Source organism: Athene noctua, chromosome 6, assembly GCF_965140245.1.
Source record: "Athene noctua chromosome 6, bAthNoc1.hap1.1, whole genome shotgun sequence".
Lineage (NCBI taxonomy): Eukaryota > Metazoa > Chordata > Aves > Strigiformes > Strigidae > Athene > Athene noctua.
This window is the reverse complement of record NC_134042.1, coordinates 8,048,655-8,319,491: the sequence shown is the minus strand read 5'-3', so window position 1 is coordinate 8,319,491 and position 270,837 is coordinate 8,048,655. Positions and strand designations below refer to the sequence as shown.

Here is a 270,837-nt window from a genome sequence, read left to right as displayed (position 1 = left end):
TAGAGCTATATGGGAATTTGAAGGTATGGTTGGATGATAAAGATGCCCTGATGCAACAGGTAGGTAGAGCCGCCCCCCTTAGGCTGTACGGCTGCCTTCTCTGAGCTGGCTGGCCAACCCAGCAGACAACTAGCCGGGCAGTTGCCCACACCAGCAAAAGAAGGTGGTGAGACTGTGCTGGTGGGGGAGAGGAGGAAAGCTGGACCTCTCCTATGGCAACAGTGAGCCACTGGCTCAGCCTCTGCATCAGTGTCTCCGAGGCAGTGCCGGCTTTAGGATTTCCTGCTTGGCAGCGGGTAGGTGCTGCCATGGCTGCCCAGCCCCGGCCGTGCTGACAAGGCTGTTTGCAGGAGCAGAGAACTGAAATGGGTTAAAAATAATCCACCAAAAAAAGAAGAAAGCTGCTTAGTTATTGTAGTATTGTTGCATGCATGGGGATTGCCTTTTACCCAGATCGGCTCCCGTGTCCCGGGCTGCAGGGACAGCAACGGGAATGAGCACTCAGGCCGAGGCCAGAAACCCAGAGATTAGATCACCTGCCCAAGACCAGTCCTGAAAGACCTTGTACTAGATGAGGCACATACAAATAGTGCCTTTTTCAGAAACTGGAGTTTGAAAATTTGCGCTGGTGTGTTTTTAATGAATAATCAGAACTGCTTTTCCATACAAAACGGTCTCTCTGTAGCTGCCCCAAAGACTGGAAAGCGAGGAATGTCTCTGCTCACAAGCACTTCAAAACTCCGTGGTTTGTTTCTAGGCATCGGTCACATGTTTTGGCAGTCCATAGGAATGCACACTTCTGTATATCACAAGCAACTACCCTGTCCTGAGCCAAATAACTTATGTTTAACTATAAAGCTGTCTTTAAGAAAGACACTGAGTTCTGATCTGAAGAAACCAAGAGATAAAGAATTTATATTTCCCTTTGTTCTCACCCTCCTCATTATAAATGTGGTCTTGGATTCTCTATCTGAACTTGGCTGCATCCACCTTCTAGCCACTGGTTCTTTTTATGCTTTCCTTTATACTTTGATGCATTCTTGATATTTTCTTCTTGGGAAGATGCTATCTATGCTGTAGTCTAGTCAACTCAAAATATTTCCTTCTGGTTAAGTTAACAAACTGAGCTCTTTCAACCGCTCAACAAAGATGTTTTGCCAATCCTCATATTGTTTTCCTGGTTTTCCTCTGAACCCTGCTCAGTTCTTCAACATCTCTTTTAAAATATGGTTGCCTGAACTGCCCCTGGCAATCTAGGGTCCACCTAACCAAAAAGCCCCATAGATACACAAATTTCTTCTTTACAGTTATGCTTTCAGGATCACCGTAAGATTTCATTGTGTCATGACACCTCAAGTTCTCCATGAACTGTTTGTCCTTTTACCCTTTCCAGAGCTGTTACCCAGGGGATGTTCCATCCCTCGGTGGGAATGGCCTGTGCCTGCACCACTGTGCGTGGTGCTGCCCACAAACCCCCTTTCTGGGAATGGGCCTGTGTTCCTGACATCAAGCACTCTCAGACCAGATAGCATAACGCCTCCTCTTCCCTAGTTTGCTAATCTCAGTGTCACCTGTGATTTTTGTCAGCAGTAATTTTATATTTAACTTTCTGGTCACTGATTAAAATACTGAATAAGGCAGATGTAAATACTTAGAAAGCCTTGCCGCATCATTGTCTTTGTTTGCTGGGAATTTTCCACCGACAATTTCGATCTGAGATCTGAAAGGAACCAGTTCTTAATCTAGTTAATGGGTGCATTATTAATATAAACCATGCTATTCTGGATTGATTAAAATATCATTGGTACTAAGTTACCAGGCTTCTGTAATGCTGATAATATGCTTTTTTTTCCTATCCTAGGGGCACAAACTCCTTGTATTGGCTTCTAAGCTGGAGAGAAAATAATTCTTCTCTTATATGCAGCTATGTGGGTTTCATCTGTTCAGGATACGCTGCATGTGAGAGCATATCCCAGAGGTCCGAAGGCAGCTCCTGCCATGCAGCCATCGCAGCGGTGCCCGGCCTGACCCACTCGGCCGTCACCTGCCCGGGCTCAGCCCCAGTGTGTGTCTGCAGGTCCAGCTCTGTGCTGGGTGCCATTCGACTGGGTGCCATGAGCTGATGTTTGCTTCCCTCTGGCTGCACCCCAAGGGGTAGGACCCCAGTACCCTCGGCTTCTCTGTCCCATGGGACAGTACCCTTGGCTTCTCTGAGAAGAGAGCTAGGAAGGCTTTCAGCTCACTTCTGAGATCCATAGCATCGTCTGTGGCATGGGGAGAGCTCCAGATGCTGCTGCATCGTTTTCTCAACTGCGTATCCTCTCCTGAGGATATTTATTGGTTCGTTACTAGTTGTTTATCTATTGCAGTACCTTTGAGGCTGAGCTCCTGAGCAGGGGACACAATCTGAGAGAGGTTATTGTCGCTCCAGCCCAAGTCTTGCAGTGCATGTTGTAGTTTTTTTCTACCTTGACCTTTGCTGAACCCTCCACCCACTCTTCTTAGCAGGGGGTCACAGCTATTCCTTACTGCTTTTGGGAAGGCTGGGGGACCCCCTTTGCTACTTGCTTCCTGGTGAGAAGATGGCCTTTGTCAGACCTCGCTTAGAGTTTAACACAGCCAGACAGAATGCCTCCTGCACACATAATTTATTAATCTTTCATTTTATTGTGGGGGCAGGAGAGTTGCACTTCTAGAAATGCTAATGTGGTATGTTACGGTCTGTGCTACAGTTATCTACTAGCTGATGTTATCCTTAACAGGCTATTTTATTAAAAGAAGTTAATTCAACTGCACGACCAGAGCAGAAAGCTCCAAAGCAAATAGTTCCAGCAGATTTTTGCAGGCGGAGCCCCCGCCATTCACTGCTGCACCGGTGTATTATGTTACGGGCACTACATCATGAGAACATGATCTATAAATCTCAGGATTCTCTCTTCCAAATTAGAGATGTGTAGATCAAATTTAGCTCTGAATTAAAGTTTTATTTAAAGTAACCAAATTCATCTACATCAAATAAATACTTCCACGTGGTTTTGAAGTCCGAGAGAAAAAAATAAGACTTTTGTAGCCAGTAATTTTTTGCCTGTTTTTTTTGCAGTCCAAACTGTTTCATGTTGTTCTAATGCATCTGAGTCTGAAAAGGATTGTGACTGGAAGCTAATAATAAACAAAATGCAAAATGACTGTCCAGACCTTATTGACTGTAATGAGAAGAAAATTGGATATACTTATAAAACTTTGATTATTTTACTAATCTCAGCTGTTGATAATAGCATAATTGAGTATAATTAAATTGCTTTGTAAAAAGAACATTTGCTTAAAGGGCAACACATTGCACTTATCTGTAGTATTGAAGAATGTAAGGGGAAAACAGCCTTTAATTTTGCATGAAAACCAGGATCTGAAGAAAAACAGTAGTAGGGAACTATAGTGTTGCCAACTCTCATGACACTTGGTACTTTCATTAAAGCTTCTGATTACATAGGTTTCTCAGCTTTCATTTTAAAAATAGTGCTTTCTTTTCTTCTGGCTAAGAGGTTGCAGAAAGCCTGAGCTTCTGTACAAAATATTTAAAGATTCCTAAGCTAGAAGTAAGTAAAAGGCAGCCACCTTTTTATTATTGCTTTAAATGTCATGATTTTAAATCTAATTCTGGCTGCTCAGTGGCTGGCTTTTTTTTTTTTTTTTTTTTTTTCCCTGAACTCTGCAGGCTGCCAGTGCTCCTGCCTAAAGACAGCGTGTTTAAGTCAAGAACCACCTTTTTGTGTTCTGCATTTGAGTAACACCTGGGTCATCTTACAGTCTCAACATCTTCCATTGATACAAGTAATAATAACACCTAATACCAGTAATAACAATGACTACAATGCAGGGTATTTTTAAAGCAAAACAAACTACTTTATCAAAACCACGAACACTAAAAGTGTTCAAGTTGAAGAGCTCCATCAAAAAAAGTCTCACTGAGCTGAAAACAAGGTTTCCATGGGAAAGACTTGCATGGATAAGATATTTCATAAAATACCTTTATTTAAAAAAAAAAAAAAAGAGAGAAAAGATTCTTTTCTCATTTTATTTACCTTTTATTTTTTAGCACATAAGCTTCATTTTTAGGTGGGGCTAAAATAGCATGGGTTTGGACAGTGAAAGGTTTAGTTTCCCCAAAGACTGATTGCTATTTTAGCTAGGAAGATTGTTAACGACTTACTTTATCAAAGAAAAGGCTCTTCGGCTAATAGAAAGTGTCAGAAGTGTTTTTTAGTAACTGTTTCAATAAACATACATACAAACTGAAGATGAAATCAGTAAAAGCTTTAGAATTTTTTTTTACCGTTTCAAAATTAAAACAGCTTCAACACTTTAAAAAATGTCACCCAAATGGATTTTCATGTTTTGGTCAGTTGTAAGAACATGTGAGCAAAGAAATGCCATAAAAGTAGGGGTAGATTCAGTGGATTTTCCTACTAAGAATGTTTTTATTTTATTTTAAATTTCCACTATCAGTTTCATCCAGACTTGTCTGAACATTGTTTGTCTCATGTTTTTATGACTAGCACTTTTAGTAGGAGGAAAAAATATAAGTTGGAGGTTTTTTTTTTTTCCCCAATTAACTTTGTGAATATGATAGTACATTGTGTATATTCCCTTTCATTGTTTCCCCAGTATAGGCAACTTCCCCTGTTTGTGTGAGTCTTCCATACTTTAAAGAAGAATTGAGAAAATGCCCAGGCTGATCCACAAACCCTTGCAGGTATAAGCCTCTTTTGGCTTCACATCACTTTTTCAAACGGCCGGTGCCAAAGGTTTTGAACGCCCTGCTTGTGGACCTGCATTGCTCGCCACGTTGGCTCCCCAGTGTTGCCAAACTGGAGACTACCCACCTGGGCCAGAAACCCAACCCCATGCCCGCTGCGGAGCCAGGCCCCACGGGAAGATCCCGATATACTGTTGCTTTCACTAACCATGACTCTTCCATGTGGCGGCATCGCCAGTGGGCTGCCTGCGAGGATGCTCCATCCCAGCCTCTCTCCCTTTCCCGCTTTCTGGCTGGGGACGGGGGCTGGCTCCTTCCCAGCAAAACCCACGCGTGCCCATGGCTCACCCTCTCTCCAGGCAGGGTGGCCACCTCTCACGTCCCAGGCACTCGTGGGGCTGTGGGGTCCAGCTTTGCCGCAGCCAGCCCCGACCCTTTCAACTCCTTACCCCTAGGTCTTCATTGCTTATTTTCCGTATTTCCCTCACTTCTGCCGGCGGGGCTTTCCTGTGGCGCACTGGGCTGGTGTAACTGTCAGTGTGGGAGGTTAATGGTTGGACTAGATGATCTCCAAGGTTTTTTCCAACCGAGATGATTCTGTTACACCTCTGCCCTCCGGCCGCGGGCGAGGCCCGGGCTGCGCCCCCCCGTGTCCGCGGAGCCGGGCGCTCCCACGGGTGGCGAGACACCCCCCTCTGCTGGGCATCCCGGGGCTTGCACCCGGCAGCGGGGCCCGAGGGGGGGCACACGGCCGGCGGCCATGGACCTTGCCGGCACCCGGTGCCCCGAAGCCCCTCAGCACCCGGGGGTGCCCCCGGAGCCCCGCGGGGTCGGGCACCCTCCTGGTGACAGGGAGGGAAGGTATCGGGGGGGCTCAGCAGCGCTGAAATGTGGCCAACAAAACCCGGCCTGGTTTGGGGTTAGAGCTACGGAAAGCAGGTGGAATCCTCGTGTAACTTCTATTGCGCCACGTCCTTTGCTCCTAATCCCTTATTGTGGCCTTTCAGTACTTAAAGGGGGGGCTTAGAGAGATGGGGAGAGATTTTTTTACCAGGATCTGAAGTGATAGGGCAAGGAGTAACTGTTTTAAACTAAAAGAGGGTAGATTTATGTTAGATATAAGGAAGAAATGTCCCACACATGGGTCGGGGCAATCCCAAGCACAAACACAGGCTGGGTGAGGAGTGGATTGAGAGCAGCCCTGCGGGGAAGGACTTGGGGGTATCAGTGGATGGAAAACTGACTGTGAGCTGGCAATGTGCACTCGCAGCCCAGAAAGCCACCCGTGTGCTGGGCTGCACCCAGAGCAGTGTGGGCAGCAGGGCGAGGGGGGGATTCTCCCCCTCTGCTCCGCTCTCGTGAGACCCCCCCTGCAGTGCTGTGTCCAGCTCTGGGGGCACCAACATCAGAAGGACACGGACCTGCTCGAGCGGGTCCAGAGGAGGCCACAAAGATGCTCGAGGGGCTGGAGCACCCCCCTGTGAGGACAGGCTGAGAGAGTTGGGGGGGTTCAGCTGGAGAAGAGAAGGCTCTGGGGAGACCTTATAGCTCCCTTCTAGTGCTTAAGGGGGGCTTAAAGGTAAGATGGGGAGGGACTTTTGATCAGGGGGTGTAGGGATAGGATGAGGGGTAACAGTTTTAAACTGAACGAGGGGAGATTTAGTTACAAGGAAGAAATTCTTTCCTGTGAGGGTGGTGAGACACTGGCACAGGTTGTCCAGAGAAGTTGTGGCTGCCCCCTCCCTGGAAAGGTCCTTCTCTGATGATCAATACATACTGATTTAGAACAATTTATGCAGGAAACATCTCTGGCAGTTTCTAAGCACTCCCTTTTTGGTTATTTCCTTTGCATCTAGCTGGTTTTCAGTGAGATTTTAGAACATGTTTTCTCCTTTCCAATTTCTTACTTGACATACATATTCCAGAGATAAGTTTTTATTATTTATTTCATTACTAAATTTTTAATTATTTGATAAAACTAGAAAATTTGCAAATTTATCATAGAATGCAAAAATTTCTTTTGAGAGTAGAAATCTATATTCACCCTTGCAGTTGTCAGAAATGTGTGGCAGCTGCTGCTTTTAACTTTGGAAAATTGAGAATTAAAACAAAAGATGTCAGAGAATTAGCCATTCATCTATGCAGGACCTAGATTAAAAACAATTTTGTTTTGGGCTGCTACAGAAATTTCATTGCCAGGTCCCTCTGGGCCACTCAGTTGCTGTCACTACCAGTAGACAAAGCATAAAGGAGGAAATGAAATGTTAAAAGACGAGTCCACTTACTTTACTTTATGCTCCATTAGGGACAGATTAAATGTTTGCCAAATAATTAAAAAAAAATTTAAACAAAACTGGGCTTTCATCAGACTTCCTGAAGACTATGGAGGCAGAACAGCAGCTTTAGAGTGGGATCTTGCAAGGCTTTCCCTGGAGGTCCTCCTTCACCTGAAGCACAGCAAGTAAAGTGTAGTATTCCTCCCACAAAGGACGGTGTTGTTTCTCTTTCCTTTGGTGAATCAGAAGGTGCAAATTGATCTGTAAACAAAACTGTGTCTCTAAATACAGGGTTTTCCATATTTTTCCTGCCAGAGTTCATTTCCAAGGAAGATATCTCCCTGAAGATGGAAACCAAGCCAGAGCGAGAGGGAACGGTCAGGAAGGTATTTTGGGACTGGGAGAGCCTGTACCAGAAAGAGAACAATGTGGGGCGAAGGAGAAGGGAAAAAAAAGCACCGATGGGAGACCGTGGGGTATGGAACTAAAAGTATCATTCTTAGTAATAATGCTGAACCCTGCAAAGCCCCTTTGCACCCAGGACTTCTGATCCCTCAACCAACAGCAAAGCCTTCCGGATGGCAACTGCCCATGTGGGCAGCTGGCTCGTGTTAACGTAGCATTAACTTTTTCTACATAACCACAGCAAATCAAAATCACTTCTCTTTTTAAGTTCACAGAATCATAGAATACCAAGTTGGAAGAGACCTCAAAGATCATCTGGTCCAACCTTTCTTGACAAAAGCACAATCTAGACAATATGACCCAGCACCCTGTCCAGCTGAATCTTAGAAGTGTTGAATGTTGGGGAATCCAACATTTCCCTGGTGATACAGGGAAATGTTCACCTGCTTTGCAATTTACTTACTTATAGCAACTTATAATGTTTTCTGGTTATTGCTTAATAATCCTGCTTGCCCTGACTCTTCTGGGGAAGCTTACCAAGGACTACTGTGTTCGGCAGAAATAAGAGACGTGTCCTTGGAAAGCAGATGTGTTCTAACAAATTGAATCTTTGTAGCCATGTATGGACAGTAGAAACTAATATGCTAGTGCTTTTAGATAAGATAGAGGTGGTAAACAGGCTGGAACCACTCTTGTTTTTCAAGAAATTGCTTAAGAGAATCTGTGCATGCTCTGAGGAAAAGTACAAGGTGAGGAGGACTGTGAGCCTTCCTCCAGCAGACCCCCGAAGATGCCCACCAGGAGGCAATGCGCAGGCGCAAAGAGAACATAAACTGCTGACATCGGCCTTTTGAACTAACCCAGCCTTACTCATGCATATGGATATTTGTAATCTGTAACCCAATGAATATGTATATCCACACTCTATAAGTTTTTGGTAAAATGTGCTGTTGGGGTGCAAGCTTTGTGGAGAAATCCCCTTGCACCCGGGCACTGGAGTAAACGTACCTGCTGTATAACTCTCCCTGAGCTGTAGAGTCTGTTTCCGTGCATCACTGGGAAGATTATTACAGTGGATGATTGTTCTCGTTGTGAAAAATTTTCCTTTTGTGTCCAATCTGAATGTCCCCAGGAATAACTTGTAGCCATTACTCCTCACCTTTTCCATGTGATTCCTTGTAAAAAGGGAGTCTCCATCTTATCTTGTAGCCACCCTTTAAACACTGGGACATGGTGATAAGGTCTCCCCTAAGCCTTCTCTTACAAACGCAGTTCTCTCAGCCTTTCCTCACGTGTCAGGCTGCCCAGTCCCCTGACCATCTTTGTGGTCCTTCTCTGGACCCTCTCCAGCCTGGTCACGTCTTTCTTTCACAGCGGGGACCAGAGCTGAACACAGTATTCCAGGTGTGGCCTGATAAGCACTGAGTAGAGTGGGATAATGACTTTATCTCTGCTGGTGATGCCCTTGTTGCAACCCAGCACCCCGTCGGCTTTCTTTGCCACAGCAGCTCACTGTTCACTCATGTTGAACTTCTTGTCCACAAGGACGCTCAGGTCCCTTTCCACAGAGCTGCTCCCCAACAGGGTAGATCCCAACCTGTGCTGCGCTCCTGGATTATATGTCCCTGGTGCAAGACCTTACACTTGTCCATGTTGAATTTAGTTTGTTCTTTACTCTTTGTCTGCCATTAATTGGCTCCATGGAAGAGCTACTTGGAAGGTTTGGGTATCTCCACGCTGCAGCCACACTACACACGGTGCCAAGTGGAGGCTCCTGAGCTGACCTGGAGCTTGCTGACTCGAGCAATGGAAACAGCTTGTGGCAATGCAGAGTGCAGTGTGGGCTAATAAAATGCCTGACCTCTAAATGGCCATCAGGACACTAGCCAGTTATTTTGAAGCTAATTTTGGTACCTTTATACTACAACACAGTCATTTCTATGCCATATGAGCATCTAATATGACTGTACCACAGTCTCTGAAGTGGTCATTCTGGTTTTAAAAACACAAGAATATGCACTGTATTTCATAGTTCCAAAATATGACAGGCCCGTGCTATATTACAGTTCAAGTTGTATGGGTTTATTTGTTAATTTCTACTACTGGAAATAAGTTTCGGGCAACCTTTTTACCCGTGGGGCTATAGACTCATGATGTACTTGGCTTTTTTTCCTCCACTTTACTTTTTCCAGTGTTGTCCAGAGCTCTGTTATTGCACTGTTTCTCCAGCAAGAGGCATGGGAGATCTTCAGCTGAAGCCTGAATATACTTCGCCGTGGCTTGCCGGGTTCTTGGCAAAGCTGTATTGAAGTCCAGAGAGTGCGTGTTTCTATGCATCTCTGAGCCACCTAGGACTGAATCAAATGAATGCTTACAACACGTTGGCAGGCTGCTCTGTGATGCTACCCTCATGCTATCTTTTGCACCAGTTTGGGTCAAAGACTTGCAGATTTGGAGTAGATGGGAAAACAAAGTATTTCTCTTTCATTATTGTTATACATTTACAGGATTCCTGCGTAGTTGCAGTTGCATAACACATCCCATTCTTTAACTATCTTAAAGCACAAGTTCACAGACACTGGTACCAAAGGACAATATCTTTGCTCTCACTTTCTGAGCAGCAAGCTCACCTCTGAAGCCTCAGAGCACCCACAGGCTGTCTCAAAGTGTCAGTGAATACTCCAAAAGCCCTGGACACTCCTGCTCTGAGCAACATTTCATGGGAGGTTTGTTTCAGTTTTTCCTCTTCTTGTCCTTCCAGCTCCCCAGTGACACATTTGTGCTGGAAAGCATCATCACCAAATCCGAGGACATGGGCACGTGTTACTTGCTTGCTGATTGCCTTCACAGGCATGGTCAACAGGATATAGCGTGTATAGCTCAAGCCTGGATCATGTTGCAGGGGTGACAGGTGATGGTCACACCTCAAAAGGGCACAGCATCTCCCCGCTGTGCAGATAGAAGCACCAGGCTGGGTGTCAGAGGAAGCTAGAGCTTCAGTTGCTGTCATGAGTTTATTGGTATGGGGTAGGTGTTGCTGAGTGAGGGCTCACCCAGGACCTGAAAAGCAAGCCAGAACCAGGCTACTAAACTTCAGCATCTCTGCTGCCAGCTGTAGTATCCAAAACATGGTGTAATCACCCAAATTCTGAATCACGGTATCGTGTAAGTCTGTGCAGTGGGAAGCAGAAGGATTCAGCCAATGGCAGAGCTGGCAGGTCTCTCATTGTGACTGATGCTATCACTTCACAGTTCCCAGGTTATATCTTCCAGGATGGGAGGAGATCTCCTGTTCCAATGCTTTTACATTTATCTTATTCAAACTTGGTTTCACCTGGTACTGGATGGAGAAGCTGAACCTGCCCTTTGCAATGCCTCCATCCTCTCTGATTTCATACTACTCTCTCCCACCTGGCAGCCACACCGTGAGACAGCTTGAACCAACTGTCTGCTCTTCTGTAGCCCCTGAAAGGGCAACTTCCCGAGCAAATGCTGAGAGAGGAGAGACCGTGCAAACAATACTTATGCCAAGAGAATAAGGAGTGTTTTGGCTGACTGAGCTTCACTCCCTGGGGATCAGACCGATTGTCACGGTTAAGTGGGACACATTTCTCCATCTGCTGGTGCCTCTGAAATGGAGGGATTTGTGTTGTTTACTGAGATTCACGTGTTGGGCACTGGCACTGCCTTAGGTTCAGTAACCACTTGCATTTAATCTTTCTGTCAAAAGCTGACAAAGCTTTTTCCCTAGGCCTATGTTTATCTGTCCGTCTGGAGAAGCTGATGTAATGGGTAGATAAGTCAGCCCTCATATCCAGGAGGGAGCAGGGAAACTTCATTCAAAGGGAAAAAATATAGTTGGATCTTGACAAGGGCAAGTATCAAAAGAAATAGGAACTGTACACATACATGAAAGAGAGCAATGCATCTTCTCTGGCAGTGCCACACACACACACACACACAAACATACATACACAGAGATGATTTTCTTGCACCACTCCCACTGCTTAGGAAACCTGAGGTTTTCTCTTTTCTGTGCAATTGCATTAGCGTACCTCTACATGCAGCCTTTTCAAGTGTCCAGGTCTTCCACCATTAGCAAAAAATACTCCCAGCATCATGGAAAAATGAGGAGAGGACCATCTTCTTTTTCATGTCCGAGTGCACAACTTCTGCCTCTTCTGTGGCAGAATCCATAGTAGCCATATGCTACCTAAGAAACTTTGAGCAGGGAGAGGGGATGGTCATGAGGGATTCAACCCAAACAGTGGGGTAGAAGCAGAAAAGGGTTAATCTCACCTGTTTGGAGTTGCAGGCTAGGCAGTGTAACCACTGGGCCCAGGTCCAGACATTCCAATTTATGAGGGAATGTGCAAGGTCAGATACCTGGGAGAAAGGTGGCTGGGAGAAAAAAAGGGTCACGTGGAAGGGTAAAGGCCCCTGGTGTCTTGAGAAGCAGCCAGTCCCAATAACCAAAGAAAATCTTAATACTGAAGGGAAATGCAACACCAAATTCCTGGCAGTTCCCAGAGGTCCTTGTTCACAGGCCACACTCCAGCCACATGGATGGACCACATCCATCTCCAATGCAGATAGATACTCTGCACATTGATGTGGGCTGCTTAGGATTCACTTGGTAATAGAGAACAAAAATCCCAACTTGTCACTGTGTCCATGTCCTTCCCAGGACACAGACTGCTTCTCCTGCTGGCTCCAATCACAAAATGCTTAAAAAAGATCTGCCATCTTCAAATTAACCTCAGGAACCTCTTGAAACAAAGAGCTTTTTTGAAGAGCTGCTCTGGCAGAAAAATTGCTGGCTTTTCGGCTGCCCACATTTCCCAATAGTTGCAGGTCTGGCGAGTATCTTGCACAGACACATGCAGGGTTACCCAGTGAGGGCATCTGCTCAGCAGGATTGTGCCTGTACATCAACATCAAAGACCACCCTTTCCCTCTGGTCATAGCAGCTCTCTGGCATTCCACTGCTGTTGCACTGTGTGTATTAATCCTCCCATTGTGCTAATCAAAAATATTGTTTTCCAGATCACAGTCTTTCCTGTGTTAGTGTAACCAAAATTTACCTGTGTAAATACGCTGACTTCTTCATTAGTTACCAGCCTACCAAGGAGAAGGTGCTGAGAAGTTTACAGGCACTGACTTTTAAGTTCCCTTCTGGATTGCTGCTGGAGTATGGGAGAGCAGGAGATCAGGAATGCATGTCTATGAAACCTCTTGAGATAGTAAACATCATGTTCAACTGATGTCATCTGCCTGGACTTGTGCAAAGTATTTGACACTGTCTCGCCCAACATCCTTGCCTCTAATTAGAGGGACATGAGTTTGATGGATGGACCACTTGGTGGTAGGGAACTGGCTGGATGGTCACACTCAAAGTGTTGTGGTCAACAGCTCAATGTCCAAGTGGAGAGCAGTGACGAATGACATTCCTCAGGGGTTGGTGTTGGGACCAGCGCTGTTTGACATCTTTGTTGGGGACATGGACAGTGGGATTGTGCTCCCTCAGTGAGTTTGCTGACAACACCAAGCTGTGTGGTGCAGTGACACGCTGGAGGGAAGGGATGTGCCATCCAGAGGGACCTGGACAGGCTGGAGAGGTGGGACCGTGTGAACCTCATGGAGTTCAACAAGGCCAAGTGCAAGGTCCTGCACATTGGGTCGTGACAATCCCAAGCACAAATACAGGCTGGGTGATGAGTGGGTTGAGAGCAGCCCCAAGGAGAAGGACTTGAAGCTGTTTGTGGATGCAAAACTGACTATGGACAGCAATGTGCACTCACACCCCAAAAAGCCTGTGTCCTGGGCTGCATCAAGAGCAGTGTGGCCAGCAGGGCAAGGGAGGGGATTCTCACCCTTTACTCTGCTCTCGTGAGACCCCTCCCTGCAGGGCTGTGTCCAGCTCTGGGGGCACCAACATCAGAAGGACACGGACCTGCTTGAGTGGGGCCAGAGGAGGCCACAAAGATGCTCGGGGGGCTGGAGCACCCCCTGTGAGGACAGGCTGAGAGAGTTGGGGGGGTTTAGCTGTAGAAGAGAAGGGTCCAGGGAGACCTTAGAGTGGCCTCCCAGAGCTTAAAGGGGCTACAGGAAAGCTGGGGAGGGACTATTGATCAGGGGTGTAGGGATAGGATGAGGGTTAATGGTTTTAAACTGAAAGAGGGTAGATATAAGTTGGATGTAAGGAAGAAGTTCTTCCCTGTGAGGGTGGTGAGGCCCTGGCACAGGTTGCCCAGAGCAGCTGTGGCTGCCCCCTCCCTGGCAGGGTTCAAGGCCAGGTTGGACGGGGCTTTGGGCAACCTGGGCTAGTGGAAGGTGTCCCTGCCCGTGGCAGGGGGGTGGGACTGGGATGATCTTTAAGGTCCCTTCCAACCCAAACCATCCTATGATGTGCTGTGATTCTAGTACATGTTGACAATTCCTGGTTGGTGAAAACACTTTGAGGTCTATCAGTGAGTTTACAAATGCAAGAAATAACAGCCCTGGGTATAATTTAGATGGTTTAGTGATGGGCACTCTTCCAGGACAAAAACACATTTGTGATTCTCCCTCCTCCAAATGGCTTCAGACACAGAGACAACATTATGGTGTTTGTAGTCCCTCCTCTGTACCCTGCTCTGTGCAATAATAACCCAGTCCCCTGCACCTCTGCCTCTGCCTTACATCCCTTGCCCCACCACTGGGCTAGTGGCCTAGGAGATGGGCTGGAGACAGCCTCCCTCTCCCTTTCCCTCTTCCTCTCACCTTGCTGTCTTTTTTTATACTTTAAATGTGCTAATGGAATGATGCCTCCTATGCAGTTAGCAGGAAATTCTCATTTTCCAGGAAATTTTATTAAAAATTTACATAAACTATCTAGAGAGGTCTTCAGAGAGCTTTTAGAAACCTTTTGGGCATTATCTAGGTGTCCTGGTTTAGAAATATCTAACTGTAGTAGAAGATATTCAATAACTTTTATTGTTAACGTAGAATAGAGTAGAATAATGCATTTATCTCATAGGATACTAATATGTCACCTAGTTTCTTTCAGAATACAGAAGATAAATATTTATTGGATACTGTTGGGTTTTTTTTTTTTTTGTGCTGGAATATTATATATATCATTATCTTCATCTGATAAAAGCTCTATAACAATTTTGGGATTTCTCTTGTTGTCAGAACATTTTTATGCACATTATCTGTCTCGATAGTGTTGAGTCATAGTTTTTTCATTGCTTCTTCCAGCTCTCTTTAGAGCCTCTTCATCCCTTTTTCATGAATTTGCACAGCTTCTTGCAGATTCCCTATATACATATTACTGAAATTGTGTGTCTGTAGAGCTCCCCTCAGTCAGGGTATTTTTAAAGGAACAAATATTGTTTCATTACTGTAAAGCTACGGTAGCCTTTGTAATGTCAAGAGAAGGTGTTATCTTTTCTTAAACTGCCACTTTTCCCTTGTTCATCATTTGCTCCTCATAATTACTTTCTCTTGGAGGCATCACCCATTTTTAAATTATTGGGTAAGGACTGTAGTTTGTATGCCTGTTACAAATTTAACCGGGTTCTCATCACATATATTCTGACAGCCCCTAAACTTTCGTCTCCTTGGTTAAATTAATCCCTGCTTCTCAGAGAAGGCTTCCCATCTCAGGGGTAGAGAGGGCGCAGGGTGCTGAGCTGGAGCCCACTGTGCTCCCCTCCGGCCATGCAGGTTTAAAGCCTGATGTGGCAGCAATGGTAGCCATGCAGAGCCTACCTAGCCTGAGCCACGCCGGCTTGTCTGGTTCAGCAAGGCCCTCAGCACCACTGGTGCATCCCAGAGGAGGACAGCAATGCTGCTTGGAGGCCTGGGGACAAGTTACGCAGAGTGAGGAATAACCCTTTAACACCCGTCATCACCATGGTGGTCTAGTCCTTGACACTCATTGCATACGCTGCTTCGGGTAGCCACCAGCTGCAGACAGGCAGTGCTTTTACTGCTCTCTTTGCAGGTGGAGGAATGAGTCACAAAGTGATGTGGCCAAAATCACAGAGGAAATCTGCAGCAAGAGTTTTTCCCGTTTCAGCTGAGTCCCCACTCTTGGGCTGCATAAACATCCTCCCTGATGTGGCACGTGTGAGCTCATATCCATACATGTGGGTACCCACCGCTGCCCATCCTCCAAGGGAGTCAGAAATGCACAACTCCATCACAAGCCTCATGTTCCAGCAATTAAATACATTTTTCTTTTCAGTCCAATGGCAAGAGAATCTGTGCTTTCTCCTCCTGTCAGAATGAAGCTTAGTGAATATGGTGAAGTCCTGGGTGACTGGTTTTGTTGCAGCACTAAAATGTGGGATGATTATTATCTTGGGAAGAGAGGAAAAGGCCTAAAGAAGTTGTCTGAATTATTCAGTTTTCTATAATGGAAAGAGAGCCGTTCTTTTCTGCTTCACAGTCACCTACTGGAATTATGATAGGATTAAAATGGAAATAAATGTTGACCTTTACAGTTCCCTGTTCTTTGAGAAACAGGCTTGGATACACTGTATGAAGGAGCTTGCTAATATATGACCCAAACTAGCATTTATTATGCTCAAAGATGGTTTAGCTTTTTGCCTGTGGTCTGCAGGCACAGAGAAGTCCATGGTCTGCTCCTGTGGGACCCTTGAAAGGAAGCAAAGGAAAACTAGGCCAAGGCACTGCCTAATTTCTCTGTGCAGCTCTCTGCCCTGGCAACTGAAGATATTTAGGGGCCACTGATCAGGACTGGTGGAAAAGCACAAAACACTTTGTGGGAAGCACTGAAAAATGGTCCTTTCTTTGAGGATTTAAACAACTGTAAGGAGGAGCCAGTCTGAGTCTGCAGGGTGATACCATCTCCTTCTCAGGAATGGAGGGGAAGGTTATCTTTGTTGTGATCCACTTTCATGAACAGCAAAGGGATTTAGAAGCAGATTAATCCTGCTCCTACTGCATGAAACTCTTGCAGAAGGTGGAAGAAAGGAGAAGCATTTATTGCTGCTGGTGGCCTGGAGACTAATAGAGGGGGATGGGGCTCTATCAGAAAGCAGCTCATAAAAATATCCGCAGCAGTAAGAGTAACGCACCCCCTCCTGAGCAGTTCTCAGCCTGAAGAGGCTCAGAGTCATTTGCTGAGCTGGGCTGAGCCGCAAGAGCGTTGCTGCCTCGGTCGGACCAACTTCAGTGGGATGGCTCACCAGCAGGGAGAAGGCTGCCAGAACAAAGCCTCGATGTCCCGAAGGGAAAGTAAGAGACACCAGCACTGTTTCATCCTCTGCAGCTGGAACACATCACAGAGGCTGGCTAACAATACCCAGCAGAGGTTCAGAGCAGAGCATGAGTTAGATCTTGCACGCAGCTGACGTGAGAAGTGGAAGCAAAATGTGGTTTCTTGATCTGGAATTCTCGATGGACAATTAATTCTTGTGGGAAATATAATGAGCCCTCTGATGACTCGCTGTTCCAGATCTTTCTTGTGATATTCATAGTGGTCCAGGGGATTTATCCGCACAGCTACCATTAAAACTGCTGCATGAGACAGGACTGCATTCCCAGGTTGCTTTGAAACTTTCAGGCCTTGATTCATCCAAAAATGCAACTCCCCAGTTGGGCAGCCCGCAGTGAGAGGGTGCCGCGGGAGGAGCGCTGCTGGCATGGTCCTCGCCCCTGCCCCACCTTGCTGCGCTTGGGGACAACTCATCAAAGCACCAATTCCCCGTCCCTGCGCTGTGCCGGTGAGACATGACTGGCTCTGCGCCTGGTGGCAGCTGGCAGTGAAGTGCTGTGTCGGTGCCAGCGATGGGGAGGTGCGAGTGGCTGTCAGTGCCTCCCACCTGTTGAAGGAGGGAAGATGCTGTGCCCTTGGAGGGGCAACAGACACTGTCTGCAGTGGGGGGAGGGGGTGTGTGTGCCCACGGCCAGTGGCCTCTCCTCTGCGTTTCAGCTGCCTCCAGGAGCTCCATTTCTTTGTTTGCTTCTCTCCCTTCCAGGCAGAAATGTGCCATCTCTCCTTGCTGCTATCTTAACATTTCCCTGACCAAGTCTGCATCACAGCAGCCTTAGGAGCCTCTTGACTCTAAAAGCCACAGGGCTCATTTAAATAATTTTAATAGAGGTAATTAAGAGGCAGTGCCTCATGGGGAGCAACACAAAGCTTCCTCAGACTGCAGGGAGGCTCTGGGCTCCTCCTGCCCAAAGAAGCAACTGCCTCTGTGTGATGTGAGAGTTAGACTGTGGCAAAGGAGTTCTATATCTGCAGGATCTCATGGTATTGAACAGATCACAGGCAAACAGAGAAGCCACTGGTCCACAAAGGATTTCTTTCCCAGCTAACCGCCTTTGCTATTAATTTCTTCAATCACTGGTTTATGTGTCATATCAATCCAGCAGCCAACAGCAGGCCCATTGCTTCTCTCCCAGGTGTCTGTTCAGAGCCTCCTCCTTAAAATTAAGATTTTACTCTCTGGGAAGATTAAACATCTGGGCAGAGGTTGTGAGGAGAAGGACAACAAGGGCTGCTGCCTTCAATTCCAAGACACATGGCACCAGAAGAATGCCAGCAACCTGGACTGAGCCTAGAGAGCAGCTGCAAAAGTGTTTCAGGGATGGACATGAGGGGAGATGAAGAGAGGCCAAGTTACAACACTCATGTAAGCTATGGCTGAGCACCAGTACAGCATCCATCAACCTACAAGACAGCAGGGGAGGAGGGAGAGCCTCCAGCTGAATTGAAGGGGAACCTCCATCTGGAAATGACAGCACTAAAGCAGGGATGTACAGGGAAGGTTTAGGAAGGAACATATGGACGCTGGATATGTGGCTGTGAGACAGTGTAACAGGAGTAATGTGGGAAGGCAGATTTCAAGACTGATAAAGTATCAGAAAAAATGAGCTGGAAGAGAGAATCTCCCCCCTGACTTTTCTCAGGGAAATGTCCCAGAAAGGATCCACTAGGTCTGTTTCATTTTCACTCCCCAACAAGGAGAGGTTGTATGCTGATGCAGTAGGTTTCCTCTGGGTAAGCTAGTTGGAAATTTTTCCATTCCTAACCAACATGTAAAATATAATGGATGCTATTCCTCTACACCTCAGGGGTCCCAGGCAGCCCGTGAGTGCCCTACCACCGGGAGCTGAATGCAGAGGAGCCCCTGGACAGGCTAGGACTTGGAAGAACATATTCCCCAACCCACCCTCATGGTCTCACTGGCCTTGTGTACACTTAGGGCTGGCTCGCCAGTGCCCATGCCCCCCTCACCTCCCACTGCAGCCCGGAGGGGAGGGAGTTTTCAAGACACAGTTTCTGCCCTGCCTTGAGTTTCTTTTTTGAAGTCAGTTTTCCCATAAGATCAGGGGCAAGGGCAGTGGCATTTTACCATGTGGTGATTTCAGAAACAGATGTGTATGTTTTTAGCATCAGGCAGATAACCAAAATAAATCAAGCCCTGACAAGCTTGTGATTATATATTCATCTAGCAGTACTTCACAGCCACCACAAGATGCTTCTTTGTATCTAACAGCTCTCTGCTTGAGGATCCCTCTCCTCCCTGTGCCTTGCATCCACTCCAACACCTTCAGTGTCTGCACAGCGTCTCCATGGGGAAAAAGAAGAGGACACGTGTGGGGGGATCACAGAGGCAGGTTGGGGCAAGCATCCTTCTTCAGGGATGCCCGTTGTGCCCCCTCTGCAAGTGCCAGCACGTCTGGGCAGAGACACACTAAAGCTTCCCTTCGTAACTGCTGGGCAAGGTCACAGCTTCTTCAGGGCCAGCGCTGGTCCAAAGCAACATCTCAGCAAGGGGTGAGGGGGCTGTAAATACAGATGCCAGCACTTGGTAGTCTTGTCTGGACGATGCATTTTTTTGCTGTAGAGCTTTAGGCTTAGTAAACAAATAGAAGACAATTTAAAAATAAGTTGGTCTTTATTAAAAATGCAAAGTACATACATGAGGAGAAGGGAAGAACAGGAAGAGGTTTATATTTTGCTCTGTTTCATCCTGAGCAGTTACAATTAGTCTGCTAATTTTCCCCGTGGTACTATCCAGATCTAACACGCTATTCTGACTCTTAACCCAGCAGCTTGCCTCTGTTGCCTGCAGGAACAGCTGTACAAAACTGGCTAGGGAGAACAGGGCATTTGCCCCATGGGCATCGATAGCCGGGCGTCTTCTTTCCTCGTCCCCAAGTGCCACCCAGCAGTAACTCAGCAAAGCCAGCCAGTGGTGGCATCCCCAAAAAGAGTGTGAGCAAACCCCTGAATGCAAACGCTTGGTTGAAAGGGTAGTGCTGGACATCCTCACACTGAGCCTGGCCCTTGTTTTGCTTTGAGAGAAGAGTGAGCATCTGCAGTGGAAGAAATGGGGGATGTCCAGAGGTGTCGGGGGTTGGGGTGTGAAGGGAGGTGTCCCTCCGAGGTGTGCCCTGGGGGAAGGGGCACAGCTCCTCCACAGCCTCCTCGAGCACCCATCACTAGAGGAGATGGGTGCAGCAGTGCTGGTGATGCAGGACTCTCCTCGTCGCCAGCTGGGGCTGCAGGAGAGCGCTGCGAGGGGCTCAGAGCACTGCGAGGGGCTCTGCTCCTCTGGAGGACCCAGGATCGCTCCCCCCCAGCAGCAGCATTGACAGGCTGCTGGATAAGGGGATGAGGTGGGAGCAGAGACAGAGCGGGGCCACGGGTTGCTGTGAGAGCAGAAGTAAGTTGCAGGTGAGGTGGGTGAAGCGTGAAGACTCTTCCTGCAGCTTGACCTTCTTTTGGTGTCTTCAGGGGCTGCTAATGCTCTTTTTGCCTGTTATTAAAAAATGTTGCTATGGGAAACTCTGCAGCCTCTCCTTAGAGGCAAAGCTGCTGAAGCAGAGCTGGGAGCTAATGCCATATGGGATGAAATCCCATTCTGTTCCAGGGGCTTCCTCTCCCCTGCCCCTGGCAGGGCCCAGCTTCCCAGGGGCTGCTGATGTTCCCCAGAGGCGCACGGTCCCTCTCCCTGGCTCCCCCCTCCCTGCAGCCTACACTGAGTCCTGAAAACCCGTGCCTGCTCAAAAATGATATTTTAGGTGTAGCAAACTCATCTCCCCTGGCCCCATCACATCTGCTCTCCTACACGGTTGTACTGCACATGAACCACTGCATGTACACATGGGCCACAGCTCCTGTGGCCTGCTGACCTCTTTCTTCCCTGCATTTCACACACACACACATGCACGCATGCAGGCACACAGAAAACAGCTCATAAATTTCTCTTAAAACTCCTGTGAAAGAAATTTACTTTCATCCAGAAATTTTCTAGATTCAGTTTGTAGAAGGTACAACCAGCCCCGTGCAGTAGTGGTAGTGAGAAAAACTCCAAACCCCTGCTTTCCACCCAAAACCTACATAGTGAAACAAGGGATCTTCAGAAAAAAACAAAACAAAACAAAAACAAACAACCTGAAAAACCCCACCAAAACCCCCAAAGCCCAAACAATTCTTTGAGCATAATATGGTGAAAATATTCAGAAGCTCTTGGAGATCCAGTATATCTAGCATGAGTTATTACTTGCCTGGAAGTTGGTACGAGAGTCATGAGATTCAATATTCACCTTCCGGTAGTCATTATTCTCCAGTTTAGGCATTTCAAGCATACAATCAGCGAGAGGAAAAAATGCCTACTGACCAGTTACACATCCACAGTCATGAACAATGATGTATGGAAGCAAAACAGTCTGAAAAGAAATGATGGGCTGGAAATTGTTCAGCCAAACACTTATGCAGAGTGCTGTTATTCTCAGAAATGAGAATAGGTCTGAACTGGAACTGCCGTATCCAACATTCACATGTTTTAACCATTTGCCTTCGGGTTAAAGCATAGAAGCACAGACTTGCATCAGACATTAGGGGCTTGTCTGCTCTGATGGATGATACCTCTTGTATTTGTTTGTTTGCAGTTTATTACAGCCTGCGTGCTCTGTGGCTGGGGGAGTGCCTGCTCCTTTGTCCTGGTAATTGCGTTCAGGTTCCAGTGGGGATTTCTGGGTGGAGGGAGAAATCACACTGGCCAAGAGAGAAACTGAGTTTGCAGAAGTGAGAGAAGTCCTGGGTGTGCAAGGGTGGGGAAGAGGTGGGTGGGAGGGAAACGAGCTTCAGCAAAGAGGCAGGGAGCCTGTTGCATGGGCAGAGGTGGGGAGTCTGCTGAGACGAGCGGGAGAAGATGCACCCCTCAGGCCCAGAAGGAGTCAGCTTTCCTTGAAGACTATAAGGAGGTGGTGTGGAGTTTGTCACTACTTTGACCTTTACCAAGGCTCTCTCTCTCTTTGCATTTCTCTTTCCAGTCTGTGTTTTTTTTTTTTTACTCCAGCATTGCAGAGTGGTGGGGCCAATGCGATGGATGAAGGTTTGTGAGACACTCCAAGTCCTTCCTGAGAAGGCTCTGCAAAGGCGATGCCCACGCAGCTGGGGTGCTGGCTGGCTGGTAGCGGGTCTTTCCACTGTCCCCCGCTGTACCTCAGCCATCTCTCAGGTGCTCAGACCCCCAGGCATGGCAGCCTGGCTGCCTTGGGGCAGGAAGCCTGGAGCTGAGGAAGGGAGCCTGCTCCGTGCCAAGGCACCAAACAAGCCAGGATCCACTTCTGAGGCTTCTCTGGATCTCCCCAAATTGGCTCAAACTGTTACATCTGCAAAGCAAGGCTGGAAAACCCACAAGAAGAGATTTCTGATGCTTCGTGTTTCCCACTGTGGAGAAGACCTGCCACCGCCATGCACAGTGCTTTGGGTCCTGCCCAGGTGGGTAGCGTGCAGGGTGCCAGCTCTCCAAAACATCTGAGGGGCATTTTTCTGCAATTCCTCCTAGACCTGCTTTCACCACATCATTTGCCTTAACTACCTCCCAAGGAGGCAAATGTTTGGAGCAGTGATCTAGCCCAAAAAGATTATTCCCTGCTTTGCTTTCAGAGAACAGACTTCCTATCTATTGCCCTGTCCATACCTCTTTATGCTGCCATTACCCGAAGTTATGGCTTTATCTGCACTCTCACTGGGTGATGGATATAATGCCTTAACCTAATCGGGGAATCTCTGTGCACAATTAAAACACTGAAACAAGCAGCCTGCTAAAGGGATGTGTGGCTGCTTTTTTTTCCTAACAACACCGTGACACATTGAGCCACAGGCAGCAAACAACTTACCGATTGAGCAGTTGGTGGGGTTTGGGGTCAATGAACATTGCAGGACATGTCAAGGAGAGGAAAGAGAGAAGTTCAGGCTGTAAGCAGCACAGTGAGGAGAGGACTGGTTTTTTATCTCCTCTTATCCAAGCTGCCAAAACACCCAAAAAGAAAAGCAAAGGACTCTGGATAGAAATCTCATGTTTATTTCCTCAATATGAACACCCCTGTGAGGAAGAAAACAACTTTATCCCAGAAGCTGCCAGGGAGAACCCTTGGGGCAGTATTTATGCAACAACAATATCTAGACCTTCACAGGAGTAGAAATATAATGCACTCATATAAAAGTCTATGCCCTCAATTGTTCACTCCTGAACACAAAATGTTTCAGGAGCTATTTGGAGGAGAGAGATGAGGATTATTGACATTGATGCCTGCAACATCACAAGTGTCAGAAGGCCAGCAGCCTGCAGCTGGGTTGTCTGCCTTGAAAATAAACCACGTTACACTCCAGCAGAGAGACAAGAAGGTTTCTTTACTCTTTCTGGATTTGTAGGTGACACTAAGAAGTGAAAAGATACAATGTTCTTGTATTCTAGGAAATAATCTGCAGATATCAAGGGTCTAAATGAGCAAATGTCAGTATGTCCCATCTGAAACATCACACCTGAGTGTCTGGCAGGTCTGACTACAGCTCTATGAAGGTATGTGGCTTTGTCCCTCCTCTCTGAAAGCATCCAGAGGTTTTTGTTTCTGTAGGATCCTTTTGTTTTATTTTGTGATGTGTGTTTGGACTAGTCCCTGAAGCCTGGGCTCAGAAGCAGCCGTTTCTTCTCACCAGTGTGCAAGAGGCACAAGCATGGTTCTTTCTGCAGGAGCATTGGGCTCAGAGATGTCCACCCAGATGGCTCCCAGTCCCACCTGAGCTGGAATGCTCCTTCTCTATGGCTGCTTTTTACAGCACAAAGCAGGGTCATTTTCTCCTGCCACCCTTGTCTCCTTGGCTTGGCCGTAGGACACACCAGCCTGCTGCAGATGGTGTAAAGGAAAGTGCAAAAGGGAAGGTTATAAAATCCTGCTCTTTTGGGTTATCAAGAAACTGAAAACACAATGGAGGCAGAATAAGCTGGAAAGACATAAGAGTGTCTCTGATTGGCATAGATATATCCTCCAAAACTTGAACAACCCAATGGGCTTATAAGAGAACAGTCTTGATGAAGAAGGATCTTCTATAGCATCTTCCAAATTAATAAATCACTACAGTGAAAGATTTTCTTTGACTGCCAGAGTCTCTGTAACTTTGGTGTTTATTGTTCTAAATTCAGCCTCTTCCATCCTTGGCTTTTATTTTTTTTATTTTTTTTTTTAAATTCAAATCTGCAGGAAATGAAGCTAATACTTCATTCTATCTGCCAGCTTGTTGTTCTATAAAGAAGCATGGGAGAAGAATAAATGTGACTCTACCCTGACCTGCCTGGCAAAAATTCTTACCCTATCCCTCCACAAATACACACACTTTTTGACTCGTTTCTTGGGGGAAGAGCATGTGCAAAGCCAGATGAGACCAGGCAAGGGAATGAGTTCATGGGGAAGGAAAACATCTAATATTCCCATTTCACCAGGCCTTTTGAATAAATAAATAGAGCAATTAATAATTAATAGGCCTAAACTTGAAGTCCTTACTCTAGGCAAGATTCTCCTTCAATGAGCTCTTTGCTCAAGCACAATGTAGGTCAGAAATTCAGATCTGGCATGAAGTAGATGTTAATAAATAATAGTGGTGGGCTGATTTTCTCCCCTCCTAAAAGAAACATTAACTGGAAGGGCCATGTGGAAAGTAGAAGTCTGTATTGTTCTGCTGGATCTTGTTCAATGCTGGGGAAAGGAGGAGGCTAATGCACGGTCTGTGTCTTTCTTAAATGTCTGGTTCGATAGGCAGCAGCAAAGGCATCCAGGGAAGGGCATCACAAGGCCTCCTGAGCCCCGCTTTGTGTGGGAGGGAGATGGTCTGGAGGAGTGCTTCCTGAGTGCAAGAAGCCATAATGTAGCTGGACTCATTACTAATCCCATCTATGAAAACAGTCTACAAACTAGAGGGATTTCTTTGCTTACTGTCTAAAACAATGGCTAACAGCTTCAGACCAAAAGCCACACAACAATTTGGCAGACCTGGAGAGTTCTTGTGACTGAAAACAAAGCTTCAACACATGAACAGTGTGATTCGATAGATTTTGAGGGCCCCTTGCTCCCTGCCACCTCCTTCTTATGTGCTTTTCTTCTATTTTTGAAGAGGTGACACTACAACCTTGGGAGAAAAATTATACAAAGCTGAGTCAGGAAGGGAATTCGAACCATCAGTACTGGGATTTTTGGTTTTTCCATTGTGAACTTTTTTTAGTTCTGGATTTTCTTCTGCTTGCCAGCTAAATTGCCATCCAAGTAACCCTTGCCTCTTCTGGCTGGATTTCCTTCTCAGGCTTTAGTAATCACTGCGTGATGCTTCTCCCCAAACTCTCCAGTTAATCTCCTCTTCTGTCCTGCCCCTGCTGCCTGCTCCCTGCCAGTGTCATTTCAAATTTCCAATCCTGACCCCTACCTCCAGGGCTTCTGATGATTCTGTTTATCTCACTTGTCATCAAGCGTAACATATCAGGCTGTCTGTCCTCTTTGCTGGTGATGCTGGCTGAAACGCTCTGCTTGGCTGCTTCTTGCAGATGTACGAAAGTTTCCAGCTCGAGACACATACACTGCTGCTTTCCTGAGCTAAGCCAGGAGCCTTCATCTCCTTCAGATGCCCCCGTACAAATCACATTTCTTGCTGTTTAGAAAGACAGTAAGTGAGCAGAAAGACCAAATAATACGCTGATGACAAAGCTGTCTCTTTAGTCAGTAGAGATGAAAGGGTACTCAAAGCAACTTCATGCGGAATCAGATGGGTAGATGGCAACAAAAGGAATTCAGTGGTTTGTTGTTTTGTTTTTTTCTTTCTTTAGAGGCTCAGTGCAGGAAGGCACTTCAACTGTTTGTACAGTGTAAAAGTTTCCACATTAGCTGTGTCAGATAAGGAAGATACCAAGGCACCATCGCAGACAGTTCAAAAAAGCCTTTTGGACCTCAGTCAGGAAAGCTAACTGTGGCAGGCTGCAAGAGGAACAGGATGAAGGAATGTACTAAACATGCCTGTGACATATACGTGCTGAAAGGCATACAGGTTTGACGTATATATGTTTAAAAAATAACTCAGAATTTGCCCCAGGGATCTCCCAGTTTGTTTTCTTTGAAAACAGCTGTAAAAGTGCTTTCATTTCATAAAGCATGGAGCACAAAATAGCTCTCAGAAGTTCATAAACTCTATTAGAGAAGTCAAGTGGGCTATGATTTTCCAGCAGGAGCCTTTCCCACCTATGGCTTGGCCAGGAGTGAGCCTGCAGCGTTGTTTTCTCACCAGCCACGTTTGGGGCAGAGGTGACGTCCAGGACGAGCGGGGAGAGAGGACTGAGTCCTCTGAACATGCGGCCTCTTGACCTGGCAGGTTCAGAGGGCTGGTCCAGCTCCATCATGGAAATGACAGACAAGTACCCTCAGTCCAAAATATCAACTGGCAAGTGACAGCACGAGGGGAGAATATGCAACAGTGATATCTTTTTCTCCAGCAGAGTGACTCATTCCACCATGGCTGCCAGCTGGGACTCATTAATTGCTTTAGATATTGAGGAGGTAGAGTGATCTGTGATTTGCTGAGAATATATTAATTGCATAAAAAGATAATCATGGAAAGGCAATTCACTTCATGAAATGACTGTTTTGAGAAGGTGGCAGCTCTAGTGCTGGGGCAAGTGGATAATGCAGGAAGCAACGGGTGTTACAGTACATTGAGCAATTAAACACACGCTCCTGGCTGAGCTGTATTCATAAACTGAGCAGCCTGTGAATCACTCGCCCCAAGCACGCTTGAGATTTCATCTCCGTGAGATATTCACTGCCACATAAACACAGCCTCCGACACTGGGCTGCACCAGGGATGGTTTGACTTTCCAGCAGAGTTGGGGGCTCTCCAGAGCCCCTCTGGGGTCTTGCCAGGGTGAGACGGGGCAATTTCCCCCTGCCCTTAGCTGCAGGACACAACCAGCTAGACATGTGTCCCCTCTTCTGTGCACGTGGTCTCCTGCCACCCACCCATGGAGCTGGCTGTGCTGCCGGGATGGGTGCTGCTGAGGCCCAGCTGGGACACGGGGGATGACCAGAGAGAGGGACTCTTGGTGGAAGCTGCCTCAGCCTCTGCAGATGGGCTCCCACCCCATCAATGGGGTCTGGGCCCCACGGCCCGTGTGGGGCTCTGGGGCGATGGGGAGAACAACTGACATTTACTGCAGCGCAGCCAGGGCTTCTGTCTGTTCTGGCCTTTGAGCCTTATCCACAGTCTTTAGAGAAAAAACCCAGAGCAGTTGTATAGACTGAGGCCTTACTGAGAGAAGAAAAAGGGGGAAGGGAAGGGAAGGGAAGGGAAGGGAAGGGAAGGGAAGGGAAGGGAAGGGAAGGGAAGGGAAGGGAAGGGAAGGGAAGGGAAGGGAAGGGAAGGGAAGGGAAGGGAAGGGAAGGGAAGGGAAGGGAAGGGAAGGGAAAAGGAAAAGCCCTCTGTGAGGATGGAAGGAGTACTTGCTGTGAAACCAGGCATCTGTGTCCCCTTCGACCAGAGCTGAGAAGGGCTTTTCTCATCACAGCTCCACGTAGAAGCAGGACAGAACAGGGTCTTTGCAGTCAGTGGTTGAAAGGCGTCAATGGGGGTGCACAAGAAGCCCTCTGTTAACAACCTGTGTGTAGTCGGGTGGGTGTCCAGAGCCCCTCTTCCTTGTATGGAGCTGTGAGGCTTTTCTACAGAAAGCTGACAGCTGAGCATGCAGCTAGTTAAATCAGAAGGTTGTAGGCAGGGAAGATGCTAAAACAAATACCCTATGAATACTTCTGTCATCTTGTCTTGAATTATCTCCCAAATTACTCCTGGTTAGACTCTCTTTTTCATATCCTTCTACTTCTCCACTTGAAAGTCGTCACCGCTCGTCTCTATCAGGGCTTCCTGCCAGCTGAGCAGCATCCCTCTCTCATCAGCCAGAATTGGCAAGGGGTCACACAACATGTTCTCTTCTGCAGGGTGAGAAGCAAAGCACCCCTCAATATAAATTTTTCAGGGCCAATGCTTACCAACCCAGGTGTGAATATCTGTTGTGGGACGACACAGCTGGGACGTGCACCAAAGAGCACTCTGAAATTGTTATTTTTGGTATTACAGTAACACTTTCATGTGCGGTGAAACCGGTCACGTTCACAAAAAACCTAATCCAGAGAGCTTTGTACCAGGGACTCGAGTGAAAAAGAGCCAGAATTACAGAGAAGTGAAGTGACTTCAGAGTGACACAGCAGGTGAAACCATTGTCAGCAAGCAGCAGAATCCAAATTTTCCAAATCCCATTCTAGTGCCTCAGCCTTCGTGTCACATGTGGTGCGCTTGAGTTTCGTTAGTAAAAAATATTCTCCTTAAACATGGAAGACAGAGACTGTGAAGCTGAATAGGAGCTGATTCAGATGAGAATGTCCCAGCAGAACAATTGGTGCTATTTATAAAAAATGCACTCATTGCAGTGTATAATTAGGAGCTTTGCCTTCCACACACAAATTTGAGATAATGACTCTGAAAGAAAGTGAAGGGAATCCAAACAGAACAATTTCTGTCCTGAAACTCAGTTGCTAAAAACTCCTTCAGCTTTTCACCCAAGTCTCATCTGGAGAGTGTTCCCAAGCCCCAGCTGAAAGACTAGTGTGCCAGGATGTGGAAGCATCACAAAGTGTTGCTAAAGATTTTGTATCCAAGAAGGTAGCTCAGTCAGGTAGAAGTAAAACCTGTGGGAATTTGGATGCCTGATTTGTCTTTGTCACACCCTCATAATCACAGATCACTTTTGAAAACCCCACCTGTTAATGACAACAGGTTGAATGCAGAGCTGTGTGAAACAGAGGAAGCTTCTATAGCTGGAGAGCCAGACTTCTGAGTTGGAGCAAAACGGATTTTCAAAATTTATTGCGGAAAGGTAAAACCCAGCTGTTCCATTTTTTAACCACAAAGATACGTTTCATTGACAATTAAGTTTTAAAGTTTTAAAATAGTTTGTTTCCATAATGTAAATAGATATCATAGTATCATAGATAAAAATATGACATTCTTAAACTTTCAAATGTTATAGTCTGCACAGTTAAAATCAATTAATAGCTAAAACTTTTTGAAAAGACAGCAAAGTAGTTCACAAAAATCAAACCAAAATTAAATCAAAAAGTTGCTTATGAAACCCTTTTGATCAACATTTTTCTCAAAACTGACACCAAGTATTCCCACAAGGTATCTCAGTTTTCATGAGGCGGTGTTTTCTGATGCTGTGCTCTCACACTGTTTGTCCATCCACAGCTCAGAGGGAAGCCCGACCAGTGGTGCCAGCCTGGCTGAAAGCGGGGCACCTCCTCAGCCATTGTCAGGCATTTCGGAAGAAGACTTGGCCCTGCACAAAGGGAGAAAGGGAAGCCAACCACCTGCCCCCAGCATGGCCATGCACAGCAAGAGGTCCCACCAACACTGTGGCTTGGGTTGATGCCAGTGTGGTGGGGACAGTCACCCTGATGTGTAGAAGCAGATTTTAATTAAATCCTGTCAGATGGCGAAACTCTTGGAGTCCAGGCGCCAACTACTTCTCTGTCTAGGCAGAGAGCAGCCCGCCAAAGGGTGTGAGATCTCGAGTGCGGGTGTTCCTGACTGCATTTACTTGCCATGTGAGCTCTCTCTTTACAAAGTATAAGTTAATCATAATTAAAATATTTTCACATACACATCATTGTTCCAAACTGATCAAGAACTGCTTTAAAAGCAGTGAAGGGGATATTCACAGTCCTCCTCCAGGGCAGCTTTTTTTTACTGCTACTTTGAAGAGAGATAAAATGAAGTGCTGTTGATCAGGATAACTGTTATCTGGTTTGGAGATCAGACAAACAGCTAGATGTAGATCTAGAAATAGAAACTAGGAAACTTATTTTTCACTCTGTGTGCCACAGTGTCATTCATTGTTCTCATATGTGAAATGTAAATGATAAAACTACCATGGGAGCACTGTCAGCTTTTGGTGGTAAAATGCTTCGGAAGGCTGGAAGGAAAACATTTCCTTCCCCATGCTCAGATCTGTGTTGACTCCCCTTCTCGCTGACCACAGTGAACAGTAACAGACCCACAAGTCTCTTGTCCTAAGGAAATGTGTCATTTATGACTCTTACTGGGTGTTATGAACTCCCACCAGCCACAAGGCTACCCTTAATGAGCCTTTCAAGCATCCTTCGGGTGGGAGATGGGAGAATCTGTTCTGCATGCCAGACGCACAACAGCAGTCTGGGCTCTTCTGCTGACTGGGTGATCCCTTTCCTCCCTAGCTCTGGTTGCTTACCAACTGGAGGCAGTGTTATCAAGCAAGACAGTGGCATCCTCCTCTCCCAGTAGCTTTCTCTGAAATCAGAATATACACCCCTGCTTGGAGATGTGTTCACTCCTGATCCCTCAGCTACAGCATCGCAGCAAATACGGTTACCACAAGATTCTTTAAAAATATCCTAATCCTTACAATCTTTACTTTTTTTTAAAGCCTTCCCTAGTTTCTTGGCTTATGGTTCAGATGATAGGATTTTCTATGCTCTGCATTTCATTGCTAGTCATTGGTCCTCAAAGTTCAATCCCTCCACCTCTGCTTGCTGGGCCCACAAGAACTTGGTTAGAATTGAGTTAGGATTAAATGCTTACAAAGTGCTTCCAACAGCACAGGCTGAAATTTGGCAGGCTAAATCCTGTCCAGAAGAGATACAGGCTGAAATGGCAAGGCCAAGAGTATGGATCAGTCCAGCCCAAACAGGAGGCACCAGCCCAGCAGCCTTCTCCTGCCTAGGACATAGCAAGCACCCCGCTAGCAGAATGACGAAGATGGTGTAGCCACTGTGTCTGTAGATGGGCTCCACCTCCAGCCTGGGACTTTTTTTTTCACCATGCTCATTTGACCAGAAGGAAGAAGCTGTGGATAGGACTGGGGAGTCACTCGTAACCTTCAGCATGACTTTACTCATTTGGATAATTCCTTAGGCAGCTGGTGATCAATGGGACCTGCTTGCAGCTGGGCCCCCTAATGCAGTTCACTTTTCAAAGAAATGCAGCAATGGAGCAGAACAGGCAGTGATGAAACTCTGAAGGACCCCGAAGTAGAGCTTCTTTTTCTCTCCCTTTAATTGCAAGGCTAATGTTCCACATAAATATCTAGCAGCTGGTTGTTTGTGTATGTCATTTTGAAAGCCTGGCTAAAAAACAAGAGAGAATACAGCTGGGAGTCAAAAAAGCTTTCAGAGGAGATAAGGCACTTTGCCACTAGCACTTCATGGGAGGGGTATTCTGACAGCAGCATGATTTTAAAAGATTAAGTGCACAGTGTATAAAGTTCTTCCAGCATTTAAATATTTATTAAACATATGCACCAGAAGCAGCCGCAAAGCACCAGGTTAAAAGAGGGCTCCTGAGCTAAAAGGTAGATACTGATGGTATACGATGCTCTCTAGTTCCACACAAGAAGAAATCAGCCAGGCACCGCTAAATGAAAAAAAGCATAAACCTCTGAAATGAGCTGGGCAGTAATTGCCTAATGCCAAAAGGACAAAGCACAGAGTTCTTTCCTCCGTTCTTTTCATTATTTATAATTAACTTTTTGCTCAAATCTGAAGCTGTAATTGCTCTGGTACAGAGTGACCCTCTGGGAAGCTACTGGAGGCTGACATTTTAAAGGCAGAAGGGATCCAAGCTAGCCCCTGAAATGCAGGGTCTCTGCTTCTGTAGACAGTTCTTCTGATTCCTCATGCAAATGTATGGATAAATATCCAATTATATGTATTTGACAGACAGCCTTGTCTGTATGAATAGAAACATGCAGCTGTGTGCTCATCTCAGACTCCGGCATTTAAAGACTGTCTCCTGCCTCAAGGAAGTTGGCATTCAAGAGGAGAGATGTGTTAACCCCCAGACGTTGGCTGGAAAGCCACAAAAGCTCCAGTAAAGCCACCTCAAAGAGAACCAGCTTGCATGGAAACAGGTGAGTTGAAGATCAGCTAACGGTCCGATCTCACAGCACGCTGGGGAGCAAAGGGATGTGACACAGCGAGTTCATGTGCTGTTCTGTTGGGAATCGATGCAAATGGAGATTATGTGGCTGTATAATGAAAGTAAGAAAGAAATGTAAAAAAAGTCAAAAGTAAGGGTTAATTCAGAGACATAAAAGGGAATCCTTGCTAAGGGAGAAAGTCATCTCAGTTAAATTCAGAGATTATGTTTTAGGAAGGGCTCAGCCACTGCAGAAGAGAACCTCTGCAGGGACGCAGGTCAGAGAAAGTTACCCTCAATGTGAGACCCCTTTCTTATGATCTTAATAATACAAAATATTGGACTACAGATGAGCTAATTAAGTATGTTCCTACCATCCTACCTTGTTCTAAATAAGATGAAGAGTATGTCTGTTTGTACTTGCTAACAAGATGACTCTTTTGACCTTTTTCTCATGGAAAGTCCTGACTCATCTCTGTCTCTCACCTCCAGTATTTGTCCGTCACCTAAATTCCACTTAGCTTAACTAAAGCAAGGATGATGTAAGATGCCTGTTACAGTTACTCATACATGCTAAGCCACTACTCATATTCATGCGATGTTCCATTTCTAGTGGTTATAAACATTTTCTGCTATAATACAGGGCTACATTCAACTGGTTTTAGGCCTACCAAAAGAAAGTTAAACAAAGGGCCAACATGTGAGACACGGGACGTGATCAATTGCCCGTACCCATGCCAGGGCAAAGACAAACCTGTGAGAAGATAACTTGAAGAGGTGAGAGAGGGTGGAGGGAGTTTCCCACCAGGTGCGAGTCCCTGGCATGGCTGCTCCTCAGTGCCATGGGGTTTCCTTTCTCACTCTCCAGAGAGGTGGCTTCGGGGCTTGTTCTATGGTGATGTGGTACAGGTGCTGCTACCCTAGTTCAGGGTGGAGGGCCAAAGCTGGGAGCACAAGGAGAGGGCACACTTTCAGAGGCACCCACAATCTGGGGGGCTCCTAGCAAACACAGCTTCACTGGACTTCACTTTTGGGATGACTGTAGTGAGTCCTGTCTGCTGAATTTGGCTCTTAAGTTATCTGCAAAATGGAGAAATTCACAGGCATTTTCCTAACCCCCTGGCATAACAAGCTTAATGGACTTAGAGCAGCCTGAGTTAATTTCTAAGACCCATTTATTGGCAGGATTCAGTTTCCTTTTGGATTTGTTAGACACGAAAAAAAAAAAATGCTTTTTTTCCCCTCATTTTGGAATGCTTGCCAAATGGGTCCTGCAAACACTGCTGTGTGGCCGCTCAACACAGACAGTCTCTAACTGTGTCGATTAATGACTTTTCAAGTGCTTTCACTGTGGGAATGTAGGAGCACTATTGCTTTTATTTCCAGGCAAGCATGATACCCACATCACTCACCCTCCACTCCAAGGTTTTGGGGATAGCTGTGAGAATATGCCCTGCAAAAATAAATGCATGTCATTTTCTCTAGACAAGATTTTATGTGCTTTCATCAAATATTTGTGGGAAATAGATGAGCAGATCAAGAATGCCATGGTAGGGAATTAACTCTCAGAAGAAAACAGCATCACAGAGCTACTGCAGCTCTTTCACTGAACCTCTCTTCTCCAGCATGCTCGGTTCACCTGTGCCATTGGGAACACAGCAGGACTGGGCACGAGCAATAAACTCTTTCATATCTTGGTTGCCGTTTCCAGTCTTTATGAGATATGATGAAGTGGGTGTAATCAGATAATGATTTGCTGTCCATGAAGCAAGGGGGAAAGCATCACTCCAGTAGAGGATGACTGGTTGATTCACTAAAATCATGACAGCATGGACTCTACAGGTAGGATAAGAAAACTGGTTTCTACAGGGTCCTTCTATAAACAGTGAAGAAAAACTCCTTGAAGAGGCACATTTGTTCCTTGAGGCTTCATGACTAATCCCCTTACTGGACATTTGCTGGCAAAAGCATAAATCTTTTACATCCATGGAGCCCGTGCCCAGCCCTTCTAAGCATGATATCATAGAGATGAACTTCAACACTCCCTAAAACAGCTCAACCTGGGTTGAAGATAGAAAACCTCCAGTCAAGAGAGTTTCAAGGAGAAAATTTGGTCTAACAGTTCCTATTCTTGAATACACAATGACAGGACCTGCACTAGTATCCTTCTTTGAACCCTCTCGTGGTACCTTTAGTAAGGTTTCCTCAGTTTCTAACACATTCCTTCACGGCCTTTCATTTTCTCTCCTGCTAGGCAAATCTTTGAAGGATCAAGAGCCATTCCATGCTTATAAAAGAAAGAAATCTTCCCTGCAGAAAGTAAGGTACCAGCTTTCCATTGGGCAGGAAGGGATTTCCATTTAGTTGCCAAAAGCTGTCTGACAGGTAATCTCAGTTTGTCAAGCAGTTTTGTCTAGGCTAGCAAGGTGTGTGGTGGCAGTTTCCAGCTGGGCTGAACCATCTGAGGTAGGTGGATTGAGATCAACGAGCCTTTCTCAAATGGGAACAGGAAGGAACAGGCTGAGAAAGTAGTGAATAAAGATAGCAAGCTGCTATGCCAGACTTCACCCAGGTCAACCTTGTGCAGATCTGAAGAGATGACTGTGCGTTCTCCAGTTCAGGTGTTTTGAAGCTCCCAGACTTTCAAAGTTTTCATTCCCAGAACCTGCGGTTGTTCAGGTCTATGAAAGTATATGGGTGCTAGTCTTGTCCAGCTTTAGCTCCTTCATATCCATGACCAAATCCTCAGTTTCTGCCTGCTGGGTGTTATGCATCCTTCCAGCTCTTTTCCAGAGATGAAGTGGCTGAGCCAGAGTGTCCCCAGCAGACCTAAGTTAGCAGCTGATCTCTAGGTTTTAAATGGACGTGGTCAAGGCTCTGTCACTCAGGTGTTTTTTCCAATGGAAAATGAGATGGAGACCACTCACAAGTTTCACAGAAAAGCCACTTTCCTTCAGTCTTAGATTCTCCTGTGACCATGGGTGCCCTGCCATGCATTTTCATTTTGCTTTCTCACCAGACTAAATGCAGACCAGCCTGACAGTCATTGCCAGGGCTAGGAAGCCCAGGCCCTCTCTCCTTTCAAAGTCCTTTCCTATGAAGGGAGAATTAAATGTGGAAGTGTCCACAAATTCACCATGAAGAGGTGAGCATGGCACTGTCCAGTCCCATTTCCAATGAGAGGGATTGCTCAGGCAGAGATCTTCTGTGCATGGTGAGAATTTCAAAGAAGCATGTATTTATTTGTCCAACATTTAAAGGTATAATGCTGAAAACCCTGAAAATTAGAACTCAATTTACCCGGCGAGCATGGATGCACCCAGGAAGCAGCAATACCTGCATCTCCCCCATGCCCTGGCCCATGTTGGTGTGACTTCCACCCCCCCTGAGAACCCTCAAAAAGAGGTAAGGGATAGTCCTGCCTCAGTCTCTCAACTTTTCTTTGGATGACCTTCTGGGCTAGTTTTGATTCAAGGGATGTTATGAACTGCAGGCTCCTCCAGATCCACTTCACAGAGATGATGAAAGAACCGTTTTTGCCAAGCAGTCCCAAGCTGACTGCATTGAACAACCTCGAAACTTCTCTGTGAAACCATTAGCCTGTGGGTGAAAGCTATTGAAATCTGATTTTTTTATATTCTGTCACAGGTGGCTTTTCCCAATCTCAGTAGCATTCAGTTTGCCAGCAGTAGCATCTCTATGCTAGAAACTAAACTTCAATACCTGTTCAGACAGCAAAAATTCAGAGTGGAAAACAAAACCCCATCAAACTACATCATGGTTTCCTCCAACCTCAGGAACACCCAGAAAGATTTCACAGTCAGAGTTCATCTGACACATTTTTCTGATGTGTCCAAAGTCTGACTTGAATTCAGGTTTTGCATTCATGGCCAGGCAAAAAAGTTATACTAAACAATGTGCCTGTTTGAGTAGTCCCTGTAGATAGGATATGAGAAGCTCACAGGCAAATGTTATAGGAAGCCCAAAGCGATATTTTTACAGCTATTCTTAGCAGAAACTCTGTTGGCCCAACTTCATCTGTATTGCTTAAGATGCCTGTTCTGGTAAAAAGTGCTGGACTGACAACTGCAGGGACTTGAGGTTTGTTTATTCACTGAACCGAGAGAAAAGAGAGCAGTAGAGAATGCTTCCTTCCCAGTACTCCCTGCCAAATTTGTTCTTATTACTTAATATTCACACTGAATCACTGTTTAGGAGCTCCAACCAGTTTACACTCCCTCTGCTGAGCACTGTAAAAGTAGATAATCTCTTCCATTCTAGCAAGCAGGACCAGGAGAGTAAATTACCTTTCACTCCCCTGAGACTGCCAGTGTAGCTACAACTACATACTGTGGATTTTTTTTCTGTCCAGACCAAGACCTGCAAACTCATTTCATGCAGGAAACAGTGTGAACATCTGGTATCAGCTAATCACTCACCACCTACTTAGGCTGCCAACAAAATCCTGGTTTAGTAGGACCCTGACCTAAAGCTGTAACACATGTTTCTGGAGAGTACATATGCTTCAGCCAAGAGAAAAGGAATGTCAGGAGAAGGATAACTAAGAGAAGCGGATAGTTAGTGGAGACAGTGCATTACTGAGACATCTGTTTGCTGCAGGGGCAGCAGAACAAGACAAACTTGTGAAAATTATCTCTGATGGTCGGGCTTGAAGCTGAAGAGCCTGACAAGATCTTGATTCTGGGGGAACTCCAGTGAAAGGAGATGGCATCCCCATTTGGAGTCCATCCAGTTCAGCACTCAGTGACAAGTGCAGCCCTTCAACACAGATCACTCTAATTGCATCCTATTTGCTGTGTAATTGCCCTATAAACAGACACACACATACAGCATAAGAAGAGAATTGGGACCTATAATTATATGCAATTAGCAACATTCATTGCTCCCTGCTCTACTTATCCCTAATGAATGGCCTGTGCAAACAGCAGGCTTGGTACTGGGACAAATTTGTGTGTGACATGGGCAAGCGTAGCACCAGAGGTTAGCACTGTTTGTCACAGAGCGAGGAAATGGGGGAGTGTTGCAGTCGGGCATGAGCAATGATCAGGTCCTCAAGGCCTGAGGAGGGGTTGGATGGACAGAACGTGTCCAAAGGATTCAAAGGGCTCAGACTCTGCTTTTTGACCTGGAAATGTGGTTTCAGGAAAATAATTTTGGTATCTTCGTGCATCAACTTCAGCACCTACAAGATGGGGCTGGCATCCTTATCTCCTTTGAAGTGGATGTGGGACATACAGAAGAAAATTTTTATGAAAGAGCTAAGATATACTGTTATTCCAACAATCCACAAGTGGCCCTCATATATTAGTGTCCAGTAGATACTTTGAGATCTTAGTGGGTGCAAAAGAATTAGAGAGGTGATATAACTTAAAGGTGTTAGCACCGCACCTGGTGAGAGCAACGCTGGCTGAAGAGGTGCAAATGTGTGGCTGAGGAACTTCTCCAAAGCTGAAAATTTTAGGGCTAGACAAATCCAGATGTGTGTGAGGTGTTGACAGCAGACCATAGGGGAACGGGGACAGCCTCATCACGTCAGGCTTATAAAACAAAGCAATTAAATGTTGGAAAACTTTATTCTTGGGTGCAAAAGAAGTCCTTCTGTGCCCAACAGATGGAGAAAATGGAATTTTCTGTCCCTAGCATCTACGGTTCTGGGAAACAGAGCTGGGCCCTGAGTGAATCAAAACTGTCTGTGAGGCACTCCAGCAGATCTGTCATTTGCTAAACAGTGATGATAGTGGTGAAAAAATATCCATGTGCTAAAGAAATCTGCTGAAAAGGGAAACCGCCCAGCTGGGCTTCCACTCTCTGTGTGAATTCAGGCTGTGGTATTATCTAGGAGACTGCCTTCCTGCTGGCAAATGTTAGCCAGTACCTTCTGGAAGAGAAAAAAGTAAAGCATTTTTTATGGCCCAGCTCTCCTGGGGAGGTGTATCCTCCCAGAAGAGATTCAGCAGCTTAGTTTAGAATTGCTCTTTTTGTCTCTTCCATTTTTTTCTTGCATTCCCAGCAACACAGGTCATTTCCTTTGGCCTCCTTAGGCCCATCCTTGCAGTGTTCAGCCTCTTTTCTTCCCAGAGGACCATGTCACCCTCTGGATGTCACCACACAGTTTGGGGTAGAGCCAGTGTGGCTGGGCTACCTGGGGTGGCCTTGCTGCTGCTGCCTCTGAGGGACAACACTCAGCCCTGCTGCTGATGGCACCTGAAGAGGTGCTTTGTGCCAGAGGCAGAAAAGCTTCATGCCTGCAATTGTTTTGAGGAAGAAAATCTCTAGGAATTAAACACGAATTTCTGTTCTCTTTTGTTTGGTTACAGTCAGAAAAATCTCATCTCGGCGGGGCTGTCATCCCTTCCCACACACAGCCGATGGCAGCTAAGGCTTCTCTCCTTTGCACTCAGCTGGTTAGTGCCCTTCCTGAGGGGGCTTGTTTAATGAAATCTCCCATCTAACAGCAGTGTTCCCTGACTCAGGGTCTCTCTTACTGGGCCCCAGGAGATTTAAGAATAAGCAGAGGAATTTCTCCACCCATGCAGAGCAGAGTGTAAGCCATGGGTGGGTGGGCAGCAGGCTCGGTTCTGGAGGCTTTGGAAGATAATAAAGCATCTCCCTGGAGAAAGGCAGCTCTGACCTACCCTGGAGACCCATCCTCCCACGCTCTTTCGGAAAACACTACCAGAAGCTGCTTCGGGTTCACCCCCTTTCTGGCACATACTTGGCTTTTTGGACTTTCGTTTCCATTAGATTGTCTGGGATTTTCTGCGCTGTACAGAGAAGGTTTCATTCAGATACCAGCCTCGCCTTCTCATCACACAGCTCTTCTCCACATTTTGGCTTCCCTTAAGCCAGAGGAGCCCTGCGCCCTTTGCTGCTGCCCTGGCCCGCTGCACTGGGCTGCCCAGCCCAGCGGAGCACACCGTCACAGGACGGCTGGCTCCTGGCTCGATGCAATCCTGGCAACCCAGCTGGGACCACCATCGGCTCACCCTGTGCCAAGGAGCCTGGCACCAAGGGATATCGGCCAGGCAGAAGCCTAGCGACCTGGAGGAGAGCGATGTTGGCCGTGCTTCAGCTGGAGAGCTCAGCAGGGCCACAGTGCTGGATAATCAGAGCAACATAGACACAGCCTCCATGCTCAGCAAATGCTATATTTAGTGTGAAGAAAATAATTACAGGCATTGCACTCACTGTATTTAGAAAGAAAAAGACCGCCTTCACCTTTGGTGTATGTTGCCGCTAAGGAGCAGTGTTTTCTTTAAATTAGTTTTCTTACCCTGGAGCATAAGAGCTTTTGAGAACTAGCAGTGGCAGGAGAGGAGAGGGGCAGAACTGGAGACAAACTTTGCACTGGGTCCCAGCAGTGCTCCGGGGCCAGACCCTTCTCCTCACCCCACCAGCAGCCAGACCCTCTGCTTGGGGCTAGAGGGAACATGAAGTAGGGGTGCATCTTGTGGCTGCCTGAAGGGCCTCTCCAACAGCAGGATCCTTTTGACAGCATGAGGAAGAGGAGCAGTCTGTTTTCATCTGTGACGTTGAAGGAGCCCTACCCTCTCATCTCAGAGAGAGAGAGACCTAAGATGATATTTTTAAGCCCTTCACTGACGACCAGCAGCCACAGCAAGCAAGCTTCTTTAAATTGTCAGCAGACAATAAAGAGGTTTTTGCATCTTGTGTATAGGGGGGATGGATTCACCTGAACACATCTGTGGGTTGCAGACAGGGTGAGTGTTTTGCCAAACTTTAAAGAGACCTTAGGAGCTTGGCTGCATGCACAGAAAAATTTCATGGGCTTTTGCAAAACAACACTCACAATAAAAAGCAATTTTCCTTGTTCTTTCCAGAGCTGCACAACTCTCCCAGCATATTAAGAACAAGACTACCCTGTAAATCCTAATAACATCCAGCAGTAAGGTTGATTCGATACAGCATGGAATATGTGCATGGAATCTGGGGGAAAAGGAAGGGCATAAAGAGATATTCTACATAATTTTTAAACCTCGGTAGATCAGATTTACGGAAGCAGCTTCTTACATCCAGGAGGATGCAGCAGCTGAGCAGGTGATTTATGAGGCCCCAGCTTGACTGTGCTGAGCACTCTGCCAGGGAGTGGTCAGGGACACAACTCAGGGAGCTGGGGTGGCAAGGAGGCAGCCTTAAAATTTGGCATCGTTTGGCAGCTGCTGTTTGCTCAGCCTTGGCAGTTCCTCTGTTTGGGTTGCTATAAGTAGGGACAAGGGGGATAGCAACCACTGATTCTGGAAGTCTCTGAGATCAAAGAACTTTTATAATTAAAATTATTTCTTGATTTTAAAAAGAGAATGTTTCACATTTCATGATGACACTATCACCAAACAGATAATTTCTCATGCTCTTTTGAGAAAAGCAGTGACAAAGACTGGTGAGCCAGGTGAGTTGAAAGAAAGATGAAAGAAGTTAACATAATCCAACAGTGACCTCGAGGACAGCAGAGAGAGAAAAGTGCCATGGCAAGTTTGTAGGGCATAAGGAACGAGGAGGGAGAATGCGATGACCAAAGCAGCACAATGGGTGTTGGGACGATGATAGTAATAGAAGCAGATCTAGGTGACAAAGCAAGAAATGCCTCCCAGGGTGAGGACTGTCAGGGCAGGGAGATGACTGCAGAGGCCTGAACCAGGCCCAGGCAAAGAGAATCTGTCTGCACTTGGCTGACACTTGCTTCAGAAAATGGACCAGTGGCGGTCCAAGCAGTCTCTTACCCCTGTGCAAACAAAACCTGATGTGGCTGGTTTCCTTGGAGCTGGAGCTGTTCTCAGGCTCAGCAAAAGTTATGGAAGCATTAATCACCACAATGCTTGGCTTTAGGCCTAATGTCCAGTTCAATGTATCTTTTTCTGCAAGATGCTGGGTCCTGCTTGCCTGTTCCATTTTATTGTCCAATTTCTTATGTGAGTAATCTGATTGGATTGTGACAGATATGCAAAATATTGCTCTTCTATGAAGATAATTTTTTTTATCATATGATTTTGAGATGATCCATACACTGTTTTCTCCTCTATATTTATGGACTCCAAGCTTTTAAACCCAGAAGGCACAGGAAAATCCTGCCTGACCATCTGTTTAGGCAGGCTGGCCATACTATCTTACCAACAATTTTAGTTTTAGACCAGCAACATCTGTTTGAGATCCACTACCTTTAATTGCTTTCTTTTTTCTTCTCCTTGGAGTCCATTGCAGGAACTCTTCCAACACTCAGGTGCAGATTAGAGCATATTCAAGCTGTCAACAGACCATGAACCTCTGCAGGTTTAACACTGTTGCAGAGTTTCCCTGACTGGTGTCTCTGCTGGTTCCCACCAGTCTTGCTTTCCACCATCATCCCAAGCAAGGCCTTGTCATAAATATGCTCAGCATTGTGGTAACAAACTGCTCAGCAAACAACACTGTTGATGCAAGGTGTTTTTCTGTTAGGAACGCTTCAATACATTGGTAACGATGCTATCTTTGTGATCTTGGTCAGGCACCACTTCTGGGTGGGGGCTGGAGTCAGTGGCGGTAATGGCACAGGGGCCTTCCACTTTCTGCCTTGAAACTTACTACAAACTTTCCAGTCCCACCTCCATGTACAAAGAGGATAAGTTATTTTGGTCCTGCAGGAGGTAACTGGAAGAACTAAGTCACTGAAGTTTCCAAAAGGCCAGTCCACAGTGGCTATAAGCACATCCATCCATCCAGCAGGAATTTAGAGACACGAGGTGAAGTCCTAGGTCACCCCTGAAAAGAAGGGGAAAGCTGCTCCATGACTTCAGTGGATCCAGGTTTTCCCTTTTGGCACAAACAAGATACACAACCTTTAGTTTCAGTCAGTGGTAAATCTGGCTCTCCCGCAAGGACAAATGGGATGATCAGTATACTCAATGTCGGTATTGAGGACCAGAACATATGCTATAGGTAAAGAATAGGGTGAATGTAGCCTTTAATTGTATTTGCCTCTCTGTCGCTAGCAGCCTTCACTGCTTTGTGTGAAATGAGATATTACTAATGCTATTTGTCTGTAGTGACAGCAATCTTTCCCCAGCTGTGCGCGCTGGGACCGTAATTACAAACGCTGCTTTTTAACACTATGTGCTGACTGCTCACAACCACCAACTGCTGGTGCTTGCTTTCCTTCAGTCCCATTTTTTAATGAGGAATTAGTATATACAATGGTGGACCCATGGTGAATATAATCTTCAGGTGGATACCTATGCTGTAACATTCAATTATTATGAAAGCTGCATTAACTGAGTTAAGCTATTAAGAAATATTTCCTGGTGTATGAGGCAGCAGCTGTTCTGGGAAGAGGGTAATTCTCCAGGCTCCCAAAAAGCCTATGAAAATGCAGTGTAGGCCCTCCCTGGAGAAATATCACTGGCGCTCTCTATTCAATCTCTCAACCAGCTCTCAGGCTCAAAAAGTAATCTTTTTGAAAAGTAAGCCTACATGTGACAGCATGCAAAAAAGCCTCAAAACTTGAATCCCGGGCTTGGACCCTAACCTTTGGGAAAAGCTGACATGGTAGTCTCCCAAGTTCTGGCTCCCCAAGTGATGGTATGTGAATATGAGTCAGAGTTTGAGTCCTGATCTTGCTTTGTCCATGCAAAAGACATTTAGATGTATAACCACAGCCACTTTGTCTTTCACAGACAAACTAGATAACATGGATCTCTTCTTCCTCTTGCTGCCCCATTTTGCACATGCAACCGACAAAAATGGTGAACAAAAATGCCTGCGAGTATGATAGTTTCACTTGGATCTGATCCAGATTCTTCAACAATGTTGTAGAATAATTTTGTGGACTTTTTATTCTGTGGGCTTTTAGCTTCAGAGCTATATGCTTATATTTTATCTCTTCTACTCTTAAAATACTATCAGAAAGGCTAAGAGACATTAATGTGAAGATAGATGGGAGATCTGAAATGCGTTATCAACGCTGCCTTGCCACCCACCATCTGGGTAGACTAACGTGTAATAGAAATGTATGTTTAAGGCAAAAATATGTTTAAATGATTCCAGATTTGCCTCTCCAACTCTTACAGACAAGGTTGCACGGCAATAATTACACACAGAGAAGAGATTTCGTTTCTCTCTTCATAAACAGAGTGTATTAGGATGCTCCAGAGACAGTACATCAAATTTCCTGAATTTAGAAACCTGTTGAGACTCAGATCAGAGAAGAAGATTCTCAGGGGTTCCTTTCTGTTCCCAAATCAGTTGTGTCCCTCTGAGCTGTGAGACTGAGGTAGGCTACTGGACTGCAATATGAATACATTGTGCATGACTTCAGCCTTTGAAGGTCTCTCAGAAGTTTCAATTAGCAGGGAAGAAAGAGGTTGTCCTATGCTACAGAGGCACAAAGCATCATCTCCTCTCTGAACTGCAGTGGCTGCCCAAATGCTTGTAGATACTGTTCAAGACCTCTCATGATCCTGAGATCTTGGCTTGCTCATCAATCGCCTTTGCTCATGACAGCACTGGCATGAGGAACTAGGGATGCTGGCTGCTGAACTCGCTGCAGTGGATGCTGATCTCTGTGGAATTTTCTCCCTCAGACCTTATGTTTAGCTATAAATAGAGAACAGTGCAAAAGATACTTAATCTACTGGGCATTTTCTTGGTTGCTTAGCTGGATGCCTTCTGTCTGGACAGATGAAGACCACCCAGGACAGCACAGTGTTTTAAACAATGATTGTTTAGTTCTTCATTTTGCTGGATGCCTGCGTTGTGCTAGTCATACTGCAGTGGTGGGCACCAATTCCATCCTGCAGCCAAATTCTTTCATGTTTTCCAAGGGAGATGGGCTGGGCTGGCTGTAGGCACAGTCAAGGCAGGCTTACACTGAGCACCCCACATTCCTGCTGCTTAATCTGTGGTAGTGCCAATTAACTGCTTTCCAGTCTTTGGCGAGAGAGGAGGGTGATCTAAACGCAGGAAGGGACACAGGGTATTTTAAACAACCAGAAACTTGCTAGTGGAACTGGCCATAGGCAAAGGTCACTCTGTGGCTGCCTGCTCTTGAATCAGATGCATCAGCTCCTGGGGTAGACGGGGAGGGAAGAAACCAAACACAACTAATCGACCCCTTGCACCTCTTGAGATGTCACCTATGGACTGGGACATCGTCCTCTGTCCTTGACGGAGATATTTCCTTGGTGGTGGTATTTAAAGGGCAGCCTCCCGGCACGTCAACCTTGCAAAACCTAGGGGAGGGAGCAGTAGGCTGGATCCTAAACATAGGACTTACATTTAGAGCACAAGAGCTGAATTTCTGAGATGAATGCACAACTTCTGTGGTGGCCATTTCCCAAGAGTGATAAGTAGTGCAGCACTGGAGCAGGCTGGCCAGTTGAAATAGTTGTGAAATCTCCATCCTTGGAAATATTCACAACCTGTCTGGACAAAGGACAAATAACCTGACCTAAGCTGGCCCCGCTTTGAACAGGGACTGGGACTAGATGATCCTCAGAGGTCCCTTCCAACCCTAATTATCCTCTGGTGCTCTGATGTCACACTGGGGTGACACGGTTTTTGAAAGAACTGTGAATATTTCCAATGCATGCTGGGCAAAATATTTGAACATGGGCACCTAAATTTACATTCCTAACCTTTAGGTAAATAAAAGTGACCAGAAGTCCCAAATCCACTGCTGTAATTGGTCTGTCTTTTATTTTAGAAACATTGCTACTTTTCACTGCTCACCTTAGCCCTTCCTTTGATTCATTATTCTGGGGTTTTTTTGTAACTTAGTAGTGAAGAAATCCAATTTATCCACTAGAACTGACCACAAAGGAAGGCTTTTCACAAAGGATCAAATGTAGAGCTGTTTAAAGATTAAAAAAAAAAGAAAAAAAGAAAAAAAACCACCAAACATAACACCACCCCTCCTGCAAACACACATCCCACGGCCAGGAATTATAAATCCTACAAAAGTATCCAAACAGTGTAGCGCTTACAGCATTTATCTTAGGTACGGGCAAGACAGAGTTAAGACCTTTATACACTTTCTGGTTCACTATACGGCCAATGTTTTTAGTTATATTTGTTTTGGCACAGGATAGACCGAGTGCAACTTGAGATCTAATGTCTGTGAAGGCATCAGGGTCTGAAGGACAGCTGGAGGAAAAAGCCAGCTTTGTTCTCTAGCTTTCATCCAAAAGCAGACTCACTTGAATCCTGTACCAGGCATAGTTGGAATAAATTGACAGATCTGAGCCTGTAAACCCCCAAACTGAAGAAAACTCAGTTACGCTGGTAATGCATTAGTCTCCCTGAGAAAAACACATACTTTGAGGGGCAGAATATCATTAGCTATGTAAGATGGGGAGTCTTTTCAGAACAGCACAAGGGTGCAAGTCATGAGTGGAGATGAAACATTTTAATGCATTTTTTTTATATTTTCAAGAAAGGGTCCTACATTTTTGCTTTGGATCAGATTTTTGCCTGCTCTTTTGCTTCTCTGCTGCAGGTTGCAAAGATGCGCAGTCCTAGTTTCTGCTTCTGTCGGTGCTGGGGAGGTGAAGCAGGGGCTGGGGCTGTTGATCTGCCAGCAGGTTTCACACACACAGCAGGCCCTGTTGCAATTCATCTGTGAATTAAAGCATCAGTTGGGCCATCTGCCTTGCCAAGGAGTCACTTTTTGGGGCCTTCCTGTTATAGTTGCTGTAAACAGAGCAGGAAAACCACCATTCCTTCTTTGCAGGCTGAGGGACTCATTTTGGTACAGCCTGGAACAAAACTCTGCGAAAGCATCACTTGAAAGCTTGCACAAGTGCCATTCCTGCCACAGTGATGAATTCTTCAAAAATAATGCAGTTGTGAACTGAACCATTACTAAATCTTAAATGTTTAGTGAAGCCAAAAGAGAAAATTGGCAGGGAAAAAAAATGTTATTTTCAGACTTCTGAAAGAGCACTAAAGGCAATGGGGAGCAAATAGCAATATTACAAGCTAATAATAATGCTGCTTGAGGACTCCTTTAAAGTAATAAATACGTTTCTAATAAGCATATTTCCTCATTTTGGGAGCTCTGAGTTCATGTAATTTCATATCAAGAGTGTGGCTGCGAGCGTGCATCTGAAATGCCTGGGGACTCTCTGGATGGGGAGGGCTGGGTATGTAGAGGAACAGCCTCCCATTAGAAGGTATTTAGTCTGAATTCTCTCTTCAAGATGAGAAAGAGCAGAAAAGCTGGTCATTTCCGAGCCCCCCTTCCTGTTCTCTCCCTCCTCCAAAAGGCAACTGCACATGCTTGATGGCTACCCAAGAGTGGGAGACCCAGCCCCTGAGCGGGGCAGAGCATCAGCATCCTGGCCGTGCCTCTTGAATCATGGTGTGGGGTATGGGCTCTTCCCCCCGCCACCCTGAGCCTCTGTGCAGGGGCCATCGGCCTCGGGGGCAGCCACAGGGAATTGGCTGGTGATGCCATGCTGACACGGCCCGACAGTCCTGATGCCAAGGGTCCCACCACCTGTTTCTCATGGATCTCTAATAAAATTAACAGCGTGTTGCTGCACTGTCAGGTGAGGGAAACGGTGGGGAGGGGTAGGCAGACTTCGGGCTGGGGAGGGGTAGACAGACTTTGGGTATGATTAACTTGTCTTTCCATGCTTTTTGCCTCTTAGTAAATAAACCTAGTAAGATGCTGGGCAGCAATTCAATCTGTCACGCTTCACACATCAGAATAATTCAGCCAAAAATAGAAAGTGTTCAACCCCCATTAGAGGCAGTGCCCTAAAGCACAGGCTGATTTCTCTGGGTTTTGGCTTGTAATTTATTTCAAATCAATTATGCACTGCCAACAAAAGTAGCTTTGTGCCAAGCTGTGATCTGCTTTTGTCTTAGAGACATCCTAGCCGTTTTTCTTCTTCTCAGACTGCTTGTTGGCGGGTTCCCTTTGACAGCAAAGTCTCAAATATGTGAAGAAGTCACACCTTGTTCTCAGTACCGCAAGGTAATTCCCTTCACGGCATAAGGTCCAGCCAGGGTCAGTTTTCCCCAAAGACCTTTCCTCTCATTAAGAGGGATACTAGTTTTGCCTGGCCTTGTTCTGTTTGTCTCGGAGCAGGGACAATGTGTTTGGGGTGAATGGTGACCGTCCCACTGGCCCCATGGAGACCAGAGCGACCACGCATGCACTGACCCTCACTGCTTGGCAGATAAGGGACCCAACACTCACAGATTAGGCTCATCTAAAAGAGGTGGCAGAGAGATAAGCAGGAGTGCTGGCACCATGGTCCAAACTACGGTAGTGGGAACCAGGTTTTAGGCTCACTATACATCTGTGTGCTCTGACGCCAGGTGGGAAGTTCCTACATAGAGAGAGATCCTCTCTGAAATGTCAGGCTGCTCCTACACCTTTGCCTCTGTCGCTGCATTGTCATGGTAATGTGTCTGCTCCAAATGAAAAGCAATCTTTTTTTTTATTGCTGAATGAATTCTTCCGGCCAAATTCCATATTGCTTTGCTCCTCATATTGCCACTAGCATAAAAGGCAAAACACTTTTATACCTGAACTGCATCTTGCTGAAAAGGCACAGGTAACGTCCATAAGAGAAAAGCAGGGCGTGTCACCCACATTTAGACAGCATTTCTGAGCTGATGTTCCTGTAAAGCACAGGTCAAGTGTCTCAAACAAGCCACCCCTGTTGCTCAGCTCACTCTCCAACATGATACTGTCTTGCCTTCCCTAGCTCTCACTGCACAGTGAGCCTTCTGTATCCAAATTTTCATGAATCAGACCTGGAATTCACAGCCTGTGCCAGGAATTGCTCATTCCATACCATTCAGTGTGTTGCTGAGTTGGACATCATTTTGATTCTGGTTTTTTGTTCATTTGCAAAGACACAGGAAAAAAAAAAAAAAAGTTTTTATTTCTCCTGTCCCATGTTCCCATCATCTGTCCCATTTTGAAAGCTTGTTGCAGACACACGTGGAGATCTTTGTTCGAGGGAGCTGTTGGTAGATGCCACCCTGGAAATTAAGTGAAAGGCAGGCAATAGCCATCTGCCAGGGAGAAGCTGGAGGTTTTTTATGTTCTTGCACGATGTTCAGGCGCCAGGCCTGAGGGGGAAGGCATATCACTAAGAGGTGTGGATAAAAGCCATGACTCTCCAGTGCATCCAGGATTCTGATCCTAATGGGGATCAAAGTGGAAATGTTAATCGATTCAGTCATTGAGCTGGCTGTCATTTCTGTCATTGGCAAGGATGGGCAGGATATGAATCATTCTCAGTGGCTGGCTCTGCCCCAGGGATGGGGCGCTACAAAGCCAGTCCCCAGTAACACCGTGGTGCCAGGAGTGTGCACGTGTTTGCCAAAGTGGACCCAGAGGGGCTGGCCTGCTCCACTTCAGTAGGAACAGGGAGGGCTGGCCTCCTCCAGTGGAGGGGAGAAGGAGGGTCCCAGGTGCTTGGCATTTCCTGAGGGGACGCAGAGCCCTTGGGTACCTGCTGCTCTGGAGAAGGCAGTGGCTGGAAGAGGAGTCTGCGTGCCAGGAGGCACTGAGATTGCTCTGCTTTTGAAGGGCTGTATTTAGTTTGCTGCATAATAACATTACCTGTGTTTCCTTTGCTAATACATTTTTGCCTGCCGTAGGAGACAAAGTGATTCTTAATTATGCTGATGTAACAGTTCAGGTATCAATAGCCCACTGTGGCAGTTGTGAACCATGGCAGTATTCCCTTTACATGTATTTTGATGCCTTTTTAACTGCAGGAGGTTGGAAGTATCTCTCCTTTCTAACTTTCTACCTAATATTGTTTCTGCAGAGTCTTGCTGGGAGTTCTGCAAACAAGCCTGGCTTGTAAAGACCATTATGAGCTCTTTTAATAGCCAGGGTGAGCTGCAACTGAGCTCCATCCCCAGTGCAACAGGACCAGGAGGTGCAGGACTGGGATGCAGAGACAGTCAAGGTGTCCGCAAGCCACCCAGGGCTTCTCACACTCCTGTGCAAGTGCCACTGTGGGCAGGTGGTGTCCCTGCATACATATTGTCATACCATGTCTTAGCTGAAACTCGGGCAAATACTCATTTGCTTCCAAGCAATTATTTTCAGAAAAAAATCTCCAAATCTTCTGGGTTTGCAGGAAACAAGCTAGAACACAAGAATTTCCTCTGGTCTGTTAAAGCTATGGTTACACTTAGGCTGAGACACTATGAGGTTTGTTTGTTATATTTAGAGCCCTGTCCTGAAAACCCTGAAGGAGCTCAGTGTGCAAACATGGTAGCATTGCTAAAGTGCTCTTCGCAGTAGGTTTCGTAATGTTTCAATGTCCATTTCTCATAGAGAAGCTCTTTGCCACCTCTAAATGTACTCAGAGATAGCATCATGTTTTTCTCTCCCTTTCTTTTTTGTTCTACTTGCTGGAAAAAATGAGAGGGCTTGGATGTTCTGTAATAGAAGAAGAAATTAATGTTCTACAACCCTTCCTGAAAAGCTCTCATGATGGGATGAAGGAAAACAACTGGCATGGCCAAGGGGTCTGGGGCTTATTCCTATCTCCAGAAAGGACTCACTGCATGTCTGGGAGCACTGCACGGGCCCCCTGCACCCCGTCCCCATGCAAAGGCACTGCTGATCCACAACCCCGCCACAGCAGTACTTGGACAGAAACAAGAAGTGAGAGCTTATGCTGGTGAGAAACGCTGGGCTGTCCAGAGCACCCAAGAAGAGTTGAGGTGCTCCTGGGGAGAGGAAAGCTCCGGATAGGGCACATGTCACTCGCACATCGCAGCAGCCCAGTCCTGGCTGATCCCGCAGAGCTGCAGAGGTGCAGGCGCTGGAGCCTGGAGATCATGCAACACTACCCTACTTAACTCACCTCCAAACTGGAGGAAAGCACTGGTTCCTCACATAGAATCACAGAATCATCTAGGTTGGAAAAGACTTTGAAGATCATCTAGTCCAATCATGTCTTACCAATCTAGTCCATACATATCTTACTTCTATTTAAGGACAGCTCAAGGGTCCTGCTGAATGAGGACATCCTATTCCTGACTGAATGACTGGTGACAGAAGCATGACCTGCCCATCCAAGAGTGGGAAGGCAGTGATTTCTTCCTGATGCAGATGGAAATCAGCCTTGCCTTGCAGCACAATGATGGCCTTATCTCATAATTATTTCCTAATGAGTATCATTTCACATGCAAATCCCATCCATACAAGAATTTAATCCTTTTAAAAAATCTGAATAAGTGACAGGGTCTATAATTTCCTGCTGTGGCAACACCACACAGTGTCATCAGGCAGTATGGCGGATTCAGCAACCGCTGCTCTAATTTGCCTGCACGCTGCATGAAGCATTGCCAATGTGACTGTGGGCATTGCTGCGGGTTTTGTCCAAACAAGCCCATTCAGGAGGCAAAATGCAGTTACAAAACTATGACCCAGGTGCTTGGGGAACTGGAAAGGGTCCCTGGTATGTATCAGAGAAGGGAGATGACCACCAGAGATGTGGGAATTGCAGGTTGGGCTGATAGTTGCCAGCTGCCAGCCCATGCTAGCCTTGGCTTAGCAGAGGGCTAGCACAGAATCCTTTGCAGACATTCTATATGTCAGCCTTGTCCAGGCTGGGTCTTCCCAGAGGAAAAATATTTGTATCCTTCGCTAATCATTGTCCTCATCCCCATCTGGCATCTTCTTAAATAATTATTTGGGAAGTTTTGGGGAGACCTTTTTTTTCTCATTCATTGTTTATATCATCGCCCTCTTTCTTGAGTCACTGAGAAGAAGGAAGGAAGAAAAAAGAAATCCAAAGATGTGAATTTGGATAGGAATGATTACTGGTTTTCAGCAGCCTCTATCTGAAAGTCCCCGGCTGACAGCACCCTGTGGGCTGATTCCCACGTCCGTGCTGGGGATGTCCTGGTGATCCACTGAGGATGTTGTGGAGGAGGGAGAAGCAGGGAAAGGCACTCTTCAAGGATCTGTTTGCAGCTTTCTGTCCACTATCAAGGAGACTGATTAAAAAGTTGTAATTAATCTTTAAATGGGTTTAGTATTTAAACAGACAAAACCGTAAATTAATCTTCCTCAAATACAGTATTTTAATGTGATGAGCAGCAACTGTCTCTAGGTATTTATGGTTTTTTACTTGGTGATTCCCCTGTTGGGTCACAACTGCACCCTAAGCTCAGGCTGAGAAAGGCAAGAGAGGGCTCATACCTGAGGGGGATTGCTTGCTTTATCTGGGCCGGGAGCCTGCCCAGCATTGGCGCCTTCAGCTACAATCTATCAGTATCAAATTCATCAGTCCTGTTTTGCTTTCTCATGATTGAAGTACAAGTGGTACTAGTTTGGATATTACAAGAAATAAATCTCATCTCTGTCTCCCAGGAGACTCCTCTAAATGAAGTAACCCATCCTGCAAAGGCTTTGCCAGTGACAAACAGAGCATGCCTAATGTTAAATTAAAACCAAAACATACAGATCGACAAAAAAAGAGTATCTTGGACTGGGGACAGAAATACAAAAAGAGAGAAAGCAAAGCGCAGAGACCAGGAAAGGAAGCAGTAAAGCCAGGAGGAAAGTTAATTTAGGAGACGTGAGCTGCTCCAGGCTGCATGTCTTCTCGCACAGCATCGTGACTGCTGGAGTTAATGCCGGAGCCTAAAGCAGGCTCTTGTGCCAGCTGCTGCTGAGGAAACCTTCACCCACAACAGGAGCTGGGAGAAGGGAACAGTTTGCTTGGAGCCAGAACGCAGATCTGTGGGACATCTGTAACCAGGGAAAAAGCTAAAAAGTCTTCCAAATGGCAGGAGATGGCAAAGCAGACTCACATATTACAAAACCTTGGGTTTGCTGCCAGCCTTGGCCCTTGTACATTTGCTGCTTTATACAAAGTTAAAGCATGATCGAGCTCTGCTCACTTCAGTGTATTGGCTGGTTTTCTATTAAAGAGCAGCACTGAGAGGCCAAAGTACAAAGATTTTTTATGTGAAGACAATTCATTCAAAATCAGCCCAGAATAATTAACAGCAGTAAATTACTATACTGGAGTCCTGCATGTTAGCCTGTGTAAGAACAATTTGGTGGCCAGCAGTTCAACTTTTAATGGATCTGCTTGCAATGTAGGGACACACACTGCCTTGTCCAGAAAATGGACAGAAATGTTCTGGACAGAAATGTCCAGAACAGGTATTTCTAAGTGGTCTTTGAGACAAGGCAGGACCTACTCTCTTTGAAGTGCTTTCTTCAGGGCAGGAGGTGAATATTTTTAAGAACTGCAGAGACAGTCATCTTCCCCACTGGCGTTACGCTTACACTGCAGATAATCTACTCTTTCTGAAGGCCACTGCTGGGCTGCCTTTTCTGTTACTGCCCTTCTCTCTGCCTGTCCCTGTTGTCTGTCTCTGTCTCTGAACAGCATTTGCACCCCACGGACCTCAGCGTGTGGTCCAAAGGGCAGCATTCCCTGGTGTGGAGAGCAGAGAAAGAGCTGAGAATCAAACTTGATTATTCTCCCATTTCCTGGCCACATTGGTATATTTTTTTGTATTCTCCTTTCTTCCTCCAAAATGAACCAACATGTCTCAGAGGATGTGCATTAAGGAGAAATGACTGCATGGCAGGCACTGGTGGAAGCTATTTTTATGTTGGGGTTAAAGGAGAAATGAAACGAGCCTAAATTTGCCATTTTCTTCCTTGCTGTAGCTCTTTGGGAAGAAAGATTGTTTTACATGGACAAAAAGAGAGGAAGAAAGCCAGGAAAAAACAGCTGTTCTCTTTGCACATATGAATAAAGCATGCATTCAAGCCCCAGAGATATCCTACCGGGGCAGCCAGCCCAGAGAGTACCCTGGGGTCCTATGAGGCAGACCATAAATGCAAAAATACTTGAACATCCTCTCTATTGGAAGCTGGCTACTTTACAGTCTAGAGATGCTTTATGAGGATCTTACCACGGGGTTTATGCCTCTGAAAGTGGTCTTGCTCTGTAGTGGGAGAGCAGGCTCCTGGGGACCTCTGCTCTTGCATCAGAGCACTGAGCACTGGGAAGTGGAGCATTAGCCCCGTTTCAGCCTATTGCTCCCAGCAGAAAGGAAAGATGATGGTTTGCCAGTCCTCCAAATTACTCAGCAATTAAGTAAAAAAAAAAAATCTTTACTGCAATGCAAGGCCCAATGAAATAGTTACTATATTTAGAGACAGACACCTATGACTGTGGTCTCATTGCAAGGCACTTCTGCTCCTCAGTAATGGAGCTAGTTACTTCAACTCAAAAAGCTTCAGAGTAAAGTCTTTTCTTCCAATAGCTTCCCAAAGCAAAGTCCCATTCCTGTGCCAAGCTTTTTCCACTTACTTGCCCTCTCCTATAGTGCTGGTTTTGCGGCATGAAATATCCCTGAAACGTTTTCCAGCACAGGCTTTTTGCTGAGCATATTCCCAGCCTTGCCACTTTCTGCAACCCCTGGTCCTGACAACTAAACCACTTAGCCCCTCTGCTCTGCTAATGGTACTCTGACTGACACAGTTCTGCCATTTTCAGGTAAAAATAATGCCTGTCCCAGGTGGGTAGAGCTCAGCAAATCTTACCTCCTCATAGGCTGTAAATAGCCCGTGAAACTTGCTTCTTCCTAGCAAACAGATGGGTAGCATCAAATTTAGTATCTCTAAATGGATGGGAGCTTCTGTTCCTTACTTCTTATAATTTATTAGACTACTTGGGAAACAAACATATATGTGAAGACAATGGATATGCCAATGCCTAACAGAGACATGGTGACAACATTTGGGGCTGTTAGGAATAGAAAATTCCTAAAAAGAGCATGCCAGAACTGGGGATAACTCTAAAATACATAGTCAAGCTGTGGAGATAGTGTGCATTGATGCACCTACTTTGGCTTGAAATTATAATTGAAGTGACATTATATAATTGGGTCCAAGTAACAGCACTGCTATATCCACTCCAAGTTCCCAGAAGGCAGCAAAATCCAACCAAGAAGACGGGAATCTCAGTGTGATTATCTTGTCTTTATCCTGGGCAGTCCCTGTAAAGGTTGAAATAGGACTAGACCTGGGGTCAGTGTAACACAATTTTTGGTGCAAGGTGTGTGAGGCAGGAAGTGAATACCTCGAAAAACCCTGGAAAAGATATGCTCAGTAGATGCTGAGATATATGCACCTGTACATAGCTCTTCGTCATTTAGCCCTGATTGTTTTAGCTAATGATGTGATGTGATTTGATTGTTTGCAGTTTATATAATTACAGCACTCATTGTATCTCCATTGTTCAAAGTGCTTCCTTGTGGGAGAGATTATTCTTGTGAACGACACAATTTGTTCTTCTATGACAAATCTTAATCAAAAGAAAAAGCTAAATATAGTGTGGCTGATGGATCTTAAACAACCTGTCACTGTCACTTCTGTACTGGAAGGAATCATATGGGGGACATTCATATTCACCATTTCAGTACATTCACCACTGTAGTATCCTATGCACTGGAGCAAGATCAGGCTGCCCTGATCTAGAGGGAAAGTTACTTATTTAATGAATGACTGTGCTTGCAAGCTGTGTGTGAAACAGGTGGGAAAGGGCAAAACCACATGCACCTAGCTATAGGTAGCATACTTCAGCTGCAAATCCATGGCACGTACATCTCTGCCTAGTTGAATAACGTTCTCTTGAGACAGTGGTGAATTATACCTCTAAACTATCTTAGAAGGGAGCATCTGCCTGCAAGAACGGGGTAGTGGTTTGTGTAGTTACACATCCTAGCTGTTGCTGCACTGGATAAGGACACCAGTTAATCGGAACCTCTCTAGCCTGCCTCTAATGCACCAATTTTATTTTCCTACTAAATTGTCAGCTATGTTTCCCATATCTAATATATTTGGAGAAAATTAGTTTCACTCACCATAAAATGTCATGTTAATTACAAACAGAATTAAATGTAATAGGCATTTGCTTCCTCTGGGTTTGCCCATCGGATGGCACATTGCACTGAAGTTCAAAAGTTTGGGTTAGAAAAGCATCTCTGAGACCACAGAACTATGAAATTTAAAGAAGGTTGTCAGAACATGGTTAGACTTTGATCCTCAACAGTGCAGACAGTAGGTCTTATCATATTTAATTCACTTTTTCAGAGTCTAAAACTGATTCTGGGAAATGCCATGTGAGAATGTTCTTGCCAGCTTTCCAGTAGTCTGTGCTTCAGACTAAGCTGGGAGTACCAAAGGAGCAAACTCCAGAATGGCAGTCAGTACATTTTGTCCCTCCTGACAGCAAGGTCACCTTCATCTTTTTCCATGAAGGACTTCAGGGATTGACTCATTCATATTCAGTCTCACCTGGGAAATCTAGTCCATGGGAACCCTGCAGCCACAATTCATGCCCTGTCAACCTGCTACATCACACATCCTGCCCTGACATACATTCATTCATTCATTCCCTCATTCATTCCCTCCCAGATCACATCCCAAGGTCAGAGTCTGGACATGTCCAATTTACCAGGTTAGGAACAAGGTATTTGTTAACATTTCCCTTTCTGAGGGAGCTTTTCATATGGGAGAAACTCTCAAATTTGAGTTCATGATTTCATACATTTGACGTAAAGCAATCTACTGTTGTTCCATACATCTCCACCTCCCCAGCTGACACAGGCAGTGCTGTCTTTCTGTGGTGAAAGAAGAGGAAACTGATGATGATTTATTTCCCTGAGACGCCTTGTCCACAGAAGAGACTTGTCAGGGGAAATCTTACCTAGATCTGAGGATCCAGAAGCAAAAGAGGTAAGAAGGAGAAGGATGGATCAAGATATCTGATTCAGAATCTCTTGGAGAGCCATGGAGTACCCTTTTCTCCCCAATATCAAAATGATTTCAAACCATAATGTAGAAGAAACACCCTCTTTTAGCAACAGACAGGTGACATCTTGAAACTAACCTACTAACCATGCTGATGAAGACATTGAACATGATCTCACCACTGCACAAAATGCATAGAAGGTCCTTAAATTTTCATGGTGAGTCGAATCGATTTGTGGTTCCTCCCCCATCTACTCCTGAGCAATTCCCTGGCAAACAGCAGGTCAATACTACAACTTGTTTGAGAGTGCCCTACCATTAGTAGTTGCCTTTTTGCCCCTGTGTTTATCAGGACTCATCCAGGAACCCAGAGGACATCGGGATCAAATGGTTCAAAGCCTGTCTTTAACAATACAGAAGGAAAATTCTCCCAGTAAAGATGTTCTAATGTGTTATAGACACATACTGAAAGAGCAAGATGATTGAGACATTATTAGGTGTACCCTGCTTTTACAATCAAGGGTCTGTGTACCTATTGACTCATCTGTTTTCTTCCTCCAGCTCCTTTTGGACTCTCAGCTACTCCAGGACATTGCTGCTGGAGACAGAGGTGCCCAGGAAGTCTCTGTTACATCAACAGACTCTGCCACCCTTCCTCTTCTCCAGTTTTTCTTGCCTGGGCTGCCTTAAAGGCTGGTACAGTTATGTGCTGTTTGGCAGCCTGTAGCACATGTGTGCCCTCAGTGGAAGGAAGCACAGAGGTACTTTGAACTTAAACTGGGTTGACAGCATCAGTGCTTAGACCAGAAAGATGCAGGTGGGGAGCAGACCTGGACAAATGGTGCTTCCCAGGGACTTCCATGCTGACATGAGTCACAGCCCCTTCCCATTGCTCTGGGCACAAACATCTATTCTCCATGCTGACTACTGAACTGTGAGCATCAAAGGGCTTTAACATTTCAGGTCTGAAACCATGCCCAGGATTGCTGCTGCTATTGCTATGGCATCATTTGATTAGACAAGCTATTTGTTAAAACACCACCAGATACCTACACAGTGTTTTCCACCAGTAATAGTTTAAAATTTCTTATCATGAGGGAATAGGTAAGCAAAATCCTAAGGTCAAAATGGTGACAAGTGAGCTCTATTTATTGGTAGATATATCCAGGTCCTGTGCACAAATGTTCCATCATAAGTCATGACCGAATCACAGTCCGCTTGTCACAATGTTCTTGGAGGAAGAGTAAGGTCAAGAAAATACATTTATCCCTTCAGACCTTCAGGGCTTCCCTTAAACCAGAGGCAAGAGACACTGTCTGTGCAGTAGGCAGCAGCCATTTCTGCCCTGGAGAGAAAAACAGCCAGTCACCAGCTCCAAGCCTACTTTACATTTATCTAAATATGTAAGAGTGTAATTAGCCCCCCTCATTGCTCCCAGCACTGCTGGCTCCTCAGCAAGGCTGTCAGGCATCACTAGGGCTGGTACAGCCATCCACAGCACCCCGGAGGAAGACTTCACTCTTTGGAGAGATGAGGGCCAAACCTGAGGAACGTGTGGGCAGAGCCCCAGGCATGTACTCCTCACAGGCTTTTTTTGCTTGCATTGAGAGGCAGGCGCTGCACAGGGGCAGAGGGTGAAGCCTGAGTTTTGGAGGGCTTGGGAGGCAAATGCCAAGGGCCAGGATCTTGGGGCTGCACAGCCACAAAGCAGTGCTGGGCTTGGGGGTGTCTCGGCCATGTGCAGCCACGGGGCAGCAGCTGAGCCAGCCCCAAAACTCAGAGAAATACAAAAGGGGTAAGGGTACAGCTGTCTACTGCCCTTGGGAGTTGCTGCTGCCCCTGTAAGCAGCCCTGCAAGCCAGCCATGCCCGGGTAAGGTAAATGAATTTGGCTGGGCCAGGGGAGTGGGAACACAGCTGGAGATGGACTGCTTTCTGCTCTCATGTAGGTGAGATGTGGTAAGGAATCCCCTGGGAAAAACCGCGCCTCTGCCCCAGATCCTGCATCCACATTCTCTTCCAGATATTCACATTTCTTCATGTTAATTTCTGGAAGCTATAGCCACATGACTGGTAAAGGTGATTAAGAAAGGATGAGGCTTTTGCTTACACATTACAGAATCACCATCTGTTTCTGAATGCAGTTAGGAGGCAATCTCCTCTACTGTGTAACTTAGGGTTTTTTTCATAATACAGAAGTTTAAACAAAATATTTTTCCTTGAAACAGGAAAGGAACTGGGAGCTACCAAGTACACAAGAGGTACAAATCTACTGAAAAAAAAAATATAATTTTTCTTCACATGGCTGACACGTGTCATCAGCAATTGGAAGTGTCAGTGTCCAGCATAAAGGAAAAGGCAGCAAAATATGACAAATCACATGCAAGGACTTGTCAGCTAACGTAGCCAGTTTAGACTGAAAAAATAGGTATGTATTAGAGCACAGCCTTCTTAAATTTGTGCAGATTTCAATTTCTAAAAAAACCAAAACAACCCACTCTGTTGGCCATTTTGTTTCCTTTCAGTCTGGCTTGCGGTTTGGGGTTTTCTTTCTTGTATTTTAAATATGTTCCATGTAGGTTGATAATGGAAAAACCCGCTTTGGTCACCATCCTTTCTCACCAGGCAGCTCCTGAATGAGCCCACACAGCCCCCAGATCTTCCAGTTTGTACCGGGCCGGTTTTGCAGCAGCAGCAAGCAGGAAGCCTTCGGCTGCAGGACCAGCACCCCTGGAGGTGCAGACCACGCCACGCAGATGCAGGTTTGCAGGTCTCCAGTAGTGTCTTTGATGATCTGCGTGAGGCAGTTGGTGACTGACTCAGGCTGGGAAAGCTTGATGCTTGTTCTGTGGTGACAAGAAAACAGCTCTCAGAAGGGCAGAACATTGTGGCGGCAGCTTCCAGTCTGTCCCTCACTTTGCTCATTGTATTTTTCTGACCCTGTGGGAAGCGCTGGCTTGTGGGACAGAAGAGTGGGTGATGATAAAGACCTGGAGGATGTCTGTAGCTGTCTCACAGGGGCCCATACTGCAAACTTAGGAGAATGGCAGCCCATAAGTTCTTGCTGCCATAGATGAATTAAAAGGACAGAGCAGACTCATCACTTGCCTGATGCCTTGAAGGTGAACATAGACCATCCTCTTTCTTCTGTGGGCAGCTAGATGCCAGCCCTCAGATGACACGTGTTTGGGAACAAGGAAGTACCTAACCTTTAGGCCTTCAGAGAGGGGTAAAATAAACTGGAGCGGTGACAGTGATGGAGAGGGCAGCCAAGGCTGGGTCATTCCCCTGCAGAGGTTGCTGGGGAGGGAGACCTTGGCCACGAGTGGCTCCATGCCCTGGAGCAGGGTGAGGTGCCTGGGGACCTCCTGCCTGAGTCTTGCTGCCTGCACGCTTGGGAAATACCTTCTCTCTCAAGGCAGCCCCAAGAGAGCAGGTGCCTGGTGTTTAGCAGTTTATTAGGGCACAGCCCAAAAGCACCACAGGCTGTCTCCTCTCGGCAGGGACCCACGAAGCAAAAATAAACCAACTGGATTGGCATGGGCAGTCCCGGTGATTGGAGCAAGTTCCCAGGTTTGTGTAGAGCACCTGCTAGAGATAAGAGGTAAAACTGAAGCAGGACCTGTATCAGAAACAGCAGCGGGGAACCGGTACAGGCTGCCGTTGTTCGGGGCAAGGGGGCCCTTGTGCTCACTTGCTCACTGCCTGTGGGGACACTGTGGGGCAGAGTGGGGAGCAGCCCTTTCCAGGCAGGCTGCTGCCACCACCCACTCTTTAATGTGAAATAATGCAGAAAAAGGTGCTGGTTTTATTCTCAAACCCATCTGCTATTAAATATACTCCTCAGTGTCGACACAACCTGGAGCACAGAGAGAAGGGATGAGTTAGGCGGTGGCCTTGTTAGCTGATGATCTGTGACAACCACGTTCCTCGTTTTCCCACAGCATGTTTCTTCACTCGCATGGCTATTGCTGTTTGCTCTTCAAGGGACACCAGGATGTGAGGCTCTTTAGAAAGAAATAAGCAGTGAAACCCACCCCACTGCCGGCCTCTTCAAGTCCAAAAAATGGGGAAAGTTGTGCTTTGTGCTCTTTAATCTCCTGTTCAGAGGCTCATTTAAGCGTCTGTTATAGACTCTTTTCATGATAAATGCATCTGGTATGTGCAGAGAGGCAAGGTTATCTTTGCAGGAAATACACTTTTCCTCTCCCTCCACCCTTTTTTTTAATGATTTCATTCCCAGAGCAAGAAATGGCAGGTGGTTTCACACCACATATGGTCAGCTCATAATGTGCATATCCATAGAACTAATATCCTGCCCTCAGCAACATGCTTTCTTTGGGTCAGATTTGGAAGGTGATATAATCCTGGATGAATTGTCGGAGGGAGGCAGAGAACAGTTTATCTGCCACTCTCCTCCTCTGGCATCACAGCGGTTACGCGCAACGTTTGGTTCTTGTTTGTGTGGGGTTTGTGCTCGCAGCATCACTGCGCTGAGATTTCCCACACTTTTTGTCAGCTGGTTTCTGTGCCAGAGCCCAGGGCGAGTGGGGAGAGCTATGTGGTGTTTTCCAAGGGGAAGAAAAGTTTTTAAAAGCCTGTATTAAAATGTCACCCTCCCCACAACCCAGTGGTAGAAGCAATGGTTAACATTTCTTTGAGTTCCAATAAAAGAGGAGTGCAGTGTAAGTACGTGATTGCTAATACAAGAATTGTTAAAATAAACATAGTTGTGGGAGATGCTTTAAATAAAGCATATTTGTGGGAGAGAAGGGGTAGACAGCTGTGTCAGCCTCACAGCCCTCGCATCACAGCAGTAGGGAAAGGTGACTCTCAGAAAAGCACATGCATGTTGTAATACTTGCGATAACACACACTGGTGCAACCTGTGCCTGTTTGGAAGCCACTGGGATGTACTGGAAAGGGTTGCTGTGCTACTGGGCCAGCTCCTAACTCACAGGGTGATAGCTGAGTGCATCCTCCGCCACCAGCACTGCTCACGGCACCACCAGAGCTCTGCTTCTTTCCCCTCTCTAGTACCAGGGTTTGGTGCTGCTGTCCCACAGCACAGCGCTCTGGTTTTAAGGGTTTGTTGAGCCATCGCTCGGTGCAAACCTGGACTTTGTCTGGTGTGCATGGCAATTTTTGTTTGACTTGAATAGACTTACTGGGAAATAAACTTCTTGCTAGCAGGGCTGTCTGGATCCCTGGAATGTATAAGTTTTCTCAGCACCTCTCAGGACAGTTCCCGGAGAAGAAACAGAGAAACAGAGCTAACTTAATTAGCTATCAACTAACGGCAAAAAAGCACATCTCACAATGAGCAAACAGCATCTCCAGGCCCTCGCTCCCCTCTGTCTCATTTGCCTGCAAATTGTGGAGGAAAGAGAGAAACCGAATTGGCCATCGCTCAATTTTCTGATCTGAGAAATATCAGATATATTCTTCGTTGATGTTGTCATAGCATTTCTATGCATGAGAAGCAATATTTGTGGAGGGATTTTTTGGATTTGCTGAAAATGTTTGGAAACTGCAGGGGTTTGTTTTGATGCAAAATTTTACCATGTGTGTGGGAGTGACAATGGATCAGACAGCTCTTTTATTTGGCCAGCTTACAGAGAACAAAGAGGTAGGATGTGGGTAGGGGCTAAGTGGAGAGCTGCTGTAACTCAGCACAGGAAAGGGAATATGATAGATGCCCACAGAGTCAAACAGAGGGAAATACAGCTTATACAAACCCCCTGTGAGCAGAAGGCAGTGTCCGATCTGGAAAAGGGAGGCCAAGATCCAGAAGTAGCATTAGCTCGTAAGCTGTGTTTAGTGTCATGTAGCTTGAGAGTACTTTATGAGACCTGATGAAGACTCACAATGGCCTTCTCAAATGACAGCTACAAATGCTGTTCTGTAGAGGACATGTCTTGTTCTGCCTGAAATAACCCTACACTGTAAAAGCGCACGTATATATAGAACAAACAAAACAGGGAAATGCAACCCCAGCCAGCAGGAAATCCTCAGATGCATCAAGGGAAGCGGGCTGTGCTAGCAAGACGATTCATACATTATATCATTGAATTCAAGGCAAAATATAACCCAAAGGTTACATATGACAGAGAAAGGCAAGAGCATCCTTTTGATGAGCACTGCTGGTGAGGGCGTAAAGACGCAGGACAGGATAGACAGAACTACATGCTTGATTTTCTCTTCAACTGTTTCATAAACCATAGAGAAGTCTTTGCTTCCTTTCTCCTTTTCCCCATCACAGTTTTGAGAACGGCACACTTTACCTCACATGGCTATCAATTGCAATGGGTCATCAGAGGGTTGGAAGAAGTCCTTGGGGCATTTGCCTCTCCTCGGATGTGCCCATGATGGCAGGGTCTCTGCCTGCCCCCCAGAAGCATCGCTGTTGGCCTCGGCAGGTGGAGCGATCCCTTCCTCCTCTTGCGCCTGCCCCCAGCCACCACTGCCCTGACCATGGAGGTGACAGCCACAGCACCTGAAGCCCCCAACACTCTCAGACTGGACTTCCTCAAACCACCTGATGGCAACAGGGAAGACGGGGGCTTCTTATTCATTCTTGCTGTGCAGGTGCAAGACTTTTTTCTTCCTAAGCCATCCTGTCCTGGTGCTTCTTTAGCTCCAGGTTCATAGGCAGGTTAGGCTTTCCTCCTGGTTTATCTTCTTCAGCTAGTTTCCATTCCAGTAAGCCTTGTCGCACTCTTCTGTTTGTTCTCTTTTGCATGTGGAAAACCCATTTCCCAGCAAATCCCACCATCTGTCAGCTATCACTGACATTGCCTGGATGGCTACACCAACAGCACGACGGAGGCATTTTCTGGACAATAATCCAAGAGCTGAGGGATAGCTCTTCAGAGAAAGTGTCCAGGAGCACAAAGATCAGGGACAAGTATTGCAAGTTTCTTCTCACACATTCTCTCTGCAGATCTTACTCATATCCAGCTGTTCTCCACCTTCTAAGCACTGTCAAAAATAACATAGTCTATTGTCATCCCTGGAACAGGGCAGACATGTTATTGTCCTGACACCACACTTCCAGGGGAAGGTGTAATAGTATTTGTCTTTCAGGTAAATAGCAGAGGATAAACACAGGTCTTTGAACAAATCTCAGATGCTCCGGACAACAGTTCTCAAATAGTGACACAGATATTCATGGGTCACAGGTACTCTTTTGCAATTGCAAATTAGGAAAAGAGACCCAGAGGGGCAGGTTCACATCTTACATCCTTCTCCTTTCACGTTTTGCCAGCTGAGCTTCTATGTCAGGTTATGTGTGAACAGCTCCTCCGAAATCACAGAAGACAGCAGGTGGTTGAGCCGAAGCAGATCCATTGGAGGGGCACTGGCAGACTGCCATGCATGATGCACAATGAAATGACAGGATGAGAAGACTTAGGGGGGTTCCTCACTGTTGACTTCAACTACCTCATGGGGCAAGACAGAGACAGGCTCCTCTCAGGGTAGGGAGAGGATAAGAGGCAGAGAAGGCAAGCTGCAAAAAGGGAAATTTTGGCTGCATGTAGGGAAAAACATTCTTCCCTGTAAAAGTGGCCATGGAAGAGGTGCCCAGGGAGGCTGTGGTATCTCCAACCCTGGAGATACTCAAAGCTCAGCTGGTCACAGCCCTGAGTGGCCTGATCTAACTGTGAAAACAGCTCTACCTTCACAGGGAGCCCAGCTCAGATGACCTGCCAAGGTCCCCGCCAACAAAAACCATCCTGTGAGATCCACTGGGGCAAAGAACGACAATGAAGAGGCTGGACTGAAGTGCAGCCAATGACCTTGATGGCAAAAATCTCTATCTTCTAATTCTAGACTAATCAGTCATCCAGGCCTACAATAGCAATACTATGATTTAAGTAAAATAATCTGAAAATCAAACAAGTTAAAAAACACCAAAAACTTCAGGAGACACTATCTAACTTCAGGAGACATCAAGACATCCTTTCTTGATTTTCATGTGGTCACAATTCCAGTGATAAAGAAGAAACCTGAAACTGTCCAAAAGAGATGATTTGAATGGTTCCCAGGCATTAGTCTGCTGTTTGTGTATAATCTTAAAATAAAATTTATCCGAAGGTGTGAAGTGTGGAGGAGAGGAGAATTTGTCAAATCTGGTGATGACCCATGACACTAGACATACGTGTTGTATAAAATGATCCTTTCTCAAATTCTTTTTGCAAATCAGTCCCTAGAGGAGACAATAGTCGAGGGGTTCCTTTTTGTTTAATCGTTTGCAGTGCCTCACCTTCAGATCACCTCTAAAGTAGCAGACAGGAGAAGAGGAAAGGATCTTGTCATGCTTAGTGCAGGAAGCCAAAGACTCAGTATTGCTTATGGAACATATTTTTGCCTTTCTGGGGAAACATTTCCCAGCCAAATGCTTTTCATTTCTTCAACACAATTAAAGGAAAAGGAAGAGGCAGGCTTAGTTTGATCAAAATAGGCAGCAGATGCTGGAGGAAAAGAATGGGAAAGTTTATCAACTGGAGCAGAGGGGAGAGAATAGGTTGTCATGCACGGGCACAGCTGGAAAGGGCCACGGGTCCACAACCCTTCTGTCAAAGCCTGCAGCCACATCAGCTTTTCATGTGAAGGAGGACAGGTTACAAGCAGCTCTCACAGGAAGGGAAAAATAATTTCTAAGCCCTAGGGATGAAAAGGATCAGCACTGAAGTGAAGCCAGCTACTCCCTGTAAGAGAATTGGCTATGTCCATGGCCTCTTCTTACAATGTCACCAACTTACAATGTCACCAACTTCTGTGTGGCTGTGGAGGAATTTTCTCTGCTTTGGGTTGTTTTCTTCTTGATTATCATTTTTCCTGCAGGCATACAAGATATTTTATGCAAGGGCAGGAAATGGCAGGTCTTGACCTACATGGCTTTCAGTCTAACTGCATGAAATAGAGGACAAGAGATGAAATAATTTGGTGAACGTAACACAGCCAGGCAGTATGGCAGCTAGGCACGGAAGCCAGAGCTCTTGAGTTATAGTGCAAATCCATGCACCCCAAAATAGGTCACCCTACTTCAGGCTTCGTGAAGTACAGCTCCTGTGACAGAGACAACAGTGACAGAAAAACACGTGCTTGTCCCCAGAAACACACCAGGTTAGACAAGGTTGTCAAAAAAAAAAACCCAGCCACAACAAACAACAGCAAAAATCCCCACTTGATCGGAAACACACCTATGATCAGAGAGCACCTGCCTTCGTGTGGTGGGCAGAAAACCTGCAGAAATTTGTAAACTTTGTTAAAATTTTGTCATTATTTCTTAACAGTGACAGAAATGGCATAACTCAGTAAAGGTCTACTTGTCTTTGTGCAACTGAGGTAACTGCAAAAACTCCTTCCAGCTTGTAGTAACAGATAGCAAGTTCATACTACCGAGTTGTTGTGCATTTGTGCTCCCATGCAGTAGCCTTCAGTGGGGGTTTTGCTGGCAGTCTCTCCGCTTGCAGAGACAGGCTTGTAGCAACCTGGCCTGAGTGTGAAAAGGGACACATCCTAGAAGAAAGTATCCACACCCTGTTGTTACTACTCTGTGGATGAGTAACATAGAATTGCCATGTTTTGTACACTGCTGTTCTCTTAGACCTCCACTGCATTCCACGCATGTGCGGACATGCATCTACAACTTTTTTTGTTAAATTCCCCACCAGCTGAAATGCACTGGAGCTGCTATTGCCTCTGATTGTCCGCCAGACACTCTCTCACCCCACCAAATGATCCAAGCTAAACTTTTGCTCCAGAAGAAAAAAGATTTTCCGAGAAAGTACACACTGAAGCGTCTCAGCACAAAGAAACTATTCCTGCAAAGGGCAGATGTGAGCAGTTCTCTTTATTCCGTGCCATTATATAAAGTTATTTCTAAATGAAAGCACTGCACCCTAAGTGGGAAAACCAGCCAAATGTTACAAGAGCTGTCCTTGACGAGTCGCCTAATACCTCGAGGTTTGTCATTACTATGGCTGAAAGCAGGGAGAGGGAGATTTCACCATTCTTCCTCCTGCTGTTCAGAGAAAAAAAATAAATTAAAAAAAAATCAATGAATAGTTGCCCTGAAAGTGGTGTGTATCATAAGCAAGAAAATCTAGCTATTAAGTAATGTCGTTTGTTAAAATCTGAGCAGAAATCTCACATAGCAGAAAATACTTCAATAATCTCAAACTGGAGCAAGGAGAAATTTTTGTTATAACAAATTAAAAACTGGCAAGGACTTAGACGTCTTCTTTTCTGACTTACCAGAGTGACTTCATTTTTATAGAGATTAGTATAAACCACAGATATTCCCAGCATCCCCTCACTCCTACTCTGACATCTCGTAAACTCCGCATTTTCACACCGGCATCTGTTGAAGGCAGTTCTAATTTCCAGTTCTGCGTTTCCAACAGAACTAGTGAAAAACGTTGTTTGTAATGCTTTGGTTAGCAGGTGGGTAAAAAGCCTCAAGAAGTCTACAAAGACAGACTGGCATCTCTGTGGCTGTGCCTGCTCTCCATGATGGTGGTGGGAGGTGGATGCAACAGCCCAAAACCAACCTGTGACCACTGGCTTAGCTAACACCTGGTATCAGGTCTGTGCTCGTGTGAACAACTTCGTGGCACAAATGAGCATCACATCATAGCCCTCCCGAGCTGAGGGGGCGAGATGTGTGCCGGCAAGCAGATTCCCCCCCGCCTCGCCCCCCAGCAGAGCTGATCTGTGTGTTAGAATTTTTTAAATCAAGTTCCTGTAGTCCAGTGATGCCCAAATCCTTCTCACAACCTGCTTTGTTGGGTGGCACGGTTGCCACTCAGTACAGCCCCATCTAAAACCCCTCGTGCTGGGACAGCTGGGGGTGGGAGCAGATCTCCTCCTCTCCCAGACCCATGGGTGGCTGTGGGGTGCCCTGGGCAGGGGGCTGTGGCATGTTCACTGGGGTCTGCTGCCCTCTGCTCTTGCCCCAGCAGAAACCAGTCCATACCACCTCAATTCCCGGTCTTCTCTGTGAAGCACAAGAGGACCGAGAAGTCGGCCACAGGAAAACACGGTCCTTCCTCCTGCATATGGCCCCGTGTCTCAGCCATGGCCTTGCCCTCTCACACAGCGGCATCCAGGTCCGTATCAGCCTCAGAACCACCGGGTGCATCCTTCCAGGGCCACGCTGCCAGGGGAAGTTTACCTAGAGTAGATGTTAAATTCCTGACATCTTTGGAGGACAAGAGATAAGACTCTTTAAAAAGCAGAAACAATTTTTCCAGAGAGGGGCTAGATCTTATGACCTCTGTCTTAATGACCATACATTTGGACTTGCAGCACCGTCCTGTATCTCTGTGATTTGCAATAAACTCGTGGGCTGCATAAGTAAATGTGTGTATTTCTGAGCCCTTGAAAAATTCAGCCACAAAACAGAAAAACACTTCCAGCCTTAATTAGGATAAAGCTCTTTTCTGCCATGATGTAGAGTAATACAAGAGCAGGATGAAAAAATCAGTCAGAGGCATGGGAAAATTTTCATAGGAAGACAGACTGAAAAGAGAGACACTGCCTAGATTACAAAGAAAATGAGTAAGAAGGACATGCTGCAGTCACATGAAATATGAACAGCCTAGAAACAGTAAATCCTAATGTTTTCTCCTAGTAGAAAAATAAGACGACATTAATTGAAGCTGATACTCAGTAAATGCAAAAACTAGGAAAAGAAGGTTATTTTCAAAGAGCACACAGTCAGCTTGTGAGACTCACTGGTATTTAAGTCAGGAGCTCAGCAGGACCCAAGGAGGGAGTGCGTGTTGTACAGAGGAGGATAGTCTCAAGTACTACGGCAAAAAATAAAATCGCAGCTGTAAAACTCCAAGAATTCGGGAGGGACATAAGCTGTTGTGTTCCAGGACATGGGCTACACACTAACAGAGAGCAAGGGCAAAATATTGACCTGGGGCCAGTGATTTTACAGTAGGTTGCTGCAGGTTGTTTGCATCGTCCTCTGACGCATCGCTGAGGGCCAGAGGCAGCCAGAGCCACAACGCCAGGCCACCGGAGGCTGTGATCTGCTGGGGGCTGTGGTCCCCCATGGACCCCTTCCACCCATGGCATGGCACGGTAACACGTCTGTGGAGCATCGTCCCACACACAGAGCATGGAACCAGCGTGGCAGGGCTGAACTTTTAATAGTGGGAAAGACAGTCCTGCCTCCTGCCCCACTGCTCTGGGGTCTCCACCACGGGCACCGAGCTCTGCTCCAACCCTGCCCTGGAAGTGAAGATTTCAGCAGCACCCAACAGACCCATCCCACTGGGCATGTGAGAGACAAGTGGAACCTGCAAAACCAAGAGAGACCACAAAATCACAGATGTGACCTCTGATCCAGCGGTATTAAAATGAAGCTGATTTTAGGATCTCTAAATTTATGCCATTGCCTAGTTTGACTTCTTAAACCATAACAGGTCACAGTCTTTCATTCATTTATGACAGTAGTGAGTGTAGTAACTCCTGATTAAGTAAAAGATAGTTTTTAGAAAAGCAACCAGATTAATTCTGAATAACTGAAAAAAACCCACACCTTTTCTCCCTTGACTGTCTGCTCATGGTTAATTGTCCATGTTGTTTCTGTTTCTGTGAGCCAGAATAATCTTTGCTGTAAGTGAACAAAGCTCTCATTAATATATCTTGATGCCAGCAATAAATCTGGTCCAGCATCTACATTGCACCTCAGTGAAAACATGCATACATTGCAGTACAGACTCAGTCACAAGATGATGCTATTTCTTGGTATTAATATGGGATTTTATGTATTAGAAGCATCATGGCTAATATTAACTAATGATAAGGTAATTAATCCAAATTTAGATGCCAATGTAATTTCATTTTCGTGTCTAAAAGCTTTTAAGCTTCATGCAGGCTATGCACAGTGTGTGCTGTTCAGTTAGCTGAAGATAAATATTGCAGTCTGCTACTCATCATCTCAGACAAAAAAAAAAAACACCAACCAACCAACACATCATTAACCACTGATGGTGTTTAATACAAGTGATAGCTTTAGTGGTTGTCTGTCTCTGCCAGTGATGACAACCAGCAAATTCTTCTCCACGTTAATTTTAATGGTGACTTCTGATACAAAGTCCATCAGTGGTGATGAGTGTTTTCACTCACACAGAACCAGGGTAGCCAGGCCAGCCTTACTGTCTTTTGGGGCTAGATAGGAGTAATTTTTAATGCAATCAGATCATCATAACTCGTCTTTCATCAATTTTGCAACAGGTCCTGGTGGGACAGTGGAAATTTGGTATTTTGGGGGTTGAGCTTTCTCAGGCAGGTCTCTACAAGAGCTGTCACTACTTAACACTGATGAACTAACATCGGACTTACACAGGTCAGATGGCCCCCCTCTGCCCAACCTCTGCTCTACCTGGCACCATGCTCGTTTGCAGATCTCTTGCCTGATACCTCTTACTCTCACCCACCTTTCGTAATTTCTCTGAAACACGCAGAAGGGAAAAAATTCATTCCTTAATGTGGTAACTGCAAGTGATCCTACGATCAGAAGCGTAAGGTGAAGCTGAGTTACCCTGAGTTTTGCTGCAAGTTCAAGGCCTCTTTTCTCCCCCAACTTCACCCAAAGCCTTCAGGGAACACCAGTGGTTTTGTAGGACCCCGGGGCACTCCGCCAGCTGTGAGTGCAGGACAGCCTCCTCGAAACCAGCAGCGCTGGTGATTCATGGAAGTTAACTCCTTGGTGAGGAAGGGCACTCATCAGGCACCTACTGAATGAGGCGTTATCCTCAGGGGTGTTTATGCTACACCTTGCTGTAAAGTTTGACTGGCCCCATTTATGTGAGGTTCCTGTCAGCTCTGGGAAAGACAAAACAGACTTTTTTTAGGGCAGCCTTTCCAAATCCTTTCTCATACTGAACTTCTCAGTCACTGGGAGGGCTGTCACATTTCTCTGCACTTCAGCTCAGGAGAAAACAGCTCTGGGCCCTGAGCCATCTGAGCACAGTTTTGCAGCTACAGCTTTCAGAGCATCCACACCTGCCTCTGTGTTACCAACCCGTCACTTCTGGACTGTGATCCAAAGTGTTGGTGACGTGGAAGTGGGGGAAGGAGGGGTAGGTGCTGCACAAGTTGGGGGGAGAAGGCTAGAGACGGCCATCAGCTGTGACAGGTTGCCTTGCCTGTTCTTACCCATAGCGATGATCTCAGCTTTCCGTGTAGTTCAGCCATTCTACCTTCGGAGGCAAGGAAATTAATAATTCTGCTGATTTTCTCTGCCCTGCCAAGGTACATTTCATGCATGAAAATGTGAAATAGGTTTCTCTCCAGCACTTAGGGATGATTGTCCAAGACCTGTACTTGGAGAGTCCTTATGAAAAAGAAAGCCATTTAAGGATGACTATCTTTTGAAGGTAGTGCATGCAGTTAACAGGTGCCCTTTGATGATGCCGTTCTAGTACAGCACATTTAATTTCTTCTGGTGTTCCAGTCAGTTACAGGATAACCCAAAAGTGTCTTTCTGTACTCCCCCAGTGTCACTGCACATGAGGCAATAATCCAAAAGCTGAGTGCTATGCTGCCCAGCACTGATGAATAGCATGGAGCAGCTCCAAGACCCTGGTCATGTAACATCCATCAAGCTGACAGAAACCAGGTTTCATGCCCTAGACTAATTACTTTTGCACAGTTGGACATGTCATCCCTAGGACAATCTATTCCTGGTATCTAGTTAGTCTTTTATGTATACACAAGCTCAGTAAAGTCCTTACACAAAAATTTGGAATGCATTATTAATAACAAAAATGGTTATGATCTATGGGACATGGTGCATACTTGCATGCCTGACCAAAATCCAGGAAAAGTATTATTAGTCTTATTTAAATAGGTCTCCTTTTTCTCTGTACTCTTTCTGAAATGCAATCTGCCTCCAAAAAAAAAGCAGCAATTATCTCCATTTTCTGATTCTTTCTCAGTTCTCTGGTGATCATGTGCATCCCTATAATACATCTGATGTTGATAGAGGTCTTTTAGTTATTGATGGAATTCACTGCTCAGAAACCTGGCAGTGCCTCTGCTCATTCATTATGCTACAGATGCACACAGTGCTTTACCCAGCGTAACCTAATGATGAGTTTACTGCGTAGGTATGCTTTAATACTGTGAAAAACACCTTGATTATGGTGTGACAGAGGTCTAGATCCGCGTTTCCAAACACTTTATTTCATAAATTATCTATTTACTTTCTCATCAAGATGTGAAAAAAAAGGCTGTTTATTTTCTTGTCAGATTACTGAAGAATTACTGTTTTGATCTCGCCATGCTCTTGCAAAATCTATGAGATTTCAGACTTCCTTTGCCTATGCTGTCACCTATTTCCTGTCTTTTTTTAACCTTCTTTGCTAAGTGGTCACACACAAGGTTGGATTAGCTCTTAAACTGTCAAATGCAACTTCCTTTCTTGAAATAAGTTTAAAATCGATTCATCCATGAATCTGATCTGTTGTGTCTTTGTTGTTTATTAGGTACAGCAATTTCTATTCTTGACGGACTGCTCTGTTACTCTGTCCGGTTTGGTCAATGATGAATTTCCAGAAGATCCCTCATTGCGAGTCTGTGTAGTAACACCCACCACTAATTTATTAGCTTGCCTCTGAAGTCGTGAATATGACAGTGTCACTTCTAGTGCAGTCCACATCGAGTTTTTGACAGGTACATCTGGGCCAGTGACCCCAACACCCTTTCTGCAGCATCTGTGGCAAGAGGAGCTCTTCCCAGCTCAGCCAGCACCAGGCACACACTGGGCACAGCGTGCAGACACCATTGTTTTGCCTGAAATACCCTGTGCTGTTGCTGGATCTGGCACCGTATCTGCGTCTGGGTTGTCGTTCCTGCCAAAGGGACTTGGATTTGAGCTCCGCTGCACGGAGGGCAGGGCTGGGACTGTGTAGGCAGATAATAACAAGTTTATTGTCATTGCATTCCTCTAACGCATGTTCAGAGAGGTAGGCAAAAAGCTCTTAGTGTTTGCAGATGTATTGCTTCCGATTGTTTTCACACAACAGAAAATGATACCTGTGTGGGACAAGCCACAGTCATTTCCCTGAGGCAGTTACCACCGAGAAACATTTTTTGGAGGGACACAGCCCCCAAAAGCAGGTTGTCCTGCTGTGTATGAATACAACATCTGCAGGAGATCAGACCTGGGATGCTTTACTGTTTTTTTTTAAAGAAACAACTCCAAAATCTAGGTGCAAATAATATGGCTAACAGCAATAATCATCAGAAGCCTAAATCAGAACTGAGATCTCTTATGCTAGATACCCACTGGATCCATGGTGAAAGCCAGTTCTGCCTCCAAAGCACTCACTTTGTCTGCTAGAGCTTGCCAGCCTGCTAGAGAGCTGCCAGGTCCAACAGATGATGAAGGTGTCAAAGGAGCACTTCGAGGGAGAAACAATCAAAGAAAACAAAGGGAATGATTTACATCAGTGTTTATTGCAGAGGAGCTCAAAGAGGTTTCTACAACAGAGTTATTTTATACACTCAAGTTTGACAGTTGAGTCAAACCCTCTCAGATCCAAATGTAGGGGACCTTTTGGAACAAATTAATGCAATGAACAGTAACAAATCACCAGGACCGGCCTTTACCCGCAGCTTGAGTGTAAATATGATAGTGATGAATTACCAATTTTGGGATATTGTCTGTTGCTTCAACTGGTCTTGATGCCAAAAGACCCGAATGTGGGAACCATGGCACCATTTTCAAAACCAGAACTCAAGGGCTGATCTGAGAAACCACAAACCAGCATTTCTGTTGTCCATGCTGTTAGATACAAATGGTACAGAAGGGAGGAGCTATCATGGTTTTCGCAGAGGAAAAGCATACCTCACCTACCTGTGGGAACTCCTGGAAGCAACCCCCACCCCAGGATCTATTTGAACCTTGTCTGGACCCAGCCAGTCCCAAGCACCCTGGTCCTAGCTGGCCCCGCTTTCAGTGGGAAATTGAACTAGACAATCTCCGCACGTCCCTTCAGACCTAAATAGTACTTTGACTCTACATTCACAATGACGAGAAAAACGCATGAATGCTCTACAATAATTAAACTTCAAAAGTCATTGCCACAGGACACCATTCTGATCAAAAGCAGAAATGGTTTTAAAGACACAAACCATATAAACTGTGGGAATAGCAATGGCAATCAAGTGCAATGATTTGGGTTCAACCTCAAGCACTGGGAGTCCCTGCTGTTTAAATTACATGAAGCTAAAATCTGATACCTCAGAAAGCTCACTCTTGTGGGTTTGTGCTTCTCCTGTTTGCTACGCATTGAACTCGGTAAGTTCACTTTCTCTGAACTCTGTAAATTGCTGGAAGGGTTACAGCATTAAATAGACTTTTATTCTGACTAGTGTAGCTCCTCTTATGGACAAAACTGATGAAAGAAAGTGAATGGAGCATGCAGGGGCACAGGAGGGGGAAGCAAGGCAGCAGCAAGACCAGTGTGAAGCAATGCTTTTGGGAAGCTAATTGTCTTCAATTAGCCTTTCACCTTTGATTAAAGATGGACTGTTACTGCCAAAAAAATGTCTCTTGAATATTCATTTAAATTAACTTGCCTTGGCCTGGTTTTATCTCTCTGGGGTTTGTTTCCTCTGAACACTCACACAGGATAGTTACTTTGGCATGGAGGGCTGTGAATGGGACTGTCAGAGATGTGTGCCCAACTGTCTGTGAACAAGAAACTTAGGATTTATTCACCACACTGTTGCAGTGGGGGCTTTTTTGAACAGTCTCAGTAACAGAACTTGACTTGCAGGGAGTTGTTAGTAGCCCAAAAGGAATTTTAAAAGAGAAAGCTGTGGATATTGTTTATTTGATGACTGAAAACAAACAAAATGAAAGAATACATGAAAATATACAGACAAGGGAGAAGAGACTAAATAACTCCAGTAAGTCCTCATTCATTACAAGCCATTTGCATGTTTTTCTGCCACCGAGTTGAACTGTGCCTTTCTCATAATCCATCAAACATTCTGGAAAGCAAGAGGCTGCGCAGTGGCCAAAACATGGTGTCTCACACATCTTAAGATTATGCATCCACTTCTTCACCATCTTCTTGCACATCCCTGCAAAAAGTCCATGAGTCGGCTAATGTGGGTCACAAATGATGACTGACATGGAGGGGTATGTCCCCAGAGTTGAGACACACAGATTAACTGAATGGCATTGGAAACCCTGTGCTTTATATGCTCAGTCTTAACATTTTTTTCCTTCCCTACACCATTCTGCCTGTGGTGTCAGGCTGCAACATTACAAACAAATTGGAGTCACGAGGCCCCATAACCTTTTCTTAAAAGATAAAGCTCAGAGACCTTTGTGTGGTGGGATGACCCTGGCCGGACCCCAGATGCCCACCAAAGCTGCTCTATCACTCCCCTCCTCAGCTAGATGGTGGAGGGAGAATGTAACAAAAGACTTGTGGGTAGAGATGAGGACAGGGAGAGATCACTCACCAATTACCATCATGGGCAAAACAGACTCAGCTTGGAGAAATCAGTTTAATTTACTAATAATCAAAATCAGTGTAGGGTAATGAAAACTAAAAACTAAGTCACTGATGGGCTCGGCCTTGGCCAGCAGCAGGTCCCTTTTGGAGCCAGCTGGCATTAGCTTTATCAGATGTGGGGGAAGCTTCTAGCAGCATCTCACAGAAGCCACCCCTGTAGCCCCCTACTACCAAAACCTTGCCACAAAAACCAAATACGCCTCGGCAGTGTACAAAGCCCTCTTAGACCCTACACAAGTGGTAATACTTAAGCCTGACTGCCCTACACAACTTCACGTGCAGCATTTAATACACATCTTGACAGCTCCCAAGTCATTGGAAACCCACATATCTATTCAAGGCACATTCTGTTCCTCCACAAATCATCCACACATTTCCTTTCCTCCATAAATGCTGTGATAACAGCTGAAAAGTGAGAGAAAAATAAAGCTGTGTGATATATATGAAATGCAAAATGGTTGCTCTGTTCTGGCACCATTTGTACACTCATTTTCCCCTATCACCCACAAAAAGGGAGGTCATCAATAGAACAAGGCAAGGACTGTAAGGGAGGGTGATGCCTTGTATTAGATGAACTGGTACAGTTAGCCTAACAGTGACAGCAGATTCTTTTAGCCATATTTGTATTGAAATCCCAACCTTGGAAGATACAGCTCAGATATTCAGAGAGAATTAAAAAAAAAATGGAGGTATACAGAACTGCTGAGCTGTCACCATGGCCTCTTGCAGAGCAAATAACTACTGTGTTTCCTGACCAACATGCAGGCAGAAAGCAACATCGGCTCAAGGACAAGCAGGATTCAGGGTGAGAGGAAAGCCTCCTTTGGAGAGAGCTCATAGTTCAGAGCCTGGTCCTGACAGGCACAATCCACAGTAAGGGAAAGGCCAGCAGCCTCGTGAGTCTTTAAGAGAAAATAAAAACTCCCTTATGAGGACGGGCTGAGAGAGTTGGGGATGTTCAGCCTGGAGAAGAGAAGGCTCCTGGGAGACCTGGTAGCGGCTTCCCAGTACTTAAAGGGGCTACAGGAAAGGGGGGGAGGGACTCTTGATCAGGGGGTGTTAGGACAAGATGTAATGGTTTTAACCTGAAAGAGGGTAGATTTAGATTAGATGTAAGGCAGAAATTCTTCCCTGTGAGGGTGGTGAGGCCCTGACACAGGCTGCCCAGAGCAGCTGTGGCTTCCCCCTCCCTGGAAGGGTTCAAGGCCAGGTTGGACGGGGCTTTGGGCAACCTGGGCTAGTGGAAGGTGTCCTTGCCCATGGCAGGGGAGTTGGGACTAGATGATCTTTAAGGTCCCTTCCAACCCAAAGCATCCTATGAGTCTATGATAACGCACAATGGAATTGCTGTTACTAATGAGGACCAGAACCCTCTGTCTTTGGAAGGCTCAGGAGTGTAGTCTCTGCTCAGAATAGCCGTCAAAAAGTGCCACACAAAATAGAAAGGGTTACAATGGCTCCTCAGGGTGAAACAGCTCCTGGAGATAAGGGGCAGCCCCAAACCCCTGTTCTGGGAAACACTGCAAGCTCTCTGCCTTTCCAGTACTGGTGGTCATGCAACTTGGTGGGAGAGGTTCTCTCTTTTTCACATGTTAGTGCACCCAACTCTAGTGTGTTGACACCTGCTTTGTAGATCAGCAGAACAGTAAATACCAGGTGATTCACTGGGAGAGGAAGGCTTCGGCGTTAGAGAAATGAACCCTGAGTACTCGTGTGGCTCTTCATGATTTATCACAGGATATAGTTAAGACATCAAGGAACTGATTGGAGGTGAACAGAGCTGAAACTCTTCTCTGGCTCTGTGTATGCACACGTGTGTACACACATGCATTCACATTTATTTTTGTGTTAATTTCATGAATTGCATTTTATACTCTACATTTATGGAGAAGGACCAGGCTGAATCTATATTTAAAGCAACAGCATGGGACTAGGAGCTATAGGCTCACTTTCCTTGTCTGCCATAAACATATATGTAAGTCTCCTTGTCCTACTCCCCATCTGTAGGAGTAGATAATCTTCCTCTATCACTCTGAAGGTTCATCTACATAATTGCAATGTCACCTGCTCCAATAATTCCTCTATTTTTTTATGTCAATGAAGCCAATTCCAAAATCCCTCAGGGATTAAAATTCATTCATATCAGGATAGGAGAGAAATCTGTGCTTTGTGCAAGTGGTTCAGACTAGATAACATCCGATCTGTCTGTCAGATCTTAGATCTAACATGTGACTAATGATAATAATAACAATAACAACAACAGCAACAACAATAACAATAATAATAATAATAATAATCATGAGAGAGCATACTTTACAGTCTTTGGTCCAACCAAACTAGTCCCCAGCCTCTTTTGCTATGCTCTGTGGCCTCAGCCAGAGCTGAGATGGTTAGATCAGGACAAGGCTGATCATGGCCCCTGTGGTGGAGCACGGCAGGGCTGAGTGCATTAGCATGCAGACAGAGCCCCCATCCTAAGACGGAAAGCACCACAGAAGGCTCATTTTAATGCTCTACAGTTGAATAAGACCGCAAACAAAAAATATATCATTATCTGGGCACATCTTGTAATTCTTGTTCAAGCATTTTGCATAATTTGCTGCTACTTTCAACTTCTCTGTTCCCCATGTGGCAACGTTTGACAAAAGGGAAACAGTACGCTATCTATTCTTGGAACATTTTTCATTGCTTATTGTCATATGGCTTCAGGCCAGACTCTAATTCAAAGGAGAAAAACCATATACAATCAGGAGTATGAATAGGACTGTCTAGTGGAAATCAATACACCTTTTAGTAGCAGGTCGGTAGATGTTTTGTTACCTCTTGCACCTAGAGCTTTGGGGGTGGGGAAGGGACCTTCGAGTGAAGCAAGACAAGTCAAAGACCAGTCTCATTAAATGCAGCTTGTGCACACATTCGCCACTTACCACCTAGAAATGATGAGGAAAGAGGAAGGAAATGCATGAAAACTGTCTTTTCCTTACCTGTGTGCTTGTGTGGTAATAGGATGTGTCTGATGTAGCACTGTCTCAAAACAACTTAATACCACTTGGAACTTATGATATAAACCTTTGCTCTGAAGCTTCACAAAATTTTGTTACTACCAAGAGCATCTCTGCATTGCCATTCATGGACATGCTGAAAAAGTAGGGGCCACGGTCTTGCTCTCCAGTGAAGAGTTGTGGGGCTGAGCTGCTCCCCCACCACTCAAGTGGAAAGGCTTCTGCATTCTCCAGGGGCAAATGTACCCCATTCAGTGGAAGCAGATGCGGGCAACATTTGGCATACAGAATTTGGCATACATTTTTTTAAATGTCAAAGCTGTAGAGAGAGGGAATGAGTTTTCAGAAGCAATTAGTAATGTTGGTGCTCCCTAGAAAACAGAATGACTTTTTTCTCCCTTCCAAACAAAATCAAACCCAAAGCACTAATATTCAAGCTTAAACACTAAAACATTTGTTGCCTACAAGTAAGTAGCTGACTAATTCCAATCATAAACACACGGCAGCCCCATCATCCTTTTTTCCCAGATCAGTTCTATTGCATCTTTTGTATGTATGCAATAAATGTTAATAAAACCATGCTGTGGGGGATTGAGAGTGCCTTACCTCATGTGTTGACACTTATTTGCAGAAGATGCTAAGACATTACTGGAGCACTTCACCGTTGTTTAGCACTGGCAGACACTGGGCGGTATCAGATGAGCCGTGACTTAGAGGCACACCCCTGCCACTGGAGGAGCAAATATGGCTCAGGGGGCTTCACCTCTCACCTTCCCTCTGTTCATCACTGCTACTCTGTGCTCTGGTTTTATTGCATCTGAGCTCCATCCACACTGAGATGAGATCACACGGTGCTGGCCAGCAGGGTACAAACAAATGGTCGGTTACAGATCCTGCCCTGCTTTTCCAGGAAATGTCTCTGCAAAAAAGAGTTTTAATAGAATTGTCAAACTGATTTACAAATAAGGCTGCTCTCTGGTGCTGATACAATCTTTGGATTTTGGAATTTATTTGCAACATGGATGTTGTGGCATATTCATTTGACGAAGGGAAAGAGAAATCAAAAATTGCTTTGGCTACTGCTGGATTTGTTTATGGCTGATAAGCCTAGTCATGCAAAGGCAAAATCTCCATGTAGTGCTGCAGATAAATGATGGATGGATTGCTCTTCTCCGGGAAGAGTGCCAGGGTATGTCCTAGGGATCACCACCGCACTGTTTTAAATGGTGTAGTAGTAAATAAAAAGTGGATAAACCTACCTGCTGAGAGGTCCACTAACTCTGTATTCCCCAAATTGGAGGCAGATAATCTCCTTTATCTCTGTTTACCCTCAGCTGCACACAGGTTTATTGGGAAGAAAACAGTTTTCCCTGCGATGCAGAATGCGATTACAGCGTGATTATCCCTGGGCCTCCGATGGCTCCATCAGTAACTGAGGCACACGCGCTGCCAGTGCCGCTGCAGCGAGGAGCTGCCAGGAGCACTGTGAGGCTATGCCGGCCCTTCGCTCTTCCCATGCCCGACAGGCTGGAGAGAACACCTCCATCATGATGTCCTCCTTGGGGAGTTTTCCTGCTAGGGAGTATTTTTGTGCTGCCTAGGTGGTTTTCTCTTTGCCCTTCTTAGCATTTCTTATCTAATTTTTTGCACATTTTTGTGAAGACACACAAAGAGGAGAGCAGGATCATGAAGCATCCTTGTCTGCAACAGTCCCATCCTCTTGTTCTTCACCTTTATCCTTAAGCAGCTCTGACACAGTCTCCATACTCCCATTGTAACGTAACGGCACGGGTTCTACAGCATATACAGGGTACCTGCTAGTCTCTCTAACTCGAATTTTTTGCACTGAATTAAAGAAGAACATCTGTTTTTACCTGTTTGCATTGTGGGGCTAAGATAGGCAAAATAAATCTGACATTAGTCAGGGACATCTGTGTCAGCTATTCCAATTGTTTAGCTTTCAAATTCTAACAACCAGAGGAATTGTGTTAGCTCTGGGGGTTTGGTGATTTTTTTTTTTCTTCTAATTTATTCTGTGGAATAAGAGCAACACAATAGAAGTGATTTTAAAGAAGTACTTCAACTTCCATTACACATTTCAAGTCAAGATTAAGATAGATTGTGGCGATTGTGGAGAGGGACTGAAGACAGGCAGACGTCCCAAAACAGAGGTGGATATCAGTAAGCTATGACAGGTGAATAAGTAGTGGAGTAATACAAATAATCAAAAGAAGCAAAGGACAGCAATCATAACTGTCGCTGCTGATTTCAGTTTCATACCAAAGAAGCGCTGCTCACTGGAGAGACGGGAACAGCCACAAACTAATAAAAGAACCGTATGAAAGGACTGCACACTGAGATGGGGAAGCAGCTGACGGGCTGAATGTCTGCTTAGACTCTTCCGCAATAAAGTTCAACAATATCTCAAGGGTGGCAGTGATGGGCAAGAGATCCCAAAGTGCTCCTTGAAACGGGCTTTATGAGATTCAGGCCTCAAAAAGGCAATGAAATGATAGATAATATTCAGCTTTGCTTTCTCCACTCCAGGCACTGAATGAGATTTGCTGTCCTGAACCCAGGAAACCAGAGGCAGCTCTGAGCTTAGTGATGGGCTGGAGTCTCGTTCAGCTGCCTTTTTACTTTTTATCACGTTCCTCGAGCCAAAGAGGGGACAAAATGTTTCTGTATTGCAGAGGTCATGTTTGATAGCCACACTGGGGTTGGATGTTCTAGTTACTCATCTACAGTCCTTTAAATATGCTGTTTACCTGCATGATAAACAGGCTTATGCTTTTGACCCACTCGGCTTGGTGGTCTATGTCTGATATCAGACTTTGTGTTTATATCATTCAGAACAAATTAATAGAAAATGATCACATTTATTGAAGAGAAGCCTGACATAATGCTCACGAACAAATTACAGCTGGATGATCAGGACTGATACCAATGTCTGAACAACGGAAAAAAGCCTGAAATCCGCTTTATCTAATCTAATTTGAATTCATGTGCAGTAGTTAAAGAAAAACCTACATACATCTAGCTGTATTCAATCAAAAGGGTAAAGGTATAGCAAACATTTTGTATGTAGGCCTACAGAAATAGCACCAATTATCCTGCCCTGATCGGTTCTCAAGATAAAAAACTGTTACTCAGTTGTTCTTCCAATAGTAACAGTTGCCAAGAGAGGATTTTTCCCTGAAAAAAACCCAAGATTACTGGAAAAAAAAAAAAATAAAAGGAGAAGGATGTGTCAGGGAGAACTGGCCCAGTAGTAACAACTTTCAAAAGTTCTGATTGCAATTTTCAGTAGGAAGCTGAGAAAATGAGATTAATTTGTCAAAGATGCTTTCACCACTGGGAACTCAGGACCTCTGGTCTGCCAGTTTCCAGACACTGGGACTTCCTTCTGTGGGCATGACTAAGGAGAGGGGGGTTGGTCATTAGCTGGACTGAAGACAAGAGTGGGATCTGACTTTAGTTTTTACTGGGTTATTATCTCCTCTTAATTAAAATGCCCTATAGCATCACTTCTCCCTCAGAAAAAAAGTAGCCTCTAAAAGCTGTTAAACCTCAAGGCTAAGTAGGAGAATTTACATCCCAGATAACTTGAGAAAAGGGAAGGGTCGCTTGTCCAAATTAGAGAGGCAAATCCAGGAGTATTTTTGTCGACTGATTCCAGAAAGGAAATCTTTATCCCCGAGAAGAAGCCAATTAGCAAGGCTCATGACTGCATGTTCCACAAAGGGCATTTTGTGGGAGGATTAAAAAAAAAAAAAAGAAAAAAGCCAGTGTTAGATTTTGAAAAGGTGACAAAATTTTTGTCCTTCTTTCCATACAGTAGGCACAAACTGCTGCAGGGCAAAGCCTTCTTCTAGTGATCACACCGGCCCCAGATTTCTGCTCTTTTGGCCAACATGCAAGACCCCAGGTCTTCTTCTCTACTAGCCATATCCCAGCACAGGGCCCACCAAAACCTGCTGATCACCACAATCACAATTCTGAGAGTGTGTGGCTTATTTCCAGTGACTGGAATGTGGAATCTGACTCATATTCCCTATTTTGTTTATATACTCATCATATTTGCTTCCCACTTATGCACCAGTGTAGCTCATGTCACAAAATTAGAAAATGAGACAGACTTGTTGGAGACCAAATATAATCTCTGGTTTGACTCAGCGGTATCTATGTGTAGCTATCCAGACATAATGCGGTTCGACACGTTGAATGACACCAGAAAGGGCGGGTTATAATAACTTCCCAGTCTTTACCTCACCTCAGAAAAAAACCCAACTCACTGAAATTAATTGGCATCCCCTAACATCTTCATTAATAATAGAAATAGATACGCGTGAACATGTCTTTTAGATCTGGGTTCAAAATTTAGAACTCCCTGAAAAGGCTTGGTTTTTTCCCAGCTGTAGGAGTGATGCTCATGACAGGTACTACCTCTCCCTCCACAAATGCTCTTGCTCATTGCTTCATGTATGATATAAGATCATCCCCAGTTCACACTTTAGACGTCTGCAAAAGGCTGAATCATCTTTATCTCTGACTCTGACTCCGGCTGGCTTAATGTAAGCTCTCAGGTAGGTGTTGATGGATGAAGGGACCAGGAGTGGGGTTTCCCAACTTGCTTGGTGGGTGCGATGTATCCTCTGCCTTATCCAAGTATCTCACCATGTTTTCTCTGTTTCTTCTCCAAAGAGAAGCATTGGTTTCAGACTGGCACTGACTTGTTAACGGAGTAGTAGCAGCCACAAGAGCGGTCCTGATGCTCACTCTCCTCAGACAGAGAGGGATGCACCTCCAGGGTTGTAAACCCAGAAGGGTTTGTAGCAGCAGTGTCAGGGTTGGATCGTGGAGCCGCGTGCTTGGCCTGAGATGGTCTCTGCTTGTTTTATACCGGGTGTGAAAGAGCCTCAGACTGTCTGAGCCAGGCGTATCTTGGTGAAAACAATAACACATCACCTCCTTCCCTCTAAACACTCTCCTCTACAACAGCCAAGGCAGAAACTGTGCAGCACAACTCACTAGCGGTCTTGGAGGTGGAGCCAAATTCAAGACAAACATTGACCTCAGCTTTTGAATCCTGACCAGCCCATGCAAAGGCATCTTTACTCACACTTTATTTTCCTTCCAGTCCCATATTCTCCAGAGGTCTGGGAAGAAGCTGCTTTCTCACACTTCATGAGAGCTGAGCTGGGATGATCTAGAGTCTGGGAAGAGGGGAACAACACCTCTTAATGGCATAACACGGAGTCTCGCCTAACATTTTTTTTTCCTTCTTTGGCCTTTTGGTTTCCTGTCTTCAGAAGGGTTTCCTGGATGACCCCAAAAGCAGAACTGAGAGCAGTTATGCCACGCCAGTACAGCTCATGATGTGTTGCTTTTATGTCCAGCAGCATTTCTCTCAAACCAGGACCCCACGTTTCTACAGCATTCAACTCCTCTTATCACTTACTCTTCACCTTGGTGTTACACTTCTCTGTTTTGTGACAAAACAGCTGTCCCTATGGCTTCTAGCTGTGATGCTACAAACATGGGATCAGGACCATGAGTACTTTGCTGTGTAAATTCCCCTAGTATTAAAAAAAGAGCAGTGACATTACATGCAATGAAAATATTGCCTTTGTGCCACCAGAAGTTTCTTGGGGAGGGAAGTGCACCATGAGATCTGCAGGAATTTTAACAGATGGATTAGAAGAACAAATTAGCCTTGAAGGGTTGTACCTATCAAGGTATTCCATATCACTGGGGGCTTATTACTATGAGCAGGACTAGGCAGCTCAGGTTTCACTCTGGTGGATGCAGCAAGGACAGTTTACACCTGGCCTGGCACCATGGTCTGGACTCAGGTGAAAGTATTCGATAGCCTGTGACTAAATGAGTTAAAAATGGGTGTTTTTCTGTTGCTCTAAGAAAACAACTCCCATATTATTCCTGTCACATAATACATCTCATCTTTTTGTGCTGGAGAACTACTGAGTCCCTCCATGATGATTCTCATCACATGGGGCCTTAAAAGGTTCTGACTTTCCCCAGTGCTCCTCCAAGACTCTGCTGTCATGATCAGAATAATCCAGAGCTCTTAAAACAAAATGTGTCCTGTTTCAGTGCAGGAGGATGGGGGGAAACTAACAGGAGCCTTGCCTGAACATGTAATTCCTCTCACTCTAGTTTTGTGGGGAAAGCATTGGTATAAAGGGTTGGATGAGTAGAAACAAGAGGAAGTGGTGTTTTAGTTGTACTTCTTGTGGTGTTTCTAGAGCACTCAGTGCACCTGCTTGTGATGTTAGCACTATTTTGGGGGCATGGGCCAGGTTTGGCAGCATGCTGGGCAATTGCTGTAAGGTGCTTGTACCGCAGGCTTGTAATGGAACCGGTGCAGTCATGGTCCCTCAATCCTTGCCTGGGCTGTTGGATCCCTCCCTAGCCATGAGAACCAGGAACAAAATGATTCTTATCTGAGCTATTGCTTACGTGTCCTTAGAAGGTTTAGATTACAGACAGACAAAGTTTTTCTTTAATTCACTGTTTAACAAGCTGCTTAAACTGGTGGTAAGAAGGAGCAAGTAGTCTCCTCTGGTGTGTTATAGTGGCCTACTGGTGATAAGGGGCTCCTTTTTTGGGGTCCTCTATATGTTTCCTATGAATAAATTATTCTGTTCTGTTACACACAAGCCAAGGAGGCTGGTCCCATGCAGTGAAGGTCGTATTCTGTCACAGGGTGTTTTGGGGATTGTGATGCACTCAGGAGTTTCCCCTGGACCCAGCTGGACAAGTGGCCTGGAGTGACCATGGAGGTTCCTCCTTGGGAGTTCATGACCCTGCCTCACACTGCCCCTGCCTGAAGCCAGTCCATGAGCCGGAGGCTATGAAGGTAGAGAGGTTAATGACAAAACCCCTCTGCCCATGGGATCAATAATGAAGAGCAAGGCGGATATGCCACAGTCTCTTCATGGCATGTGTTATTCATATTCCCCCTCAGATATGATTGGTGCATATAAATCACAGCAGACACTATCTCAACATGTCCCACTCAATTCTTGTAAGAGAAGGTGCAGCTGGATTTTCTTTCTCCTTCAATTCTATTTAAAGAAGGAGAATAATCTTCAGTATAGTGGAAAGCTCTTTAATCCCTCACACACAGTATGGAATAAGGTAGAAGGCTCAGGATCCCTGAAGTGAGTGACAGATAAGAAATGCTGTTCTCCCTTTCTTAAATCAAAAATCTGAGAAATTTTATTGAATTCAGTCCTGTTATTGTGGTTTTCCCTATTTCCAATATGAGCATCAACCTTCTTCACTGTACATAGCTATGTAATTGCATTCCCCAAATCCAAGAGGACACGTTAACTCTCACAGAGGACAAGTTTGCTGTCTGAAAATAGTAATTCTTACAATTTGCTGTTCCAGTTGCAGCTCAGAGGCTGCACAGATAAACAGGATGATCTCTGAACAACTCTTGGGCAACAACCAGATTAGACACAAGCTGGGGGCAAGGTGGGAGGGACACGGCATCTCAGCTGTTTGAGGACTGTGGATGCTTACTTCAGACTTGTCAGCCATTACCCTTACACTGACTTGCATAACTACTCTCCAAGGAGAATAAAATGGAAAACAAAAGCATTATGGTCTGACCGAAAAGTTGGATGTATCTTATTAAATCTAGTAATGATAAAGTCCAAGTTCAAATAGATCTAATCCTTCATCTCATTTTGTCTCTTCCCTTTCCTCTTTCTTGCGTGTTTCCCAGTCATTGACTGTCCCATTCTGCAGCTAAAGCTGTTTACTCGAGGTGGGGGGAGGGAGGGTTGCTGTTCCCTAAAATGCTCTTTTTTCATTGCTGCTTGGGTCTGAATCCCTTCCTGCTCTTCTAATTAATAAATATTAAACCTTGTGTGCTTTCAGTATTTACCTGTTTTTAACCCTGACTCATTCTGTTTATTTCCGTAATGCATACGTCTCTACATTTTACTTCTTAATATCTGCATTCATTTTTTTAAACCACAGAGTATCTTAACTTCTTTTCATTTGTAAGCACTTATGTCATTTCTGGTTTTATACTGGGTTTTGATTCTTTATTTTCTCCTTGTCCAGTTCCAGTTATCTGCAAGATGTGGGAGGCTGAGAGGTTGTACCCCAGCCCAGGATCCCACATCTCTTGGTATCCTTGGCTTGGAGCTGCTATCTACCTGTCAGAAACATTCATCTCGCTTACACCTTCCCCTGCAGAAACACCAGGGCCCACTGATTCATCCAATGAAACCTTAAGCACTGCATCTCATACCCCATTGTATGGCAAAGATAGAGCTGAAAGTGACAGGAGACAAATTATCTCCATAGCTCGGCTTACCGCTTAGCAAAGGAAAATCAAAAGGAAGATCTTCAAGGCAGATCCTATGGGAAGCCAGAGTGGTTAGCAATGGAAAGAAACCCCTTCCCTCCCCGTTGCTGGTAATGAATCTTCTTTCCCTTTCAGCCTGTCCCAGTCCTCCCCTTGGAAAGCTAATTACCAATGTAGGGCACGCGGGAGCTGGCCATCCAGCGTTAACTCTCCGTCCCCTAATGAGGGAGCGCAGCAGATGCTGGGGTTATTCGGAGGTTATAGGTGCCCCTCCGACCCGTGCGGGGAAGCTGCGCCAGGGTGAGGTCACTGTGAGCTCATCCAGGGAGCCCTTTCGGGGATATCTTCAAGCCAGCAAACAAAGCAGCAGGCAGAAGGGTTAATACTGCTCGATAAACGAAACAGCATCAAACAAGAGAGGCTTGAATCTTTCTTCTCCTGTAATATAATTTGTGGGCTGCTGGGAGCCTCCCCTCATTTAACTTTCTCTCAGGCAAATCAGGGTGGGTGCTGCTTGCACAGCTGCAGCATTCATTTCTAGTTTGGGGGTAGAAAAGGAGTTATTTTCTCCTCCTTTGTGTCATCCCAGAATGAAAAAAGAGAAAAATAAATAAAAATCCCCTCTGTGCAGAATATGACACTGAGAGACCATTGTGCACAGCACAGCCCCCTCCTCCACCCACCCATCACCCTCTGGTTACAATGCTCTCTCATTAACTGGACTTTCCATACAGAGGCTGTTGCCCAACTTAATATAGAATCATTTATTGGATCGGATTCATATTAACTTCATAGGGCTTTAGTTGAGTGCAGAAAAAGCATTTCTCACCAGCAGTAATTGCAAACATGGTTAGCAGGTGACCCCTTTCAGCACACACACTGATGGGGCTCAGCTGGCCCCAGAGAGTAAGGCTTTGCTGGAAGCTGGATGGGATAACACAGAGGTATCCCAAAAGTTTAATTCCAAATGGCACAACTCCTGTCCCCCCACCTTTCCTCCTTCCCCACATCCTGCTAGCCTCTGTTGCCCACAGCTTCTCCTCCAGCTTCTGCTCCTTGGCACCAGATTGACCCCTCAGCCTTGCCCAGTCTTGCACCTTGCCAGAACCCTTCCCTGCACCCATCCTGCCTCTCCAAAACCAATCTTCCTTTCCAGCTTCCCTGCCTGCATAGCCCATTCCCATTCTCTACACAGCCCTCCCAAACAGGACCAGTTTCACGGATCCCAGCGGTGAGGGGGAAGTACCCTTGCTACCCAGTGAAGATCAGGTACACAAACCAACACAAAATAGATGCACCCCATGAGCTACGCCCCTGTGCCCGCTGCTGTCCTTGCTGTCTCCTAGGGCTGTGGAGGAAGGCGGGAGAACTGTGCTGCAAAGTGCTTTCAAACAGGATGATTCCTTCTCTTACCCACTTGCAAATCATTTATGCCAAGACAAAGAGGCCACTCTGGAGAAGAGGTGGAGAAGTGCCCATCCCTGTGTTTTTGGTCATCTGGTCCACTTGTGTGCTCCATGGTAGCTTTGGTAGCTGCTTCCTTTTCTGTGGGTGGAAAAGCCCTGAGCTGCGCTCCCCACGGCCGTGCAGGTGGGCACAGTGGCAGGGATGCTCAGCAGTAAGCCCACGCTGGCACCTTCATCCTGCCATAGCACCTGCCGTGCCACCAGCACCAGGGAACAATTCTGGGGGGTTATCCCTCCCCACAGCTGCCTGCAGTCACTGCCTGCTCTGGAAATTCAGTCCGCAGGAGCGACTCCCTTTCATGCCCCAATCTGTCAGGCTGGGGAAGGATTAAAAGAAGAGGCTGGCCTCCCCATATGTCAGGGGCTTTTCAGTGTCTAACCCCAGAGCTGCTCAGCTGCGTGTGCCTTAACAGTGCTGACTGATAAAGGCTTTCATTTCAGCCACGGCATCTGGACCATTGTTCACATACGCCATTGACTGTGCCTGCCAAAGCCCCTCGCATAAACTGGTTTTTCTCAAGGCATATCCAGCATGAAAGGGTTTCAGATGGACGCATGCACACAGCAGGCTGACCCCTCCACTGCGCACGTCTGCCTGCCTTCCCCGCTGCTCCTCTCGCCCCATAACACAATTATTTCAGAGGCCTCATGTATGTTACGGCTGATGATTTGTTGTGATGCAGTTGCTCCCTACCCCACTGCTATGCCAGCTTGCTGATGTCAGGCTGTGCTTGAAGGCGATCGGGAGTCACCAGTGAAGGTTAAACCCTTACTGCAGGATTCCTAACACCACGCTGACGTTTGCTCCATGAAGGTTGTGATCGCTGTGGGCAGCTGTCCTAGGGAGGATCGGGGTCAGGCTCAGGGCTCTGCTCTTGTGAGACTGCTTTCTGGCACCACCAAAATGAATCGGTGCGAGTACAGTTTGGTGGCCACATTGTAAATCTTGTGCCCAGAGCAGGCAGGGAAGGCAGAGAGAGGCTGTGAAGGGACTGTGACTTCTTCCCAGTGTTCCCTGCACCGACACGTATCTTGCTTCCACTGCCAATTAAAATGCAGTGGGGAGTGGGAGGGCAAGGAGAACAGAGAGAGTCCCTTTCACAACCGCCTGAAGCCCTCTGACCCCTTATATGAAAAATTAGCATCATAATACTTGGCGGTATCACGGTGTTGTTAATTCCTCTCTCATTGTCCTCCTGAAAACAGCAAACGGCATCACCAGTTACTAATTCTCAGCATCGGAGTTCTCTTTAGAAGAAGCTAACTGGTAAGCAGGTTATTCTAAAATCAGCCTCATGGGCTTCTGCTGAATCTGAGCGCAGCTGGGGAGCTGCTGATGCGCAGCACACGTCCGAAACACAGCGGTGGGTGAATGAGTGGGCTCGGTGCCTCTGCAGCAGAGCATCCCCGTTCCTCTTATAGCAGTAGGCACTATCTGGTGCTCAGAGCGGAGGGGAAAAGTCCTCCTGTTTTGCATACCACAAAAATGAGTAGCGTTAAAGAAAGCGCAGGAATAGCATCTTTCCCGGTTTTCATAGGTTTTTGTGCAGAGCGAGAGATTTTTCAAAAGCCCAGAGGAAACATTGACCTAAGGCCACTCTCTGAAGATAAAGGCCACCGTGGAGAGGGTTTGCAAATCCTGCCTCCGGGCAGAGAAAAAGCCTTTCATTTGAATAAAGGGAGGGAGTGGTGGGAGTCAGAAAATTATGGAGCCATGAGCTGAATTTCTATTTCTGGAAAAGAATCCTGAAACAAATAATCAAACAAAGTTTTTGCAAGCACCTAGATGACAAGATTGAGAAAAGTTGAAGTTAATAGGAATATGTCAAGAATAAATTGTGTCAACACAATCCTATTTCCTTTTTGACAGGGTAATAGGGTTTGTGGACGAGGCAGGAGCAGTCAATGCCATGTGTCTTCACTTCAGTAAGGTTTATGACATATGTCTTATATGACATACTTATAAATAAGTTAGAGTAAAATGGCCCAAAGGCAGCTTCTATAGGCTGAGTATAAGGGTAGCTTAAAACTGCTCACATTTAATTGTCAGGTTGGAATGATTCATCAGCTGAGATTTTGCAGTGATCATTCCCGTAGCAGATGTTATTCGGTGTTTTCATTAATGGTTTAGATGATGGAATGAGAACATACTTATTAAATTTGCAGGTGGCATTGATCTGGGAGGGACTGCAGGCATATTTGATAAAATGAGAATTCAAAATGGTCTTGATAAGTTAAAGAAACGGTCTGAAAATAATAGGAGGCACTTCAATAATGACAAGTACAAAGTAGTATACTTAGGAAGGAATAATCAAATTCTTAAATAGAAGGTGGAGATGGCAGGTTGGATAGCAGGTCTGATGTAAGAAAAAGGCTTATAAAGCATCACATAAGCAGACTTTAGAACATAGTTACGTTTTGATGGAAAAAATCAAAATCATATGGGGATGTATGAATATAATTTGTAAAACAGATGAAGTGAGACTACTGCTGGAGCAAGGCACTGCTGCTCAGAGGTGCCTCATGAGCCACACAGGCATCCCTGCCACCAGAGAGGTGGTCTGCAGAAAAGCAGAGGGGGAGATGGCTGAGGGCAGTAATTCTCCCAGTCAGAGCACTTTAATCAACTGCTAAATGCCTGAAAACATCCCAAGGGTAAACCTCCCCAGCAACATAAACTAGGCGAAAGCAGGGCTGCCTTCCTCCATCCTTCCCACCTCCACCCCACGGTGCAGCCCCCTCGTGCTGTGTGCTCAGGTGATGGTGCAGCCTGTGAGCAGCCAAAGTACCAGCCCTGCAAAAATAAGCTTTACCTTGGCAGTCTCTCACCAGCAGCTGAACTGGCTGGAAATGAACCCATCCTTTTTTTCACTTTAGAGGGGTAGCATTCTGACCAGCTCAGCTCTCTGAACCCTCCGCGCCCACACACCCGCCCAACTGGGCCAGCACTGATCACTGCGTAACCAATTCTCAAAACAACTAATGCTTGCAAACTGCTTAGACATTGCCATCACTAGGCAAAATGGTGCATTTTTTCAATGAAGCCACATTTCACAATTCTCCTACGCTCATGCAGGGATCGTTGCCAGCTGCCCATTGCTGTGTAAGGCCAATTACAAGCTTGCCTGGTTTTTCTTGGGGAGCCCGTGACCAGCGATACAGTGTCAAAGTCTCCCTCAAACAAGCTTGTTTGTTTTCCTTTGCTGCTCGCTTCCATTTGCTAATAAACAGCCTACACACATATTTAGTCCCATCTAATCTTATGCTTCACTACAAGTGGAATTAAATTGGTTTCTCTCTTGTATTATGGGAAAAAACCAGATGCATCCTACGTTATTTCTAAAAGTCAAGGACCCATTGGAATTCAAGCTGGTTTTTATTGCTCTTCCTGTCTCCCACTCTCTGGCTTTTTTTTTGAAAACCAGTCTTCTTTTTTTCCCCCAGAGCAAACATCCTGGAGCGTGCCCAAGCCCAGCTACGCCACCATTTCCTGAGTTTTGCCACAAGCACTGGTTTCTTCAGGAGATGATTTCAGGTGCAACAGAGCAAATCTAGCTGTCTGACACCCTGAGAAGAAAGTCCCCACTCGCTCCCCTGCTGTCTCCCTGTTCCTGTCCTTTCTGCCCTAGCCCCAGAGATGCGGCCCTGCCCACCTCTGTGCTTGGTTTGAGCCCAGCCGCTGGGATGCTGGAGCCATCCAGCCCACCCGATAGCATTGTATCCTCGGGTTAGTTTCAGCAAAAGTCTCATTTTGGTGGTCTGTTCTAGGGGAACAACTCCACAGCCTGTCCTATCAACGTGCCAGCAGCCGGGGCCTGTCATGCTGCGTTGAGAAAGCCTGGGGTACCACACTGCCAAAAGCAACACTGTGTGAGCTTAGATCTCATTAAACTCCCCCAAAACGCCTTTTATAGGATTAAAGCAGGTAGGTTTTAACTAATTCATTGTCATTCTACCTTGGGAAACCTGGCAGTTACCTGCACCAGGAGGTTTAGGTCAGCCCTAATGAGCTCATATGTCTGTAAAATATGAATCCACTGTGTCTGCTGGGTACGGTGGGTGTAAGTATGTGAGACTTAACAAAGCCAGTTCAAAACACTCGTCTTTTACCTTAAGGTACACATTGCCTTAGACAGCTTAAAATGCCATGATGACTGCTGTTTGTTATAACCCAGGCAAAGGCTCTCCTGTGTGCCTTAGAGGCTTTTTTTGCCAATTAAACAAAGATCTTCTACAACCAGAGGGGTCATTTCCCTGGGACAATTCCACCTAATGGCACATTTGGAGGTAACATTAAAACCCACTAAAAGAAGAGGGAAAAATAAAATTGCAAAATGGAATGTAGAGTACTGGGAGTGGCGCACGTCCTTCTGTACCCTCTGTATGCACTTGGACTCCCCTCAAATCACCCTTCTGTGACAGCAGGAACATCCTGCGGGAGTTGCCCTGAGCAGCAGCCTCAATTTTAGTGTTCTTGCTGGGCGCCTGCCTCTGATTCTCTACTTTCTTGTGTTAATTCACCAAGTGTATGAACAGTTCGTACAATTATGGCTAACCAGCATTGCCTGGAAATGGCTGAGACCTCCAGACAACCCTTCTGCTGAGTTTTTTTAATGCTATCTTCCTGGCACTGAGCACACCTGCATCAGCCTTTCCATACGGAGGGGGCTGCTCTGCAGCCCTCACACCTACACCCAGCGAGGGAGGTGCGTGGCTGTGGGTCTGACTGGACAGCATCAGTAATGCTGGAAGAGGGCACGTGCCCACAGCCTGGCACACAACTCGTTGCAGAGTCATTGCCACCACAGTGCAGGCCTAGGTTGGATCTATGTTGACATGCTGCTACCCCAAACCAGCAACGGAAATCTCTGCTGATTAGTAAGAACGGTGTTTTGCTAGGTAAAGATGTTTGGGTTGTTTGCTAGAGTTTGTTTCTGCTGAATAAGGAAGTGCAAGCTGCACTGCGGTAATAGGTTCACCGTAATGAAGCACGTTTGAGGAAACGGATTTGTGTAATCAAAAAGAGCTCTGCATTAATGCACAAATCAAAGAGGGTAAAGAAACTCTCAGAAAATCACCTTAGACAATATAAGGGTTAAAAAGATATGGATAAACATTGCAAGGGGCTTAGGTCCCTGGACATCAAGCTCACAAGCTTCCACTAGCCTGTGCTGAAGTTACCAGGGAAAATGACTTTGGGCTTTAGGAGTAAAGAGTGTGAACATTACAGGGTTTTTTGTTTCCCCATATAGATTTTTCTTAATAAAATGAGTTAAATTTGTCAGATATGACCCTAGGAAAGCTGCTAAGTGTTAATTGGCTTCTACTTACTTTCAGTGTAACTTGGAAGTGCACAGCCTTTGTAGATCCACTCCCAAACACAAGCTGGAGCTCGCACTTGTGATAAGCAAGTTTGGGTTGAAATGATGAACATCTCATTCTTCCCCATATGTTCTTCCCACAAAGGTAGAGCTCTAGACTGCTAATTGCGCTCCCTAAAAGTAGTTCCCAGTATTTCCCATAAAGCAGGATCTTATCTCCCTGGTAGTGCTTTTTTAAAATTTATGCCATTTGTCTCCTTGGCTACCTGGCCCTACTCACCTCTCAGTGCCCCAGAGAAATTATATTTTATCCTTCTTTAGAAAAATATCATGTAATTTTACTAGAAAGTGTGGGCAGAGGTCAGTTTGCCTGTCAGCAAGGTGGATATTGGAGAAGAGTTGAAGGCATCTGCTCAAAAGGATGCACTGGAAAAGTGTGCAAAGCTCGCGCTGCCCGGACCCCTGCAGATCTGACCACCCCATGGCTTTGTTCAAGCTGTGACTGGCCTAGGGGCTGGCCTACAGATCTGAAAAGAATAAGTTGTTTTCTGCAGTCCTGCTGCCAGCTAATACAAGATTTAACTTCTCCTGGTTCTTTATGTGGGGAAATAGAGGTACGATGTTTGAAACTCAAGCCAGGTCTGCACCGGCCAAGGCTAGGAGTGAGGGCTGGACCTCATCCTGAACAACAGACATCTACAGACACTTGGCCTCTTGTGGTGAGGTTCCTCCTGTGGTAAAACTGGTCCTTTCTGGCTACAGATAGACATTTCAGGGATGATGGGAAACGTGATGAAGTCTAAAGTCTTATTTCAAGCTTGCCTTTCGTTGTTATTATTAATTTGTATTTAAAGGTTAATTGTGATGATTAGAAGGGAAGGCAACTTGTCACCATTTGTGATGCTTATTTACTTATATCACTTAAAAAATATTAAGCAGAAGCACTACACACAGCACCCTGCTGTGGCCCTAGTCAGAATGGAAATGGTTCATAGGCATTGGAGTGGCTCTTGCCACAGAGGGCAACCACAGCTTTGGTCCAGATCTACAATGGATGGTTTCACTTACTGTTTACACCCGCTGCCACAGAGGTGTCTACACATCTCCACAGCTGGGGGCACAGGGACATGACAAAGTCTGCGTCAATTAAAGATTAAGAACCTGCAACATGCTTCCTGTCAGCATTAACTCTTATTCCTTCCTCCCAAGCTTCTTCTCCCCAGACCTAGCCCTGACTTCGAATATCACTTTTAAGGGGTCCACTTCTCTTCAGTCATGCTTCTGAGAAGTGCTGCTGCTTCTCCTTGCTCCATGAGAGGAGGCTGAACCCTGAGAACGATGGCACTGTGGGAACTGACCCCACTTTTGGCATGAAGGTGGCTGTTTGAGTGCCCAGAGACACGAAGAGGCCAGGTGCAAAAAGCTTTCTATTTACCCTAGTGGGACTGAAAACGTGTTTAGTAGATTGGAAAATATATTGAGAACACAACTCAGCATGCTGGAAAATAAGGGAGTTGGCAAAGACATTCATGGCATTATAAGTATATACGTAAAGGTGCCAAGCATTATATTTATATAGCTAGCAGGCAGGGAAACATTTCCATCCTGCTAGTTGGTCACCAATGCCCTGCTTTCCAAGGGAAAGGTGTCCTCAGGATCCAGCCATCAGCATTGATGAACCAGCGTCCAACAGATGAGGCAGGATGGCCCATGGCCAGGGAGGATGGCAGGCCAGCAGCTACCTCCTGGTGACAGAAAAAACAAGCAGCCCTCCAGGCTGGCAGTGAAAGGGGCAGAAGTGACTGAAGAAGGAGCAAGTGACTGAGCGCCTCTTTGGTGTGGAAAACAGATCCAACCTCTCAGCCAATGCCAACCCCATCAACCAAGGGTTGAGAAGTTTGGCTTTATCCCTGCTCTGTCACCAGAGCAAACCTGCATCTACATTTTGTCTCCCTTTTCTACGTTTTCTTGTTTTCACTTACTGAGCTCATATCATTTACCCACCCTTATTTTGGTGAACACCATGTGCTAAGCAAATGCTAACAGCTATGGTATGAGCTGTAGGGCCAGACACTCCCAGTCAGCGGGGAAAGAGGGAGCTGGCAAGCCTCAGCCAGCGCTGCCTGACCTCAGCCTGATGCAATGCGGAGGTGTGGGACCTTACAAATCCTGACATCTGCTGTGGGCAGCAGGTTACAGCTCTCCTTCGCCAGGGGCTGGCTGAGCACCACCACACTGGGTCCCCATCGTGTATCCTGTGCGCAGCAGGCTGTCAGGCTGGTGCTGCACGACACCAACATCGGGCCCTGCTGACCCTGAGCAGCCACCCGCTAACTCCTGGTTTCCTTATAAAGTTCTTTTCCCTTCTTTTGGTTCCTCCAGCATTAGAGACTTCTCCTGGGCAGGGTCCCATGGGTGCCTGCAGCTCCTGGCTGCTCCACCCACCGTGACCCAGCAGGGCACAGCAGGGTGCAGGGGCAGAAGCAGGAGAGCAGAAACAGCGTATTTCCCAGTAACTTGTCATGTTTTCCCTGAAAGCATCTTTCCTGCTAATACCACAGGAAGTTGCAGGACAGCCTGTCACAGCCTGTTCCTCATAAGCACCGTTTTCCTTGCAGGATGGTGCTCCGGTGCACCCCAACCACCAAGGGACACTGAAGGATAATTTATTTTTTGATGTAAATCTTGCCTCCAAGTGAGAAAAATTGGTGCCTTTCCCACTGTGCTGTTGCTGAAGAAGCCCTGGGTTTGATTCACTGTTTATAAATCTTTTCTGCATTTCCATCAAATAAACCATTACCATCAGGAGGAAATCTGTCACTGGTGTATGTGCGCATCCCAGCTTCATCCTGGAGTGTGACTGATTGCTTGTGGGGGTGGTGGCAGCGGGGGCCTGGGAGATGGGAGATAGGCAACCTGGAGAAAAGGGCCACGGGCCAGAAACGGCTTTGCTTGTGGGCTCTGTTTCTTCTGGGGGAGTGCACACCAGCAGGGCGGTGACACCCGCCTCTGGCAGGGGCTGCTCCTCTGAGATGCTGCTGTAGCAGTGTAGGGTAGCAACTGCACTGGAGGCTCTAGGGTGGACTGGAAGGGGACCCCAGTGAAACCTTCAGTGTCACTAGCAGAAAGCCCTGAATTTGAGCTTTCAAGCCGAGGAGAAAAGGTGGCACGCTCTGGGCAATGGCTTGCAGGCCTTGCTTTGGCTGCACTGACACACAGGCCGGGAGCAACGAGAGGGCAGAAAGCAATGCTCCACTTTGCATGACCAACCACAGACTCACCAGAGAACACAGCCGGTGAAACGAGCACCTCTGAGAAGGACCAGGCTGTCGACTGGGGAAGCTACACCTGCAGCAAGACCACCAGCTCCAGCTCTAGAGAGGGTCCTGCTTTGAATATTCAACTTCACGGTCATGCTTTGAATGTTCCAGGAGTTGACCTACATGGCCACGGCTCTGAAAGCACCACAAAGAGGTCTGCAGTGGATGTTCTTCCCGCCCCGCTGGAGCTTTCCAGCTGCTGGCTTCATCCAGGGGCCGAAGCAGTTAATTACAGAGATAGTTGAAATGTTAAACTAGGTGGCCTATATATGCCAAGAAACGTTCACGATTGCTCTTTGATGTTAAAATTAATCTGTAGTACGCTGTGTAAGTACGGTTGGCTGTGCATCTCATATAAATTAATTACAAAGACCTCGTCATGCATGCAGAGAACAGCGGGCAGCACTATAAACGCTGCATGCAGCCAGTTAAGGTCGCAGGGGGAAATCCTGCTCCACCACTGCAGTTGGCCTCTCTCCTTGTTGGGAAGCCACCCTGGGGATCAGAGCTTCTCGGACCAGCGAGCTGTGGTTCGAGCAGATCCCCCTCCTGCGCACACAGGTTTCTGCCTCCAATCTTTGTCAGACCCAGCGAAAGCACAGAGCCCCCTCCTCAGTCACCAGCACCCCGGGGCGATTTGGGGATGAGACACGCACTTGGTTTGGATGCTGCCGATACACTTACTCTTTAATAAAAGGCTGAAAAGAAAACTAGCATATTCAGGACCTGATCCAGAAAGGAGCACCGGGGCTCGCATAGGGTGCAGCTTGGACATGGGGCTGCTGGTGGCCTAGCAGCACCTTCCTATCACTGTGGTTTGAAAATGCCTCCGTTGAGCCGGCACCTGAGCTTTCCCTCCCCTCCAGAAACCCACAGCAGCAAAAAGCTGGGAAGCAGCTGCCAGGTCAGGGAAGGGAGGGAAGCCCCTTACTCCTGGTTTCGCCAGGGCGGCAGCACGGCCACTCTGCAGTGGGAGGACTCAGCGGTTGCAACTGGAGCGGCCAGCACAGCTGCCCCTGGAAGCGAAGGCTCCGAGTGAGGTGTACTCATTAATTTTCCAGCTCAAATCAAAGAGGGCAGGGTTGAGGAGGAGCTTTGTCCCTGTTTCTATATGTTCTTCGTTTGCTTCTATAGCTCCTATTGTTGCAGCCCCTTAGCATCATCCACAGCCTTCCAGATGGGCAAGAGCGTTACCAGACCCCAGTGTGGTTTAGGGGAAATCCCACCTCACCCCATTAGCTCTGATACCTTTGCAACACCGCTCTCCACAGCCCTTTCCCACTTTGCTGTGGCCCTCCTGGTTCTGGCTGGGAGACCCTCTCACTAGGGTGTGAGATGCGCTCCTCTCAGGTACCAGAGGATGGGCAACCTGCCTGTGTCGCCTGCCTCTGCCCGTACCTGCAAATCAAAGCACAGGCAGCCCTTTTCCTGCAGGCAGCTCTCCATCAGCTTTGCTTTCCCCAAGAAAATGCCACAGCAGGTGCCAAAGCTGTCAGAGGGGCTGCAGTGGCCTCCCCTGGGTGCTGCTCCCATCCTTCCCTGCTGCCTTTTTCCTGACAGGGAGAGAGGATGACCACTGCCTTCTCTCCTGTTGTGCAGCAGCTGCCATCCCAGGGTTAAAGCCACTGTGGTTTTCAGACGTGGGTGAGGAGCCAGGCTGTCAGCAGCAGGAGGGAGGGAGATGTGGGAACTGTAGTGGCTGGAGCTGTGGTCCCCAGCCAGCACAGCCCGCTGCCTGCGATCACAGGGAAGCAGAAACGCAGCACAAGGTATAATCATGGACCATTGATACGTGACAGTCACATGGAAATCTAATCCCAGGTATAATCACCATGCTGCTGTTGCTGGCACAGCATCTGGGAACACTGGCAGGTGACAGACCCTGCTGGGCTGATATCTGCTACCTCTTAACATTGCCAGGCTTTGACGGCTGACTCTCAGAAAATACCTTTCCATGCAGATTTACGCTTCTCTGATGTCCTACACACAGCTCGTTTGTTTTACTTGAGGGGAGTCGGGCTGCTCAGTGTTTGCTGAGCGCCGAGGAAGGGGCTTGGGAGATAACTTACTCTAGGTGGAATGCTCGAGAGAAAGGCAAAGTGCTAGTCCAGGAGGTGGCCCTGTGGTGTCTTATTTACTAATTGGAGATACAATGCTCCCAGAGCAGCCCCCTCTGAAGACTGAATGTAGGACCTTTAGATAGAGAAGTCACAAATCTGTTACTCCTGGAGCTAAGGAAGAGACTTGCCCGGTGCCAAAAAACAGATGTCCTGGAGGAAGAAAACACATATGGAGAAACTTTGAGGTGCCACAGCTTCAAATGACACCTCATCCAACACAACTGCTCCTCATAGTCGCTCCATCACTGCAAGCCCAGCACCACTGAGATCATGTCAGCCCTTGCTTCACAGAATCACAGAATCATCTAGGTTGGAAAAGACCTTGAAGATCATCTAGTCCTGGTTCGACTAGTCTGCTTCCAGACGTGCCATGTCCTTTAAGCCAGCAGTACAGGGCACAGCAACCGCCAGCGGCACAGATGCCAAGCAAACTCCAGTGAGAAATTAGACATGATTTTTCCACAAGGCTGATTAAGCATCACAATATGTTTCTGGAATGGGAGAGGCACTCGATTGCCCATCCCACCAGGTTGTCATATGCAGAGGGAGGCTGTGCCCACCCTGCAGATTCGCTGCTGGTTTCAAGCTGCTGCCTAGAGGATTTACACAACGTGATGGCTTTTGCCCCTGTCACCCACGTGCCTTGTGGAAGGCTGGGGAGGAAGGCAAGAGACACAGGGTCAAACCGTTTTGGTGTGTCACTGTGTGTTGACTAGAGGCCTTCCAACATTCAGGAAGGTAACTTCTGCAAAGCAGCTTTATGGTAAAAGCTAGTCCTGACTGCCTTTCTGAAAAGCACACTACAGTCAAGGAGAACCGCAGGTTGTCACACTGAATACAGCCCTAACTAGATGAAATTCAAGAAGCTGTGATGGATAGAGGAGTTTGGACTATGTAGTCTAAACATCACCTCTAATTTTACACCTTACTGATGTACCACTCAGCACATTTTCTGTAGCATCTTTCAAAGAAAACACTAGGAAATGTCTCCTAGTGTGAGAAAATGACAATCTAAAGGGTGAAAATTGAAGTCAGCAACTATCTCAACATGCTATAGGGACAACAAGACAATCTAAGAAATAGAGCATAAAAGGATTGAAAAGACGACACTCATGGATGCTCAGCGGCTCAGAGTTGACGAGGTGAGTAGGCAGAGGGAAAAGGAGCTATAGGATAACAGCAAAATGTGTTACAGAATTTTGAAAACAAGGGTGGCAATCCTAAAGGGCATGGGAGGGTGCTGAGGGGCAAGAAAAAGAGGGAAAAAATGATTGCTCTGTCCTGATGTGACATTTTTTTACAGTGGATGGAGTTTGTGCCCATCCTGCTGAGACAACAAAGGTCCTGCAGGAGCCTCATGAGGGTGCTGGAGCCCCTTTCAGTGATACTCGGGCGCACACAGACTCCTTCCAACTCCTTCAGATGACACTTTGGGAAGAGTTTGTTGACTTTCATTTTTTGTGTTTGTTTTTATTTTTCCCCTAAAAATGCAATTTCAGCAAAAACACTGAGTATGTCTTACGCTGCTTCAGGTAAAATTTGAAGAGATTGTTTTTACAGTTTTCATTCCAATGGCACTTAACTTTTCTGGGTATGCACAAAATTATTTAAAAGATTCAGATGCAACACTTTGCGTGCCCTGAAGCAAAATGCCTTGATCTGAAACTACGGTTTTTGACATTTCCTTGAAAGAAGAACAAAAAGTTCGTGCCAATCTGGAACCTACTTTTCCGTCTTTCTAGGCCTTACCACTCTTCACAGATCAGAAAACACAATTTTCTCAACAGCTTTTTTTCCTGCAATGTCTGTCCATCTGACTATGCAGCACCCTCAGAAGAGAGTAGCCTGGGGACACAGGGGACACCGTGCTTCCCTTCCCAGACAAAAAGGCTATCTTGCTGTTAAAGCAGCTTGGGTCTTGTTCCCATAAAGATAGCATCCCCATCATCGTCTTCACCTTCCAGACCCACCTTGGGGACAGAATTAAGTCCCACCATGAGAAGCAATCCTAGCCCAAACAATGCACGTTGTCTGGCAGGACCTGTGGGGCTGGGGTCACACCCTGGGGACACAAGATGGCCAGAGCTGTAAGAGGTGATAATAAAAAACCAGACTCATCAACAGAGTATTGATTATTCCTGCCGCTTCGCTGTCACAAGCAGCTTCCTGCTGCATGCAAACTGAATGCCTCGCTTCCCCGGGCTGAGAAGTATGTGCTGCCCTCCCCAAGCCCCTTCCACAAAACAATTTTCTCCTTCCACTCAACTCCTCGCTAACATATCTAAATAAAGCAGCTCTGCACCCACCAGGTGCTGTGGAGGCAGAGGGCTTGCTTGAGGACACCCGCAGCCTCCAGCCCCTTGGGCACAGACCACCGTCACCCCCCCGGAGCCCAGGAGGGGACAGCAGAGGAAGCAGCACACATTGCTGCCAGTTCCATCCCCTGGCAGCACCCTGCTCTCTCTATATTGCCTCTCCATAGGATGCCCCTGGTTTCTCACAGTCAGGGTGCACCCACTCATACCCCTGATAGGTACCACCAGACGTGGCTCTTGGTGAGAAGATGACACAAAGGGCCAGCCCCCTCCAGGGCAGAGAAGGAGGCAGTGCCACCCAAGGGCTTTACCTGCCCCCTCCATGCTTCCCACCGGCCTTGGAGAGAAATGAAGACTCAGCATTCCCTGGGGAAACAGCCAAATCCTCCCTGTCAGCATCGCGGGGGCTTGCTCCACTCAGCATAACAGAACTGAGTATCTGCGCTCTAGGTTCCCGCGCTGCTTCCTCTCAGCATGTATTTTAATGTGTTCAACACTGCATATAACAAATCCTACTGATGTATCTGCCTCTGCAGATTGCAGAGGCATCATGTTTAACAGGCTGTCCTATTTGGTGATGCAGAAGGCAGGCTGGTGTTTCTCCAGCCCAGGACTGCACAAACAGCTCTCTGCTGTGCCTTTGATCTAGGGCTCCACACATTACACAAAGGCTTTCTCCCCCGTGAGGGGGGAGGCTGCCAGTCCCTTCTCCTTTGCAGATGCTCCTCTATCAGATATTCATGAGCACAGCTCGGGAGGAGCCCTGGGCTGCCCTCTCCCAGCCCCGCTGCTGCCCGGAGACCTCAGACCCCCTGTCCCTCTGCATCCCACTCTCTGCGAGTCACCACCTCTTTCCACAGACTCTCCCCCAAGCACAGGACATTCCTTAGGGACGGTTCCCAAATTTTTCCTTTCCCTTTTCCCTCTCATCCAAGCGCCAGGCTCTGGCTGGCTCGTGTGGGTGCCAGTGGTGAGCGCAGCCCTCCTCCTTGCCCTTGTTTGCAACACCTCCGTCCCGGTCTTCCCCTAGGCCCACAGCTCAGCGTTTGCTTTTCATCTTTCCTTCTCCATCGCCTGATTAAGTGCCTCAGCAGAAGCTCCTGGGGGACATCGAGCTGGTGACTCTGAACCATTTGATTTCCTCAGTCCCGCGGTGCAACGCTGCATGACGATGTTAGCCCCCAGCCATGGGTGCCTGCTAGACAAGCTGCAGCGAAGGCTTGATGGCACACGTACTAAAGCTGCTTGGGAAGAAAAGTAAAGATTGTTTGGACCCGTGTAAGGCTGCAGCGCTGTGCAGGTGGAAGCCTCCCGCAGACCCGGGGTTGCTGCTGCCTTTTGTAAGTCTCCTCACAAGTGCCTCCTGCGAGCTGTGTCACGGCCCACGCCTGCCTGCCACAAGTCGCAGGGGAGATGCTGCCTCCATCCACCCTCCTGCTGCTTGGGGAAATGGGCAGAAATGCACAGGAAAGCCTGAGGTTACTTATCAACCTGCAGTGGCACAGCCCAGGACTGATGCTGTGATGATCTGCCCTGACGATACAGCATCAAAGAGAGAGGGGCAGAGCTGAGAGCGTGTTTTGTGGCAGCTGTCCTGCCACTGAAATACTCAGCAGGGAGGACAAAGGCTCTTCCCAGACCTCTGAATGAGGAAAAGGTGGGTGGGTGGGTGGGTGGGTGGGAGATCCTGGCACTCTCAAATAAAGCACTTGCTGCAGAAGCCCTCTGTCTCTCATTTATGAATTCAAATCTTGTCTGAGGGTAGTATTCTCAAGAGTGTGTTTGTATATGCCAGAAATAACCCTGTAGTTCCTTGTGACATCAGATGACATAAATGTTTGAATCACTTTTGAAAAATGACGTCTACTACTTCTGAAACTCTTACCCTGATGCAGAAGCCTGAGCTATCCTTGGAAAACTGCTCGTTACTTCTTTGAAGCAATTTCAAGAGATCTCCTTGAACGTAAATTTCTCTTTCAAAGAGCCAGCATGACATATTTTGACTTTTCTTGTTTGACAATATCATAGTGATTTCATCTCAATAATGTAAAACATGATTGTTTCAGCTTTGCCTTCTCATTTTGCTCTGTGTGCTTTTGTATTACATTATCATATTTCAATGCACAAAACCCAGATGGAGTATGTGTAATATTTCATCTCTTGTACATGTTCTGGCATGATCACACTGAAAAATTTGAGCTTTATCACAGTAAAATGTTTCACTAGCTTCAAGTCATGACTGGATTTGTTTTGGAATTTTGAATTTTTTTAAAAAATATAAAATTTTCAGCTTTTTTTTTTTTTTTTTTCCCCTGTTGTGCAGCAAAACTAGCTATTGAAATGTCAGATATTCTGTCTGAAGAAACGTTCTGTTTCCCAAAGACTCATTACTTGGCCTCTGTGAAAGGAGAGATCTCAGCCCAGTTCCCAGTGGATGAGCCTTCCGATTCCAAAAGGACACCCTTGTGTTTGCAATGACCTCATCACACTGAATGTTCCAGGATGCACTTTCCCATTCGGATTTGTCCAGGGGGGTTAAAGCAAGTTCAGAGGTTCCCACCCCATCCCGTCTGCCTTTGCCTCCCCCTCCTTGTCCCCCACCAGGGCGCATCGCCCTTCTCCCGTTTGCGCGGCCCTCCTCTAAACCGGATCAGTGAAATGAGCCGGGTCAAACAAACACACCAGGAACTTCACTCAGGACAGAGGCAGAGCCACCCCCTGCTCGCTGCCACCCCTCTGGGTGCTGATTGCCCCCCACATTTGCCCCTTTACCGTGTTGTCATTCTCTTTCCTTACAATCTCAGCTGGTCCCACCTGACGGCAACATGAAGATGCCAGCACGCCCGCCTTGCCCTGCGAGCATCCTCCCGGAGGGACCAGGGGCTGTGATTCTCTCCCCACGAAAGGCTCTGGCCAAGGCTGCGGGTGGGAGGGAGCGGCCCCCGTGGCTCTCAGCATCAGCAGAACATGAACTCCTTTCTTAAAGATCACGCGTGTTCCCCTGCGCTACGTTTATTCTTTTCTGCCTTACACAGGGAACTGTAGAACAGTCCTCGAAACTGTGCGTCCGAGGCCCCATTCGGATGGCAGGAGGACAGACGGACGGCCTCACAGAATCACAGACCCATCTCGGTTGGAAAAGACTTTGAAGACCATCCAGTCCAACCATTAACTGGCCACCAGCCCTCGCTCGGCCCTACCCCTCCGAGCACGCAGGGCTGCGGCACCCCCCGGCAGCTTCCCCGAGGGGTGCCGGGGGCGAGGAGCCTTTTGCTGCTCCCTGTTCCTCATTTCTTTCCATGGATGCCCCCCCCCCCTCCCCGCCGCGGTCCCTCCTTCCCTCCCAGCAACCAGCCCCCCGGACGCTGCTCTTTGTTCCCACACGCGCCGAGCCGCGGTCACGCGTGGCCGGACACGCGTAACCCACCGGTAACCCGCGCACCGCCACGGCCGCGGGGGGCCGCGGAGGGCGGCGGCGGGGCCGGCGGCGGAGCTGGCGGCGGGGCCGCCCCGTCGGGCGGTGGCGGCGGCGGCGGGTCCCGCCCGCGGTGGGCCGGCCCGGGCGGGGCGGGCGGGCGCGGTAAAGGCGGCGCCGGGGGGGGGCCGGGCTCAGTCTGGCCGCCTGCGGGCTGCGCGGCCGGCCGGCCCCGCCGACCCCCCCCCCCCCCCCCCCCCGGATTGCTTTGCCCATGGGGCATCCTCGCCGAGCCCTCGGGACCCCCCCACGCCGCCGGTGGGACGCGCGCTAGGGCGGTGAGTACCGTGGGCGTCCCTCCGCGCCGAGGGCTTTCCCCGTCGCCCCCTCGGGGACTCGGGTCGGGGGGATGGGGGGCGCGGAATAACCACCTCCCCCCCTCCCCTTCCCCACGGGAGCCCGCTGCAGCGCGGCGCGGGAGGGACGGACGGACGGACGGACGGACGGACAGGGACCGTCTCCGTCCTGGCCGTGCGTGGTCCGGGTGCGATGGGTGGAGGAGGAGGAGGTGGGGAGCGCTGCGTCCTGGTGGGAGAGTGCTGCCCGGAGGCTTGGGGGGGGACAGTAGCCACGCCGCCCTGCGAGGTGACACGCAGGTGGGTCCCTTGGCTGGGAGCTGCGTGGCCAGGGCTGTCACCCCCACTCCGGGGCGGGGGTCCCGGGGCGCTTCTTTCCTGGGAGCGCCCGTCCTTTGGTGCTTGCTCGGGAAGAGTCACAGGAGGACCGCGGTCCCCAAACGGGTGCCTGAGGTGCCGGGAAGGGCTGGCTGCGTCCTCGCCTCCCGTGGGCTGGGAGGCCAGTCTCCATGGGGGGTTTGGGGCGAGGGAGGCTGGCACGGTGGGATGCAGCGCTGGAGCTGTGCTGGGGAGCCCTGGCCGCAGGGAGGGGAGGCTTGGCCGTGCAGGGGATGGAGGGAAAGGGATGGGGTGAAAGAGCTGCTATGCAGGAGGGAGCCGGGGAAACGAGACGGGGCAGAGCCCCTGCTGTCACAGGACGGGGAAATCGGGGTGAGCCAGCGCTCAGCAGGCTCTGCATCCCTGCCCGGGCACTCGCGCGTCCCTGCAAGCCGAGCTGTCAGCCGTGCCACCTGCAGGGCCTGCCTGTCCCACTGAGCAGGGGCCACTGCTCTGTCTAGAGCAGCAGCGACAGCTCCCAGGCTTTCCAGGTGAGTACCCCTCCGACTGAGCAAACCGGGCTGAGGAAGAAGCAGCTCCTCATTCAGCGCCTGCTCCTTGCCCAGCCCACCGAGCTTTTCCCTTACATGAGCGAAGTCCCTGGCCTTCTTGCAGCCGTCCGAGAGCCAGGGCCAGCAAAGCCCGAGCTGCATGTGGTTAAACGGGTACCATTCAATCCATCTCCTCTGTCTGCAGAGGCTGGGAGTTACAAGTGCCAGCAGCAACCAAAGCCTTGTTGACATTAGGGCTACCACCAGTACAGCTGAGCCATGAGAAACTACAGAGTATGCTGGCTATTCTGGACTTGGCATAAATAACTTGCTCAGTAACTCTGTCTGCGCTAAAGCAGAGTGCTGAATAATGACGTTCAAGGCCTGTGAATGAGGAAAGTGTTTTTTAAACAATCAGTAGTTAGGCTTCAGGCAGGGGATTCCCCCCCCCCCCCCCCCATGAGGAAGTTTTCTTAGACAGGTTTTGGCAAAAAACAAAAATAAACAAGATCCTAAGACTCTGAATGAAGTTGCCTCAACCAGCCCTGTGAAGTCACCTCAACTAGCCCCAGCCATATCTCAGCTGGGTTGCATGAATACACCTGATGCATGCACAGTGGTTTGGGAGGGATGCTGTGAGCCTTCGGTGTCCTGGTGGCCTCAGCAGAGAGGGGATAGGTACTGCTGGCGGCGGGGAGAAGTGGGACTTGATTGCTTTTGAATCTGTGTTTTTGTTCTTTGTCTGCGGTGCAGAGCAGGGGAGCTCTTCTCTGGGTAGGTGGTTTGTCTAACCAGGAAGCTGATGATGTCTGCCGTGTAGTCTCAAGGGAAATCTATCCCTTCTGCTTGCAGCCCTGTAGCAAGGATTTATTGTAGAATGATACAGGCAGAAGAGCATCTCCAGACTGAAGCGGGGTGGGGTTGGGGTGGCCATTGATCTGTGGGAGCATAAACCAAAGAGATGCTCAGCCCTGAGATTTTCTGTCGGTTTGGAGCTGCTTGGAGGCTGGGGCCTGACCTAAAGAGAGATGTTTTGCTTATTGTCCTCAACGAGCATCAAGTGCTGAAGTGTGCAAAAAGCCCAGCACACCTCTGCAGCTGGTGTTCGCTTGTCTGGTAGCTCTCTGAAGGTCAAAGTGTTTAATGACAGGGGATGGGACTAGGAGGAATCGTTCCACATGCTGGTTACAAGCATCACTTTGAGCTATTCGCATCATGACTGGTTCCTTGCTGTGTGTCTGGTAATGCCTCGTCCAATGAATACCTAAATTTCTCATTAGAACTGTTAAAGGCTGTTACAATACAGATATCTTCCTCGGCTGCAGGCAGGGTGGGCTGCCACCCCACGGGGCTGCTCAGGAGGACCTGGGTGGAGCTGTGGGCTCTTCCGAGCTGGTGAGAGTGAGAAGAGACCAACAGGGCGATGAAGTGGGGTGTGTCTGTCTTGCTAGAGCTACGGTTTTGGTTTCAAGCCTTCCCCCGGCACAGGGGAAAAAAAGCACACGTGCCCCAGAAAGATGTTGAGATTGTTTATGTTCTGAGTTGGCCTGGCTCCAGGAGGAATGGCTTAGTGCCCTTGGCACTGTTGGGACATTCTTTATGGAAAGTAGACCTTCTGGGTTTTGTATTTTTGACGCAGGAATGTGAAAACAGGTCTTGGGAGGAAAAGACCCAATGCTGGCCCCCGAATACATTGGGACTTTCTCCAGACTGGGAAAAACAACACTTAAGAGGTGACCAGGTGTTCCCTGTTCACAATGCTTCCTGCTTTCCCTTGGAAAACATGGGTTTGATTCTGTCCCGGAGATTGCAGGCTAACATGAATTCACTCCGTGTTTGAAGAGTTCTTGCTCAAGATGCTAAAAGCTGTTCACAAAGACAAATCCAGCTATAAACAAAGACGGTTTGATGATTCAGACATGAAGGGAAATGATAAATGACTCTCTGGTCTTCTTGGGTTTCTTCTGTTTGTGAAGCTCTTTCTTACCCGCAAGGGTTAATGAATTTCAGTGTGTTTCAGTGCCCATCTGTGGTGCTGGTTAGTGCGACTGCCCCCAGATGACAGATGGAGAAAATGATGCTCGGAGATGCACAGGGTCTGCGTTGGATGACCCACTGCGCAGGAGCCCGTGTTAGCCCCGCAGTCCTGGCTCCCAGGGCTCAGATAAAACCCCAGCAGCAAACTTTCCCCTTGGGTTTCACAACGTGGGTATATTTCTCACCTTCATCCTGTGAGGTGGGTGTGTTTCAGTTAGGTGAGTCTGTAAATGTCTTTCTGTCCCTTTGTATGCAAAATAGGTATTTATTGAGCACATTTGTGCATGCTTTTGATGGGGAAATCCTTGCCTAGCCTGTACCTGACTCATCTATACCAGACCTTGGTTGAACCCACGTACTCTGCTTTACCCAGCTTATTTTACAGGGCAAAGCCAAGGACCAAAAGGGATGTCTAAAGCCACAGAGTCTGTGAGAAATCTCTAATCCAGATTTATACTGACCACCACTGTGGTTGTGGAGAGGAAGGAGGAGAGATCTGTCACCAGAAAGGGGAAATGATCACAACGATTGTGGCTGGGTTTAGTGCTAACGGTGAGAGACTTCTGCTGATTCTGGCGGTTGCAAACCGTGTGATCGCTTTCTGAACCTGGGGGGCCAAAATCAGAAGCCTGAGCACAGGGACTCCTTTCCTGCAGGGCTTTCTACAGGTTTTTGTTAGGCATTTGGATTAAAATAATTTAAGTCAAAGGCGCCGAGGAGAGCATGGGGAGAAAACCAGTTAGAAATAAATCAAATGGTGATTTGGTTGTCCGGTCTCCTGGGGAGTGGTATTAGCAGTATGAGTTGATGAAGTGGGAGATGGGCACACAGGAGTGTCAGATAATGCTGGCCACCGACAACCTAATTCTTTGTTTGAAGGGATTCTGTGTTTTATGGGGAGATTAGCGCATAGTCCCCTTTGCAGCTGCCTTCTGCTGTGTACAGGAGAGAAATCCCTCCTTTTCTCATTAAAATCAGACAGTGCTTCAACTGCCCAGCCCAGAGAGGCAGGAGGAAGGCAGGTGCAGGCAGTGCAGCACACAAAGCCTTGCAGCCCTCTCGTTTTTAGCGTATCCTTCCTGGGTTGAGAAAGTAAACAGTTTGAGGCCGTGTCAGCAGCCGAACAAGAGACCTACAGAGAAAACCCACAAGTCTTCAGGAAACTCTGTGGGTGACTCAGCCGGTGTTTTTGTCTGAGTACGCTTTCATTCAGTAACCCATGACGGCAGCAGAACTGCTCTTTTGTAGTGGTACCATCTTATGAGTGAAATACAGACCTCTGGTCTCCAGTTGGTTGTGGTCATGGAAAGACTTGAGAAGCCTTTCCAGCTGACAGAGGTTATTTCAGGAATCGCACTGCTGAGCCCTAAAAAACACTCCAGCCCTTGGGCACTGCCATCTCTTTCTGGGCTCGCAGCTGGTCCTGCTGTAGATGCAGATGGCTGTGACAAAGAGCAGGCAACTTCCCGAGGTCAGCCTGTGCACGCTGTGCTTCCTAACCCATCTTCCTTACTGCCAAGAGGGTGCTTTTCATGGAGCCATCCTGACTGCCTCATCCTGCCTTGCTGTGCACGACATACACCCATCTAGGCAGCAGCCTCGCCGGTCCCCCGTATGGTGTTGCTGAGAAACTGTGAGGGCTGCGTGGGGATGACTTGGGCACAGCCTGGGTGCAGATGCTCTGCTGTGCTCTACAGAGCCTTATGGAAATGGGGAACCGTGTTGCCAGCAGTAAAGGAGTTCCAGTAAGCAGGTTATTTTCTTAGGAAATAAAACATTTTAAAGGTCCATGATTTTAAGTCCTGCTGAATTCTTCTGTTGGACACTTAATTTTAGCTGCCTGGCACGTCATTCAGGGTAAACACTTGGTGTATTCCAAGGAGGTAGAAATGCAAGCTGCCTCCTCGCAGAGAGGAGAGGGAAACTCAAAAAACCCAATACTGAGTGCAGAGGAGCTGGCTTTTCACCAAAATTTTCTTCGTGGTCCACAAAAGAATTTTAGCGCAGGAGCTGCTTAACAGCAATAAAGAGCACCCAAACTTTGTGTCGCAGAAAGCAGTAGTGGCAGTCTGCCAGGAGTCAAAAGGCTACGCCAAACAGGCTTGAAGAATTTAGACCATCTGTCTGTGTGTTCCCAGGTTGTTTTCATGGTGAGTGAGAATAAAATGTAGCTGCCTTTAGTACTGGCATTCGTTGCCAGTGGAGCCCCTGGAAGTGCTGGGCATGCTTCTGAAGAGCAGGCACCTCTAGTGCATCCTCTCGCCCTCCTCCCCCGTTGCCCTGACCAGGGCAACTGTTTGCTCGTTGCGGTGTATGAACGTGTTCTTGCCTTGTCTGCTGGCAAAAACCCAGCCGCTGTACATCACGAGTTCAACCAGTCCCTCCCATGAGCCGTGCCAACATCCACTGTTTAAATCTCCGGGCGAGTAGGATAGATTGAGGGTTGATGGATGAAGAAATAATAAAGCAGTGGAGCTTATCTCCTCCAGCCAATTTATTCCCTGCTCCAGAGCACTGTGCAAATCAAGTGCCTTTCTTTGGTGCTCGCAAAGAACACAGGGGAGACAAGACCAGCCTGCAACCCCCAGAGCCGCAGCTGCGTGGGAATGACGTTACAGGTAAGGTAATGGGGAAAGTGTTGACTAAAACCTGATACTTCGGTGTCATGAGCTCTTCTAAGCAGGAGGCTGTGCTGTATGCTTGCTGATACAGGTGTGTATATATACACACATGCACACCAGCGTGTATAGATATATGTGTATATATACACACTGTGTGTATGCACAGACCTACTGCTGTTGTATGGTGCTGATATATCACCAGAGCTTGTGGCATTCAAGTGTCTGAGACTTAAAATTGTAGAAGCAAGGGAAGGTCCTTAAACAACCCTTGATAGTGGAGATGAGACATCTGGCAACTCTGTGTTTTCCATGGTTACTCCAGACCCTACTTTGTCAGTGCTGGTGCCACTATAGCACGGCTTCCTGGGCATCCCTGTTGCTTCTTCTTCCATGGGTACAGCAATCTAACAAAGGTAGTGAGTCAGTGTGTATTTTAGTACAGAGAAGGACCTTTATCCTTTCTTTCCTAAGGCTTCTCTCGCATGCACCAGGTGAGATGGGGGAGAGAGCTCCTTGACTGTGGGACCTCTGAATTTTTTTCGGATATCCCCTGTCACCAAGGCTATTGATGCCACATGCTAGCGTCCACCCCTTTGTCTCCTCAGAATCACAGAATCATCTCAGTTGGAAAAGACCTTGAAGATCATCCAGTCCAACCATTAGCCTCACACTGACCATTCTCAACTCCACCAGATCCCTCAGCATGCTGGGTCAACCCGACGAGTGGGTTTCCTCTCTGCTATAAAAAGAGAAATCTTGCTTTAGTTCTTTAGGCTGATGTGCATCCTCTGTGGCTGTGACTAATAAGAGCAGGTCTACTTAGGACATAGCTTCTCTGTGCCCAGCAGAAGAGAAGGGAACCCCTTTCCTTGCAGGTTGCTATCTAGTTTTTTTATAATCCGAAAGTGTGACTCCATGCTGTGAGATGGGCAAAAGTGATGCAGTGTTTGCCTAGGATTGGGTAGTGAAAAGTTAACTTCAAAGATCAAGAATTTCTCTTGCCCATCCATATAAAAGCAATCAAGTCTTGCTCATCCTCTAGACTCCTCCTGTGGTCTATGGAAAGAGGTAAACTGTTGCAGGAGATGATCCACCCTGTCCTAAAATAGGCACCTCTGGGGTATGGCTCACCCTGCCTATTTCCCAGGGAGCCAAAAAGAGGGAGGTGAAGAGAACTATTGGTTCATTTTCGATTTGACACTTCCAAACCCCACTCTCCACCTGTGAAATGCTTTTATTCTGCGCTGGCGACAGCGTGTCTGTGTGTGTGACCCTCACAGTACCCAGATGCTGGCCTTTTGTGGAAGCCGGAGAACCTCTCGCCCATCAGAGGCATTGTCTTTTTCAATCCTCTTTATATTATTTCCTTTTTCAGATGAAAGCTTTTTAAACGGTACTTGTGTGCTGAATACCCATTGCTGATAATGCACATTATAAAATCCAAAAGGAAGGTTGAGATTAAATGTCACGCACTTCACAGTCAGGGAATTCAAAGAGCCTTGTTGATCTGTGCATAATTCGGGGGTTGACAGCTCATGCATAAACAAACGTGCACATACACAGACATGCCTGCATGCAGAGAGGCTTTTCCCCTGACTTAGCAGCAACTAAAAGCAAAGTCAGGTTTGTACCAGCTCCTGGGGGGAGGGTGTGGGTGGGTGCAGCATTTGCGGTGAAAGCCCGTGGGTTTTTCAGGGCTGTTTGACCCGAGAACAAGGCTGGCAAGCTCCCCTCAGCCTTCCTCCCCTCTGCGGTGCCACACCGAGCTGTGGCTGCTTTGCTTTGATGCGTATGAGTTTAATCTGACCGGGAGGATCTTCCAAGAGCTGTTGGCGTGTGTGAAGAAGGTATTGGCGTGAGGTTCACCCCGATGTTGTCACGGTGCTTTCTCCTGCCAGCAGGGAATGAAGACGGACAGAAAAAAAAAATGTCATGTTAAGTTGGTTGTTCCTCAGGCCTGGAAGGGGGCATTTCTGCTGCTGACACGTCGTGTGTGATGAACCAAGTGGTGCACGGGGGTCCGTAGCCTTCCTCAGCATCACGGGGAACCCCGAGCAGGCGCTGGCGGGGTTGGTGCCTGGGCAGTGCGCGGTGCCGTGCTGCACCTGCTGAGCGTAAGCCACGTCAGCTTGGGCGGAAGGTTTACTTCTCGTATACAACTGGGAAAACTGAGGTGTGAGAGGTGAAGTAACCCGGTCTTGGTTGCATGGAGGGGCGGCAGCACTGTCAGATCTATAATCTAGTATTTTTGCTTTCAGGTTTGCTGTTCTGCTCCTGAAAACAGCTCGTTTCACTTCCAAGTGCTTCATTGCAGGAGAACAGGATACTTGTGGCTCCTCCTCGTTCTGGGGGATGCTGCAGTTCTGGGGGATGCTGCAGTTCTGGGGGATGCTGCAGGCTGGTGCTCCGCAGACATGTCCCCATGCACCCCCCGCTGCCCCACTAGCGGGTTGCTAGGAATTTCTTTTAAGGTGGTTTGCCACCGACTTGTGAATTAGCCAAGCCTGTGCTAGCTCTGTCAGCAGCTATTTAGAAGTTTTGCTCTTCTAAATCTGTCCTCCTAGCTCCTGGTTGCCCAACAGAGGGAATTTTGCATCTAACATTTTTAGCAGTAACCTGTTGCTATAGAAACCGCTAAGGTGTCAGAGGGAGATTTTTGCCATTTGGGGATAGGCTACCAAGTAGTCAAAGTATGTGTTTTGTTGGGAGGCCTTCTGCTAAGCAACTCCCCGAGCCTGTCTGCATGTCTGTGCTTATTTCAAGTCTAAGGAGCCACGAGGGAGTGATAAACCTGGAGTTGTAATTGCGTGCAAATAAGGAGGCTTTAATATTGGCAGATTGTTTAGGAAGGACGTGAGAATATGTTCCCAAGCTGCAGGTGATGGGTCCAAGTAATCTGTAGGGTGGTAGTTCAGGGCCAAGAGATGAAAGGTGGTGTTGGTCTCTAGCACATTAAATGGTTAACCTAAAAGCAGGAGTCAAGGCCCTGGCTGGCATCTTTCAGCAGGGAGTATGGAACAAACTGCTCCCTGTGGCTCCTCTCTCCTCTGAGACTAAAATATAGGTGAATGCCAAAATACTCATCTGGTTTGGCAGCCTGAATTTTCTTTACTAACCAGTCTCAAGAGATCGTCACTGTGCAGCGGGATGCAGAATAAGTCCACATAAATAAAATCATAGCTTTTGTTTGTGTATTTATACAACAATAATATATACTTGATTTATTAATATATGATTTATTATTCGTTATAAATTATATATATTTATATAAATAATATGCTCTTACAGGATGTGGATGTGACCATGTAATATCCAACCTGCTCTGTAACACAGGATTGGTGACAATTCAGCTGTTAACTGATGGTCTCTTGGGCCATTTCATATCAGGACTGATTTACAGGACTTGTCTGTCGTAGAAGCAAATATTGTTGCTTGCACAATGAGAGGCACGAGTCCTGTGGGTGACTGTATGCCTGGGACTCAGGAAATGTCCCGGCTAGACCAAAAGACAATCTCCCTGCTTAATGCAAATTTATTCGTCTGCCCTTTTTCCCCCCCTTTGTGTGTGCCTAGACTGCACATCTGGTCATATCATCACAGACTATGGGAGAAGAGGAACCCTTTGTTTTCTACAAAAATGGAGGAAAAAATTGTGATGGTACTGGGGCGTCCTGCAGCAGCTGTTCTCAGGCTGGGGTTGCAAATCCACCCATGAAACAGGTCCGGAACCTGCTTTTGGGGTGCCGGAGTGGCACAGCCTTATTTGTTCTTCTATTTCATGGTCGTGGACGTGTTGGTAGTTTATAAATTGCAGTAGTTGCATTGTGCTGGGTAAGTTACTGGACTGCAGATAAATAATGTTGCTGAAGATGCAGTTCATCCTCTTTTGGGGCAGGATCCATCTCAGTGACGGTATACAGAGGGACATTGTGCTCATCTGTGGCTGAGGGGGCCAGATCTCCCAAGTTGTAATTTCTTACAGTTCCATTTTGAGTTATGGAAAGGGACAGAGCTAGAGGATTGTTGGGAATAAAGGGCACTGGCTTCCTGGAGGGTTTGTGAGTGGGAATTGTCAAGTGCTTGGGGGCACAGTGAAAAGAAAATCTGGGGAAATTTCAGGTGGTCGGGGTAAGAAGTGACAAGAAGCCCCATTGTACTGTGATGATCCAGTATTCAGTGGTGCCGTAGGTGAGCAGCATGTGTCTGGGCTTCTCCCTGGTCCCAGGCTCACTTTCCTTAGCTTCTCTGAGCCTCTGTCATTCCTCAGGTGTGAGGCAAAGGAGATGAAATACCCAGTTGCATCAGATTTTCTGTAAAACCAACCTTCATTACCCTATTTGGTTGCAGGGCTCTCCTGGCTTTTTAAAGTTGCTCTTTTTCAGTAGCAAGGGTTGAATTACTCATTTTTTGGTATGTTTTTTATTTGTGTGTGCGTGTGTATCGGTTTTATTTTTCTTTCTAATGTTTTCCTGTAGAAATCATCTGCAGGACAGATGGCCCGCTAAGCTTCTGGGACTGTCTCCCACAAACACCTGTCCAAGGCAGCTGGGAAATCAAGGAGGAATTCTTCTCTTTTAAAGCCCTTAAAGAAAAACAGCACCCGATCACAATACATCTTATTTCCTTCTGTCTCTCCACCCTCACAGCAAACTGGGAAGCTTGAATGCTCAGTGGCTAGGTGCTGGCCGAGCCACTGGCCAAGAGTGAGGGCAGCTTTGGGGTGAGGGATTGCTGCGGTTGGCCAGGCTGAGAGCCTCTGTGGTGGGGATGAGGATGATGGAGGGGATGGACACACATGTAAGTAATACAGATGGGAGCCACTGAAGCAGCAGATTGTACCTTGCGTCCTTTGTATTTGCAGCCAAAACACTCCTCAGCAGCCAGGGACGGGCTGCTTGAGAAAGCTGGATAGTATATAGCTTTTGACTGCTATATAACATGTCCTGTGACACGGAAAGAAACTTTCCTGTGCTCCCTGCAAAAGGAAATTTGAAACCCATGGGCAATAAAATCCTCGAGCTGGACCATACCGCCCAGACTGTGTGGCTTGGCCCTAGTCATGGTGTTTCTTGGGGAGGGGTATTTTTATGGCCCCAGGGAGCTTGCAGGCAGGAGCCGCAGTGCCTGGGGGCTGCAGGAGAAGAGCCGTAGCAGGAGGGTGCAGGGGCTGGGGCTGCCCCAGGGAGAGCAGGAGGGGAGAGTTCGAGATGTGTGGGAAAGGCTGAGCAGGCTTTGAGCGGCTTTTTCTGTGGGAACAGGGCCTAAGTAACACAAATTAACTCTTGCCTCCCCAGTGGGTTGTCCCCTGCTGAGTGGTGATGCCGTCCTGGCTGCATCCATGGCGTTGGTGGTTGCTGGGGCCACGTTAGGCACAGGGTGTCACCACATTGCACGTGGTGGCTCTGGGGCCAGCTCTGCACTGCTCAGCAACAGCGTTGGAGGGCATCTGGCCACGTCTGGCCATGGACCTGCAGGCTGAGCTTTGGATGTGCCTGAGAAGACTCTTGGTGCATCACAGGTTGTTTGGTTTGGAAGTTCTCTCTGGCTTGTCCGTAGGAGATGACCTGGATGCATGCAGTGAAGATGCCTTTTCACCTAGGGGTTTTTGCTTTGTATTTCCATCGTGTGTAGGGGCAGGAAATCTACTGTCGAGGTTAGTAGGTTTTCCCTAGTGATGACACAGCATCCCTGTGCCTGTTGGAGTTGTTTAAGGAAGCAGCAGGGCTGTGGCAGAGTTGGGAATGAACCTCTGGCAAGAGATGTTTCCTACCGGTGTTGCAAAGAGCCTTCTGTACTGAAAGGGATGGTGTTTATGTGGGAAGGGAGTCCCGTGTACCTGCTTGTTACAGGTGAGAAATCTGAAGTATCCCTGTTACTTAGGGGTACAGACTGTGCCAGACTGAGCGGGAGCAGCAGCCACGTTATGCTGCTGTGGTGGCTGAGTGCTAATTGTTTTTACTGCCTGAGCATCAGGTTATTTTTGGCTTGATCGAGTTTCATTCCCTGCAGGTCTCTGAGGCTTCCTGACCTGCAGCAACTGCTTTGGGAGAGTTTCTTTTCTCTAGGATGGAGAACCTACACCCCTCATCGAGGGGGTGGGTCACAATATATTCCTCCCAGAAAAAAAATGCCAGTTATTCTGTTGTTTTAAGATGTGTTGGGAGCCCCAGGCATGCAAAGCTGTGTGCTGCAGCTGGCATGGAAGAAATCCTCTGGGAGACTGGGATAGTGATGGACTGCTTCAGCTGGCTGGTGGCAGAGAGGTCTTAATCATCTAGATCTCTGTTCTGGGTAGAAATCCTGGCAGGGATCTGGTTCTGTCACCACGGGTTTGAGATGTGCAGCTGCAGAAATACAGCATGAATCATAGAATAGTTTGGGTTGGAAGGGACCTTTAAAGGTCATCTAGTCCAACTGCCTAGAACTCATCTAGTCCGACTCTCTAGATGAAGGGACATCAACTAGCCCAGGTTGCTCACAGCCCCGTCCGACCTGGCCTTGAACCCTGCCAGGGAGGGGGCAGCCACAGCTTCTCTGGGCAACCTGTGCCAGGGCCTCACCGCCCTCACAGGGAAGAATTTCTTTCATGTATCTAATCTAAATCTTCCCTCTTTCAGTTTAAAACCATTACCCCTCATCCTATCCCTACACCCCCTGATCAAGAGCCCCTCCCCAGCTTTCCTGTAGCCCCCTTTAGGCACTGGAAAGCCGCTCTAATGTCTTCCCAGAGCCTTCTCTTCTCCAGCTGAGCCCCCCCAACTCTCAGCCTGTCCTCACAGGGAGGTGCTCCAGCCCCTCGAGTATCTTCATGGCCTTCTCTGGACCCGCTCGAGCAGGTCCGTGTCCTTCTGATGTTGGTGCCCCCAGAGCTGGACACAGCACTGCAGGAGGGTCTCACAAGAGTGGAGGAGAGGGGGAGAATCCCCCCCTCCTCGCCCTACTGCTCTGGATGCAGACCAGGACACGATTGGCTTTCTGGGCTGCAAGTGCACATTGCTGGAATACAGCTGTACCTTGGAGGTTGGGGACGTTTTGGCTTGGGGTCTGCTCCACCGTGGGCTTCCTGGGGAAGATGTTATTTGACCATTTGGATAGGATGCACAAAGATGCAGGTGTGGTATTGGGTTAGACACAGGGGATTTGCCTCATTCCTCAGGATTTCAGAGTCCTGAAGTGTCTGAGGCTGTTTACCAAGAGATTTTATGCATGTAAAATGAGCAGACTGAGCCTTCATATGTGGGGGGGAAAAAAGGAGTCTTAGATCCCACTTGATTAGGCAACAGCCTAAAGTTTGCAAGAGACGGGGTACTTAGTACATTTGTGGATCCTGTCCTTAATCTACTGGTGTTTCCAGGGTGGAGATATCATCTGTCCTGAAGGTGCAGGGCTGTAGTAAGGTGAGATTGTGAGACACTTGAGATACTTTGTTAATGAGGCTCATGGGACAAGAAGAGGGAAGAGATGACTGTTTGAAAATAGTATGTGGAAAGTTATCTTTCCCTTTCTGGCTGGTCTTGCTCTTGTATGACTGCTCTGACCTGTGCATCCACTGCCTCTCTTCTTTGTTCTGCCCATATGTTAGAGCCTGGGCTTTCTTGCTGACTCTGTGGCCGAGTAGCTACGAGGCCACAGAGTAGTTAGTACTGTCCTCACTGGCAAAGAGACAGGACCACCAGAGCCTGGAGAAAGAGCAGCAGAGCTGGACAAATGCATTATGGCTGCCAGGGTCTTGCAAGAGAATTGCTGTGGGCATTGGCCTGGCAGTGAGAACCAGGTACGGTGTGGCTGCCATGCTGAGTGCCCCTTTCATGCACAGACCCCCTCGTGCTGCTGCGGTGCTGGAGACCTCCCCTCCTGGACGACCTCCGGTATTGTGAAGGGACAGTGCTGCTGCTTCATATTTACTAGTGATTCTCAACCTGTGGTTCATGAAAGATGCTTAGGCCTGGCAAGTGCCCTGTTGGACTGTTGGAAGGACATATACATCCACTGCACCTTGGGTTGACTCTTTAGCATAGCAAGTCAAAATGGACTCAAGATGTTGTCTCAGGCATATTGGCTTGGAAAATCTAAAACCAGAGCCTGACAGCATAGCAAGAATCCCTTCCCTGTCCTGAAAATCATGGAGCTGAACAAACTTGTGGCCAGCTTAAATGTATAAACCTTTCACTTCTTATCCTGGCTTGACTCTGGTTCATTTTCTTTTCCTCTGCTTGCAGACTGGAAGTGCCCTCAAACCCTTGGCATGAGAGGTACTGGAGTGCCACCTCTTTAGTTTGAGCAGCGCTACTTTGTCAGGTAAAAGGCTGCACCATGGATGGCAGTGCCACCGAAACAACGTCCCGTGAAGCAATGGGGGGCAGCCCCGTCCCTGGGTCCCCCTGGAGAGCAGTGTCCTCGCTGGTGGGCAGGATAGCACCCATCCACTGCTCAGCAGCGCCTTGCCAGAGCCGTAGGCAGTCAGTCCACTACAGGTGCCTGCAGGAAGAGGGTCCAGTTCCCCTCTCGCAGCCCCCTGCACCTCCCTCAAGTGGGCACGCAGCTCTGGCTGCTGCAGCATTACTGTGTGCGCGGTTGAGTCTCCCCTCTCCTGTGCCGCAGAGCTCCTCTCCAGACACTGGGAGGGAAGAGGAGATGCTGGGGGAAGAGCTGTGGAGGTGGGGAGAGATTGAGCTATCATTAGCGTGGCACCAGTGAGGTTTCTTTGCACCACGAAGCAGTAGCTATCAAAATTGAGTGCAGTATGCTGAACAGCTGAGCAAGGGAACAGATACAGAAAGGAACCTGCATAGAAAAAGGATTTTGGAGGAAAAAAAAACCCAAACCTCTTTCAACTGCACATAGGCACTCCCCATCAGTGAGAGCTGTGTCGGGGAGTAGGAATTGCCTGTTTATGGTGACTGATCTGCGCAGCCCCTGGGATGCTCAGAAAACGGATTAAGGAGAAAAGAATCGCAGGAGGAGGAGGAGGTGGAGGTTCCCCTTTAAAAAGGCACGAGCTAATATAAAACATCCTCTAAATTGTCAGTGTGTCAGGATACATTAATGTAAGTATAACATTTTCAGATCCTTGGCATCTTCTATCTAAATGTCATTGAATTAGCACTAATGCATTCGTTAGCTCAATATTCATTAATATTCAGTATTCATTAGACTGGCTCTTTCTCTGGAAGACAGGGATAATGAGACGTGGGACTGGCCGCGGGGCTGTGCCGTAGCTGTGTTTAGTGTGGTGGGAGTGGGGTTTTATGTAGCAGAATGGCCTTCAGTGATTGTTTTATTGGCACTTGTATCTGGCCTATGTTGTCCCAGCTGTTGGCCAGTGGTTTACCACAAATTAGTGGAAATTCTTCATGGGAGAGCCGTGCTAATGATGATGTGGATAAATTTTCCACCAACTCCTGCCCTGAAAGCAACTGGCGAGACAACTGATGAAGGCAGATTTTGGTCTTTTAGCCTGTGGTCAGAGTTGCAAAACTGCCTCTGTAATCACAGAGCTGTTCATCCCCATCTTCATCAGTGAGTCACGGAGAACCCCTTCAACCCCCATCACCCTCCTTTGCTTCTTGCCCTCAGGAGAGATTGTCTAGATAGGAAAATGTCTAAATTTTTTTTCCTTCTTTTCTCTTCTCCCCCCCCCCCGCCCCCATCTCATCTTCTCTTCCTCTGCCATGAAGAGGACAGAGCAGGAGGTGTGGGCAGCAGACTTGCCCTGGCAAGAAACCAAGAGGGATCCAGAGGTGCCAGGCTGGTGTGGCCAGCACACACAGCACCCCAAGTCCAACCAAGACCAGCAGTTATCAAGTCCTTCATCCCTGGGGAGGGCTTTGGTGGCCCAGGGCCAGTAGGATGCTGCTGCTCAGGCCCTCTGCCAGACTCCCTCAGCTAGCAAGTTTCGTGGAAGCCCTTTGCTTTGCTCCCCACCAAAGCCTACAGAGGAAGAGGAGGTGCCAAATAGGTACCCAGTGCCTTTGCAGGGGTGTGAGGGTCCTCCTGACAGCATGGCACACCTCAGGCACTGTGCGTCAGCCCTTTGCTTAGGGCTGTCCCCAGGTCCCAGGAGCTTTGTTGAGCCAGACTGAGGGCTGAGATTGGGATGCTCTCCGAGTGGTCCTAAGGCTCAGTGTGAGAGGGGAGCGCTCAGCAGAGAGATGTTGCTTTAGGATTGGGCTGGATAGCTTTGATCAGAAAAAGCCGGGCTAGAAATACCACAGCAACAAGTCTTCTCTGGTGTCAGCAGCAGTGCAGTTCTGGTGGGAAACCACTCAACATCCAACCTTGTGAGTCTGGCTCTGCCAGGAGCGGAAAGGACTGCAGAAACTAGTAAAATAAATTAAAAAGAGGTCAAGCTTTTCTTTTTGACACATCACTCTGGTTTTGGGGTGGATTTTGTGTGTGCATTATCTAGATTTGAGTACCCACAAGTTGTTGTGACAATTCGGGTCAGCAAACTCCAGACATGATAAATCTTCCAAACTTTTCTACCGGCAATTACCTTTTGAGCTTCTTGCCTCGTTTCTGAGTGTAGGCATGAGTATGCAGCTTCCACCTTCCCCCTGAGTGATTTTTTTCCTTTGACCCACTTCTGAAATATTTCTAGACCCTGGCTGCTGCATCTGTCTCTGTGCTGGCTTTCCAGGAACCTGGGCTTAGTTATTCAGTGGAATAAGAGCAAAAATCTGCAACCAAACAAAAGCCACTACAAATCCAGAAGAAGCACCTGCGAAGCCCTGTGTATCTGAATTGGCTCGCTGAAAAGCATTTTTGCCTGTGGTCTACTGAAAGGGTCTTATTAAACCCTTGATCATGGGATTCAGTCTCTGCACTATCCCAGTGAGACCGCTTCACTTCGCGTTACAGAGAGTGATGCCGGGCACTCGCAGACATGACTGTCCGCTCTTGTCTGGGAACCACAGGGAAGGGTTTTCTCTATGAGAGGGAAATCCCTCGCAAGGCAGTGGGGCAGCACTTACATGCATGATGCCAGAATAAATGGCACCTCGTTTCATTACTCCCTGAAGACTCGTGAACTCTTTAAACACAAGCATAAATTCTCCTCTCCTGGGACAGGCGCGGGACCGCTCAGCTGGGGTGTGGGACTGCCAGTGCTCGAGCCCTGCTCTTGCTTGGACTGGCTTAGCTGTTCCTGGTGCCTGCGGGGATTCGTCTGTGAGTCTCTGGGAGGGTGAAGCGGCAAACAGAAAAACTGTTCAGCTGAGCCAAGATGAAACGTAGACAAATTGGAAGAAGAGGCTTGCTGAACCAAGAGCTTCCAGGGTTTATGATTGCAGGATGATATGGAGTGATTTCATGGGACTCTTGACACCTCTATACCACCATGCCAAGGCAGAAGTTATCTTTCCCATCGTAGCTTCTGTCAGTTGTCTTTGTCTTGTCCTTACCCCAGATAGTATTTGTAGTTTGTAGTTGTCATCATCTTCCATTTCCCAGAAAGCAACGTATCCTCGAGGAAAATCTTGCCTCTGGCTTGTTGTTCAGGGGCTGGTGTGTTCTGGTACAACATGGGGGTGAAGCATCTGGAGGGAGGTACACAAATAAATATGTGACTTGTGTGGTATTTGGCCTGAAATGGCAGCTGAAGGGTGTGATGAATGGCGAAGGGAAAGACAAAAGGCAAAGCATGCTTAATGACTTTAATTCCCCTAGTCTGGGAAGCATTTAACTCCTCTAATCTGGGAAACAACAAAGAGGTACCATTAGGCATTGCCTCTCACTGGGATGAGGGACTGTGGTTTGTAGGTCAAAAGCATTTAAAGCTAAATGCCTGTGCTAAAGCCACACTGCTCTAATGTTTTTTTCTTTCCCCGCTCTGCAGATCCCGGTGAGGGTGGGATCACCCTGAGATGAGCAGCCTGTAGCTGGGGCCAGCCCCGCTGCCAGGGCTCCCTGCCCTGGGACGATGAGGAGTCATCTGCTGGCCTAACAGGAAGATTTTGTGGCAGTGCTTGTTTGTTGTTTTTTTTTTTCTCCCGAACCTTGTGAAATTTCATGTGACGGCGGAGCCGCTTCCCGCGCCCGCCTTGAGCCCGCCTCGCAGCCGAGGGCTCGGTGGTGGAGGGCCACCACCATGGCGGCAAAACAGCCCCCGCCGCTGATGAAGAAGCACAGCCAGACCGACCTGGTGAGCAGGCTGAAGACACGCAAGATCCTGGGGGTCGGCGGGGAGGACGATGACGGCGAGGTCCATCGCTCAAAGGTGAGGGCGGGGGAAAGGGAAGCCCGTGTGCAGTAACGATGGAGAAAAGACCTTCTGCCTGGGCAAAGTGAGGTGGTGTGGGGGTTTTTGTAGCACCTAGCTTCTGCAGCCTCTTTGGGAAAAACGGGGCTCCCAGGTCCATGGGGCTTCTGTAAAGGGAGGGGCGAAGGCTTTGGTGGCACCAGCAATGCCACCTTTGAGCAGCGATGGGCCATGCAGCCTTCTGGGTGCACGGGAGCCGTCCAAAATGGCTTTTCATGGTAATGGGGAGAGCTCTGCCCTCAAGTTGCTTTAATCCATTTCTGAAATTGTATTGCTGAGACACCCATGGAGCTGGTGCCATAGGACCGTGGCACCACCAATGCCTACCAGCTGGTGGCCTGGACACTGGAGCAGCAATTTAAGTGGTGCCTCTCAGAAGAGGCCTGAATTGCAAACAAACACTCCATTTCAACAAAATACCTGAGCTGGAGGACAAGGGTGACTCCTGCAGAAGCCCTGTCCTGGATGGTCTCTGGAGAACTTGCTGGCAGGGTACTGCCTGGCTTCTGCTCGCATGTGGGGACTAGCACAGAGCTGTCCAAGAGCTCTCTGCAACCAAAAGCTCCCCCGGTACCTTTCCCTGTTGCTACCCTGTGTAGCTTTCCCATCTGTGTGGTTTGGGGTAGTCATGGCCAGGCATCACTCTGGGCAGTGTGAACGCCAGAGTGGGACAAGAGCAGGACAGACGCTGTGATGCCTCGAGGGCTCTGCTGGAGCCTGTGCTCCAGCAGGATGTGAGAGGACATGCAGGAGGTGTGTGGGAGGAGACGGTTCCCTACTTACATAGGTAAGAGGAGACAAGAGTCAATGTTGACCCTGCCCCAGCCCCACACGGCAAGCTGATCCCAGTAAGGGAGCAGTAGAGGCTGCAGCTTCTGATGGAAAGCCTTCAGCAGGTTAAGGGATGAATCCCTCATCCTCATGCTCCTTTCAGCCCTCTTAGAGATAAACTCCCACAGTGGGGTTAAGTACGTGGTTTTGGGCTGGTAAATACTGCCTAAAGGCTGGGGAAGGGTCAGCTCCATCACCTTGTGTCTTTTTATTTGAATTTCAGATTAGCCAAGTACTGGGAAATGAAATCAAGTTTGCTGTCCGGGAACCACTGGGGCTCAGGTAAGATATTGTGTCACCTTGGAGCTGGGTTGTTTGAGGGCCCTCAGCCACAGCATCTCTGACAGCTCTGGCTGCTGCGAAAGCATCACTGCTCCCTGCAGAGGCTTCTCAGGGGCCACGGGATCAGACCACCTCTGCTTTCTTCCCCCATAAATCAGCCTGAGTCCCTCAAGCTCTTGTTCCACAGCAGATGGTAGGAGCCACAGGGGCTGCGTGGGGCTGGAGGAGCTCCTGGTCTCACATGTGACAGGGTGGTGCGTCCTGCAGGGGTCCCCCCCTGCGCCATCCTCTTGGCAAGGTCACTTCTCTCGTCTGCTTGGGCGAGGGGGATTTTGGCTGTGTCTCACCAGCGAGGCCAGTCTGCATGCTGAAGCTGGAGCTAGCGGAGTGTGGGGAGCCAAGTCTTCCCACAGGAGGCTTGTGGCTGCCTTGGTTGTGCAAGGAGGGAGGATGAAGGCTGATGACCGAGCAGGCAGCCAGGAAATCTTTATGAAGTATGAGTGATGGGATCAATTGCCCCTATGCTCACATTGGGTCCTTTGTCTCCCCTCTCACGCAGGGTCTGGCAGCTGGTTTCCGCCGTCATGTTTTCCGGGGTCGCCATCATGGTAAGTGAGGGACGTGGTCCTGGGCACCGCCAGCTCCCAGCTGCCAGAGGGGAGCCCCAGCACAGCTCCTCGGCCCCAGCATTTATCCCCCTTCCTCTGCCTCCAGCAGTTTCCCTGCTTTCTCTTTGCCCTCACTGTGTCTCAGTAACGGGCTTTGCCAGCAGTGCCCTTGGTGGTTTGTTCCCATCACCAGAGTCCGTTTTCATTAGCAGGGTCGTACACCACACACAGCGTGGCAGCCTTGGCTGTAGAAACCAGCCGAGAAGCCAGTAGCTGACACACTGATATTTCTTGTGCCTTCTTAATTTCCAATTGCCTGGCCAACCACTCTCATCCCATGAAGGCTTCATGTCGGAGTGCTTGCTCCCTGAGCAGGCACGTTTTGATGGCCCTGGCCAGTGTGGGCTGCTGAGTCTCTGCCTTGCCTCTGCCAGGCCCTCGCTTTCCCCGACCAGCTCTACGACGCCATCTTCGACGAGGAATCGGTGAGCAGCAAGACTCCCATCCGGCTCTACGGAGGAGCCCTCCTCAGTGAGTGCCGTGCCACTGACCCGGGGCACGCCGCTGCCCCGTCCACTGGGCGGATGGGAGGCCAAAAGGGCAGGAGGGGGCAAAGCCTGTGCCCTGCCAGACAGCATCTGCTGTTAGCAAAGAAATTGTTTAGGGGTATTTTGAGAAGCGCAGCTACTGCTGCTTTTTCCTAGTAGGGGCTCAGGCTCGCTGCAAGTGGAGTAAGAAGGGCTGTGCATGCTCTGAATACCTGGGGGAGTACCCCAAGTGTCCCAGCAAAGGGGCATTGCAGATGGGGTGCTGGGCTGCAGCTGGTGCCAGACCCCTTTGTGGGAGTGGGAGGAGAGAAGGGGCAGGTGATGGCACCCCGGAAGGGGCCCAAGAGGTGGGGGGCAAAGGACAAAGAGGTAGGGAGAACCTGGAGAAATGGTCTTGGAAAAGAAAAACTAGCAGAGGAGTGAAACGCAGGGGGTTGGCGTAGCTCTGCTCTCCCAGGCTGCAGGGACTGCACCTTCTGGGTGCGCATTTTGGGGGCCACGCTTCAGAGGGTGCTGCCTAGCACCAAAGGGCTTGCAAGGTATGGGGTTTGGGTTTTGTTTTTTTTTTTTTTTTGTGGGTGGGCGGCTGAAGGCAGGCGGCTCCTTCCCGCAGCCTACAGCAGCACCTCGTGGGGATGTCTGGAAATGCAGCACCCACCCGCGGGATGCGTCCTCCCATGAGAGCCAGAAATGGGTCACCGGGGAGCAGGGGGTGGGCTGCCCCTTCCCCATGACCCCCCTCGGGCAGCTGCATTCTGCTGTCCCCCGCGCAGGCATCTCGCTCATCATGTGGAATGCCCTGTACACGGCCGAAAAAGTCATTATCCGCTGGACCCTGCTGACGGAGGCGTGCTACTTCGCCGTGCAGTTCCTGGGTGAGTAGCTGCACCAGGCCGTAGGGAGGAGGATGCCAAGGATGGGGGTACACACTGCATACCCCCACCGGGCGGGGAGGAGGGAGAAATGGAGGCAAGCAGGACAGCTGGTGAGAGCGGTGGGTCTGAATGCAAGATGGGAGCTGTGCCTTTGGGTCTGATGGAGCGAATGTGAGGCTGAAGGAGTCATGAGGTGAGGCCCAGGGAGTCGTCGCGGGCTCAGCTGGTGGGAAGGTGCTGTCTCTGGCGCCTGTCTGGCACAGCCACGGGGCACCCGATCCCCAGCTTCCCCATGCGGTGCTTGGTTTGTGCTGGAGATGGCTCCTTTCCTCTGCAGGGCTGGCAAAGATAACCTGGCCCCGGGAGAATCTTCCCTGCCAGCTGCTCTCCCTTTTCCTGCCCCATGGAGTAGCCTCTGCCTTGGACTGATCACTAAAGGGTGCTCAGGTTCAGGGGAAACCATTTCCTCTGACAATTCATTTATTTCTCCCTAAAAACATGCTGGCCTTCATAGGCAGCACAAGTCATCTCCTGAAGCGGGCTGCCTAGGCGCTGAGGCTAACAAGAAAAGACTGCAGCAACCTACACTAAAAAGGGGGATGTTCAGTCCTACCGAAACAGAGGATAACAGTTCAGCTTGTTTCTAGGGAGCTTATCTATATTTAACAATGAAGGGGGTTCTTGTGTGTGTGCATTGGTAGCTCACTAACTGTGCTATAAGGTAGCCGGTTTAGATACGGGCTATGTGTTGGTAGCCAAAATAGAGAGATGCTCGGAAAAGAGGCATGTGTGTGGACTATGCATATTCTGTAGATGCTTCTAAAGTTGAAAAGGTTTATCAGCCACAAAGCAAACTCAGGAACGTGCAGCTTCCACAGTTAACACCTGAGCACAACAGAACCACGCATCTGCTCGAGTGACCGGTCTGGGCTGGGGCTGCCTGAAAGCAGGGCTGCCTTTAGAGCGGGGTTTGTGTGAGTGAGAGCCCTGGGGATCGTGGGGCTGTGGCTGACTTCAACGCTGTGAAATCGAGGGAGTGAAGAGCCGCTGCCATGGGTTCACTGTGCGTGTCAGCCTGTGCTGCGTTAGAGGGCAGTAGAAAACAACTTTGTGCTACTTGTCTCCGTTTGTTGTTTCATCACCAACCTCTCTGCCTTGTTTCCCTCCTTCTCCTCCAGTTACCACTGTCTCCCTGGTTGAGAGCAGCCGGATAGCCACAGGTGCTGTGCTCCTCCTGGTCAGCCGAGCCCTCTTCATCCTCATCAGCATTTATTATTATTACCAAGTTGGACGCCGTCCCAAGAAAGTCTAATTCCTGGGCTTTTTGTCATGGGAAGGGTGGGAGGGGGGGGTTTGTGTCGGTAATTTTGCATTATAATTATAACTTTTTGTTTGTTTGTTTTTTTGTTAGTCCCTTTTGGTTCTAAAGTGGTTTCCTTCTTTTCCACTTACCGGCATGAATCAGTGTGTAACCCGGTGCTGGTGGCGTTGCCAGGTGAAATGGGGAGGGGGGAGCAGCGTCGGGCAGGACCCCCCAGCCCCTCAGCAGGAGGCAAGGAGCAGCGGGAGGAAGGCTCAGGGAGGTGTGTGGGCCTGGCAGGCTCAGGGAAAAGAGCCGGTTTCCTGGGGGGAACTGGCCGATGGGATCACAGGCTCTGAACCCACTGGAACAAAGCACAAAATAAGACCAGCATATTGAAACCAAATCCCTGAGGAGACAGGGTAGCAAGACAACCACCGAAGGACTCGCTTGGTAAGCCCTTGGTAAGCCTTGCAGCTGCCTGGTGGAGTGTGCCCTCGTGTACAGCCCATTCCCCTTTTAGCAAGTACTGACTGTACAGGTAGCTGGGAGCTGGACAGGTCTAGGTCAAGTTCAGCACTTTGCAAAGAGCTCTTCTTTCCTCGCTGATAGAGATGCCACCTGCTTTATAGTTTTGCACTGGGTGCTGTGCCAAGCTTGGCAGGAGATGGAGCAAAAGAACTGGGAGAGCCTCTTGCTTGTTCCCTTCACAAGGACAGCACTGGGAACAGCGGAGCAACTTGAACTGCAGCATGTGAGAAGTGAAGGAAGCGATTGGAAATAGCCCATCGAGTACAAAGACATCCCCTTGCTTGGGCTGTTTTGTGACGTTTCTAGGCTGGGGTCCTGTCCCTTCACCCCGGAACTCTTCTACAGTTGCAGCTTTACTGATGGTAGTAGCAGTGGTGGGTGTGAGGTAGTGTCTGACACTTCTGTTAAGCAGGGGCTGGAGTGCTGTTGTGGTTAGTGCTAGTAAGAGCAGAGCCAGCATCAGTACAGCTGCTTGGGTGAGTGAACAGCCTCTAGAGATGAGTCCCAGCTGTGGGAGATGGTGTTCCAGCTCAGCTAACGTGCAGGCGTCGCATCTCTTCTGACTTTGAGGAGAGGGGACCAAAGTTTGTAGCATTAAGATACTTGGATGAAGAACAGCAAGGAGCGGGGCGTATGAAGGCATCGTTGCCTTCTCTAGCTCAGTCAAGGACTGACTGAATGTGCTTTAGTACTCACTGGCCAGTTTCTCCAACACCTCCTGGGCTTGACAGCATTGGCTGCCCTACTTCCTAGTGCTTTCCTTGCGGGTTATCCCTGTCCACAGCTGGAGGCAGCTTTTTTGTTCTCCATGGGACTAAAGCCAGAAGGCCTGCATGCAGGATATGGACCTCAAACTCATGTGCTACTGCTGGCTGGATCAAAGCATGCCCTGGAATAGAGCTGACATCCCAAAATCCCAGTAGAAAGATGCCTACGCAAACAGAAGTGCTTGTGTGAATAACAGCCCTCAAGCCACTGGTGAGACTGGGATCTACAGCTATTGCTGTTCAGTATCTTAGTAGAGTTAGAAGAAGGTAGTGGGTAGTTACTGTATGTTGTGTTAGTGCTTTTGGCATTTAGAAGCAGCAGCTGCATAAACTTGGGACACTGTGTATTTTACCTACTGGCCATGCAAAATGTCTGTCAGGTAAGAATATTGGAAAGTTGAACCAGGAAACATCACAGTTGTAATTTATTTTTTTCCTAAGAAGTAAATCAAATGGAGAAGCAACATCCAACAGCAGGCTAAATTCTGGAGCCTCCCAACAAGACGCGCCTGCCAAGCTGCTCTCAACATGTCCAAAATATGATACTGAGCAAAAAACCCTTCTTTTTAAGAGGAGCCTTCCTGTTCAGGTGGAAGAGTTGGGCTCTAAGAGGGAAACTTTTTCCCTGTGAGGCAGGAACTGATCAAGTGTGGCCTGGGGAGTACAACAAACCAGGCAGTGCTGCGTGTGGGAGCTGGAGCGTGGCATGCTGTGGCTGTGGCTCTCACCCCGCGCACCACCCGCATGCGCGGCTGCCGTGGCTTCAGTGCAGCACTTGGGCTGTAGTTGTTGGTATAGGTACGTGAAGCTTGATTCTTTGTGTTTTGGGGGGTCATGTGAATGTATACACAGACTGATCGTTGCTTTTGGGAGCGGGGGGGGAAATTATGTTTCTAGGAAAGACAAGTAAAACTGACCAGAGCAAAAGCAATCTTGCAGAAAAAGGAAATGGAGGGTCATCTTAATGTTGTCTTCCCATCTGTGCTGGCTGCAGGTCCTGGGAACTTAGTTCTGAATCTGTAGATGGCTGCTTGTTTAGTGTACCTTAAAATGTCGTCCCACAGGTGAGACAAATGAGTTACTACTGCACTATTGTGAGAGCAGTTCTTCAAGACGTGGTAGTGGTTAAATCAGGTGGGAGGGTGGGGGAGGCAGTTACAGCTTTCCAAAGGACCTTTAAATCAGGTGAGGTCAGATTCCTCTGGTCCCCTGCTTAGCAGCTGCCTCTGCAAAATTTTCCAGTGAGCCACTTCTAGTTTTGCCAGTCAATGTCTTGTTCTAACACAGAATAAAGCCTGGAGGAGTGCTCTGAAAAGGGAGAGATGAAGTTGTTTTATTTTGATGTTCCTTGCTCCACCTTGCTGTAAATTGGACCATGTAGAAAGCATGGAAGTGGGCTGGGGCTCTACACTTCTACAACTAAGTGAGAAGGGGCAAATGGATGCCCCTGCCTGGCAATGGCTGTGAAAAGGCTGTGATCCCTGGCATGGTCCCATCTCATCAGCAAGGTGCTGCAGGAGAAACAGGGCCATGTGAGGAGGTGAATTTGTAGCAGGTGAGGTCTAGGAGGGAGTTTCTCAGGGTGGCTTGAGGACGGAGCCCAGGCAGAGCACCTGCAGGGCTGCCAGAACCCAGCTGTGCCTGGTTGTCTTCACTCTTGTGGATGGGGGGAAAGGGAGGAGGATGCTGAAATGTTTGTAAGGACTGCATCCCTAAGGACAGAAGTGCTGGCATCACAGTGGCAGTTGACCATATAATCTGGGATCAGAAGCCTTGAGGCATCACCTCAGGCTCTGCTACTGATCTACTAAGAAAAAACTCCCATTTCCACAGGCTTCAGTTTCCTTATCCGTTAAAACTGTGAGAAAGGCCTTGGATTGACATCGTCTTCCAAGGGAGACTGCAGTGAGTTACCTGCGTTCATACAAAGTTGTGAAGGGCTGGGAGTCGTGGTTCCCTGAGGGTTGTGCTCCAAGCAGGCACGGGCCAGGACAAAGGCTGCCCCCCTTTCTCTGCTGGAGATAGACTCAAACCTCTGCGTTCATAGAGCCCTCGCTTTTGAGGGTGAAGAAAGCTCATCATTCACATAACTCTCTACATCGCCTTATTGACGCCTAACTAATATCTGGCAAACTGGAGCTGGTGACAAAGGAGAGGCTCTGTCTGTCCTAAGCCGGCCTCTCCTTTCTGGTCAAGGGTTTTTACTTGGGCGGGGTGGGGGGCGCAGGGGAGAACGGGACACTTCAGTTTATACCTCATTTTAGCTGCTGTACCCAAGTTTATTCTTTCTCCTCTGGTAAGAAAGTGACTGTACTTAACACCAAGCAAATAGTGAAAATTAAAGCCGTTTCACTTCACTGTCACAATATCTTTCTTTTATTTTTTTAATTTTTTTAAGAAACGCACACAAAAACCGTGCAGAGAGTGCTTCAGGCTTGTGTTCTGGTTTATATTACCAAAAAAAAAAAAAATTCCTTTCAATATAAAAAAGCATTACAGTAGGGAATACAGGATAAATTAGCTCCACTATCTAATAAAAAGAACATTTACAGGTTTTTTTAAAATAGATTTCAAACATTATTTCACACACAGCCCTTTTCCCAGGCATTTGTGACAGTCATTTGAGCATTAAATAACAGCCAGGAGGCAGGGGCACCAAGAGCGGCTGTGGGCTCGCAGGCACAGGCTGCTCTGCTACTTCCATCCCGGGTGCTTGGGCTGTGGTCACGGTGCTAGAGCGAAGGAGGCGGCAGCACAGCGGCTCCCTCTGGTCCCCAGCTTGCCCAGAGCTCTCCAACGAGCAGTAAATCTAGCTTGAGACCCTGACCCCAAAATATCCACCAGAGCTGTTAAATATAAAAATACAGTTGCTTCTCCTGCCCGCTGTTCTGAAGACTACTGTACAACAGAGCAGGCAGCCACATAACCAGGGGACAAAAATCAACAAATTTACATGCTTCACCATACAGTGTGAATGTGCTTTCTGGGCTTGCTCATTCATTAAATCCCCCCAGGGGAAATTCCTTCTGCCTGTTAGCAACTTCTACAGGTCCTCTCAGACTTGTCTGTATCTTTACAGCTATCTCCAGTTCTTGTTTAAAATGTGCTGCCTGGCCTTTGCTGGGGTTTCAAGAGCTGTTCCCAGTGGCACTACCCAGCTGCAGAGAGGATTTGAAGTCTTCATCCAGAAAAGAGCAATGGGGGATCAGGCAAGGTAAGAGAGGAGAAACAGCTGCGCAAAGGCCAGAATAACAGATGAACGAGATCCTTTCGAAGATACAGGGACTACCATTAGGGAGAGAGGGAAAGCGAGAAAGCTAAAAACACACAAAGTAATTAGTATAGAATTAGGAAAACCAAAGAGAAACAATCTGGCAGAGATCCTACTTCAGGCATATGCATTTACCACTTTGCGCTTTGGTCCGGTTCCCCCAGCTCTGACAGTTTTTCCCCATGCCACTGGTGGCAGAAAAAGACTTTGAGGCTTTTTTTTTTTTCCCCCCTTCAGCCACCCACCATGCACAAATGAGGGTATTTTGCCTTCCAGGCTCTGACCTGAGAGGCAGGCCTTTGCATAATAAACTGAGGGGAAAGGGAAAAGAATTGGAGGCTGGGGGAGGCAGTTCTGCTTCTCTTGCTCACCTCCAGCCATATTACCATCTCTGCTGATGGTTTTGTTCCTCCCCTGGGAACTGCTCTCCCAGAACAGTCGCTGACACCAGCTCCTGAGGCAGAAGCAGACCAGATAAGCTCGCCTTCTGCTCGGCCCGTTCCCTGCAAGACTAACAGATGCAACAGATTTTTCCTATCTTAAGCGCAGCACCTGCTGTTGGGTATAAATACTGCTGGGTTTTGGCTAGCAAAACTGTTTTCCTTCATTAACAACAGACCAGAATTTAATGCTAAAATGCCTCATTAAAAGACAGTCCAGAGGGAAATAGTTCAGAGAAGCTTTCCACAAGGTTTAATGCAACATCTGAGGCCACTCAGCAGCCCTGGCTGCCTATTTCATTGTTGGAATATGCTGACTGCAGCATGGGGGGCTGCAGCTCTACCTGCCCAGGCCCTCTCCTGCTGATGAGCAACTTGTTATTTTCAAATGAAGCTTGGAAAAGCTCTAATGCTTCCTTCCTGTTCTTTACCATCCCAATTCCCCAGTCTGGATATTTAGCCAGGATCTTTGTCTATTACGGACCAGGCTTTCTGCTGCTTTCCTTCCTTTGTCCCCTGCAGCCTGCGCAGTGGCACTGGGAGAGCTCCAGAGACAGAGCCCCGGTGGTGTAAGGGGACAGACCCTACCCACTGCTGCAACACCAGGGCACGAGGTTACTGCTCAGCTCCTCGCTGCTGCCTTCTGCCCCCTCACCTTCCTTGCCAGTGGTTACAGCTTTCAGAGGGGCTGGTTTAAGCCTACATAAAACTGCTCCATAATCTGAGCCTATGAAATCTGTAAAAAGTCCTAAGCTAAACAAGAAACCCCAGCCCCTTCTGTCCTCCTCTAAGTAAAATGAGTTTGGGGTCAGGAAGTGACCAGATGAACAATTAAGGCAACAGGGATTGATGTTTCCAGAGGAGAGAAACCAGTGACCAGTCTGGGTCGATAACCACAACCACTGGAGCAGCAGCTGGAATGGTTTGGCTGCACACTGGGTGCTATTAGAGCCTGCCTGGTGCCTCAGTAGTTCCATCTTAATCTCAGACCAAGGTCCAGTCCCAGGCATCTTTCTCAAGTTCAAGTAGAATAACTAGATGGCACATCAGTTAAACGTCAAACGATCTCAAGGGAGGAAATGCTCTCAGCTAACAGGCAGACTAAACCAGTTCTGACTTCCTTTCATCATGAGCCCATGGGAGGACCTCGGGGGAAATCCTCTGAGCAGAAATGACACCACAAGGCCACTTCAGGCAAACAACATGGGAGTGGCTGACAAACCTCAGCCTCCTCCATGCAGCACCATGCCTGGACCTCCCTTTGGGCTGGAAAGCATGTAGGAACCACTGCAAATATTTATGCTAACAGAGCACCACAAACCATTTTTTGCAAGGATGAAGGGAAAGGCAAAGAATGACAAGATTTAAATGCTATTTCCTCCCCGTCTCAGGAAGGGAGCAGTATCAATGATTCTTAATCGGAGCCATTATTTTTCCCAGGACATGGGAACACAGCAGGGAACCACCTTGTCTCTTTCACAACAATGAACAGTAAATCTTAAATAGAAACAGAAAGTTAGGCACCAAACTCTTGATCACCAGCCAGCCTTAGCTGAGTCCCATCGCTAAGTGAGACCACACTGCCCCTGCTTGGGGCTCCAGAGAAAAGCCAGCCTCACTGAAGTGCTTGACTTCTCTGACCTGTTTCAGGTGACAGGGACAAAGCTTCCACTGAAGAATGTGTGTTTTCATTCTGTGGCTTGGAATTAAAGCCAGAACCGTGCAGACAATGACTACCTGCTTCTTAGATGAGTCACCATCACTTGTTTCAAGCCCAGCAGGACTGTCACAGACTTCAGCCAACCTGTTGCCTTATCCAGCCCCTGCATGTCTGTTCTTCAGTCCTTTGCTGTCTAAAGCATGGTAGAGTCGCGAATGGTAGGCAGGGCCTCGTGGGAGAGGCAGCTGTGCTCATCCACCTGCTCCCCACCACCGGCTCCATCAGTCTCTAGTGCAATTGGCTGCACTGGGCTCCTGCTCCACGGCTGCTGCGGGTGGCTCCGGGCAAGGGTCCGGTGTACAGTGTAGTGCACATCACCTCAAAGTTCCAGCCCCTGAAGTACAATCCTTTTGGTCATTCATATATTACAACCCTCTTTTTTTTTCTTTTTATCCCCCTACCCCATTTTGTTAAAAAAAATAAAGTTTTTTGGGTGTTTTCAGGTTTTGTTTCTTCTGGTTTTCCTTCTTTCTTCTGAACATGTGGGGAACGTGGTGGTTCATGGGCCACCTTTTACTGGATCCCTCGAAAGAGACACATAGCAAAGATCATGGCGAACAGCTGGGAAGGTGGGAGCAGGAAGAAGAGGACAAAAACAAAACAGAGAACCACAAGAGTCAGCTGGACCTTCCAGAAGATCAACCAAGCCCTTCCTGGCCCTGGGACCACTCCCGTCACTCCCTCCTGCCTAGCAGTCAGTGGCGCAGCAAGGGGGTCCCTTCTCACCACCCAGGGGAGGCTGTGGCAAAGCTTTTTTTTCTTTCTGATGGCGATCCCTCCCCTCATGCCCCTGCCCCCTCAAACTGTTTGTGGCTACAGCAGAAGCCTGGCTTCATTCCCAGGGTGTCACAGGGGAGTGGGCTCTGTGGTACCTGCCTTGCACATCATTGCTGCTGCTGCCTGGAATGGGCACAGCGTGGTCTTTGTGGGGGCTGCTGGGGCACTCTGTCCAGATCCCCCTCCTTTGCACAAGACAGGGGACTGGGGAAAGCACCCGGCCTTACCCCAACAGTGACGCAGGGGCATCACTTCTGGGCTAACATCATGTCTGGTGGAAGCCTGTTTCTCAGAAACATCACCCAAGAGCCAGGTCCTAACGCCGGATAGCAGATGCTCTGGAGCCAATAGTTACAGGCTCTAACCAGAAGGTTTTAAAGCGAAGACAGAGTTGGAACACATTAACCAAGTGAGAGATTAGTCAGCTTGCTGGGGTGCTGCGACGGTGAGGGCAGTGACCGTGTGGGGCGGGCGCTGGCCCCCTGAAGCCCCTGTGGGCAGTGTGGCAGAGCGCGAACCCTACGGCACGTCTGACACGAGGCGGCACTGCAGCCGTGCGGCACCAAGTATTTCCCTGCTTTTCGCAGCAAAGGACCAAGCATCCAGCTCTTTCCAGTCAATTAAAAGCACAAGCTGACAACCTGCTCACACTTTGCAGGAGAGGCTTCCCCTGGCAAGGGGGAGCAGCTGCCCGCTCGCCTCGCTGCTGGATATCTACCGACACTGCTTTTCTCCCAGGCACACCACAGTAAGTACCTCAATAGCCAACACTCCGATGGCGAGGGCTCCTGCGAGGTACACGTAGGTCTCAAAGGAGTTCAGGATCACGGTGTAGCAGCCCTAGGGAGTACAGAACGTGGTGAGATGCATCATTGCGTTGTTCTCACAGCACAGCCCCCATTAGTACAGGAGGTGCTCTCAGCTCCAGGCACCACAAGCATGGCTCCCTCTCACCCAGCCCCACAGCACAGGAGGCAGAGACCCATAGGATGGTGCCAGGGAGGGGATGGGTAGGTTTTGCTGTCGTGGGGTGGGACTACTTCAGCCCCACAACCCCTCACTGTCCACGAAGAACTGTGACTGCTTGCAAGGCAGAGAGGAGCAGCACGGAGAAGCAAAAGGCAGAGACTAAGCAGAGAGGAAAGGACCCTCAGGGCAGGTGACAGGCAGCCCAGGCTGGCAAGGGAAAAGGATGATTTATTTAAAGCCAAGGCAGGAGATTCTTGAATCCTTTCTCATAGCCAGCAGCTCTTTCACACCCCAGGACTTTTCTCTCTGCCTTCCCCCAAAGGAGCATGGATGAACACCTGCTGATCTGGCTGCAGGAGGATTAATTTCATTGAGAACTCAGGGCCATGAACTACAGCAATCTTTCCACTTATACAGCATAGCCACCATAACCTTTAATGTCGTTTATTATTGCTCATACAATTAGCAGCATGTAAACCTTCTGAAAATCTGGCAGATCTTCTGGAAATCACCAGCTTATCCTGGCCTCAGTTCTCTCAGCCTAAAATTCCAACCCACCAGCAAATTTCTGCAAATAGGTCACTCATAAAGAGAAAAGTAGATTGGAGTTTGTCCAATGTAAAAAGTAGCTCTCCTTCCCGCTGAACATAGATTTCACACATACATGTTTAATCCCATCCATACTGCTGGGAAGTTTCAATCACCTGATTTTTTCCTTCCACACATAAAGAAAATATCTGAACTGCAAAGACAGCAAACCAGTTATGTACTGGTGTCCATGCCAGACCCTGCTCACTGTGAGTGAGACACAACCAGAGGAGAGACAGGGAGAGCACAGACCAAGGGAGTGCAGACCCTTGGGGCAGTAACTGAGATGTTAAAACCATGCTCCTGTCAATATGACTGCTCAGCAGCAGCTTTATTCCAGCCACATTTCAACCCAATTTTCAGGGAAAAGCATTCAGCCCAGCAACAAAATATCTGGGTGCTGGCCAGAACTCCAACCTTAACCCAACTTCCAGCACGCCCCGCTCAGCTGGCTACAAACTGGGGTGAGTGCAAGTGCGGCCAGCACTGTCCTACCAGCATGGTGTTCCAAGAGCCCGACACTGCCCCAGGAATGCCTGAATTCAGCAACCAGTTGCTTGGGAGTGTCTCTCCCATTTTACAGGAGTGCCTCACTGTCTGTGTGGTGACACTCACTGTGCACACAGCTTCTTCCACCAACACTCTGCGGTGACAGGACTCACAGGAAACCTTCCCCTTCCAAAGAAGTGGTAGGCCCTAGCATCACCACTTAGGGAAAGCTAAATCTGTTATTTGCTTTAACACTCTTTCTCAAAATGCATCTCCCTCCCTGCTGTTTGTCATCTCTCTCCTCTCTCTTTTCCCTGTCTATTCACAGTAATCAGACCTGGCAGCAGCAGCATGGTGCTGTTTGCTATGATCTCTCACCCAGAGTGCCTTTGCCAACCATTTCCAGCTACCAGGCAAGGAACAGCTCACATGCTGCTCCCAAACGCCTTTACTCTTTTCACAGTCTGCTACTGAGTGATGAAAAGAGGACGGCCGCTCACTCTGGAGAGAAAAGGAGGCTTGTACATATGGTCAGCACAGAGCTCATCTGGCTTATTAATGCTGAGGTGAACACAGTCAGGAACTTTGCTAGAAAGTTTCTTAAACTTCACGTCTTGGTGACATTGTAAGGAAAGGTGGCTGTCAATGACATTAAGCTGAACTGTCTTGTCCCAGTCTAGTATTGGGAAAAATTGCCAAGACAAGAGGCCTCACAAAAGAAATGCCCTTTTTCTACTGTAAAGAGTAAAAGAGCAGAGGAAATGAGCTTTCCAACACTTCTCTTCCTTGGAAAACAGACATCGTTTTCTGTGGCTGTTTAACCCTTGATCTATTGGTTGCATATGCTGACGATGAGGAGTCTTTGCAAGCTAAACTGGAGCCAGGAAGAGCCAACTCCATCCTATCCTCGCCGACCTGTGCTGGCTTGATAATTAACTTCTCAGAGATAGTATTAACTTTCAGAAACACAATAAAACTGGATGTAAATTTCCAACCCACCTCTCAGTCCCTTGGGAAAATCCTCATATTTCTGCCGATACGGCACAACATGGACTTAGCAGTCCATGTTAGCAATGAAATGGCATTTTCAAAATCAGACATATGCCATGACTTCAAAAGCTGTCAGCAGAAGTGTGATTAGGATGTGAGCTACGGTCAGAATGGCACAACGTGCCAGCTTCACTAGCTACCCATGACCACCGTGGGCATCTCTCTGCCTGCTGTGAAACTCCTTTTCCTGGTGTTTGGCTTCCCTTACCTGTCGGTTCTGAAACCTCTCAATGCCTGTGAGGCAGGCTTCCTTGTCGATGAACATCCCTTCCCGGCTCTGGAGCTCTCGCTGGCAACAAGCCTCTGGTGTCACACTTTCTAAAGAGGAGTATGGAAGATGAGGGACAGCTTCAAAATCTTCTGGTCCGTTCACTCCACAGCAGGCAAACTAGGAAGAAGGCATGGAAAAGAAAGGAAGACAGAGCTGACACTTTGCCCTGAAAGCAGATACGAGAAATCTACCAAAGACCTATTCTCGTAGGGATCAAAGATTTAGTCAAAGCAGAGACAAAACAACTGTTGTTTTCAAAGAAGTGGGTTGTGCTTGTACCTTGGAGCTTCTGTTTCATCAAAGCCTTTTTATAAGGTCCCCCTGTTCCCACGTCATACTGTAGACTCCAAGGTACCACTGGGAATATTGCCATGAGCTACACAGGGCTTTGGAGCACATCCAGAATGACTTGCTTGAGATCACCCAGCAAGTTTGTAAGGGAGCCAGCACTACAATCCAGGCTCCTGACCGGCCGCCTGCTCTCCCCATAGCTAACGGCCAGGATTGTTGCTGCTCAAAGGCACTGCTAGGTGATTCATGTAAGGAACCTTTTTAGGATTCAAGTCAGGTTCTTTTTAAGGATTCAAGTCATACTCTGACTCTGTCTCCTTTCAGTCAGCAAAAGGAAATGTCTTTATTAAAGTCCTGAATCAGCATGAAGGGCAGCAATCATCTTTTTCTTTTAAGATTAAAATTGACTTTTCATCTGCAGAGTCTGACATCCCTCTCTTCACTCCTGAAGAGATACACTGTGGGCTGTACTGAGCACTAAGTTCACCTGTGTACACACACGCACACACACACATACAGAATTTCTTGTAGCAGATAATAACAACTCCAATTCCAACGACAGTTGATCTGCAACCTGCCTGATTAGAACTGCAATAACAAAAGTCAGTTTTGATGGCTAATGTTTCTATACCGAAAATAATACCATTAGGCACACTCCTACCTCATCTGCCACCTACCAACTCATTTCACAAGAGCTAATAAAAAGTCATTAGTTAGCATCAGTATTTGGCTGCTGTTGGCCCGGAATAGTTCTGAATTAGTCTGCAAGGTGCAAGTTCCAGGCTAAATGCAGTGATATTCAGTTGCAGACAGCTCCACGGCTTTCTGTGCCCGCTGTTTGAAAGCTGGGGGTACCCAGTCAGGCCAAACACCTCAGGCCTTGGCAAACCACAAAGGCTGACACAGTCACTGGGAGCATCTCTCTCAGGGCCAACTCCAGAAAGACCAGCTGCCAGACAAATCCTCATCTGCCCACCACCACCGCCACAAACCCCAGTGCTGTGCCTGACGTGGCAGGATGGTTGGAGCAGGCTGACCCTGGGCGAGCCAAGGTATGAGCTGAGCACCGTGTTGATGGCTGCTGACTGTGGGCAGCATGGGACTGGCACAGCCTGACTTACTGTGATCATAACAGAGTTCCAGGTGGAAGAGAAGACGTCCGTGTCATTGTTCCTCAGGTAATGCTTCTTCAGCTCCTTGGTGAAAAACTCTCTGGTCAGCTGAAACACACACACAGGTGGAAATGTAAGGGCTACTGCCAGCACCTTTCCAAGTACTTCCCAAAGCTCCCTTCTGTGAATACTGGGGGTTGTTTCGTTGGTTTGAGTTTGCTCTCTTTTTTTTTTTTTGCAAATGTCAGAGGAGAAACACGGGAAAAGTCACTGGCTGAACCATAACTATATCCAGGGTGGATGGCATTTGTGAATAAAACTGTTGCTCATTAAAAACTAGGGATTGAATTATATCTATACTTGTAAGATAACATTTAAAGGTTGGGGGTTTTTTTAATTTTCAGTGTTATTTGGAAGTGTTTCACAAGTTGAAAGTGGACTAAAACAGATTTTAGAAAGAACTTCAAATTCACACACAAATAGTAATTTAACTTACTGTGCTTCAGGAGGTCTGCAATCAAAGCATGATTTTCCCTCACCTTTCATTTTAAACCAGTTAACTTCCTACTAACAACAGGGGAACTGCTCTGAATTTACTTCCACGTGTGAGAAAGCAGAATGAAGTCCTAATATGAAACTTTCTGGGAATGAAAAGGAAGTAGAAAACATACAATGAATATGAAATGTTCAAGTCAACTTACAAATTGGAAAAAGAAACCATTTCCCTGACAAGGCTTTAGATTATCTAAACTAACCCACACTCACGAAGAAAAAAAATCCTCATTATATTTCCAGTGTTTAGATAATTTAAACATTTTTCCTAAGGTCAACAATATAAACAAATGAAATTTCATTTACTCCTGTTTATATTTACAGTAGAGCAGAAAAAAATGAACTAACATTTTGGCTCAGTCTTCTCAAAAAGTTAGACACCTTGAAATTACATTTATTTAGGATCACTCCCTGGAGGACTAGTAGATATACAAACCTAATAGACTTGTTAAACTGAACACCCCGATTCAATCTTATTGCACTTCTGTCACTTTAGAATGAAAACTTCAAGGAATTCCCTTTTTGGGTTCCCAATAGATCTTGACTTGTGTGGTCCTTCCTCTAAAATACCTTGTGATTTGTGATCCGTACAGGCAAAATCTCTCTGTCACTGCAAAGCCTCAGTGAAGGGGGTTGGACTTGGCTGGACACAGCACTGCTCCAGTGTTACATATTTGCAGGATCAGGAATTAAGCTGCCTAAAAAAGATCTTTTTTTTTTGTTTCCCCGTTGTTCATACAGCACTGCAGATGCAGTAACATACAGTGCTACAAGTTGGTTTCAGTTTCTTGACAGGCAATGTGAAATACCATACATATGCATACATATGTATGAGATGTATGGGTGGGCACAAAGGCACAAGCACAGAATTGTTTGTTTCCTTTGTAACTGTATCACAAAATTCAGGGAAAAAAGAGAGTCGGTTGTGTGACGCAAAAGATCCCTGAATACCACTTAATACTGACTTCTCTTTTACAAATATGAACTAAGGCCAGATTAAATGACTAAATCAATACTGGGTAAAACTTTGTCACAAAGAGTTGAATGATCAATCTCACTACCTTCTAATTAGATATACTGCTAAATTCCTAAAATCAATCCTACTGATTGGGACTGATATTAACTAATTTTTTTGCATTTGACTATTAAAATACCAGACGACACAGCATTTTCCTTTGGGATTTTGGTGCACTGGGGGAAGGTCAGGTTAGGAAATGCTGAAATACATCCTCAGTGTTCTCCTTCCCTTCCTCCGAGTACTTTATGCAAGCAGCATCCTACCCTGCAGAGACAGCAGCACATTTTTTTGATGCTTGTCTGTTTCTGAAGCGCGGACTTTGAAACTGATATTACCGTTGGTAATAATCCCAGTCGACTGCCTTTGGCGGGGTCTAAAACAAAAGAGTCATTTAAATATAAAGTGAAACCTTTATTTTGACAGCAGCAACCCCAGAGGAAATTGTTCAGAGTTTGTGTGCGATTTTTACGAGACTTGGCCTAAAACAAAGCCTAGTGCTGGAAGGGTAAGTTTGCCAGGAAAATAACTGATTCCATTTTGTTGCTCTTAAACTGTTTTTCCTGAGTATCTGCAGTTCAGAAAAATGTAAAAAAAAAAAAATAAAAATCGATCAGCAGAAGCATCTTTCTTCTTTTAAAAAAACTGCTGACAGAGGAGGATAAAAGTCAGAAAGACAGTCGTTCCTACTCGCATGCCCATGGCCCCCCTCTCGCTGAAGCTAATAACGGCATTGATGAGGTCTGTGGACATGCGACTACTATGGCAAGAACTGTTCTGAAGGGAGCAAAGGACCTACTAATAAAACTAGATCTTTACACACACTTCTGACAACACAATTATATCAGCCACATCCATGAACAATGAACAGCCGTTCAGCTGTGGTTTTTTCTAGGTGTTCTGGGGGGAATGTCTCCAATACAGAAGCAGCACTTGCATGCCTACATTTACATGCCAGTGAATGAAGTGGGACTGTTGTCACTGGGATTACTGCAGCCAGAGGAAGGGGACTCATGAAAAAGAGGGCACTTCTGCACAACACAGGTGTGCCAGCACTGGCCAGGAAGGTCACAGCCATCTCACACAGCGCTGTGCTCAAGAATTCACTAAAAATGTCAAATATCCCTCCAGGGCTTTTCCCATTCAGACCTCTGAAGGGCATATAAAGAGCAATTCCAGTACATAAATCAAATTCCTCTTTCACAGCTTCTCTCTATTGTTCATAGAAGACATTATTTTATGGGGGGCCTTCTAGATGAAAAAGGGTTCTTCACCCTCTTGAAAACTCCTTTACAAAGGAAGAAAAACTCCGGTACCCCCATAGCTGATTAACAACAGCCTTCCTCTTCAGAACCACTTTTAAACAGGTCTTTGGGAGTGCAACTGGACTTGCAGATCATGCTAGCTCACAATCGCAAACAACACTTTCACGCACCCCATCACCACACTGCCTGGCTGATTCTTCCTCTCATGTCAAATCTCAGCAGAAAACATCGCTTTTCTCCCTTATTTTTGCCTCTTAATTTCTTTTGCTCCCTCAGCTATTAATAATTTAACTCTGTTGAGTGTCTGGGAGCTAGTTTAGATGTGAAACACTACACAAGAGAAAGCTGTACTGAACATTATCTGCAAAGATAACAGGTAGAGCCTATCTTTCTCTCTTGTCTTGTTTTATGCACCCAGTGAGCCCATAGCCATATGGACTGTGCAATGACCACTACTGCAATATGCTTGGTTCCAAGAAATTTAGGTTGCCTAAATGTGCATTTACCATCACATTCTTTGAAAGTAACTTGTTTTGCAGGGAAGAGAAAAGCACAGAATCACAAAATCAATTAGGTTGGAAAAGCCCCTTGGGATCATCGAGTCCAACCATCAGCCCAACTCTACAAAGTTCTCCCCTACCCCACATCCCCCAACATCTCATCCAAACGACCCTTAAACACACCCAGGGATGGTGACTCCCCCCCTCCCTGGGCAGCCTATTCCACTCTCTGACCACTCTTAATGGGAAACATTTTTTCCCAATGTCCAGTCTGACCCTCCCCTGTTGCAGTTTAAAGCCGATCCCTCTTGTTCTGTTGCTAATTCCTTGTGAGAAGAGACCAGCACAACCTCTCTGCAATGTCCTTTCAGGGAGCTGTAGAGAGAGATGAGGTCTGCCCTCAGCCTTCTCCTCCTCAAACTAAACAGTCTCAGCTCCTTCAATCGCTCCTCACAGGATTTATTCTCCAGGTCCTTCACCATCTGAACCTGACCTTAAACTGCTACTGTGGAGAATTCTTCCTAACATGGGGTCACTGGAAGACCACCTCTGTCCCCATGGACATGCTGTCCAGCCATCTAGCCTCACCCTAACCCAAAGATGACAGCAAAATTAGCCACAAGTAGTTGCCAAGCCAGAGGAGCTACCACCAAAATATATAGCAACAGCAAAACAAGTTGGGTTGTTTTTTTTTTTTTTTCAGAAGAAACCTAAGGAGAGAACAAACCACAAGAATTTCCAGACTCAGTTTAAGTTCTACATAGAGCCAGCTCCAGCTATGTTGGGATCTGATGTTCTTCATTCCTTCCCATTTAAGCCTTTCCTATCAGTCATTCTGACAGAGAGGGAAGCTGCCGATACAAGCTCAAGAAAGGCAGAAGCTTGTTCCCCTTCAAGTTTCATTGCACAAAACCCCACCAGATGCCACAGAAGTCTAGAATAACCACTGCAAATAACACCTTGCAAGATAACATATTCTCATGTGTCTCACATCTTCCATGGGAGCGTAAGGTGCCGATGCTTTGCCCAGGAACAAGACGTAAGCAGGCTCCTTGTGACTGAGGGAAGAGGACACAGCCAGCCCTGCGGTCACCCCACACGCAGGACTCACAGCCAGCCTTGCTAGTTTCTGGTGCCTTTTACCCATTTCCCACAGGGAAGGTGGGAGGTGGGAGCAGTCAGCCACCGGCTGCTCGCCCAGTCCCTGCTCACCAGGGACCGTGTTCTCTGTCGTGAAGCCTGCACCCAGGTCTGCAGGGCAGTTTCTATGTGTGCGGTCTGCTGTTTGTGCTGAACCAAAGGAATTCCCTAAAAACTCCTAACGGCAGAGCTGCAATGACCAGAACACACCAGACCCCCCACACTGCAGCCTATTTATGGAGCGGTAGCTGTTCCCATGAGGGCATGGTCTCAAAGCCTAAGCTGGAATGGGGTACCCACTCTGTGTACAGAGTGCCGACCCTTCCCCACTGCCTTCAGATCCGAGGCAAAGATAACAGACCACCAGCTTATAAAGGCAAAAAAATTTCTCTCACTAACTACTCCCAAGACCATCCTGCTGCACAAACACCACACTGTCTTGCTGTGAGTTTCCTAAGTCTTGATTCTTTGCTTATCAAAATCTATTTATATGAATAAAAGTATATCCTGGTTGAAAAACAAAATCATCATTTTACATGGCCCTTCTATGCTCATGTCACATTTCTGTCATGTTCAGTACAGGAAATGTGCAGTATGTTCTCTTACTGTTGGAAGAGGCCAAATAAATAAAATAAATACTAACAGTCACTAGTGACCACCTCTACTGGTCAATGTTTTTTCACAGCCATCACTCAGAGTCATATTTCAAAGATGGGCTGACTTGAGAAGCATGGACCTAGTTCAGTCAGGCTCTTCCGTGCACATGTGAGAACATGAAAAAAAATGCACAAACCCTTGTTGGGGTTGATTGCTACTAGTGTAGGGGAGGGATGACGGCTATATAATAATGATATGCACAGCAGCAGAGCAGAGAAAGGCTACATCACATGAAGCTGTGGAGAGAAGGACAAGAAATTTGTAAGAAGGGCAATATGCAAGGGATCCATTGATGGCACACGAAATGTCACATGGGGAGACTTGCTCAGGGCAGGTCAGGAGGGATATCTTATGAGCATTGAGAGGAATCTGGTGAGCAGCAGAACAAAAATTCAAGAAGGAATATGATTAGAACATGCACAAGAGAGTTTTTGCACTGCAGAGCAAGCATTGGGTCTGTTGGGAAAACAGGAGGTTTCACTATTAATATTAATATTAAACACATGCTATATTGAAAAAAGAAAATAGTTGCTTTTAACCTTAGTGTGACTTTATTATAAAACTTCTCTCTGATGGAATGCGCAGCTGGTTTGGCTGCAAAAGAATCAGGAAGACTCTAAAAACTTCAATATTTAAGTAGTCCCCCAGCGTGTATCTTCTGTGTACATAAACCATCCACCCTGCACACGCCAGGTTAGTTCGCGTTCACCGGCTTGCTGGCAGTTCTTCAGACTGAGGGTAGCAATGAAGCAGGTTTGTTGGTATTTGAAACAAACGGTTACTCTGCAAACAAATCTACAAACCATCTAACACCATGCTCCAGCTGGGTACAATCCTACTGGGGTTTAGAGTTTGCCCACCATCGGATACTTACATTTTCTCTGAAGATAAAAGCCAGGATTGCAGCTGAAAGCTCCGCCAGGAAGATTAACAAAATAAACATGAAGAACTGGAAGAGAGAAGATGGGAAAAAAAAACAACAACCAAACAACAAAACACAGATATACTATTAGGTGCGTGCAACAGAAATACAGGGTTTTGCTAGTCACTAAAGAGATGGAAAAAATAACTGAGAAAACATTTATTCCCTGACAACTAAAAAAAATATGAGACTGTAACCTGAAGCAGACACAGCCCCTCTCTGATCACATCAGAGGACATGGGAGCTTGCAATGCTTTTGCCTGGTTCTAATGAATAGAAGGGAGTAAGGCTACATGACCCATGGCATACCCTGATATATCTGCACCGGGTTAAAACAGTAAAGCCTACTTTGATGGAAAAAGTTATGACTGTGTAGATGCTTGTACAGGGTTAAACTGTCCTGGCACAGGTGTATGCACCATATGCATGCACCTACATATTGTAGTGCTAGAGCTTGAATAATATGTCCTGAAACAAAGTTGACCTCTAGATGAACCTCAAAACCAAATGTTATCCATTACTGGTCTCTGCTAATTAGTAAAACCTGTACTACCATTAGCATTTATTAATTAGTATCTGATCATTAATGAAGTATGTATGCTCACTAGTGAAAGATGTAGCTTAGGCAAAATGTAATCAGTAGTGAGGATGAAATGCTGTGAGAGTGTGTATCCAACTTCCTTTGTTCAGCCTGTTCAGGGCTGAGAACCCAAGTGCTTGGCCTTGTTAGAAACTCCCTTGGTCTCCCCCCAGAGCCCTGGCCGGGCTGTGGGTGGAATCCAACAGGAGGATGAAACCAGACGTTTCCGCTCAAAGAAAAGTGTAGGTCGTTCTGGCTTGCTGGTTTTTGGTATACAAGGCTGGACCCGTTCACAGTGACTCTGGAGGCCTCACCTACGGGTGGAGGCACCGCATAGAATTTCCCACTTGTCAGGACAGACTCTCCAAACCCTCGCTGTAACCGGGGCTGCCCAGCACCTGCGGGTCTGGATGTTGGTAAAGTATGCAAGGGGTGATGGATCTTTCTTAATCACTATTCTCCCCATCGTGTAGTAATGATTAGGTGCATTACTTTGCTTGTTCTTATTTTCTATAATTAACTGTATGTAGTAATAATTAAGTGTACTATTCTGTATTTTTCTTATTGCTTATTTCCTGTATTACTTGGTTATATCCTTTAATTATTAACAGTAAAATCAGCCTACTCTTTTCACTCTGGTGTCTGAGTTTAATTGGCATCCTTGATCAGCAGAACACATACGCACACACACACCCTTCATCACAACATAAACAACATAATTTTACTGTAACATGATCATGGCTCATTTTGTATAGAAGAAGATAGTGGGATGTATACTCAAATATTTACACCTGTGACCAAAAATGGAATCTTTTCAGAGTATTCTGCATTTCAGGACAAAATCAGCCTTCGTTAATACCCCCACACAGAGTGGGATTGCACTGAGTTAAGTATTAACCATTCAGAACCTCTACAGAAAGTTGCTAACACAGCTTCATAATTTTAAGTTGATTAAGCAAGTATCATCCATGTCTTGTATTGTATCCAAAGTGTGCGTATTCATACCCTTAAACAAAGGGCACACTGCAGACCTGACAGAAAGCAATAACCAGCAGATTGAGTGGGAGCAAAAGAGAGAGCAAATCATTACACTTCTGTCATCATAATTCTAGGGATGAGAAACCAAAGCAAACAGAGAGGCACGTGGTTGTTCAATGCAAGCTAGAACTGTATTTTCATCCTGTTACCCTTGCAACCTTTTGCTGCTTCAGTCTAAGTCTGGTCTTCAGTCTTTCTAAAGGCACCTTGTTTCTGTGATGTTACCAAGCCTGAGCAATTCAATGTGCCCTCACCACCCACCTCACAGAGGTAAATCAGATGCATTTAAGAGGTCTCATCCCCAGAGAGACTGAGAGTCTTGCTGCAAGGGTGCTGTCCCTGGGACCTTGCCTACCCAGAGCACTCAGGTACCGTGGAGCATCTCCTGCCCAGGATGAACTCTGGGACTCCTGAGGCTCCTACCTCAGACCCTCCTGGTCAGAGATGGCACAGAAAACTGGTACACAGCTAGAAGTAAAACCTGAGCAGAGAGGAAGAGAGTGTTGAAGAGAACAAATCTCCCAGAGCAGAAAAGCACTCACTGACATCAAACAGCTCAGGACTTAGCCTTGTCTTCGGGACCAATTCTCAGTTATGTTGATGCCTCATGCTAGTCTGATGCTGCTTCAGTCCCTAACAAACAGTGAAAGGAAGAGGCAGGGATGTGCCCTCTAACATCCTTAAAACAACAAATGTTGGTGCTGTGGAACAACTATGGAAACAGAGCAGAAAGTGGCTAGGTTCACACCCTCTCCCAAAATGGCATTTATTTCCATTCCTGGAGACAAAATAGTGGGCTTGAGGAACCATAAGTCTGAATTATATGGTCATTTTTAATGTTTTTGTAGACATGAAATCACCATTTGAGAGTCAGCCCTTCTAAAATTCAAGGATCCCAAGACTCAAAGATGATTTTACAAAACGGAGTGAACATTTAGAAATTAACTCAGATCTTAGCACCATGTGAGAAAACCAGGAGTGAAGGGAGAACGCAGTAAGACTACATCACATGGAGGGTAATAAATACCTGGTACGTGTTACCAATGAAGGTGGTTGAAGCAACAAGTAGAAATAAACACGAGAAGTCTGGGTGGGGTTTTTGTGAGAGAAGGTTATTGAAGGTCTTTCTGAAACAGAAGGCAGGCAGATGGGGCCAGAAGTACTATTGTGATTCTCAAGCAATGATTTATAAACAGTGTCTGAAATGCTGTGCGCAGTGCGTTTCAGTAATGGAGAGAGAATTCAAACTACCTGCTTGGAATGGGCAAAATGTTGTTTTGTTGTCAATTATCAGAGCTGTAAGCAATTTTTTCCCCACTGGAAAAGCATATGTAGTACCCTGTCCCATTTGTCTTCCTGCTTCTGCAGTGGAAACAAAAGAAAAGCAGCCTAGGCTCAAATGACAAAACAAGAGTCAGATGAGCAGAGACTTCAGGTGCTAACAGAATGCCATTGCTTGATTTTGCTGAACTAGTTAAGGCTATAATTTATTCTTACTGCTGGAGTTTTCTATGTAGCTTCTATTTTTCCTGCCCAGAGACTGTTTTAATTTCACCACAGGAGGGCAAAGAACAAGTGATGAGAATGAACGATGCTTTGCAAATTCACATCATCATCCATCAAGGGATCTCAGCATAGTCACTGAGAGGTCTAAGGTGGTGATCAAGTGATTAATCCCATCACCCTGCTAATTGCATTTCATTTACTGATTACTGGGAGATACATGTTCACCCAAGCTCCAGCACAGCCCTGTGCAGAAGTGGAAGCAGCCATTCTCAGATTATCTCTGATAAGCTTCATTATCATTCCCAAACTGATTTGCACTTACACTGTGCAGTGTGCATTGCAGATTTGTAGCAGTTACTGTAGAAAAAGCACGAGCAGCCATTAGGGCTGATGAGAAAAAGAAGATGCTTCATCAGTGTTTCAGAACTTGCTCTCATTCTGCATTTTAAGGAGAGGCAAAATCTGCTTGTTATGTTGTGCGTCCCAAGATTAAGTTGCTTACTGATATACAAGAGCACTAAACAGGCAACTGGTTCATGCGTGTGAGACAGCAGCCTCACAATCAAATTCATGCTCGAGACACAACACTTGGACCTGGGTACCTCCCAATCCAAGGTGAACATCCTGAGGAGTGCGATCTTGCCCGTTGATCAAAAATCTTGCTGCAGTTCCTGGTCCTGGTTACGGGTTTAACAGAAGGTTTCACAAATCAGTGTTTCATGTTTCTTTGCCACAACTCATCTGCTGTTCCAGTTTCAGCAATGCCCTTCCAAAAAGAGCAGCAACTGCCTTTAACCCAAAGGACCCACATTTTCATGCTGAAAAGTTTCAGAGGCTACTTCATCCATTTTACAAGAGCGCAAAATAGGACATCTGCACTCAAAACTAAACCAAATGAAGCTAACATGGACTGTTCTTTTTGCAAAGCTGAATTCAGTCCCATAATGTGATGCTGTATGCTCAACAGCACTTTAGACTCTAATTTTTATGGTGTTCTTCTGCAGTCAGAGGGTCTTTAGGACAATCCAGTAGTTATTCAATGTCTGACTTCGCAAGGCCAATGTTTATTGCTTTTCATAAGCCAAGTCCAAATGCTGGGAAATCTAGAACTCTTCAGAGCCTTGTGCTTAATGCAACATGTTAAGTTCCACGGTGATTTGTTTTTACCAAAAGACAAGCAGCTTAATGAAAAAAAGAAGTCCTAGCAAACACAGAAGCCAGAGCCTAGAGAACATGCATTTGTTCATCTGTCTTGTCCCTTCTATCTTCTGTTTACATTTGGACTAAAAGCTTCAAATATACATTATGCATCACTCTGAAATCTCACTCAAGCAGCTCTCTGGCTCATCAATTCTTTAACAACTTTGTAAGTGGACTTGATTTGATCTAGCAACTTCTCCCCAAGTGCCACCCCCTTGAAGCCTAACACTCTCCATTTTGCAAGGTGTTCCCAGTCTCTCTGGCATACGATCATGAAAGGTTTGCTTTTTCAACACCTAAAACTTACTCCCATCAGATTTCTGTTTTCACAGATGTTTTATGCATTTTCACATCAGTGGGTGCAGCCCCCCAAAAACAGACATTAGCAACATAACTCTTCGCAATTGATATCAGCACAGATCCTCATCCAAGTGGTTCACTGCTGTTGGACATAAGATGGCAGGTTAACAGAGCTGACTTTGATACCAATAGCCCTGGAAGACCTGATCAAAGTGGAACACTAATTCCTCATCCAGTAATTAGAGTTTATCCTGGTCTAGGGCGTTACTTCCAGCCCATATATTTCTCACATTCCAAGTTTAAAATAAAATAATAATAAAAGTAAATAAATAAAGCAGAAGGGCTCAGAACTATCTCTAAGAATCAGAAAAGTAAAACCACGAGGCTGAGTGCACTGGAGTGTAACTAAAACAACAGGAGGACCTATTCAAACCATGACGTAATCTGTGATATTAAATCCGGAAAAAGCATGGCCCAGAGCTCCCTTCCCACAGCCAGGGCCCCAATCTGTATGCCGTGGACATGATCCAAACCGAAAATATTACTCCCGCATACACTTACAATCAATATTTCTCATCAAACATAACTTTTAGTTTTCTAATGTGACAAAGACAGGCTTTTAAGTAACCTCAGGTTCATTGGGCCTGATCTTTTGCAATTTATTAGGTTTCTTTGAGCAGATCTCCATGATTTCACAGGTGACACATTTGATTTTCTGATTTAATTCTGAGGTGAGTCACTAGAAATCAAATCCACAGCGGCTTCCAGAAAAGGGCTCTTATTTGCAGGTTATGAATTCAGGGGGTGCGTGAGCCAAGGGCCCAAGAGAATTTATCTCAGTGTAGTCATGCTCATCTCTAGGACAAAATGGTTTTGCATTCAAGAAAGAGGACTTTCCTGTTCTATTTAGACAAGCTTCTTCTGCACCATGAAGCAGCTGTGCAAGACAGAATCATAACAAAACACCATAAGATAAAGATTATAATAAAACCCCAACAAAACAAAAAACAGCAAAGCCCCAACAGACCCAGAGGAAGAAAGAAAAGGTCACATTTGACAAAAATGAAAAATAAAACTAATGATCTTTGTCTTTCAATACATAACTGGTAATGCCATCCAGTAGGAGATAATGGCTGGAAACCCTGCAGTATCAGAACTTATGGCAGAGGTCAGAACTGACTTATTTTAGAGGCCAGCTCTTTGCAAATAGTACTTGACCACACAGGCTAAAATTTAACCCTATCATTCAGGGGAAAACTTCACCCAGGATGACAAATCTGGTTCCTTTTAGGAGGAGAGTAGGCTGCATAAGGGAGTGACAAGCTGTCGAGAGCTGCAATGACAGGCCACCATGCAGTTCTGAGCTGGGCATTTCTGCTGACATGGGGAGCTCTGTTACACAGATGCTTTGCTCTACATATTCCCTCTGCTTTGTTGTGTACCACTGGGGAATGTGTCCACAAGTGGAGCAGTGGGTTTTGGGTGGCCGAAAGAGGACCATTTTTGGTCACACTGTAAAAGTAAAAAAACCAAACCAAACAACCAAATAGGACCATTTTGAAACAAAGCTTAACAAGATCCAAATACACTCCCAGACTCCATACCCACTGGGCTCAAATTAAGTATAGGGAAAACGCAAATTCTCTGTATTTCTAGCTGTGTGTAAAAGTACCCTAAGTCTATTTATTATCTAAGGGAATAATGGCTACAACAACAGACACTCACTCACAGCATCCATCTATCCGGTCACTTCCATTCTTGGGAAGCATCACAAGGCCAACAGGAAAAGCAAGAACACTTACAAAAAGCAGGAGGCATTTGTTCTCACGGATGGCACCACAGCAGCCGAGGAAACCCAGCAGAAAGAGCATCGCTCCCATGGCCAGCATGATGTACGCTCCTGTGAAGAGCAGGGGGTTGGCAGCCACTATCTCTCGGAAACCTGTGGGATCCACAATGACCCAGATGCCAACTCCCAGTAGGCATGCTCCTCCCAGCTGTCACGACACAAGGAGAGGAGAGAAGGGGGTAGGTCAACATAAAACAACTGCTGCAGAAAAACTGGACTCGTTGCTACCTTTTGATCAAAGAGGTTCACTTGGAATATCTGTGTTTCTCCATAGCATATATTCTCCGCTGAGCAGGTAACTGCTGAGACGGTACTCTGAGTATCGCTTGCTCACCAAATGAACCATTTGTAGCCAAAGCACCTTTCTTCCTGCACGTGTCACTCTAGCAACTGTTTATGCCCTCCCTAATGCTGAAAGACCGAGTCGAGCTGCTGTCACATCTGTAGGGGACAGCCCAGTGAAGGGGCACGTGGAACCATCCCCGCCACAGAGGCCAGGATGGCTGGGTGCTCCCACCCTTCCTATCAAAGGCAAGAGCAACAGGGTCACCGAGAACGACTCTGCATGTGGTAGGAAAATGACTGTGTTTCCTTGTGAAACCTCAGCCAGAGCACCCAGGGCTAGAAAACAACTTATTTTGCCATTCAAGGATAGACCATGGACACCACTAGTTGCAGCTTTCATTCTGGTCTCCTTTGTCAAAGACAGGAATAACTCAGACAACAGTGACCACTGTGCTGGCTTACTGAATATCTGAGCATCGTTGGATGCTGCAAAACCCTCAGTGATTGCTAGTGCAAAGCTGAGGGAATATTCTGTATCATGGCACCTTTACCAAATTACAGCCTATTCTGATGGGGAGCAGCAGGCTGCTAGAAACAGGAGGATTCAGGAGAGAAAGTGGATTCTAAATACTTACAAATATAAAGAAATTGAAAAGAAACATCAGGTACTTCATGCAGCTCAGACAGTCTCCCTCCATGGTCTTCAGGCTCCTTGATCCAAACCTTCCTGCAAAATACCAGCACTTCCTCAGCACACTCATTTTTTATTGGAGTGACACAATCCTATTTCCATTTGTATTTCCCCCAAGATCCTGCAGAGTTCATTATACAGAAAAGCTAGTTTCTTACCTGAAGAAGGCAACGTAGTGCAGACTAGTAAGAGATAATGATCACTGCTAAGTCCCTTTGCATTCTTACAAGTCTAACGGCAAACGCAGATGTGAAGAGGAAGGTTGCAGGAGAGGAAAGATCTAGCTTTGCTTGCAGAGTGAGATTCTAGGGGAAAAAATATCCCTCTGCACACGAAGATATTTTTTTTCCCAGTCCCTAAAGCCTGTCAAGTCTAAGAAGCACTGAATGTACCTGCCTACTCCACGCCAAAAAAAGGTCCTATCAACACAGGAGCCAGAATAAGCTGTGCCCGTTTGAGAGACTCACAAGTAAGCATTTGGGATGGTTAGCTCCATCCAAGCTTTCTCCACAGACTGAATGCCACACACAGCGACAACATTTTCAGGGAAACTGGTAGAAGTTTGGAGGAGCTGGGCTGAGAATGACTGCAGTGTGTGGACATGCCGGGGCCTGAGAAGACTGTCCTCACACTGTACTCAGCCCGGGTCACAATTTTTGCTTGTTGTGTCATGTGAAATGTTACTGTGCCAGTGAAGTCCTGGTGCTCTACACTCCACCCTGCACAGGTCTTCTGCAGGCAGAGCACACAGATCAACATTGGTAAGCTTTAAAGACCAGGAAGAAATGCTAAGGAATTTTAACCAGTTTTGAAACTCCATTTCTGAATTAGACAACAAACTGCTTAAGACAGTTATTGGAAGAGCCGCTATAAATCCTGACCAGGTAAGGCTACACTGGAATAAGGTTTCTGCTTGCTGTTTAATGAAGTGACTTTCCCAATATGCAATTATATCACCAAGTACCCTAGAGGGATAGACAAATAAAGACATAAACCAGTAAAACTTTCACTGAAACAGAAGATAATGCAGTCATGGCACCGTGCACAGATGGATGCATATGTATGCAAACACAGAGACACACATTTGCTTAGCTCCCCAGAAAAGCCTTCCCAAAGCCCATGTGCTTCTTAACCCATCTCTTTCCCCTTCGCCACTGCAAATGCCATTCCCTAAACAGATCTGCCTCCAGTGATATGCTATGTTAGCAAAGTACATTCAATTCACTTAAAAAGAAAAAAAGTAAATTATCCAAGGTTTTCACCAGGCCAGAAACAAAACCCTTTCTTCCACTCCCTCGTTGCTTTTGTTAAACCACAAAACTTGGGAGTGCTGTAGAGCCTTGTGGGGTGCTTCCCTCCATGACCATGGGAACTGCTCTGCTTCAGCCAAAGACCTTAGAAAGCCCATGGCAGGCAGAGCTCCCAGCAAGGGGTTGCCTGAGGTAAGAGCCAGATTTTTATCATACAGTGGGTGTTTGCTGCACTTCCTTGACTTGGTTTAAAAATCAAATCGGTTCCTTCCTAGTGGCAAAACAGGCAGACACACAAATGGTGTGATGCGGAAGCTCATGTGGAGACATAGCTGCTTTTCCTCTGCGTCCTCACATACCTGGGGCAGGACAGCAGCGTGTCTCTGCTGTCTGGGTACTGCCCAGGGAATCCCCTCTGCTAAAAGAATCTCAAGAAGACCCAAAAAGCCAGTCTTAGAGTCCACCTCACTTCTGGAGAAACACGAACCTGAATCTGAACCTGAGAACGAGGGCAATATTTTTCTTTGCAAATTTTATTTCCTTATACCTCTGAAACACAACTGTTCTGCCCAGAGAGACTCAAAGCCAAGACCACACATGACTGCAGGAGATGGAGTAGGGCACAGAGCTTTGATGTGGGTCTGGAGGAGATGCTCACAGCTTCCTGATGATGTTTAAAGCCAAGTCTGCAAATCTCACAGAGAAAGGAGATCTTGAAGTCCAAAAGGGTAAGGAGCTGGGGAGGAAATTGTTCAGTTTCATGGTTTATGGTGAACCTTCAGCTCCACTAAACCATGAGCTTGGACAATATAGTAAAGAGGGATATGAAAATACGGGCAAATCGATAGGATACTGAAACTTCAAGAGCCCCACAGTTAGTGGCACCCAGATGTTCCCATCAGCACACAAAAAAATTATGCTCCAGTGAAACAAAGGATGGCTTAATTTCAGTATATTAGCCAAAGTCTGAGAGTTATCTGAAAAACTTCTAAGTCCTGCTGACTTGAGCACTCCCCATATCATAGTAGCCTTAGGCAAAAAAAGGAATAAAAAGCAAACCAGTTTAGCCCTATTGTGCCACTTCACATCATTCACACTCACCTCTCTCCAGACACACCCACAAGAAAAACATTGCTTGTTGACCAAGAAGCAGCAGCTCCTGAGTCTTAACGCTGTCCTGCTGCTTTGTAGAGTTGATAAATCACAGTCCCACCTTACTTTACTTTCCATCTCTGAGTCTGCTTCCTCTGCAAGATGAGCAGGTTCCCTTGCAACCACTCCGATTTACACAAGCTGAGTACAGGCCTCCTTTTCTTTTCAAAGACAAACCTAAGCTACGACTCCTTGAATTGCTCCTGCTGGTGCATCTGCTCAGTATGTTAAGACGTATGAGCAGGGAAGGGAGACTCTTAATCTGTTGAGCAATCAGGTCCTGAAAACTTCACTGGCAGGGCCACGCAGTCAGTAACCTGGGAGCAATGTGAACGCACGGACACTCAGCTTTGACAAATAGGGACTCCCTTGTTTGCCCGGGGGGAGGAATTGTCCCTAGTGGTGGTGCTGGGCTCAGATCTGCAATTTCTAAACCCACCACGCTTCACACAGCAAAGCAATAACTAAGTGCAACCCTACTAATCGTGCTGTGCTTCAAGCCAGGAACACACCAAGTGGGGCTTACAAATCCCAAAGCCCTTCAACTCAGGATGTGCAAATGGAAGTCAGCGGCAACAGTAGGAGGTCTGGGCTGGCATGGCCAAGAACAGAGCATGTCAGAGCCTCCACATTGTAAGAGCTCAATGCAAACTTCCAAAAAATGCCAACCCACTGATCTGATCTGAGAAACAGGAGCTCTGAGCAACTGTTTCAGTGCTGGAACTTCGAGCTTGGAGAGACCCGCAGGTACAAGCATAACACACCCTTCCCAGTTTCTATGGGGTACCCAGATTCCCAAACAGCACATGCAAGATCACCATTTGGATCCTGTGATTACACTGATTAAAACACAGCAAATCAATCAAAAGCATGACCTGGCCTCTTACGTAGCACTTAAAAGTGTTTCACATCAGAGCTCAAGCACTGCGGCATATATGAAAGGTATTACTGTCTAGCTGATATATGCAGTAGTGCTCTAGACTTTGAAGAGAATATAACTAATGCTATTTACAAACAATGCAAGCAAAATGCAAATAAAGTTACTTACAAATAATGTAATTATGAAATCATTTGTGCCAACTGCTGCCTTACTAATTAGCTGAAGGTACCTGAAAGTCCCTGATGACAGCCGGCATGGAAAAAATAACTGACATGAAAGGACATTCCTGTCCCACAGAGCTGCTTTTTCCTACCACTTTTCTTTTTAAGCCATACACACAAAAGGCAAATTTTATAAGTTACTCCTACTACGCACTGATGCAAGTGTGATAAAAACTGAACGCATATGTCTTAATCTGCCTTTTAAAAATATCTTCTCTTCCCTCCTCCAGGCCCCAAATTTGTGACAGATTAAGTTCTACTCTGCAGGAGACATTTAACGCTAAGTAAATATTAAGAGTCAGAACTGCAGAAGACAGCGGCTGACAGATGCTTTCCCTGGCTTGTCCCATCTCAGACCTGTGAGACATATGAGATGCATTTGTTTTTGTCTGAAATGTAGCTATAAATGTTCATTTTTTTCTTAGGCAGACTATTCTACACTTCTCCCACCCTAATACGAATTTTATCTGCAAAGTGATGGGGAGGCTAAAAATCCCCAGGCAGTGTAGCCAGGAAACATATCCCAGCTGCTGCAGTCAGTTAGAAATAAAGTCTAGTTCTTCAAGGCAATGCATATTTTTTTGTTCTCCAGTCACCATTTATTTCCTTCCTTCTGACATTTGCTTTTGCATGCTTGCAGCTACCTTGAACTTCACATATCTAAAGGCAATCTAAAGGCAGCCTCTCAACCACAGCCCTCAAAACTGCTTCCAAGTTTCTCTTTGCTACCACTGACATTTCCATCTATCCCTTGGTCGCTCTCACACTGGATTGAAACCTGCGGTTTCACTTCAATTGTCCCTTTAGCCTTGCCTTGGAGATGGAATCACTGAAAAACTTAAGTTTGGACAGGACCTCTGGATGCTGCTGAGTACAAACACTCACTGCTTCCATCCCGGGCCAATTCCAAAGTTTGAACCAACTTCAAAGGTTGACCCTGAGCAACCTGTTGTCGTTATTTAAGTTTTGAATATCTCCAAGGACTGAGATTCACCAGTCTCCCCGGGCACCTCTTCCAATGTTTGACCACTCTCCTTGTGAAAAGATTCTTCAAAACAGTTGTCCAAGGAATAAAGAGCATCCTTCGGATGTGCTAGTCTATCAGAACTCTCAGGAGCACCTTATCTTCACCAGTCTCAATCCTTGCATCTTCCATATCATGCCACTCATACCCTCTGTTGAAAATAAGTGTGCAAACCATTTTCCTTGCCTATCATTCCAACCACGTAAACCCACCCCTAACACAGTTCTGCAGTTCGCTACATAAAACTCAGACATTGTGCACCTCCCTGATGGCTTATCACAGTCTCCCTGTCTTGAATACTTGAAAAAGAATCACAGAATAACAAAGACTGGAAGAGACATCTCAAAGTCACTTTGTCCAACCCTCATGCAAACCACTTTTTCAGTCACTTCTCCTCTATCATGTTGTCCATCTATCTCTTCTTTTCAGATGTAAATGTCTCCTTGCCATCAATATGCATGAAGACGTTGTCCACTGAACTGATCCGTTGCTTCCTTTAAAACCTAAGAACAAGTTCTGCAGTACCTCTTACAAAATTTTAGCCAACAGCTTGAGGAGCAAATGATGCTAACTCACACCTGCTTTCATACTGATGCCCAATGCAACCAAGTAAAAGCAGAAGACATGTTTGAAGCTCTCCAAACCCACCATCAGACAGCCTTTAAAGGAATTAGAACATGGGGACCAAGTCAACGCATCAATTTCTAGAGGCTGTCCCAGCTGAGGTATCACTAGAAATGTCCCTGAAGCTCTAAGGTGGGAGCTGGCAACCTGGCATGACTCCATTGTGTCGTCTCTCCAGCAACATAGCAGCTCACCCTCTGGCTTGCAGGTATGGAGCCTTGGCTCAGCACGCTTCCTTCCTTCACGGAGTACCCCTCTCCCAAGGAGATTTCTGTGTTCATTATCTGCAAGCAGCATCCAACTCCTTTAAACCAAAGTTGTGGGGTCTGTTAAGAGAACAATCTAACAGGTGGTGCCTTCCAGAAAACCCTCTGAGTACTTATTTCCACACAGTCTGCTTCTCTATATAGAACAGAGATGGGGGCAGTTTAATTAGGAGACCAAATGGGGACAACTTGCAGCAGTACACCCCACAGATGACATGATGGCAGACGAGTTGTGTTTTTCTTACCCACCTCCTGCACACCATGGCTATACCTATCCAGCCTCGACAGAGATACAGAGAAAGCATCTGGCATGCAGAAAGAGCGAGCTATAAACAAGGCTCACCTTCACAAATCTTGGGACTTGAAGCACAGTGTCTATTCTAGTCTTTAATTGTCTGTGTGTCCCATGTATCTCTTTCTAGCCAAGCTTGTCCTGTAAGAGAAAAATATGCAATTACTGCAGAAGTCAATAAAATGCAATCATGTTAAATACACAATTTATTAAAACACACCATCCTGATGAATATGCTCAGTCTAATTGCCACCTTAATTTAGTGTACATTAGCACTAATGAAGAGCTTTTAATACTCAGTGAGGGATCCAGTTCCTCAGAATCTCTTTAATAACCTTTGGGGTGTTTTAAATGCCCACAGACCACATGTAAATCTATAGTCCCAATACACATGCACCTCATACCACAACAGGACTAGATTAATACCAGCTGCACCTTCAATATTTTACAGGAGGTTTAGACAAACTTTAATCTGCTGTGACTTTACAGCCCATTTACCAGGAAAATGGAAAAGGCAGAGGGAAGGAGATGGAATGCATCTTTGGGAAGCCCAGCCTGGCCGTTAGGAGCAGCAGCCTGAGACGCTGGGCAATATCCCTCGTTCTTCCAGGCAGCTCTCACGCCAAGTTGAGCAAAGTGTTTGCTCTCCCTCTGCCTCACTGTCACTGCCTGGGAAGCAGCAGCAGAGAGGAGTGGTGAGGCCACTGTGCTGCCTGCCCAAAGGCATTAGGTAAACCAGTGCAGGCAGAGGGACCCAGGTACAGACTGCCACTGCCCTTGAGCTAACAGTTACAGTTTTCTCGGTAAATTTTAATTTCTGCCTGCACATCGCTAATGACAGTCTTTGGCTAGGCAAAGGTGAGGTGAGACTACAGACTAACGTGCAAAGCACGCCTGGTTGACTGTTGTTTTCTCAGGGCACCTTCACCGGGGTTGTTTTTTCCACCCATCCAACACAGCCCCAACCCCACACTGTGGGGCCTGTGGGGAACGGGCAGCCTTTAACTATTCAAACAGCACCCCATGCCATAAGGGTCCAATATTCACAGCGGGTTGCTTGATGCTGTCACTCACTCACCCTCCGCAAATCCTTTGGGAATACTCGCAGCTTTGCTGAAACCACCGCTTCCCTGCGAGGGATCAGATAAGTCACCCTGCTCTCTCACTGCTCGTGTTTCACCATGATTTCTGGAGGGGGTGCATTCAACATCTGTTTCCCACAAACATTTGTGAATGCGCCTTTGAAAATTGCCTCCCATTAAGACTTCTGTGAGTAAAAGTCTATCGTTTGTGGCTGGCAGGAAGCGAACAAAGAGTTTCAAGGTGGCTGAAACTATTACAATATAAAACATATAATGAATATTCATAGACTTTTTGTTTTGCATGAATCCCTCACATTTAATGTCCTTCCTCTGTCACTGTGGACCTACATCTCTGAATGATGAGTAGGGATGGCTTCCCTTTTGAAATCTGGAGGGTACAAACATCAATAGCAAATCATCAATAGCAAATCAACCCATCTCTGCCGCAACGTACGGAAGGCATCTGCTGACCGGCGGCTGAATTGCCCCACTTTACAATGCTGCGTATGAATGAAGGCTGTCCCAGCTCTGCCACCGGTGTGGAAGTTCAGAGGATGCTATGTGACCACCCGGGAGATGGCTGCAGCAGGCGCAGCGACCTCTGGAGAAGGGCTTGGAGTGTCTACAGCTAGGGTAAGACAGCATCACTGCCTCACAGTAGAGACATCCTTTTAGACAGTCAGAGCCCAGTGCTCACCCCTACCTTCTTATTTTTTTCTTTTGTGTGTGGGGAACACTTCGTCCTGTGTTTTGCATGTACAGTTGAGAGACAATTTCTTCAGCTGTCCCATCCTGTGATGCCACTATCCTGGGATAGGTGCTGCCAGGAGAAGATGGCTCTAACTCTGAAATAGAGATGACACTGTGCTATATAAACCTATCATTAGGAAAATAACCAGAATGATAGGATTCCTGCTCCTACGGCGTGTGCATATAATTACATCCCTACAAGCCCTCAAAGGTCTGCGTGGGAGAGGAATTTTATTTTTTTATTCCTCTTAAGTCACAATATTTTAAAGAAATTACAGCACCGCAGAGAGAGCGAGCGAGCTGAAATGCTTCAGTAGGTACCAGCAGGTGCTGTGTCAGAAGGGATGAAAGAGTGTGTTTGGTGCCAAACAATAGCAATACTCCATCTTACTCTATGGCCCTAAAGGGGAGGAAGTCCCTGCCAAACAGACTTTCTTTGGTTAATAGCTACGATTTTGTCATTAGGGAGAATTGCAGAAAGTACAAAACCACCGTGCCTAATTGTGACTGGAGCAAGCTGATGCCTTTAATTACAGTCGCTGGGGAAACGCAGTGGAAGCTGGAGAGACGGAGGCCGAGCATCCTTCCTTGGAGCTGCGCGCTCACGGGCCTCACTGCCTCAGCGGGCCTCGCAGCCACGCTTGGCCCCTTCCCCTGCCTCCTTGCTCATCTCATAGCCACCACGGACATCAAGTCTCTGCCCTGAGCACTGGCTTCTCTTCACATTCACTGGTTTTCGAGCAGCTCTTTGTGAGGAGTGGGCTTTGATGAAGGAGAAGCAGCTAAACTCGTGGCTCCAACTGGTGTCATGCACCGAGACAGATGGAGAGCCAGAGCAGAGAGGGAGGGGGCAGAAAGAGGCTGATATAGTCAACAGGTAGCAAGTGAAAAAAGAAATGAATGGAGGGCGCAAGACGGAGAAGAAAGGCCTGTCTTTGGGAGAATTCCAGTCTCCTACATGTTAACTAGTGCAGAAAGGCCATGGGCATCTTGCTTCTCAAGTGCCTCTAGCTGCTGCCAGTCCCCTTTGTTCACACATTTGCAGGATCTAGAGGAACTAGATATTAGGAAGATTTAGACTAGATTTGGACTAGATATTAGTAAGCATTTCTTTACAGAACGGGTTGTTAGGTGTTGGAATGGGCTGCCCAGGGCAGGGGGAGGAGTCCCCATCCCTGGAGGGGTTGAAGAGTTGGGTTGACCCAGCGCTGAGGGATCTGGTGGAGTTGGGAACGGTCAGGGTGAGGTAAATGGTTGGACTGGAGGAGCTTCGAGGTCTTTTCCAACCGAGATGATTCTGTGACTCTGTGAACTGAAACACGTGCCAGCACGTACATTCAGCCAAAGGAGAAGCTGAAGACAGAAGTCATGTCCTGCTGGATTTTTATCTAGCATTTATTATTTAGTGCTTTTTATGGTGAAGGGTGAGGAGAAACACCTCTGTGGAAGCAGGATCAGATTAATATCATTCCCTTGCAATGACTTCAGAAAAAAGTAAAACATTTGCTCCTCCTGAACTGGAGGTCGGCACAAGCTGTCAGCCCCATGAATTATCCTATAACTATTGCTCCTACATAAATAACTAATTGCACTGGAATTTCATAGTGCTTTCATAGCAGAGTCATTGCTGCAACACAAATACATTACTGCATGTAAATCCAATTACATTCCAAAGTGCACTGTGTAACTATAATCAGCCCCTGTGGAGCAGCGATGAGGGGACCTGCACAAGGCCATGCAACTAGATAGTAAATTACAGTCAATCTACCTCCTCTTTAGTTGCGTTAAAATGCTAATGTCACTGTAACATGGGCCCATTTACCAGCAATGACTGCCTTGCCTTGCCACACTGGAGTGAATGAGGTAGTTGCACTGCCCGGGAGCATTTAATTCCTCAGTACATTTGAGTGAGCAAAGCCCTTCGGGGCATCTTATACCTTAAAACAATTACCTGATTGGCTTTTATAACACTAAAATCAGATGAGGCTTGGGATGGTGTTTAAATGAATCTGAGCTGCTGCTCCTAAAACTACCTTCAGTTTCCTACCCAAGCAGAGGGTTTGGGACAACTGAGCCACATCCCTTCCTGACTCTGGTCCATCTGCTTTTAACAAAGACATATTTCTGCCACCAACAGGCTGTGCCTAACAACACAGGAGGAAAAAGCATCATATAAATAAGACCAGCTTTGCAACAAAACCAATAAAACAACACTTACTACCTATGTTTTATATTTGCCACTTTGCACAATGGATGCATAGAATACATGAGATCATACGGAGGTAAGATCTCCCACATGTACACAGACATTCAAAATGGAAATTCAGAAGTCCCAGAGCAGAACCTATTCTCCCAAATGTTGTAACATTTGGAGAAGTGCTAGGGTGCATATTTGAAGCGCCAGGATAGCATCAGGCCACAAACCACTCCGTTTCAACTAGTGCAAATGTGCGTACAGCATTGTTCGAAACATGAACTGCTCACTTTGGCCCCTTCCCAAGCAAAGTTCAATAGGTAATCATGTCTGGCTCTTTCATACAGCTTTTCACGCAAGATATTGCATACAGAACCAACACATCTGATAGCCTGCAACTCTTTTAAGTTCTGTTCCTTTAAAAAAGGCCTCAGATAGCTCACAGGTGTATTCTCCCTTGTATTAACCGCCCTACAATGGAACCATATGGTACCAATTGTCTATCTTTCTAAAACAGATGACCCGAAGATTATATGCACTGATAATGTAACAATATTCATTCTGTTTAGCAGGTAAGAAAACCAAGGCTAAAAGGGGAATGTACGTGCTCGATCTCCTGACTCACAGTACAGTGCTCTGTTCACCAGTCCATACTGAGACCAGTCCCAAACTCATGAAATAGTCAACAAGTGACACTCTTTGACAGGCATCTTCTGTTCCAGAAAGAAATCTACTTAGCATACAAAAGGGAGGTGGCTAACTTTGGCCTTCTGTGTCTGAGAATATTTCCCTTCAGGTTGGAATAAATGTCACCCTCCCGAGTGGATCATGGAGTTGCATCACAAGCCAAGTGACATTATCCACTGTCATGTCAGATACTGTCAAGTGTTGAAACACTCCATATGTATGCGTGGCATTCCAGACACTTAGGGCATTTAACATGAAGTGTAAATGCCTGCCACTTTTTCCCTGAGCCTGACACATCTCACCTTTACAACAACTGACTCCTCAGCACTCTTTTCTAGTCTCTTTTCCTACAGCCTTGCTTTGTTTGCAGGAAGTGCCTCAGTAGTTTGTGGCATTAATGATTGTTTTGAAAGATGCAGGAATATATCTCAGAAACGCTGGGCAGTTGCTGTGGCAACCTTGTCCTCCTCAGACCATGATTTCCAATATTTTAAGAAGTTTCCTGATACTTTGCAGGCTTCAGGGAAACAATGCAGGGGAGAAAAATGATTTTTTTAAAGTAAGGAAGCCATCAAAATGGATTACTATGAGCCACAGGGCCTTGTCCTATTAGAAAGATTATGATGATCTCTCCGTAGCAAGCAAAAGCAGCCCCAGATCGGCTGAACAGAGGCACAGGCAAGGGCCCACAAGCAAGGAAATTTGAAACCCCTGCTTTTATCATCTATTTTAATGCTGAACGGAGCTCCAGATCAGGAGGTTAACTTTTTTTTTTTTTCTGTTCTCAGTGCTTTTTCATAAGGTGGAGGTGGAGAAAAAGAACCCCACCCTTTAACACCATTTAATTGGGGGATTAATAATCTTAATTGCTTTTAAGAAATAAATCCCAAACAGAACTTTGAACGCACTATTTTACAGAAAAATGAAAAATAAACTATCTTTGACGTAAAAACAAAACAGTCAGTTTAGTCATGTTTAGTCAGTCTAGAAAAGCAAAGGTTAGGAAAAACATCCTGTAAGAAAACCAGATCTTAAATGAGGTATCTCAGTAATACTGATTAATAGAAAATAATATTGCTGGAAACCTGAGAAGTAGCATTATTTATCTGATTCTGGTCATTTTAAAAATGTTTTTACAAGAATAATAATGCAATCCCAATTACCATGGATTCTAAACACAATAGGAAATTCTTTATCCCGCAAAGCTCACAATTCAGAATGTTTTATTTATTTAGGAAATAAATACATTTCACAAGGTAAAAGTGTGATAGGTCCAGGAAAACTTGAATGCAGCAAAGATCATGAGAAATCACTTAGGGAAGACAGGCAGTCTAAGTTAGCCTGCTTATAGCCAAATTGATACACAACTCATATATTCCATGCGCAAATCTAAACCGAGTTACACTGTAATCAGCACCTTTAACTTACTCTAAAACATAAAACTGCAGCTAATGGTGTTTGAAAGATAAATGTAACTGATCTCAATCACTCCTGTCCCAATTAAGGTATGAACACCCACCCGATGTCATTTGCTACAGATATTTCTAATTTCTGATTAAGAAAGGGTAAGAAGGAGCAGAGAGAGAACCATGGCCACAACCCACAATAAAGCTTCAGATGTTCTGCAGGAAAATACACGAGAGTTAATGAATCCCATAATCTTGGCATACGGGTTTCTAAATGTCCTCTTTTCCTTCAAAAGATGTATAATCTAGGCGCTCCAGCAACGATCAGGTTCCAGGCAGACAAAAGATCCTCAGCACAATTCGTACGTAGATGACAGGAGTAGAGGGACTAAGTGAGATATGAGCCAAGACTCGCAGGCTGGCTCCCAGCTGCTTTTGCGTTCCCAATGGATAACAGATACTGCATCAAGACACACAATGTCATACTAGCGAATTTGCTGCTCTCTTAACACCTCATTTTTATCTCCATCTGAACTTATTTTGAAAGCAGGCAGTTCACTGTCCCCCTTCTCCTTTCTCTTTTGTCCTTACTCATGGCAAGGGAAACATGAAAGACGGCATGGCTGGTTATTGTTAATGCATCTGAAAGTACAGACATTAAAAAGGGGGTTATTCTGGAACAAGCCATGGTTTTCCTTGCTATTCGCACAGGCAGCTAATGATCACCCTAATAGCTTCTCTCTCTGAAGTCATAATAAGCTTACAAATGAACCCATTCAGCACATATTAAAAAGCAAGGGATGCTCCTTTGATTATAGCCTTTATGGAAATCTCCAAGTATTTGTTTTGTTGCTGCACAGCCGCAATTAGGACATGCTGCTGGGAGCCGGCTCAGCTGCCAGAGCAGTGGGGTTTGGAGACACCTCCCAGTGCCATAGCAACACATCCACCTCTCCCAGCATCAGCCACGGGCAGCCTGGCTGCCAGTGAGCCCAGGCGAGCACACTTCAGCACTTCCAGGAATTAAGAAATAAAAGATGCCTAATTAAACTTTCTCCATTGATGCCTCAACCGTGTTTATGAGGTAACATGGACAGCCCCGCATTGCAGCTCCCATGCACGAGAGATCAGAGCACGATGTGGGGTCATGCAGCCTCCCAGCATCTCTCCATGCCCGAGTCTGGAAGGTCTTGGGGTTGGAGGCAAGAGCTTTGTGCTGCAGGGAAACTAGGCAGTAAGTATGTTGGAGAGTCTTGAGGAGGCGATAGCTTTACTTTGCTGAGGTGAGAATATGGGGGAGCTCGCTTCCATCGCTGCCTGTAACACTTCCCCCACAATAACCTCAACCTTCCGCGTGCGGGGAGGGGAACCAAGTAACCTTACGAAAATCTCCTTGCCACTTGACTGCTCAGAGGTTGATCCAAATCCCACTTACGTTGCTGACAGACTTAAAACTTTTTCAGGGGAGAAATAAAAAAAAAAACAAAAAACAAAGGAATTTTTAAGGATATAAAAGCCTAGCAAAATCAGAGATCTAGTCTTCATTAAGGTTTGAATCTGGGTCAAACATTTACTGTTATCTAAAAGTTAAAAGAGCATGCTTCTTCCACCCCTAATGAATGGAGCATCATAAACAATATACCCTCTTTCCCAAAACATCCTTATTCCCTAAGCACAGTGCTTCTGCAGCAGTCTTAAGCAGTGAGACTTGGGCAGCAATTCATTTTTGCACACAAAGACAGCAGCTTACGTGCTGATGACATGGATGCCCAGGCTTTCAGATAGCCTCAGTGGGGTGACTTTCACCCACAAAAAGTATAACGTCTCCTGTAGCACTCTAAAACAAATGCCTTCTACTTTGCCTGAAAGGCAAGGCCTTTGTATGGAACAGATATTTTCTACATCTCCAGGAGACTGGCTGGGGTTAAAGCAGGTCAAACCATGTAATACAGATAGCTTTGTGTTGATACTACCCACGGTGCCTATTAGGAAGGCCGTAATTGTAAGAAACCGCTTCTCAGCAAGGATATTTAATACAGTCCCAGAGAGTCTCCTCAGGCAGTCTTTGTTCTAAGGTTTGTGAGCTTTGGGGGGAAAGGACTGTATCTCTCCTTGTGAAGTGGTTCAGGTTTTCAGCTCTGTTGTAATCTAAATAACACATAATGGCAGCAGTGGAAACTTCACTACCAGCATCACTTGGAAGCAGACTGGGTATAGCCTGGGGCAAAACCTGAAGCACCATCGATCATACATATATATAAGAATTGACATGCACCAACAGGGCATCATAAGAACTCTTTCAAAACTGAAACAGCAAATTTAACCATGGAAATACTCTGGATGCTGATGAATTTTCTTGTACTCGGTTTTCACTGCTATTTTACCTGCTAGAAATCAGGAGTTAGAAACTGAAGACATAAAATCTCCTCTAAATCAAATCGGGGGGGATGGAATAATTCCAAATGTATCAGTGAATGATGAAGGCATGAGCAGCTCACATGGCCTTAAAACGGAACAAAAAGCAATCTGTAACTGGGCTGCTGAATGCCTTGCTCTTCGCACCCAGAAGAAGCAAGAACACAGTCTGACCCATCTGTCAACTCCTATTTTTACAAATCTAGGCAAACTTTTTAGGGAGGACAACAGAACATGGTGATAAAACCAGATCTGCAAGGGGCAGGACTCCACAAGCTAACTTCTATATCAGTCAGGACTGCAAAAATCACACCAGTTTGCCGCGGCTGAAGTTCACTATACCCCCACCTTTGCTACGTCTCTTTTCTCGATCAGCATGAAATTTGAAAGCAATGCTGCCTTTCAGCTAAAAACTGTATGTTTTGCAAGTATCAAAACCAGGTTTGCAGGGAAAACAGCCAAAGCAGCCCAGTTTTAGGCCTGAAAAAACACAGGGAACAGCAGGCTGTTCAAGCTATTCCCAGCATGGAGAGACAGCCCTTCTAGGGCATTATCCCAGTTAGGCTGCAGAGTTGCTCTGTGCTCTGTATCAAGGACAAGAAAAGTTGTCTCAAGTGACACAGCATTTAACCGCCTCTTCTGCTATCACTGCTGTCAGCCTGGGGAGAAGAATCTTTCTGAAAACATTGTGGAGTCTTGCTGTGCAAACGTATTTGACAATAAATTTTATGACAAATTTCAAAACAAGATTTGTGGTCACCATTCTGCATGTCTGATGATACACAAACCACCTTGCATCAGATAATGCCACTTAAGCCTTAGATTGCTTTCCACATCACGGTCTGAAAGCCCTTTATGAAGCTCAATATACTTTATAAAGCTGATGTGGCTTTGCTCCAGGATACCCAGCAAGTGTCCTGGGCACCTTCTGTGGTCCCCTGCCTAGTGCTCAGACCACTTTAATAGCTACAGTTTTCCTAACATCTCTCACAGAAACTCACAGACTTTGGCAAATCATTTCAAGTTGGTGTGTTGTAGTTGTCCCTGTATTTAATATAATTAACAACACCACTTATCTGCCACCCTGATTAAATCCAGCAGATTGAATTCAGTATTCTACGAGAGGTGCCAGGCTGCCTGTACTGAAAGCAGTTGAGAAACTACCCAGACAGACAGTATTCAAAATACTATCATTTTTAAACGAAAACAAGTATTTTGAGTTACTGCCAGTGGTATTTTAAAATGTTCAGGTACAAGACCCCAGGTGGGGTTCTTCCTATGAACCACACAGTTCTGAGCTCATGGCAACTGGACAGAAAGAGATCAGATGGCTTGTACTCTGCCTTTGCCATGTTCTCCACAAAGATGTGCTCAAAACTGTGAAACTAGCCATCTAGGAATGATGTCTCCAAAAATGCTCCCCTGCAGCCCTCACACAGACACCCCCTGCAAGTTTCTTCTGTGGGTTCACACTGTAACCTCCTCACTAGGAGAATTTCAAGTCAACGATCTACTGATAGGAAGAGAGACACAACAAATAATCTCATCTTGAAGGCAGACACCGTCCACAACACAGTTGAGGTTCCTCACTGACCAGCGTTACCAGTGCCCCAGGGCTCACGGACAGCACAGAGGTTGCACTACAGGCATTGATGTATTGGAGGGAAAGGGCATTTCCATTAGGATCTGAGAGCTATTGCCAACCCAATGTATTTTGAAACTTCACCTTCAGCAGAGCAGCCCACGCACCACCCTGCCCACTCTTCCCCATTGACAACAGTGTGAACTACCTCTTCCAGGAGGTCAGCAGAGGCATGAGAGTCTTCAGGGCATTTGGGACCTGGCTGCTAATAAAGTCTGTGGGGGAGCTTTTAAAAAATGCAAGGTTTACAGCTGCTCCGTCAGAAGTAGCTCAGGAACAAAAGTTTTCTAGTCAGCACAGACTTAATCAAGAGCTTGAGACAGGCACTTCCAAGTATCTGATACTCAAAGTAGAAAAGCTGCAGCGCAAAACTCCCCCTGTAAGAGACCACCTACTTGCAGATCTTGGAAAACAGGTTTGTTCTTACATCTTTTGGATGAAGCACATCAATCTGGACACAGGGTGCGCTCATGTAAATTGGCCTTCCGATATTCCTGTTGCTGTTTATTGGCACCAGTCTCCTCCCATGCAGGACCCATATTTTAACCTCCATCCTTTTGAGCTGTACATCCAAATGTCCTAGAGGCAAGTGCAACTTGACTCTGATGAGATGGAAGATGAAGTACGGAAGATGCACAGAGAAATACCAGAGGCAGGAGATGTGCTTAGGGATCTCTCGTTTCGATGGGCTGCACTCCTTTTCTGAGACTGTGCGCTCCCTATGGGCCAAGCAGAAGGCAGGCGATGACACTGGCCCACCATGTAAAGCCCTGCAGAATAGCTTTGCCTCGGTTTGTCCTTCACCAGTTTTGCTATTTAAACACAGCCACCCGTTGGAACTGAGCACCCCTCACCAACCGAGCTGACCCCTTGAGCCCCAGGAGTGGCTTTCCCCGGAGCTTTGCAGCTGGTGGAGCGAGCGTGACCTCACCTTGCCCTGACTGACCGACTGAACCATCACCACCCCCAAGCAGGGGCTTGCTGGTATTTCTCTTCCTCATCAATTCCACTGCTTCAAATTTTGATTGAGAGACTGTATTTCATCTTTTAATTCCTAACTCCCCCTCTCTGCTGCAATGTGCCGTCTTGACACCATTATCTGCACCATAGATCGTCTGCCATATTCACCTTTTTTGTTATCTGATTTTTGCATATGAGTTTGCCATTTAAAAATCTGATTTTTATTAGAAGCATCCAAACAAAACAAATGAAAGAATAAAAATGAACACCAAGCAAGCCCCCATTTGAGCATTTTGTATATCCTGTATGAAACACCAGTCCTGAAATTCACTTTTTGCTGAGATGACCTCTTCTCATATAATACATTATCTTCCTATTATCCCATGGCAAAATTGCTCAAGTTTCTCAGCTAATACTTATCTGCTGCTTTCCCTGCTATCCTGGAAGATTACAAATGAATTAGGTGACTCCAAAGCATTTTGGGGTAATAGCCAGGATATCCTTCTGCTAAAGAACACAAGTCAGAAGTGATCAGATAACTACAGAATCTATCAGTACCAATCAGGAGGATTCATTTCTGTAAATCCATGTAATACTGCTAAGCCTATACCAAACACCCAAAATAATGACTTTTTCACTACTTAAATCTTTACTATTGGCTCAGCGATTCTGAAATTAGTCCCTTCAAATGGACTATTGTTTGGTCTAGAGATTAAAAGAAAAAAAATAAATTTTAGGACGAGATTATTTTTTAATGTCACATCTCATTCAGCCATTTAACAGGAAAAAATTACTACACTGGTGAATATGGTATCAGCAACAAATCTACAAAACAAACTGATTTTAAATAAGGTGTTGATGGACAAGGGTTTGGCTGAAGACTGAGTATCTGCTTCAAGGAGTATGATACATTTATACGAGTCACAGGCAAGATAGGGAAGAATTTATTTCACACATCCTCTGTTTATTTTAAGGACAGAAAATGCAGGATTCAGTTCATGAAGGCAGATTTAAGTTACCACCTGTGGTTATTACCTTAGCTTTGCTTTGGAGACCTCCATTTTACAGCCTAGCTGTAGTGACTTATAAAAACAAGGGAACTCGCCTGGGGCAAAGGGTGCTTAACCTCGGTGGGTTTGACAATATCTTTGCTCAGACTGTGTTTCATTTTCCCAACCACACAACCAGACCATGGCCTCATCAGAGAGGCTGCTTCTGCTCCAAGTGAGGCCACATTTTTCTAGCTGAAATCAAATATATGTCATGACTATGTTCCCTTTACAGCCTCAGTTTCTTTCCTACCGTACTTGAAGGCTTAGTGAGCAATTTAATAGAAACTTTATAACGTGGGGGCTTTTTCCTTTTTAAAGATGATGTATCTATCCTGTTTGCTAACAGATCTAAATGCAGATACACCAGAAAAATTTGTTCTTTCATAAACTGAAGCAAGCCATATTGCAGTAGGGGATTTTGGCACTTTAAATATGCAGGTAAGAGCTAAATTAGCAACTCTGCATAGCACAGAACAAGGTTTCTTAGCATCTGTCCACTTTAAATGGTGAGCTCTTAAAATAAGAGCTCTCAAACCAGTACAGCTTTCTCCAAATCCCAGAACAAAATACCATCAAAAAACTTTTTGTCCCACCAGTTTAAATACGGGCACTTTAAGCTTTACACGGCCATTAAAAAATACACAGCCATGAACAAACAAACAAACAAAAACCACAAGGAAAAAAAACAAAAAAAAGGAGAAAAGGTTCATGTAGATCTGACCTGTGAAAGCATTACTTTACATATTACGTCAAGTAGCATTAATTACAAAGCTGAACAGATTCTGTGACCACCACAAAATAAGCAGGCACTTGTAATGACACAGTTGGAAAAATGGATAGCAATATCAAGAGAATAAACAAACAAATGGCTAAATCAAAATCTACCAACCTTCCCACAGCTCATCCTTGTGGTAAACGTGAGTGGAGACCAACCTGCCACCCAGCCCCGGAGTCCCTGCGACAGCCTGCTGCTCCACACATGTGGACGCTGGGCAGTTTCTGCAAACGGGCGCAGGCGAGACCTGGGCCAAGCACAGATGTTCTTACACTTGGATTTGCTTCAGAAAAAAGGAGAAAGCCACTGCGGTTGGAAATCTGGGGTAATGCTGCTCCTGCAGATCCAGCCAACAAGCAGCTTGGAGCTACAGGTTGTAAGTAAGAAGGTTGCAACTAAGCAGTAGTCAAAGGGGCCCTGCGCTGAGATGATCGGGCAGCCCCATAACTGTGTAACAGATCGTCTGGGGAAAAAAAAAAAAATGCACTTTTTGTCTAATACACCACCTGAGATCACCATGTATGTCCGTAGCAAAGGAAATGGAACACAAGGAAGCACACCCTGCCCCGAAGAGTGTGTGACACCACCTAAGGCAGGCTCCCTGTCAGGGAGGGTTACACATTTCCAAGTCAGTCCTGAAAAGCCATTTTCCACAAGGACACTGACCTGCTGGGCAGAGGTGAGCCGCAGGGACGCGCTATTATACACAACAGCAAGATAATGAGACACAACCTGTAAATTTTGCAGCCTCAATTATTCAGCAAGGCTGGTTTTCAAACTACCAAAGATAGCTAATGAGTTCAAGCAAGAGGAAGGTCTTTTTTGTCTTTACAGCTTCAAACAATAGCACCGTGATAGAACTTTACAGATCTCAGGTACTACACAAGAGCTCAGGCCCTGAGCTCTTTATCACAAGGTCTCTTTTCAGAACAAAGCCAAGTCCTTCCAGCTCCTAAGTGACTCTAGTAGCATTTATTAAAAGGACAGTAAAAGGTTTGCTAATAAAGTCCGATTCTGAGGTGAACTATGAATAGAGGAGAGGTAGCATAATTGCATTAGTAAAGGTAACTTGAGATCACTGCCACATTGTTGTTTGCTCTTTAAGCTAAAATAGTGGCCATAATTGGGGGCAAAAAAAAAGAAAAAAAAGGCCGGAGCAAATGTTCTGCTTTTGCGTAAGTCTGACTGCATGATTATAGGATGTTGGAGATGTCTAAGAGGGAGCTACTGAATATTTAACCTTAGAAATGGAAGCTTGGTTGTCTCTTGTCCTGTTAACATCCACACGTATCTTCCATTAACTCTAATTAGGGCTAACGGGGCGTTCACATGAGTATCTCCATAATTAATGTTAATAGTAGTTACGGGCAAACGTTGACAGAAGATGAAATGCCAAGTTTCTTCTCCAGGCTTAAACACGCAGCAGCCTGTCTGTCTCTCATTTCCATTTCCTCCCGTAAGGGCTCTCTAATCAATCGCAATGTATCCCAGGCAGTCTTACACACCGAGTCTTGCAACAAGAGACACACGCGGCCATAAGTAACAGCACATGCTGCTATTTATACAAAATATAAACACAGACACACAATACCTGACAGGCATTAGACGGGTTCACTTCTGTCTGCTCACAACGTATAACCAGCACAGACTGACACATCCCTTTTTCTTTCAAGATGCCCAGGCTTCGCAGAGGGACAACACTGTTTCTATCATATATTAAGTCATTTTCAATTAACAAACCAAAGAGCAAACAAGATTATAGCAACAACCTCAATTACCCTTATTAATGCCATTATGCCACCCTTAGTTGATAGACTATACGATATTCCCAAATCAGACATTATTAACAAACCATTAAATTCGTAAATGAGAACAGCAAAATTATCTGCCATAATCAGAACAGTAATAATGCACCTTCTATTGTGCTTCTGGCTCAAGCCCTGAGCTCTGCAGCAGTAGTTAATTTAAAAGCATTAACAGACTCCTTCCAGCCAGGGGTCATTTTCTAGCACAAAGTCTCGCTCTCTGCTCTCTTATCCCATCATAAGTGGAGATTTTCCATCAAACTTGTGCAATTCTGGAGCTGAATAGATTTATAAACTGCCTTTAGTTGGGAAAGTATTTATAAAGCCTCAGGGAACCAGAGGGCTACTCTGCTGTTTCCCTCATGAGTTGCAGCTATTATTTGCAGAAACCTCATGATGCTGAAGCCTCTGCCAGGGACTTCACAAAGGGACAAAAAGCACCAGAAAGAGGAGTGATGGGGAGAGCCTGTGCAGGCAGCTAGGCGGGGAGGAAGGCGCAGGACAAAGTCCCACTGGTGCTGGCCGTTGGAGCCAGGCAAGGAGCTCCTTGTGGAAAATCTGAGTCACCCATCTAAACCCTTCCTGCGCCCCAGCGCTAGCAGTCGCTGGTCTTTGCACGCTTTGGGGCAGCTCCACTCACAAACCACAGGTGGGCATAAGTCCAACTGAAATTAATAGGTGCTTTCTCTAAAGGATGAGAAAAAAAATCCATTTGTGTATTTGTCAACTCACCTATACTGGCCCCATGTTACATGAAGGAAGAGACACCTCCCAGGACCCATCTTAAATCAGAACTGGATGTATTTTGGCTTTGCTGCGTGAAAACAAACTTTTTTTTACTTGCTGTGTTTTCTGCCTTGGGGAATTAGTGACTCAGGCAGGATGCTGAAGACTCAGGGGGATTTATTTTTCATCATGTTGAGGATGGTTTGGGGTTTTTTTATCAGGCACGTGAGCTTATTAACACAGCCCTACTCAGAATAAGATTTTCAATAAACCATTTTGCCCCCCCATTTTTCCTCATAAGTTTATGGGGGGAGCATGGAGAGGTTAGTGTTCAGGAAAGCAAGGCACGGGAAGCACAGAAGGCACGGATCTGAGGCGTGCTGGCTGTCTGCAAAGGGGACAGAGCCAGCTATCCTTCTAATGCAAAAACCCCTTTGCCATTCCCTTCTTAGTCCCTTTTGTCAAAGGGGAGGATCACACGTGGCTCCTAGGATGGGCTCTGCTCTGGGCACCCTTGTGTTGCCTTTTTTACAGGACTCAGTCCCCACATCGCGTCCCTCCTCTTCTGGTTTCACATTCCACCCAGACTTGTCTGAAGATACAGCCATGGCTTGCGTTGATGCACCCACCTCGCTGATGGATCCTGGGACCCACAACTTAATGAAAGACTGAAGTGTCTATAGGGGAAAAACCCTCCCCTTTTCTTGGTCAGGTTTGATTTACTAGAGGTACTTTTCTGTATCCACACAGCTTTTCTCAGAAAAGGAAAACAGAATATTCTTTCCCAGAGCTATAGGACCAGCAAAGATTTTAACTACAGTCTATCTGACCAAACAGAGAACATTTCTTCCTAAATAATGAGTTCCTTTTTAAATATATTTCAAATATTCATTATATACTACTTTTTACAATCACCAGAAGCAGTGGAAATATATTTAACAGCAGCAGAACCAAGAATGACCAGAACTCTATATTACCTGTTACAACACTGGCCCCAGCTCCACCCTGTTCATACAGCACTTAAAAATGCAGAGCGACAAAGAAAATATAGTCAGTAAAAGTAAAACTTGTAAAATTACATTTTAAAATCAGAGAGCTGTAAAGTAGAGGCTGCAAAATGAGGTGAAACACTAAGCATTGCCTAGACATTTTAATGGGATTTGGAACGAATGTCCAGTAAGTGTTCGAGGAAATCTGAGTTGATTGAAACTTCTGGCTACTCTATATTTTAACAGGATGGCTGGTGCTGCTCCAGCATCTTGCCAGCAGGCTGACAAGGATATTAAAATACAGTGCAGGAGGGGATCAGCCAAGAACAGTGAATTTTTAGGAGTATAGTTAAACTTTTCTTCATTATTAGTCAACCTAGCATGATGTTCTCTGGTTATGCTGGATATCCAATTGATTTCACCCTGGGCAGTGCAAAACTCGAAACTATATTGGCAATATAGATGGCATAAAGAGATTAATCTTATCTGAAGGAATTTTCTTTCACTAGCTTGCTTTCTTTTTCCTCAGCACAAACAGAAACTATAGAAAAATATTTAAAAAGAAAAGTTTTTGTGAAACAGGTTAGCCAGAAGCTGAAAACATGAGCTCTGATATGTTCATAACTTCTTGAAATCTCTTCATCTCTTTGTATTCTGCTGCCCAGCTCACCTTTACAGCTTTACTTTACTTTTCTATTTAGCTAAGAAGAGACTGCCTTCCAGTACAAACTTCATGCAAGTGGGATTTTGCACTGTGAAATCTTATGCTTATCTAGGGGTGTTGATATGTGAACTACTGGTATATGAACAGCTGCTTAGTTTTTGATACTACACAAAATAGAACTCTTAACTTTCCACAGATGCAACTATCTGGAGAGCATTTCTAGTGATATTGAGTCGGGGGGGACTACGCCATTTCCTGTCATTCTGCATGATGGAATATCACGGACTTTCTAAGAGTTTGCTGCATCTTCTGGATGAAGCCTGAATCTGTCAGCTGAGAAGTTATTTCAGTTTAAGACTCAAAACCAGGCATTTTGTGGTACTTCTGTGAATCCAGGATGGAACTTTTAATCAAAACAAGAGAAACTTTTAACTAGCCAGAAGTGTGGTCGATGGGGCATTAACCTGGGACACAAGCAACCTAATTGCTAGGCTACGGACCCAAAAATGTCACCAGGCCAAACCAAGGTTGTTCTTGAAGAAGGAATCTTGCAGTAAGCGAGATCTGTATCTTTTTTAGTTGTTTCTTTACTGAAAACTACAGGAGGTATACAGGTTTATATTTTTGGACCACATCAGAAGAGAAGAGAATCTCGCTAAAATTTCAAAACCTGACATCATCTTCACGAGATAGATGAAACAGAAGAAACCTTTTCTGTGCCACTCTAACTTAAAGATGATGCAATGTTTTACACTAGATTAAAATTCCTAGTCTTTCGAGTCTAGAAAGCAATGCTTTTCAGTGAAAGGCATCAGTGTTTTGCTTATGTCCCTACTCAGAAGGACACTTGTAATTCCACTGTACACGTTAGGAAGCATTTTAAGAACTTAGGATGAAAGATTGTACTGGAACGAATCACATATAAATTAACTAGCTAGATTTTAGCATCTTCCACAGAACACTCCAGTTGGACCCAGAATCACAGAATGGTTTGGATTGCAAAGGACCTTAAAGATCATCTAGTTCCACCCCTCTGCCATGAGCAGGGACACCTTCCACTAGCCCAGGTTGCCCAAAGCCCCATCCAACCTGGCCTTGAACCTTTCCAGTGAGGGGGCAGCCACAGCTGCTCTAGGAAACCTGTGCCAGGGCCTCACCACCCTCACAGTAAAAAACTTCTTCCTTACATCTAATCTAAATCTGCCCTCTTTCAGTTTAAAGCTGTTACCTCTTATCCTAACCCTACACTCCCGATCAAGAGTCCCTCTCCAGTTTTTCTGTAGCCCCTCTTAAGCACTGGAAGGCTGCTCTAAGGTCTCCCCAGAGCCTTCTCTTCTCCAGATTGAATCCCCCCCAACTCTCTCAGCCTGTCCTCACAGGGGGGTGCTCCAGCCCCCCTAGCATCTTCATGGCCTCCTCTGGCCCCGCTCGAGCAGGTCCGTGTCCTTCTTAGACCGGGGGCCCCAGAGCTGAACACAGCACTGCAGGGGGGAATCTCACAAGAGCAGAGTAGGGGGGGAGAATCCCCTCCCTTGCCTTGCTGGCCACACTGCTCTGGATGCAGCTCAGGATACAGTTGGCTTTCTGGGCTGTGAGCACACATTGCCGGGTCCTGTTGGCCTTCTTGTCAACCAACATCCCCAAGTCCTTCTCCTTGGGGCTGCTCTCAACCCACTCCTCACCCAGCCTGTGTTTGTGCTTGGGATTGCCCCGATCCATGTGCAGGACCTTGCACTTGGCCTTGTTGAACTCCATGAGGTTTGCATGGTCCCACCTCTTCAGCCTGTCCAGGTCCCTCTGGATGGCACATCCCTTCCCTTCAGAGTGACAACCACACCGCACAGCTTGGTGTTGTCAGCAAACTTGCTGAGGGTGCACTCAATCTCAAAACCAACAAAGACATCAAACAGCACCAGTCCTAACCTGACCCCTGGCCACTTGCCACTGCTCTCCACTTGGACATTGAGTTGTTGACTGCAACTAGAGAGCAACCACCCAACCAGTTCCTTATCGAATTTAGAGAAGAGGACGTCATGACGTCAAGAGATACACTCCACCTGCAATGTGCTGACTCATCCATGTTTTTAAGAGGCAGAACCAAAACGTCTCTGCAGACCTACTGATATACCAGAAACAGCAGCAAATTTCTACACGGAGCATGGATCCTAATCACCCGCCCAAAAATTCCCACCAGGGTAACAGTATAATTTTTCACCCTGCTAGATCTTCCCATCTGCCTCTGGCAAAACCCCGTTGCACCGCTGGCCCTCTGCTATCCCACTGCAATGGGGGAAGCGCTGGGGCACGTGGGCCTTCTTCCCTCTGACCAGCCTCAGCTCCCTCCGTAAGGAAAGTGAAGTGACACTAAGCAGACCAGTCTGGCATTGCTTAAGAACCAAAAGTAACCACAGAAGCCATCCACATCCAGAAGCCACAAAAAAGTATTTATTTTCTTTCTCTCTCCAAAATAAAATAAAACACTGTTATATTCATCCTAACCATAACAGATACTTCAGTTTGGAAACACTTTTAAAGCTGCAGTGGGCAATAAATCAGACATGTCACTTCTAGCAGCTCATCTCTGGAACTGGTTGCTACATGGCCATAATATATAAAGAGGCTTTTTCCGTGATGCTCAGAGCCCAGATTCCTTTTGTTGGCTCTTCTTTAAACAAATGCTCCTGTAAACTACAGTTGAATCTAAAGTTAGCATTCAATCCTAATTATTTTCCTCTAATTAGTGATTTGAGGGTGGGTTTTGTTCTAATAGGCTGATACACTGTCATATACTCATTTAAAAAATTTAATTCAATTAACCCAACTCCAAACGTATGCGTATGACGTCTCAACTACATTAACTCATCATCATCACATAAATCACTCTGAAGGCAACCAAGACCTTCTGTTTTCCAGACAAATTGTCTCAAAAGAACAACAACAACAACAAAAAAATCAATAATGGGCAAAAGAAGCTTCTGAAATGCCATGAAAAACCAGCAAAATGCACTGAGGCCATGCCCAAACACAGCTGTTCCCATCCCTTCCACATCACTCAGAAGGATAAGAGAGCATTTTTAATAAAGCCACAGAAAATGAAGGCTTATAAATCTTTGATGTCCCACAGCTGGAGGGAAAGACAGCAGTTAAAAGTCCACTAATCTCGTACCATTTCCCTTTCATTAGTTTACGTTTTGAATTTTGGATGGCACTGAATCTAGAAACAGGGGTTAATTGTTTAACCTTACAAAAATAATCATGCATCTTTTGGTGCTGCCTTTTGGCCTGTTTCATATTTTTAGTTTCCCAAAGGATTTGAAGCTCAACATACTGCGAAGATCTTTAGTGAACAGTGTACCTGTGGATTCACTAAAGAAAAATCTGAGACTAGACTTCAAGCTTTTTATAGACTTTGGATTTACCTGTTGTATGTGCTATGGAAAAGAACCCCTCCCAACATTTCTTTGAAACGAAACTTAAGATCAGGTTCATTTTTTTTAATCCAGTGTTTCAGTACGGCACAGGTTCAATTCCTATCACACCACTTATTACCATAAATTGGCTAGAAGAGGAGGTGTTGTGGCATAGCTAACTCTGTTTTCAAACTCTTTCAAGTAGCTTTTTTTCAATCAGAATCTGTTGCAGTTCCATAACTATTTGTCGTCCTGTATGTTGTGAGCTATGGGGATTTTCTTTTTCCCAGTAAAGAGGCAGTTGAGTAGCAATGATTCCTTACTCTCTCATTAAAGCTGACGTTCAGCCCAGCCTTGTCATTCACACAAATCTGTCTACAGTGGCAAGAATCTCAATCTCCATTCTGGTCACTGTCTTTTAAAGCTCCTTCATGCTAATATGGTTCCCAAAATCGCCACTCTTCATTTCAGCAGGAAGCGAGTGTACAGTCAATCCTCCCATCCACTCTTTCACTCCAGAAATTATGCAGCCCTTTCACCTACTGTCTATATTAGGGGGAAAAAAAAAATAAAAAAAAATCAAGGAAGATAAAGGGGCGTGATTTTACTTTTAAACAGAAAAATTTTACATGGTGTAAAATGCTTAATCCAACAGGTCAGAGGGATATTAATGCTAAAATCAGATTAAGATACAGAATTTTATTGATACCCTTAGTTAGCATGGACTTGGTTTACCTAAAAAAAAAAAAAAAACAAACAAAACCAACGAACTGGTAAAACACCTAACAAATTTATTTATAGAGACAGAAAGAAGAGAGGAATAAACAATTTACATGACAAAACCCCTGTACCAGTCTGTAGCAATTTTATGTCTAACTTTGCCTTCAATAGAAGGGCTTGTCCTTTCCACTTACAGCAGCTTCTGTGAATACTGTTATTTGCTGACAATCAGTGGCTTTGTGTGCATATTTTCATACATATATATGTATATATTTATACACACACACAGCCAAGACAAAGCAGATTATAACCTTCAGCCCAGCCTTTCAACAGTCGCCTCACAAGAGGTCCCAGTGAGCCGCATTTATCATCCTCTGCCATTCTTCATATATGTGTAAATAGAAACAGAAAGTGTGAACTACAACATCAGAACAATACACTTGTGTCATCGGTCACTTTGCACTCCTTTTGCAGAGATGCAAATACCTTTGTAAATAGTATTTTCCAAAGACCTGGGAAAAAATGCTCCAGATTTTCTGTCTCCTGTCTTGAAACTCTCCGTGTTTTCAGTCTTCCAACAATTTTGTTTCTAATATTAGCTCAAAGTTAGGTGCTGTCCTCCTTCAGCAATAAAGATGAGCCACCCTTCATGTAGAACAAACTTTAGCCATTGCAGATCTCCATGCCATGAAGATTATGATAATGTGTTTTTAGAAGCCCAACATGGAACCTATTTAGGACGAAACCCAGTGCCTAGTAGGGTCACTACAAAGGTCACCGACTCCAATGTGTCCTTGCTCAGGTGCATTCACCCCCCAGCTGCATTACACTCTTTTTCTCATCTTATATTAAAGTTGAGCGTACGCATTCTTAGATCAGATGGTTTAGTGCTTAGGGATCTGGTGGAGTTGAGAACGGTCAGTGTTAGGTTAATGATTGGAATAGATGATCTTCAAGGTCTTTTCCAACCTAGATGATGCGGTGATTCTGTGTGATTCTGTATTTCTCTCACGGAAATTTACAGTGCTTCAGACAAGAGGACCCTGGTTCATTCCTGAAGATCTTGTATGCTATCTCAATCTAAAGGTTAATTACCATCACTATACTAATGCTCACTGACACAGTTCCCAAGTGCTGCTTGAAACAGCACAGGGCTCTACAGACACATACGGCCAAATCTGTAGCATTACAATATGAACTAGCCCAAATTTAAAGTAGCTAAGCTTAAAAATTATTTTTGACTGATCCTAGTTAGTAAAGTTGACAGACATTTACAGAAGTGCTATACAACAGGGCATCCTGCTCTGCCAAGGCAAGAGCAGAAAGTTCTTGCAGTGCAGCTGGCACAGCCCTATCTGAACACAGGAATAATGCATGACTTGGCCAATCACTGTCACCAAGCAGTGATGTGTACGAAGCGCAAAGAGCATTTTCATGTTTAAGAGGAAATACTGTATTTTAAATATTCAACAGTAACTGTTGTCTTCATATTGTTCTCCCAGAGTCTCAGGCAGAGGGAAGGCAGCTCACAGGCTCTGATGCCATGTTGCCAGGAGGGCTACTTGTAGTGCGAGCAACAGCAGGAGGCTCGGAACAAGCATGTGAAATAAAATTCTTATTCAAGAGACAGCACAATGGCTGGTTTTCTAAGTGGCACGAAGCGCTTCACCCTGCAGGAGCCCTCAGATCTCTGCACTGAGCAGCTGGGTTGCACTTTTCTCCTATCAGCAACAACGATAAATAATAATAACGATAGCAAAGTAAAAGGAAACTCTGAGTTCACAGGCTGCATCAGGTGGACTTAATTCTTCTGGCTCCAAGAGCACAGGGCTTAATTCCACCCCCCTCTCCACCTGCTTTCGCAGGGCTGGCTGGGGGGCCAAGATGCAGGGCTGCCCTGTATCCAGGCAACCAGCATCGCTGAGGCTCTGCAAACCTCTGCAGTGCACAGGAGAAGCAGCTGGGGCAGCTACCCCCCTCAGACTTTGTAACAGAGTGTGGGAGAGGGGGAACTTTTCCAATTTTAAAGAATAAAGGCAAGGAGTAAAGCGAGATCTCTAACTACCTTCTGACAATGAAAGCACATTCCCAGGTGTCCCTGGGGCTGCCTGCTTCCCCAGCACCGCTCGCTGGGAAGGTGCCAGGGACAGTCTGCAGAACTTACTGTGACATTTTCTTTTATTTCTCAGTGCTGTGTACGCTCTCACCTAGGTCCACCCTCTCCTACTGCAGCAACTTTCCATGTTCACTAGCCACCTACAGTCTCAGCTCTGGAGCCAGGGAAAAATCTACCAATGTCACGATTAATGGACATGCATGCAAATTGCCAGGCTTCAAAATGGTCTGTGGGAGAAAAGATCAGCTGAGAACAAATAACTCATCAATCCTTACATTCACAAGCAGAGAAAGTTCTTCATCGGTAAAGGGATAAAATTCTAGCAGCAGGGAGGTGAGTGGGAGTATGACCACCAACTTCACTGACATCCAGATTTCATTCACAATGCTTTGGGCAGGTTTACTCACGTCACCCTGTTCCACTTCCCTCTCCTGTACAGCTGATGCTGACAGACAGTGAGATGGTCTTACTTTCACGGAGGTTCAGCATTTGATGAAAGACCAAAGAACACCATGACAAGAGCTACAATCCACACAAAACCTTCAATTCACAGATGATCTACTGGCACTCAAACACAAATTGCAGAGGATGAAGTTGTCTCACAGAGAACTGCAAGTATACTCATAGAGCTTCTGTAGTGTTCAGCCGCCTCCCAAACAATTGTTGGAGCTTCCATACGGACATTATATAATTGCAGATATATAGGGAAGAATGATCACAAATAGAAGAAAGAAGTGTATGAAAAGATGCTACATTAAGATACTCTGGTTCAAACCAGACTTAATTCAAAGAAACCCTGTGTCTAGTACAAAAAAGAGGTCACAATGGCTCTTTCCCCCCTTACCTGGTGCTGTGTCAGCATTTGAGGGTCTGAGCTGTAAACGTTGCTCAAGATACAACACTGTACAGCAAACACAACAGATAGTCCAACCTTCCTCATCGTCACAGTACTGATACACTACCCAGTTGGGATTTTTTGCTTTCATTCACCATGACTGCCTAGGGGTGCACAAAGTACTAAAATCAGGAGCACTCTTTGGATCTTGGGAATTCTCACGGCTACTGCTCTAATCTCAGCTCCCTGCCCCTGCCTTCCCTCCTCTCAACAATTTATACAGCCTCACTACCTTGGCAAATAGCTTCTTTTCCTTCTAGTAGTGACAGCTGTTACTGTAGGAGACAGCACAGTATAAAGTTACTTATTAAGAGAAGTAAAGAACTACCTCCCTGGAATATAGTGTCACCTCCAGTTGAACTCTGGGGAAAAAATAAGTACAGTCCTTCTTTGCTCCTTTGTGAGCGATGACACATGGAACATCAGAAGTGATTGGCCAAAGTGCACGTTACACAGGTTGTCCTCAAGGTGATTAATTCATAGCAAGCAATTCCCACTACTGCTGCAACAGGCAGATCTAGTGCCAGAAGGCCAGATCCTTTTGCAATACAGAGTGTATCCTCCCTAGGCACCTACACCAATTTTACAATTGGCCTAAGTCAGAGGTGTGAACTGAGACCTGGGTACCAGGCGCTTCTGGATTTCAATTGCAGTTCACCCAGTGATTCATTCAGAGGGAGGGCAAAATTCTCTTTATCTTTTGCATCAAACCAGCTCCCTCCCACCCCCCCTCCAAATTCTTACATACATAAAGACTGTCTTGAATCACAGAAATCTTCGATATGGCTTTTCCCTCCCCAACATGCCCTTTTTGCTAAAAGCCCTTTGCAACATTTCCTCAGCAAAAGCAAGAAGACAACAAGCAGTTGATTGTGGCAGAGCTGAGTTGCATCAAAGAATCTGGAGGCAGAGGAAAGAGAAGAAAGATGGGGAAAGGGGCAGGTCAGCGATATAGCACCCCTGCAAAGCTGAAGGTCGTCTCGGAGTGCTCCAGATCAGAGGTAACAGCAAAGACCCAAGGGGACAACTTAATCTTGATCTAGGAAACCACCGAGATATTCAGAGGACAGTTCAAAGCCCTACTGCCACCGTCTTCTTAAGGACCTACAACTTTAAACACCCATTTAAGCGCTTTAGAGAAAACAGGCCAGATGGCTTAGTCCATTCCAAGATCAAACTCTTCTGCCTGGCACTAGTCTGTGCAAATCGATCCCTCATTCAGAAATTAAAAACAAAATGAGCAGCACTGAAAGACATGACAGAGCAGCTCCAATGGAGAAGAAACCCAGGGAGATGCTGATTGATTATTCCCAGAATGCCTTTCCCAGAAGCATTAATGAAGTACGTGCCTGGGACAGCAGCCCTGAGCAGCGCATGGAAACATCTGAAAAGCTTGCTGAGCCCTCCCCTGCACCCACAGACCTCCCTGCCTGATGAGCACATTTAAAACAGTTCTGCAAAGCACTACAGCCTGGGTTCCTACTAAAAACAACATTCCCTTCCCACATCTCCTCCCCTTTAAATCAAGCTCAAGCCCCAAATCTAGGGACACCTCCAGTATGTGTATAATGGTATCTGTCCAACATTCCTCAGTAATAACATCACTTGTGATGGGGAGGAGAGAGTTGTTCGCTGGGGAAGTCATCGCACAAGGGATATAGGCAAGAAAGGCAAAATCTAAACAATATCCTTTGGAGGTTTCCAACAGACCTGGAGCTGAGGGCAGTTATTTTAATCCTCAGCTGCAAGTCACTGGGACACAATAAAAGAGAATTAGCAAAGAAAACATTTAATGATAACTGTGAGTGCTCATGCTTTATTCCTTAACTTGCAGGTGAGAGCATTCAGTAACTTAGAGGTGGATGGGAAAATAGGAACAAGAAAAGCTGCAGCAAACAGCCTATCTGCAACTACGAGGAAGAAAAGCAAATCAGCAGAAGCAAGGGTAACACCCTAACTGTCATTCTGCTGCCAGACAAACCCCAAAGTCTTCCAGCTATGGAGCACAAACAAATTTATATTAGCAAAAACCAAGAAAAATTACTCTGCGTCAGTATCATCGGAAAGAACACAGCAAGATGATCAACAGATTTTGCTGTTTGGGTGACAAAACCAAAAAACCAAACCAACCAAAAAACAGAGGGGAAGAACTGTTTCAGTTTGAAATGGGAGATTTTCCTTCTGAAACAAAACAACACAAAGGTATTTCTTCACATCAACTCCCTAAAGTTTTGTTCAGTCTCAGATGAAACTTTATTTTTATATATTTTTTAAACTTAAAAAACAAAACAAAACATGCCGCCACCCCCAAAACACTCCACAAAACAAAACCAAACCTCTTTTTAAAAAAAGTTTGGATCAAATTTTAACAGGAAAATGTGGTTTTCATTTTTAAATGTTGAAAGGATCAGCTTTGGCATTTCTAAAACAAAAATGTGTTGCATTAAAAAATCTGGAAGGAAATATTTTGATGTTTACAAATATATATGTAACCCCTTTGTTGACTGAAACTATTTGCTTAATTTCAACTTGATTTTATGAAGATTTATGGTCTCTGTGAAGATTTTGGAAAAAAGGTTTGTGCAATTTCTGTCTTTCATAGAAATGATCTATCACAGAGATGTGATTCACAGACTTGATATGCACAGCTGATTTTCTATTCACAGGAGAAGAAACATCAGATCGCTACACTTTTCATCAATTACCATTATTCCTGAATAATATAAAAAACACACAGCAAACGATCAAGATCTCAAGCAGCTAAGGCAGCACATTTAGGTTTGTACACCTAATACTCAGGACTACTGAGTATCCCTAAGGATTTATAGTGCTAGTCCTAAGCATCTGGATTCACGTTTACACTTATATCTAGCTAGTTTGAAGTTTTCCAAATGAGTCATTTCCAACTGCTTCTTAAAAAAAACAACCCAGAAACAAACCCATTTCATTACTCCTTTTTAAAAGCTGTCACTTATCCCCTTTTCTTGGAATGAAGTCTTGTTGGATATACTCAATTTTATTCACCATGCGGTCATATTAAGTCACTAGGAGAATCAGAGCTTTGCTGTACTGATCTTCATGTATTTTAAATTACTATAAATTGTATTCATGTAAGTAGTCTGATCTACAGTCTTTATTTTGAACACTTTTATTTTGAGCTTTTGGCAGCAGGAGTCAGAATAGTGGAATGCCAACTCCTGGTTCCAATCAGTTCAGTGAGAGTTTGGCCTTCAGTGCTGCTACCAGATAACAGACAAAATTGGGAGATGGAAAGGGAAATGGAAAAGCAAAGGCAGTTCTGGCAAGGGATTCCACTTTCCAGTAACACGATCCATACACTAAGCCAACTCTACTAACAGGCCAATAACTTGCGATAAACTTACAGCTCCATTCAGAGAACTGAACACTTAAGCATGGGGGAAAAAAAAAAAAAAAAAAAAGGACAAACTGATTCCTTTCCTTCTTGTTGACTGAATACTTGTGGGAGAAATAAATTGAGGATATTATTTTTAGCCTCTTTGAAATGTACTCTTGGATGTATAATACTTTGCAGCCAAAAAGGTTATAAATGGTCCAGGTCAGTTTGAGAAGTCAGTGATAAATTCTGCCTCGACATATATGTCATCTCTATCGTACTGGGTGTCTGTCTGTCAGTCTCTAGCACCAACAAGGGCTGCCCAGACAGTAGGCAGGAAAGCCAAAGCCTGACAACCACACCTTGATGCGGAACATGGGGAAACCAGTGGGTCGGGTAGCTATAAACGCTAATATCCTGTCGTCAGCAGTCACCAGGGAAAGGTGCCAGAAACAGTTTGAGATGGCAATTACAGAATAGCCAGTTCCCAGGAAAAGCTTCCTCCTACCCTCCTGGGCTCAGGGCCTGGCTCGTGCTCTGAATGCAGGGAGGAACCAAGTCTGTTAAAGCTCCTACGTACTTTAAAATTTCAAGCCAGTGCTACAGCCCATCTGAAAATTAGCACCTGGTGAGCGCTGGGGAACTTGAGAAATAAACCTTACACAAGTGATTGAAAAATTAAATTTATGTTGCTTAAACATACTTCTTCGGAATTTATTTATTTTTGCACGTGCTGCTGGGGCAGGTTGGTCCGCTCATACATGTGCTGAGCTCTGCTTTTTCAGGAAAGTAACATCTGCAGACAGTCCTCTGCTGGGGACGTCACTATGCTGGGCATGGAAGCTGGCAGAGCACTGCCACTGTATCCCCCCGTGCCACCCGGCCACAAAATGCCTGCATGTCACCTCTACCTTACAGCTCCTGCCACATGCTGCTGAGGAGAACAGTCCTGAACACCCAGCACAAGCATGTCCAAGACTGTTCCGTCCCTTGTTTCTTATCTGCCAGTGCTGTCAACAAATGTACCATCTGCCAAGGATGCAGCTCACATCCATTAGAAGCTAACTGGAGAATAATGAGGCATTTTGCAAAGGACTAATCAGCCTGTAGATTATCATTATCCTTACTGTGCACAAGCCTGGACAGCAGCTGACCTACGTATAGGCTCCTCTCACAGAAGAGCTCTCAAGATTTTGCTCTAAATAAACGCAGCAATACAAGCAACAAACCTCAGTTTTAAAACAGGTCAGGGCATTCAAGAGTGACAATAACCCTTTTCATATTCCATACGTTTAAAAATCAACTGGTCTTCAATTTTTTTTATGTAAGATTTTTAGTTGGACAATTTTTCACGTGAGGAGTGGGAATTTCTGGATTACCTCTCCTCTTTTTTAATTCCCTTCCCCATTCCTGCTTTGTCACTGAAAAGAGGAGTAACAGGGAAAAAAAAAAAAAAAAAAAAAGTGAAGATCAACCCTCCAGAATGAAAACTTTTTCATCTTCAGGTTTCTCTGAAAAGAAATGCAAAGTTTCACAAAGCCAGTTTCTGCACAGATAAAATACTTCTATCATCTTTTTCTACAAGAGAAAACTTACCAACTGTATTACCGTCCTTATACAGATGGGGAACAAAGGCAGACAGGAATCAAGCTACTTCCCACTGTCAGAATGCAAGCTAGGCACAGACCTAGTAATTGAATGCAAAATTTTCCAAACACGTTTCAGTACTTACAGGGTAATACACTATCCTTATTATTGATTTTAATAGTTATCACTTTCACTGATCCCAGCTCTTACTCATAAGCCCAAGGAAAAAAAGCTTAAAATACACGCAGATACACTCCTCTTACATATCTGCTTCCTGAGAAATCTCTACAGTGAGAGAATAATTCTGGCAGCTCTTAAACTAAGTCCCCAGCTTCACTCAGTATTCTTCAAAATTTACAAATCAAAAGCAAATGTACTTCTGCAGGTCTCAAAATAAGCGCTACAAAGCCCTCACTGCCGTTCTGAGTGATGCTGTACCTCATCCACTCCACACAGGACTCAGCACAGCGATGAAAGGCAGCTTTGTTTTCCTGCCCCATCACATTGGGTAAACCCCATTTTCCTTTGACAAACCAATTTACCCATGATATAGTCGGGAAAAAAAGCGCTTTACATTACCACTGTAGCATTAGAACTAAGTGACAGGAACTGACAGAAATACATTTCTAATGACAATTTATTTCCTCCTTCTTCGTTACATGTCACACAAGCACCTGACTCCATAGGAAAACACGCACAGCCAAAACGAGTTGCCACATGTGCCACGGTTAACATCAGAAGCACTGACCCCAAGTCTCTAGGGCAATACCTCTGAGAAGGTCGATCCACCTCTGTCAGAGTCAGCTGCGGCAATGTTTGACCCCTCTGGCTATTGGTGTCACCCCTAGACTCGTAAGAGACAGAAGCAGAAAATCTGTACCCTATCATCAGCATCCACTTACAGCCTGATGAATCAGTTTACAGCACCTTCAGCAGCAGAAATTAAGAGCTGAAACCTCCTGCTACCCTAGACGAGATCCCAAGGGGGGTTCCTGAGCTCCAGGAGTCCAAGGTGGTTACTGGCCACTGCCAGGCACTCTTGGAGCAAGACCAAAACGGCGCTGGCAACATGCCTGCCCTCTGGATGCATCGCTGACCTGACGCTCACCCTTTACGCTCGTCTTTCACTTATAAATGTGTGTACAACAAACATATCATCGTTGGCCGTGACAGTTATTAGGACAGTTATAAATGTGAGCAGACTGTAGCCAAAACATGAGGCCTGGGAGTTTGCAGAGAGCTTGAAACAATAGCTGTCGGGTGAGGAGCGTCCCATTTATCTGCATGATGTTAACTGAGATGTCCAACAACAGCCATGTACATGTCAAAAGTGGTTAGCTGCTTCATTGGTAATTTGAGAACCAAGCACATGGGGCATCGCATCGTTCCACACCACTCGCTGTGAGTGATATGTCCTTGATATGACAGTGGACAGCATTGGGAGGCACCATATCATCTTTTTTGAAGAAAAAGCTAAGTGAGGACATTCCCCTGCCATACCGGTGCAAACTCAAGCATCTTAGTAAAGCCCATGAGGCTTTCCCAATTGTATCTCTAGCATAAGTACAAATTATCATATAGGAATACTCTCCTTGGAGACTCATTTTGCAGAGATATAAGAGAACAGCTTCTCCAAGCAATTTAACTCACAGTCTAAAGAAAAAATATAGAAAATTAGAACTTTCTCAATATGTTATCTGCTTCCTTTGGTCAATGTGGCTTCCATTTTCAGGCTTTTATATAAAACATCAAACCTTTAAAAAGTCCTTACTCCCTTTCCACAAAATTGCAACTTCTTTAAAGTTGTCCAATTGTTCAACATTTTAGAAAGAAAAGAGTGTATATTGCCAATGGATACACATATAATCATCATCATCATCACATCTGCGCAAACGTGTTTATAGAAAGTATTTTTTTCTTTTTTCCACTTATGTAATCACACCTCAACATAACACAGATTGAGAATTATGATTGCTGTAAATGAACCCCAAAATTTGTTGCTGCCATTTCTAAGAGGGAGTGGGGTTTTGTCTGCTGTTATTTTCGAGAAGTCTGTGACATTATCAGTTGCTGAACAGATTTTTATTGGGAAAATCAACAGGGCATCACAGGGAGTCAGAACATGGCAACCACAGGGAGCACAACTAATGCCTGTATCCCAATTACTGAGACAAGAGGATAGAAGAGGAAGAGTACACAACTCTTATGTGCACATGCACAAGCACGAACTCACTCCTCTCCAGGAGCTGGCTGTGTTCCCAGCTCCCAGACCCCCGCTTTTCCCACTCTAGACTCTGTCTCTGCTTTCTGGAGTCGGGGGATTCAGCCTTGCTTATGCTCATGCTGCTCCAGCTGTTCCTTTGCACAAGCCACTACGTGGATTTGTTTGGAGTTCAGACTTATTTCCAAAAAGCAGGCAGTTTCTCTTCATCAACAAGTGACAGTTGTACCAAGAAACAAAAAAACAAGCCTCAGGGGTGTTTTCAGTCCTTTTCCTGAGCCAGCACGTGTTCTGACCTACCCCTACTGCCTGCGGAAGCACCTCAACCTCTAAAATATTGCTGCATCAGCCTTGCTTCTGAGGACTCAAGTGTTTCAGCTGCCTTTGGGGATAACAGGACCATGGTCATCTCCAGCAGTGGACTCGGGCATTGAGCAGAGGAAACCCGTGCCCCAAACAGGTGCACAACCCTCACTCAGCACGTCAGCAAGAACGACCACAGAACAAGCTGGGAGCAGGACATGCAGGTCTCTGCAGTCCCATGGTCTCATCTAACACAGTGCAATGAGGATTAGCAGAATTTCATAAACCACATTATCAGGCAATGGGGAGGAATGGAAGCCCCAGTTCAGCAGCACTGTTTTCGTCCCAGCTCTCAATCACAAATCATAAAGTTCTAGTGGAAATGGATTTTCACACCTCAAAATTTTAAGTACTGAAATAGAGACAATCCGGTAAGGAACACCCTGGGAACAAAAGGCAGGATCGTCTTGGAAGAAACCAGGTGTGCTTTCATCAGGACTGGAAACATAGACTGAATAAGTGCTAGCTTGCGAATGAAGAGGAACACAGAGGCACTCCAGGCCTCTGTCCCACTGCCTGAGCATTCTGGTAAGCAAGAAAAATCAAAAGGTGAGGATTATTACTGAGTTCAGAATGCAGAAAAATGCACAGCCACATCCTCCGCTCCTGTCATAGCAGCTGAACCTCATTTGCTATTGCTGCTCTGCCTAATCACCCAAACTGTGATAACAGAACCAAAGCAAAATCTTTTGCACAGACGAGGACTGTATAACATGCACGCTGTAGCCTACTGCCTTCCTTTTGCCCAGATCTTTCACACAAGCAGAACAACTTTCAGCAAGGAAAATAAAAAGGCAACTGTAAAAAATCAATTTTTAGAAAGAATGTAGCATGATGCCATTTTCCTTATATGGCAACTGGTATCCCATCTGGAGTCTCAAACAATAGCCAGCCTGGCAGGGGGTGGAGTAAGAAGACGACTTGGGGGAAAAAAATTATATATATATATTCCCTGCTGGCCCTCACCCTCCATTTCCTCTTGGATTTCTTTGTGACTGCACTGAAAGAGGTCAATAGCTCCCAGCTTGAGAAATGCAGCTTTTGAAAGGACTATCACCAGCATCTGTATTTAAAGTATGCCTTTTACTTCATGGCCCCCCAGCTAATGCAGAGCTTTTAAAAAGTGAGAAGCAAGATAAACTTTCAGGGGAAAGGAAAAGGGAAGAGTAGAGAAGAAACGGTACCTATCTGCCTTGGGTTTACTGACACTTTCACCGGGACAAAGCTTGACTGGCAAAGCAGGGGCAGGGAACATAAGCTGCATATGATCTAAAGTGCTACGGATCACTACACCTTGCTTCAGTCACCACCTCCCCATCCTTTCAAATATGCTACAAAACCACATGAAGCAGCCAGGCACCATGCTGGAAAAGAATTTCAACTGATTAAAAACAATGGGCAAATTAGTGCTGGGCTTACTGAACCCATCAAAGCTGTGCAACTCAGTCGTCAGTGTTTAAGAAATTCTGATCTGACAAACACTGGAAATGTCAAATTTTAATAGGCTTAATTAAGTTATCTTGATAATGAAATGCTGGACCAGTGGCTAAGTTTATATTTAGGCTTTCTATTTGAGGAAATATTCCAGAAAAGCTATGTCACGTTAGATCCAGAGACTTACTGGGAGGGAGGACGAACAGGACTGTAACCTTCTCCTTTCGTGCCAGTGGACACAGCCCATGTGGAAGGCTGCCACATGCACGGTTTTTCAGGACCACTGGCCCCACTTCACATTGCAGCCTCACTCCAACATCTACTAGCAATTACACTGCATTTGCTTTCTGTATTAGGATATGTTTTTTAATCCACTTTGGAAGAGAATGAATCCAAGTACCCACATAAAGAGTATGTACAGATCAGCTGTTGCTGTAGTGTCCAGGTGTAAAAAGGTTGAAAGTCCATCCATGTGCTTTAGAAACTGAGTAACAGTTCTCACTACTAAAACATTCCCAAATTTGAGGAGTAAACTTTGTTATGAGAAGGCAGACTAAATTAAGACCAGCTATGATTTTCCAGCTCAAATTTATTTCATCTAGGTAGTTTACTGAAAGGCTCCAGTCAAAATCAGCAGAAGCTCACAATATTCACCTATGAAAAACCTGAAATTCACCGGCGGAAAGGTGCAGCGGTACCTCAAGCAGCACCACACGCAGCAAAAAGCTATTTCATAAAGTTCCTACTAAATTGTCCAAGACAGAAGTCAAAAATGAGGCCACAGAATGCTCCAGAAATGGTGAATTAAATTGCCTCTGAGAGTCTCTAGAACAAGCAGCATATGACTTTGCATTTCACTTTAGTTTCCAATCATACTATCTTTCTCACAGGCATTCAAATACATTAGTCTGTGCCTTATCGGATCCTGAATTAGGACTGTAGAAAAGCTCCTGTGAGTCTGAGAACTCCATAGTTCAGAGACGTTTATGGGGCTGTAATGAGTACTGACAGATAAGCCACACTCATGCATACAGGCTTGCAACTCACGTCTGGTTTAACACAATACAGCCCTAAGCCTTCGTAATACAGCGTAGGAAACAGAATCCTCCCATTGCCTACTACTAATTGCATCTGCAGTGGTCAGGGGTTGAAAGAGAAGTAAGCAGATTAATTCTATTAGTCTGTACAATATTATCCCAAGGGGACAAGGGAAAATCCCATCATTTAAAACAGGACTGGTAGACGCTGCTGGGAACGATGTTACATACTAGTAGGGGATTAAGGGTTTGGACTAAAGGGCCTCATCTTTTCTAGATCTGGTTTCCATGAGTCATAGTGATTAGAACTGCAAGGCTTCTCTGTTTGTTTTTTTCACTTTTGGATGACCTGAAACATTTTTCCCAGTCAAAACCAAAATGATTAAATTAATTTCTTACTTAACCCCTTCCCCCAAACATACACTTCTTTATTCCTTTTCTTAAAAACTTTCTGTTTAAAATAAGGTTATTTTCAATATAAAATTATTTTAGAACACGAGGACTAAGTATTGTTTTATTGATAACTCATATGTAACAATTTTCTTTTTTCAGCATACTTCTCCCACACTTTTAGCCTATATTTATCTCAACCATATGAGCAGTCTTGATCCTCTGAAAGTACATTTTTCCTGAAAAACATTTCCTGTGCTGTAAACACAATGTAAGGTTTCACCCCTACAGACATGGCACGACAAAGCCCCTGCTGAGCCAAAGGAATGGATGAAATCCTCTGCTCAGTCCACTGCAGCAGACCCAGAGCCCAGCAGCAGCTGAGCCGGAGTGTGAGGAGCACTGCCTGCCTTACCTGCCTGCTGCTTTGAGGGGACAGCCCTTCAGAGAAGTCCTTGTTCTCCTCAAGAAGTCAGGTCGTAGTAAACACGCATCAGTCAAGATCCTTGCTTCAGGTACCTAGCACCAGGATCCAGGCTGGTCAACCTGTCAGAAACAGCAACAAAGAATAGATAAGACACATACCTCCACACTGGGCCCGAGGAGAAGACCGTGACCTTGCTTTACTCGCTCCTTCCTGCTTAGGTAAAGATCAGCTCTTTCTTGCACAACTGAAGGCGGTCAGGAGAAGCATCTGACAGTGACCCTGAAGACCCTAGCAAGGCCTGGACTGAAGGCAAAATCTTCCTCTTTACTTTCCAGGCCATTTGGATTGGCCAGAAAAGGGCTTTGACCAGAAGGCAGGAGGACAGGACTATTTCCAGCAGAATAAGAAAGGAGCAACAGAGTTGCTCTGCATCTTCCCCTCCTGCTCCCCTGTGTCACCAGGGAAACAGGGGAGGACAGGAACACCACAAACTGATGCTGTGAGTCCCCTAAAGGCAAGTTCCAGAATGGAGGACGGAGTAGTGGGTGAAAAAAAAAAAAAAAAAGTAGTTAAATTAAGACCCACACGCACCCCTTCCTGTATTGTATGCAACAAATACACACACACATATTCACTTACTGGATAGATGTTAAGAGTACAACTGTATGCTGAACAGAGGGAGGCAGAAAAGATTGAGGATGAAAAAGAGGGCAAGGTGATGGAGCTGAGAGGGAGGTAAAGATGGGATGGAGATACCAACATAGCCAGGAGAGGAAGGGTTCAGTGGAAGATGCTCAGGTGATGAAAGCAGTAAGCAAGCAAAAGAAAGTAAATCAGATCCTGGAGCAAGGCAGGAAAGGCCAGTGGGAAAGGAGGAGAGATCATGCCAGATCTTGTCGGTTTTCTCCTTGCAGAAGTCATCCAGACCTGGGGCACAGAGGTGGAGCCAGCACTTAACAGAGCAACCGTTCTGTAGCGGCTTCTCTCTAGAGAACAGCACCAAGTCTGGATCTCATTCTTCCTGACAGCTCCAATTCAGATATGAAGCTGGCGCCACACAAATCCATTTCACAGTATTACTTCTCTCTTCCCCAGCCTACCTTGTTTCTTTACTCTCTTTTGAAACCAAACCCCCCTGCCCTGCCCAGCCTCTCCAGCACCCCAAAGCCAATGCCAACTGCCCACACATAGCACCAGGGAGCACCAGTGCCCACCCTGTATCACAGCGCTTAGTAACTCCTCCATACGCTTCTGCACAGGAGAAAGTGTCTGCTGCCCAATAGAAACCTATCCTATTGAATGCAGCCCTGGTCCTTTCAGATTTGCAGGACTGGATAGGAACTCCCAGCCTTTGGAGACATTGAGGAAAAAAAAGATTAATTTATTCAGGTTTGTAAAGTGCTCTGCAACCACAAGATAGAAAGCGTCACAGGCAGGTGTACTGAGAGTCATCAAAAATTCGATATTTACAATGACATTTTTAGAACCAATTTTCCCTTTCCATTATGGAAGAACAGTGCCATCCATGTAGGCAAAACCCATTCATTCCCTATTACTATTCCAGCCGATGTACCACTGTGATCAGAAGCAGAGAGCTCTAACATATTTAGGGTCACTAATACTGTATTTTGTCTTCTGTGCATACTCGCTCAGGTGAGAGATTTCAATCACCACTATTCAAGGAACACTAAGAAACAGAAGATATTTCAGGTTATCTAAATTCTCCCTTCCCCCCGAACTTTGTTTATATCTAATCCAACTGAGAGTGTCTCGAGCAGCGGGAATATTCTCCCTTCTCTCAGCAGACCTCAGAAAAGGCTTAGAGAGAGCTGTCTTCAAGACCTGTTGCCTGCATAAACAGTCTGTTGTTTTTTTTTTTTTTTTTAAACGTGATTCCTATGTATCTGACTAGACCAAAAGCAGCTGCATGTGCGAAACGTGAATAAGGACAATAAAAACCAGGCACCTCCTCTGAGACTGCTGCAGAGGGACAGAGAGGGACAGCAGCACCACGAGATCCAACACTCCTTTAGCCCTGTATGTGAATTTTCAAAAGACGAGTAGAGCCAGTGGGCTACGGGTCATCTGGGCTCAGTACATTTTTAATATGAAAACAAAAATAAACAAAAGCTTAACGTGGAATTTCTCCTGGTTAGTTGCCCTGGACTTACCTTCTCTCTAATCACTGCTGGCTGCTATGAGAGACAAGACCCTGGATTAGACAAGATCTGACCCAGCCTAGCAGCTCACGGGTGCCCCTTCCACAACACTGCATTAAGATACACCCGTGGGGCTTCAGACTCTGTGGCTCCTGACTTTGGTTTGATTTAAGGAGTACAAGATACTCTGCTGGAGTTAAGCTGCGTTTCTCATTTTTATTTTAAATTCAACGTTCATCACAGCTTCCTCCCCACTTCAGTGTTTGTTTGCTTTAGGGCCCCAATGGTGGTGTATTTTGCAAACAACCCTTTTTTTTCCTCCTTGTATACTTCTACTGTCATACAAAAGCTTGTATAAAGCCACTTAATCAAGCATAAGGAACAAGAGTTTGCACTATATACCGACACAGAGATCAGGAAGAACACAAAGCATTCCCATTTAACATTTTATGCTACACAAGTAACACCAAAACAGATGTAAAACAAGCCAATTCCTCATTATATTTTATACTTACCACAACACAAATCTTTGTGCATTAAATACAACTGAAAGGGAGCTGTGGAGTTGGCAGCAGCTTGACAGATGCCGAGATGAGCTGCACCAGAAAGGAATATCTCAGCCTGAAACAGTGCATGTTAAAAAGGCATCTGCTTATTGTTTGATATGTGTATTTATTTACATAGACAGCTTGCTGACACGCTGAAAGGTTGGGGAGGGTGGTGTAGGCTGGCATTTTTAACTCGCAGCAGGCATTCAGTGTGCAGTTGGTTATTCTTTGGTCATGTCACAAGCTTCCATTTTATTGCCAAGTGGTAGCAAAAGAGGGGGAGCAGGGAAGGAAAGCAGGGTCCCCTCCCCTGTGTAGACATGGCTCCCTTCCAGGAACCTGCCCTCAGCGCACAAGGCAGCGCTTGCAAGCTCAGCCTCTGCAGGCATGCTGCCCCTAGGGCTCACCCCCCAACTTCTGGGGCCTCTGTGCCTTTGATATAGACATGAGAAGAGGCCCTCAAAAGCAAGACAAGCACAGCTTCTGGTGCATAAAAACAGATCTTCTTTAACAAGAAAGAAAATTAATTAAGTGGGTAAAATCCCACAGGTTGGAACAGCAGCTGAGGAATTATCTTTCTATCAGGTTGGTAATGAGGACTCAAAAACCTCACACAGACATTAACAGCTTTATATGGGCTCATTGGCATTCCAGATCAGATGCAAGGCTCAGCATTCCCAGGAGCAGCAGATGCAGCTCCAGTTACAGACCAGACTCTGGGCAAACCACGGTTTGCCCTGCTGAAAACAGTATCGCCGCGATGCCTGACAATGAAAGGTACATACCTATCTAGCAGAGTAACTTTTTCCCACAGAAATTATGCCCAGGGAGACTGTAAGTCACAACATCCAGTGCCCCAGGTTGATCTGACACACCTCCGAAACCTGTGTTTGGATATGTAAGTGCATGTGTGTGAAAGAGAGTTTTATTCAACATGCTGTGGGGAATGTGAACAGCCTGCACACATCTGGGCGCACATCAAATGACATGATCAGACACGGACCACATCCATCTCCTCTATCCTATTGATTTCCCCACCAACACTGCTGGCTGCTTAACTGTTAACACTCACAAGTACTACTCAATTCTAACAAAATAGCATTGATTATTTCCTATTCCCTGCAATGGAAAAACTACCTGATTTAAGGTCGACATGAATGGCAAGCAGCGATGAATTCACGGTAACCACCGCAACAGAGAACTGCTACCACAAAGAAGCCACGGAGCCTACTGAGCATCACACTGAACTGTGCCAAGGTACAAAAAGCTGCATTTCAGAAATGCGTTAACTTCTCTGGCTACTAAAACACAGGAATTTGCCCCCAGCCACTCCATCCCCTCCCCCACCCCCCCAAAAAAAAAGAAAAAAAAGGAGAAAAGAAGTAAATTACTGGACACCTTTCCAAAAACACGCCTTTGGACATCTTCCTGCCTCGTTATTACTGTTTGTATCACAAGAGTCCCAAAGAGGCCCCACAAAGCCAAGCTTTTTTTCTGTGCACAGCATGAAACCTGCCCAAAGAGGTTGCTGCCTAAACAAACAAAAAGCAGGGAAAATAGAAATACTAGTATTTTCCTTGTTATAGATGTAAAGTAGAAATCCAGAGAGATACTGGTGGTAAAGATCAGCCAGGAAGCCAGTGACAGAAACAGAAAGCGAAAATCTTCAGTCTCAAGCCTATTCCTTCATTACAGAGATCACCGTTTCTTCCTTTCTCATTCTCCTGTCTTTCCCTGAAAGTTGTTTCTTTTACAGCTTGTAAAGTTCACCCTTAAAAGCGAAGTCCCCAGCCTACTGATGTGCTTCTTATTTTCAGGGGGAGGGGTTTAGGGATTCTGATGTAAATGAGCACAAGGAATTCTCAGCTGGCACCCAAAATCTGCCCCAACAAGGCCAATTGCCCTCCTTTAAATGAACAGCGAATATGATATGTGCTGTTTTGTACAGGTTTTTAATATACCTAATCATGGGGCCTTCAGCTGACCAACTCAGAACCACTCTAGTGTATTTACTTCTGAAGTAGGTGTTTCATATATTACCCTGATTGTAATCAATGAGATGATACCCCTACCAGATGAGACAATTATTTTGCAATTACTTTGAAATGAAAAATACTCCTTGCAAAGGTTTCACTAATTACCCAGTCTTACCAAAGGCTAAGGATAATGGAGTATTTTCCCACCATCTCTGCCTCTCATTAATCCAAATGCCCTCTATGCCCTAAACCTATTGGGAAAAGAAACCAATGGCACTTCCTGAGCAATAGGATTAAATTACTTAGTCTGAGGAAACAGGTTGCCTAACAGAAGCATTTGCATTTTTAATAGCATTTCAAATCATTTTACATCGCCTTCTAACTACTTCCTTAGTTTCTCTTGGGTTTGAAATATCTGTAGCGCTTTAACAACAGTTTGTCCGTTTTTCAAGTTATTCTTTCTTGTTTGCCTCGGAAATAATGCTTTCTGTCAGTTTGAACTGTTAATTTAGGTTTGTTGTTGCTGCTCTCTCTCCTTCCCTTGAATAAAGGGCTGGCTGATCCCTGGGATGCTGTGGTACAGCACTTGGGTTTTCGCACTCAAGCTGTCACTCTATTAGCTCTGACAATCTGGCTGGTTTGTATGATACTTTCCTAAGGCTCTCATCTACCTCTCATATCTCTTCCCTCAGATTCACCTGAGCAGACACACTGACACCTTTGGGCAAGACGTTCCCAGAATTGCAGAAGCATCCAAGGGTGGAAAGAAAACAGACATTCAGGCAGCACGCACTGTATATGCAGCAAGGGTGTACGTCTATTATAGCAATTCAAACAGCTGCTGGTACTGAGGTTAGTTTGGAAGGGCTTTGATTCCTGCCTAGGGAATTTAGTGTCATTTGCTTGCTCTGTAAGAGTGCCATGGGCTTCCTCACGCAGTGTTAGATCCAAATATACTCTTATGCTTTACAGAGTTTTATGTATAATACATGTGTGTGTGATCCTGGTCCTTCAAATGATTTTGCATTGAAAAAGCTAATACAGAATGGAGCACATCATGGAGTTGTATAGCTCTTCAATTCTCTTTTGGAATGCATCATTAGTTCTGCATAGCTGATATCTCTGCTTTATCTTCAGATCCCCTTTCCTTAAACAAACTCCAGATTCTCCCCCATACCCCCCCCCCAAAAAAATGCCTCTTAAGACCCGATTGTTTTTCTTGAAAGACACAATAATTTCAAAGGACTCAGCAGTAGTATTTGAGGAAGAAAAAGCACACAAAAACCAATAATCAAATGGTAAAGGCCAAGGAGAAAGCCACAACCAGTTATGGAAAAGGATATGCAATGCTGTTCCATTATCCGCTTGAAATGAAGAGTAAAAGCTTGCAAAATTCCATTTCAGTGCCTGCAACTCCACCTAAACCCTCCTGACCACAGTAACAAAGCTATTATACCATGCGTCTTGGCATTTTCATCACGTTCCAAACATCTAGCACACGGCTCAAAGGTTTCGGCCCTTCATATGAATGAATCTTGTGATCAGCACATGAAATCAGATTGCTAAGTGCAAAGAGAAAAGGAAGATGATTTTCCAAGACATGGAGGAAACCACCCTCTCCTCTCATATCCTTCCTTATTTTCCCCCCTGAGCAGGCCAGGCCTCTTTGCCCACGTGCTGTATCACCTAAAGCTCTGTCCCTCAGTGTCCAACCATCTGCTGTTCTTAACTGCTTCTTCATAGAATTTGAGGTGCCTCTAGCTATGCATAGGTGCAAATAAACCACAATAAAGATTTGATTTTTGCAAATTACTGAAGTTAACCTCTGAATAAAGGCTACCATAGAAGGGTACAGTGCAAATACAAGTCCTAAATCAGTCAAATTAGAGCAGCTTTGAAGATTATCAGTGAGAAAACTTCATTGGAGCATGCAAGCCAGCGAACACACATACCGCACAGAGAAATACAGTTTAACTGACTTGGTTGGAAATTATATTGTCATTGTGCAGTAGGGCTGTTCATGGGAGCAAACTGTAGAAAATGAAGAGCTGAGCCCTACAGAAATAGCTACTAGGTTTTCAAGTACCAAGAATCAGATGACAGAATGTAAGCACTATTCACAGCATAAAACTTAAAGGCCTCAAAAGAGTTTATTCTATCTGCACAACAGAAAGGCACCTATTCATTGCAGAAAGCCAGTGACTGGAAAGGATGAAGAACATAGAGTCAGCCAAACAAACAGCGGCAGAAGATAAAGAACAACTCCAGGTTAACACCAGGCAAAGGGTTACATGCATTCTTTTCTTCTTCTCCCAGAAAATAAAAATAGAAAATTGCGGTATTTTAAGAACTGTTTTTCTTTTTACCTTCTACACCCTATAGGTTCAAAAAAACCCCAAAACCAACTTCTGACCACTAATCCTTCAGGAAAAAGCAAATCTAACAGACATTCTTCTGGAAGGCAATGTAAAAACGGTCAAAACTTTTCAATGGTCCAAAAGAAACATGACTACCAGTTAATGTATCAGCAATTCCAGCACATGGTAGAAATACAGAGATGAGGCAATTTTTTCCTTAGCTAAGGCTCAATTGTACAAGCACCTTAAAGCCATTTTGTACTGCGTGGCATTCAGCAAAATTATAGTACATCAGAATGGACTGACTAGGGGAAAGGCAGCTACTTATTTCTTGCTGGCATTTTCTCATGATGGTGCTTTTGAAGACTCATACCAGCTTTCATTACCAGGGCATGTCCCCTATTTGCAAATGTTTTTCATCAGCTGCTTTTCCCCCAATCCATCCCACTGGTTTTCTCTTTTGCCCTCTCATTCAACATCATTAAATAACTAGTAATCAAAAGCAGGGTAGCATAGTGGAAGTTGCAAGTATGGAACTGGTCAGGCAATTTAGTTCAAGGACTATTGTTGTTATTACAGGGCACGGGCAAAACAAAATGTTCTGCAGCTTCTGCAACAACGCTGAATGAACCCAGTTCCCAAAGGATCTCCCAGAACTGGAGAAATAGGATGCCATCCCTCTGAAAACTGCAGAAAGCAATCTCTTTGGCCTACTGTCACAGCATGTCAGGAAAGGAACATCACTTCCTCGCTTTCTCAGTTATTAATACAGTTATTAAAATGTGAGACAATGTTTTCTGTTGTAAAAACACTATATGGTCAGAGAATATTGTTTTGGAGGACTCTGTTAGGCAATTAGTGAAAGAACACTGCTGAGCCTGCTGAACACAAGAGGAGAGACAGCCAAGGGAAAGAACAATTCCATTGAAACTGAGGGTAAAACTCCGTGTCTGCAACAGAAGTACAACCAGATCCCAAACAGATGGATAAGGAGAAGCTTCACTGGGAAGAACAGAGTTTTCAGAAGTGGTCAGTGGTTTGGGGATAGATCTATACAAATGTCTCAAGCTGGGTATCCAAGACGCCTCCGGCAAGAAATGCTTAGTTGTTTCTGAAAATCTGGCCCTTCGGAAGTGTTTCAAGTGAAGCAAAAAAACCTCTGATCCATTCCCAAAACTTTTAGACGTCATTGAAATAAGTGGTGGGACTACCTTGCTCATTACCCTACAATTTTAAAAGTGTTTCCAAGATTCTGCACGTGCTGATGCTACTGTCTATATTGCTTTTGGAGCCTGGTCATGTAATAGGCTGTGGAAGCCAAAACGCAATAGAGAGGGCTTCTGACTCTCAAGTTTCCTCCTAACAATGGGACCGCAAATACTACTCCCATTGTAGGGGCAAGACTGCAAAACCAAGAGGGTGCATTCTGCTTTTCTAGTACAGAGCTGTCTGCAAAGGTATGTCTTGAAAATAAACATGCCCTTACCTTTTGCCTGACCTTCCCTCATGCTTTTCTTTTTATTTCAGCTTAATTTTTTTTTAGCACTTCAATAAATGATAACATATGCACTTCAGCATTTTTTACCAAACAGTGAAACTGAGAAGCAGGGAAAAAGAAAAGACCAATGCTACTTGTAAAAAAAGTTTGACTAAGGATGTGAACTAAAATCAGCCTATTGGCCTTACGCTCAACCACAGGAGCTTTTACTAGTGCTTAGCTTTTGACTGCACCATTCTTCAAGAATCTAGAGGAGGCAGCACCCCACCTAATTAGGCAGGGATTGCAATCAGGAAACCATGACAAGGAAACTATCAACTGCGCAAAAACTCTCTGCTGCACTATTTGACTTGGACTCTTGGGCACACAAAAAGGCTCCCAGGATAGCTGTGGCATAGCTGCTAAGTGAGCATTGCCTGCTCTGGACAGCTGTATTTCATTCTGGGTGGAGTGAGGTGTTTAAAGGCCCTCAGAAAGCAGTTCCTAGCTGCAATAAGCTGAAGGGAGCTCCCCCACCTGACTCACTTGGTGAAAGCTGCTGTTTATAATCCATGATTGGTGAGATTGGCTCTAATGTCTGGCCACCAGTTGGCAAGATACAGCAGTCTGCGCACAGCTCAACCTAGGACCATGAATAAATAATTTCCACTGCTGAGAAATGTTTCTGACACATGGGAAGTGAGCCCTGAAACTGGGAGAAAGGACGAAGCTTTAGGAGGCCATGAAGCCTTGCTCTTTTGCACTGATTGTGCCATCAAGCCGTACTTATTGGTTTCAGCCTTTGACAGGTTTCTCAACAGAGTTCCAGCCTATCCCGGCAAAGCACTCGACACCTCTTCCAAGGCACAAGCGAGTCAACCTCAAGACAGTAATGAATAAGGGATGTAGCATGCATATCCTTCACCTAAGTACACCCCAGAGTGAGTTTGCCAGAGCTTCAAAGATACATGTTGCTAAAGCATCCAGCCTACCCTATCTCCTAGCTACAACATAAACCAGCTGCATTTAAATGAAAGACAGGTGAGAAGGTGAGAAGGATAAGTAAGGTTCAAGGCACCAGCTGCCACCCCAGTTGAAAGCGGGCAGAGCAACATTGCAGAGCAACATTACAGAGCAAGAGTCTAGAACCAGAGGCCTCCTTCTCCCTTGGACCTAGCCTGGGGAGCAAGAAGGGTGGGGGAAGCAGTCAGCTCACCATGAGCTTGTCTTCCTCAGAACCTCCTTCGAAAAGCTGCCACAACTGTCCTGCGCTTACCCAGGGCCAGGGGAGTCAGGGATCTCCTTCAAACGCCCTGTCCCTGAAGCTCATGCTCAGCCAGTGGACTCCTGTACCAGGACTTAACCGGCAATGAAGAAGATCAAACAAAATAATCAGTGTCATCTCTTCACCAAGCTCTCCTCTGCCAAGTTGAACAGCCAACCAGTAAGACAAGAAAGCCCTCACTAAAAACAGCCGCCAGATGCAAGAGCGTTTCTCTGTGCCCAGGTAATGCTCAACAGGGCCCTTCTCCATGTGCGGCTGTTTCCAGAGCACTGCAACCAGAAAATCCAAGCCAGACAAGTAGCTCTTCAAGGCAGACATTAAACATTCATTTGTAATAAACACCCTCCGGAGCCCCAGGGACCAGTGAGAGGTGTAGGGAAACACAGCAAACAGAATCCAGAGAGGCCAGACTCACGCTGCTTTGCACTGTGGTTATCTGAATATGTGAAGAAAAAAAAAAAAAAGAAGAAAAAAAAGAAAGAAGTGTTCTCAGTGTTTTCAAAATGGTCCATGTGCTAAAAAACAGAAATTAAATTTTATATTTTGGATACTGTAGTTCTTCAAGGGCAGTTTTCCCTTATCTCTGAGCAGTAAGAGAGCATGTTTCTCGTTGTTATTTTAGAAATGTATAAAAGAATTTCAAACATGCTCTCTGCAATTGCTTTGCAATGTAGTCCTTGGACTGAAATGTCTCCACACTTGCAATCTTCTTATCTTCTCTCTGGAGCAGGGGGGGCAGTTTGGGAGGGCAAGGGAGAAAGGGGTCTGTGAGTCCACTGAACAAAGACTGGGGCTTGGGAGAGCGGCCAGCTATTGCTCAGTTAATGGCTTTGGTTTGTCCAGTTAGAGTGTTAGATTTTATTTAGCTATTGATTTTATACTCATGGTACTGCAGTTTTAAACAGAACTGTGGGATTCTAGGAACATATAACAGGACAAAAACTTTTAAAATCAGATGGAAGGACACACATAAGGCAGGAGGCAGCCAGCACTGAGGAGGGAAGTCACTAAATGCAGTTTCCACAGGAAATGCTTATAACTATTAACAGTACATATGTGGATCTTTATCATATAATTGCTTAATTTCACATAGGTGAAAAAATAAGAATTATAAAGATTAATATTTTAATATCACAGAAAGAAGATGGGCAAACACAGTTAAAGTAATAAAAATGAGGCTGAGTGCATCGCTGAAGCTTTACAACAAATTTGTTCATTTATGGTTATGTCCACTGTGTATTAGTATTTCCATAAATACTCTTGTAAATAAGATTACCAGCAGAAACTGAAGCAATCCTTTTAAAATAAATGTTAAAGAATGGCTGCAGAATAAGAATTTTGTAATTCAAGGCAAATATTCATGCAAGAAGCTAGATCCTATGAATTATATGCATTTAGTCAAGGAGCAGAAATACTACTGTGACCTATATGTCGAAATACAAACTGAATTGTGCAGCTGGAAGCTGAACACTTGAATTTTAGCCACTGAATACTAAAAAGGAATTGCTTGTAAACAACCAGCAACCCAAGAAACAATCTACGAATAATTTCAAATAACTCATGCAATTGAGAAGCTATTTGAGACAATTTGTCAATAGAAGAACTTACACAGAAAATTATATTTAAAAATTGCTACACATTGTCATGTAGCTATCAGAAGAACACATGATTCATCATGAAGAGACATAAGTAATTATACCAGGAGTTGAACTGACATTTTCTTTCTTGTATTATAATCTGTAACTCATCAGATGTGTTAGGATAATATTTTTAGTTGTAATTCTGCTGATCGCCAAGACATAAGCCATTAGGAGTGATGCAGGCAAGATGATGAAACTTGGCTAAATAGTCTGATTCGCTCTCACCAAGTTTGAGCAAAATCTGACATCAGTGAATCTGTACCTGAATGTACCAATGTCATTATTTAATCTAATTCTTGCAGATGGTCATACTAAATAATAATTTCCTTCTCTTGATTTACAGAAGAGCAGTGACACTTTCAATTCAATGCAGCACAACCCTCTTTAATCCTTTAAAAATTTAAAGCACCTGATTTGCTACCACTGTCCAATTAAAAAAAGAACAAGCAAACCAAACCTTCCCAGAACTTGATTTTCTAAGGAACCCTAAAAGCCCTCTGGACATGACAGTTGGAAAAAGAAGATTGGCGACCTTTCTACACCAGTAAGTTAAGTCAATTATTTGTTGGATTTAGCACAGTACTGCCTGGAGAGGCAGCAAGCAGCTGCCAAGAAACCTCAGTCCCCCGTGTTCACAGCAGCAGTTCCTGATGGAAACTTCACGAGCCGTCCAGTTCATGAGGAAAACAACAGGTTACTAGACATGAGAAAAGTTGGCCCTGTTCAACTGTGATGAGATCTACTCCAGCAGCAACAGGAAACGCATTTTTAGAAGGGTATTATTCTGGGGGAGAGAATTCCCAGAGCCACGGATCTTGTAAAAGCATTAGGTTTCCTTGACCTCACTAATAAAATGGCAGGAGTCAACATTGCTGCAGAGATTTTTCAACATTTAAGAACAATTTCATCTTTATACTTATCAATTTTGAGTTTCATTTTCTTTATCAGCTCCTCTACTGGCATACCAACAGAGAGTAGTGACATCCTTTGTTCCACAGAGAAGCTTTTATTCCCTTCCTCATGGCCTGAAATTAGAGCACTGAAGTAGATGGCCCAGGAGGCATTAACCAACCAAGTTTGCTAAATCATTGAAACCAGAGCAAGAGAAAGGGGGAACAACCTCCCTTCCAAACAATTTGAGGGTGTTGTTACTCTTCATTGGGTCACATTATCTTCATTCATTTGGGGTTTTACCCTCCTAAAAGTTTTACAGCTCCCTGCATGTTGCACCTCAGCAGCGCAACATCCCATCTCCACATCCTTCCATAAATTACACATTTTGGGGAACGTTAACAACCCCAAGACTTAACGCACTTCCTGTATATTTCCAAGTGGTCTCAAACACTTGTACTATTTCCTTCAGATCATGTACAAGACCAGATGAAGAACTCTCAGGTGTAATTTGATATCTCCCAAAAAACAGCATGGCAACCCAAGCAGATGGTTACTTTTTGCTGCTTTTCCCTGTAATTGTACCTCTCCTGGCTCGCATGAGATTCAGTGGCAGTAAATGCTGTAACAAGGGTAGTTTACAACTTGCATTAGCACATCAGTGTGGTATAACGAAGCATTCAAACAAGACTAATGTCTTTGGAATTGAGTGAGAGAAAGAAGGTAATTGAAAAGGACAGGAGAGTGGTCACAAATATACTACGCATTAAGTGTGGAGTCCAACAATTTGGAAGTGGCTCTGGCACGGTTGTCTAGTCAAGATTAATCACATTTCTGCCAGCACTAAGCTTGTGTGATGTCCCTTCCCTGGAAACTCTCTTCTCCTGTTTGGGTCACTAGTCAAAGGAAATCCTAGGACAACAAGCACCTCTTTGGGGCTTTATTTAAACAAACAGACAGCTCCTTCTGAAGAAATGCCAGTGTCATAATGACACCCAAACCATTTTTCAACATTTCACAACGTGTTTAAGGAGGAGAGATGCTGTCAGGCTGAAAATCTCAGCCAGCTGGCTATTAGGAACCAGCCACGCTTCTTGGGGTGACCGACTTTAACTCTTTTCTTTGTATTTCTTGCCCTGTGTCCTCTCAGGATGAAATTGCAGTGTCTCATCCCCCAGCTGCAGAGGCCAGGCAGAGTTTGCCTGGGACACCTTGGAGCTCTCCCAGCTCAGGCAGGGGGGCAGGCGAGGAAGCTCCCAGCCTCATCCTCTTGATACACTCAGGCACTTTGCTGTCATGAGGATACCAAGACAACGCATCACATTTTTGGGGCCTCACAGAAAACGTATCTTTTAAAAAAACGAATAAAAAGATCTTACTTAATTTTTAGAAAGTAACTGTAATATCACCAGGAAAAACAAGCAATTACAACTCAGTTCCCAAAGAGTTTTACAATGATCACTTGACTCTGTCCTAAAGACACAAACTTTATTACCTCCTCTCACCAACATACCCCCTAACCTATCGAAGCTTCCCAACTATATTTTCTCCAACAGATGGTCTAAGTGATTAACATAACTTTGCTAAACTCCAGGAAAGTGTTCTCAACATGTATTTATTTAGTTTAGAAAGCTGATGCTTCTATTTCAGACACGAGAAACCACATTTGCATGTTTAAAATGTTACCTCCCCCAACAATATCAATAGGCCTAATAAAAGATACAACCTACTTTCCCTGTCAACCTTGCGCAAGAAGCTGCCACCTCTAGATGTATTTCAGTACAGCCCGTCCCACTGAATCTGCCTGTATGTCTATTTGCTGGCCAGCACTTGTATTTCAGTAGATAAAGGACGAAACACTAAAACCAGCAGCTTTCCCCCTGGAAGCATACTAAGGCATTCACTTGCTGTAGCATTTGTGTTTGCTACCAGTGCAGGCAGGACTGTGTCTTTTTCTTAGACCAGGTGCTCCGGGAGGAAGAGATCAGCAGTAGAGCTTGCACTTACAAGCAAGAGACCTTGCTTTCAAGTCCTTTGTATGCTATTTATAAAGTATCGATGGAAGCAGTAGGTGGCAGCTGGTTAACATCCTGTAACACCACTACAGAACGATTTTGACCAGAAGTTAAAGAGATCCTCATAATTAATTGAGGCTGCAGGAGGAATGCAAGCGGACTGACTAATTACCTCAGATACTCTGGCTCAGGCGCTGGCTGTTGCAACACGTGTTAGCGGATCTCTAGTGTTCATAAGCAGTTGAGATCTCTGTTTTGTGTCTCCACTAAAGATGCATTTCTAAATACCCAACCCAGCTCCCTCGGCCAGAGCCTTCACTCTGTGTTGTATGCTACAGCCATCATCTTCCTTTCCCTCGCACAACACAGCCTTGCTCAGAACTGCTGTCTGCTCCTGACAGCCGTAAGATTCCCCTGTTATGTACTGGCCAGAGGGAGAAACAAAATGTGAATACTGAGGTCAGCATAAAACAATATCAGAATTGCCACCCCCAACCCCCAAGCTGGACATTTACTTGGAAAAAATCAGAAAATCTTGCACTGAGAAGCTTGCAAGGTTCAGCAAAGCAACCAAGTAACAAGTGGAGCTGGCATATTTAAAAAAAAAAAAAAAAAAAAAGAAACCAAAAACCCCACATCTCCTCAGAGGCTCAGAGAAAGGGAAAAAAAATAGACTAAAATAACTTTCATACAGCATTGGCCAAAATGCCTGCTAAGGGTACTTACACAATAAATCAGCTTCTGATTTCTGCTTAACCCTGTGACCTTTTAAATCCATAAGTGGAAAAGCCTTTTGGTTAGGAAAAAAAGTAAAAGGAGGGATCAAGTTAAAAAGTTCACCTGGCAAGTATGCAAGAGGCTTAAAAACTGTCAGCCTCATTTCCCCAGATCAGTCTGCAGTGCAAATGTGAAGACGCTAATGATTTATTTCTCACCCCTCTGTACCAACTCCCTCTTGGTCTCTTTAAGACAGAAAAATGAATAATAATAATAAATGTATGTGCTCCTTTCATTAACAACTCTGAGTTCTCATTTCTGACTTGGTATTAAAACATCAAAAACAAGCTCCCAACCCCCATCACACCGGGTGATCAGTGCTTCTTTACCACTTAAAGAAGATCTAAAGAGGCCCCCAATACATTTATTACGTTACAGTCACCAGCACAAATTCTTTTCAAAATGCAATAATCCCCTCCACATGACACTTAACTCCCTAGTAGGTCCTTTTGCAGTCAAGTTAATAACGTTCATATTATGTAGGTAAAAGAAGATTAACAATGAATATGTTGAATCCAAGTTTATAGCGTGGTGCCTCCTCCTTTTGTTTGTCCAGGCACTGCTGGCCTCTACCTAGGACCTGACAAATAAATCCCATTTAGCATTGCTGGTAAATGCTTCTTGACTGAGCATTTGGGATTAACAAGGGTCTTCTCATTTCTTCATACTGCAGCTCTAGTGGTCTAGTCTCACTTTCTAATCCAACAAAGAGTAGCAAGCAAGCAAGAGAAAAAGAATTTGTTTTCCTTAAGAAATTAATCTGGAAATTAAGTACTGCATTTTGTCCACATTGCCCTTAGAACAAACCAGCATATTTTCAGAACAAAACTACTGTATTTTCAAACTTCAACATGCACCCAAACCCCTCTAAATTCATAAAATCCTCAACACCAGATGAAAGAGTAAGCTCTAACTGTGACTTGGTATTCTTAACAAAAGGTAGGTGTTTTCTCTCTCCTGCGTTTCCTTCCTGAAAACATCACTCAACAGATGTGCCAGCAGAGCTTGTTCTGCCCGAATCAGGAAACCCTGAGATCAGCAGCCTCCCTCGTGAACCAAAGCAACAAAACTTCTCGAGGCACCAGCAAGGCAGGGAGTAGAACCCACCACCTTGCTCCCCCACGCAAGGCTAAGCGGCAGAGGTCGGTTGCCCATCAAAACGTCCCCATCACCTCTTTGAAACAGCCTGTTGTCCTCAGGGCTGTTCTGTGGAGAGGTTTTTGTGCTGGTAACACGCACAACAACCAGGTGCTGGCAAGAGCAACTCATTCAGCGCAGCACAGAGACAACAGGAGGTGGCTGGGGAGGAAAAGAAATATGGGAAAACAGAAACAGGCAGCGGGTCCTGAAATTCTGAAGTGCTTTAGCCTAATGAGAATAGGATTTTACAAATAGCAGCTACGAACCTGGTCAAAATCATAAACACGTGAAAGGAAAACATGCTGCCAGAAACCACCTGCCACCACACGTACAGTTACAAATCTCTCCTCCCCAAAGGAAACAGGAGCCTTGTATTTCAGGGATTCGATCCTGTTTCCAAAATGAAACACAGCTGATAATAAACAAAACCCCAAATACCCCTGAAACACATTGCTGTTCAGAGATACAAAGCCAGGCTTCCAGCTCTCTACTTTATAGCAGCCACCAAGGACAAATCCTTGCTTGAATAGGGAACAGACTGCAAAAAGCAGCCAGGGAATCATTACTGTTGAGTGCTGTCAAGAGTTTTGAGCTGGATTAGGCAGAATCCTTAATCCTTTTCCTCCATCTGCTCCAGTCAGGTTCTGGACTGCCACAGATACATTCTTCAAGGAACTCTAAAATGAGATTTGAGAGGTGGAATTAGTACTTCCTTACCCTGGTCACCTCCTCAGGTGACAGGCTGCAAGTTCACTGCCATCCCTGACATGGTCCAGACAAGCACTGTTGTCTGATACAGGCACAACAGCAGGACTCAGACGGGCTGGGAAAATCCAAGCATACTTAGGTAGGGAACAAGGCTTTGCAAGAACCCTTCATTTTCTGATTTTCAGATGTTGAACAGAGTGAGAATGCTGTCACACTTCATCCTCTTCAAAACAAAGCAAGTTGGAAGGAGGAGAAGTTATCTGCTCGTTTTAGTGATAGGGTTGGTTGTTTGTTTTTTTTTTCCCAAACACAAGCCTAACTGATATTTTCTAGCCAAAAATTCTTCTCAGATTAAAACAAAACAAAACATTAAAGCTCAAATCTTACAGGTTTTAGGTTTTAAAATATCCACTTCATAGAAATTCCACAGAAAAGAGCCTATCTTTCTGGACCTCAAAATAATTGGGAAGAAAAGACTAAGGCATTTAGGCAAAATGTGTGCTGCTGGCTCAAACTGAGCTAAATAATGACAAGTGCTCCTAACCCCAGGCTGGCTGGCAGGGCCAGCTTCCCCCAGCTCAGACTCTAACTGTAATCACTCATTATTATTCAGCACTGGCTCAGCACAGACAATACACACACTTTGCACTGTAAGAAAGCAAAGGAAGGCACTCTTCCTGCCTCAGTGGATTTATATTCCAAGGCCATCAATCTCATCCTGACACTTGGTACATGTGGCCATCAGCAGATGGATCACTGTCAAAGCACTGCATCCTTTCTACCTTTCTTACACTAAAGAGAACACAGCTATATTTGGTGACTCTCTTCTGAAAATGAAGCTGGTCAAAACATTTTGAATTCAAATATTCTCAACCAAAAGGAGAGAGGTAAAAAAAAAAAAAATCCATGATAAGCTCTCCTGGTTTTCAAATCACTCTACTTGAAAAGCAGCTTTGAAACAGATAGTGTTTGAAGAGTATCTGGAGCTAAGAGAGCACTGCTTATGAGAGACCAGCACAGCTTGAAGCATTCTGATTCTCCCTTGGTAAGAAGGTGCTGGGTTTAATGTGATTGCCCCAAAAGTAGAGATAGGAACCCCTCTGCAGGGCTGCCACCAGGCGCTCCAAACTTGGGAGATCTAGTTGTGAATGTATCTTAATTTGCTAGGATAGGATCAGGTGAGCGGAAAGAAACCTTGCACTGGCATAGACAGAGTAGTGCCTTTTACGTGCCCAGGCTGTGTCATGCAATACTGCAGCCTCATAGCCGAGTGATGCCCACCCGCTGGATCAGGCCTGTGTGGTAGCCAGCAACTGCAGTGACCTGCTCCACTTTGCTCGCCACGTTAGCGTCAAGTCATCCTGCAAAAGTAAACTTCACAGTTCTTGGCCACAGATGAGCTAAAGGCTTCATCTGATACAGTAGACAGGAATGAATGGATCTGGGTTTTTTTCCAAGCTGTTAGGTCTGTGATAATGTGCTGCTCCCACTGAACACCAGAATGAAAGGGGGGGGGGGGAGTCTACCCCCAGGGAAGTGCTCTAAGCATTACTGGAAGGAAACTTGTCTCGATTCCCACTGAAGGGAGCTGGAGGAAGCGGATACCCATCCATGTATGCAGCCACGGCAGCTAACTACTCTGCTACAATTTCCTCCAAAGCCTCCCTGAGTCTAACAGCCAGATAGATCCGCCCTTTGTGCATGGAACTTTTGGATGCCCAAGCCACAGCTACAAACATCCATCAATCTGGTGCTGGTAGAATGCAAACAACCTCCTATTGCCCCTAAACACAACGTCTCTTTCTCCAGCTGTTTTTCATATCCTCTGGGAATCACACAGGTGTAGCTAACAACTACATTAAATCAACATGGCTGTAAACCCCGCATATTTTATTTCTTAAGTTTCTAGGGCATGACATCTAATGCCTTGATTTCCTTGAGAAGAGAGCAGAAAGGGATAGCAGAGTAACTAAAAGGAGAGCATCCTGCAATGCAAGGATGTTTCTATCATTCTTTGGTCTTTGTGCAGATACCTAGTATGAAGGAGATTGCAGATCAAAGAAATAGGAGGTCTGAATGAAGTCCACTGGAAAGTCTGGAGTTTTCACTCCCTTGCAAAATACTGGATTCCCTCAATGGGCAGTTCTTCCTTTCTCTCATCTCTTTCATCCCATATGCTGCCACTGGGTTTGAAAGACTGCCCAACCCCTCCTGTAGTCTTATGCAACTTCTCAACCACAGCCAGCTTCAGAAAAAACAAGTTGAGTTCAGTGCCTCCCCTCCTTAGCACGAGGATCATGGGTGCTGTCAGGCACTTTAAAGAGGAAGGGGAGAGTGGCTGTTATCCCCATCAGCACCACCTGGAAGAGGAGTCTGCCCTTCAGAGCCTCTGGGCAGCTGACTGCAGCGGGCAGCCGTATCAGCATGTGTGGCACCAGTCTGGCCTCCAGACAACAGGACGTGCCAACCTAAAAAGGTAAAAAGAGACACAGCCCAGCCCTGGCATGCTCCACAGGGCCAGTCAGCTTCCAAAGATGACTAGCTGGGCAGGTACACAAGGGATTCCGTATTTCTGCCCTCCTCGAGGCACCAAAAGAAGAGACTCTTTGGGCCTCTGCTCCTTGAATACCTAGGAAACACCTCTGGCTCTCCCTAGCCCAGCTGCAGCACGAGTTAACAGGCAGTCATCAGCAGAGCTGAATTTAAGGCCTAGAGACCTTAAAGATAAGGTCTAAAACGTGACATTTACTTTCAAATGGTGATTTAAGGTTTACATTTGGGTCCATGTATTCTGGACCGCATACACACACAATCACTGGACTGCCGAGTACTGCAGAGGAGGGGAGGGCTGAGCACACTGGCCTCAGCTCTGACGCAGAGTCCCATTGTGAACAAGTGATCTCGGGGGAAATGCTCACGTCCGAGCAAACATCCCTTTTGAAAAGCAAATAAATAAATAAATAAGCCCTTGCCTTCCTGAACAGACTGCAGCACACACAAAGTTAAAGCCCCAACTGCCAGTAGAGCAGATTAATCACTTAGTGATCCTTGTGCCCAGCACGAGGGAAGGTACCCTCTAAAGGTCCCTGCACCATGTGTGTGCAGAGGATGAGCCTCCTTTCCATCCAAGGGTAACAAAAAAATCCTCCAGCTCACTGAGCTGTGCAAGCACGCTGGAAGTCAGCGTGGCAAATGACAGCATTATGCATCAGAACACGAATTATGTAAAATTATGCACACATGGGGGGGCGGGGGTCCAACTTCTCCCACTTGTGGGAGATATTAGCTCTCCAGTGTGTGTGTGCAAACTCCCTGAAATCCCCAAAGGAAGGGATACACAAGACCAGAGAGAATATCTCCCCCCACCCTCCTTTTCACGAAAACTTCTCATAGCAAAGATAGCCTTAAATAAGCATCTGAAACAGAACACAGGCTGGAATTTCTGCTTGCTGACTTCAGTTTCACAACCTTGTGGCTCCATTTGCTTTGGTGGTGTCACTCTGGGTTTATGAGGGAGGGAAAAATCAGGTCCCCAGTGTGCAACTCAGGCACCACACTGTAAGTGTTTTCCTGTAAAGTGGTTCAGTCATACTCTCAGAGAGTAACTAAAGCCAAGAGTAATTTTATAAGCTTAAAGTGTCTCAAGCAAGACACCACAGTGTGGGTTGCAAAAGGCACAAAACACCATATATACCCTTTGCCCTAGGCTTGTTGTAGCAGTCTCTGACATGTTAATTTTAGCAGACTGATTCTGTTTTTAAAACAGCAAAATTCAAGTCCTTACAACAGATAAAAATGAGTAAATACGCAAACCATCCTGACAAGAAACCCTACTTTACTTGTCCATTAAACCTGAAACTCTTTCAAATCTTCTTTAGCAGCTGCAAGCATCCTTCTGAAAGTTTCTGGGATGCCTGTTGGGTGGTTGCACAGCAAGCAACAGAAGCCTCTAAGGGTGCCTGTCTCTCTCCTTGCAGGAGGAAAGATAGAGATTAGATTTGTCAAACCGGGATAAGTTAACAACAGGACCGATAAGGTTAGACATGTCAAACAATCCAGCAAACAATTCTGGAAAGAACGATTAGATCTAGACTAAGTAAGTATGATAAATGCCGACTTTAACCCAATTACTTACAATGATTTTAGAGGTCTGAGAAGAGCTGAGCGCTACAGCATTGTAATCAGGGAATGTACATAAAACCGGCCAGGCTCTCTTCCTCACCCCACCTCCCAAAGAAATAGAAATTCAAGTTGAACAGACCTTGAGAAAAGAAATGCCTCTGAATTTTTCTAGATTTAAAAACTCTGCCCTGGATCTAGCCAGGTCTTAGCAGGAGGGAAATCAAGACCAGTTCCCAAAACTTTTTTTTTTTTCTATTTCAGAAACTTAATTTTCCTTTAAGACTTTCACAGTCTTACAGAAGTTAGAAGACAATGGAGACATACACTTGGGTCTTGAAGAAAGCCTAGCATCATCTGGAATAGCCAAAAGAAAATATTTGTCTTAGAGAAATGCTCCATTCCTTTTTCTCTAACCTACAAGCCAAAGACCCCGAGGTCATTTTCTACTTGGGCTGGTCCCTCCCTACTTTCTGTAAGTCTGCACCATCACTCTGTCAGAGAGAATGTCACACCAGAGGCCAGCCCGAGGTCTGTGGCTTGCTTAAGTCATACAGGCTTAATGCAAAGATCAAGGGGTTTGGGAAGCCAAAACTATTTTCATCAGATTTATAAAACTCTAGATGGAAAAATATCTCAGTCTCTTAGCTGCACACCACCACATGACATTTAATAATAGCAAAGACAACAACTGTAGGTTAGGCTAGAGAGTTTCTCAGTCAACTTGGCTTTGATGTATGTGGCTTCAATAATAAACTCATTTGCTCTTTGTGTTTTCATACTGAGGCCTTATCCAGAAGGAATACTGACTGTTTTTTCCAAAATATCTTTCATTTAGGTCATGAAAAATATCAACCTAGGTTTTTTCATCTAATTTAATTTATGGTCCCAGATTGTCATAGAACCAAAATATTTCTTCAGTATTTTGTTGAAGAGCATACATAACATTCACACATGCTTCAACAGCCAATTTTTGGATGTGAAAGTTTTGGGGGAAATTGCTTGGAGAGGTTTAAAAGAAATTGATGCTGCTTTATAATTAGGACTTGTAGAACATAAATAGAGCTCCCAGCCATTTTTTCTTTTCCAAAAATTTCTGTACATTAGAAAAAGCCTTAAAGTTACTGCTAACTGGCAAACTCCAGACCCAAGGATTACTCCTCCAAATCAGCTGTGATAGACCCCAAGTAAGCACTACACTCCTTGGTGTGTTCAGATACACAGACTCAGTTCAGCAAGATCAACACAAGGTAGGGAGAGCTTAGGAACCTAACGACCTGTGGTTTTTTCCTAAAGGGTTTGTTTAAGGAGGTTTGGCTGGAAAGCAGGTGAGAAAAGGAGAATTTTGGATGGATAACATCAGTTGATTTACAAGTCTGTATTTCAATGGCTTCATGGTCAGAAATTCACCTACTGCCTGGGTGTTGGGCGCAATTGACAGACTGAGAAAAGAAGTTAAGTGTTCTTTACTTACTAGCAACAGCTAAAAGAATTATCTAAGGATAAACTACGTGGATGCACAAGTAATTTGTTATCTCCAGGAAGACGGTGGGGGGTTAAAAAATGGTGTGGGAAAGAAAGCACGTGAAGTGATGATTCAGCAAGTAATCCGTTAAAACATCTTGCTTTAGCTGTAGAGCACTGGACCTCTGGAAATCATAATTGGAGCACAGCCTAATACTCTCCAGCTGCTCCTTCCCACCTTAAGTTCAGGGGCACCAACTTTAACCAAGAAGGCCAGGGCAGACACTGGAGAGCCCTCCTGCTCACTGAAAGATTAAACACTCCCTCGTACGAAAAACAGGCCAAATGAGTCATGCAGCTACTCCTGGGCTCTTCTGCATTCCCTAATTCACCCTGCGATGCGAACACTGCTTGTACTTGCTGGGAATCAGTGCAGCACCACAATTATTTCTGTTTTTTAAACAAAGCTCTGCTGGGTTTGGGTGACTAGAGGCTTAGAGCTGAGAAGCAGGTGGACTAATTTTGCTTGGCAAGGATGCAGAGCTGGCAGTACCTTGAGGGACAACAAACCCAAGCAATGTGCAGGGATTTAACGAGGCAAATTAACAAAGACCCCAGCATGGTGTGAATTGAGGAATCCAGGTTAGGAAGCAGAAGTGTAAGGGCTCTCCTGCTAGGGCTGAGGCAGGTTGCAGCAGGTCCTGCTAAGGGGGGCAAGGGGCAGCGAGAGCTGTGCTGGCCTATTTTGTCCCAGCCATCAGGTTCACAAACCCTGCATGCTGCTTTTTCCAGCCAGCACTGGCTGGCAGTAAAGTACAACTGATCTAAGCTGTCAAAAGCAGTTTATTAAACACAGGCAAAAATAATCTTTGGGCATGGAGGCAGCTTAACTCAAAACATTAAATAAAGCTGATCTCCACCAAAAGTGTTGAATTCTTCCATGCAGTCAGAAGAAGGAATAAAGAAAACAGTCTCCAAAGAAATTAAGCTGCCTCTAACCCCTGCTTATTGTCAGGTACAGCCTTTGATGGCTTACTCAACAAGAGGCATAAATACCCTAGCCCTCAATTTAAATTGTTCTAGCCCTCAATTCCCACATAAGGTATAACATTTGTTTGGCCCCTGACTTCAAACTTTGCTAACAGCTATTCCTGCTACACAGACTGCACCCACAGGAGAAAATTATTTTCAGGAGGAAGTACTCAAAACCAGAACAGTGGTTCTGAGGCTGTTTGGCCCTCTTCAGTCTGCAACTTGTTTTGCTGAACTCTTCTTCAAGAGCTTGGGCTCACTGGAATGAAATTCTGACTGCAGGAACCTCAGACAGAAAAGGAGAGATCTCAGCTCTGCAAGCATCGATTCGCAGTATCGTGCAATACTCCAATATCAGAGGGTTTCCCTTTCCTGCAACATTAGTTCTCATTGATCTGCATTAGTACACAATGTTTATGCTAGTGCAGAGGAAGAGGCCAGCGGTTTGTGGGAAAGAGTAGATCCTGTGAGATACCATTTTTCAAGCCCTGCTTTACCACAGATCCCCCGAGTTACTTGGAGAAGTCACCTCTCTGGGCTGCTTCTTCCCATCTGGGCATAACACCCCTGCCCTGCTGCAAGCAGGCTTGCCAATCCATGGCTAAACTGAAACCAGGGTGGACGAAGGAGAGTGGAAAAAGATGGAGGCTGTCCAAACTGAACCTGATGGAATAGCTCCCACACGCAGGACCACGTGTTACCAGCATCGTCTTCCAACATTTACTCCTGGTCAGGTTTTTCCCAGAACAGCAGACACTGGTAGTAAAGGCATGTGAAAGCACAGCTTCTACAGAACGTGCAAGCCCCAAACTTCTTGACTGCCAGGTACATTAGCACAAGCACTGCCTTGCTTCGGACGATTCTGCTGACTTTCAAACCTTTATACCGATGTTCTTCCATTTATAAGGTACTCAAGTGATGATTAAAAATGCCCTTCACAGAACATCATTATTTCGCTATGAAACTTATCTCCTGGCTTACGAAATATACTGCCACCTGCTTTGTCCTGGGCAGAAGAGATGAGAAACAGGAGAGAACAACATGAGCAAAAACTGCAGGGAAAAGGAAATTCCCAAATCTTTCTATGTACCTGATAAAGAATAGCAGCTCCATGCTGTATGCTGGGCTCATGAATTGTGAAATCCCCAAAAAGCTAATGGTAGTAGTGCAAGGGCATGAGCAAACAAAGAGGTAAGACCAAACAAATGTAGTATTTGAGGAGTAAGAGGCTAGAGGGTGAAATGGACACAGACATCTCCCTTCCCACTTAAAAAACCCTCATACCTAGTAGAAGAACAGAAAGTTCATTCACCATGCCATGCACTGTGGAAAAAACTCAAACTAGCAGAGGAGCACATGCCCACTATTGCATTTCAACTTTGCACCCTAATTGGTAGAAAAAAACCCCACCCAACAAACAAACCCAAAAGAGACAAATCATGGTGGAAGGGTATTGAAGAAATTGGCAGGAAAGTAAAAGGAACTACATTTATGAGAATTCCTTGTAAGCACCAGCCCCTGAAAAATGGGCTGTGATACTGCTGCTTATAAGAAAGTAGTGAAGAATGCCTTTGGTATAGTCCTTTCCCAAAGGATCAGAATAACTTCCTTTTGATTCCACATGACGATTTAGAATGGGCTTTAATTCCCTGCAAAGGAGCAAGCAGTACTTCATAAAGGATGGACATGGAAACTATGCAGACAAGACTGCTGTTGGGAAAACATTTACTTTAACTCTAATTTTCTGGTGACACAGAGAAGTGTTTGAAAATAATAAAGGTTGTCAAAATATTTCCCATAATAAACTCCTACACACAGCACATTTACAAGACCAGCACAGTTTCCTACCCAGCTGGTGCACTAGCTGCTACCAAGAGATTCTCTGATTTACTAAGATGCCATCTCAGCCTGGGTGGGAGCTTGCCTTCTCACTGCAGGCAATCCCCCTTCTTGTTGACTCTCTTTGCATGCACGGTGTCCTGCATTCTCTCAATGGTGGAATTTGGGTAGAAGAGGTTTTCTCACCTACAGGTAACTACTGATCCCAAAGGTATCAACTATGCCAGAGCAATGGCAGGGAAGACAGTATAGCTCTAACATGTAATGCCTGGGCAGGCTGGGGAGGACAAAAACAAGTCACAACTCCCCCGCTTTACATTGCTATGGGTACACATGTAGGACACAGGGGTATGGAAGATTTCCATTTTTGCTAAACATCAGTGGCAAGAGAGGCAAAATAAATGTAAACTGTACTCTCAAATTGAGAACAGCAGATTCATTCCCACCAGGCAAGCTATACTTCCCATCCCTGGCTTGGGATACAAGCTCTGGAACGGAGATCCTGAGGGTCTTTATTTCAGACCTTCATTTAATGTCCTAGTAAAGATTCTTCCCACCCCCACCCCCCTTTATTTTTTTTTTTTAATTGGAGATGTAAAAAAAGAAACAAACAAAAAAGCCCTCAAAACCCCACAACAGGGTGAGGCGCCTGTGCTCTCTGCCATAATAACATTTGCTAATTAAAACACAAAGCAGCCAGGGCTGCAGGATTAATGGACATGGTTTCCTCTTTTCAAGTCTCGCCTGCTGACAGATCGCCTCATTCCTTCCTTGCTCTTGAACCTCTCAGAAAAAAAAAAAAAAAATCCAGTTTGCTTATCTTACAGTGTGGGGTTGCCATGGAAACCGCATCCCCCTGTGAGATGCTCTGTCATAACATTTCAGCACTGTATGGAAGGCTTAAAGACACAGCATCCTCTGCTCTGAGGGCTTCTGAGCCAGCCAGAGCCTTCACAGATGAGCAGCTGTCAAACCTAGAGAAAGTCTGAAGTTGGGATGGAGAGATAGAGAAGTAACAGTAGAAATATTCAGTTGTCCAGTTCTTTGCAAAAATCCACTTCTTGCATTGGCAATTAATATTGACCAACAAATACTTCAATTTGGTGTGAGACACATTTTGCTGTTTGGAGAACCTGCCTCCCGACAGCCTGTTGAAAGAAAGGGTGCTGGCACCAAAACATAACCCCATCATTCTACCATGGGGTAGCACAAAGCACCTCTTTAGTCAGGGTTTTATGTCAGATTAGTCTCTGAGCCCTATTTTCTCGGTCCTTTCGTAAGAAAGGAGGGAAAAAGTAGCAAGCACAATAATTGCCCATAATGGGAACAGGCCTCCTATAGCCTGCTCCTTAATTACAGGGATGGCTTCCAGGCTGTAATCACTAGGGGTCCAGATGGAAGTTCTCCAAGCTCTTTGAGGGACACAATGTGTCAGTTATTAATTAAACATATGAGGCAATTAGCCTCAAAACTTCGTAGTAAATCACTACAGCTGTGTTACTTTCACTTTTTCCTTTGGTGAGCGCAAGTCAAACGCACAGTGCCTTTCCCAGGGGGGTCACGAGGACTGCAGCCAAAAAGCATTCCCAAACAAGACCTTTGTTGTTGGGTGGGAAAAAGTATCTGCAGAAAGCTTGTTTTCAGAAGTCAGCTACTTCACAGTCACATTCCCTCACGAGAAATGATGGATTCTTCATACGATAGCTATTCACCGCTGAAGCTGTCTGGTGTGCAAGGCAGCTGAATTCTCTCTGCCACCCCAAACAGCAGCCTGAAGTTGTTCTGCTACAGCATGAGGAGGAAAACAATCCACTGGTTAACATGGCCCATATTCCAGCATAAGCTAATCAACTGTAATTCATTGTTTTGGAGCTTGTCAAGACTTCTATCTCCATATCTTCTATCTGTTGCTGGTTGGTCACACATTTGAAAACAAGATGCTGTGTTGCATTCTTTGTCTATCTCCAAGTTCAGAAACCAGGCCAAAACCACCATGGTTGTTAAAACCCAGTTAGTGATTTATTCCAGTATTTGTATTTACAGACAAAAACTCTCTCGGTCACATCAAGATAGCCTGACGTCAGTGCATTGTTAGTCTGCGCTTTACTCCGTGGTTCAGTGCCACAGTTGGAGATTCTATCATCTACAAAAACTTCAGTATGCTTCCCTAAACTTTTCTCACATGCAGCTGACGAACGATGCTGTAAGTCATTACTGACAATAGTAAGGACTGAGTGGTGACCTCAGCCCTGTTTAACATATAAAGAAATTTGACCCCTTCCTTAGACATTTTAGCATGCTTGGAGAATACCCCTTGAGAAAACACATAGGAAAAGCAGAGAAGAACATATGCAGTCAGTAATCAAGTGCTGTAAGCTCTCCCTAGTACTTGGCAAAACGCTGCAAGAGGAGCGTGGGAAGATCCTTTGGAGTCAGCAGCCACCAAATTCTCATGAAGAACCAGGTATTTTGGGTCTACGAGCAGTAAGTAATGACTGCTTGCACAGTACAGAGAATACAGCAGCCTGAAGGAGACCCAAGCCCACTAAAGGTTACCCAAGTTAGAAGAGAACACATGTATCATCTCATCGTGGAAGAGGATAGAATAGAGCTGATAGCATGCCAGGTAGCCATTTACATTTAGGACAGTTAAATTTAACAAGGCAACAAATGATTGATGTGCAGAATAGCAGTACTTCATATGTGGGCAGCTCATTTATGAATTTATTTTCCCCCTTTACTCAACAGGTCAGATCTGAACAAAATAAAGTGGCCTTCTATGGCAAACTCGATTGCTATGCTGAGCTTTTTATGATAAAAACTGGATGTAGCTTCTCACGTTCACCCCATCCCTGTCCTTATGATTGTAACTCATGTTTGGCTGTCATGTAAGGAGACATTTAATGGGAAATTTTTGCATGAATTTTATCAAATTCAAACTGAAATAGTGAATACTAAATATTTCTGAAAGTAAAACCTTTCAGAATGTTTGCAGACTGTGAACAGAAAGTAAAGCAAAATGTTATCTCTGATCCAAAAAGTCTGACCTGAGTAAAGTTTAGTTGAATGACAACTTCACAATGGATTTCCAGTGTCTCTAAAGCTTTACGCTCAGAAACAGGTAGATAAAATTCAATATATGCAGCCACACACATCATATCTTTAACAGGACTTTTAATAAGAGAATCTCCCTACTGTTCATTGGGTTGGAACAAATTTCTCACTTCTATGCATAACCCGTGCCATTCTCAATGATAGCATTTGCTCAGCATTCCGAAGAAAAAAGCAGGGTTGAAAAGAGAGCTTGTGTTCTGTAAGAATAGAAATGCACCTTAGTTTCATATATTTAAGATTTATTCCAGAAAAACAAACAAACAAACAAACAAACAACACACACACAAAAAACAAAACAAAACAAAACAACCCAAAACAAAACAAAAAAAACATCAATCCCCCCCACCAGGAACTAAGTCACTTGGAATCATCCCCTTCTAGGAAGGGACAAGAATGAACTTTCATCAGGCACCAGTTTTAAGATGGGTTTCTAAACTAGGTATAGAAAGTCAGTGATTTGTACAGCCCTGACCAGAATAGTCAGAATGTTACAGCAGAGGTAGAATTTCCATCTTCCCTAGCCAAAAAGAATTTAATATTAAACTTTAAAAATGAAAGTAATTTAACCACCCTAGTACATTTAAACCTTGAGGGTCTTTGACATTCATGAAAGCAGGGAAGTTGTTCAGTATACAGAAGGTTACCCAAGAGTAACTTGATAAAAACAAGCATCAAAATCAACCCAAACATCAAAAGAATAATCTCTAATTAAATATGCTGGGGATTTTGTCAGCCTATTACCAGGGTCTTGACGATCTTTTCTGATTTCCCAGGGCTCAGACAGGAATAACAACATTAAATATTCTATGTGTACTTGGAAGAAAAGAAATGAGGGATATCTGACACAAATAGCTCCAAATTACTGCCAAGATCCTACAGCCTGTACTTACAAAAACATGGAACTTCAACTTGGTCAACTCGGAACATACTGTCCCTGCCAAACAAGCCCCAAGAACACTGCGGCCAAGGAGCTCATGTTTTCTGGAGGTGACTGGCAAGATGCTACACCACTTTGTGATGCACAGGCAGACTGCTTTTGTCCTTCAGAGCTTTTCTTTTTCGTAATAGTTCTGGACCTCTCTGCCTAATTGCACCCACTTCATCTGTGAAGAGAGATTTATAATGGAACATAATTTTGAGGGATTAACTTTGACGCTGGTACATGGCCCATGCAGAAGTGACAGCAAAAAATTTATATTGGCTGTTGCTCCTGCCAAAGAATAACAGAGAAGCTTATTACACAGGCAATCAAGCTCCAAAATTAGTGCTGATTTTCACCCCATGCCACTTTACTGTTGTTAATGATGGGAAGCAGCAGCAAATATGAAGCAAAAAGCCATCAGGAAACTAGCATTCAATTTTTATTATTGAATAGGGAGACCAAAGTCCTTGTTCAGGTACAAATCTCAAAGGCAATAAGAGCTGAAGACAGACCACAATAAAACTGGAAGAATGATCTACTGACCAGGGTCCTTAATGAAAGGTTCTCAGGGAACTTCTTGTCCAGCATGTCTAATTCAGAGGGCTAGGAGCACTGATCTTCTTCCTTCCTCTCCCCTACTGAGAAATTCTGTGTCCAAGGCAAGGCTGAATGCTTTTGGGAGCCACAGACACATTTATCTGGCACTGCTATCTCTGGGAAGGTGCACAGCTACAGCACAAGCAGCACTCCCTAACCCACGAGACAGGGCTACTCCCCATCTCCTGTGACTTTCCCTACCACAAGTCTCTTGGAAGAGAGTGCAAGTGGACAGGACTTTCACTATGAACAAGCTGTGAACTATGGTGCTTAAAATACTGCCATTGCTGTGATTCACTTCCAGTGTGATACTACTGACAGACCAGAACCACTGGAAGCTCTGGAAGAGAAATAAGTCTGGAAAAACAAGAGAAACTGGGCCCCTTCCTAGTATTCAACAGAAGAAAGGAGAGTTCTTTGGGATCTGTCATCTGTGAAAGGCACAAGCCAGCCTTAAACATACACATGATGTTCTTAACAGAAAGCAAGGCTAGAAACAAGCCCTCTGCCTTAGAAAGGCCATGACATGTTGTAACCAGAAAGTTCACACTGATCACACTTGGCTTCACTTCAAAGACATCCTTACTCCCCGGCTCACCTGAACAGTTTTCTATTCCCTGTCCTTTCCCATGTGCTCTTGATGCCTCCTTGGAGTTAAAAAAACTTCCTTTCTCCCAACTTTCATGCCTTATAGATAAGAAGCAACTTCTGTGATGGAGGTGTCTTGCAGGACTCAAGTGCTCATCTACACAAAATCATTTCTGTTTAAGTTTTCTTTCAAAAGCAGGCTGATGCCTTGCTCAGCTCTCACTGAAATCAGTTGAATTTCTTCTACCAAGTTCCAGGCTGGAGCCATCTTAACTGATATGGTGTGTATATATACGTAAATTTTGTCCACAGTTTGCACAGAACCCCTGTGGATTAATCCAACCAAATAAAGATCATTGTCACAGATGATTGAAGACCAGTAAAAATGAGGCAAATCTTGCAAGAGGTTACAAGTAAAATATTTCTTATTCTTCTATTTTCTGCTATTTGACACCGTGCTTCCCACATGGATTGGTTGTTGGCCTCAACTATAGACTTCTCTATATAGTCTCTCATAAAACTATTATTTAGCAAGACTGGTTACCTCTTTTGCACTGTGCCTGGCCATTCTTACAGCTGAGCAGAACTGCCTTTATGGAGAACACTCAATTATCCCAACATCTCCAACTGCTACTGAAAGAAGGCACTGCAGTCGGAGGCAGCAAGGAAGAGATCTGTCCTTATATCAACTCTGATACCGGAACGCCTTGGTCATGTCATGTACTCCTGAGCGTGGCATAGACCAGACCAACAGTCTGGGCCTGACAGCTCTGTCACATCCCTTCTGTTCACTTGCTAATAGAGTCTAGAAAAGCTTTTTATGGTAGCTGGCAGAAGCAATAATAGTAACTTGAGATAGGTTCGTGCTACACTTACTTTGGTAGTGTTTGATTTAATGCTCTACTTTCATAAATTTTCAAGGTAGACTCCCCCCTCACCAGGGAACGCTCAGATTAGCCCAGGACAGATACCTTTAAGGATTCAAAGACCTACCTGGTAATTCTGCTAAGGAGTAAATGTGGCTCACCACTCTGCAAACTGGTGGGTCAGTCCAGGGTACAGCATGAAGGGACTACTAGGCAGATACTTAAGTTATAGCTTCAGAGGAGTTATCATGCACTGAATAAGCAGCACCATGGATGACAGACAGGAGGGCAGCATTGAACAGGGCAGATGCAGCCATAAACTGAATGAAGTCAGGGAACAGACCCATGGTTGTTATCGTGTGCTGCAGGTACTGCAGAGGGCTAATGCTGGGGAAGGGAAGCAGACAGGGACTACAGCTCATTAGTCCCTCCAGAAAAGTCTGCTCCCAGCCTCCAGAAGTGCACTTTTCATAAATCAGCCAACAGCTCCTTAATGTACAAGCCCATCGTCAACACCACAACATGGGGAGTGATGCATCCAACCAGGGATGGAGCCAAAGCGCTATGCCAGCAGAAGTAGCAAAGTAAATCACAACAATGTCCTCAGTGTCATTACAGAAAAAGAACAGCTGGAGACTAGATTCTGGAATATGAATCGCTCACAAAGATAGCAAACACCATACTGTAATCTAGATAGCAAAGCACATTTAACATACGTACAGCTGTGGTGCCTGATTAAAGGACCATTAGAGGACCAAAGGCTGCCAAATATACTCTTCGAGTGAAAAAACAAAACATAGCCACAGCGAAAATCACATGAAGCCACACATGCAATGGAGAAGGGGTAGAAAAAAAATAAATTCCTGTGCATGAGGCCACAAACCATACAGAGGAGCCTTCAGGACCGCAAGGTCTACTGATGGACTCTCACATCTGTGGCACGTGCAGCAAGGCCAAACCAAACACACCGCAGCTAGGTCTGAGTAAGGCAATACCGCAGCACCGCGTGAAGATGCAAGCTCAAGTTCCATCAGCGCTGGGGACACTGCATCCTATCTATTTAGTTTACTACTCGCACTGGCGTAGTTGTATTACTTCCAGTTCCAGAAGCACTTTTCTAAACACTGTATCTGGCATCTCTTCAGTGCAGCATAGTCAAGGGTAAAAATAGCTTCTACACCTCTTTATATTTCTATTCTCTTCTTTCTGCAGTTCTGTTTCTCTCCTTGTAAAGAGGAGAGCAACATCAGTTAAGTCATCCAGCAAGTGTAAAGTGGTTATGGTTCCCGCTAAAAGGGACACTACAGCCAAAAAGCTACCACTGCAATTAGTGATTTGAAGTCTAATGGAGCAGGAAGCAGCAAACTATGCAATAAAAGTTGTAGAGAATATCCACACTAAGCACACCAAGCACACATTAGGCTAGAAGCAGCTGTGGCCATACCAATTTCAAGGTCCCCAAGATGACTTTTACATGTGCCTGAGAGAACCTGCTTTGTTCAACACCTTTTAAGCCTGATTGAATCAGACAGTCTCAGCGGTTCTCACATACAAGGCATGCAAGTTCAGCAGCTAAGAGCTCTCTTCACTGGTATGCCCTTGCCCTCTAAGCTTGCTTTAGGTATCACACTCAAAAAGCTATAGAGCCTCATTAAGCTATCCAGGGATACAGGTCTGGTCGACCCGGACAACATCTCTACAACAGCAACACCATTAAGGGCAGGATCACATTTTGCTGTTTGTGCCGGGCTGGCTGTTGGAGCTGGAAGATGGAATCAGGAGCAGCCACTAGTGATGCTGGCTCTGGCACAGACCTCCTTATCTATGCAACTTTGACAGCAGTCCATGGTGCCGCTGTGTCTCAGCTTTCTCACACATGTAACAGGGGGAGCACACAGCATTTCTGTACTTCACCCGAGTGCTGCATTACCTACGGTTTGCTCACCACTAGAAAGAGACCAAACAGAACACTTCCTCAGGTAAACACATCAAGAGAAAAGTTCTAGCCCCGACTTGAAGGATATATGAAAAATTAATATCTTTGAGCCTCCTTTATACCCATCAGCAAAATACACCCACCTCTGTAATTTGCTTTGAAATAAGGGAAAAAGCACTAATTGTTCAGAATTATTCACTGGCTGGAACACCAACATCTAAGAGTATGCATTCTCTGCAGACATGAACTTGTTCTGTCCCAGGGCTTGGCAAAGTACCAGTTCCACTGGTGCACAGCACTGACTTTTGAAACCCTCGGCACCGCATGCGCTACATGAGCTTGCCTGCCTGAACTTAAGATTTCAGACCAGAACAAATATATTACTGTGAAATGCGCAAGACACATCTGAGAAAGTTATTTCCACCTGATTTTCCCGTGAACATCTACCAAAACTGAAGTTTACATTAAATATACACTGAGGATTTTCTCTTTCTTTTGAGGGCAATCAGCTTCGGAGTTCCTCTGCCCCAGGAGGTACTGGCACAATCCACTCTGATTAGACTCGGAAGGGGGAGCAAACAGACAATTACTCTGATAACAATCTTATCTGAGGACAGAAATGAGATTAGCTGCCTAGCCGCAGTGATTCTTCCTCAGATACAGCGTTAAAAGAACTGACTAACCCAGCACGGGACACAGAAGCAATTTTCCTACGGAGCATGTTGGCAAGTAAAGTAAGGTGTAGTTCTGCCCCCACCGGCCCCTTTTAAGCGGGAGAATTATCCGTTAGGACCAAGTGGCCATGGCCAGCACAGGTTCTGGGCCAGATGTCTTCCTGACAATGCAGCAGCTGGGTAATTTCTTCCTTCTAGTTTTCTACTGTTACACAGAATCGTATAAGCAAACAGCAGCTAGTAAGATTGTCTGGGAACAACTCCATCCTGCTGTCCTTACTATGATTTCATTTTTGCAGTCTTATTCTCAAAATTCTCAGACGGCAAGGCACACATTAGCTTTCCATGAACCTAATGAACGATGCTGTTGGGAAGTCCTCCTCAGACAGTTTTGATTTTACTTCTCTAACTTGATCCCATTCTTTTCAGTTATTCCCTTTATGATAGACAAACTATCCCCTCTCCCCTGGGTGTTTACAGCCCTCACATGTCTGGAAGGATGTCCAGTAACAGAGAGGGCAACATTAAGGAACAGGACTTCTCCAAGATAAGGGTCCCAGATAAGTCTGCACTTAAATCCCACAAAGACAGGGTAATTAATGTAGTAACAGGACAGAAGCCAAACTGCCCAGAAGGTTGCTTACACCATACCCATACCAACAGGTTTACACCGGAGCCTTGTAAGTATTCCCTGCAGTGGACACGACAGACCCGACTTGAGATGTCAACTTTGTTGCTGGTAAATCCGGATGCTGTAGGCTCTGCTCAGCATCTGGGGGAATGTTGGTGGGTAGGGGAGCGGAGGGGATCTTCAGCAACTAAGCTACCAATTTTATATCTCTAATACAGCTGTTTCATGTACTCTTTACACTGACCAGTTGCAGGAAGGGGAGAAAAACCTACAAAACACTAATTCACCAGAAATGCCACGCCGAAAAAAGAATAACAGTATCAACAGCCTGGGTAAATCAAGCTGATGGCAATTTGAAAACTGATAAAAGTTGCTAGCAAAAAGGCAGAGAGGTGAACTTTATTCCTGCAGTGTATGACAGCATCGTGCTTCAATACTTGCAGTTTTCTTTACACATCTATTTAGACTAAAATGAATATCCTTATAAAAATACCTAAGTAAGCCGCACAAGAAGAGGGCCAACTGCTATACTTCTGCTTTGCTGATCTGAATTCACAGCATTTATTTAGTCATAATCCTTCATATAGGAAGTTTATTTATACAGACAGGGATTTCTGGAATTCTGCAGGATTAGTTAATCTACAGCATTCTCAGTGCACAAATTTTAGCATCAGAATTACACTGCCTGCATATTCAATGCCTAGTGTAAATATTTGGTCTGATTAAGGTTAAACAGATTAGTCAAGATGAAGCCAGAGCTCTCTGCTTATTTACTCAGAAGTTAAATATTGCTGCTCTTCATTTAAGAATTTGGTTTAAAAGAAAAATCCACAAAAGAAACAAATGAAACATACTTACCTAATCCAAAGTGAGACAGCACCAAGATTTCCATCATCTTCAGCCTGAGTACGCATGTGACAAAGCCGCACACTGAATCACAAATCTCACACTCCCTGGCCTCCTTATGGGAAACGTGCAGAGGAGACAACAGCTTCAGCACAAGCTCCCTGCTCTGGGTTTCAGCTGCACCAGGGAAAGGGGATAAACAACCCCCCTCCCGGTTCTATTTAAAAGCAAGAGGGAAATAATTGGTGTGAAAGCCATTTGCAGTTCAGTTACACTTTTGAAATGTGAAGAGGCAGTTATGGACAAGGCTGGCTGAGACCTGGTGGTGTCAGTAAGTTCCACTGTGGAGAGAATTTCCAGACATTCTCAGCAACGCCGCACATCAGCGTTCATCCAAATTAGCAATAAATTTCCACCCATTATAGGCAGAGTGGTGTTAAACTAGGTCCCATTCCTGCGCCCACCTGCTGTATCCCCCAAGCTGGCAGTGCCATTTTTCTGTGGCATGTCAAGTGTCTGATCCAAAGCCCCTCCACTGCCTTGGACCACTCACTGAAGGAACGGCCGTTAAGCGTTGCAGTCAGAAAGAAAAACTGTTCGATTTCACTGTTTGATACAAGCAGATTAAGACTGAAAGCAAAAGGACAAGCTGTTTAATAAAAAGACTACGTGTCAGCAGGTACAAAGCTAGCACAAGCTAAGAGTTTGAGGAGGAGCAGGCAGGCATTAGAAGTTCACATTTCAGTCCATTTGTTTAGTTTCAATTTATGAATCAATTTCATTTAAAGGCACAGACATTAAAATGTTTTCTAGTAAGGCATCAGGAAAATAAAACTAGTGTTTCAACTAAATGGCTCTGCAGAAAACGACTCCCACTCGCTGGCTTTTCATCCTTCACTACTGCACGCCATCCATCCCTGATGAGGTTGTGTCTTGTTTATCAAACTCTCAAGAAAATTTGTGTACAAATTTCAGACACTTTGGAAGAGGAAAAAGTGCCTTCCCTCCGACCCACGGTTACTCTGAACAGATGTAACATTCCTGAGAAGCTCTCAGCTGACTGCCTTTGAAGTCTGAAGAAAGGGGGGGGGGGGAAGGCTCGACCTTGAAAGCTACATTTCTTCCCTTAAAAGAAGTCGTCTCCAGGGACTCTTGAAAGAAATAAAAAGCAAATTCTCCAGATCCTTATCTCATGCTATTTTTGAGAGGCTTTTTTTTGCTCCTTTGCTCTTGTCACATTTTGGATTAAAATACTTCCACAAACACAGTACCCGTGCAAGCGGACCGTTCACCGTGCCGGATTTGTGCCCCCCATGCCAGGCCAGGGCAGCACCCCCACTTCAGCTTTTCCCTTTCAGGGAAAGCGCGGCACTGCCACAGCTGCAGAACCAAGTGTGACAAGAAAGATTTTACGGCAGGCAGCTTGCAAACAGAAGTTTTGTGAATGTAAAGCATTGACCCAAAGTGAATTCCCACCCAGAAGCGCTCCCACAGCAAGTCCCCGCTTGCAATGGGTTGGGGTCTAGAGACAGCGCTTAGACAGCACCCAGACCTGCACACCAACACCCCCCTGAAGTCACACCATGGCCTCTCACACTGCCATGGCTGGAAACACCGTTATTGCAGCAGACACAGCCTGCACTTACCCCAGAATTGTCAGTGGTGACTTAAGTTAACTTCAACATGGCAAAAAGGGTTTTTTCCTGGCTTACTTCCCTCTGCTTGCTGCCATGTCCTCGCTGTTCCTCTCCTCCTCTCCCAAGCTCAGCTCCTCCTCTGTTAGGCTGCCCTATTAACCTTCTCCATATCCCACCCACCCGAATTTGCAATTATTAAACATCCAGAGCCTTTGTTCAAGGTCCTTAAACAAAAGCATAGCTACTGCATTTCCTGGCAAGAGATGCCTTATACCCAGCAGTCACTTAGGGCAGTTCTTATGGCCTCATTTCTCCCAAACACAAAACCAGGTTACGCCAGACAGGCGAATTCAAGGGCACGTCCTTTCCTGAATTCCACAGAGCAAGATAAGCCTGTGAGCCTTGCGCCTACTTTATCTTAACTAAGAGGCTTCCCCCGTTCTCCCACTCAGTAGAAAACTAATTATTTACCACTGAGGCACGCAATAGGTTAAAGTTTCCTCCGTCTTGTCTCAGCTCCCTTTGCAGATTAGGGGAAAACAATGAAGTCTCCGCACTTTGTGATATTGCTAATGCTTCCTGTGGGGATAGCAGCGCTGGCTGCAAAGAGGATTATGATTACAGTTTAAAAGGAGCGTGCACTGTACTGCCACAAGAGGCACAGGCTTATCAGAAAAGAAACCAAGCTGCCCCCAAACTATGCACGTGGGACTCCTGCCTGCCTTTGGTTCTGGCTGCTGGCTCTGCCTCAGATCACACTCCCACTTATCTGGAGTGATAAAGCAGCAGCTGAGCTTGCAGGGGGCACGGCGGGGTAGGGGGGGGATCAATGAGTAACGCTGTGCAGGCAGCTTGCATACGTTCACCACCAGGAAACACAGCAACGTTTACAGATCATCCCACCGCATTCATCCGCATCAAATCACGGAGCTGGCCAGGGCACAGCAGAGCACGGGGGCTGCGCGTTCCTGGCCGTGGTTGGGAAATCTTGACAGAAAAAGTGTTGGAGGAGTTGTACTGGCTGTGGTGACGTTGGCTGGCCTTCCACAGACAAGACTGCGAATGCTTTGAAAAGCACAGCATCGTCAATTAGATCTGCTCTGAGCAGAGGTAGCGTTGAGTTACAGCTTCAAGTGCTGGTGCAGGGCCTCTATCAGTCTCATGGCTGAGCACGGAGCTGACTCAGTTGAAGAAAGAAAAAGAAATTGCCACTGAGCATTCATAAGACACATTTTCCATCACTCTGGGCTCTCTGAAGTACTATGAGTGAGATAGCTATTTACTCACACCTCTACCAGCTATTACAAAAGAGACACAGCACAACTGTTTTTTTTGTAATATCAAGGCTTTGGCCAAGCCAGCCATCAAAAATTCCTCAGCTCCAAGGAGTGCTTAACCTAAGTGGAGGGTGCACCTACTGTCTAATGCCCAGGTCAGCATGCCACTGTTTTCCCCCTGTAGTTGCACAGTTCAAACCAGCCAGCATGAGAACCTGAGTCCTCCTGAAGTCTTATCCTTAGGGTAGACACATCCTGCTGGTGTGTGAGAGGGTTTTGTTGTTGTTGCTGTTGGTTTGGGGTTTTATTTTGGTGGGTTGTTGCTTGTTTCTTTTTTTAAACACTATCACTGTGTTTGTTCTTTTCCAAGTTATTTGTACAACTGATGCAAGCTGCAGTTTTGCAGATATTCCCACTCACCCTTAATTCTGTTCAGAGGGGTTTAGTAGCTCCCTATCTGCTTGCTAGAGGCTAGAACAGCAAGCAGTAGCATTGATGCATGCTCTCCTGGATATTTACAGGTTTAGAAATCACTGAGCTTCACCCCTCAGGCCTCACCCGGCACGGCACTGTCTCCTTACACAGTGTTGTTCTAAGCAGTCTTTACCACCTCCCACCACACACCAGAAAAGCCACAGACCAAACCCTCCAACCAGTTCTAATTCTGAACAAAGCAACGGTTTTAAGATGCTCACAAAGGACTTTCATGCCTTAAACCAAGCTGTTTGGCTCCTGCAGAGGGCTAAAGTCTCTTAGAGTCAGTGAAAGTTGGATGCTTTTCACTAACAAAAACCAGCCTTCTTGTGCTGGTACAGTTCGTGCATCTCTCTGCTAACCTTTGTTGCTGGGTGCTGGACTCATCTGGGTTCCCTCCCTATCCACTTTTCTTTACCATTAGTCTTAGTGGAAGAGGAGAAGAAATGGATCTGAAAGACCAAATGTTTGCTTGGCTTATGGCTTTTAAAAACAGAACACAAACCAGAAACTTTCCCATTAACCTGCCTTCAACAAACATGCTTTAAGAGACTTGTGAGCCCTGCAGAGATCTGAATTCCAATTGACCTTGATGTTCCTGATGCTCTCTTATTCTCTGAGATCAATGTGGGCAGAGACATTAGAAATAATAAATTAAAGTCACTGTCTCAAATCTTAAATGAGTCATGTGGGCCCTGAGCCTTGGGAAGGCAAAACTTCAGTGCCTTACCCAATTTCACATCCTGAGAGCCAGGTAACTTAAGGTATGCAAGGAAACTTCATACCTCAGAAAAAATTACCTGCTTGATGGTGAGTGTTTTAAATATTATCTAAGAAGATTAATAGGGCTATTCGATTTGTTCTGCACTAGGCGAGAGAGCAAATGCAACCTTAGCAAGACAGACCAACACAAAAGCAGCAGAAAAATAATCAAAATAAATCAATCAAGGTGAGGGCTGAATAAGTAGACTTATTAAAAAAAAAGAAATTGATGGAGTGGATTCAGGTCTAGATAAAGGCACTTCATCATCACCTCTGCAGACGAGTCATTTTCTTTTTGGCAACATGGATATTGAATTGTGTCAACAGCATCAGGACAAGCTTTCCACTCAAATCTAGTCGATATGTCTCTGCTCCTTCCACCCTCAGTGGCTCAAATAGAGATTTTGCCTGACAGTGGCATACATCATAACATAGAGACCATTGATAAGCTCTGCAAAGGAGACCCATCCACAGGATGGGCTGTTGACTTAAAACTAAGGAAAAGCAGACAGAGTCAGCATGTCCCTTTGCCAGGCTACCACTAGCAGTGATGCAGATCGGTAGAAAAGCCTCCTGCAAAGGACAGCTCTCCAGGTTTGGGCAGAACCAATCAAAACTGCTATCCAAGAGAAGACTGGAAGCAAGGAATCAAAAGTAGATATATAGGTAAATTTTACACCTCTGTCCTGTCTGAGAATGCAGGGCTAAGTCTGCATAAACTCTACCTTAGTCAAGATGTAATTGAAGATACAAGTTATTTAGAAAGCTAAATGTCTGACTTTCAGTAGGGACCAGGTACACAGAAAATTGCATTGCAGCCACAGAGAAGCAAGAACAATTTGTTGTCTTCCAACACGGGCCTTAATGTCAAATGCAGTGATTCATTTTATAACTGTCACCCACACATTTCTCACCGGTCATCTTTACCACAGCAACAATCAAACCAGGCTGGATTCAACCGACCACACCACACTGAGGAGCTCCACACTTCTGTGGCCTCTTGAGCCTCCTTCCTGAAGGATATTTAGCACTCTAAAAACTTTAAACTGGGGAGTGTTTGCTGCCCTACACGGACATCTCTCATTCTGCCTATACAGGCTTTGGTATATCATCTTTCAGAACGCAATTTATACATTTCTAAAATCAATCAGAATCCTTAAGCTCTTACAAAAGGAAATGAAAAATATTACTGTCAAATACCCATCAGACCTAAAAGCCTAGGTGACTGTCATACATTAAAGAAATTAAAAGGCTGCATCTGAAATAGTATATGCTCTTCCCATCCCTATCTTGAAAGGCTCTGATTAAAGCGCTCTCAGTATCAAAATTCAATTTCTGTCAGGTTTTGCAAACAACAACGGCCTTGAGCTGAATGCTGCCAGCCTGCCTGCAGCCTTTGAGGAGATTAGGTTATTACCAGTCAACTATGAGAATCTTAAATCCAGTATTAATCCTAATTCCCATTTAACCACATCTGCATTGTGCAGTCAGAGCTGGCTGTCCATGAACTTGCACATGCATTCTTCCATGTGCAATGATTTATGTTACAAACAACAGACACTGAACCTCACATATGTTTAAGGAATACAGTCTGACCTTAGTTTCTAGAAAATCCCCATAAAAGAGAAAGACTGGAACTCGAGAAAAGAGTGGGCCAAGTTGGAATGATTTCTGGGAGATTATGAGAATGGGACAATTTCCAGCCTAAAAGCTTTTAGCAGCCAGTAACAGGAGATTTCATCCCTAGCTTGGAAGGAAACAAGACACGTAGCCAAATCGCAAGGACATTGAAGAATCTGTGACCCTGTGCAGTGGTGCTGCCACTGTCACATCACCAGTACCAAACGACTCAGACGATAACCACTGAGGCTGCAGAAAGCACTGCCCATCACTATGGTCACATTCACTCTACCAAGATAAGTTTTTGGGGGCAAAAGATTCAATATTGGCTCTGAGCAAGCTCTTGCTCCCCTCTCTTCCTTGAGGTTCTGAAGCAGCATGGCCCACCTTGCCACCCTCAACTGTTGAGCCCCTGGGCATCATGTCAGACCAAAGCCCACTGCCCATCAGAGCAAAGGCACCTCCTGCAATTCTTGGTCTCCTCAAGCTACGCTGACACAGACTCGCTGCAAAAGCTTTTGCTAACAGCCAGCTCTTCCTATTGTAAATGTAGGAGAGCCAAAGTACCAGCCTGTATCCTTTCCAACATCACCTTCCATCCAATTCCCTCTCAAACACCATTATGGCTGCCAAATTGGGCATGGCTCCAGGCTGCCAAGGCTTGCTGAATCATCCATGGGCAAGATCAGGTCATTCAGTACCTCCTGGCATTCCTGAGCAAGGTACTGATCCTAGAGACAAAGCAACTGAAGATGAGAACAGACTGCTGCTTGGTCTACTATCAAATGGGACAATTTTAATTCAGTTAAAAAAAGTTCTCACAGATATTTGGAAAAAACCCAGTAATGTTTCCTGTGTTTAAAGCACAAGAATTCACTGCAGATGAAAGGAACCTTTCAGGAAACACATTCCCAAGAGAACAAAAATGTGTTTGGCACCAGTGCCTGCTACAGGCAAGAAGACCTCCCTACTGGCAAAGAAGTCAACATCTGCTGGAAAAGGCAGTTATTTCTTTTTTAAAAGTAGGCACAAGAATTGCTGAAAACCTCTATTTCCATCAACCCTAAAGTCAGCAGCCTGAAATCCCCAAATTAAAAATGTTATGAGATTTAGGGACAAAATTCTCTAATTGGAGGCACAACTAGATCTTCCTTCTTCTTGCAGCTGGTTATTACCGACTGCTTGGTCACCAGGACACTCAAGCAGAGTCCCCAATAAAATTATGGCACTCTGGAGCAACAGTAGCCTGTATATCAACTGAGCTGTGGTAGCTCTCCATGTGCACGCTCATCCCCTGCAGCTGATGTGAGGCAATTTAATTTAGCAATGATAGAGTTCAGCTAAATTGCATTACCTTTCATTTGCCATGGGCTAAGACCACACACATGGACAACAACCACATCTCATCCAACAGCTGGTAATTTGATTGAGTGCCTGGCTTCTGGAATACTGCAGACTGGTTCGTAAACCTTTTGCCTAACTTCAAGCCAATATTTGAACCAAGCACTCTCCCTTTCCCAGAAGGTGTCCTACCTATCATGCTGGTGCATATCCTGGGGCAGGGTGTCTTCAGTCTTGGGAATCTGGAAGTACAAATCTTCTCGGTGGAAATAATTACTGCTAAATCTGAAGTTTCTCATAGCGTAACAACTCCAATATGCCAAACCTCTGTCTGATACGAGAGCACAGATAATCCAGTCTGCAAACAGGGAACTTTCCCTGTTTGCTCTCATGAGCTGGATCTCCCACAACACTTCTCACCTCAGAAACGTAGACTAGTACACACAAACGAAGCCAACAGCTGTGGGATGGCAACTTGCAAGTTTTAGACCGATTTCTGACAATCAGCATTTCAGCACCCCTTCATTCCTCAACAGAAAGGAGAAATTGGGCTTTTAAATTATGCAGGCAATTAAAAAAAAGGAAGAAGCCAGAGATTCCTATTCTGTTCTGTACAAGAATTACTCTCCCAAGGCAACCCTAAACAAAATGATCACCTGCACTGCTTTTTATCAAAGAGGGTGACCCATCCCCTTCCAATAAACCATGCCTGCATATCCCACTGCCCCTTTGGCCAACCCAGCAACCTGCTTCACACCCTCATCCAAAAGCCCCACTCCAAATGGCATGTTTCTTCAGAAACAGTATTTTATTTTGCATTTATGTTTAGTATTTAATTTGCAGATATTAGCTGCACGCTTAATCACAAAAGTGACGTTGCTATGTCCTGTACATACTTTCCTACTTTTCCCACTGCCAATACCTTCCTCTTCTAGCATGGAAGAAGGGGCTTGTGGTGGGAAAATGCAGCTCAGACTCCCTTCTCTACAAAAGCAAACAAAAACCACAAAGCAGTTGCCCAGTTTAAGATTTTTGTCTGCAAAACAACTATGGACACAGTAAGAGACATCTATTTATACATGCAATCTTGAATTTTTAAGCAAAATATACTTTGTGCAAGAAAACAAGTAATTAAGTTCAAAAAAGGTAACGAGGTTTTTTCCCAGTGATCACAAACATTTCAGGGGGAATAATTTCTTACTAAAAGATATTGTTTGCAATACCTAAAGCTACCCATTGAGAAATGTAAGAATTCGGAGAGAGGAGTCCATGGAAAACAGCCTTTAAGTATACATGAGTCTGACATGTGTACTATAACTGTCCACACTGGGAAAAATACAAGGCGGTGAGGGTGGAGGGGAGAAAATATCTGTTCCTTCTCCCAAATACATAAATATAAACACACTGTCTCAAAATAGTACATTTGCTAAAAGCCATACAAGAAATCATGGTCAACACACATACGAGATATCACAAGCACCCCAATACTTAGCGCACTATGCACCACCCATATCTTCACATCAGTTAGAACAATCCAAGTTAAAACAGGTTTCCCTAAAGCTGATTTCCCCAGTGTCCTATCCAGTCTAGCTTAGGATGCCCCAAGCAAACCAATACCTCATCACACTCACGTTGAATGAGAAAGGAAAAGCCTATTCCACAGCCTCCCACTGCTATCCAGTGCCTTCACCTTGCCTCATCTGGTGTCCTCCTAACACCAACCCCAAACAGATCCCTGCAAATAATCCTTTTTATACTGCACCTCAGGTGGTACGTGTTGGCAACCATAGTCTTCAGCCGCAAAATGGAAAACACTGATGCTTTGAAGATATGAAATAACCTGGCAGCTAATATTTAACAGTAAATATGCCTTTAAAAAAAACCCAAAACAAAACATTGAAAGTTCACTGAAACCTGCAAGCCATAACCTTAATGGCAAAGATAACCCTGCAGCTCAGTGATTCGGGCTCTCCTGGGGGCTGAAATTGCCTGGCTAGTCCTGATTAAAAAGATAAGCACAGACAGACCCATTGCTCTAAGACATTTCAGAGACAGCTAAAGGGATGACTAAGTCTCGTGGGTTTAATAACACTCACAATTTCAGTTATTTATATCGCCAGTTATCCAAGTATTTACCTGGCTCCAAAGCAGAACACTAACAGAATCTCTAGAGTTGAATGAGATGCTCCTAACATGTCAAAAACCTCAGCCAAACCCCTAAATAAACAGAACAGTAGTTTCTCACTGCTACAGATAGCATCCCCAGAGGAAGATGCCCGCTTGCCTCCTGCACAGGCTGAACCAGCGCAGCTGCTCTTGGCAGTGACAGCAGGGTAGCCACAGCAGCGCAGAGCTACTGCCAACGCAGTATCTACCTGGCACCAGAGACAAACTTTGCTGCCCAGGTCACAGCTGCCACGCAGCAAACATACGCAATGCTCTGAGCTGTGTGTCCACCTAGAGCCTGCAGCTTCCCTTGGTTAGGACGGTGAGGCAAGATAGCCAGGACAATCAGAGTGTCCTTGGGAAAGAACTGGAGTAAGCAAAGGGAGGACGTGCCTGCAGTCCTGTAGAGGACTTGGGTTCTACCTGCTGCAGGTCAGATGATCCATCCTGTCCCAAGGTACATATGTGACTGGATGAGTTGCTCTGGCAGGGGCAGAACTCCCCGCACCCGGGGAGCCACACAGACCTCTCACACAACAGAGGCATCCACGACACTTCAGGCAGGGCGTGTGCCCCCAAAACTGGGTGGGTAAGCCGTAAGCCTCCAGCCTGCTCCCCGAATTGCCCCAGGAAGGGGCTGCAGGAATCATCCAGCCACAACAACCTGGTGCCAACTTCATTTTTTTTTTTACCTGGGGGGTGATGGAGCTCCTCAGCCCTGTGCTAGCCTTTCCTGTAGGATGCTGGTTGCAGGGAGCACTTCACCTACACCACACCTGAAAATGGGCTCAAGTGAACATATAGAATTGGTCTGTCCAAATTATTTCCATCATTCTTCCTTATCACTGGGAGAAGTTGTGGCTAACAGATTAAAAGCTACTTAAAACTTTATTTCTGGGCGGACTGTCCTTTTGCAGTTTAGTAACATCATTCTCACCTCCCCTCCAACAGTTCCCTATGTTGAAAGGGTTAAAAAAGACAGCTGAACCATTAGCATTTTGATAGCTTTCCACGCATGTATAGCAAAAAGTCTTTAAAATTCATTGCACTGAGATAATCCCTCAAGTCTAGCATTTCCTCCTCAGCTTGAGGCAACCAACTGGTTTTCCTCCCCTTAATACCTTTATAGACAGCTCCAAGGAGCTGCCAGTCTAGAAGCCTCAAATCTGCTCAAGAAAAACAGAGTCCTGAAGTTCAAGAGAAGCCATGTAAAGTGTCTGGGGTTTAATTAAGAAACAACTATAGGGGCATCATCTTAGATACTGCAACCCCCCCTGGAGATCCTGCCTTCTGTAAATCACCGCTCACAACACGTGCACACAGTTTTCCTTCCAAAACACTGAGCGCACACTCAGCCCCCACTAATTTCAGCCGCCACGGAAGGTACTCAGCATCTCTGAAGAATGAACAAATTAAAAACCTTGACCCTGGTTCAACACAAGCTCAGGGACTTGAGCTCTCACGAAGATCAAGGCTGAATTTTTTAACATTATTACAATCTCAAGAACAAAGCTGTGATTTTGAACTGCACAATTGGCATTAATACTCAGCAGCTTCACACCTGTGCCTGGGAAGCGTTTTGGGTTTTGGTTGGGTGGTTTGTTTTTTTTTTTTTTTTGATTTGGGGGGTGAGGGTGTTTGTTTGGGGTTTGGGGGGTTTTGGGTTGTTTTGTTGTTGTTGTTGGTTTTTTTCTTTTTTACAGTGTGTGCCTTTTTAACAACTCCAAAGCAAATTGCTTTCTCAAGGAAGCACCCAGGAGTGCCTCAGGGTGGAGAAAGCAGCCATCTCTCTTCCTGGCTTTGATTAGGATTGCTGCCCTGAAAACAGGCAATGGCTTAAGGACCACATCACGCCTCAGATACCTCTAGATGGTAGGAGGCAAGGAGTCACTAACTTGTTAAGGACTATTAGGTCTGATTATATCCTCTTCGTAAACACTTTTTTTGGGGTAAACAGTCTGAAAAAGCCAGCCTGTTCAAAGGAAAAATGCTTGTTATAAACCTGTGCACACTTCTGAAAGCCTAACAGGTCAAGAGTTGGCATTCAAAACAAGGCAAGAGTAGCAGTGAGTGCACTGCAGTACAATGTGAAAAAAGGAGGTTCAGAGTCCAGGGCTACGACCTGTAGTCTCCCACACTCTAATGCACATCCCAAACCACAAAATATTGACTATTTTCTATTGACTGTATTCCCCCTGCTCCCTCAATCCTTCCAAAACTTCAGAAGATCTTTGTTTCTATGAGAAACAAATAAAAAACTCCCCCACCCTACTCCCCCCCAAAAAACACCTAACCCACAAATAGAGCTTCATTTATAGAAAAAAAGGTGTTCTATCCAAATTTAGTAAAAGCACAATTAGCAGAGTCGAAAGAAGAGAAAGGCATTAACAGCATATCACTGAGCTATATGGGACATATGGCTCCAAGAGAACAGCAAAACGAGCCATTTATTTAGATGTGAAAAATCTTCCTATAATACAGGAGTTATTCCCTCCCCATTTTTTAAACCCAAGATATCTTTTCTAGGAGCAAAATTTGGATATGTAGGTGCTATGAAGGAAGAAAGAGTGACTCTGGCTCTTTCTTAAAAGCAAGGCCTCTTATTTTTTAGTCTGTTACAAGTTTCCCGTAACACCCTTGGCAGGTCATTTAGATTTCACTTACATCACTAAAACGGGAATTGGCAAACAGGATTCTCTAACTCAAAAAGGTGCTACAAAGATACAATCCATTTGCAGCTGTGAGACGTTCAGATAGTGTGGACCACACAGAAACTCAGTACAAAAGTGGTAGATGGTCACTGCGACACAAAATAGAGAGTCTACATCTGCCAGAAAAATTCTGAGCAACAAACTTATTCTGGTGGGCTAGTACCTGGATACTTCGGATGCCTGCCCAATTTGTTCACTCAGGCACAGTGCGCTGCTTCATTATCTACCAGTCAATCTCTGATTTATGTCTAGGAAGATACACACAATAACAAATGTTACTAGCATTGCAAGTCCTCTTTCGGATGCCTTTACAGTTATTGGAAGGATGAGAATATTACCTCATCATGCAGTTTCAACAACTGCAACTGTTTCACCACTTCCTTGCTAAACAATAGTGTATCTGGACAAATCCTTGCTTTACTAGGCAGAATTCATCCCAAGGAAAAAAGCTCAGAGATAGTACAACCGGAAGGGGGAAGGAAGTGAGAGATCTTGTCCATGCAGAGCTATCCACAAAGCTGCAAGAGAGCCAGACTCAGGCACTCTTACATCTAATCATATTCCGTTTAAAAATCAATGTTTGGTCCTACTCCATACTGTTGCACTTCATAAAGAGTCAAAGGTTACAGCTGAAGATTGCAGCTTCATATTAAAAGACAGTCTACAGGTGTAACCTTGTAGGATGCTAAGGGGAACAGTTCCATGACGTGGCTTCTTTTGGGCTCCTTCAGCTTTAAATGACCAGCCCTAGACCCCAACACTGAAGCCCAGAGGAATACAGCTCCAGCCACAGAAAGGGTTTTTCAAGTCAGTCTCAGGGATGCAGCCCTGATCCGGGTTATCCAAACCCTCCACAACGCTGCCCTAGTGCAGCCTGTCCTTGTTTCAACAGGTTGAATTTGCAATGCAGCTCAACCATACATCTAAGTTCTCAACTTACAGGAATTATTTTCACACTAACCTGATTTTTTTTTTTTTTTCCAATTCTCCATCCCAGATTCATAAGAAAAGTGAAGTCTTAGATCAATAGATTGCTTCTCTTAATGACTTAAATATACTTAACAAATGTGCAGAATACAGACATCAAAAGGTTGCAAAGAAGTCAGGTCATTCACTGATTAGAAGATGCAAACTGACTTTTTCAGGCAAACAGTCTAGTCCTTAAAAAGGTCTCATATAATTCCCAAATGCCAGCTATCATTACCAACACAGCCTAAGCCTCTGAAGAAAAACAGCAGCTTACCTCCATCCGCCTGAGGATCTAAGGAACCTTAGCAATCAGCCTCTTAGAAGTTCCTTTAATGACTGTAACCAGAAGGAGCAAGAGGCAGAAATCTGCTGATATTTCAATCAAAGATGGAAGACTTAGACTTGATTAAAGAGAAATAGTTTCTTTTCTTATTTTTTTGTGAAGAGACACTAAAAGATTGTCGCCTAATATTTGAAAATAACTGTTGCCTTTTTATCACAAAAAACCCCACATAAAAGCAAAGCTTAGGGTATTTTTATTTGTTCTTTCGAACACTCCGTATCCAGGGGCTGCATCTCTGCTGGGGGGCAGACACATTGGAGCTCATCCCACATCCAGGAGTGCTTTGACACTGTACGATTTCCAGAGCTGACTGCACTGTGGATTCCTCTGTGCTGCACCCATCAGATCTATATGGAGTTCCTGGTTCTGGTTTCCACGAGCTCAGGTCTTCTCCTGCCCCATGTTTCTGTGTGCTATAGACACACCTTATGCCTCCTACTTTAACTTGAAGGAGAAGGAGGGGTAAAAACCAAAAAGGCAAGCTCAGACTCCTCATCTACCACAAGATGAACAAAAGTCATCTTAAAACAGGTTAGCAGAGACCATCTGAGAAGGTACTTGGCTTCTTGGAAACAGGAAACTCCTGTTATTTAAACCTTAAATACACAGCAAGGGCCTCGAATATTTTGCCTTTAAGAGGAGTGTTTTGTCTTTGCCTATGCAGTGATGAAGCTCCAACCTCCAGCCTTTTTTTCCCCCTTTTTTAAAAGCAGGGGGAACAAAATACATAGTAGAGGCACAGTGGCATTCCTACACCATCAGAACAGGTACTTCAATTTTTCAGTCCCACCTTTTACAACAGATGAAGCCCCTGAAAGCTCCCCTCGGCAGCCAAGCAGCACTCAGCACATCAGGATTCAGGTGGCTGAGCTGCCCTGGAATAACCAGCTCCAGGATCTTTGACGATGCAGAGAGTGACCATGGAGAACAGATACCCTGGCTAAGCACACACCTAGCTTATCTGAGATCCCCTCCTGGATTTCTTCTTGTTATCTCCTCACTCTCCAAGGAGAATTAAGAAGGGAAGAAGAGACGACTTTGCTCTCGTCTCCATAAAATGGGGGGAGAGAAGAAATTGGAAGAAGGAGGCCTATTACTGAAACCATGTGTTACCCCTGCCTTTGCTGAGCTCACTGCAATCAAACCAGCAGGAGAGTGTTTCATCCTGTTCCAAGAAGCTACTCTCTTGCCCTAAGCATTATTTTTCCTAACCTACCCAACAATAATGGCCCAGGCACAAACATATCAGCAGCGTTCAGCTATATTTTCCTTGGCTGCTTAAGGTGCTTTTTTAATAATATTCCTCAGAGAAAGCAGAGGTTTAGGACCCATATCGCCTTGTATAGCCTTGACCCTGCCAAAAAACACCGGCAGTGCTCCAGGGTCAGTCGCTCTCCTCCTGTGACCGACACGCTATTTATTTTGCCAAGGTCTGCACAGATTCTTTGCTCCACTCCATGAAGAGCACAACCAGGGGAGACACAAACCTGCAGAACCAGCAAAGAAAGGCGAATGAAGGAGACACAGGTACACCTGGATGGGAACTTAGTTTCTCATCTCACCACATTTTTTGGGACTTAAACTGTTTTTTCATTTCATATAGGGATGAAGGTTTGGAATCCACCTTGGAATCCTTCATGCAAAAACCTGTGTGCTCTAGAAGAGCAGTCCTGTGGTTAGGACATGCATTTCTGGCATGTAGGAAACCTGCTTTCAGGACCCTGTTTTGGATTTGTGACAGCATGGGTGAAAAACTCAAATCACTTGGCTCCTAACCAGCATCTCTATTTTGACTAAGAAATTCTATCCCAAATGAAAGAAATTCATCTAAGGAGAACTGAACGGAGACCAGCCCTTTCCCAGAAATCAGTACTGGTTTCAATAAATCAGCATTTTCTGCACACAAACAGTTTCCTTGAAAAACTCCCAGCCAGTCCTAGCCTCAAGCAGTAACTAGTGTGGTTCCTGCTGAAGACATAAGCCTGGAAGCAACCCACCCAACAGAGGTTCTCTTTAGGAACAACTCGCCTCCCCTAAGTAGGGCCAAGCCAACACTACGTAGAAGAAACAAATAAGATTTCCTGAAGTTTGCCCTGACACCTCAGAATTCTCTCTTCTCCTAAACCAGTAGCCTGTATTGTTAAACAGAGGAAAGGAGGTGTGGTGGGAAAACCTCACACACTCCATTCCTGTTTACTTTGGTCTGTGTGATTTGAGACAGTAAAAATGTTGCTGATGTCCAAAAGAACGTGTGCACGTACATAACGTGTGTGGTAAAAGCTTTGGAGCCTGGCCTCTACATTATGTGGACAACTTTATGCACTGGGGCAGACAGCATCTTTTTCTTCTGTAACTCTAGGGAGAGGTAAACCTGTCTGCAGAGGGAATTAAAAGAAAACAGGATCACAGATGTAACTCACAGTTTGTCTTGCTGATTTAAGACACTTACTATGAATTGGCTTGAAAGCATCTCCAAAACTACAGCCTTCTTAAACTACATTCTCCAGAAAGAATACTTTTCTCCTTCTAAACACAGGATTTTATGTGCAATACAGGATTATCCTATATAGGTCACTGACACTCCGTGGAAACCTGTGTAAGAAGAGCTATTTCAATAAATAGCTCTATTCCCACACTAAATTTTTTGGCTTCTCTTCCTTTATTGCTAAGAATATTTCAACTGAAACAACATCTTAGTGCCTTTGAGGGTCTCTGCTCCTGCTGCCACTTCCCCACCTGGAGCTATAATCCTATGCTTGTCACAAACCCAGCCACTGCTGCAGAAGTTATTACAGCTACAATCCGCAGATTATAGCAACTTTTAATAGGGAATAAGCAGCAGGAAAAGGTGAGTTTAAGCAGCAAAAAACCTGCTGGTTCAAAGAGCCCTATTATTAATATTTATTATTTTTAAGCATTCACTGAGTGCTACAGAAGATAAAAGAATGAACTGAAAGCAAGAACCAAGGAATCAAGTTTACATAAGATGAGACAACGGGGGAGCATAAAGAATGAGTATAGTGTCTGGGGAGGAAGGGAGCCAAAGACGAAGTAGTAACAGCAAGGGGGAAAAGCTACACCTTTTATCAACAAGATGTTCCTAATAGTAAGAAGGATGAAGAGAATTAAAGAATTCCTCAGTGTCTAATCAGAACTGTTCCCCATAGGGGATCTGCTGAGCATTATTACAAGGCATTGGCATATCTTTAAAGAATGGAGCTTTGATCATAAAAAGCAAGTGTGGGGAGGAGAGGACCGGAAAAATAACAAAAGAAAATGCAACTGCATCATCCTGGGGTATGAGGGCAAAATCCAGTCCTGGACAGACACTTTGCAAAGCTTCAAGTAAATCCATTTAGATCTTATAATGAGGCATAATTCTCACTCATGCCTTCCATCATACGCAAATTCCTCTTCTCTCCCCTGAGCCGTTTGCCCCCGTTGCCCCAGAAGGACTCCCAGTTGGTATTTCTCTCCCCTAACAAAGATGCAAGCTTGTGGTTTACACTATTTAAAACCTTCACACTTCCAAACAAGAACCCATGATGCTTCACAGTTCCAAGGCACTTTACCGAGATTAGCTAACAAGAACGTTCATCATACCCACATGCTGAGGGTACTGTCTTCATTTTCACAGCTGGTGAAACAGATGCTCAGAAAAGCAATGCAACTTTCCCAGAGCCAAAGATGCTTTGCAGAGCGCCAATGTTAGTGATGCACCTCTCAGTTCTGAGAAGTAAAATCAGTGATAGGACTTGAAAGTGAGAGTCCAACCCACCTCTGAATGCCCTCTGCTCCCCAAGGCTGGTGCAGAGCTTCAAAGCTGTTCCCAAAGAGCATCCCATTACAGAAAAACTACAAGAAATCCACTACCAACTGAAACTTGGAACTATCCGCAACAACAGTACCAAAGAAAATTAATGTTTTTAAAGTAAACTTGGACGCTTCTCCTGCCAAGCCCTCCTCACTGCAGTATCACAATATGAACACACAAAATGCAAAGCATGAAACCTTCTGCTCCTTTCAACACAGTGAGAAGAAGGGGGGGGGGGGGGGGAAGGCATAAAACTAAACAAAAAAACCTCTTAACCCAGCCAGTTTCTGGGAAACCCTAGTCTTTCTTAATCTCATCAGACTGTTGTTCCTGACTGATGTTTTCCTTAACATTTAAAAGAAGAGAAACAGTTTTTAATTGGTAAAGCATCACTGTAAACTGAAATCATCAGTTTGGGAGATCTTTTATCAAGACTGCAAACCCAGAGTCATTCATCACATCAGCAAGGTATTACACTGTCAATTCTCAGGCTGCCAAAGCAAATGTAGGTCAAAGAGATCTATTGGTGCTTCCAGCATTGTGCCTTGAGCACTTCCAGAACCAGCTCTCAGCTTTTCCTGTGTCTGATTCTGAAAAATAGCTTGGTGCAACTCTAGAAGATCCCTGTTACATGTCTGTACTTCAGCCATATGCCCATCAGAAGCAAAAGCTTTGCTGATCAACACGAAATAAGCACCTCATTCTAAGCAGTTCCAAGAATCCCTTCCGACATTAACAGGAACAGATAAGGGCAGTCAGAAGTTCAAAACGATCCAAAGTCCACCCCTCTTTAACATAATTTTGAGACATTAAATCCTTTATTCGCAATTATTTCTCATACATGTCTATTGTGGACTCGCCACATTATTATCACTATTAAGACCCACCAATTATTATCAGCAAGACTGACATCAAAAATCATCCGGAAAGCATTCTGTTTTCAAATGATCACAGAAATAAGTACATAAAAAACAGTGACAGTGACTCCTATTCCAAAATCCACTGAATTTCCATACCGTTATCTCATTTACCCTGGCAGCAGGTTTTGAGAAGTTCATCTGACAGTTACCCACAGGTCCCAGAGACTGCCATGAGAAACAGGTTGTCCGTGAGTCTGAGAAACCAGCCCAGTATATGCATAAGCTCTCTCTGTACAAGAAGATCTGGTTCTCTTAGCTCCCCAAGAAAATGAGATGTGCCATCAAGTGAGCCAAGAACAAACCCCGTCGTTGCTTTCCCAGCATAGCGTGTTCCAGTTCAGTGCCCTGTAAGGTCCGTGTCTCAAGAACAGGCAAACTGCCAGTCAGTTCATTTGGATAATTTCTCCTGACGAAGTGTAGACACCATTATTTAGCACAATCTTTATTACTTTAAAACTCCCTCCTCACAGACTGTCATATACTGAACTTTTCCTAAGGAGTAAATATAGTAACTGTTTCCATAATAACATTCAAGATAGCCCAACAGATTAAATTCAACAGATGAAACGGGCCATAAATACGTATGTCTAGCACGACCGAAATCACCCCTCTTCAAACTGGGCATTGGGCCATGAAAAAAAGGCTGCTAGCATTACAATTTCAGTGCTGAGCCTTATGAGAAGCACAGAGCTGCAGGAACAAGCGCTACTGTAATCATGCACAATATATACAACCTGAGCTGCAGCCAGGGCCTCTAAGCTCCCCTGCCAGGCTGTGCCACTGACCCACAGCTAACAAGTCACCATATGCACCCGTACCCCATTCCACTCATCTGTCTTGTTGGCTTTCCAGACATCTGGGATGACATAAAATGTATTTAAAGCTGTTTATGACTCAAGCGAGAAGTCTGAAAGAATATAAGAGCTATTATTATCTCTGTTATACTACATGACTTTTCACATTAGCAGCTTGGTTCAGGTCCACTTCCCCAGGATCAACAACCCCTGTAAGATTTTGCCCTGACACTGACATCACAGACATCAGGAGTAAAGAGGATCCTGGTTACACTGCTTCCAAAGACTAACTAGGGCAGACTCCAGATCACACTAGGCACCACAGACACCCCAAGAAAGTCCCTCTTTAACACAGCTATGCACCAACCCAATGAGGGAGACAGAAGGGCAGGAATAGAGATGAACTAAACATAGCCAATCAACAGCTGATCTGAACAAACTCAGACCTAAGTCCTAACTCACAAAAATTGTGCAGCCCCTTTAATAATCACAGAACCAAGTAATAACAAGCACACAGATGAGATTCAGTTTCAGCACTGTTTATTTCACCAAAGACATCTCTGTTTCTTCCTGAAGTGATATACCTGTCTAAAAAATCTGAACTTCATTTGGGCTTAAGAATTGACTCTTCTACAGTGACCTTTCAATTTATTTCTCAAGTAGCTGGAAACTTCCATTTTAGACCAGGTTTATTTAGTAAATATATAGCAAAGGGAACATCCCGATGGCAAAAAAAAGCCCCAAAGGACAAGAACTCCCAGAGACTTACCAATTGTTGGAATCCTTGTTGGAGGGACAAGACAGACAGGAGGGATCCTTTGCAGAAACAAGACCCATACTAAAAACCCGTGGTAGTCAAAAAGTCACTCCCATCATCTCTGAGGACAATGACAAGACACTGGTTATGGTTTTCTTTTAACTGAATATGGTGAGGGTAAATTCACACCACATGAATACTCTCAATTGTCATGTAATATCTGCTCTGTGAGCCCACCAAACATGAAGCTTTCACATTAGGCATGTGGTAATCCAAAGCTTCCTGTATCAAGACACCCGCAGAAGCAATTCAGATCAAAAATTAAAAAAAAAAAAAAAAAAAAAAAAAAAAAAATCACACATACACAACTCACCAGGATACTGAGCCTTTCTGTCTCTAGCTCTGACTAAGACCAGTGAAGGACAGCACCTCCAGCTCAGCTCCACTGCTCTGAAAGAGTACATACTGCTTCTTATAAACTTTGAGAAAATGGAAACCCTTCAAGCCCATTGCTAGAGAACAGAAGGTGGCAGAGGTACAGAAGCAAATCCCATTTGGGGTCAATTTGTAAGAGTGAAACATCTTTGTTGTTTGTTTCTTTAAATCTTATCTATGCAAAAATAAATAAAAACATGCTGACAAACTGGTTTAGCAGCTGGTGTGGTTAACAGAAAGAGATCCTATAGCCACTTCTTTCAGTCTCAGACAATTTATACTAAATTAGCCCGTGACAGATCTTTACCAGTGCAGAAATGATAAACAGTAAAGCAGCTGCTAAATGCTCCAAGGGGGGGGCGGGGGGTGGAGTAAGGAAAAAAAAAGTCTCATCAAGTATTCGTGGGCACTGAATTCACACAAATCCTCTGGAACTAAGGGATAGGATAACTCATTCATCATTTTGGAGACTCAAGACTGCAAGAGCAGTGAAAATAAGAAGTGTTGGAACGGACACATGAGGAATGCTGAACTGTGCAGGCACGAGTAATGGTAGGACCAACTTGGCTGTCATATCAATTACAAATGAGATAGCAGTGACCATCAGAAACCAAAGCTATAGACATCTGGAACATATCTTCATATGAAATACAATTAAGTTCAGTAGTCTTCCCAGTGCAGAGGAGCATTGGGAAGGGAGGAAATGGACCACAGAAAACATTTAAGGAAGTTTTAGAAAGAATAAGCATCATAAGAAAGGATGGAGATGTCTGGACTGATTTTTTGGTACAAACTTTTTCTTCCTTCATTTGCTACTTCCAATTAAGATTAAGAATCATTTCCAAGAAAAAGAATAAATAAAAAATGAGAACTCCTAAGAAACAGTTTAAAAGGGAATGAGCAATTTCACATTCCAAGCAGCTCTTTCCTGTGCATCTTGGGGGAGAAATACCCAGGCTCTATCCTCTCATGCAAATACACTGCTTGGTTTTGAGTCACTGTTTTAAAGTGACCACAACTTCCCAAAGCAAGTTACTTTCCAGCCCTTACTGTGCTACTTGTGTGGGTTTTTTGGTGTTTGGGGTTTTTTTTCCCCAAAATGGATCAAAATCTTTCCCTCACATTTTATTGATTAGTTAACAAGCAAACAAACAAAAAAAAAATTACTAAATTTAGTCAAAAACTCTTGAAAAAGCAAAAGTAGGAACTATCTTCCAACAACACCCCCAAACAAGGACAGCTTCAGCAGCCTCACAGGATTAGCAAGGAGTATAGATGTTCATCTCTTTTAATTACAGCTCCCAAACAGACCTTGGACCTACTACCACCTCATGTAATGACTCACCTTCAAGACGTCAAAAACTAAGCACTACCTCACAAAACTCTCCAAATGCAACTTGGACCACCATCTGCTTATTTAGATACCTTAAGCCTCAATTTTGTAGCATCTGAACTTCTCTTTTCAAGCCCTTCCCCATCTAAGACCCACGGACCCATAAATCTAGTAGCTTCTGTTCCCAGAGCAGTTGTGTCTGTTTTCCTGCAGCCTGGTGAGAACAGACAGGACTCAAGATAATTAAATAAAAACACAGGAACTCCATTATTTATTTTAAAGGAAAACGTGTTTTCTAGGAAGAAAGTCCTTTATTTGGGCAAAGCTGTTTATCAGCTTAAACTCATTATCTGCCCATATGGTCTTAGCACTGTGGCTTAAAAAAAAAATAAAATGGGCATGCACTAGCTGATGAAATGTCATCTGCCCTTATGCCAGAAACTAGTACTTTTGCACTGACGTCAAATTAGGATCCTTGCCACAAGTGAAGGGCTACCATAAGGATAGTCATAATATTTTAATTATGAAGGGATCTTACAGCAGGCAGCAAGCAAGGCAGGGGCAAGGCAAGAAAACCCATTCAAAAAAAAAAAAAAAGTCACTTAATTCACTTTTTGCCTCCTCTTCTCTAGTTCTTTTTCTCTGGGGAGGTGGGGTGGGAAGCGAGCAACCTAACTTTAAAAAGAAAAAAGAAAAGGCAAGAGAATGAGATGCTAGAGCCAATAAACACACATCAAAGCATGAGATAGATGGCTCTGCTTCAGCTGCCTACAGTATTCAACCTGGGATAGATTAAGGCAAGATAAAAGGTGCTAGGAGGGAAAATACAGTGCAGACCCTCTCTCTTGCTTGTTTGGCCCTAACGCTGAGAGAACGCTAAGATCCCGGCCAAGCTCTGCTGCACCGAAAGCGCCAAGCGCAGACGATAGACCCAGTTTTACAGAAACCCCGATTTGCCCACCATCGCCTGCTGCCGGGGACTAGCTCCACGCGGGGTGAAGTGGTTTGAAGCCCTTCCTGATCCTCCACTGCAGCGGAGCAGGAGCCGGATTTATTGATTCTGAATCACAATTAGCCACGGGATGCAGGACCAAAGGTTTAGCACAGGACATTAAACCTGACTGTCTGAGCTGTCAACTTGGTTATTCCAAGGAGAGAGAAACAAATTGAAGTCACAGTAACAGATGTTCCTCATGCTTTATGAACTGCAATATTATTCCTGGTTACAGATACAGTTTCTGCCTTTTAAAACAGACCTGCAATGTTGCATGTATGAAATTATTTGAATTAAACAACAACACACAGGCAACTTGGCAAAGGACTTAAGGATAGCTCAGCATTTTCATACACACACAATGATTCCTGTTTCCCCTTCGCCCAGCCCCACCCTGAGAAGTATAATATGTGTTAAAGCAGCCAAAAATGAGATCACGCCAGGATAAAGTCATTCGTTGCCATCAGCTGAGGCGAGGATGCAAACACTCAGACCCCACTCCTCTTTCGTGAAAAACACACCCGGCCTCTTCTCGGTCTCCGCTGTGGGGAAATTAAGTTGCTGGGATCCGTTCTAAGTTTTAAGCGAGCCTGGAAAAGGAAGAACGGTGTTCTTCCCAGCATGTCTCATCCTTACACCCCAGGGGGAATACAGGGATTTCCCCATCATTTACAAAGGAAATCTGAAATACTTACCCTGTGAGCGAAAGCCACCCCCAAGTCCCTATCTGCTCCCCCGTAGCTAAGAGGCAGGCGGAGGAGCGGCCGGAGCCACAAAGGCTCCGCTGCAGAGCACGGCAGGCGAGAAAGCCCTCTCGTGGAAACTGCCAGCATCACCCACCCGAGCTCTCCTCCCGCCGAGCCGGCCCCGGGCATCCCACCCCCCCGCCGCCCGCCGGTACCCTGGGGGCTCCAGCTGCCCCTCTGCCCGGGAATAACAACTGCCCGTTCACCTGCATCTCTCACGGGTTTAGACGCACAACCTTGGGGAGCGAAGGCATCTGTGGCGCAGTCTGCTTGGGAGAAAGGCTGGGACACTCACTACAAGTGTTATCTTGCTTTTGCTGGCAGCCTGCGGTATTTCAGAAAAGTTAAAGCTCTTCCTTTCTTCTTCTCGCCCTGCTACGCTGAAATTCATGGCAACTCTATCGCATGGTATTCTAGCTTGTGCCAACAAAAGCTGTACCTCGGCCACAACAAATAGAGAAACATTAACCGCCTTCCAGGGAGGGTCAAACATTTGAAATCCTTTTAACATACCGTACAAATACTTCAGCGAAAGCAGATGATAAATAAGCGCGTCTGTACATTATGCTACACAGTCGAATTTGAAAGATTCCCCCCCAAATTCTGAAATAGATAACGTGCCTATTTCTCCCAATGACACCCCTGTCATTTGCTCTCAGTTTGGATACTTTTGAGACAGAACAACTGCTGCTCCTTACAAAAGCACTAAATAACCAAAATATGCATTTCACTGGTAGAATCCATCAAACACTTGGACACATCCTGTTGAATTAGGACAAGTCTTTAATAACTCCACACACTTTTTACCCACTAGTAATAATCCAGGGCGAGCCAGTGCTCACAATTTACATATACTCAGCCAGGCAGGCACACAGCCACCTCCAGCACACTTCTAGCCAAGTAGCTTTGGTAGCCACTGGCTATTCAGTGAAATACGTGCCTAGAGTCTATCAACCGTGTCCAAATTTTCTCTTATTATAGAAATACAATTCGGAATCAGGCTGAGCTTACTAATTGCTAAGAGAAGTGCTAGCAAAAAAAGAAATTACGACTACCACATTTCACAGAAAACCGCCCAAGTGCTGAAAATGCCGTTTACTCCCTCACCATTTAAATATAAAACTTCGGATAAAACTCTAAGCGCCCAGCTGCACGGTTTATAAAGCCCGCACATCTCAGCGGGGTGGCACCTCCCTAAGATGTCGCTGTAGCTATAAATCTCTATTAAAAAGCGGGGGCTGACCCAGGGCGGCGGGATCGCAGCTTGCCGGTCAGCAAAGTGTGAAAGAGAAAATTCCTACCGGCCTGGGCCGAAGTCAGAAACACGGGGAACCCTCTCGCCTTCCTGATCCGACCCCGGGGGGTGGCAGCACACTTCAAACCGCCACAAGCGCACGGCCGAGCGCTGCGGCAGAGCCCCCCGGCACTCGGCGCTGCCCCCGCCTGCCCTTCCAGCCAGAGGGCTCCCGGGGGGGGGGGGAGCGGAAAAATGCAGAAATACTGAGGGCAGGCTCGGAGCCTCCCGAGGCGCTGCCGGGTACCGAGCCCGAAGCGGTGTTACCGGCGGGGCGAGCTGGGCTGGCCCGGGCGGGCCGGCAGCCCCCCCCCGCCCGCTGCCCGGCCGGCGGGCGAGCACCGCAGCCCCGAGGCGCTTGCCCGCCCAGCACCTCGGGGAGCCACGGCGCCATCCCCGGGAAAAAAACGCGGGGGGCGGGTGCCCCCAGCCGGCATCCCCGAACCGGAGCCGGCACCCCTAGCAGGGGACGGGACCCTGGGCAGGGCTGTCGCGCACAGCCGGGGCGCCGAGAGCGAAGCCCGGTCCCGGGCCGTTACCTGCCGGCGTCTGCAGCGGGCTCCGGCGGCGGCGGGTCCCCGCCGGGGAGGGACCGGGCGAGCAGGCGGCTCCCGGCGGCGCTGGGCTCCCACTGCCGTGCGCGCCCGGTGCCCGGCAGCCGCGGAGCGCCCCAGCCGCCAGCGCAGGCGGCTCCACCTCCCGGCCGTGCCCCCTTCCCTTCCCCTCCCCTCCCCTCCCCTCTCTTCTCCGCCCCGGCCCGGCCCGGCCCGGCCCCGGCGGCTGGGCGCGCCTCCGCCCGCACCCCGCCACCCCCCTCTCCTCCTCCTCCTCCTCCTCCTCCCGCCTCGCCAGAAAACTTCTCGGGCTGGAATCTCCAGAGGGACTCGTCCCTTCGTTTGGGGGTGGCCCAGAGCCCCGGGAGGGTTGCCCAGGGGGGTGGGTCCTGAGCCCGCCGAGCTCGCAGGAGGCAGCGGAGGAAGGAGAGGAGAGGTGCCTCCTCCCCATCCCCAGGGTGCCCCCCAACACCTGATGCAGCGGCGGGGGGGGAGCCCTGGGATGCAAAAGAAAGAGAGCAGGAAGGTGGGAGGTCGCTCGTTGACCGGGATCTTAGTGAGAGCTGCCTAAACGCACTCGGAGATCTGTCAGGGAAACTTCAAACAAAGAGTGACAGTGCGGGATTGGAAAGCCTTTCAAAAATGCACACCAGACCAAAGGAGGAGCCCTGGCTGTGACTCTGGAAAAGCCAGCCCTCCTAAGCCTGCTTTCCTGAGGGGATACGGCTCGGGCAGTTGTGCCTCTGGGTGCGTCCCAACAACTTCTGAGCCAGTTAATTCCAGTTCAGCTACAAACTTCAGAGAACCTGATAACTGTGTAGAAGTTTTTTTCCTGCTCTTGCACATGGGACGACTGTATCCCCAGTCCAACAGCATCCGACTGACGCCGGGGAATCCACAGCGGGAGTTCAGCTCAGCGGTCCCCTCAGGAAACCCCACGGCACCAGTCCTGCTGCTCACACAAGTCCTTGCTGGGTTGGAGGGAAAGAAATTAAGGGAAGGAGGGAGAAGTGTGCAGAAATAGCGCTGTTACTCTCAGTAACAATCCATAGCCCAGGAGCAAAGCGTTAGTAAATTGGACATGGAGCTCACATGTAACAACCTGCAAGGGCCAGATCCTGCAGCCATGTCCTTGTGCTGATAAGTCCTGTTTATTTTATTTATTTCTGCAAGATGGAGGATGTGGCTCTTGACCCCTGAAGCTTATTAGATAGAAGAACAAAGCAACAGGAATGCCTAACAGTGCAGTGCAAAGGAGAAAAGATGCACCAGCATCTCTGTATAAATATCTCTGTTAATGCCTCATATGTTTGGTAATGAACAGTTACAAGGGTCCCCAGGTGCAGATATTTGTTGGCATCGGCTTTCTTTTTTTCTTAATGTGATATAAAAATAGGGACATATGCATAGAATTTAACAGTTATGGTCCCAAATCCATTTCTGTGTAATAGCAAAACTAGATTACACACCCAGATCGTATTTGTAACGTATGTTTTGTTACAGTCTATTGCTTAAGACAGGCAATCATTTCAAGGTCTGATATTTTCTTGTAATGTTTGGGCCCGTGTTTTTCCCATTTCTGTTTCACCATTTATTTGTGTCACAGCATGATCCTACCTCTCCTTGGGCTTTGTGGCAGAGTAGGGGATTTCCATTTCTTTATCAGACACAGTTTGACACGAGGTAATAGCCTTGTTCCTCATTTGATTCCTTTGCAAAGGACTGAAAGTGCTATTTTCCAGGAGGCTGGCTTGTCATACCCCTTGAGCAGCAGATCACGCTTCTGTCAGGCACAGATTACAGTTGTGCTCTGCAGACCTGTCAAACCGGGCCCCGTTTGTCCTCCCTCTGCACTCCCCCATCACAATCTCGCACATTTACCCTTGTGCTGTCACAGGACCATTTCGAGACCCAACATGCCAGGCAATTTTGCTGTGTACCTGGTGAATAAGCCGCAAAACTGTGTGTAGGTCTGTCTAGTCGCCTGACTCCAACCCCTGTTTTGTGACCTAATACATGGATCTCATGCAGAAGGTTTCTAGGAAACTCAGTGGGCTTAGTCCTGCCCAAAACACGACACTTTTAAACAGCTCCAGATTCTATAGACAAGATCCCTTCCTCATCAGGGACATTCTTGGCATTTTTCCAACAACTGACACCCCCACCCCCCTCCCCAGTGACATCATTATTCTGATATTTTGGGAAAAAGTACAGGGCAATATATCCTAAGACTTGTATGTGTTTTCTGTTTTCCATCCTCCATTCTATGAAACTATTTTGTAAATGAACAAAAGTCAACTATACGTGACCCTAGCTTTCAAATCTTCCACATGCTCGCATAGACACAATAGCTCTCTTACATGCTCAACTGTGCAATTTAAGGGGCCACTATTGAAAATTAGCTTCCCGAGTTTATAGTGCTTTCACTGTCATGAAGGAACTGCTTTGTGAATCCCAGCCAGCACTGAATTGAGTTTTGCATGTAAAGCTGGGGTTTACATTCTTTGTTATGTGTAAAGGATATAGTATATCCTCCGTGAACTTAAAGAATAGCAACCTTGGATAAAAACAATTTTATGATGAATAAACACGCGAGAGGGCTGTTTTACTTGTTTTCTGATAAATACACCACTGAACTGAAATCAGAACAAGGAAATAGTTCCATGGTTTAGCCCAAAACACTAAAGCCACTTTCTCCTGTTTCAGAAGTGCCTAGAGCTGCAGCCCTCGCACTGTCTGAAGGGTCTGTCCCTTGAATATTACATCATCTGTATTGTAATCCAAATAGTCTCTCCGTGATGCTTCTGAGAGGCTTGAGTTTTCAGAAGCAGAAACTGGGAAGCCATGAACAAATCAAGGTAGGTTCCTCACTGGTGTAATTTTGAGAGATTTGAATGTGACTCCACACAGCTAACCCATTACTTATTACTTACTGAGACCCTTTCCTGTCTGTGCTTCACATGTTAGTTCACAGTTTCCCTGTTGCTTCCTTCCCTGGCCTCCCCACCTTTCCTCCCACTTCCTTTGCCTTCAGACTGCTCCCTTTCTTTTCCTATTATTTTCTCTCAGTAGTTCCGCTGATGTCTTTCCCAATTTGCTGTGAAGATGGATAAAGCAGGGATTCAACCACCGTCCAGCTTGGCTGTGGTTCCTAGAGCAGGACTGACACACAGCCCAGCTCATTGCCTAGGCAGATGGGCAGAAGGAAACTCTCTGGCATCTGCATGCTGGAACCTGAGTATCACTCTATTTCCAGATAACCATGGCACATTTCAGGAGCAATCTGTGCTCAGTAGAAATCACACAGCGTTATTAACTCTGCCATGAGACTGAATGGCACTTCTGAGAGCGCAAAACAAACAAAGTCTTAGCCACAAAGAGCTTAGGATGACAAACCGACTGTCTGAACCTGATCACCTGCTCCCAGATAAAGACAGCAAAGCAAGCGATCTTGTTTTGCTGAAATGTCAAGCACTTGTAGTGCTGACTGAAGTTACACTGATCAGTATGCTCTCTCATCTGCTATCAGACTGCCTTCCCAGGGCCCCTCCATCAAGCCTGGGAAAACAGCATGAGGGGGCAGTTGATGTACTGGTAGCGAGAGGTTTGTTCGAGCTTCATTATTAAAATCATAATTAGAACCTTGCCAGTGTATTTTTCAACCCAGTTTTGCTTTCCCAGGCTCAGCTGGGAAAACTGAAGCTAAATTGTTTATGAGTTGGTCTCTTCATCAATATCAGCATTTCCCAATCATATTCATCCAAACAACTTTTTGGAGAAAAAAAAATATCACAGGCCCTCATGCAGCTTTGTCACGGCAATTTTTTTTTCTAATCAAGAACTAAGCTGCGTTTTGGATATGCATTTGCAGATTCATTTTTTCCCAACTTTGTTTACACGCTTGATCACATGGTAACATACATGTATGTTTTCCTGAAGTGAAAACGCATGTTTTATCATCATTTCACATATAACCTTCTCATGTCTCTCAGAACCACAGATCACGAGATGGGAAGCAGTCTTCTAGGGCAAAAGACATGCTTTTCTTAAGATTATCCAATCCATGAACAACACTTCATGCTCACTGAGATACTCAAATAGGTAGACATAATTTTCCTAAATGCTTTCCTGCCCACCTTCCTCCTTCCTTGTGTTTGAAGTTGCAAGATTACACAAAAGAACTGGCAGTGGTGCCTAAAACCAAAACTCCAGAAGCAGCAATTGAATGAACCCTTGGACTCTGCCCAGAAAATTCTCAATTAAGAAAATTCTTTGTTGTAATTTTAATATTCAGCATTGAAGGGATACTTTTAAACCAAAATGAACATATTTAAGGTGATAGCCATCTCCACTGCTAACAACAGGTAAAGCTGTATATTACTGAACTGAAAAAAAAAAAAAAAAAAAAAAGGAAAATATCCTGTCCACTGTTTGCTATTTTTTATTAAGTAAGTTTTCTAAAACGGAGCTTAAGCCAAAACCCCAAGATTTCCAACTTCACATCCTTTGAGAAAGTTCTTAACATTCATATTTCCTCTGAAATTTGCAGCTGAGCTTTTTCTGTACTTCTTGAACCCTACATGGAAACAAAGTTTGTTTCCCACAATCTTGTTAGTAATTTTCACTAAGGACCAGCAAAATGGAGGCCCCCGTTGTACCAGAAAAACCACAGTCCCTTTCCCCTACACGTTTGAGTAAGACAAGAGAGACAAATACAGAGGAACAGTTATCCCCATCTACAAATAGGAGACCGAGGCATGAAGAATGTATGCTGAAGAAGTACTAGAAGTCTGTGGCAGCTCCAGGACATGAGCTAGGAGATCCTGGATCCCAGACAAGTGCCTTACTCATCCAAGCATCTATCCTCAAATGTTTTCACACCTCTTGGCATTTGCATTTCTCTTGTAACACAAAGGAAGGAGGCTCAAATACACTTTTAAAACTCCAGCTGACACCAAAATCCTGAAGCTATGTTTATTCTCATAAGACTTTACAAAGCACCTTTCTCCTTTTAAAAAATAAGAAAGCTAACAAACATAGCTTCAGGGTTTATTGTTCCTTGAGATGTTCCCAATTAAAAAACACTTTATTGGACAGTTAGACTTCTTTGTGATTTTTCTGACAAAGATATGGTACATAGTTCGCAGATATCTGGAGAGAAAAGCAGTAATTGCCAGGGGGCAGATGGAAGTGTTGAAAACTTCACTTCTGGCAACAGTTAGGTGGTCACCCTGCAATTTGTTTCAACACAGTCAGTTGTGTTGCCATAACTTGTTAAACATCTGCTAAAAACATCTGGAATCCTCCTGGGGGTTGTAAGTTGATGCCATTCATCAAACTATTTCACTGCTTCCCTTCTCCCCAAATGACTCCCTCCAGAGAGCCAACTGAAGCAAAGGGTTCTAACGTCTATGCATAGAAAGGGATCCCCAGCCAGCAAAGTGGTGATAGCTCCCTCTGAACCTGGGAGAAGGTCCTATCAAAGTAAATTCTTCTGAAGCACATGTAACATGGTTAAGGAGAAAAACAAAACAGCGCACGACCAGAACTCCAAATCAGCCATCAACCACCGGGCCCTTAGGTGAAAGGAAGTAGCGTGGTGTCCTTCAGCAAAACTATGCCCCAGCCTGCAGAAGCTGCTTTACACGGGCACTACCAAGTTATCTGAAATTATGACCTTTGGCATGGAACGACCTAAAGTTTTTCCTGGTATCACTTAAAAAAGAATTTTATTAAATCCAAAAAGCTAGACTGTCCGCTGTCTAAACACTTGGATAAACACTCACGGCTGTGTAAAATGACCACAAGAAGGCTGTAAAATGCAGCCACGGTTCCAATGACTTGAACTGGCACTCAGTTTGCATGGTATAGAAGTTGACGGACGTCACACATGATCCCAGAATTTTTCATGATCAAATTCAGTGCCCTAAGTGTGGTGTAGCTTTTAAGATCTGGACCGATCCCCAGTGACAGATGGAGATGTCATATCCTAACAAGTCCATGAAGCAGTGATTGGACGGTGATGCCACTATAAACCTCATTGGGGTAGCTGTTGAAAAGTACACAGCTTTCTTTTGTTCCCAGAAGCTTCTCTGTTTTTTCTCAGTTATGCTACTTTCTTTAATAAAAGATAGTACTTATCTACAGACCTCTTTTCACTTGTCATTCACCCCCCTTCCAAGCACACACACAGTCAGGGTAGAAACAAAACTGCACAAGTTTTGCTTCTTTTTCCTCAGTCTCAAGAGTCCTTCTGTGCATGTGTGCGTAAGGCAGCCCTGCTCTTCTGTCAACAAAAGGGAGCTTGTAAGTGAATAGAGCATCCATGCTGGGTATCAGAGCTGTGAAATTGCTGAATGCTGCATGGTGGGATTGAGGCAGACTCGGCGCTAGGTTAAGATCAGTTATTTTGAAAAATGGAATAATAAAATGAATGGCCCTTGTGAACCCTTCACCAGACACTAATTAACCAGCCCCCCACTTTCACAAGCAAGAGCAAACGAATGCCAGGAATAGGCAGTGATTTCCCCAAGTGGGCATCAGGATTAGTTTAGGGCGCCTAACCTGTGATCAAACCACATCACTGCACCTCTATCAGCTACTTCAGATGTAAGGTTTCTTTACCTGAAGATGAAAATCCTTTCACTCATTAGTCAGAACATCTGTTGTACAAATCTGGTTATTTTACAGCCTAAAAATATGGATTTGTGTGGGCCACGGTGGAACACAGGTTGGAACTATGTGAGCCCTTTATCTGACGGATTCCTGCTGTGAATGTTTTAAACAACATTGTGAGTTACTAGCTGCTGTTTCCTATCAGGAAGAGATAAACTGTGAATTTATTAAAGGTTGGAGCCAACTTCACTCCTGGTTTTACTAGACTGATTTCAATGATATAATGCCAAGGGCATATTCTCTTAGCTAAGTAGCCTTTAGTAACCTACTGAGATGAACTTATAAAGCAAGAGAAAAGAAGCATCTCCTTGTTTCCTGTTTTTTCTGAGCTACCCTCAGAGAAGGATCCAGAATCTGGATCCTGTTTGACAGATCCCCAAGACACTCTTCCAGTCTACTAGAAGGTTGAATCCAACAAACTCTTGAAACCTGAGAAGTACAGGAAGCCTGACAAAGGCTCTGAAGTTTCCTGCTCCTCCCTTTCGTTGTAGCCAGTCTCTGTGCACAGCTTTCATGCCATGTTTGGCACTTGTGATCCTGGCTGTGATAACAAATTGCAAAAGTGGCTGTGAAAGTTAAAGACATTAAGAAGAAAATGTTAACTGGGCTTTTCTGAAATCATGAAAAGTACAGCTGAGTCAAGACTAAAGAGTTTAGAGGGAAAACAGGGGCTTGCCCAAACCGCTTCTGCAGCACTACTTTTAAGACAGTTTCAATTGGTCTAGTAGAGGTGCAGAGGGGAAGAAGCAGTGCAAGCCCTCAGGTTAGCTCCTTCTGTCCAGCTGCAGTCTGGTCTTATACATTCGATCTTCCTTCTTCTCAGTACGTCTCACAGTCACTCTCCTGCTTTCATCTCCTCTTCTTTTCTAGGCTCATTTTCTCCCACCGCCTCCAGCCTTGTTGTGTTCTCTGCAGGACTTTCACTCTTAACGTTCTCTACTTTCCCCCACATATCCCTGCAATAACCCCTCACTCACTCTCTACCAGGTCTCTGTGTTGCCTTTCTCATTTCAGTTCCACAGATAAAGACACAAAGTGGAGAATAAGTAGGGAAAGGAGGGTCAGAGACAGGCAGAAGGGGCTTTTCTCTTTAACCTGACAGAATGGGGACAAATACCACTGTCACAAGCAGAAGCAATGGCATGTTAGAAAGGATGAGAATGGAAACTCTTTCTTGGAAACCGCCACTGAAATGAAGCAATAGTTTTGGGAAGCCCGGGGTATTGATAGAGCAGCTGGTCTCCTTCCAATTGGGATTCACTGTGTTCCAGGGCTATAATCAGGCAAATAGAGAATTTGCCAACCAAGGCTTTGTTCAATATGCTAGGGAGCAGCCGTCCCTTCACCTGAGCTAGAAATGGCTTCACTAATGTGCAGCATGTGCACGAGTCACTAAAGAGCTTTCACCCTTCATCAGTCAGAGAAGTGCAGTCGCGTGTGGAGCAGGAACAGCAGAAGCAAAGGGATGGCAAGCTATTAAGAATGAAGCCTAATGGCCCCTTGAGAGCATTGGGAGTGGGGAAATAAAATAAAATTAAAAAAACCCTTCACCTGAATTTTAATCACACCCAAGGGAAGACATGAGATTTAATACAAAACATTACACAGCTGCTTTGCTACACGAGATTAACTTCATGTAACAGGATGAATAAAAATATTCCCACTCCAACTTTCTGAAACATTCTGCCCCGAGGCAGTGAGAGAAATGGCACAGAATGCAGAATGAGGCAGGGAGATGAGCTAGAGATGCTTTTAAGCTCTGTGTAAGTCACCCATCCAAAGCTGGGCTCTGACACAAATCTCCTTCAGCATCTCAAATTAATAATTCATCCTTAGCTGGGCGATCATTACAAGATCTGTTTTTGTAGACAGACAGTCAGAGAGAACAAATATAAGAGTTAATGCTGGCTGACAATACTGTGAATTTTTGAAAGCAACAGGCTATGACAGCACTTCTTTAGGTTCTCCTAGTGCTATGCTTAGAGCCTGGGCATCTGCAAAAGACTGTAAATGTGCGTGTATGAGGAGTGACCCAATTCTGCAACTGGAAGTTGGAATGCCTCCCAGATGCACACATGACAGTTTGGCAACACAGAGGGAGATAGAAGTTCAAGGAAACTAGGAAAAGAGTTCAGAAGAAGAAGAGCGTTGTATTGGGTCTGGCTGAACTGGAATCGGTTTTCCCCTATAGCAGCCCTCACGGTGCTGTGGTTTATGCTGGGAGCTGCAGGGTGTTGATAGCACCCTGGTGTTGTGGCTGCTGCTGAGCAGTGCTTACACAGCACCAAGGCTCTTTCTGATATTTCCCCCAGTGGGACGGGGTGGGCAAGATCTTGGGAGGGGACACAGCTAGGACAGCTGACCCAAACCGACCAAAGGGATATTCCATACCATATGACGTCTGCTCAGTATAAAGCTGGGAGAAAGGAGGAAGGGGGTGGGGTCACCCTTGGTCCTCCGAGGCAACTACTACGCGTATTGGAGCCCTGCTTCCAGAGAAGGCCCGACATCGCCTCTTCATGGGAAGTAGAGAATAAATCTGTTTGCTTTTGCTTCCGCGCGCGGACTTTTGCTTTGCTTTGCTTATATTAAAACTGCTTTTGTTTCACCCACAAGGGTTAGTTTATCTTCTTTCCCCTCTTTACCCTGTTGAGAAAACAAAGGGAAGGGGGGGGGGAAGTGATAGAGCGACTTGGTGGATACCTGGCATTTAGCCAGAGTCAAACCATCACAGTCTATTCTGGCGCCCAACGTGGGGCAAAACAACGGCAGTTTTATATTAAATGTGCTGTAGCTATAGTAGTTATTAAGCAACAAGCTCTTGTGCTGGTCACGGGCTTGTTTATTGCGCTGCTTATCTTTATTTTGTTAAGCTCGGGAACATGCTGCAAGGAATCGGGAACATCATGAGTGGTTTTATTTTGCAGGCTCCCGAGGTACTTAGTCATCCTTATGTTAGTGCATTGATACTCTTTATTAATGCTGTTCGCCTGTTGTGGGTTGTGTGGAGCTCGGTATGCTCTTGGTGTAAGAGAACGCAAATTTTGAGTGAATCGGTGCCAAAATGTGCTCTGAGGCGGCCTGTTCCTGGGTGGCAGGGAGAGTGGAAGGAGTTGGGCAGATTCCTAGGACGGTTATCACCTCCTGTAGCCTGGGATCTCACCCCTGAACAGGCAAGCAACCCCACAAAATTGACACATCACCTGATAGAGGGGTGCCTTGCCTATCCCAATGAGAATCAACAACTTCTAGCACTTTACTGGGGCCTGGCCTGTGCTTATCGAGCTGCAGTTCAGCACTCTCAAAGGGCTGTGGTTGACATGGGAACTCAAACAATAACAACAACAGAGATTGCCCCAGTAGTAAAAAAGAAACAATGGACAAGGAGAACAACAGGCCCATACCCTCGATTAATAAGGGAGGAGAAAGAGGAGGAAGAAGCTGGTCCTTCAGCAAAGGTATCAGAAGAGGGAATAACAGAACTGAAACAGGAGGCAGAAACTACCCGGTCCCTGACGTCATCAGAACTGCGAGATCTGCGGAAAGACTACTGCCGCCAGCCGGGTGAGCGGATCGCTGCCTGGCTGCTGCGATGCTGGGATAATGGGGCAGATGCTCAACAGCTAGAAGGTAAGGAAGCCCAACAGCTGGGTTCCCTTGCTAGAAATCGAGGAATTGAAAGGGGAATTGGAAAGGAGACAGCAATTTGCAGTCTGTGGAGACGGCTCCTTTCAAGTGTTAAAGCAAGGTATCCTTTTAAGGAAGATCTTATGGACCACACCCCAGGGAAGTGGGCTACTGCAGATGAAGGTGTCCAGTACCTGAGAGAATTAGCAGTGATGGAAGTCATCTATGGTGATCCAGATAATGATGAAGCCCCTAAAAATCCAGAGGATGTCCCATGCACACGGGCCATGTGGAGGAAGGTGATTAAAGGTGCGCCATCCTCGTATTCTGCCGGCTTGGCCGCAATGTACTACCCAGAAATGGATGCAGGAGAAGGACTAAGATGTACGCCAACTGTGGAGGCAGTCTCTTCCTGGCTTCAGAACTTTGAAGAGAGTCTTGGTACCTCCTCATCTCTACGGGCGAGTGCCCTGGATGTTAGGAGCTCCCCAAGAAATCATTTCTCTTCTGTCCCAGTCAGGGGGAAAGGAAAGCCAAGGCGCATGACACGTGGCGAACTCTGGTTCTTCCTGCGCGACCAGGGGGAGGACATGAGGAAGTGGGATGGTCAACCCACCTTTAAGTTGGAAGCACGTGTACATGAATTGCGAGGAAAGACCCCTGCCAACAAGAAGACATCTAAGAAGGTTGCTAATGTAGCTGGTGTAAAACCACAAGGAAGTAACCAGCGATCTCCCAGATACAGAAAGACTGAGATCACCTCCCTTGATCCTGAAGAAGGAACCTCCGGCCTGGCACGGCAAGAGTCAGACAGTGAGTACTCCGACCAAGAACAGGAATAGAGGGCCCCTGCCTCCAGCCAGGAGGAGGAAAGGGATGATCGGGTGTATTGGACAGTGTGGATTCGATGGCCTGGCACATCAAATCCACAGAAGTACCAGGCTTTAATTGACACCGGGGCACAATGTACACTAATGCCGTCAAGTTATAGAGGGGCAGAACCTATCTGGATCTCAGGAGTGACAGGGGGCTGTCAAGAACTATCAGTATTGGAGGCCGAGGTTAGCTTGACTGGGGACAAGTGGGAAAAACATCCCATTGTAACTGGCCCAGAAGCCCCTTGCATCTTGGGCATTGACTATCTCAAGAGGGGATACTTCAAAGACCCAAAAGGATACCGATGGGCTTTTGGTGTGGCCAGTGTGAATACAGAAAAGGTAAAACAGTTGTCTAATCTGCCTGGCCTCTCAGAAGATCCTTTTGTTGTGGGACTGTTGCAAGTTGAAGAACAACAGGTGCCAATTGCTATGAGGACCGTGCACCGACGGCAGTATCGTACAAACCGAGACGCTCTGGCTCCCATCCAAGAATTGATTCGTCAACTGGAGAACCAAGGTGTCATCAGTAAGACACATTCGCCTTTTAATAGCCCAATATGGCCAGTGCGGAAGTCTGACGGAGGGTGGAGGTTAACAGTAGACTATCGTGGCCTGAATGAAGTGACGCCACCACTGAGTGCTGCTGTACCAGATATGTTAGAGCTCCAGTATGAACTGGAGTCAAAGGCAGCCAAGTGGTACGCCACAATTGACATTGCCAATGCATTCTTTTCAATTCCTTTGGCAGAAGAGTGCAGGCCACAGTTTGCTTTCACGTGGAGGGGTGTCCAGTATACCTGGAATCGACTGCCCCAGGGGTGGAAGCACAGCCCCACTATTTGTCATGGACTAATTCAAACTGCACTGGAAAAGGGTGATGCCCCTGAACATCTACAATACATTGATGACATCATTGTGTGGGGCAATGAGGCAGAAGAAGTGTTCAAGAAAGGACAAAGAGTAATTGAGATTCTTCTGAGAGCTGGGTTTGCCATAAAGAAAAGCAAGGTCAAGGGACCAGCACGAGAAATTCAGTTCTTGGGAATAAAATGGCAAGATGGACGCCGTCATGTGCCATTGGATGTTGTCAACAAGATAGCAACTATGTCTCCACCGACCAACAAGAAGGAAACACAAGCTTTCCTAGGATTTGTGGGATTCTGGAGGATGCATATTCCAGGTTACAGTCAGCTTGTGAGCCCTCTCTATCAAGTGACCCGAAAGAAGAACAATTTTCAGTGGGGTCCTGAGCAGCAACAAGCCTTTGAGCACATCAAACAAGAGATAGCTCGAGCGGTAGCTCTTGGGCCTGTTCGGACAGGACCAGCTGTGCAAAATATACTTTACACATCAACTGGGGAGCACGGACTCACATGGAGCCTCTGGCAGAAGATACCAGGTGAAACTCGAGGTCGACCATTAGGATTTTGGAGCCGGGGATATCGAGGATCAGAAGCCCACTACACTCCGACTGAAAAGGAGATACTGGCAGCATATGAGGGGATTCGAGCTGCTTCAGAAGTTGTTGGTACAGAAGCACAGCTCCTCTTGGCACCACGGCTGCCTGTATTACATTGGATGTTCAAAGGAAACATCCCTGCCACACACCATGCAACCAGTGCTACCTGGAGTAAATGGGTCGCGTTAATCACGCAACGGGCTCGACTGGGGAAACCCAACCATCCAGGGATCCTGGAAGAGATCATGGACTGGCCAGAAGGTAGAGATTTTGGAGTGCAGCCTGAGGAGGTGGCTCGTGCCCAAGAGGCACCGCCATATAACGAGTTACCAGAAGATGAGAGGCGTTATGCTCTCTTTACTGATGGATCCTGTCGTGTGGTAGGAAGCCATCGGAAGTGGAAAGCTGCTGTGTGGAGTCCCACAAGACAAGTCGTTGAGGCCACTGAAGGAGAAGGAGAGTCAAGTCAGTTCGCAGAAGTAAAAGCGATCCAACTTGCCCTAAAGATTGCTGAACGGGAAAAGTGGCCAGTATTATATCTCTACACGGACTCCTGGATGGTGGCTAACGCCCTGTGGGGGTGGCTACAGGAGTGGAAGAAGACCAATTGGCAGCGCAGAGGTAAACCCATCTGGGCTGCTGCATTGTGGCAGGACATCGCTGCCCGAGTGGAAAACGTGGCTCTAAAGGTGCGTCATGTAGATGCTCATGTGCCCAAAAGGCGTGCCACTGAAGAACACCAAAACAATGAGCAAGCAGACAAAGCTGCCAAAATTGAAGTAGCTCGGCTGGACCTGGACTGGGAGCGTAAGGGTGAGCTGTTTGTAGCTCGATGGGCCCATGAAACATCAGGGCATCTTGGCAGAGATGCAACGTACAGATGGGCTCGTGATCGAGGGGTGGACCTGACCATGGAGGCCATCTCACAGGTCACTCACGAATGTGAAACATGTGCTGCAATCAAGCGAGCCACACGAGTAAAGTCTCCCTGGAACAGAGGGCGATGGCTGAGTTTTCAATACGGTGAGGCCTGGCAGATTGACTATATTGGACCACTGCCACGAACACGCCAAGGCAAGCGCTACATACTCACCATGGTAGAAGCAACTACGGGTTGGCTAGAAACGTACCCTGTAAATCATGCCACTGCCCGAAATACCATCTTGGGTCTTGAAAGGCAAATTTTATGGCGACATGGTACTCCTGAAAGAATCGAGTCAGACAACGGGACCCATTTTCGAAATAATCTTATAAACTCCTGGGCAAAGAAACACGGCATTGAGTGGGTGTATCACATCCCTTATTACCCACAAGCGTCTGGAAAGATTGAAAGATATAACGGACTGTTGAAGACTATGTTGAAAGCATTGGACAATGGGGGATGGAAGCATTGGGATATAAATTTAGCAGAAGCCACTTGGCTAATTAATACCAGAGGATCTGTTAACCGTCCTGGACCTGCCCAAACAAACCCCCTTCATACTGTGGGAGGAGATAAGGTCCCTGTAGTACACACAGGGAGGTGGCTGGGGAAGGCAGTGTGGATTGCTCCTCCCTTGGGAAAAGGCAAGCCCACTCGTGGGATTGTCTTTGCTCAGGGACCTGGATGTACTTGGTGGGTAATGCGGGAGGATGGGACTACTCAGTGTGTGCCTCAAGAACATTTAACCTTGGGGGGAAAGTAATCTGTGGGATGAGTTGTATGTTGCAGGAAGTGATGGAGGAAGTAGGAACGATGAAGAGTGAACCAGACACGTGCAATGACGACCCAAACCTAGCCGGTGCTGGAGTCCAACGGTCAAGCATACTTCTGTCCTGAGCATCTATCTTGACAGATGGAAGCCAAGACACTGAACATCTGAAGAAGTGAAGAAAGCTTATGGAATAGATAAATGAATATTATGTGGGACCTGGGCATAACGTAAATGGTATGGAATAAGGGGTGGAGACTGTATTGGGTCTGGCTGAACTGGAATCGGTTTTCCCCTATAGCAGCCCTCACGGTGCTGTGGTTTATGCTGGGAGCTGCAGGGTGTTGATAGCACCCTGGTGTTGTGGCTGCTGCTGAGCAGTGCTTACACAGCACCAAGGCTCTTTCTGATATTTCCCCCAGTGGGACGGGGTGGGCAAGATCTTGGGAGGGGACACAGCTAGGACAGCTGACCCAAACCGACCAAAGGGATATTCCATACCATATGACGTCTGCTCAGTATAAAGCTGGGAGAAAGGAGGAAGGGGGTGGGGTCACCCTTGGTCCTCCGAGGCAACTACTACGCGTATTGGAGCCCTGCTTCCAGAGAAGGCCCGACATCGCCTCTTCATGGGAAGTAGAGAATAAATCTGTTTGCTTTTGCTTCCGCGCGCGGACTTTTGCTTTGCTTTGCTTATATTAAAACTGCTTTTGTTTCACCCACAAGGGTTAGTTTATCTTCTTTCCCCTCTTTACCCTGTTGAGAAAACAAAGGGAAGGGGGGGGGGAAGTGATAGAGCGACTTGGTGGATACCTGGCATTTAGCCAGAGTCAAACCATCACAAGCGTGAACAAAAATACCAAAGCAGCAGAACAACTACTTCTAATCCCTTTGTAATCAGTCAGCCAAGATGAGCTGCTATTGAGGTCACAAGAGATCTTGGTGGTAGAAACGGGGCAACTTCCCCCAGTCACCGAGAGAAGTTGTAAGCTCACATCACAGCCTGTCACAGTCAGCAGGGACTTAGTTATGAACTGATTTACAGGAATATCAGCTGGAGATATAACCTTTTTACTTTTCAAGCTGTAGAGTAAACGCGTGTCCCTTAACAACTTACCCTGGCAACCCCACCCAACCATTTATGAAGCAGGAGTGGTACTTCCTTAGCGCTCAGTGTGACAGGCAGCGTGCAATTCACAAAATACACCTCCAGCCATAATCAACAGTTTCTAAAATTAACTATTTCCTATTCCTCATGAAATTATCAGAAACATCCAACTGATCATTGTGCACATTTCACACTTATCTTTTTGGGGCAGGCAGCAGTCCTGTTAGATCCTGGAAATTAAGTAGCTTGTAGCATTGACAAGGCCTTGGAAAATAAATCCAGATCTCAACAATTGCTGTGAGTCAGATGTGATTTTCTTCTTTTATGCCAGATGAGAATTCACAACTTCAGCTTGATGCCAGTCACAGAAAAAAGTGAAAGAGCGAGTTGTCTAGGACAGCAGCACGCTCAGGGACAGCATGCTGCCTGCTCAGTCTCTGGGGAAGCTCTGGAAAGGCAGGCTGGCAGCGGCTGTGGCTGCTCAGGCAGAAGTCAGGGTTATTTGGTAGAGATGCAGCAGTCACTTACCTGATTGCTCTCAGGTGTCTGGCAGCAGTAGCAATCCCAGTTCCTCCGTGCTCTCCCCTTCAGCCTGCAATTACAGTTGCTCCCCTTCTTGTTAGTCTTCTCCTGCCTGTGGAAAGAGAAGTCTCGTGCCTGTCCCTCATCTTGGGGGCTGAAAAATTCAACTTTGTCTACACTGTTGAGAAGCCTTGAGTCACCCCCAGGCACTGGTGATGCTCTGCAGCTGGAGGTGTTCTGAGTGAGATGTAAATCAAGATACATGGTCATAAAGCAGCTAGTGACAAGTCTTGGAGGAAAGAAAAGGTGTTATCTTTAGTAACCAGGCCAAATGCCAGCTCCAGCTAAGATAACAGACATTCTACTGACTTCCTGCAATTTTCCTTCAGTGAAATATTATCCTCTTTACTTCCTGCCAGAGTGTCATTTAACACTGCTTTGCCAGTCTACCGTGATTCACTCAAAGGAAGCTGCATTTCAGTAAAGACTAAAGTAACTGCAGCGCATTAGAGATGCATCCAAACTGTGAGATTCAGAATGAGATATATATACATATTCAAGAGGCTGCATGAATTCAGTGCTTTAGTTTCACTTCAGTCAGTGAAATTAGCAATAATCCTTTATTATAGGAAAAGACAACAAACCAGTTAAATGCATGGATGACATGAGCATTCCTGTCTGTATATGGAGAGCAGATGTTGTTAAAATCATTTCTTCAGAACAATAGCAGAACAATAGCTCTTCCTATAGCACCCCGACTTCAGATTCCAGCAGCCACTAATCCTATCACCTGGAAACAACTGCTGCTCCTAGGGACTGCACAGCTCTCCAAACAGCACGTACCAGCCAGTTTCCACTACCTTTCATCATGATAGCTACTGGGCCATATCTACACCAACATTTGCTGCACATATTGCAGTTCTGCCTCAATAATGCCTTGCAGACACCATCAAGTGACACAAATGCTTTGTCATAACATATCACTTGAACCCAAGATAAAACTACACCAAAGGAATTTATCCCTACCTGTATATGTGCACTGGAATATGCCAGTGTGTCTGAGGAAGATGGAACAGCTCCCAAAATAGGCAGCTGGAACTGTTGTTTTTCTGTACACAGTGGGTTTCCCTCATCAATTGGGAATGTTCGCTAACGCTTGCTTCCTTTAGCAGGATCACTATAAAGGGCAATTATGAAGGAGAAACAGGATGACTTGCCATCTTCCAGGATTTGTCCTGAAGATTAGTTGAATCCACCACTTTAATGAGGCTGGGTCCCCACTGAACAGGTGACCACTGTCTTCGCATTCTAGTGTGACTTTACAGTAACAAGACATCCTCTCTACACGTGTAAGGCCACGTCTTTGACAGGAGAATTAGGCACTGAGCACAAATCACAAGCCAAGGAGGAAAGGCATAGCTATTCACTGAAATTCAGGTAGTGTCAAAGCCTCAGGATCCACAAAGCCAGCCCTGCTGTAGCTAACAGGCAATTTCTCATCAAGTGTCACACTGTTCACATGTTCCTGCTTCTCCCTTTCCTCCCACAGCACTGACAGTGGTGTTGATGGAGGTGGGACTACAGCCAGCTGTTCTCTGACATGAGGTGTGCCAGGCAGTGGGATACCGCTCTTGGGTCCAAAAGCTGTCAAAGCCATCGTGTATTTATATTCTGTGGAAGTAATTAGGGACTCCCCGCTGCTTTTCCACTCGCCTCCCATTTGTAGGGCAATCACAGCAGACTAGATTCATGCTCGGTCAACACTGCCAGCCTCCCCTGAAGC

The 270,837-nt window shown here is 45.7% G+C and overlaps 2 protein-coding genes across 8 annotated transcripts; one reads left to right on the top strand and one right to left on the bottom strand.

Annotated features, from left to right (window-relative positions):
- Nucleotides 1-103,615: 103,615 nt before the first annotated feature.
- On the top strand, nt 103,616-129,581 carry TP53I11 (tumor protein p53 inducible protein 11). Of its 2 annotated transcripts, XM_074909416.1 has the most exons (8): nt 103,628-103,717; nt 117,482-117,560; nt 121,099-121,479; nt 122,576-122,634; nt 123,194-123,242; nt 123,677-123,773; nt 124,564-124,665; nt 125,844-129,581. In XM_074909416.1, the coding sequence occupies exons 3-8, from the start codon at nt 121,351-121,353 to the stop codon at nt 125,975-125,977; spliced, it is 570 nt and encodes a 189-aa protein (XP_074765517.1). In that variant the 5' UTR covers nt 103,628-103,717; nt 117,482-117,560; nt 121,099-121,350; the 3' UTR covers nt 125,978-129,581. The 2 variants fall into 2 exon arrangements, with proteins under 2 accessions (XP_074765518.1, XP_074765517.1); XM_074909417.1 differs by lacking the exon at nt 117,482-117,560 and having other exon boundaries at nt 103,616-103,717.
- A 770-nt stretch (nt 129,582-130,351) lies between these two features.
- Nucleotides 130,352-253,205, bottom strand: TSPAN18 (tetraspanin 18). 6 transcript variants are annotated; one of them, XM_074909414.1, is made up of 12 exons: nt 229,800-229,910; nt 228,166-228,268; nt 192,541-192,671; nt 159,236-159,377; nt 157,502-157,591; nt 151,686-151,777; nt 150,719-150,913; nt 144,245-144,319; nt 138,251-138,349; nt 136,776-136,955; nt 134,228-134,311; nt 130,352-133,255 (listed from the first exon to the last, which is right to left on the bottom strand). In XM_074909414.1, the coding sequence occupies exons 6-12, from the start codon at nt 151,746-151,748 to the stop codon at nt 133,208-133,210; spliced, it is 744 nt and encodes a 247-aa protein (XP_074765515.1). In that variant the 5' UTR covers nt 151,749-151,777; nt 157,502-157,591; nt 159,236-159,377; nt 192,541-192,671; nt 228,166-228,268; nt 229,800-229,910; the 3' UTR covers nt 130,352-133,207. The 6 variants fall into 6 exon arrangements, with proteins under 6 accessions (XP_074765515.1, XP_074765511.1, XP_074765512.1 ...); XM_074909410.1 differs by lacking the exon at nt 159,236-159,377; XM_074909411.1 differs by lacking the exons at nt 159,236-159,377; nt 228,166-228,268; nt 229,800-229,910 and adding an exon at nt 253,080-253,205.
- Between the last annotated feature and the right edge of the window lie 17,632 nt (nt 253,206-270,837).

Bases quoted from the DNA above. Each gene is read 5' to 3' on its own strand.
- TP53I11 (XM_074909417.1), top strand. From the start codon at position 121,351: ATGGCGGCAAAACAGCCCCCGCCGCTGATGAAGAAGCACAGCCAGACC. The intron at 122,635-123,193 runs GTAAGATATTGT...CCTCTCACGCAG, and splicing joins CGGGAACCACTGGGGCTCAG to GGTCTGGCAGCTGGTTTCCG. The intron at 124,666-125,843 runs GTGAGTAGCTGC...CTTCTCCTCCAG, and splicing joins CTTCGCCGTGCAGTTCCTGG to TTACCACTGTCTCCCTGGTT.
- TSPAN18 (XM_074909411.1), bottom strand. From the start codon at position 151,748: ATGGAGGGAGACTGTCTGAGCTGCATGAAGTACCTGATGTTTCTTTTC. The intron at 144,320-150,718 runs GTAAGTGTTCTT...TCTCTCTTCCAG, and splicing joins ACAAATGCCTCCTGCTTTTT to TTCTTCATGTTTATTTTGTT. The intron at 133,256-134,227 runs GTACTTACTGTG...CCACCTTCCCAG, and splicing joins TCGGAGTGTTGGCTATTGAG to CTGTTCGCCATGATCTTTGC.